At 46.9% G+C, this 288,358-nt stretch overlaps 2 long non-coding RNA genes across 2 annotated transcripts; one reads left to right on the forward strand and one right to left on the reverse strand.

Annotated features, from left to right (window-relative positions):
* Positions 1-59,976: 59,976 nt before the first annotated feature.
* Positions 59,977-111,259, reverse strand: LOC144784848 (uncharacterized). The gene is made up of 3 exons (XR_013601707.1): positions 109,458-111,259; positions 103,605-103,802; positions 59,977-60,108 (listed from the first exon to the last, which is right to left on the reverse strand). It is a non-coding gene; the product is annotated as an uncharacterized LOC144784848 (long non-coding RNA).
* A 2,982-nt stretch (positions 111,260-114,241) lies between these two features.
* Positions 114,242-183,223, forward strand: LOC144784849 (uncharacterized). The gene is made up of 4 exons (XR_013601708.1): positions 114,242-115,115; positions 168,913-169,089; positions 169,858-169,920; positions 182,865-183,223. It is a non-coding gene; the product is annotated as an uncharacterized LOC144784849 (long non-coding RNA).
* Positions 183,224-288,358: the final 105,135 nt, after the last annotated feature.

Consider the following 288,358-nt stretch of genomic DNA (forward strand, 5'->3'; position numbering starts at 1 on the left):
CTTGCAGCAACTCAAAAATGTGTTTGAGAGGAGTTGGTCTAACGGCTAGGGTGGTCGAACTCGAATCTGGGGAACGGGGTTTGAAACTCGGCAATGACGCTGTACATCCTGTGAAGCTGGGCAAATCACTTAATCTCCCCGTGCCTAGAAAAAAATGAATGTGTCCTCATGTAATGCAACTGGTGCTATGTAAAGCGCTCTGATACCCAATTAGGGTCAAGTTTGCGCTATATAAAACTCTATAAAAAAATAAAAATTTACCGTTTCTGTACCGAGAACAAGAAGTCAGTCTTTCTGGTCATACAGTTCAGGGAGGATAAAATGTCTGCTACAGAGACCTGCGTCCACAGGTTCACAATGTCAAATCTAGGATGGGCGGACCTAGCTTTTTATCTTTTTGACGTTGATAAAATGAATACAATTGAATTTTGTAACGGCACTTGATCTTGAGGGTCTGCAGGCAATTCAGTTTAAACGGACTGCACCAATAATGTGGATTTTATGTGCCCTCACCCAAGCACCTGGATAAACTACTAGATGAGATCGGTAGAGCAAAGAACATGTTAAACTTGAGATGCTGTGAACAGGACGATATAGTGTATACCGATGTTGGCTGAAAGCAGATTAACAAAACACAATAAAATAAGTGGTGTGGGTGGTGCATGTAGTTTGAACAGTATGGGACAGCACACTGTACAATTTGTTTTTAGAATACACATGGTTGCAACTTGAGATACAGCAATAAACCCACAATCGCCTGATTTTGTTTTGTTTGCTTAAATTATGATTACACCAAGGGGTGCAGGTTCTAACATCAAAATGATTACATCTGACTATGGTAATAATAAAACCGTTTCTTGAATTGCGACCGAGGCTTCTTGACACCTGTTAAGCAGTCTCCTTCCAAGAAAGAAGTGTGTACTCCCAACATATACCTGATACATGTCTTCAAACTGGGGGGCGGCCCCCTGGGTGTCCATGGCAGCATTCCTGGGGGCATAAAAGCCTCTCTAATTACTTGTAAATGAGGATGGCCTGGAAGCAAGACTTTATTTTGCGCATTTCTAGACTGCCTTCGTTTACATGAAGGGTTGAAATGCTTAATACAGTGGGAACTGTAATGTTCGTGCCATGGTGGTGGGGGTAAAAAATATACTAAAGAACCAAATATTCTGTGTCTTCTTGTTTTTCACCTTCAGGTAATAGAATGTAAAAACGCACAAACCTTAAATGCAAGTTAAAGTGGGAAATGCAGTATTTTACATTATGAAACCTCAGTTGGTTAATGTGATCACTGCAGATGTCTGTATGTGTAATCAAAGAGTTTAAGAAATACATCCTGGTGGTGGAAGGGGAATAGTGACTAGTGTATGTATAGTGCTGTAAGGGCCCAACTTCTATGTAAAAACAAAAAAAACACTATGAATATGTGTGAGTAATTGGGTTGTTGGTTGACTGGGTGTGAGCCTTGGTCAGGCAGCAACCACAATCCTTGTCAGGGTAAGGCACAAGCAAACCCCAAACTAACTTGCACTCATCCCCTTGGATAGCTTGGCACAGAGCAGTCAGGCCTAACTCGGAGGCAAAAGTATTCGTTCAACACTTCAAACAGTAAAACAGTGAAAACACACCACAAAAGGAGCCCACAACAGACTTCGAAAAATAGAGTCATTTCAATACATAAAACAAGACCAAAACGACAAAATTCCAATCAGTAGAACCGGAATTATGAACTTTTCAAGATTGTAGTGACAATAGCACCAAAAAGCAAGAACAAAGCGCTGACTTGATATTTGCTCATGCCAGACAGGGACAAAGTCACAAGTTAAGGCCGACTAAAATGGAGCGCAGACCGGCTGTAGGGACCCAGTTAAATCCTGGTTGCAGATAGTTGTGAGGATCAGTGTAAAAGATGCACTGCGCAGTTGAAGCAATCCGTCGGTTCTGAGATGCGGCATGGCTGAGGTGCGAGGTCCTTTTGCGTCGTAGTCGAGGATCCCGTGGACAGGGCTCGCGATGCAAAGTCTGGCGTCAGGGATGTGGAACACAGCTGGTGAGGCTGCGATGCAGAATTCAGCGCCAACATGGAGCCTGCTGTCGACAAGAGATGCGAGGGCCTGGGCTGTGGATACACCCCGTCGTCTGGGCGATGCGTCAGTTCTGAGGACTGCGGAGGCGATGCAGGCCTTTGAGACGGGTCCAATCTCCGTCAGTTCTGCTGGCAAGCACTTTAAGCCCACTTCCAAGGGTCCAGGACTGGGGTGGCACCACTTTGCAATCTGTGAGTCTACCCTGCAGAGTCAAATTGCATTCTTTGCCATTAGTGCAGCAGGTAAAGTGGCACTGAGGTCAGCTGTTTGAGAGGCCACTGCACCCAATTATGGCTCTTTTATTAGCCAAAAGAAGCAGGGTGGTTAATTTTCCTTGTTTGAATTAGGGCTTGGGTCACCTTTGCTGCACAGGGGACAAGATCTAAGCATCAAGGGGGTGAAATGCGGAGTTTTTTCCTGCCTTTTTATTTATTTATTCGTTCATTTATTTATTTACAAAGGAGCAGTTAGCCTACTTTGAGCCTCAGGCCTTGGAGTTATGGCCCAATGGATTTGTTAGAGAAGACCGCCACCTTCACAAGGCTTTAGGTATCATTGGTTCTGCATGTGCAGTGCCACCGGCTGCGCACATGCTGTTTTACTATTTTTCCTTGGTCACATTAGAGCCTAGCGCATCTTTGTTGAGCCAGGTTTGCTTTGGCTCTTGGACCAATGGCGCAAAGGAGGGATAAATTGAAGCAGAGGAGACACCTTAGCTGGGCCGCAGAGAAACGGCACAGAGTGGGATGAAGCAACATGGGGGTCTTTGTTTTTATCAAATGGCTGATGTGGCTGCCTGCTTTGCAAGGCAATAGCCATCATTAGTGAAGTAGGTGCTGTGGCACTGGTTCCCAGGAGTGCGAGAGGCCCATTGCATCACAATTATGAATGGCTTACTCTACACAAGTGGCATGAGGTATAATTTTCCATACTAGAATCAGGAAAGACTGCACCCTTGCCGCAAAGAAGGGGCAACACTTGGGAGCTCAAGATTGGAGTCCTGGTCAGGTATGGTGGGGATGGTCAGGTATGGTGGAGAGGGGGTGAAAGAGGCTTAGGAGACAGCCTGCTACTCGGGGCTGCATTTTCATTAATGCAGTAGTTGCAATTGCATTGAGGCCCAGTAGAGGGACAGGCTGGTAACACCACATTTATGAGGAGTAGTATTCTTGGGTCAAATGGAATGGAAACATTGTGTGTTTCTGTTTTTATGTCAAAATATTACTAAGTGTAAACTTTGCTGAGGTTAGAAAGGGCGAGAAGCATGGTTTTAAAATGAAAGGTGCTTTACAGCAGCCATCATCAAAGCCTTAAAAGGTGTATTAATCACTCAATTTCTTATGTCAAGCTTTGATGGTAGAAGGAGGAGAGGTTCAAAACAAAAGCTGTAAAGGTTCAGGTAGGTCATGTTATTGCACCTCGAGTAATTTGATGCAGGATGACACCAAAACAGACACTGCTCAACCGAAGCGGTAGCAAACCACACTATCTACCTGAGAATGCAGATGTTTGAGAAGTGGGGGAAGTAGGGGCAGGCACATCACATCTTCCTGTTTATAAGTCCATGATCGAATACGACTGCCTTATAACTCATTTACTAACCGGTCACACTATTTTTTAGCCCTAAAGACTATCCATTTTGTATGTGTGAAATCATCTTACATATGTAAAAGGATCGATTTACAAGTTCCAATTTAGTACGACAATTAAAAATTCATTAATTTGTACTCGCAAAGGGACTTACTTATGCATAATATCAATATCACCCAAATATGTGTATTACGTATGTGTACAACCTCTCCCAGAGACAGGGAGTGATATTCACAACTGTCACCACAACCAATTCCCATCCTAAAAACAGTCTTATATGTACTCCTGTCAAGTTCCTAGGAATGGAAAGCAAATACCCAACAAATTGAAAAGAGTGTATGGAAAGGAGTTTCACAACATGAAAAAATGTTTCCACATAGAAGAAAAAAACCTGAAAAAATCCGCATTTGCACCCAAGCAAGACATTTTTGCATGTGCCTGTGTACAGTGCATTAAAAACTGTGAATACACGTAATTTGGAATTCACAAGATGTTGAAGTGCTCCTGGAAACTGACCGGTTTCTAGATTTTTGGATCCTTGGTAAATTTTAAAAAACAATCTTCCCCTTTGTGAGAGAGTAAACCAAGGGGTGCATGTCGTGCCATGGCAGTGGTCTTCAAACTTTTTAATGCTGCACCTCCCAATGCAAAAAAAGTAAATAAATTATCATGACTCCCCCCCTCAAAAGATTTGACGATTATTCTAATAAACCTCAATGTTTAAATAGGTCTAGACTTATTTAAAACATTGCAGGTAAGTTCTGTTATTGATTTAACAATGCAATCAAATACGTGATTGCTAAACATACTATTCTGGTTGGGTAGCTCTTACTAATGTGTAAAAGTATCCACAGTGTGATTATTAGAAATGGGGGTGGGGACTTCGAAGAATATTTGGAGTTGCTTCCCTTTTGACACCTTCTCCCAGCCAGATATAAATGACAAAAGATGTTAGTGATGGCCCATCACAGAGTACCTTACTGCCGCTCATTTTTGCCCACAGAAAACAAAGCACTGTTATCAGCATAATGCTTCTTTTAGCTAGAGCAAGGCGCCACCCTGGGATCACTTGAGGTTCCCCTAGGGGAGACCGCACCCAGTTTGAAGCTCCATGTGCTATGGAGTGAGTGGGCTGTCTGACTTAGCTTCCGGAGGGCCAGATACATACCAGATTTTTTAGGATATCTCCACAAGATATATTTGCATGCAATTAATAAAAATGAAATCATTCACACAGATGGTGGGAATCCTGAAAATCTGGCATGGATCCATCCCACCCTAACAAAATACATTAATCACTTGTGGGACAGACCTTATGCCAAGTTAGAAGAGTGCCCAACTGGGTTTTGAGACACACCTAAGATGCATGTGTTTACTGAGCACTAACGACAAGGAGTGGTTAATCGCTGGCCTCATCTGCAGCAGTATGGATTTATTTCACATTTTATAAAGCACATCTCAACCAGAGAGGCGTCAGCATGCTGTACATCAGAACTTGGGGTCGCATGGCAACAGAATACAAATAACTCATCATGAAATCATTGTAAGCAAATTAACATAAAACATTGTAAACGCTTCAACAGCAGTCTCTTAAAAATCGTGGTGGGATAGACTTCAGTGAGTAATATGCTAAAAGCTGGTTGTAAGCCACAAGGAGAAAAACATGCATTTGCAATGCAATAGGTCTCGCATATATGCGCGTTTAACCTATTGGCATTGTAAATGACAGTGCATTTTATTTATATTTTAAAAACCAAAAGCTCAAACTAGCGTAAATGCGAGACCTATTGTATTGCAAATGGTAGGCATCACAGACAACAGGAGGTGGGGAGCAGGCACGGACAGTGGGCGGGCGGGGTTGGAGGAACGGGGAGGGAGGAGGCATGGACAACAGGAGGCAGGGCTGGAGTAAACATGGCACGACAACGGGAGGGAGTGGGTAAAGAAGGCACCAAATCACATTGTGCCTGCAATAAGAGAAACTGAATAAAGAAAATAGTGCTCACAGTCTAAATAACACGTACCGTGTAACAACCAAAGTAAAGGGGCCAGTTGCCATTGGAGGTGACAAATGAAGAGGAGGCGGTACTAAGGAGGTACTAACATGCCTATTTACAAATCAGAAGGCATCATTTAGGACAGACAGTGACACAAGCCAATGGCAAATATGAGTGGAGAGTGGGCGGGGCTTCTATTCGGTACTCCACCACAACAAGTCTCGCAGAGCAGCGCATGAATGCTGGCACTAGGCTCGACCTAAAATAAAGAGAGAGGGAAGAAGGCTGAGGCAAGAAGAAAAGCAATTATGAACGAATGGAAAAGACGGAAGGGTATAGGCTCTGCAATGATGAGGTCATGAGAGACACTAGGAAATGAAGGTGACCCAGTGAGTAAGAAACTAAGTAGAGGTTGCACAAGAAAACGGACCCGAGTTACAAAGTAAAAGAGTCATATAATGGAAGAGCCTGGAATGGAAAGAGCTCTAGGAACCGGAGAAGAAAGCATAGAAAGAGGTTAAGAAGTGGAGATGTGTGTCAGAGATTATTAGAGGGATTAAGTGAGCAAAAAGAGAAGAGAGAAAAGAGTTTAATTCTGAAGCGGAAAGTGCAAACGGCTCAGGTGGTTGTTTTTTTGTGGTGCTGGTTCTGTGGGTTTAGTAGTATACGTGTTGAATGTTTAGTTAATGTGATTAGCTTAAGCTAATGTACATATATTGTGGCTGATAGTTTATGAATACAAGGTGTTGCAGATCTGAATGTCCGTAATCTCCTTCTATAGATGTAAAATGGTAAGAACCAAAAAAATGCTTTCACTTTTTTTTACTTCTAGACACTACTACTAGTGTAACAATGTATTTTATCGCGTTGGAAGGATAATATGGTGTAAAGGGTGCATTAATCTTTTTTTAATTAGCATAGCAGTGAATCTGTGTTTTGGAGAATATGAACTCTAAGCTTTAATGCCACAGATCCCTGGGGGGTACTTCCTGTTTATAAACTAGGTGGAAAGTGGAGCATGCCTGTCACTCTAATGCAATTATGCTTCCTGCGAATGCCATCCTAGCCGTGTCTATGAAGGGCAGGTTGCATCAGGCCAGCCAATGCTTGCACGCTTGTTTGGTAATTACATTTAATTAGAATAAAAGGTTACACACCCAGCCTTTTTTCTCATAAATCTGTCAAGATCTCCAGAAGAGTACACAGCAGAAATAGAGAATGACCGCACACTGGACATCAATACAACGGACGGTGTAGGGACTGCCTATACCATGAGGCCAAAGTTCTCGTTTTGCAAATGTCACCATTGATTGTGTTCCGGCCTTGTAATAATTACCCACCCAACTTTTTTCTCTGAGTGAACTTTGTTGTCTGAAGACTGTCACACAGACTAGACATTAGAAGTAAATGAAACCTAAATTTGATTTCCATCAAGAAACTGGATGAAAATAACACACAAAGCCAGAATAGGCCTCCCGTCCACCTTCACTGATATTCTGCCTTATTACACATCAAATACAACATAACATACCATCCGTTCTCCCGCACTCTTGCACGTGCAGTGCTGCTGATGGGTGTGCACAAGATTTTTCCCCTGCAACCACAGAATTATATGTAAAACTTTGCAAAATTTATAACGTTTAAGAGTGTATCACTTTCTCACATTTACTTAAATGTCATAACTTTTGCGATAAATTATGTTCTAAAAGGTAAACGTGCAGAGTAAAACACATTCATACATTGGCCGCTGTGTACATATAACTCTACAAAAGATAAACTTGCAGAGAACCCTTTCACTGACTTTTTCCACCCAGGGCTTAGTTAATTTAACTCAAAATCCTCTCTAAATGCAATGAAAGATTTGTCGTAATCAGCTGAATCTTTGTATAGACAAAGGTGAACATAAATCAGGGAATTCTGCAAACCTCATTAATTGCAAAAATTGGAGGCTAGGACTGGAAGAAAGATTTTTTTTTTTACAAACCCCTGATCCCCACTTCACCTAGCACTTAAATTTGGTGTAACAGGAGCGGAATGGATGTCTTGAATGCTTGGTTCTAGTACGGTTAAGTATTCTAATTTAACATGCTAATGAGGGACCTCCTATCCAAAACAACATTGGTACAAGATTTGTGTAAGTGTAATTGATATTAGACTAACATCACACAAACATGCATATTTTTGCTATTTCGTGTGCGCAGTCATTTATTATAAGTATCTTTTACAGACTTAGCAAAGAAGGCTTTGAAATGTGGCTATGCAAGGTTGGGGTCTACCTGACTCGTGGAAGAGTTTAACCCGAATGAAAAATGTAATATTAGTGATTAGTCGTGAAGTTGCATTAAAGATGTAATGATCAGGCGTTGGAAGATATCTTGTTGCATGGTAGAATCAAAACTTCAAATCGATTCACTTTGGAGGCTCCACTCTTCACAATTTTAAATGGAAATTGGAAGTGTATATTAATTTGTGAAGAACTGAAGTATATTTGTGGGTTCTAATGGTTCAAAACCTCAAATTGATGAGACTTTAAACTCAAAATTAATTATGGAACAGAAAAAAATGTTTTTTGTATTGCATTTTAGAGGCATTTAGTTCGGTTTTTTTTGTGGGATTTTATATAGCGCAAACTAGACCCTAAGGTATCAGAGCGCTTTAGATGAGCACCAGTTACGTTACAGACGGACAAATTCATTTTTGTTAGGCACGGGGAGATTAAGAAATTTGCCCAGAATCGCAGAATGTTGAGTGTCACTCTAACCCAGTTCCCCAGCTCCGAGGCCGACAATCCTAGCGGTTACGCCACATTCTTTCCTAGCTTTCATGCCCTAATAGAGGCCATTGTTGCTGGGGTTGTGAGTGTACAGTTTGGCCTACATGGTAAGTATTAAAGGTTGTCCAGGAGTCTGTGGAGTAGTGCTTGAAACTTGTTGCTGCCCTTAGGCAAAATCTAGTATAGGTGTGATGAGTGGAGAAAGTCGGTCTTATTGCTTTGGATGCAATGGAACAGTGGATTTAAAACTTCTTTATTAACCTGTTGGGGTGATCATATTTGAATGCAAACAAAGTCCATCATACAAAAACTACCCCGTGCCACCTTCCACTTTGATGTGTAGTCAGAGCAAAGTGGAGGATTTTTGGAACATAGCTTCCAAGCCTTAACAAACACATTATGTGACTTTGAATGCAGTGTCAACCGGCATGATTCAAGTGTGGCAGGGAGAGGTGAGGGGGTGCGGGCGCGGGGTAGCGCAATGAAAAACAAAAAAATACACACTTACCTTGCCGCCGCGTGTCTGCTCCTTGCTCCTGCTCTCCTCGTGGGACAGGAAGCCTGGCTCTCCTGACCAATCACAACACTGCAATGCAGCGTTGTGATTGGTTTTGAGCATCCTGGTTCGACGCTCAACCAGGTAATGGGGGCCTGAGCTTGTTCTCCAAGCAGGCTGTAATGCAGCCTGCATGGAGAATGGGAAAAGTGTGCATGACTGGTTAGGGCCGCCCGAGAGGGCTGACCAAACATTAATTGGTCACTTAGGAGTGGGCAAACCACTCCTCTGCTGCCCTGCTCCGTGAGCAGAGCAGCCCCGCCCATCCGCCCTTCCGCAAAGGAAGGAAACATAAAATGATAACTGCCACTGTTTGAATATTGGTTTTCACACGGTTCAAGTGTAAACAGAGCTTACTTCTTATTCTGGGCCCAATTTTCAAAGTTGTTTGTGCCCTTAAATTCAGCTGACATGCATAAAATATCTTCATGAATGACATTTACTGGCACAGAAATTCTGCCAGCAAGGTGGAATTGTTGCAATTACAGATTCAAAGTTGGGACTGTGTAGTAGGCATTCCTGGGCACTCCTACCTGGAAAGTAGATAAACACAAATTCAAATGTTTGTGCGATATTCCTTGCAGGTAATTTCCTGCCCAGAAAATATTTACAAATTTACTCCTGTCAAGATACTGGAGCAACCTCATATTATTTGGGTATACGGAGGAATGGGTTTTATGAAATGGAAAAACAAATCCTCCGATCCACCCTGGAAGGGGCATTAAAAAGGTTATATGTACGCATGAATGTGTCACATTTCCTCTTGCACTATGGTCCACCATACATCTCAACAGACTTGATTCAGGCAAGACACTCGATTTTGAAATACATAAATGGCTTTATATTTCCTGTCTCCTGCTACAATTGCCTCTGATTCAATATAAGTTAATGGAGAAAACTCATTCACCCAATTTATTTTTTCAAAATCTCCCACTTTCCAATTTTAATACATTGGCATTTATGTTACACCTAGATGTATGTCTATAATAGAAACATTTCTAGGAGTACTCATGTGATTGCTAACTACTTTAGAATGTTATAAAAGTCTGAATTTAGCATAACAGCCAGAGCTACGGACTTTGTAACTGGGGAACCAGGTTCGAGTCTCTGCACCAGCTCAACAGCCTGTGAAATTCTAGGCAGCTCATTTAATCTCCCTATGCCTAAAAATCAAAAAATGATTGTGTTCTTGTATAATGTACCTTGTGCTCATATAAAGTGCTCCAATACCTTTGGGTCGAGCAAAAAAAAAATGTAGAAGCCATCTACTTTTAGAGTTTGAAAAGCTTTTTCTCTTATTCTTTTTAAATTAAGATTTCTCTGAGAAATTATCTTTGGGCTTACGCCTTCCTCGTATTCAGACTGGAATCCTGCACCAGCTCTGGCAGAAGAACTCTTGAAAATCCTCAAAGAATTCATCAACCCGTCAGCCGCTGCTAACACCATCCTCCCCTCCCAGATCCTCTGGGACGACCTTTCAGACTTTTTTTCCCCACAACAAAATTCTCAAACTTCGCACCCCAACCCACCATAGAGGACATCATCACACAAACACCCATCACCATTAGGAACTCACACCTCCTAATGAACTGGAGCACCCTCACCACAGATTACACCGCCAGAATCATGCAGACCATCCACTCAGGGTCCCGCTCAGACCCCTCACTACCATTGTCACCTCCTCCATCTTCAGCGGAAACTGCCCAGACAGCTGGAAACATGCAGAGGTCAATGCACTGTCGAAGAAACTCTTGGCAAACCCAAAAAACCTCAGCAACTACAGGCCCCATCTACCCTTCCAGGCCAAAGTCATGGAGAAAGAAATTAATGAGCAGCTCTCCACCTATCTTGAAAAGCACGACCTCCTGGACTCCACCCAGTCAGGGTTCCGCAGAAACCACAGCACAGAAAACGCCCATCTGGCAGCAACAGGCGACATCCAATCAATCATGGACAGAGGAGAAACCGCTGACTTTTCCTACTCGACCTATCGGCGGCATTCAACACCGCCTCCCACAGCACCCTCATCGCCCTAAGTTGGATGGCCTCCTTCCTCTCCAACACGACACAAGTCTGGCTCTCCACTTTCACCTGTGAACATAAGAAGCTTGTCTGCGGAGTCCCCAAGGGCACCTCTCTCAGTCCAACCCTGTTCAACATTTACATGGCACCTCTCACCCGCATCATAAGAACCCACAATATCAACATTCTTTCCTATGCTGATGACACTCAGCTCATACTCTCCCTCACCAACACAAAACACCACCAGGAACAACTTAATTGAATGCATGTCCGACATGGCCAACTGGATGTGCGAGAACTCCTCAAACTCAACACAGACAAAACTGAGATACTGATCTTTGGTACTAAGAACTCCCCCTGGGACTTCTCCATGTGGCCAACCATCCTGGGTCCCACACCCACTCCCACAGACCACACCAGAAACCTCTGTATCATCCTTCAAGACAAGCTATCGATGAGCAATCAGGTCAACACCGTGATTGCATCCTGCTACCACATCCTCAGACATTTTAGCAAAATCTACAACTGACTCTCCACGCACTCAAGACCCACAGCCATTCAGGCCCTCATCGCCTGCATACTCGACTACGGCAATGCACTCTATGTCGGCATCTCAACCAATTCACGCAAAGACTCCAAACCTTCCAGAATACCACCACCAGACTCATTCACAACAATCGACTGCAACTCTACCAACCCTCCAGACTCTCCACCTCGCTCTCCCTCGTATGAAGCCCCTGCAAAAGCAAGACAGGAGGATGCGCTTTCTCCTTCATTACCACCAAAAGCTGGAACAAACTCCATCTACATATCAGGATCGCCACTCTACTTTTCAACTTCCGCAAGATGCTGAAGACCTGCCTGTTCAACTAAGAGCACCACCGGATCTACGCTCCTGCTCCAGCATACCCTCACAGGCAATAAGCTGCACCATACAAATCTACATAACAATGCCTCTCCCATAACATACCAACAGACCCAATTGAGGCAAGAGACTCCTAATTTCTGAAGCCAAAAATGGCAGCTGTTTCCCGCCAAAAATGGCCTCTCCTTTACTATAAGTGAATGGGGAAACCGCCATTGCCTGCTGTTTTTTCCCCTCCAAAATCTCCTATTTTCTTGTTCTAAAATGTTGGCATGTATGCAGCCTCCCCCTCAACTTTACGATTTCGTAGTCTTAAATTCGCAAAAGGAATACTGCCAATCAAAATAATCCAACATCTGACGGCATATTCCACAAGCAGATGTCAGGCCGGCTCCCGAGACCCGCGGCGTGTGGATTCTCCTCAGGAGGATACCCCACGCCTTGAAAGCACACAGGCCTCAGCCCCTCCATTTTAGTTAGCGCGAGGACGGCGGCGTCTGCCAGGCTGGGGGGGGGGGGGGGGGTTCAAAGGTCACCCGCTGCCGACGGCGACGTCTGTTCCATTAACCCGGAACAAACTCCGCGCCCTGCGGCTCCGAGCGCGTGCTCCCGCGCCGGCCTTTACGACGCCTCGGAGGCCTAGAAAAATCATGGACGTTTGAGGGGGAAAATAAACGTTGAATTAGAAGGGGAAAAAAGTTGAGATTCGGATGAGATTAGCGCGAGGCTCTCGCCTCACACATTGTGATGCCGCTCAAGCGCAGCTGTCAAAACGCTGTATGAAGAAAACCTCGCGCCGCCGGTAATTATGCGCATTTATTAACGGTGCATCCTTTCTGCCCCCACCAGGCTTTGTGAGGCGACTATCTGTAGCAGAGTGCACGTATCTCGGCTTCAGGGTGGCAGAACGCTCCCCCACGGGAGATCCCTCCCTGATAGCACAATATTAAAGGCGGGCGGCGTCGGTTCTTCCTTTATTAAAAAAAAAAAAAATGCTAAAAAAAAAGACCATCGGCTTCGAAAGGACGTCTTTTGTAATTTCCTCAAATAGCCATGAAAAGGCCATAGACCGAATGTGCTATGTAACGTTGTGTTCCATAGTCTCAGGCAGCAGTTGAAAAACATTATGAACTCAACTGGCCTCCCTCGTTTGCACAAATATCAGGTTTTAAAAGACGTCCTTTTAGGGTATAATGGAGACACTCGAGGTCGTGCCATTGAAGCGCCAGTTCCATTTTTATGTAACAAATGAGCATAATACGAGCAGATGATGGTTTCTGTGTCCTGGCAGTGCTTGTGCATGGAGTGATGTGCTGAGCGAGAGACTGCGCCATGCTGGACTCTTGCCAGGCCCGGATGGCATTAGTTTGGCGCCAGGATGCAAACACGGCACGTGGTGGAGCAAAAGCGGCCTACCTGTGAAATCCATGTCCTAATTTTTTCCAGTGATGAGATGCGCATTACGCCAAGTCTATCACTACGTACAAAGTTTCCGCAAACCACGTTCCATTGTGTAACACTGTGCACTAAAGCTTTCGTACTCTGCACCATTCTTCAAGAAACACTCTATTTCAGTCCTGTCCCACCTTCATACAAGCCAATAGGTGGTTGTGGAGGTTAGGGGGGTGGGGTGGGGGGCGAGTTGGGATTTGCACACTTTTTTGTTTATTTGTCATTTGATAAAGGTTCGATTATGAACAAGGACCTTAATAAAGGAAGTGGTCAGGGACTCTGTGTACATGTGAGTAGGCCTGCCTACTTTCACATACCAGGATGTAAGCCATGCAAGGGGCAGCAGCTAAATGCCCGTTGGTAGTATGTGCTCAAGACTGAATTGTGTATGTGACAGATTGCTGCTTTGTCAACAAAGTAAGCTGAAATATGGATACAGTGAGATGTTTTTCCAGCACATTAACACTGAAATGTATATGCTGAGCAATGATGCTTTGTAGGCACAGCCAAAATGTGCATGTTAAATGGAGATGATTGCTTGGTAAAGCTAAAATGTATATGTTAACCTCTTCCATGCTCATGAAGAGCTGAGCTCGTCATGAGCCACGGCGCTCCGGTGCTCATGACGAGCTCAGCTCATCATGAGCCGTGGAATGCTCGCATGCGGGGATAATTCCCCTGCTGTGCTGAGCGTTCCACGGCAGGTAATGTACCTGTGACGAGCTGAGCTCGTCATGAGCACAGGAGCTACGTGCCACATGACGAGCTCAGCTCGTCATGAGCATGCGGGCGCTGTGCGCGCCCCCTCCCCCCCAGCACAGCGGGAAAATGACCCCCGCAGCGAAGGGGTTAAAGGATGGTGCTTTGTTTATCTGTTGGAAATACGTATTTTAAAGAATGATGCTTTACTGAGATTACAGAAATGTGTAATGTGAGGGTGCTTTGATGACTTCACTGAAGTGTTGTATATCTTAAGTGATGGTGCTTTATTGACATTATTGAAATATGTATGTTAAGTGATGATGCTTTGTTAATAAAATCAAACTATGTATGTGATGATAAATTGTTTCAAAGGCCAAAAGATTCCTTGGCCTCGTCAGCACGGCCGAAATTCAGATGTGACATGATACTTGCTTCATGGACACAGATGAAATGTGTATGTGGTATGATGATGATTTCTCGACATAGCTTTTTTTATGCTGCTTGACGACAGAGCCACAAAGTTTATGTGAATTGAGGTTGCTTCATCAACCTCATCGCATTATGTATGTTGTATGATGAAGCTTTGTCAAACACACAAAATGCTTATGCTCTGATGCTTTGTTAAAGTAACCCACTGCATTTATCAGCACAGCTCAAATTTGGACGTGGTATGATGCTGCTTGGCAACCACAGGCAAGATGTATGCATGATGAGACTACTTAGTCACCATGACCAAAATGTATATATTTGATAAAATGTTGTTGCAAAAACTGGTCGGAAGTATCTATGTGACAGGAGGCTGTCTTGTTAGCACGACTAAGATGTAAGATTTGTTATCGGAGCTAGAAATTCCACAGCATTCTTGTGCTTGAAAATGAATGAGGTAGTTTGGGCAACAATACCCAAAAAATTATAAGCATGGAAGGTGCTGAAGGATCTTCACTTTAGAAGAAAATACTGCAACAAGAATGTGCCTGGCTAGTCTTGGCTGCCTTTGTATTCTAAGTCGTATGCTCCTACCTCCAGTGGTAGTGTGGGTTTGTTGTTGCCTTGTAGAGGTAATTCCTATTTGTCCATTTGGGGAAACTTGTTGGGGATTTTTCTGCCATTTAAATGTAATTTATTGCACATGAACACTACATTGCTTGTCAAGTTTCTCTGCCCCGCTCACTTCCACCCCACAGAGCTTCCTCGTATTCCATAGTACAGAGATCCGAAGGCAACTTGAAGCTGCTTCGAAATAAGGGGAGGCTCTCACCGTTCCTTTTCAAAGCAAGAAGGTCCATCATTAGTCCAGATTTTCAGGACACAAACATGAAATAAGTTATAAAATAATGTTAATGGAAATCATTTTACAAGAAGGTGTATTGATGAAAATCGGAAATGGCATTATTAGATATCCCCACTCTTACGGCAGTCACCACTAGGCAGGCATAGGTAAATGGGTACAGTTACATTGATAAATAAAAAAGGTAAATAAAAGAGCGTTGATACTGCATCAGTAATATTAAACAAAGTGCAGAAGGTGAAAGTATTTTAAAAGGCTTTGTGTTTGTATGTATTAACTGTGAATGGATAAAATGGTGTTTATGTTAATATTAATTTATATTGGTGTGAAAAAGTGAGCATCTTCGCTAAGCTTTTGCCAGTGCCGTAAGCGCTGTTCTCTTGTATTCGCAAGGTGAGAAAAATTAGACACCTGAGAAAACTACAGAACTGCACTTCTGAATATGGCTAATCATGTTTTAAGAATGTTATTGCCCATTACATCCAGAATCCGTTCATCTCATTTCTAACTACTGCATGGTTGCTTGAAATCGAACTGTCAACCGAAAGCGACCCACAGATGATAATGCCATAAATAAAATTACCAAGCAGAAAACATTGTCTGCGATTTTGCCTGAAAATGTGAAGCAGCTGTGTATATAATACCGTCACATTTTATGGATTCATTTTTTTACATTTTATATCATTGAGGATAAGAGGATTGATTTGCTTGTGCATTTATATGATGAGAATTGCACATTTGGTGCAGTAAGAGAGGAGCAGGTGCGGACGTCTTTTTTAGGCATTTATGCAATCACTTGTAGAAATACGAATGTTTAATCTGTGCCTTAGAAGAGCTTGATTTTAGCATACCAAATTCCAAGAGGGAAATTGTTTTAGCTAACCAGATTTCAGGGGGAGAATTGGTTCATCGTAAACATAGGTCTACATTTATTGGTAATACACCTCCGTGCATTTTGCTCTGCGGATTCATCAGTCTTTCTCAATCAACCACCTTTTAAACGTGCCAAGAGTGATACATTTTAAAATGCAAAAATGCCCTGCTCTCGTTCTCAATATAAGAGTGCCGTTCTATAAGTTGGAAGTTGGTTGTACAATGATCTACAGTAACATGCCAAAAAAGGCCTGCTCTCTTCCTAGCCATGGGTCATGTTATATAGCGCTTTCATGCCTTTGTATGACTTGTTTGCACCATATTCCTTCAGGTTGAGTTCGCGCTATATAAAACTCTTAAAAAAAGAAAATACAAAAAACATATATATGTTTAATAAGGTAATGCGTTTTCTGATTCATATGTAGCTGAGATTCAATAACATTCCTCTATAGGGCCAAAGGGAGAACAAAAACAAATGGAAGAAAATTATATTTAATAAACTAACAAGGTCCCAAATCTCAAAACGATTTAAAGAGATCTGAGTAAGGGAAATGGGTGGGGAAGAGTGTGTGAATAGGTACAATGAGATTAATAAGGCACTATTTATGTAACAGTCAGGTTCTAAATTTACTATTGTTAGAAACACTCAAGGGATTGGAAAGAATTTAAAGTTTACATGAAAGGGGAGATTTGATTTCATTTATGATTTCTAAAGTGGAAATGAGACGTTTGCCAAAGCGACATAAAAAGTGAAAAATAATAAAATGTAAAAACGAAAGTATAACTGATGCAGGCCGACAAACAACCTTCATGGGTGAGAATCTACTGAATTGTTCCATTTTTGTACCTGTTTCGGTTACTCACTCAGAATGTACAAAGGTTTACCTGAAGGCTAAGTAAGCATGTTTCTCGTTCTAAATTGCAGACATGTCTTACTTTGAGAACCAGGCCGGAGAGCTGTGGAAAACCTAATTATTTTTACTGATTTTGAGGTCCCTGCCTCAAACTGAATTTTCTTTTGGCCCTTCAGTAATAGTTTTTTATTGCAGGTTGTATCCATGTTCTGAGAACTCATAGAGGCAGGAACTCTCATACTTCTAGGGAGACTATCCTTGGAGGCCTGATTCCCAATACCTATATGAGCCACAGACGTATGGCCCCTCTAACCTTATTAAAAACCAATGCAGATGCGAACAGTCATACCTTGCATGAGGCAAAAAGGCATGGTCCCTTATAGCTTGTGAGAGTGATTCAGGCATACTCTCACACACATTATGAGTGCCATACAGCCATGTTTCCTCAAAGCCTGTGGAGCTGTTAAGCTTGTTGAGCTTCAGAGCTTGTGACAGCCACAGAGGTATGCTCACTTCTATTTTTGTGTGTACTTTATATGCATGGTTCTCATACATGTGACAGATTCATGGTATCTCATGCGTTGATGCCATAGATTTATGGTCCCTCATACAGTGTATGAGCCAAAAGAGGCATGATGGCTCGAACCTTGCTGCTATAGAGGCATGGTTCCTCAGACGTGTGAGCAGAGCCTCATAGCTTATAAGACCCTTAGAGACATAATCACTCATACTTTAAGCCATAGAATTATGGCCTATTATCTTGCATTAGCCTATAGAAGCATGAACGCTCGTACTTTGTGACTGTCATAGAAGCCAGGGCTCCTGATACCATGAGGCCAATAGAGGCATGGTCTCTTGTGCTGTTCATGAACCTAGAACCAGACTGCACTTAGCTTGCTTGAACCTTATAGACATGGTCCTTTGTAACTTTGTGTGAGCTGTAAATACCTGGTTCTCTTGTATTGTGTATTCTATACAGCAAGAGACCCTCCTATCTTATTCCATCCTATGGTGAGCCAGTTGTACATCTCTCAAGCCTTTGAGGACAAAAGCTTTCACACATTGTGCGTCCTCGGATAGACAGACAGACTGAGATTTCATAGAGACATAACCTTATGCTTTGAAGGACCTCATAGAGAAAGGAACCTGATAGTGCGTTTGAGCCATGGAATTATGGTTCTACTGAATCTTTGTACGCCCATAGAGACATGGATCCTCATACCTTGTTTGTGCCATTTAGACAGTCCATCATAACTTGCGTGAGCTCATAACAGAAGGGCCTCTCCAACCTTGTGATAATAAAAGAGGCATGATTCCTCATACCTTGAAGCTATAGAGGTATGCTTCCTCATAACTTCTGTGTGAGTGATAGAGACAGGAAGACTTACCTCTGATGATCCTTCAGAGCCAGAATCCATCGCACCTTTTGAGAGTCCATGCAGATAGGTCTTCTGCTGTGAACTCACAGAACAAGGAACCTCATACTTTGCAAGAAATACATAAAAAAGTAATGGTCTCCCCTACCGTTTGTGAGGCTATTTTATAGAGGAATATCCCTCGTAGCTTGTGAAGCCATAGTGGCACGGACCCTTATACATTCATGCCACGTAAATATGGTTACACATACATGCAAAGACCGCTCGAAGGACTGATGCATCCATTGTAGAGATCTCTGTGAAACTCAACTGTCACAGGTTTGAATCCTGGTGGGTCCCCTCAGCTTTCATTCTTTTGTGGTTGATAACAAGAATATCTTTCAGTTGAGTAACAACAACTTTTATCAGTGTCTAAAGACCAGATAAAAGATGGATTGTGCTATATGACTGTGGAAATTAGTATTCTTTATGTATTGAGCCCATAGTTATAAGGTCCTATATACCTGGTGTGAGCCATAGAGGCATGTTCCCTTATCTTATGTAAACCCAGAGAATCCGTACTCCACATAGATTGTGAGACCCATAAATGGATCGAGCCTCAAAATTTGTTAGCCAAGGAGGTGTGGTCTCCCATACCATTTGTGAGTGCATAGAGACATGCTGCCTCGTATCTTATGTGAGCACACAGAGGCATGGTTCCTTCATTCCGAGTGAGTACGTAGAGGCATGCAGCCTCATATCTTACGTGAGCGCACCGAGGCATGGTTAATTCATTCTGTGTGAGTACGTAGAGGCATGATGCCTCATATCTTATGTGAGCGCATATAGGCATGGTTCATTCATTCCGGTTGAGTACATAGAGGCATGATGCATCATATCTTTTGTGAGCGCACCGAGGCAAGTTCATTTATTCCATGTGAGTACGTAGAGGCATGATGCCTCATATTGTATGTGAGCGCACAGAGGCATAATTTGTTCATTCCGTGTGAGTACGTAGAGGCATGATGCTATCTTATATGAGCGCACCAAGGCATGGTGAAGGTTCATTCATTCCGTGTGAGTACGTAGAGGCATGATGTCTCATATCTTATGTGAGCGCATATAGGCATGGTTCATTCATTCTGTGTGAGTACGTAGAGGCATGATGTCTCATATCTTATGTGAGCGCATATAGGCATGGTTCATTCATTCTGTGTGAGTACGTAGAGGCATGATGTCTCATATCTTATGTGAGCGCATATAGGCATGGTTCATTCATTCTGTGTGAGTACGTAGAGGCATGATGCCTCATATCTTATGTGAACTAAGCCTCTGTGCGCTCATTCATTCTGTGTGAGTACATAGAGGCATGATGCATCATATCTTTTGTGAGCGCACCGAGGCAAGGTTCATTAATTCCGTGTGAGTACATAGAGGCATTATGCCTCATATCTTATGTGAGCGCACAGAGGCAAGGTTCATTAATTCCGTGTGAGTACATAGAGGCATGATGCCTCATATCTTATGTGAGAAGGAGGAAGAAGAGAGGAGTTAGGCTCAAGGGGGTGAGGCACAAGCAGGGCCGTATTATAACTTGTTAAAAAAGAATGTGCCTGTGCCTCTATTTTTTTTAAAGCTAGATGTCTTTGCTAAATAGCTAAAACCCATTGATTTTAGTTTGACCCAGCTTGTTTATTTTCACCTTTTTATTATCACTATTTTTTATTCTTAGTTATTTCATTCAATCTGAAAAAACACATGTCTTTTTCAGATTGAAAGAAATAACTAAGAATAAAAAATAGTGATAATAAAAAGGTGAAAATAAACACACCGGTTCAAACTAAAATCTATGGGTTTGGCTATTTAGCAAAGACATCTAGCTTTAAAAAAAAATCGAGGCACAGGCGCATTCTTCTTTAACAAGTCATATCTTATGTGAGCGCACAGATGCTTAGTTCATTCATTCCCTGTGAGTACGCAGAGGCATGATGCCTCATACCTTATGTGAGCGCACAGAGGCGCAGTTCGTTCCTTCCATGTGAGTACGTAGAGGCATGATGCCTCATACCTTATGTGAGCGCACAGAGGCGCAGTTCGTTCATTCCCTGTGAGTACGTAGAGGCATGATGCCTCATACCTTATGTGAGCGCACAGAGGCGCAGTTCGTTCCTTCCATGTGAGTACGTAGAGGCATGATGCCTCATACCTTATGTGAGCGCACAGAGGCGCAGTTCGTTCATTCCCTGTGAGTACGTAGAGACATGATGCCTCATACCTTATGTGAGCGCACAGAGGCGCAGTTCGTTCCTTCCCTGTGAGTACGCAGAGGCATGATGCCTCATACCTTATGTGAGCGCACAGAGGCGCAGTTCGTTCCTTCCATGTGAGTACGTAGAGGCATGATGCCTCATACCTTATGTGAGCGCACAGAGGCGCAGTTCGTTCCTTCCATGTGAGTACGTAGAGGCATGATGCCTCATACCTTATGTGAGCGCACAGAGGCGCAGTTCGTTCCTTCCCTGTGAGTACGTAGAGGCATGATGCCTCATACCTTATGTGAGCGCACAGAGGCGCAGTTCGTTCCTTCCCTGTGAGTACGCAGAGGCATGATGCCTCATACCTTATGTGAGCGCACAGAGGCGCAGTTCGTTCCTTCCCTGTGAGTATGCAGAGGCATGATGCCTCATACCTTATGTGAGCGCACAGAGGCGCAGTTCATTCATTCCGTGTGAGTACGTAGAGACATGATGCCTCATACCTTATGTGAGCGCACAGAGGCGCAGTTCGTTCCTTCCCTGTGAGTACGCAGAGGCATGATGCCTCATACCTTATGTGAGCGCACAGAGGCGCAGTTCATTCATTCCGTGTGAGTACGTAGAGACATGATGCCTCATACCTTATGTGAGCGCACAGAGGCGCAGTTCGTTCCTTCCCTGTGAGTACGCAGAGGCATGATGCCTCATACCTTATGTGAGCGCACAGAGGCGCAGTTCATTCATTCCGTGTGAGTACGTAGAGACATGATGCCTCATACCTTATGTGAGCGCACAGAGGCGCAGTTCGTTCCTTCCCTGTGAGTACGCAGAGGCATGATGCCTCATACCTTATGTGAGCGCACAGAGGCGCAGTTCGTTCCTTCCATGTGAGTACGCAGAGGCATGATGCCTCATACCTTATGTGAGCGCACAGAGGCGCAGTTCGTTCCTTCCCTGTGAGTACGCAGAGGCATGATGCCTCATACCTTATGTGAGCGCACAGAGGCGCAGTTCATTCATTCCGTGTGAGTACGCAGAGGCATGATGCCTCATACCTTATGTGAGCGCACAGAGGCGCAGTTCGTTCCTTCCCTGTGAGTACGCAGAGGCATGATGCCTCATACCTTATGTGAGCGCACAGAGGCGCAGTTCATTCATTCCGTGTGAGTACGCAGAGGCATGATGCCTCATACCTTATGTGAGCGCACAGAGGCGCAGTTCGTTCCTTCCCTGTGAGTACGCAGAGGCATGATGCCTCATACCTTATGTGAGCGCACAGAGGCGCAGTTCGTTCCTTCCCTGTGAGTACGCAGAGGCATGATGCCTCATACCTTATGTGAGCGCACAGAGGCGCAGTTCGTTCCTTCCCTGTGAGTACGCAGAGGCATGATGCCTCATACCTTATGTGAGCGCACAGAGGCGCAGTTCGTTCCTTCCCTGTGAGTACGCAGAGGCATGATGCCTCATACCTTATGTGAGCGCACAGAGGCGCAGTTCGTTCCTTCCCTGTGAGTACGCAGAGGCATGATGCCTCATACCTTATGTGAGCGCACAGAGGCGCAGTTCGTTCCTTCCCTGTGAGTACGCAGAGGCATGATGCCTCATACCTTATGTGAGCGCACAAAGGCGTGGTTCATTAATTTCATGAGTACGTAGAGGCATGTTGCTTCATACCTTTTGTGGGCCTGCAGAGGCATAGTGCACTACTACAGTGTGAGTACATAGAGGCATGATCGCCGATACCTTTTGTGGGCCTGCAGAGGCATAGTGCACTACTACAGTGTGAGTACATAGAGGCATGATCGCCGATACCTTTTGTGGGCCTGCAGAGGCATGGCTTTCTAATACAGTATGTGAGCGATAGGGACATGTCCGGAGGAGTCATAGATAAAGCCGCCCTCATAGCTTGCGAGAGTCCTAAAGAAGGGACCCACATCCCATGAGTACGTCTTCGAGGCTTGATCCCTCATAATATTGCAGAGCCTAATAGAGACAAAGACCCTCATTTGGTTTTATGAAAAATAAGTTACATGATTATTAATAGAACATTATTGAACTATAAATAATAAACAAGCAAAATGCTGATATTACAGACTGTATAAACAAGGACTATTATATTCTCGGTCAAATTGGGGTAAACTATCGGGAAACAGAGCTGGATTTACACGATCATCAATTTTCAGCGCTCCCTTCACAATTCTGTTGTTAGGGTCTCCGCGAATCAGTTTGCAGCCTGAAGACTGGCGGGCACCGCCTTTCGTGCCAGCCTCATTATTCAATCGTAAACTAATATTCCCATTGACTAGCTCTGGCAGAAGCCTGCGTAGTGCATACTAACCCGTCGATCGATGTCGGGCAGACAGAGGCACCACCAGATTCGTTACAAATCCTGGGGGAGGGGTGGATTGTGTCTGGCCACGGTGTATGATTGATCTGCTGACGGGGAGGCAATGGGAAACTAATGTTTCCTTTTATGCAGTAAGCAGAGAGGGGAGATGCTGGCGTTCTGCTGGGCCAGCACAGCTGTCCGGAGATGGGAAGACAGATAGACTCTGCCATCAGCACAAATGTAGACCACGGTAGATCAGTGCGCCCTCCTCCCAGACACCGCGATGGCTGCTGGGCCACTGCTGCTCCTTAAGCAGATCCAGACCACAGTAGATCAGGGCGCCCTCCCCCAAGACCCCAGAGGGCGGTGGGGCCACTGCTGGTCCATAAGCAGATCCGGACCACAGTAGATCAGGGCGCCCTCCCCCAAGACCCCAGAGGGCGGCGGGGCCACTGCTGGTCCATAAGCAGATCCGGACCACAGTAGATCAGGGCGCCCTCCCCCAAGACCCCAGAGGGCGGCGGGGCCACTGCTGCTCCTTAAGCAGAACCAGACCACAGTAGATCAGGGCGCCCTCCCCCAAGACCCCAGAGGGCGGCGGGGCCACTGCTGCTCCTTAAGCAGATCCAGACCACAGTAGATCAGGGCGCCCTCCCCCAAGACCCCAGAGGGCGGCGGGGCCACTGCTGGTCCATAAGCAGATCCGGACCACAGTAGATCAGGGCGCCCTCCCCCAAGACCCCAGAGTGCGGCTGGGCCACTGCTGCTCCTTAAGCAGATCCAGACCACAGTAGATCAGGGCGCCCTCCCCCAAGACCCCAGAGGGCGGCGGGGCCATTGCTGGTCCATAAGCAGATCCGGACCACAGTAGATCAGGGCGCCCTCCCCCAAGACCCCAGAGTGCGGCTGGGCCACTGCTGCTCCTTAAGCAGATCCAGACCACAGTAGATCAGGGCGCCCCCCCTCAAGACCCCGCAGGGCGGCTTAGCCACTGCTGCTCCTTAAGCAGATCCAGACCACAGTAGATCAGGGCGCCCTCCCCCCCCCCAGATACCGCGGCAGCCACAGGGTGGCTGGGCCATTTCAGCTCCTTAAGCAAATCTGGACCAAGGTAGATCCGGGCGCCCTCCCCCAAGACACCTCCATCCAGATTTTCAAAGCTGACCTCAAATCTCTTCTCTTCCAAAGACACTTTCAGAACTAATACCCTCATTCTCAGACCCCTCTAGGAAGTTAGTTCATCATTGTAAATTTGTAATATCTTCTTGTTCATTCCCCACCCTTGATTGCTGTGTTTGATATTGTGTTATTGCCTATATGGTTTTACCCTACCCCTCCTGTTTATTTTTGTAACGTTCTACTTTGTACCATTTCTCTCAAGTAACGTAACTGGTTCTATTGTACAGCGCTCTGACACCTTCGGGTAAAGTCTGCTCTACATAAAAATGCATTAAATAAAATAAACACTGTGGCACCGCAGGGCGGCTGGGCCACTACTGATCCTTAAGTAAATGTGGACCACAGTAGATAAGGACGCCCTCCCCTAAGAAACTGCGGCAGCTGCAGGGCCACTGCTCGTCCTTGAGCAGATCTGGACCAAAGTAGATCAGGGCACCCTCCACCAAGACACCATTGCGGCCACAAGGCCACTGCTGCTCCTTAAGCAAATCTGGACTACAGTAGATCCGGGGGCCCTCCCCCAAGACACTGTGGCAGCTGCAGGGCCCCTGCTGCTCCTCAAGCAAATGTGCACCATGGTGGATCAAGACGCCCTCTTTCAAGACCCCGCAGCAACCACAGGGCGGCTGGGCCACTGATCAGGGTGTCCTCCCCCAAGACACAGTGGCACCGCAGGGCTGCTGGGCTACTGCTGATCCTTAAGCAGATCCATTAGGCGGATCAGTGCAGAGCTGGGAGCCTGCACATTTAAACTTTGCAGGAAATAATATTTATTGTTTGGTTCTCAGTCGACTGTGTTGGATTTCCTAGGGTCTGATTACGAATGGCCAGTATATGCGATAATTATTGCACCCAATAAAAGCTGACACCAAGGTGTTCGGAATTTATCAAATAACTATGACCGATTCTCTTAGGTTCATAGTTATCCGATACATTCCTTAGGGGGAATAACACAGTGATTTTAGTGCTTATGGCACCAGAATTCACATGTCCCAGTAAATACCTGGCCATATTATAGGTTCGACATGCCAAAACATAACTAAGGGTATTAACTTTATCAGCCCTGGTAATTACTGTGCGCACAAATAGGTGTTTGCAAATGGTCTCAATTTAATGGGCACCCGTAATCGGGCCCAGCAGTATCTAAGTGGGAAGGAAAAAGGCGGGAAAGGGTCTGTCAAAAAAGTGGGGGGAACCTTGAAGTGTAACACAGATATTTTTCATGCTGAAAGGAAGAGCAAAATGGAGAGCCTGTTAAGGACCCATCTCGGTACCTGGTTTTCAGAACTGCCAGGGCTAAACTTTGATGAAACCCGGCCCATTTAAAGCCCTGGGACAAAGGGTTTGGTCTAGTTTAAATTCCATTGACTAGTACGATCTGCGGCAAAATAAGTTTGGAAGATTAGAATATGTGGCCTTGAGTACAAGTGCATATCTGCCAACTCACACAATCCTGTTGTGTGTCATACGATTTCGGCTCCCTTCACACGGTCACCTAGGAAGGAGCCAAAACCACATGGTAGCAGGGAAAACGAGCTGAAATCCACTGTAAACAGTGGATTTCCAGCTGGTTTGTGGAGGCAGTGAACAGCCGATATCCATTAAAAGGTGTGAAAACACCCCACAACAGCACACGATTTTGGCTCTCTTCACACGGTCACCCAGCGAGGAGCCGAAATCACACGGTGGCAGGGAAAACAAGCTGAAAACAGTGGAAGTCCAGCTCGTTTTCAGAGTCAGTGACCAGCCAATGTGCATAAAGGTGTGAAAACACCCCAGGACATCGCTGACAGCTTCGATGACCCCTTTGTTGTGGGGGGTTTTTTGGGCGGGGGGAGAGGGGCTTGGTGAGGGGCAGAGTACCTCTTAGATAGCTCTCTGCACCAGATCTAGGCACCAAGCCCCGGCCCCTCCCCACACAGTGAAGGGATTTTTAGGCCTGGGCAGGAAATTCCGTTCACAGAATTTGGGTAATTTCGCGTTCAGCTGAGAACGCGGATATGCCCAAAAAACCCGCTATCCGCAGCTTCGCAGAATTTTTTGCTTGTTCGCGCTTTCAAAATGCGAGTTTGCAAGATATTTCTCCCTGAGCACACACAAACAGCGTTCGCGAACAGGTAAAAAGCATTGCGAACGGTCAGAACAAGCAATTCCGCGTATTCGCGAAACTTTTGTGTGCCCGTGGATATTTTTACCATTTCGCTGAGTTTTGCGTAGCGCGCCTACGCAAATTCTGCCCACCCCTAGTGATTTTGTAAGTTGGCAGGTATTCACGTGCCTCGGAAAATCGCTGCACCTGCGCATTACTATCTCATCAGGTTTTTTCGGCCCTTCAGAGTTTCCGCAAGTAAATATGGGCAGGTCAGACTTACAGATACTTACCCATAAAACACTGTGGCATGTGGATTTCATTTCAGTAAGCATCAACAGAGCCATGTTATGCCACGTTTCAAGGGGAAAACTTACTTCTGAAGTTATTTATCGAACCTAAGAACGGCCCCAAGGATATCTATATCGGATGCAGTCGATAACGCTCAAATACCGACCAAATCAAATTGATGCCTCAGTGTCCAGCACGGAGCAGGGGATATTTGAGTGGATACATTAGCAGCTAAAACCAGCAGCTCCCAATGACCAGGTCCAAAATGTAACTGGATCACAGGGAAGGGTCTTCATAGAAGTTCATTTTTTTGTTACATGATGGTGAAGGAAATCACGTTTTAAAGGTGTTTGTTTGGAATGGTTGATTAGCACCGCGTCAAGCAGGTCTGAAGTAGAGAATGCTGCTAACATGGAATAGTAGAGAGCAAGAAAGACGAGGAAGGAAAGACTGAGTAGCCACATGTGTAATTTCTAAACATGTCAATAAACTGCACGTTTGAACAGAGGCTCAGGGGGAAGATGCAGGTGTTTATCCATGATGCTTGGAGTTCTGTGATTTTTTTTATATAAACTGCGTCTTTGCATCTAACATTATTAGTTGTTATCCAGCACTCTCATTCTCCCTTTTGTGAATGATGCTTCTGCTGAAGATGAATCTTTCAACTCCACCTCATTCAATAAAGTGCATTGGTGCAAAGTGGCTGATTCCCACAACATCCCTTCACTTATTGTACGATGGGTCTGTTTCCCACTAAAGTTGCCACCTTGCTCTGTGGTATTAGGACGCTGCATTTCCAGTGCTGGACTTTTACTAAAAGTGGTGGCTGGTAAAATGTGTATTTGGTGAGGCGTAAACTCCTCTCTGAAATTGCTAGGAGCAGGCGAGCAAAGCAAGAGTCCAAGTGATCGCATGCATAGATACAGTATAAAATAATAACGCCTCATTTGAGCGATTGAGACGGCGATACAAAAATGCCTTAGTTTGTCCCATTTATCTGTATTTCTGAGGCCTATCGTAGGGGGGAGGGGTCTTCCTGATGGCTTAATCAATCCTGTTGTGTTCACTCTGTGACATGTTACCTCCTTTTGCGTTCATATCTCGTCCATCTGCATATCTTACTCTTCATCTCTTTCCTCTTAAGCACCTTCTTTTCATTTTCAACCCCAACACATAACGCACCCACTCATCTGTAAGCACGGCGGTCATTTCTTTAGACTGCACATCTTTGGGGCATGGTTATTCCAACTGATCTGGCTCACTTTAGACACACCAAGACTGCAACTCCCAGAATGCATCATTTTTTTAATGAAATCACCAACTGGAAACTTGGGGATTCAAAACATTCATTGAAAACATCAAGCAACAACATATTTATTTAATAGTTTGCTTATACCGAAATCTTTTTGGGGACCATTAGCATCAATAAGTCTGACAAGGAAATGTTGGTGCAGGATGCTGGCACGTGTCACGTTTTTTGGTCTGGCTACAAAAAACAGCCCATTTTCAGACCCTGTACACAAAAGCGTGATGACGAGCTCCTCTCTTCCTCTTGCTGGGCAGGGCTGCTGTTTATTGCCCAGGCCCTTTGGAAGAGGCCTGTAGTGATCCGCTGCCTGCATAATGTGTATTCAAGGCGCCCCCGTCTAATTGCCATGCCTGTTTGCTTGGTCTAATACACGGGATTCCAACTTGGGCCCAGGAGGACAGTATCCAAACCAGAATTTCGGCACTACTGAAGGGAATTTAATTTCAATTCGCTGTATGTCACTTTATGAGTTGCGGATATCCCAAAAATCAGGAATGGATCCAGCCCTCCTGGGATCCATTGGCCACCCCTCATATAAATGTATCTAGGACTTGCATTAAATTGGTACCCGTAAGCCAACCCTCTGCTGTGTGATCTGCAGCTTTCATGCATTGTTTCCATTTTTTATTATTCACTACCCATAACATTCCGATCAGATTGGTACAAAGGGGTCTGATGATGCCCAGAGCTCTGAGAGTGAGGGGGTTACCTTAAAATTGACAGCAGCTCGACCTGGAGCAACTGTGCCTTTTTCACAGATAATGTTGGCACATCTAAGCGAATAAAACACATACAATTACCCAACACACAGGTGCGCAATAATATTAAATGTGGTCATTACATTAGCTAATTTTTACAATGTGCCTCTGCTAATTTGAACTGGCATCGCTTCTGGATGGGGAGCCATCTGAAGATTTTGCAAAGCGTTCAAAGGGTGTGGAAGCAGGAGGTGGCGACTGCGTTGACTAGTTGTTTAATGGTCTGTTTGCTGTCAAGGATGACTCCTAGGTTGACAGCATGATCTTTTGGTGTGGGTGTTGGTCGGTCTGAGTTCTGCTGGCCACCAGCTGTGGTCCCATATGAAAGTATTCTTCCCGAAGATCGGTACTTCCGTCTTGTCGGAGTTGAATTTAAGGCAGTTGTCTTTCATCCAGTTGGCTACGTTGGTCATGGCGTTGCAGAAGTTGGTTCTGGTGGTGGAGGGGTCTTAAGTGAGTGAGAGGATAAGCGGAGTGTCATCTGCATATGAAATTATATCAAGGCAGTGGGATCCGACTATGTCTGTTAGGGGGGGTCATGTAGGTGTTGAACAAGGTGGGGCTGAGGGATGATTCTTGGGGTATACTGCATATGATGTCCTTTGGTTCGCAGGTTAACATGGGCAGATGGATGCTCTGTGTGCATCCTGTAAGGAGGGAGGCAATCCACACAAGGGTGTTTTGCTGTATGCCGATGTTGTAGAGTCTGTTGATGAGAGTGTGGTGGGAAACGGTGTTGAACGCAGCAGGGAGGTCGAGGAGGATTAAGGCCACAGTCTCTCTGTGATTGAGGAGGGCTGTGATGTCGTCTGTGGTGGTGATCAGCATGGTCTCAATGCTGTGGTTGGCGCGGAATCCTGATTGAGGGGCACCAAGTAGATGGTTTTGTTAAAGGTACTCAGTGAGCTGTTGGCCTTCTCGAGTAACTTGGCTGGGTAAGGGAGCAGGGAGATCAGTCGATAATTTTTTAGTTCACTGGGGTTGGCAGAGGGTTTCTTTGGGAGGGGTCTGAGCTCCGCGTGTTTCCAACTGTCCAGGAAGACTGCTGTGGACATGAAGGTGTTGATGATGCTTGTGAGTTCCATGCTGAATGGGTTGGGTCCGGGGTTGAAGAGACAGTGGGGTAGGGGTCGGTGGGTGCCCTGGATTGGATGGATGCCATGACGGCCGTGGTGGTCTAATTGGTGAGCAGAGACTAGGTGATGATCATTCAACTGATGTTCACTGGTTGGTTTAGGCCAGGGGTACTCATAGTACGGCCCGCGGGCCGCTGGCGGCCCGGCAAGCCTTCCCTGGCGGCCCGCGGACCTTGCAGACATCGTACCCGAGTTGTTGGTTTTTAAAGGGTGTCTGCAACCAGAGCTCGACTCAGAGACTCTGCTGCTCTGTGGGGGCCGGGCGATTATCAACTGCCATCGTCAGAGTGGGGCTGCAGGGGCGCTGAGAGGTGAACAAAGCCTCATTAAAATGCCAATGGTCTTTTAAAGACCTGTGATGTGCTCTGGTGGCGCTGTGTTAGTGCGCGCCTGGAAGCTGTCACATTTCCATTTTCCATTGTCTTCATTAATAACAAATAATCACAAAGGTACATATGTCAGGAGTCGGGCTGTATGCAGCGTAGGTACACTACATCTCCCAGAAAGAGTAGGGAAAAAAGGGGCGTTGTGCACTCTCCCATACGATTATGCGCAGGTCAGGTGAGAAGGCGGATTTAAACCAGCAGCTGTAGTCACTCGCTGCTTGCCTTTCAGCGTTTCTCGTGTTCTGCCCAGCCGTCCTTTTTGTGGTATCCTGTGATATCCTGCTTCTGCTTTCGTGGATCTTGGATGTTGGAATTTAGCTTCTTTTGTGAACTACATCATTAAACCCCTTTGCTCGTGCCTGCTTCTTTGGATATTTTGTTTCGGCGGTCAATCCAGTATCACCCTTGGAAGTGCCTTCCCGATTCCTCCTGTATCCTGCCTCAATCCCCTTTCCCTCCCAGCGTGTGCATGGAACACAAGAAGATTTCCGTTATCGTATCTGTGCGGCATTTGTCAGGACACTGTTGGGAAGTGCGTGTCATTGTTTTTTTTTGCTCGAGTACCTCCACTGGGAGCGATTATGCAAACCGTCAACGATTAGCGGGGGGGGGGGGGGGGGGCCTTCCTGGATTACTCTCTGATTTGCGGACTAGTCCAGGCCAGATTTTAGTTTAGCATTCTTGAGGCTTTTTTCAACTATTTCCAACACGCAAGTTTGCGCATATACTCGGACATTCGAGTTTCTTATTTTTTGTTTATGCATTCTTCTTCCTTCATAATCCTGTCACAGGAGTGCTCACACGCCTTCCTTTTCCCTCAACAACTTGTGTACATACTGTACTTTATTACCAGCGTTATTTGCTTTCCACGATATTCAGAAGGAAGACTTATGCAACTTTAATTTTCAAGAAACCATCCTACACATTCCTGCCTGGGGCTTGCTACAAGTAAGCCTGGAAGGGTGCACAATTGCTAAATTAGCTGTATATGTTCATTAAAATATTAGTACCATGGATTTAGATATATTTTGTTGTTTCCTTTTATATTTTAGCTTGCACTGTCCTGGGAAGCGGCCTCCTCCTTGCTGACTGTCATTGGGACTTCTTTGATGGTTTTTCTTGGTCCTTTCATTTTTCAGGGATACAGCTCCTTATAGTTTTTTTCAAAAACTTCACACTGGGAGACTGTGTGTCTGGGAAAGGGGGGGGGGAGACATTCTCTTTGCTCCTGGGGAACGGTTAATGGCATTTCCCAAGCGAAGGCCAACAGCATAATTATATATATGTATCTTTTTACCATCCATTCAGGTAAATAAAATATACACACGTAACTCCGCTGCAGCCATTCTTCAAAAAATCAGCAAATATTTAATGCCAAAGGGGTGGAAATTGTTGGAGCTCGGGAGGGGGAGGGGTGTGGGCGGCGGAGGCTGGGTGAGGTGACAGAGGGAGGTAGAGGGAGGGAGACCTCAGAGTGAGGGAGAGGGAAGGAGAGAGAGGGAGACAGAGGGAATACAGGAGAGGTAAGGAGAGAGAGGGAGATCTCAGAGTGAGGGAGACAGAGGGAAACCTCAGAGTGAGGGAAGGAGAGAGAGGGAGACAGAGGGAAGGAGAGAGAGGGAGACAGAGGGAACAAGTGAGAGGGAAGGAGAGAGAGGGAGACAGAGTGAGGAAAAGGGAAATCGAGTGAGGGAAAGGGAAATCGAGTGAGGGAAAGGGAAATCGAGTGAGGGAAAGGGAAATAGAGCGAGGGAGAGGGAAATAGAGAGAGAGGGAGACAGAGAGAGGGTGAGACAGTCAGAGTGAGTGAGACAGAGGAAGAGAGGGAGTGAGACAGTCAGAGTGAGAGAGTCAGAGTGAGTGAGACAGAGGGAGACCGAGGGAAAGAGAGGGAGGGAGAAAGAGAGGTAGGGAGACAGAGAGAGAGAGAGGTGTGTATGCCGGGTCTGGTGGCTCAGTGGACGAAGGCGTCCGCTGCAGAGACCTGTGATCAACCTCATGGTCACAGTTTTTTTTGTTGCTCTAGCCCCGGCCCCTTCCCCACTGACCCCGCCCCCACCGTTGCGGCCCTCAGGCACAAACCACACTGTAAATTTGGCCCCCGAGAGAAAGTTTGTGAGTACCCATGGTTTAGGCAGTTGAGGTTGAGAGCAGTGGGTTAGGGGCAGACGTTGTAGATGGCGGCGATCTTGCTGTGGAAGTAGTCTGAGAGAATGTTGCAGAGTTCTTGGGAGGGGTTGATGGTGTTCTCTGTGTCTGCCGGGTTGGAGACTTTCTTGACTATTTTGAAGAGTTCTTGCATGTGGTTGGCCGCTGTATCAATGCGGGCTGTGAGGGTCGCACTCCCAGTTTTCTTGTGCGAGGGGTTCCCTGTGGCCCATCATTGTTTCTCGAGTCCGTAGCAGATGCACATGTTGGTTCTGAGCTCTGGAGTGTACCACCTGGCTTGTTTTTGAGGTTTTGTTGGCTTCATCGGGGCAACTCTATCGGCACATTTGGTGATCCATAGAATAGGTTCTGGATGGCCTGGTTAAGGTCTGATGAAGCTTCGGGTTGGGTGGTGCTGAGGGCCTGTGTCCACTGTGTCTGAGTTACCTTGCCCCAGCTGCAGTGGGAGTAGCTGTGGTGCTTTGTGATGATTGAGTGTGTGTCCGGCTTTGTGTGTGGGTTCGGTGACCAGTTGGGTTTGGTCGATGTTTTTCAGGTTCTTCAAGAAAGAGGTGAAGTTGGTGTTTGCTCGGTGATCGTCAACGTGGAAATTGAGGTCACTGAGTAGGATGTAGTGGTAAGAGTCAATGGCTAGGGGCGGCGATGAAATTTGAGATGGCGTCGTAGAAATCAGGTCAGGGTGTCTTGGATCTGTATACGAGGGTGCCTCTGATTGTGGTCTTGGCATCGGTCTGTAGTTGGAAGTTAAGGTGTTCCATGAGTGGTGTGCGTTCATCATTGGTGGTGATGCATCAGATGGTTTTCTTGAAGAATATGGCAATGCCCCCACCATGTTTGTGTGTGCGGTCTCGATGATATATCTTGTAACCTTCGGGTGTTGCGGTGGCGATGTTGGGGTTCGAGGAGAGGTTGAGGCATGTTTAAGTGATGAAGGCAACGTCAGGGGATAGAGTGGTGGTGGTGTACCGGACTTCCGTGGCGTGTTTGCAGAGGGAACGGACGCTGAGCAGTATGCATTAGAGCTGGTCAGTGTTTGTGGTCTTCTGGGCGGTAGCGGCAGGTATCCATTGTGGGAAGGCAGTCCTGTGTTGCAGAAGAAGCAGCAACGACGGCAGGTGAATGCTCCTTTGGTTGATTGTGTGGAGGAAATGCAGAAGCTAATATTTCAGAGTCCAGGATCCAGGCTCAGGAGCTCCTCTGTAGTATAGGGGCTGGAGGACCAGGGGTCCTGTCACTGGGCGCAGACAGGGCACAGAGGGGTAGGTTTCTGGGTGGCAGGAGGAGGGTAACGGCAGGAGGGGGAAAGGTGGGATGAGGGAAACATCTAGACGGGGAGGAACCCAGCAGAAACAGGCAAAATTAAGGTCAGAAACTAGCAAAAATATAGGTCAGAAACGAGCAGAAAGAAGCAAAATAAAGGGCAGAAAGAGGCAAAATAAAAATCTGTGGCGAGGAGGAAGAGGCAAAATAAAAGTTGGAAACGAGCAGAAAGAGGCAAAATAAAGATCAGAAATGAGCAGAAAGAGACAAAATGGAGGGCAGGAGCGAGCAGAGCAGAGGTAGAAAAATGAGCAGAAGATGGGCAGAGGAGGCAATAGAGGGGTGGTGGACTGCGGGCAAGCTGGACAGGAGAACTGTCACAGGGGGAGCTAGCACAAGGACCAGCTCAATGGGGCTGTGCTGCAGCCTCCATTAAGTAAGTCCTGGGGGGATGGGCGTGATGCTGGGTGGAGGGAGAAGTGAAACGGCAGCAGGAGGGTAATGGCTGGAAGGGGAGGAACGAGCTGAAACAGGCAAAATAAACGTCAGAAGTAGGCAAAAATTAAGGTCAGAAATGAGCAGAAAAGGCAACATAAAGGTCAGAAACTAGCAGAAAGAGGCAAAATAAAGGGCAGAAATGGTCTGAACGAGGCAAACTAAAGGGCAGGGGCGAGCAGGGAAAGGCAACCTAAAAGTGAGAAACGAGCAGAAAGAGGCAAAATAAAGGTCCGAAACGAGCAGAAAGAGACAAAATGGAGGGCAGGAGCGAGCAGAGGAGAGGCAGAAAAACTTGCAGGCGAGGCACAGACTGAGGCAGCAGAGGGTGGTGGACTGGGGGCAAGCTGGACAGGAGAACTGTTGCAGGGGGAGCTGGTGTGAGGACCTGCTCAATGGGGGTTTTGCTGCGGCCTCCATTAAGTAGGTCCTGGGGGTAGAGGTGGGGCGCTGGGTGGCAGGAGAAGGGAAATGGCAGGAAGGGGGGGAAATTAGCAAAAAAAAGGCAAAATAAAGGTCAGACACAAGCAGAAAGAGGTAAAATAAAGGTCAGAAACGAGAAGGAAGAGGCAAAATAAAGGTCCGAATTGAGTAGAAAGACAAAATAGAGGGGCACCAGCAAGCAGAAAAAAGACAGAAAAATGAGTAGAAAATGAGCATAAGAGGCACAGACCGAGGGTGCGCTCTGCAGGCAAACTGGTCAGGTGAACTGCCACAGGGGGAGATGTCAATGTAGAAAGAAGGTCGAGGTCCCCAGGGTCTGTATACGAGGGTGATGAGTGATCCGCTGCTACCCTGCGTGGTTCATGTCATAGATGTCAGTTAGAGGAGGCCTGGAGTTCGGTACTTTGGCACCTTGGCAGTAACAGGCACTGGAAGGGTCCTGCTCACTTTCTTTATTTCAACATCTTGCTCTTCCGGTCACCTAATAGAAGACTATTGAGGCCTATGGTTGGGAAAGAGATGAACACAGTGATGTCATCAGATGTCAAGCCTACTGCTACCCACTGGCATTTTTGGGATTTAGGTTCACATCCCCTGTTCCTCATTGGGTCAGTAATGTTCTCCAGTCAATGACAACATCGTTTCCAACCAATTCTAACTTTGTTTTTTAAAGTTTAAATTGCTATAGGTATCAATTACTAGCAACATCTAACTTTTCTGATACTCCTGAAAAGCTGGTACACACATATATGTCTCAGCAGCCCTAGTCCAAAACAATGAGCTAAGCTCAGTTTTACTGATGATAAAGGGATCAATTATGTGACTCACTGGAGCAGGGTGTGAGTAGGCAGCTGGAAATAATTGCTATTCTGTTTTCCAAGACAGTGAATAGAAGAGCTTTCATGCAAAAATTCTGCTACTCATAGTAGGGTAAAAAAGAGGTCACCGTTTCCCGGTTCCAAGGCCCTCATGGGAGTGGTCCCGTCCCAGATGTGATAATTATCAAGTCAAGTCAAGTCAATAAAACTTTATTTCGGTCGATGTGACCTTAAAAGTACGAGAAACAATACATGCAAATACATTCAAAACTACAAGAAGAGTTGGATGCATATGATAAAAAATAATTGATTAAAACAGAAGTAGGCATTGCTTGACACACGAGTTTGTAGTTGGCGATTGCCTGCCACAGTTTTAGGATGCCCTCCTTTCAAGTTACTTCACCAAAAGATAATCACATCAAATATAGCAATGGATTGATCAAGGCAGGAGACCGTACTTCACATTTGAAAGTGCATAGTGCAGAGTAAATAAGTAATGTAAAAAAAATGTTTTAAACAATTTCTCCTAACACATGATCACAGATGCTACATATAAATCATTTGATTAAAACGGTGGTAGGCATTACCTGGCACACGTGTTTATAAATGGGTATTGTCTGCCACGATTCTGAGGTGCCTACAATTTAGGTTACTTCACCAATAGATAAGCACATCTAATATAGCAGTAGATTGCTCAAGGCAGGGAACAGTACTGGCATAAAAAAGTGCATAATGCATGGTAAATAAATAATTAAAAAGTCAGTTTCTCCTAAAGCATGGTTACAAATACTACATACGTAACTCGTATACAGGTAGTCATTGGGCAATAGGTCCTAGATGTAAAAGAAGTCCATAAATGCATACTTTTTGCGGATAGTTGGTGATATAAAGGGGTCCTGGAAGGAACCCCATTTCGATTGTGCAGAGCCATGACTTATACTTCTTAAGATGGTTTTAAGAGTGCTCTGCGGGTACACCACATAGAGAATAGGAAACCTGCTACTGAGTACACTATCGGGATGCTACAGTCATGTTTCAGTATCCTGAAAGCCTCGGAGCAGCGCCTAGTTCCTAGGTTTCTACAAATCTGTACCAACCATCGTTGTCTTGCCTTATGATAACCAGGGCAACTGAAGAACACATGGAGGACTGACTCAACAGGGCAGTCACATGCCGGGCACTTTAAGACTTGCAGACCCCCCACTTATGTGTGAAAGAGCGAAGAGGCAAGGCCCCATGTCTAAATTGTAGATAGAGCTTTCTAGCAGCGGCCAGCTTAATATCATCCAGGGCCGGCTCAAGGCTGTATCTGTCTTTAGTTTCTAAAAAGGCTGAGGTCAACTTGCCTACTAGGGGGTTACTATGAAGCTGTGCTAGTTTGAACTCCCCATAGTGGTCCTTTAGCGATTTCCTTGAAAATGAGGTGCAAGCGAGCTCCGGGTCACCCCCGAGTTTTTTTGTGATTTAGGTTTACATCCCCTGCTCCTCATTGGGTCAGTAATTTTCTCCAGTCAATGACCAGATCTTTTCCAACCAATTCTAACTTTTTTTTTTAAGTTTAAATTGCTATAGGTATCAATTACAAGCAACATCTAACTTTTCTGAAACTCCTGAACAGCTGGTACACACATATATGTCTTCAGCAGCCCTAGCCCAAAACAATGAGCTACGCTCAGTTTTACTGATGATAAAGGGGTCAATTATGTGACTCACTGGAGCAGGGTGTGAGTAGGCAGCTGGAAATAATTGCTACTCTGTTTTCCAAGACAGTGAATAGAAGAGATTTCATGCAAAAATTCTGCTTCTCATCGTAGGGTAAAAAAGAGGTCACCGTTTTCCGTTTCCAAGGCCCTCATTGGGAGTGGTCCCGTCCCAGATGTGACAATTATCACATCTCTTAAAATCGGAAACCCCGGGGAACTGACTTTAACAGATGCTACAATTATTGCCTGTTACAAATTCACCGCTGTAAGATGAGACAAAACATAGGAATGTTGGTGTTGCCCACAGCAAAATCTGCATCTCCCAGTATTTTCCAGGCATGTTTCCCCTCTACAATTTGGCAGGTTTGATTTGCTGAAATTTGCCTGGGGCAATTGTGACGGTTCGGTGTTTGCTGCAGAACTTGGAGTTCTTTTATAGGCGAAAACAAGAGTTACCACCTAACAGCAGTTACCACAAATACCAACATTTCATACCTTAATGAGCCCAAGGGGAAACTCTTACCCACTTTTAGTTTGAATGGCAGATTATTCGACTCAATATTTTAGTTACCTGGGGCCATGACCTATTTGTAAAATTGGGATTTTGTCTTCATAAAAGGGACTTGCTCATGTGGAGGTTCTGTTAGTACTGTGGAATTTCTGTCTGTGCAAATTTGCTCCCACAGGCAGATTCCAGGGTGGGCAACCAGCAAAGGATGATGGGTACTGTCAAGCATGCAATCTTGTGATTAGTCTAGTCAGTGGTTTAACATAAGAAACCCCCTGCTGTGTGAGGGAAGGCCCCAAGCGGCACTCTCGAGCACTGTGCACGGGCGGTGGGCCCTGGCCTGAGAGGGTGGGGGGGCTCCCCTCAAGTTACGTTCTGAGTCAAATAATTCCAGGCCCAGAATACACTTGGACATTTGTCACAGGGCCGAAAACAACCCCACAAATGCTGGTTGTTCAGGGGAAGACAAAAACGGGTGCCCCATGAAAGAAAAAAAGTTTTTATGTGGAATGCAATTTTGCATCACATTTCCGCCTGCAGAAACATTACGGCAATTACATTTGATTACACACATGCGAAAACTCTGGAATTCCTTCAGGATTGCTCAAAATTCCAACATTAACTCCAAAGGCAGGCTTACTACTATGGGTGAAAACTTCTGACTTTTTTGCTGCGGCATTTGTGAATTGGGTTTGTAATGTTATTGTTAAAAGTAAGATGAAAGGCGCCGTGAAAAGGAACCAGAATTAAACCAAAATGTCAGATATATGCTTATTAACCAAGCCTGCCTTCTCAAAAAGCACACTATGGCTCATGAAGTGCACTGCCTTCAGTCCCATTTGTAGGAGGGCAAGTGGCGTGGTTTAGAAGTGTACATTCAAGGTTAGCGTTCATTAAAGTAATATACACTGGAAAATGGATTTACTCAAGTAAAGACACCATCTGTGGTGTGATTTTACATGTGAGAAAATCTGCTCCCAGGAATCTATTCATTTTCATGTTCTACCAATAGGTCGTGGTTGACATATCGACCTGCAAAGATATTCTATCTGCAGTATTGATCTTACTACGGCATTGCAAGGTAGTGAATGTGAAGTTACGAACAGTGAATATATACTTACCTTGATGGTGTAGTGGTAGTCAATACAGTGGTGGCAATATTTGTGTAGGTTGATATTTTGACAGTGATATAGTGAAATACAATCAACAGCACTTAATTTGTAAAAGAATAAATGCCAGGGAACAAAGTTTTCTCAGAAGTCTGTTGCTGGCGCTTTCGAATGTCGGGGTGGCAAAATACCAAGTATGTATCGTCGTGATTCCACCTCATGCCTCTTTCTCCCACCACCAGAGCCTGCCTTCCCCTTTCTCTCACTTTTGTATAGTGCTTAATTTGAGCCGCTGGTTTCTGGTGCTCGGCACCGGCACTTAATCGTCAACACCGGTTGACGCGCAAACTCGACCCAAAGATATTGGAGCACTTTTCATGAGCACCAGTTAAGGACACATTCATTTTTTGTAGGCACGGGGAGATTAAGTAATGTGCCCAGAATCACAGGATGTTTAGCCTACGCAGAGACTGGAACATGGGTCCCCAGTTGCAGAGTAGGCAGCTCTGGCCGTTATGCCACATGCTCTTTCCACTTGTAGGGTTTGATGGTTATGCTAATAGGAGCAGTGGACTGGTACACGCTTCCTCCTGACGAGAGCCGCAGCCCTTATTTTTTCACAAATTAACCACTGCTGTGTTCTTTTTCAACCTTGCTTTCTCCTGTGTAACTGTTTATCTGTCTTTCTCTTACTATTTCTTTCCCCCTTTTGGATTTTCTCTCTTTAAAACAACACTGGACTTCTAAAAGTTGCCTGTTGCTCTATGTTGTTGTGTGTGCTGTACTGTAGTGGTCACTGCGTAATTTGCAAAAGTATACGTGATGGGGGGGCCGAAGTTTTGCAGCACTATAGACCGTCGGGGAGCAAATACCAAGGGTACATTGTCATGATTCCATATCATGTCTCTTTAATAAATCACCAAACACCCCCTGCCTCTCTCTCACTCTTGCAGTGTATATTTCTTCCCTGCTTTCTCCGTTCCTCACCGTTTCCTTTTTTTCTCCGTTATGTGTTTTGCGCGTGTTCCTACGGACCTTTCACACCCCACGCTGAGGACCAACACTGGACAGCTGCATGCATTCAGCACCATGGACAGGGCCCTTGCACGCATCTTATGTTCCGCATGATTGTGCGGTTGCGTGTCACTTTTTCACCAGGTTGATGGGTAGCACACGTGTGTTTGTGTCTGGATGTGCAGTTTCAGTAGCCTGAACAGGAAACACGCATACACCTTTACTTAAAATCGACCTAGTGATGAGCCGTGTCCACCCTTCAGCACCTTGGCCAGCGCGCAAGCGCACTTCTGTACTTAGTGTACACTTCAGCCCGCTGGACAGGCGCTTCCACATCACTTTTCTTAACACCACCCTCGTGTCGCGCTGTGTCTTACCATCAGCACCCTGGAGAGGAAGCATATAGAGTTGTTAACTGTATGTAAATCCCCCGCCCTTATTTGATACGGTGTCCCACTTTCAGCGTCATGTCCAGCACACGCTCTCGCCTCGTCAAGCAAAGTAGCTCTCTGCGTCTCTATGCAGACACGTGTCCTGTAGTTGGACCATGTATTTGTTAGACTGGTTTCTCCCTCTAAATTTTCCTTCATTTACCCGCTTTTGGATCTAGTACATTAAAAGAAGCTTCATGTGCGTTTAAAGCAAAATGCCCTGCTGCTGCGCCTCAGAAGTGTTCTCAAACTTGAAAATACGTTTTTCCCTCGAAGGTTTCCAGTAGGACCGCCTTCATCTCCCTGTGACGTGGTAGGACTCTTAGAAAGAAATTGACAGCTGTGATGCACCTTGTGTCCCCAGATTGTAAAGGCTGAAGTCAAGCTTCCTTGCCTCTCGCATAACTTATTATTATTCTTCGTTATGAGACCTGACCTAAATATGTATTTATTTAATGAATAGTTAGTGAATCAAATTAATTTCAAAGGATATATTGATAATCCTTTCAGGCAATTAATGCAGCGAAAAATGTAGATATTGATTTCAACATATACCAAATATTTAACCAAAACATATAAACAACATATAAACAACAAACACAAAGGTGTATTAGAAAAATAGAATTTATCAAAGAAGACTTTCCACGGTGAGTAAATTCATATATACAGATGAGAATAATACACAGAAATAATTAGGTCAGTAGGTACACACATAAATTAATTAATAAGTGACTCAACAGAACCTAAAAACATCTATCCCACAACAGAATGAATAAAACAAAGTAGAGATGAGATGAAAGTCGACGTTTCGGTCTCCTAAACAACACTTTCTGAGACCATCTTCAGGACCTGTGTCAATTATTGACCTGTATATAACCACATATGATCTTGATTGTAATGCTAGAAGTCTGATACAATCGTCACTTGGTCACAATTTCATTTAAGACGAAGCTACTGGAACTATTCCTAGTTATGTGCGACTATCACAGCTTTATGACTTTAAGGGAGAAGGACTGTGGATTTCAGATCCAACCAGCAGGTGATCTATGACACGGTATTAAATACATGTACTTCATAAAGCGTGTGTTTCATAGAGCGTGTGCTATGTTCGTCATAAGCCAAAGAAATTAGGAAAACGGAGGTCGAGTTAAGCCGAAGAGTAGACCCAGCTCGAACGAGTCCTCAAGTAGTTCAGTATAAATGGTCTAAAATCTCCCAGTAGTCTCCAAATACTTTACGAGCCGAACAAAACGGGCAGCAAAGTCTGGCAGAATGAACTGGGACAGCAACTTGCAGTGGGTCCTGCTGGCGGGATGCCGAATAAATCAGTGTCAGCAATATTTTGAGTCTGTGTGGCTTCACTCAAAGTGGTGGTTCCTGTTAGTTTTGGATAGTTTGACGGTCGACCCGGTCGTCGAGTGAAGCCAGCCGCTGTGTGAAGCGGACCAGCGGCAGCATCAAGCGGTGTTGCCAGAATCGGAACAGAAAGCAGCAAGAGCCTATACAGGAGGTTTGAACTGCATTGCTTTTCGACATCCACAAAGCGGGGCAGGCCCCCTACAAGACATTTGCACCCATCTATTGTGATCATTATGGATTTGAAAGCGCATCCACTGGGAGTCACGGCAGCGCACTACAGCACCCAGAAGCCCTTGAGGCCACGCCCACCATGGCGGGTGCTGGTACTTATCAGGTGTACGCGAAGCAGCGTTTTCATTTACCAGTTTCAAGGCCACTGAAGAAAGGAGTAGAATCCTGAAACGCGTCTGGCAGAATGAACTGGGACAGCAACTTGCAGTGGGTCCTGCTGGCGGGATGCCGAATAAATCAGTGTCAGCAATAATTTGAGTCTGTGTGGCTTCACTCAAAGTGGTGGTTCCTGTTAGTTTTGGATATATATATATATATATATATATATATATATATATATATATATATATATATATATATATATATATATATATATATATATATATATAACTTCAAATCCCATGAAGCATCAGGAGGCTTGTAAATAGTGAACGCCCACTGAGGGATTTGTATTAAATAAACCGGATATGCTAACAAGTGTGCTCATCCAGTGTAGTTTGTGCAGCCCATGAAGAAGGGGCAAGGGGGCCCTGAAACGCGTCGGCACAATGAAAAAATGCGGAGCATGAAGGCAAGATGGAAATACAGGCTGGAGAGCGGAATGCTGTTGTGTGCTCTCAGAATGCTACAGGACAATTTGTTGAATTATTTTATATATATATAATATAATTATTGTTTTTATTGCTTTAGATGGGCTTGTACTGAGTACCGTCATATCTCAGTTTTCTCCCCCTGAGTACCGGAACTTCTTTTTGGGCAAGGAGAGTACCGGTACTCCCAGAAGCAGCAGTGCTCAGGCCCTGAAGTACGAGTACTTGCAAAGCAAACAGTACTGAAAATTACCCTTTCAGATTGAGAGTTTATGTGCCGCTCTGACGGGCAACAGGTTGTGTATTCCCTTGCTGGGGTGCTCCTGCAATGTTAGGTTAGGTTCGCAGCAAGAATGAGGATGTGGCCAGAGCTGCCGACAGCGGAACTGGCGAACCAGGTTTGAATCCCGATGTCCGATCATCATCCTGTGATTCAGGGCAACCCACTTAACCAACGGTGCCTTAAAAAAGTAAGCGTTAATGCAAATGTTCTGAATGTCATTTAAAGCGCTCTGATGTCCATGGGCTGAATTTGCGCTATATCAAACTGTCAAAAATTAGGCCTTGCACGTATAACGTAGAGGCTGATGCTATCCATGTCTCCTAATGTACATGTTGGGAGCTGAGTGTTCGGTGAAAACACTGAAATTCACCAGTTATGGTTTACTAGCCTAACTATAACTTGCACTCTTGCCAAGACCTCACATATTATAATTCACTTATAACATGTTAAAAGCCATCATTGATGACATTACTGATGATAATGCAAATTACATAATTGACGACACCACTGATGACATCATCCAGTCATTATATCGAAGACCTATAGGATTTGTGTATTTGCAGTAATTCAACATGATACACCTGTGGCTAATTTTCTATTCACCTAAATATTGCCACACTTGCCACAAAATTCATCATTGGCTACATAATTTGCAAATTTTAACAAAAAGAATTGCTTTTAGCTAAGAGGGTTTAAGAGTATTAGAATTTTCTGCATGTGGGTTGAATTTATAAATGTTGACAGGTCACCTTCAGCATTTTATTGCTGCAAAAACATTTAAAGATGATACAGTATTGTCCAGATAGTTTAAACATCACTGTTTGATGGAATAGGAGGAAGAGCTTTTGCCTTCACCATTAATACAAATTTATGTCAACATGACAGAGGCTGTTCTCAGACATGCAATTATTTTAACCGAGCGCTCAGACATTCAACGAATCCCCAATATGTTGCATCTTTAAGGTCCACTGCTTTGCATCCCGAAGTACCTCCTGGAGAAATACGTAAATAATGACTATGAAATGTCCTTTACGATTCTGCAGAGCGGCTTTTAATGGAAAGAGTTGTCACATAATTGAAAAGGAATTTGTTGTTCCTTGCTGCATAATTTACTCAATACGGCAATATAAGTTGGACCTCCACTCCTGTTTTATTTTAGTGTCCCTGCTTATAAGAAATTATAAAGGTGCATCTCACACATCACCCAACCATTACCATTTTTAAATATACATAAATACGAAGGTCAAGGACTGTTAGGAGACAAAAGCATAAAAAACAAAGGGGTTCCACCCGTTCCCAAAATACAGTTGAGGTACATCTGAAATATAGATTGTTGCATTTTAGCAGTCAGTTTCTAAAGTGAAGTATAACTTTAAAAAAATGAAAACAACAATACAATTGTAGGTTAATGTTAAAAGCTCAAACACACTTCAAAACTGGTATAAAGAATGTAAAAATGCTTTAAAGGTCTGCAAATCTAATGAGATCATCACGCTGTATGTCAAAAGCACAAAAATAGAAACAAACGCTAAAATCACACCAACTCTAATGACAATGGTAGTAACAACTTATATGAGTGGGATTTGTGCTGAAAGAGTGGGGACTGCAAGCAGTCTAACACTGGGCAAACGCAAGTCGTTTGACCCTGTCCCTGGTATACTGTATTATGATGCAGGTGAACCTGCATTAGCAAGCGGCATTCATAAAAATAACATCATAGTCACAATCGTTCAGTTTGGCAGCTTCATGATCCAACCAAAATGGTCTGATACCAGAATACCATTGGCAGAGTGTCATCCGACATAGATACTGTGTTCTAAATATTATTTTCAAAAATCTCACCCTGTTGATGTTAATAAAAGCAAATTGACGCCCAGTGGTACAAAACTTTTGTAAACGATATTTAGGACGCATTGTTTATGTTGGACGGTATTTCTGTAGGTGATATTCTTAAAAACTACCAGAATGCTCTAGGAGTCTAAATGTAAGAAATATCCCAGCTTGAGTTGGTCAACAGTGGATGTAAAATGTTGGTTATTTTAAGATTTCAAGGACATCTTGTCCAGTAAGAACTTCTCCTAAAGAGGTTTATGATCCGTGTGACATGTTCATGTAGGCAGGTTACCACAAACAAATGATTTACCATTAACACTGTCTGCTGTTTGACCCTTTCACACACTGACCGGATTCACAAAAGAAAACCGTAAATCTGCACCCAGTGTCTTTCACCCTCACATGAGTGATGAGTGAGGAATGTGACAGTCGCAGGTTTCCAGGCAGACTTCTGTGAAGCTTTTGTGAATTAGCATTTGTAACGAGGGGCAGTGGCATACGCAACTGTACACAGTGGACAACTGCACTGGCAGAAACGGCATCACATTTGTGCAATTGCACTTTTCCTTAATGTTTTTTCTCCACTGGGAAAATAGTTTTCACCAAAGGAGTAAATCACTGACCATTGTCATGTTGAAAATGGGTCAGAGAACCACACAAAGTTTGTTGCTGTTCCCAAACCTTTCAGAACACCTCGGTCCTTGAAAACCTACTCTCAATCCTTGGAGTGGGGATTTACTCATGCATTATTTCACTATTGAGGGGCGGTAGTGCACACGAGTAAAGGAACATAAAGTAAAGTAAAGTCCACATTTGTAAAGCGCACAATCACCCGTAAGGGTCTCTAGGCGCTGGGGGCCGTCGGGAAGATTAAGCGAGCTATTGCCCAGAGTCACATGGTGCTGGGCTAACCTGCCGCCGGAGCCGGGGATCGAACCGTGATCCCCAGATTCCAGCATCAGTCGCCCTGGCCGCGGCGCCACACCTCTCCCTAATATAGAAGTACAAATCCACCTTCTGCTTGTAAATCCAACCTTTTTTACATTTAGGTTGAATTTACAAGATGACATGGCACTTTAATCGGGCCCACTATCATTACTTTTCCGAACACCACACACATTACACCATAATCGGGAATTTGAATGCCTTGGGCATCCAGGTGGGTGTTTTATAACAATGGATTGAACTTTTTATTGAGTTCTTGTAATGTTAACCTCAGGGTGCTGTTGGATAGGATTATATCCACAGTCATAATAATTAAAACTATATAGTATTGGCGATTGTAGGATAATCACCCAATAGTGTATTTGAAAGGTCAGAGCCTTCTGACAGGAACACATCTTCTAGTGTCTAATGGATGATGCTTGGTTTGAAAGAACCATATAATCCTGGTACATGGCAAAGAAACAAGGGCAAGAAACAGCCAGAGGCATCTGACTAGAAGAACTAGTATCCATAGGTGGCAGAAATTAGTGAACTCTATTTTAGTGTACCCTGATACTGTAGGAAAGTTCACCTAGAAATGGACTTGTGCTCTATTTAAGAGGATGCATTCAGCCAGCCATAGCTTTTAAAAAACGCCACTCGTAGTTTCCCTCTCTCCGTAATTCAAGCATGGACTTGCAAGTTCAGACTACAAAGGGCAATTAGCCAAAGAGCCAGGGCTGGAAGAATATATACATCATGACACTTGGTAGCTAAGGAACTGGGGAACGTGAGGTTCTGGTCTGCTGCAAAGGCCTGAAAATCTTTTACAGAGATAATCTGATAAATGCTAGACCACTTCACTGGGAGGGAGATATTTCCAAAGTTCAAGTACTTCAGGTAGTGTGCAAGCTTTGGGTTCCCTTCTTCTTGTTAGGCCGTGCATGCACCTTTGCAGTATGCAGGGAGTGCTGGCCAAGGGAGATTGCTTAAGGATCAGAGTTTTGAGCCAGGGTAGGAAAAAATAAATTAGTTACCTACACTAATGTTAATTAAGGGCTGAATCTAAGTTGATCTAATAGAACAGCAAACAGTATTGTTACCACACTAACAATACACATGAATGCAACCAACAAATGGAAAAAATACACAAAAACCAGGATTTATAGTCAAAAAGTTATTACTTTTGTTACAGTGAATAAAAAGGGTACTTAAAAATGCATTGGGGACAAACGAGAAGCATACTATATACTCCTACTGTAAATCACCAGAGGTAAGTCAAAACTGCTAAACAATAATGGTACAATGATTTCAAATCATCAGAATAACTGAAAATCAAAGTAGATAAATGGATATCTGGCAGAATTAGACTTAAAAGTCGACGTTTCGGTCTTTGGGAATGATTTCATAAGACCATCATCAGGACTTCATTGATGTGCATTGAACATGATGACCCTAAAAAGAACTGTGTAAAACAGCAATTTGTTAGTACCTGGTTGCGTGAAAAAATCAATATAGACAAGACTGTACAGTGTTGAACATCCAAAAAACATCGATATTCATCTATGTACACATTGTGTAAAGATACAAAGAATACTTTAATCGATATTAATCAATATACAATAAACAATTATGGGTCGGTGTGGCGACCAATTTGTAACAATATTGCAAAATAAGCTTACATGCAAAGTACACTGCCTGATGGTCAGTGGTGCTGGTCGAAATCAATCAACTAGAAAATGAGGGACAGTGGAAACCAGACCTTCAAGCTTTATTTTGAGCGCTAGAAGAAAAGTGTGCTGGTTTACTATTGTGTTTCAATAAACCATCAACAAGGTACTAAACATAGTGGTTTGGAACATTGTTACCTTGTATGGCTGTGATTTGAAGGTGGTTATTTGAATCTTAATATCGACTGCAGGTTAAATCCTAATGTCGTCTGCAGGTTAGGTTCCAGAAGTTCAAGTGAATCTTAAAGCGATCTGTGAAAGGGGGAAGTGCAGATCGAGTTTGTAATCATAGAAAATCACATGGGCTTAGTTTTGAAAGTTTTAATGTCATTTTTTTGAGTGAATGTCATGGCTAATTTCGCTACGACCCACTCGCAGATGATTGATTTTACGTTGTAAGAACGGACATACTGCAGACCGATAAACGGACAAGAGCACATATTACAGTGCTCTGTGTATAAGCGAATAATTAAACAAAATATCTATTGTAATCCACACAGACTATATACATCTCATACCAGTGCTCGAAGAGACGAAAAAGAGGTATGAGCGTGGGCGTGAGCGTAAAGACATGTAGCAGAACGCTTGCCAATTAGTGACCGTATTCCATGAAATAGACCGGGAACTCACGGCATGGCGTTATTTAAATCAAAATAGCGCTCAAAAAAATGACATTAAAACTGTCAAAACTAAGCCCATGTGATTTTCTATGATTACAAACTCGATCTGCACTTCCCCCTTTCACAGATCGCTTTAAGATTCACTTGAACTTCTGGAACCTAACCTGCAGACGACATTAGGATTTAACCTGCAGTCGATATTAAGATTCAAATAACCACCTTCAAATCACAGCCATACAAGGTAACAATGTTCCAAACCACTATGTTTAGTACCTTGTTGATGGTTTATTGAAACACACAATAGTAAACCAGCACACTTTTCTTCTAGCGCTCAAAATAAAGCTTGAAGGTCTGGTTTCCACTGTCCCTCATTTTCTAGTTGATTGATTTCGACCAGCACCACTGACCATCAGGCAGTGTACTTTGCATGTAAGCTTATTTTGCAATATTGTTACAAATTGGTCGCCACACCGACCCATAATTGTTTATTGTATTTGTATATTGATTAATATCGATTAAAGTATTCTTTGTATCTTTACACAATGTGTACATAGATGAATATTGATGTTTTTTGGATGTTCAACACTGTACAGTCTTGTCTATATTGATTTTTTCACGCAACCAGGTACTAACAAATTGCTGTTTTACACAGTTCTTTTTAGGGTCATCATGTTCAATGCACATCAATGAAGTCCTGATGATGGTCTTATGAAATCACTCCCAAAGACCGAAACGTCGACTTTTAAGTCTAATTCTGCCAGATATCCATTAATCTACTTTGATTTTCAGTTATTCTGATGATTTGAAATCATTGTACCATTATTGTTTAGCAGTTTTGACTTACCTCTGGTGATTTACAGTAGGAGTATATAGTATGCTTCTCGTTTGTCCCCAATGCATTTTTAAGTACCCTTTTTATTCACTGTAACAAAAATAATAACTTTTTGACTATAAATCCTGGTTTTTGTGTATTTTTTCCATTTGTTGGTTGCATTCATGTGTATTGTTAGTGTGGTAACAATACTGTTTGCTGTTCTATTAGATCAACTTAGATTCAGCCCTTAATTAACATTAGTGTAGGTAACTAATTTATTTTTTCCTACCCTGGCTCAAAACTCTGATCCTTAAGCAAAATCCCTTGCTGGCATATTTTTTGAACATATTTCTGACCCAAGCCCGCAAGGGTTTATTGGGTTGCTCACCTCATCTAGATATGGCCAAGGGAGATGGCACTCTCGTAGTTATTACACAGGTTGGAGGTTACATAGTACCAACGTAATGCTGAAGGCTTTATCCAGCTCCCTGATATAATGATGATGTGGGTGATATCATTGGAACAGGAGTGGAAAGATGCAATTGACTGGGAGCTGTGGTGGAAGGTAGAATGTAGAAGGTAGAGACTCTTGGCAGTTGTAAGAGGCCAAATATTCAGACTGATTGCAGATACTGCAGAATGATTAGATGTATTTACCATTTGAATAAGAAATGTTGAAGTTCTCTCTGACAATGGTCAATATTGCTAATTTGGTATTGAAAACTGGCTGCCACCGCAAGTCCTGGTTGGCAGAAACGTTGTGCACTTGGCTGGTTTCAAACCCATCCTATGCTCCCAAGCTACTGTTGTGCTGCCAGTTGAATGCAGCCGACTGGAGAAGCATGAGTTTTCAAACACACTGGGTGGGGCGGTGGAAGAGTTTCCCACCAGTCTCTGAGAGCAGCTAGCATAGTTGAGCACTAACAGCACGCATTGGACAGTGGCTTCTCTAAGGTGTGCAATGGCTTCCCTCTGTTTCTTCCAGCAGTAGTTATTTCCCCCTACCCATGAAACGCTTGAAATGTTTGCAAGTCCTGGAAGGTGTTGAGTTGGCAGGAGATATCCGGCCTGATGAAGGATGCAAAAGGGGGCCTTCTTCTCTCCTGTGCCTTGAAGTACCAACCCCTGGAAAACCATAGAGCTCCATCTTCCCCATACACTCCAACAATTGTCATTGAAGATCAGAATGCACCTGTCAAAACACTCTCAGCACTTTGTTCATGATTGGCGAGTCTGCAATGGAGAGGGCGTAATACTTAAATAAAGACTTTACATGAAATCTTCTGCCTACATTTGTAACATTACTTTTTTCTCTTTGCTTTCTTCATATATTTGGAGTTTGAAGTATGTAGCGATAAGGGAAAAAAATACTAACTTTAGGAGACTTTGCTAATTTTGGTCCCAGGCGGAACATTAAAGTACTGTTCATGCCAGTAGAAAACCGGGCAGGTGGCAACCCGCGCCTCAGCTGGTTCACAGCGTCTTTGATACCGAGTGGTACTTCTGATGGGGCTGAAGCAGAAGCAGCGACCGGCCCCTGGCATAGTCAGCTGCCCCCCTGCACTCCCACCCCCCTAGGGCAGCGAAGCCGGCTGCCAGAACGGATGCGTCTCGTCTCGTGAACTCCTGGCTCCAGTACACAGCACAACAAAGAGCGGCTAACGAGCCCTCGCTGCTCACTTGTGGAGCCTGCCTCTGGCGCCTGCACAAGGAAGAGCTCGCCCGCGTGCGCCGCTGCCCCGGCGCGCGCCCCCTCGCATCCACCCCTCTCCATTCTACGTGCTGGCCTTCCATATAACGCGCGCTGCGAACGTTGGCGCGAGACGCAGCCGCCGCTGCCCCCAACCCGCCGCTCGAAACAGACGTCTTTGACATCCCGTGACGGAAGGACGCTGGCGGGCGTCCAGGCGCCGCACGCGCCAGGGCTCCAAAGAAAATGAGAATCTTGGCAAAGTCTTCATGCTGAGGCCTTCCTTTCTTTCTTTCTTCTGTGTTTTTTTTCTCTCTAAATTTCCTCTTCACGATTGGAATGACCAGACGAGGCACTCAAAGCTGATGAAACAGGATTAGCGAAATGGTATTGTCGGGCGTTACAGAGCGTGTCCTACAGCAAAGGAATCTGGCGGCTTAACCTGCCGAGGATAAAGATGTAACCGACAAGGGGCTGGATTAATAGACTGTTCTGACTGATAGAGGAGCGTGTGCAATGGAGCAGTCGTGGCACTAATACAAGAGCTCGAGTGGTGCTCAGACATGCTTCCATTTGGCAGACGTCATCTCGCTTTCACCTGGGATAGCATGTAGCTTACAATTGTTTTGCCTTCCTGTCCTTTGTATTTTTTTTGTTTGTGCCAATAACTTTCTGAAATCCCTCACAGCCTGTTCAGATTGTTAACAAGATTTTAAGGTGCCAAAAAGCCGAACATGGGTGTGGGGGACAGGGTGGATTTACCCTACTAAGATTGGGAAGCAGGGGAGGTGCAGAGAACGATACTCTGCCTCCCCAGATTATGAAATGGAAACTGTTGATTGAACAGGGACAAACACAACATGTCTCAAAGCCATGCTGCACAAGGCCTAAGTTTCCTTGAAGCACTGTAACTTGAGCAAACTCTGTGGGAGCTCGACAGCCGCTTGTTTTGTTATTTAATTGCCATCATTGACATGTTGTGCAGCTCCTTAAATCGTTGTGTTTGTCAGTGCAAGAAAGGCAGAATATGCCTTTTTATGTTCAGGACAGTGGTGGCTCCTCCTGCTCAAAAGGAAAAGTAAAATGATAATAATGCAACGTTATTATAAATGTATATTTCCTATTGTACTTAGTGGCGGGCGGGGCTGGCCAGAGCAGAGGAAGGAGTGGTTTGCAGTCATGCACACTTTGCATGTTCCACATTAGGCTGCATTACACAGCCTGGTGAGGAACATGCATAGGTTCCCTGTCGTCGTCTGAGCACCGAACCACGGTGCTCAAACCAATCATAACGCTGCTTTGTGATTGGCTCAGGGGAGCCTGTGTGCCAGTGTGCTTCCTGGGCTGGAGACATGAAGAAGCCAGCTGCCAGCCTTTCCAGGTAACTTTTCTTTTCTTTCATTCCCTCAATTCCCCCACTCCCCTGCCACCCCACCACCCACATCCAGTAGCAGCCACTACTGGCTAATGATACTGCTGGCTGGGCTCACATGAGAAAAATAACAATTTTAGGAGAGGTTCAACACCCCAATGACCACAAATAAATAATTAGCAAAAATAAAGAGGTCTCTCATCCATCCCCATACTGAGTTTGCTCCTACAGTGCTGTTCTTCAAGGAGACGCTAACAAAGTGCAACGTGATTTCAGACAGGAATGTTCTGTCACTGTGTTTGATATTCAGTGTCTGTGAAAACATTCCAAACAAAATACACACACCTTTACATCTAATAATTAAGCACATGTGTGTATAATGTCGATTTGAATTAAGGTGTGAAAAGTGAATGTATAGATTTCCATATACTAACACTCATTGAATAACTAACACAACTTATTCATCTGGGCTTTAAATGTAAGAGGATGTAAATATGAAATCCTGGGCTCAAATCCTACTTCCCCACTTGCCCAGATTGTGTGATCCAAAGCCCATCACTTCACTTCACTGTGTATAATTGTCCAGTTTAAGAGCATATTGAAATAACTCAGTACATGATCTGCCCCTACACAAACCTCACTTACATATGGTAATCGAAAAAAAAATATTGCGCCTCATTTAATGACAATATAGGCTATATAAATAGAGAACATGACAAACTGACATATTTTGGGTAACGTTGCAAATTCGTCTAGCCATTGTGGGTATTGTTGAATGTTTCCTTTAAAAACATTTTTTACTTTCAATAAATGTCACTCAACTCACTGATATAGTCTTATGTACCTAATTGAGATTCTGAGAAATGTTGAAAAATATATATTTTTTACATTTTAAAGACTTCCTTATTTTTTAATGACAGTTGTTATCTGCTTTACGTCTTTTAATGGCTTGACTCATTCTGTGGCTATAGCGCCAACCCAGAACCATGATTCGGCTCATACCAAGGCTGTTTGTGCCCCTCCTCTCAAGACAATTAGGGTCTCCTACAACCTTGAAGCTGCGCATTTTTCTAGCAGTATTGCATCGGTTGTGTTGACTAGAGGGAGGTTGGAGTCACAGACTTTCTCAATTTCAGAAATATGTGAGAAAGAAGGCTTGGTGATGCACATGAGAGGTCCATACCATGTACAATCATAATTTTCAAGTAAATACATAAAAAAGGTGGTGTGTGATAACACTGTTACGAAACAAAATACGATTTAATAAGACAGAATATGACGATGGTAGCAGAAGTTGTTCAGTGCAAAAAGCCTTTATTGATGGATTTCACTCGGAGACAAAATGTTGGAGAAAAATGCAGATTAGGAAGAGCTAAAACAGCATCTGACAATACAGATTTTCATTTGGCAGTTTCATGATTCATAATGATTTCTAATTATTTGTTTCTGCTGACAACACAGTTCATTAGCATTGATGCAGTTTCACTGTTTTTCGCAAATCCAAACATTTGCCAAGCATATGCAATCTTAAAAGGAAATTTGCAAGCAGTGCACATCAATTTGTAGTATAATGATGGCAGGCATGCAGGACAACTAGGCATTCCAATAGGCATCAGACGCTGCATTCACAGCAAGCCAGCTGACTTTGTAAACCATAAGCAGTGACGACAAACCCAGAAGCACGCCCAATACAGCATCATAGAAAAAACATACTCCGCCAGAGATTGTAATGTGAGGGTTCCTTCATGCAGCTGGGCCCTCAATTACTTAAGGGCAAGAGTGAATTATCCTATACTACCTCCACATGACATCACAAGTGCACCCACCTTGCTGTCATGAGCACATCGATTTAGTTAAAGGAGAGGTCTCATAATATGTTAAAACACTAATCAGCACTCCCTTGCCCACTTCCATTTCCCGTGAACAATTACTTTCTTTTTCTCTTATCCTTGGAAAGTAGAACTTAAGATGAAATCTGCCTTTGGTCTCTGGCTGGGCTTAGCCAGAAGATCCTGTCATCCTCCTATGGAAATGCAGGTACACCTCCCGGCATCCTTTTGGGGTGGGGGGCTGTCTACCTGACATTGGAATTAGACCTGGGCTCGCAAGAGCATGGTCAGTCCTGGGCACCATTGACCATGACCCCGTCATGCCTGAATTGTAACTAGTGACGTGTAGGACGACACAGGGTTCTGCAACAAATAGATCAACCCATAAAACTATCTCCCCATCTACCAGCATGTTACTGTTGTCTATTATATTTACTGCCAAATGCCACATAACCCCTCCTGGCTTGATCCTGCTCAATTGAGGCTCAGAAGATTTCTGGGAATTAGTCTTTCTTGAAAAATCCAGTTGTCTAATCAGCTCTTGAGTGTGATTAGTGTATGATGACTGGTCAAAAATGTACTAACTTGCAGTTCGTGTGGCGTGTGCAGGAGCAACTGTATCATGTCTAAGTATTTATAAAGCTCTTGTTCACCACATATGTCTTTTTAGCGCTAAAGTACCAATGAATGAATGAATACAATAATTATTATAAAATCAATTAAAATCATTGGATTTTCATGAGATCAAGTCAATCTGAATGATAAAAATAGTATAAAGTGCATGGTGACATTAGACAAATCAGTTATTTGCAGTAAAAAGATGTACTAACCTCTTGTTAAACAAATTTCTGCGTTTTTTATTCTCTTCAGTATGAGCATATAATCAAAATAAAGTCTTTTACAGTAAGCCAGACAGAATGCTGTCAAAGAAGCTGTTTTTGCTCTGTGATGCTCCCATAGTAATGGGTAAAACTTACACTTAAAATCATTAATTAAAATGTATCGAATTTGACTTCTGCATTCATCTGACGAAATAAGTCTATTTTCAGTTAGTACTGACAGTTGTCTTTTAGTTCAGGAAGAAGGGTTAAATTGCATCAAACACTCCAGCCAGATGCCCTCCTTTAAAGCTTTACCATTTGCAATAAAAAATAATTTAGTCTTATCCCTAAACAAATTCCAAGAAATGCTTCCATCCAGTGATTTACTTTCAAAAGACAACTTGGGCAACATTTACTACACTGTCAAGCAGAAACGTAATTTCAGTATGTTAAGCAACAAGACCCCCCGTTGCCCTTCCCCCTATTTCTGAGATCCGCTGAAGGTCAAACCGAGAGGTAGAAAAGCAAAAGAGGAGTGGCTTGAGGTACCCCAGAAGTGATTAAATAGGGATGAGAAGCATAGGGTTGAATGTCGATTTATTACATTCTGCCTCCCATAAAAGATTATCCCAAGTTCACTGAGCTGTCTCTTATACTGACGTGTTTAGCCATGCACCACGCCCCCCCGAAATGTATGGATGAAGGTAGGAACCACAACCCTACATAGGACACCACCAAGGACTGTCAATAGTAGTGGAGCATAACCAAAGGGGATGATGGACGGAGTGTTAAACTTGCAAGCACTCACCCCCAGTCAACTGATCTGGGTTTAATCCATCATCATTCTTTAGCTCACTCCGCCACCCCAGTCCAGGCATGGTTATATGCAATTCAGTCTGACCCTTTGCCTCATGGGAACAGTCCAGCCCGAACTGCCAACGCATGTCTTCCCTGGACCGGAAACAAACATCCTGGGACCGGTTTCTGGCTAATCAGCCAACATCAGCCAGGCTAGCTTGAATCCAGTGGCAAAGTGAGCAAGGGACCCACGTCTGGGCATATCCTGCCCACTTAGGGCAAACAGAGCAAAACCAATGGGGATGATGGACGGAGTGTTGAACATTGCAAGCACTCACCCCCGTCAACTGATCAAGGTTTAATCCATAATCATTCTTTAGCTCACTCAGCCATCCCAGTTCAGACATGGCCATATGCAAATCAGTCTGACCCTGTGCCTCATGGGAACAGTCCAGCCCGAACTGCCAAGCCATGTCTTCCCTGGACCGGAAACAAACATCCTGGGACTGGTTTCTGGCTAATCAGCCGTCATCAGCCAGGCTAGCTTGAATCCAGGGGCAAAGTGAGCAAGGGACCCACATCTAAGCATATCCTGTCAACTTAGGGTGAACAGAGCAAAACCAAAGGGGATGATGGATGGAGTGTTGATCATTGCAAGCAGTCGCCCCCAGTCAGCTGATCTGGGTTTAATCCATCATCATTCCTTAGCTCACTCCGCCACCCCAGTTCAGACATGGCCATATGCAAATCAGTCTGACCCTGTGCCTCATGGGAACAGTCCAGCCCGAACTGCCAAGCCATGTCTTCCCTGGACCGGAAACAAACATCCTGGGACTGGTTTCTGGCTAATCAGCCGTCATCAGCCAGGCTAGCTTGAATCCAGGGGCAAAGTGAGCAAGGGACCCACATCTAAGCATATCCTGTCAACTTAGGGTGAACAGAGCAAAACCAAAGGGGATGATGGATGGAGTGTTGATCATTGCAAGCAGTCGCCCCCAGTCAGCTGATCTGGGTTTAATCCATCATCATTCCTTAGCTCACTCCGCCACTCCAATTCAGACATGGTCAATAGTAGTGGAGCAGGGAAAGATGGAGTCTTGTGTATAATATGGAGCAGACAATTACCGCTATCTGTACAGAAGCCTCTCTGAAGTCTTTGTGTGTATGTGTTAGTATGATGACTTATGGTCAGATGTTGCCTCGGAGGCAAGAGGTGTGGGAAGATTCATATTGGTTGCAGACAGGGGTTTCTTGAAGAGATGAGTTTTAAGTTACTTTCTGAACTGAAGGAGTGAAAGGCTGTGTCTGATTAGGGTCTGGAAATCAAGCACCGCCGTAGTAAATAATATCACGCCATTTTTATCTCTGTTACTAAACAATCTAACTCTTACTACCAGCAAAAAAAAAGGAGGACATAACGTCCTGTTATTTGGTATTCTGCTCTGTTCGAGTTTCATTACTTATAAGAAAGGGGGTTCAAGATCGGTCCAGTGGGGACTGATCCAAGCCTCTTCTTCAAGACAACCTAAGACTGTGCAAATAAGTCACATTTAGATTGTGTGTTAATGTATGTGATATGAATAGCAAGTAAACATCTCTTGGTTATGGCACTTCTGTACCCACACTTTACACCCTTGTCATAAAGCAAGGCAGCTACATCACAGTGCTGAGCCCCACAAAGGGCAAAACATGTCTGTGATTATTAATGGTCTTTAATATTCTTGTGCCTTTGGCCCGCAGGCACATTTTCTTTGGAATTTGTAAAGCAAAACTTTGCCACTGCTTTTTTTGTGATTTTCACCGCCAAAATGAATCTACAAGTAGAACATTTTTACTAAAGAATGGCAAAGACAATAGGTCTAGCTTGCATTTTGAGTCTTGACTAACGCTGTAAACATGGGGACTTCAAATGTGCCTGCCAGCCAAAGGCACATGTCTAAAATGCATAGATACATATTTTATTTATTTTTTAACATTGGGAGCGCGACCAGTAAGAATGAGATTGACTAATTGTGTTGTTACTTGCTGCCCACTAATCGGTTTCACAGAGCTTGCAGGAGGTTTTATCTATTGTTAGATACAATATGATGACGACACGTGTGCTTGGTTTTCATTGGATGCTGTGGTATGACAGGATTACCTGTATTGAATAGCATTTTCATGACGGTGTTCTGCATTGGAGAACTGTGTAATCACTCAGTAATTGCGTCATGACTGGTCTGCATTGAACAGCTGCGTCATGACGACAATCGGTAGTGGAGAGCGGAGTCATGGCGCTGGTAAGCACTGAATACGTTAGTTATGAGGATACTGTGCATTTAATGGATCTGGGCCATGGTGATGACCTGCATTGGATATTTTTCTCATGGTGAGGTCTGCATTGAACGTAGCTGCGTCATAATGGTGCTCTGCTTTATCTAGCTCTGTCACGAAAGCAGGCTGCATTGAATTTCTGAATAATGATCACTGCATGCATTGGATAGCTCTATCGAGATAGTGACCTGCATTGAATATAACTATCATGACAGTGGTCTGCATTGAATAGCTTTGCCATATCGGTGGTCTGTATTGGACAGAGCTGTGGCACGATGGTGGTCTTCACTGGATAGATGAGTCATGATGGTAGACTGCATTGGATTGCTGTGTCTTTATAGTGGCCTGCACTGGATAACAGTCACGACAGTAGTGTGCATTTGATGGATCTGAATCTTCATGGCTGTCTAGAGATAATATAGCAAAGCCATGATGGTAGTCTCCATTTGATAAGTCTCTCATGATCCCTCGTTCCAAGGATTTGGAACTCCCTTCCAGTGGAGCTCAAGGCTCAATCATCCTATCTCCTTTTCCGGAAGGCCCTGAAGACTTGGCTCTTCAGTGAATTCTATTTCTAGTCGGCACGCCTCCTCCCCCTCCACACAGATTTTTCCATCCTCAGCGACTTGACGCCTACGGGCTAAGTTGCGCTATACAAGGCTCTTATCATCATCATCATGATGGTGGTCTGCTCTGAAAATAGATGAGTCATGATGGCGGCCTTCGCCCTATAGGTATGTCAACACATATATAGAGAATACATGAAGAGTGACTGTGTAATAAAGGGCTTATAAATGCCACCTGGACCCCGAGATGGCAATATGGGATCATGTTACACGTTGTTACTTTTCATGTATTTTTTATATCGCGTGATTTATGCATTGATTTTAGTACTCCTTAGAAATATTTGGAGCCTTTGAGCTTCATCCTTAATTTCATTTTTAGTATTCATTATTTCTCTAACACTACACATATATCTATGTTTTGAGAAATGTGTGTCTTTTAGTGTGGAATAAATAGATCATGTGCTAATATTTAAAATATGTTTCCATGCAACAATATGAACCAATATAAGTCAAACTGTGAATGTAAAGTAGCATTGTAAGGTAGTGAAACACGTTTTCCAAAATGTGCTTATCTTTAGTAGTACATTAACACTATCGAGTAGGTTTTAACAAGACTGACAATGGGAAAATAAAATGCAGTGTGAGACGGTCAATTCAACATTTTGCTGACGGGTTCTGCATCGACAATAAGTATGTTCACACACACTAGGGACGATGCATTGGTTGATGCTTGAATCAGTGATCAGTCTGCAAGTATAAGCGTGTCAGGTGTGCTGATTAATGCCTTGAGAGCAGCACTATCACTGACATAAAATCGTTTTTACCAGCACTGAAAGAAAGAAGAGATGGTGTGTTAACAATCTGTTTAACTCTTTTATTTGTTTAGGGAAGCTACATTTCTTGCAAATGAAGTCAGCCCTGTGAATTTCTGAAATAATTCAAAGTGAAGACTTCTTTTCTGTAAAATACGAGCTTTGAAAAAGCTTAAACAGGAGATACATATATATGTATGACCAGTCATGACGCAATTACTCAATATATATTTTATATATCGCCTAATTTAATGTGTCATTTCCATGTCCAAGACTTGCAGTCTTATCAAAACTTGGTAAGTTTACCTATGTAAGGCTTAGGTAAGGCCCCAGATATTGTGCATGTGCAGGAACTGATCTGGCCTCATTGGTGCTTAACAAAAACTGTAATTGAATACATAAATGTGTATTTTGTACAATGTAAGATATTTTAAATTCTCCTCTTCTCTAACAATTGTCTTTTCTTCTACAGATTCTGCCAATAAGGACTATTGAGACATGCGTTCCTAACTCCAGAGAGAAAAAGACGATCAACAATGAACCATGGAACCACCATGCTGCGCATCCACTAAACTCTGGTGGGGCGTGGCAGCTGGTGTTGTGAATCAGGCCGCCACCAGTCACAGACCGGCTACTTCACAACACCAGGGTCACACCCCACTGCTTTCTTCATAGCATCATGATCACACAAGTTAAAGGTCCAGCCGTTTGCTTTGCATAAGTACACGCAAAATGATATTACTAGCCATGCTGAATTTTCATAAACTCCCTCCAGAAGATTGTGTGAAGAACAGAAACTTTGCTCTGGGTAATCTTGTTTGCAAAACTTGGAACCTGCCTTTAGGACAACCATTGCTGTTCATGAAGTATGTTTTTCATGGGTTTCTACAAACCAGAACCTTGTTTTGGTATCATTGTCTAAATGTCAAATAAAAAGGGGAAAGCCATGGCTCCCCAAGTGATGTGATATTGATCAATGTATTTTATGGGTTTATTGTATGGGAAAAAGTTGTGTGTACAACATGGAGCATGACCAAAAACTACTACTAGTCTATATACCTTGATGTCTTTGCAAGTCTCTTATCTGTAAGAGCGCAGTCATGACTTTGTAGATAGGTGAACAAATGTGTATATGTGTTGGAGTTCTAAAGTTCAAACTTGTAGTTTGTGTTAATGGTTTTACTCAACATACAGCATCCCACCAGACCCATTAATATACCTTTATAGGGGGCTGGCCTCTTGATTCTGTCTTTTCCTGCAAAACGTCCATATCTTGTCTCTCTTTCAGAGCTTGATGCATTGTAAACCGAATATAGATGCTTCTTGATTAAGATACTTGTGTATGCCGATCACATTTATTGCTTTTCTGTTTTTCAAATTGTAGAGTATATGTAAGATGAATTGACGCTGGCAGCTGGTGAACCTGTAATGTGATGATACATAAATTGTAATCGTAATTGCATTTATATGAATATGAACTTTTATTGCATAATTACCTAAAATCATTGCAATTACACATTTATACAGACAAGTTAAAAACAGGTGATATTAAGAACACATGCATCAATGATTGCGTAATAAGTAAAAAAAAAAAGTAATGCGGACCGCCAGTGTTTCTATGTTTCCTATCTATCTTGCAACTGCCACCAAAGAGTAAAAAATAAATGTCGTTTATAAAACCTCTTTGTACTTTCGGATAGTCATATGATTATATATAAAGTGCTTTGTGCTTTGACGTTACCATGGTGAATCCACCCTGCCTGCTAAAAGCAACCCTGATGGTAGGTCCAATCCCTGTAATTGCATTTATATAGTGCTTTCGTCCCCTGATGAAGAGTTAAAGTGGCTTACGCCAGGGAGCACTCAGTTCCGGTATCTAAGGGTAGTAGTTAGTCCAATATTATTGGTTCTTGTTGGCTACAGAGATTAGTTTTGTGTTTTTATATGATAACCCTTCTATGCATTCTCTCCAGTTTCTTTGTAGTGATTTAAATGAATGAATGGCTGCCCCCAGATTGCACTGAGTGAGCAAGCGAGGAACCAACCCCCATGTCATTAATGGTGCTCAAGGGTCTTATCGAACGGAGAGTATTTAGAAATGATGGGGCCACATTGTGGAATTTACGCACAGTTTTGAATGACCTGATAGGTTTTAGGGGCGTTTCTGAATTAACATTTGCAAAATACCTAAATTGCAGGAGGACACAAATAGAATGGGGCAGTCATGGGATGGCAGGGTGATGACAGCCCATCCTTCTCTGAAAGCAGACCCCTAGCCTGCAGCCTATGATGATGCATGTCTTTTGTAGGCGAATGGGTCAGAATTAAAGTAGTTCGGGTTCAAAGGAAAGTATCAGTTGCTGCTGGATGAGGCTAATTTTCAATTGGATTGCTTATTCTAAAAGGTACAAAAATTATATATTTGTTCTTTCTTTTGTGGAGATAATTTTAATTCCAGTAATATATGTATTGTAAACCGTCTGACTGACATTTTAAAATGCGTAAATAATAAAAGAATATTCTGAAATGTTTTGCATCCTTAATGGATCAGTTGGAGAGCGGCAGTGATGTGAAAGCTGTACAGAGGTAAAGAAGCATCACTGGTAAGCACAGAAATGTGTGTGGGAGTGCCTCATTTCTAAATAGAAATTAATACATATAGAGACCCTAACTTTTTTCTAGGAGCCAGTCAACAGCGCTGCTGGATTCCAGGGTGGCAGATTACCAAGATTGCCTGACCTTGATTCCACTGCTTCTGTAAAATAAAATAAATGCCTCTTTTCCCACCAACACCCTACACGTCCTGTATTTTTACCTCACTCTTTAAGGTTATTTAATCTCTATTCCTTTGTCACTGCTTTTTTATGTGTCTCTTACTCCTTTTTCTGCGTCTCTTACTCCTTTTTCTGCCCCCTGCCATGTGGCAAAGAATGATGCTGAAAAATAAACCCTGGTCCACAGAAACGGCCACCTGTGCTCACCACCAGCGACTACAAGCACAAATTAGGCAATGTGCAGGACAAGGGAGTCGCCAGAAAATTAAAATACCCCCCACTTTGAATCAAAGAACTGATTTCACCAAGCAGGCAAAGCAAGTCTACCAGAACCTCGTAGAAGAGCACCCGTTTCCATCCAATCATCTATCCATTCACCCTTCCTTCCACCCATTTCATCTTTACATTTGGTCATCCATTCATTCTTCTACCATTCCATTCATCCATTGGCCAGTCCATTGATCCATTCGCATATCCATTATCTACACATATATACATCCATCCACTCATACATCCATATTTTGACTTATCCATCCATTAATAAAGCCTTTAATCTATCAGTTGATCCTTTGGTTCATCCATTCATCTATCAATCATCCAGCAATTCTCTCAGATTTCCATTTACTTTGTCATCCATTCATCCTCCAACTTTTCAATTTACTATGCCACCCATTCTCTCTTCCATCCTATCACTTACACATTTATCCACCCTCTCAGATTTTCACTTATGTTGCCATCCTTTCACCCACCCACCCATCCTCTCAGATTTCTATTTATTCTGCCATCCTTTCCCCCACACATCCATCCTCAGATTTGTGTCAATCCCTCCATGCCCTCAGATTTCTATTTACTCTGCCATCTTTTCACCCGCTCATCCACCCATTCATCCACCCCTCATTTCCATGCTCTTAGATTTTCTTTTACTCTGCCATCCTTTCCCACTCCCATTCACTCTTCCATCCACCCATCCGCTCAGATTTCTAAATACCCTGCCATCCTTTCATCCACCTATCCACCCTCTCAGATTTCCATTTATTCTGCCATCTTTTCATGTACCTATCATTCATCCACCCAATCCTTTCACTTGTGATCCATCCTTTTACCCACCCATCCCTTCATCTAGCCATCCACCCTTTCACCCACTTATCCACCTATTCGTTCATCCACCTATTCTTTCATCCACCTATTCTTTCATCCACCTATTCTTTCATCCACCTATTCTTTCACCCACCTATTCTTTCACCCACCTATTCTTTCACCCACCTATTCTTTCACCCACCTATTCTTTCACCCACCTATTCTTTCATCCACCTATTCTTTCATCCACCTATTCTTTCATCCACCTATTCTTTCACCCACCTATTCTTTCATCCACCTATTCTTTCACCCACTCATCCGTTTATCCATTCTCCTACTCATGCATCCACTCATCTGTCCTTCTTTCCCTTTTCTATCAACCCATCTTTCTTTCTTTTAGCGTTCATTATGAGTTTTTTTTATCTGCCAAGTTGCAGATAGGAGGCCCATAAAGAACCCCACCCCCACTGTAGCTGCTAAAGCATGAGGTTCAAGACGCCACTGTTGCATATGATATATGCACTGTAAATGCTGGATGGGACGGTCCTGTAAACTTGTGTCAGAGGAGCCGACCACATCATTTTAACATGTGTTTGTGCATGGTTTTATGTGCACACAATGCACGCATGCAATAAGGATGAGAAAATAAACAATACCAAATGGCTTCAAATTAAAGGGCCACCACAACCAGTTAATTCATATAGATAGAAACATATATCAATCAGAACTTGTAGGGCGCGCTACTCACTCCGAGGGGTATCCAGGCACTTGCGTGAGGTGGAGCTACTTGAACAGCCAGGTCTTGAGACTACTCCTGAAGTTGGCTAGGGGGTAGATTTTCAGAGGTGGGTGGGGAGGTTGTTCCATGCTTTGGCTGCGAGGTGGGAGAAGGAGTATTCTCCGGCTTGGGTACGATGGATGCAGGGGACGGTGGTGAAGGCCATGGTGCCAGACCACAGGTGTCTGGTGGAGGTCAGACTGGTATTGTGGTTCTGAGTTGTGGAGGGCTTTGTAGGCGTGCGTGAGCAGCTTAAAGTGACATCTCTTCTTGCCTGGGAGTCAGTGCCGGTGACGAAGGTGGAGTGTGATGTGGGATCGTCTAGGCAGGTCTTGCGTTCTGGATTGTTTGGAGGTGCCAGAGGAGGAGGGTGGTGGTTCTGGAGTAGAGGGCGTTCCCGTAGTCCAGTCAACTGGTGATGAGGGCTTGAGTGACTGTTCTTCTGGTGTCGGTTGGGATCAGTCTGAAGACTTTCCAGAGCACTCCAAGGGTGTTGAAGCAGGTGGAGGCAACGTAGTTGAGCTGGCGTCTCATGGAGAGTTCGCTGTCAAGGATGATTCTTAGGTTGCAGGCGTGGGTGGTGGAGACAGTGCTGGTTCGAGGGCGGATGGCTACCAGGAGTCGTCCTCCGGTAAGGGGGTCTTCTAGAGAAGAAAACTTTGTGGTTTTTTGGTGTAAAGTTTGAGGCAGTTGGCTCTCATTCAGTCACCAATGTTAGTCATGCCTTTCTGAAAGTTCGCTCTGGTGATGTCCGTGTCTTCAGTGAGGGAGAGCATGAGATGGGTGCAATCTGCGCAGATTTTCAAACCGTGGCTGCGAGCGATGGGTGCCAGCGGAGTCATGTAGACTTTAAACATGCGAGGAGCACTGGGGTACAGTGCAGATGATACTCTTGGGGTCGGAGTTGTACCACAGGAGGCGGATTCTCTGATAAAAGAGGTAGCAGCTTGAGGGTTTTGTTGTAGATGCCGATGTGGTGAAGTCTTTGGATGAGGATGTGGTGGGAGATTGTGTTGAAGGCCACTGACAGGTCAAGGAGAATCAAGGCTGCTGACTCCCCGCAGCCAACTATGGCTCCTACGCCGTCAGTGACGGCTATAAGGGCAGTTTCTGTGCTGTGGTTGGGGCAGAATCCAGATTGGCAGGGGTCAAGTAGGTTGCTGGATTCCAGGTAGTCTGTGAGTTGTCGGTTGACAGCTTTGTCCACTACCTTGGCCGGGTAGGGGATGGGTGAGATTAGGTGGAAGTTCTGGAGGTCGGATGAGTCCACTCTTTGACTTTGGTGTGCTTCTAGATTTCCGGGAAGGTGGCAGAGCTAGATGCCGCATGGAAGATGCTGGTGAGCGGGAAACTGATTTCTTTGTGTCTGAAGTTGAAGGCAAGGTGCCGGCCAGGGATCAGTAGAAGCTCTGGAATGGATGAAGGACATGATGAATGTTGTGGTTTTGTAGCAGAGAGGTGGCCAGTGGAGTGGGAGGGGCGATCAGGTAGGTCTGGCTGGGGCGGTTGGGGTTCGAAGTTTTTGTAGATGTTGGCAATCTTGGTGTGGAAGAAGTCAGCAAGTGAGTTGCAGAGGGACTGGAAGGGCTGGATAGTGTTTCGACGGAGTCTAGGGAGAAGAATTCTCTGACGATATTGAATAGTTCCTTTGTTCGGTTGGTGGACTGGAGGTGGGTGGTGAATGCTGCTTTCTTTGCTTCTCTGATGGCGTGGTGGTAGGATTTGAGAGCCATTTTGAAGGCTATTTGGCCGCCTGGGTCTCAGCTCGTGTGCCAGCGTCTCTCCGGAGGTTTGCATTTCCGTTTTTCTGCTTTGAGTTCGGGGGTGAAACAGTTGGCATGCTTGATGGTTCTTATGTTGCTGAGGGTTTTGATGGGTGAGATGGAGTCGGCACTAGTGGTGATCCATTAGGATAGGTGGGCGGCTGATTGACTGACATAGTCAGACGTGTGAAGGGTGGAGGTGTTGAGGCCACCTTCCATTAGGATCGAGTGATGGTGTTCCACCTGCAGTGGGGTGACAGTGGCCTGTCAGGTGACAGCGATGGTGAAATGGAAGATGCTGTGGTCCGTCCAGGTGAGCTCGGTTGTGTGGCTGAACCAGATCTTGTAGCTGGACGTGACAATGGGGTTGAGGGTGTGTCCGGAGATGTGCGTGGGGTTGGTGACGAGGCCCAGGTTGTCCAAGGAGTCTAGTAGGGTGGCCAAGTTGGTGTCTGGTGGGTTTTTGAGGTGGAACTTGAAGTCGCCGAGGCAGAGGTAATGTCTGAATTGCAAAGCAAGGGGAGCGATGATTTTGGAAACGGTTTTGTAGAAAGGGGGTCAGGTCCTGCTGGTCTGTAGGCAAGGGTACCTCGTACGGTTGACTGGGCGTTGGCTTGGAGTTGGAAGTTGAGAAGTTGGTTGAGGGGGAGCCATCAGAGGTGGTGAGCCTGATGGTGTCCTTGTGGATGATGGCAATTCCTCCTCTGGGTCTGCCTGGCCAGTCTCTGTGGGTCATTTTGTAGTGGGTTGGAGTGGCAGTGGCTATGTCGAGGGCTGAGGAGTCCTTGAGCAAGGTCTCTGTGAGGAACCCTAAATCCAGGCTGGTGGTGGTGATGGTGTCCCAGATTTGGATGTGATGATTGGTCAGGTAGCGGATGTTTGAGTAGCATGCATTGTAGTTTGGGCTGGTTTCCGGTGTCCTTTGTAGGGGCTGCTGGTTCCTTGGAGCTGCAGGTGAAGTGGCTGTGGAGGCATTCGAAAGCTTTCAGTGAGTGGGTGCAGCAGAGGGCGCTGCAGCATCCTGAGTCCATTACTCAAACTGTAGCTGGAGTAGCGGTGGACGGACGGTAGGCCAGGGGTTCTGGCGGTGGGCGCAGATGGGTGCAGACAAGCTTGCCTTTGAGGCGACACTGGCGCGCCCTCTGTGCGTGGCCATGCAGCAGCCAGCATTCAGTAGCCTGGGGGGTGGGCGGGGCGGTGAGCAGGTCTGGGGGTGAGGCCAGCGACACGCTAACGTCATAGGCTGAGGAAATGGTGGGCAGCCAGTTGCCTAGCAACCACTCGCCTTGAGCAGGTAGATAGATAGATGGATAGATAAAAGGTGGAAAATAGTTTGAGGAAACACCCCCATTAGACTGCAGAGAATATATCCAGCCACCGGGGTTGGTTGATCAGTGGCTAGTTTATTTATATTTATTTATTATGAGTTTTATATAGCGCTAGCCAGGCCCGAAAGTACCGGAGCGCTTTACAGCAAGAATCGATCATAGGATACATTAGGCAATTTAGTATATATAAAGGAAACATGACACTCGTAAGTAAGATATCACATCAGACTGTACAGGGACTGTATGAGGGAGTCGAAGGGATGGGTTCGGTCAGTGAGAGGGGGGCGGGAGGTAGTCACTGCAGAGAGTGAGGTAGAGGTCAATGAGGTCAAAGTTTCTGTGTGTGACTATGGTATGACTTTGGTGACTGGCTTGTAGCTATCCGTTTGGGGGAGATCGGTTGAAGAGGAATTCCTTGAGTTGCCTTTTGAATTTTTTTGTAGGAGGGGTTAGTCCTGATTTGTACTGGAAGGGAGCTCCATGTTTTCGGCGCATTTCCTGCAAAAGATCGAGATGCGTTTTTTTGTCTGTGAGATTTCGGGGTGATAAGGAGTAGAGTGTTTGTGCTCCTCAGGGTTCTTGGCTGCCCGGCCTTCTGTAGTTTAGCAGCCATGTAGGCAGGTTTCCCAGTGTGCAACACTTTGTGCTTGAGGCAAGTGGTTCTGAAGCTGGCACGCATTTTGAGAGGGAGCCATTTTAGCTCTTTGAGTGCAGGCGAAATGTGATCATATTTCTTTTTTCGGGTGACCATTCTGGCTGCTGCATTCAGAGTTGATCTGAGTGGAGCTAGATGGGATTTTGCTGTTCCTGTGAGGGTTGCAATTCCGTAGTCCAGTCTGGACAGTACCAGGGATTGTGTGGCTTGTTCGAGTTCATTAAGAGGGATGAAGGGTTTGATTTTGTTAAGTTTAAGGTTGAGGAATGCGCTTTTTGCAGTGTTTTTGATGTGTTTGTTCATGTCTAGTTTTGGGTCCAGAGTTATTCCCAACGATTTTGCGGAGTCAGGTAGAATGAGGTTATGATTGAGAGCCTCGATGGTTTTTATCCAGTCTGTGATTTGGGTGTTCTCCTCTTTGTAGGAGATGAGAAAGATTTCCGTCTTGTCCTTATTTACTTTTAAGTGGTTGCATGAGAGCCATTGCTGGACTTCTTGTAGAGTGACGTTCAATCTCTGGATGTCTTCGATGGAGGAGGTTTCCAGGTAAATGAGGGTATCGTCTGCATAGAGGTGGAAGGGAATGTTGTTGTTTTTTAGTATGGCGGTAAGGGGCTCCATATATATGTTGAAAAGTTGTGGGGAGAGTACTGATCCTTGGGGGACACCCCTACATACAGGGAGTGGGTCAGACGAGAAGTTCTTGATTTTATTTTGGGTGCAGTTCTGTAGGAAAGATGTAAACCACTGTAGGACCATCTCCTCTGCTCCCGCCCTTTCTTGAAGTGCTTTGATGAGTAGTTTGTGATCAACCGTGTCGAAGGCAGCCGATAAATCCAAGAGTATGAGTAGAAAGCATTGGCCTTTGTCCAGAGATTTGTGCATATCGTCTATTACATTTAATATTGCTGACTCTCTACTGCATCCTTTTCTGAACCCTGATAGATGGGGATCAAGAAGGTTGGTGCTGTCAGGGTGTTGAGTGAGAACACATTTTCTCAGAATTTTCGCTAGGAGAGGGAGGTTAGAGACGGGTCTGAAGTTGTTCCGATCGTTTGTGTCCGAGCCAGGCTTTTTCAGTAGAGGAGTGACTTGGCCGATTTTGAGACAACAGGCATGACTCCGGTGCTCAGCGAGCTATTTATAATCTTAGTCCAGTGCGGGGCTAGGCATAGATTGAGCGTTTTGGCTAGTTGGGCCGGTAGAGGATCCATGGCGTGTACTGAGGATTTGGTGTTAGAGATCATATTGATGACCCCTGCTTCGGAGATGGGGTTGAAGGATTTCCAAAAGTTGAGGGAGTGTTTAGGTGTGAAATCTTATGACTCAGCGGGCGATTTGCTGTCGAGGGGGCTTTTCATTACAACCAAGGAGAGTTCTGTATTGGAGATTTTGTCATTGAAGAAATTGGCAAAGTTGTCACACAGGTCTTTGGAGGCTATAACTTGTGTCGTAGGAGGTTTGTTGCTTGATGAGGCTGAATAGTTCCTTGAGTCTGTTCTTAGCTTTGTCTAGGGCGTTGCAAAGAAGGACGTTTTTTAATTTTTTATGTGTTTGTTGTATTTCCCTCTTACTGCTTTGAGTCTAGCTTGTAGGATTGTTGACGGGTTGTTTTGCCACAGTTTGCCGTTCTTAGTTCTCTTCTTTCTGAATTTAAGTCTGAATTGAACAATGATCTGTAAGGAATGTTCCTGACTCTTTTGAGTTTCAGGGGGGCTATTTGGTCCATAATGGAGGTCATGGTGGAGTTGTACTGAGAAGTGAGTTCAGTTGCTGATAGATCAACTGTGTGTAAGGGGAGGAGGGAGCTTACCCTGTCCTCCAGGTCAGCAGGAGGGATTTGGCTTAGATTTCTCACCCAGCGCGGTGGGTCCCGGGTCACGGGTTTGTCTTGGATCTTACAATTCCTGGCTGTGTGCTGGTTCCCCTACTGACTGATGATAGACCCACACCACCATCTGGTCTGCCCAGAGATATTACTTGCTCCGCTCCTCCTTGTAGCGCTAAATCCTGTGCCTGGCTACCACCACCCTCTGACTGGACTCAAAACCCCTAAAGTACCACCTCTTTCATTGCTGATGTGACTGCATTTGTATCTGCCATACAACATGATGAAGAGCGTGCCTCGATCTCTGCCTGAACACAGCAAAGAGAGAGGGTTCCTTGAAACTCTTCTTTTTCAACTGTGGTTCACACCTACATCCATAGCAGCGTGACTGCAGTCGCGCTACCCATCTCCTAGACTCCATGCAAAGTATGAACCTGACACAAGGGGTTAGGGGCCCTACACATGTTGCAGGACACACCCTTGATCTAATCTTTTCTAACTGTACGAAGCTTAAAATTCTTCCTTCCACACCTCTGACATGGTCTGATCATTTCCTGATTCCGTTCGAGGTGTCTATATTCCAATCTCTTAAGAAGGAATCTGCCATTAGAGCACAAGGCAGAAAATGGCACAAGATCTCATGTACTGCCCTAGAGCAAACATACAAAAATAGCTCAGACTCACATCCTGACGATCTCAACGCAGCGGTGCTTACATTTAATAAAGATCTCAGGACCGCCATTGAGAAAGTGACGCCCTTACAGAGCCTCACCTCCCGCAGATCAAAACCGTCAGCTCCCTGGTTCCCCCCGAAATTAAGGGAAAACAGAAGCAGATGTAAAAAACTGGAGCGCCTATGGCGCCGGTCCTATGACTCTGCAACCAAATCTCTTTACAGACAGGCCCTTAAAGAGTTTCACAAACTCAAACGTAATATCATGAGTGTATGCTTTGCAGAAACTATTATTAACGCAAAAAACTCCACTAAGGCCCTTTTTAACATCGTTAAAGAGTTTACTAATCCCACTGCTCTGTCCGCTCTCGTCATCCCCTGCCAAGCACATAGTGAAGGACTATCTGACTTTTTTTCAGAAAAAATAGCCAACATTACAGCAACAATCCTTCAGAATCGTACAGAAATTATCTTAGATCTGGACACCACCTGTACTAAAGCATTTACAACTTTTAAACCACTCACCAAGGAGTATGCCCTGAATCTATTTTTAAAATGCAAATCAGGCTCACCGCTGGATCCAGCCCCGGCTCTGATCCTGAATGAGATCGCCCCGCTAGTTATTAACCCCCTGCTTGAAATCTGGAACTCCTCTCTATATTCAGGTGTTGTCCCTTCCGTTTGGAAACACGCGTTGCTAATTCCCATTAAAAAAAAAAGCTGGTGTCGACCCAACGTGTTTGAGCAACTACCGACCGATATCACTCCTACCCAAACCAGCCAAAGTGCTCGAGAAGGCGGTACAAGAACAGCTGTCCGACTATCTTGAGTCAAATTTGCTGTTCTACGACTCTCAGTCAGGGTTCAAGCCGGCCTTCAGTACTGAATCAGCTCTTCTAGAAGTGTCCGAGTCGATTCGTGAGTGCACGGATAGGGGAGAGGAGGCCATGCTGGTCCTCCTCGGCCTATCCGCAGCATACAACACCATCTCCCATGAAACACTACTTACACGTTTGCAGGAGGTGGTAGTTGGTGGGACCCCTCTCGCCTGGGTCAAATCATTCCTCACGGATCGATTCCAACAAGTGATGCTGGGCCCTTTCTTTTCCACCAAGAAACCGCTGACATGGGGGGTTCCACAGGGATCTGCCCTTAGCCCGCTCCTGTTCAATGTATACCTGAAGCCTCTGGCAAAAGTGGTGGAATCATGAGGCGTCAGAGTGATCTTTTATGCTGACGACACTCAGCTGGTGTTCTCCTTCAAAGATCACTCTGAAAGCTCCTTGCTAAACTTTCGCCACTGCATGGTGAATATCGCCGCCTGGATGTCATCAAACAACTTAAAACTGAATACAGATAAGACAGAAGTCTTATTTTTTAATCAGAAATCCCCCATCTCTTCCAACCTCTGGTGGCCGGCTGAATTAGATCCTCCTCCTGTACCTGTCCAAGCTGCCCGCAATCTGGGCTTCCAATTTGACACTGCCCTCTCCTGCAAGACCCAAATTAATAAAGTCACAGCGTCTTGTTTTGGAAAGCTTCGTATGATTAAAAAAATCATCCCTTTCCTGCCATTAGACTCACGCAAGACAGTAGTCCATGTCCTCATAACCTCCCATTTGGACTACGAAAATAGCCTGTATGTTGGAGCACCGGCATATCTTATAAATCGATTACAGACAGTACAGAATTCAGCGGCCAGGTTGATCTGCAACGTTCCCTACCGTCACTCCATTTCCCCCCATCTGATCAAACTTCATTGGCTCCCAGTGAGACTACGTATTCAGTTTAAATCCCTGACCCTTGCTTTTAGAGCTCTTAATGGTCGAGGCCCCGCCTACCTGAGACACAGACTGAAGATCTCACAAGCATCCCGAAATCTCAGATCTAACCATCTCCGCCTAATGATCGGTCCCTGTTTCCGTCTAGCACGAACGGGAGGAAGGGCCTTTGCAGTGGCCACCTCCAGACTGTGGAATCACCTACCAACAGAACTGAGATTCCTGACTTCTGAGCCTCTGTTTCGGAAGAAACTTAAGACCTGGCTCTTCTCTTTGACCTAGTCCACTCTTTTCCCCCTGAACCTCTCTGACCCTCACGAGATGTTGTCTTCAGCGCCGGGACACCTCCGTCGGAGGTAGCTGCGCGTTCTACAAACTTCTAAATAATAAATAATGACGGTAGCTGAGCTTGCCGTATCGGTACAAAAGGGGGTGGTGATGGACGGAGCATCTGAACCAATCAAACACTCACACCCAGTCAACAGATCTGGGTTTAATCCATCACCGTTCTTTAGCCCACTCTGCCACCTCAGTTCAGACATGGCCATATGTAAATCAGTCTTACCCTGTGCCTCATGGGAACAGTCCAGCCCAACTGCCAAGCCATGCCTTCCCTGGACCAGAAACAAGCTTCCTAGGACCGGTTTTTGGCATTTCAGCCGTCTTCAGCCAGGCTTGCTTGAATCCAGTGGTAAAGTGAGCAAGGGACTCACGTCTGAGCATACCCTGCCAACTTATGGCGAACAAAGCGGTACAAAAGGGGGTGGTGATGGACGGAGCATCTGAACCAATCAAACACTCACACCCAGTCAACATCTGGGTTTAATCCATCACCGTTCTTTAGCCCACTCTGCCACCCCAGTTCAGACATGGCCATATGCAAATCAGTCTGACTCTGTGCCTCATGGGAACAGTCCAGCTTGAACTGCCAAGCCATGCCTGCCCTGGACCAGAAACAAGCTTCCTAGGACCGGTTTCTGGCATTTCAGCCATCTTCAGCCAGGCTTGCTTGAATCTAGTGGCAAAGTGAGCAAGGGACTCACGTCTGAGCATACCCTGCCAACTTATGGCAAGCCCTCTAGGAGAAAGGAAAAGCCTTCCTGTAGCACCCCTGTTGGACCTGGGGTCTCCAGATCACATAGGGTAGCCTGGTGCAGTAAAGGCAGGTCAAACCAAAAGGTCAAAGTGTGAAGCTCGCATCACACCCTGTAATAACTCAGCGTCCATCCATTCAAAAACAACGCTACACCAATTTTAGGAAAATACGGTTCACTTTTATAAATAAATTCTGTATACTTCCACTTATTTTCCTCTGTCAGTTTCGTCACTAATAACATTAAATATTCCACCATCAGACTCTTTGCATCAATAAAAGGAAAAACTTGACATTACATTTCATTTGAGGTTACATTTTCTCCTTCAGATTAAGAACCCCAGTAACTCTCATTTAGAACTAGGGTTCCTAGGAAGACACCTTGTGATTTCCACAATACTCTTTAGTCACCTCCTTTTCTAGTGAAACAGGTTGGTGCCTCTACCCAGCCTTACAATTTACTCACACGTTCCTTTCAGTAGAATGGGTACAGGCAATAATACAATTGAAATCAGCTTCAGTTAATCCCTGTGGAACAGAACATGTATCATTCACAGCCAGTACTCTGTCACTTGAACAGTTTAGAAGTGTGGAGAAGTGTGGCTCACTGGTTAGAGGAGGCAGACCTGGAAGCAGAGGTCAGCCCAGGACCAGGGTTCAATTCCCGGCTCGGCGGGGTCTTGAGTCCTAAAATGTCCATGGACTTGACAATTCTCGCTCCGGTGCCTACTCGATTCACGGGTTCACACTCTGCGACTCTGGGCAATAGCTTGCTTAATCTCCACAACAGCCCCTCGCGGTGGGATGCCTGGCTTTCACCCCTGCCGGGGTTATCTCACAGGGGAATACCAGGACGAGTTCCCTAAGCAAGCGCTTAGAAACCGCTTGGTGATTTGCGCTATATAAATTCCTGTACATTTACATTTACCCACGCTTCCCTGGCTTCTGTTCCTTGTTTCCAGGGTTAAACAGCCGTTGTATGCTTAGCCAGTCTCTTGCCTCTGAAATATGGTACCATTTATTAATAATGAACCCTTGGCACCCGTTACCTCTTCACCAGGGATCGACACTCCACTCGTTAATAGTCTCACCACGTTTGTGTCCCGCAAGAGCCCCAATTCCCAGCTTACTTGGGTTTCGGAGAATTGTTCTTTGTTCTCTTACAGCCGCAGGGAGTCTCCGTTCTTGCCACCAGACTCCCAGCGGAAATACCAACCCTCACACTGGCTCCTCACAGAAGTGAGCCGCCCCAGGTATCACCTTGGTGCTTCGGTTGAGGCTGGGGAACTTCCTCGGTTCACCAGACGTGGTTCCATTGTTGTTTGGCGTCTTCTCGGCGAAGACAAGCCCTCTCCTCACGGGACCTGCGCAGCGAGGGGAACACTGCCTCTAGGACCGCCCACTCCGGGAAAGAGAGAGACCTTGCCTCCGCTTGTCCTGCGCAGTTACAGGAACGCTACCCTTGGCAACGCTGACACAGCGAGATTCTCTTCAGCCCTCGGCAATGTTACCTCAGCGAGAGTCTCTTCGGCGCGGAGATTGCCAGGTGGCCAATCCTCCCTCACACCAGGCGGATGTTTCAGGGCCTCAGGAGAATGCCCTCTCCTGCTGTCACAGGCGCTAGCTACTCCCTTCAGCAGGACCCCCAGGGAGGTGTTCTCAGGCTTCAGCGACAGGGTGGCCTCCCAGCGCTTCCAAGCATCCGTGATTCTGGGCAAGTGGACAGGTTTATACCCTTATGAAAACCCTATCAGTCTAGGTTTGGCTAGATAAAGGGGCTGGGGGAGGGCAGGGGGGGAGGTCTTCTCAGCGTCTTCTCATCAGTTGATACCAGACAGTTCTCCCGGGCCAGACCCACCCCTACTGCTCAGGGACAGATATCATGGACTCCATCCATTAATGAAGTGTCTCCTGGGGCAGTTCCTGAAGGAGCTTAGCTAGCGGGCCAGTTCTACAGGTAGGGAGGCAGATTCATTACACTGGCAGCAGTCCCTTAGAACCATCAACCCAGACAGGATCACCCTTCCCCAAGCGCAGCAGACTGCCCTCCGGTCAGTTCTCTGAGGCTACTTCTAAAATGGCCGCCCTGGTTCTGAGCCTTATATAGGCTGACTTCAGGCTACCAGAACCAGCTAGAAGGTTCTAGAGTATCCCCTTGTTAACCTATGGGTCCCTTTCCTGAAGTGACCGTTATGGCAGTTATTGGCCACCATTTTAGGTAACTAAGCTTTCCCTCAGAAAAGGAGGGATTTCTAGGCCTATGAGGAACCATGGGGTCAAGGAGTACCTAACCCCCCAGGTCAACACCTAAAATTCCCAGTGGACATAAAAATGAAAGGATTGAGGGGCAAAAAGGGGACAAAAATAAATAAATAAATAGGAGGGACCACCCAAAGGGCTGACAGGTCTAACACGCGTCCCCCCCAGCTGAAAGTGGGGAGAGCTACCCAATCCCTTTGGAGTTCTCATCACTAAGGCGGAACTACCTGCAGAGATCGTCTGCATTGGCGTGGTCCACTCCAGGCCGATGTTCCACCCGGAAGTCCATTCCCTGTAGGGAGATGGACCATCTCAACAACTTAGGATTCTCTCCCTTCGTTTGCATCAGCCAACGAAGGGGTCGGTGGTCAGTCTGAACCAGGAAGTGTGAGCCAAATAGGTATGGCCGCAACTTCTTCAGAGCCCATACCACCGCAAAGGCTTCCCGCTCTATTGCACTCCACTTCTGGTCCCGAGGAAGTAGTCTCCTAGACAAGAAGACAACAGGCTGATCCAGACCCTCTTCATTGAGTTGCGATAACACTGCCCCAATGCCATGCTCTGATGCGTCTGTCTGGACAATGAACTCCTTGGAGAAATCCGGGGCCCTCAGGACCGGTGCTGCACACATTGCTTGTTTCAGCTTCACAAAGGCTTGCTGACAAGCCTCTGTCCAGACTACCCGTCGAGGTTGTTTCTTAGATGTGAGCTCAGTAAGGGGGGCTACAATAGTGCCATACCCCTTCACAAAGCGACGGTAGTAACCTGTGAGGCCCAGGACAGCTCGGACCTCTGTTTGGGTCTTGGGGGGCTCCCAGGCCATGATTGCCTCAATCTTTGCCCGGAGGGGCTGCACCGCTCCCCTGCCCACCAAGTGGCCTAGGTACACAACCGACCCCTGCCCGATCTGACATTTACTGGCCTTGATTGTCAAGCCAGCCTGTTTAAGGGCCTGGAGAACAGCTTGTAAGTGACTCAAATGGTCCTCCCAACTGCTACTGAAGACGGCAATGTCATCCAGATAAGCAGCGGAGAAAGCCTCCATTCCAGAGAGGACCTGGTTCACCAGCCGCTGAAAAGTGGCAGGGGCGTTCTTGAGCCCAAAGGGCATCACACAGAACTGGTAGTGGCCCTCAGGCGTGGAGAAGGCTGACCTTTCCTTTGCTCCATCTGTAAGGGAGATCTGCCAGTACCCTGAAGTAAGGTCAAAGGTACTCAGGTATTGGGCAGCTCCCAGCCGGTCAATAAGTTCATCCGCCCTAGGGATCGGATGTGCATCAGTCTTAGTCACTGAGTTCAGTCCCCGGTAATCCACGCAGAACCTCAGTTCTGGAGTGGTGCCCGGTGGGGCAGCTTTTGGTACCAGAACCACCGGACTGGACATGGGGCTACTAGAAGGTTCAATGACTCCTAGCTCCAGCATCTTGGTAACCTCACTGTGGATGCTGGCCTTCACCTTGTCTGACAGCCGGTAGGTCTTAGACTTCACTGTTGGGCTGTCTCCTGTGTCCACATCATGGGTGCACAGGTGGGTACTTCCCGGGACAAGGGAGAACAACGAGGAGTACTGCTCCAAGACCTGGCGGCAATCCTCTCGTTGTTCAGGAGTTAGGGATGGGGAGAGAATCACTCCCTCCACCGACCCATCCTTTTCCTGAGACGAAAAGAGATCAGGGAGAGGCTCGCTTTCCGCTTCCTCTGCTCCATCAGTCACCATCATCAAGATGACCTCGGGCCTCTCATGGTGGGGTTTAAGGCGATTGGCATGCAGCACCCGTAGGGGCTGTCGAGGGGTCTTAAGATCCACCAGGTAGGTGGACTTACTCTTCTTTTCCATCACCTCAAAGGGGCCTGTCCAGCGATCCTGGAGGGCACTTAGCTCTCCAGGTTCCATCACCCAAACGTTCTGGCCAGGCTCCAACTCCACAGGGTGAGCATTGTGGTCATACCACTCTTTCATCACTGCTTGGCTGGCTTCCAAGTTGTCTGAAGCTTGCTTCCACAACTTTGCCATTTGGCTCCGGAAGGCCAGCATGTAGCTCACCACATCCTGGGGAAGTTTCCTGGGAGACTTTTCCCATCCGTCCTTCACCAGGCTGAGAGGTCCACGCACAGGGTGCCCATACAGAAGCTCGAAGGGGCTGAAGCCCACTCCTTTCTGTGGCACTTCCCTGTAGGAAAACAACAGACAGGGTAGGAGGACGTCCCATTTCCTCCGAAGGCTCTCAGGCAGACTTCTTATCATGCCTTTCAAGGTCTTGTTGAACCTTTCCACTAGACCATTGGTCTGTCGGTGATAAGGAGTGGTAAACCGGTAGGTAACTCCACACTCCTTCCACATAGCCCGCATGTACGCTGACGTGAAGTTGGTCCCCCTGTCGGACACAACCTCCTTGGGGAAACCCACTCGGGTAAAAATCCCCATCAGGGCCCTAGCCACTACAGGTGCAGTAACAGTTCTCAGAGGAATTGCCTCTGGATACCGTGTGGCGTGATCCACCAAAACCAGGATAAACCTGTGACCAGCTGTAGTTGGTGGATCCAGTGGCCCCACAATGTCGATGCCTACCCTTTCAAAGGGGGTGCTAACGACCGGAAGTGGTTCCAGGGGAGCTTTCAGCTTCACCCCTGTCTTCCCACTGGCTTGGCAGGTTACACATGTCCGACAGTATGTGTCGGATGCCACTTTCATCTCAGACCAGTAAAAGTGGGGGACAAGCCGGGCAAAGGTCTTGTCCTGACCTAAGTGTCCTGCCAAGGGAATTTCTTGAGCCAATTCTAAAAGAAAGGCTCTGTAACATTGAGGGACAACCAAGGCCCGTGTCGAACCGTGCACAGGTACCTTAGGTTCACTGTAGAGGAGTCCGTCCTCCCAGTAAATTTGGTAGTTTCCAACAACGTTCCCTGCTGCCTGGGCTTCGGCCTGTCGTCTCAGTCCCTCAAGGGTAGGGCACTCCTTCTGGCCCTTACAAAACTCCTCCCTGGTAGGCCCTCCTTCAACATGCCACTCAGCAGGGATAGGTAAGTCCTCCAGGGAGACTACTTCCCCCTCCACGGACTCCTGGTCCACTACCGCAGGTGACCGATCTGTCTCATGGGGCGTGGAAGCTGAGGCAGGCTTCTCCTGACCTCTGTTCTTTCCCTTTTTGGCAGCTGCTGGGCCCTTGTTCCAGGCTCCAACCCAGGCAAACTCCCCCTCCGGGTAGTCGCAGACCTTGTGCTAGCACAGGCCCAGTCAGGTGTACCCAGCATCTCCGAATGAGTCCGGTATTCCACCTCCTTCCAAGCATTGTGCTCCATGTCATTCCCCAACAGACAATCAACTGGCACGGCAGGGCTTACGGCAACTCGAAGTGAACCTGCAACCCCTTCCCACTCAAATGGAACCTCGGCCACAGGGTAGTGGCCCAATCTGCCGTCAGCCATCGCGGCGGGGTAGAAAACATGTGGAATCACCTGCTCTGGAGACACCAGTTGACTCCTTACCATAGTCATACTGCCTCCTGTGTCTCTCAGAGCCTCCCCTCTTTGGCCATTGATGGTGACCCACTGCCCATACTTTACAGTATTTGAGGGCACCTGGATCTTAGGAACCATCTCCCGATCTCCCAGGGACACTAAGGTGACACCCGCCCACTCACCCCCTTATCTAAGGGCAACTCCTCCCCGAGCACTACACTAGCTACTCCCGGGGCTTTTTCTCCGGTGGGAGGGGGTGGTCTCTTTGGACACTTGACATCTCCCTTATAATGTCCAACACCACCACCACACTCAAAGCAGTGAACAACCCTTTGCTGCTGACTTTGGCCAGGATGAGGGTTTCTGGGCGGGTTAGCCTTGGGGGTGAATCCTGTTCCCTTTCCCTGGAAACTGTTTTGGGGGCCTTTTGAGAACTCCCTCTTCTTATCTCCCCCCTCTTTCTTCTGGGGGGCGCCCTGTCCGGCCCTTTGGGAATCCCCTCCAGTCCCCTTTGAGGACACCGGGGTACTTGCCCAGATGTCCGCCTCCTCAGCAAGCTTCCGGGGGTTGGTCAGCTTGCTGTCCACCAGGTGTTGACGCAGCTCGGGGAAACATTTCTCGAGTAGGTGCTCCTTGAGAATAAGGTCATACAACCCCTCATAGTCCCCCACTTCGCTGCCTTGCACCCAACCTTCTAATGCCTTCTTTGCGTAGTCCAAGAAATCCACCCAATTCTGTGTGCCTAGTTTGTGACTACCCCTAAACTTTTGTCGGTATTTTTCTAGAGTTAGTCCAAACTTTCTTATTAGTGCCACTTTCATGGTGGGGTAGTGGGTCTGCTCTCCCTGCTCTAGGGCCAAGAGTGTATCCCTTCCTGCAGGAGGCATGTATTTGTACAAGCCCCCCCCCCAGTGTTTCTCCAATATCCCATGGGCTCTTAAGGAGACCTCATAGGCGGCCAGCCACTTGGCGATTTCATCCCCTGTACTATAGCTGGCGACTACGTCCTTAGGTAGATAAGCTCTGGGTTCCCTGGTCAAATCCTTTGATTCGCTGCCACCATTTGGAGAATTGGAAGTCCCTACTTGCAGGGCCTTAAAGTCTAATTCTCGGAGGCTCAACTCATGAGCTAGCCTACTCTCTTCTCTTGCCTTCTCCAATTTTGCCAACTCCCATCTTAACTGTCTCTCCTCCCTCCTATCCGCTAGTTCGGCTTCAGTCAAGCTTCTCGCGGAGACACTGCTGCCCTCTCTTGAGAGTGTTCTGGGACCTATCAGTAAGTTCTCCCTCTCAGATTGGTACAACACATCTACCCCGATGACAGTGTCCCTGTCTGCCTCCTCCTCCTCCTTCCCATCTGGGTGAGCTGCCACTCACGCCCTCAAGCTGGTTTGGAGTTCCCCCTTCTTAGCACCACGCTTGAAGAAAACTCCCATATTTTGACAAAATTCTCGGAGTTGAGCCACGGTATACGTTTCTAACTCCTCCAGAGCGAATTCCATTTTTGCCAAAGAGAGTTAGGGACAACCAACTGGAAGGAATTAATATAGAGGATTTTTAGAAGCTACCTCCACCCACCACCAGGAGTAAATTTGGAAAAAACAAAAAAAGTAATTAGGGAGTCCGCTAGGAGAAAACTCCAGGTGTAGGTCTATGGAGTACACTAGGTTACTATAGAGTGGACGCAAGCACAGTTCTCATCCCACAGCTAGACACCAATTATGTTGGACCTCGGGTCTCCAGATCACATAGGGTAGCCTGGCACAGTAAAGGCAGGTCAAACCAAAAGGCCAAAGTGTAAAGCTCGCATCACACCCTGTAATAACTCAGCGTCCATCCATTCAAAAACAACGCTACACCAATTTTAGGAAAATACGGTTCACTTTTATAAATAAATTCTGTATACTTCCACTTATTTTCCTCTGTCAGTTTCGTCACTAATAACATTAAATATTCCACCATCAGACTCTTTGCATCAATAAAAGGAAAAACTTGACATTACATTTCATTTGAGGTTACATTTTCTCCTTCAGATTAAGAACCCCAGTAACTCTCATTTAGAAATAGGGTTCCTAGGAAGACACCTTGTGATTTCCACAATACTCTTTAGTCACCTCCTTTTCTAGTGAAACAGGTTGGTGCCTCTACCCAGCCTTACAATTTACTCACACGTTCCTTTCAGTAGAATGGGTACAGGCAATAATACAATTGAAATCAGCTTCAGTTAATCCCTGTGGAACAGAACATGTATCATTCACAGCCAGTACTCTGTCACTTGAACAGTTTAGAAGTGTGGAGAAGTGTGGCTCACTGGTTAGAGGAGGCAGACCTGGAAGCAGAGGTCAGCCCGGGACCAGGGTTCAATTCCTGGCTCGGCGGGGTCTTGAGTCCTAAAATGTCCATGGACTTGACAATTCTCGCTCTGGTGCCTACTCGATTCACGGGTTCACACTCTGCGACTCTGGGCAATAGCTTGCTTAATCTCCACAACGGCCCCTCGCGGTGGGATGCCTGGCTTTCACCTTGCGGATACCCTGCCGGGGTTATCTCACAGGGGAATACCAGGACGGGTTCCCTAAGCAAGTGCTTAGAAACCGCTTGGTGATTTGCGCTATATAAATTCCTGTACATTTACATTTACCCACGCTTCCCTGGCTTCTGTTCCTTGGTTCCAGGGTTAAACAGCCGTTGTATGCTTAGCCAGTCTCTTGCCTCTGAAATATGGTACCATTTATTAATAATGAACCCTTGGCACCCGTTACCTCTTCACCAGGGATCGACACTCCACTAGTTAATAGTCTCACCACGTTTGTGTCCCGCAAGAGCCCCAATTCCCAGCTTACTTGTGATTCGGAGAATTGTTCTTTGTTCTCTTACAGCCGCAGGGAGTCCCCGTTCTTGCCACCAGACTCCCAGCGGAAATACCAACCCTCACACTGGCTCCTCACAGAAGCGAGCCGCCCCAGGTATCACCTTAGTGCTTCGACATTACATTTCATTTGAGGTTACATTTTCTCCTTCAGATTAAGAAACCCAGTAACTCTCATTTAGAACTAGGGTTCCTAGGAAGACACCTTGTGATTTCCACAATACTCTTTAGTCACCCCCTTTTCTAGTGAAACAGGTTGGTGCCTCTACCCAGCCTTACAATTTACTCACAAGTTCCTTTCAGTAGAATGGGTACAGGCAATAATACAATTGAAATCAGCTTCAGTTAATCCCTGTGGAACAGAACATGTATCATTCACAGCCAGTACTCTGTCACTTGAACAGTTTACCCACGCTTCCCTGGCTTCTGTTCCTTTTTTCCAGGGTTAAACAGCTGCTACCTCTTCACCAGGGATCGACACTCCACTCGTTAATAATCTCACCATGTTTGTGTCCCGCAAGAGCCCCAATTCCCAGCTTACTTGTGATTCGGAGAATTGTTCTTTGTTCTCTTACAGCCGCAGGGAGTCTCCGTTCTTGCCACCAGACTCCCAGCAGAAATACCAACCCTCACACTGGCTCCTCACAGAAACGAGCCGCCCCAGGTATCACCTTGGTGCTTCGGTTGAGGCTGGGGAACTTCCTCGGTTCACCAGACGTGGTTCCGTTGTTGTTTGGCGTCTTCTCGGCGAAGCCAAGCCCTCTCCTCACGGGACCTGCGCAGCGAGGGGAACACTGCCTCTAGGACCGCCCACTCCCGGAAAGAGAGAGACCTTGCCTCCGCTTGTCCTGCGCAGTTACAGGAACGCTACCCTTGGCAACGCTGACACAGCGAGATTCTCTTCAGCCCTCGGCAATGTTACCTCAGCGAGAGTCTCTTTGGCGCGGAGATTGCCAAGTGGCCAATCTTCCCTCACACCAGGCAGATGTTTCAGGGCCTCAGGAGAATGCCCTCGCCCGCTGTCACAGGCGCTATCTACTCCCTTCAGCAGGACCCCCAGGGAGGTGTTCTCAGGCTTCAGCGACAGGGTGGCCTCCCAGCGCTTCCCCGCACCCGTGATTCTGGGCAAGTGGACAGGTTTATAACCTTATGAAAACCCTATCAGTCTAGGTTTGGCTAGATAAATGGGCCGGGGGGGTGGGGTCTTCTCAGCCTCTTCTCATCAGTTGATACCAGACAGTTCTCCCGGGCCAGACCCACCCCTACTGCTCAGGGACAGATATCACGGACTCCATCCATTAATGAAGTGTCTCCTGGGGCAGTTCCTGAAGGAGCTTAGCTAGCGGGGCCAGTTCTACAGGTAGGGAGGCAGATTCACTGCATTGGCAGCAGTCCCTTAGAACCATCAACCCAGACAGGATCACCCTTCCCCAAGCGCAGCAGACTGCCCTCCGGTCAGTTCTCTGAGGCTACTTCTAAAATGGCCGCCCTGGTTCTGAGCCTTATATAGGCTGACTTCAGGCTAACAGAACCAGCTAGAAGGTTCTAGAGTATCCCCTTGCTAACCTATGGGTCCCTTTCCTGAAGTGACCGTTATGGCAGTTATTGGCCACCATTTTAGGTAACTAAGCTTTCCCTCAGAAAAGGAGGGATTTCTAGGCCTATGAGGAACCATGGGGTCAAGGAGTACCTAACCCCCCCAGGTCAACACCTAAAATTCCCTGTGGACATAAAAATGAAAGGATTGAGGGGCAAAAAGGGGACAAAAAGAAATAAATAAATAGGAGGGACCACCCAAAGGGCTGACAGGTCTAACAGCCCCCTTTTGGTGACCAAAGCCCTCCTGAGTCAACTGAGAATGGTGCTGTCATTTGAAGTTGCGGATCCAGCAGCAAAGTATTAAAGAACTAGCTTGCCATTGACCCACCACCTTCTGAATATTATCCAGTGGCAGGCTTGTTCCCACGCCAGTTCTGGCCAAGAAAGGCCCAAACTTTTTGATCTCTTGACCATCACACTGTTCTGCAGTAGTTTGTCTATGATCCCTTTTAGCTTCTAACCTATGAAAGGAGACCTCTCCTCGTGCACCAGCAATCCCTTAGAGCTCTTTGGCCTTACCCATGTCCTACCTGGCAGTGCAGAGAGGGCACACTGATAGCACACGCGGCCTGACTCTCTGCTGCGTCTGCCATGGGGCGGGGGGGGGAGTTGTGTGTGTGTGTCACTCGTCTAACTAGGCTTCGGTGTCCTGGCTCTGAATAAATAGTCACCAGAACAGAAAACAGCAATAAGGAGAACATGTATGGCTAAAGATAAGAGTTTTGAGAAGTTTCTTGAAAACTGAGTGTGGTTCAGTATTTCGAAGCAAGGGGTGGTGTTCATTCTATAATTTGGGCATGCAAAACTGGAATGCACGTCCCTCCACCCTTTCTAGGATGGGATAAGCAGGGAATAATGAGAAGACTGGGGGTTGAGGGGTGCCAAAGGCAGGGTTCTTGCAAGAGTGAATATGCGGAAAGGTTTCTGCTGATAAATTGGCCCACTGAGATGGAGGGCTCTGTCAGCGAGATAATAGGCCTTACAATGGCCGGGCCAGTCAATAGGAAGCCATGTAAGATGAGAAGTGACATGACAGAATGTCGTAAGATTGAGGATAAAAAGGCTGGCGCGTTGTGAACCAGTTGTAATCAGTTAAGGAGTGACTTAGAAAGACTGCTGTCAGCAGCACTGAATTATCTAGGCGAGCCTAAACTAAGGATTGAACTGTGGTTTTCCCATGTTCTTCAGGCAGGGGAAGATCTTTTTTCAGGGAATCAGAGCCATAGAAAGCAAGATAGTGCCAGATTAGAAATGTGATGTTAGAAACCGGAGATCGGACTCAAAGACTAATACTCCCAGGTCTTATTTTGCAGAGGGTAGTGGTATATGGCGAGGAGCCAAGTTCGGAGGCTACCAATCCCCATTCCAGGGGGAGGATTAGTCGAGAAAGATGACCGCCATTTTTGAGTAGCTGAGTCTAAATTGGTTCATCCACTTCGCGAGGCTCAACATACAGTTTTTAAAGTGACCTTGTAACAGAGGCATGATGTGTAAAATGTGATGCAGATGGAAATGATGCTGAAACTGGTAGATACTTGGGGACAGGACAGGCAACGAAATGTTGCCAAACCTGTTCATGTAAGAGTCTCCCAGGCATTACTACGAGATTTAAAGAATCATTTCAAGAATTCACAAAACGAAACAGTGGCTTTTAAAGTGTAATTACATGTCAGCTAACTTAGACTACCAAAGCAAAATGTGTTCTGCCTTATACGCTTGGAGCCCCAGACTTGCTCATTCCCACCTTCACATGCCCAGTCCAGGAGGCAGTGACAAACTGGGCTTACATTCAAACTATCTGGCTACACAGCAGTGGCCCTTCAGATTAGTGAAGGGCCGATCCTGTATTAAATTTGTTGCAAAGGATACATTGAGCTTTAAACACTTTAAAATCCGGGTGATAAACAGTCCTAGTATGTGGGGCGGTCGATCATACGTTATTTAGCCCCGCACTGTGATGCAAGTCCAGCAAGAATACATTTTTCTTGTCTGCCATGCGTTCTGCCCATATAGCTGTAGCTATCAATATGGAGATTGATCTCAAAATTGTATGGTTGACCCCCCACTTCACTCTCCTACCACCTGGGTTCCACTTCATAGTACACTTCCACTCTTGCCTGAATCATGCTTCCTGCAGCATCGGTGTAGAAGTTCGGCAGTCCACTGCTCACTTTCTTGCATCTCCAAACTGATAGCACATTGAAATTATTCTGAAATTCATCCTGGCTTTGATGTCACTTTAATTTTCTTGTTTTTTTTGTTTGTTAGCATTTGTGGGCTTTTCTTCCTCTTCTTGTGTTTCTCCCCCTCCTGGAGCATAAGTGCATTATTTGTTTCTTTCCACTGCTTGCTTTTCAGGCACCAATTTTTTTTCTTTTGGGTTAAGCACTCCATGACAGTAGATGGCTTTTCTAGCTGTCCCCTTCATGTTGCTCTTTGTTTCCCTGTGCTTCTCCCCTGGCACCTACATCTTGTGCTCGCCCTTGTGTACTGTACCCTGCCCCTTTGTTGCTTTCTTACCCACTCCACATTGTTGTATCTATACCGTTGCATCTTCCTTTCACTCCCATCCTCCGTGTTTCTTCTGTTTCCCTGGCCTCTGTGTTGATTCCCATAACCATCCCCCTCCATGTTGTTTCCCAGCACCGCGCCCTCCTTGTCCTTTCCCTCACCTAAATCCTTTGTGATGCTTTCCCCACTTACATCCTTTAGGATCCCCCCCCTCCCACACTTCAACTTGGTAAATTATTTTAAAAAAAGCACTTGTGACATTTTGTAGGTGCCCTCATAACCAGCAAACTGGACTACGGCAACGTCCTCTACGCTGGAATCAACAAAACTCTTCTACACAAACTCAAAACCATCCAGAGCGCCACAGCCAGACTCGTCCTAGGGACACCGCCCCAACACCTACAAGGCCTACACTGGCTCCCCGTTGAGAAGAGGGTCACCTTCAAACTCCTCACCCACGCCTACAAATCCCTCAACAACATCGGACCCAAATACCTCAATGACAGAGTATTCTTCCACGTACCCAAGAGGAACCTCCGCTCCGCTGACCTCGCCCTTGCATAAGTGTTCCGCATCCGCAGAAACAGAACTGGCGGGAGAGCGTTCTCGTACATCACAGCCAAGACCTGGAACGAGCTCCCTGTTAACATCAGACGCTCCCCGACCCTGCACACGTTCAGGAAGGACCTCAAGACCTGGCTTTTCGACTGATCCGGATATGCTCCCCCCTCACCTCAGCACCTTGAGACCCTCACAGGTGAGTAGCGTGCTCTACAAACCCCCTGATTGATTGATTGATTGATTGGTGTATGGTGAGTGCACCTATGAAAGGACGCTTGAATTTGTGGTCAGCCAAGCAGACAGTTTGTAGATCAAGCTTTGGGTTTGCATCTTTGTAAGAAATTGGGTTATTAGTTGAGGGGGTGAATACCCACCTCAAGTAATAACCACACTCCATATCAGGGTGGACCACTAAAGCCACTAAATAAACCTTTGCACAACTCCCTGATAGATATGGCATAGAGCAGACATGCTTAACTTAAAAGCAATGTCTAAAGTATTTATGGAGTACTAAAATGGTAATAAAGATGAAATGCAAATCATTGAAATCCAATAAGCACCTCACTTGGAGGGTCGCAGCCACAGGCCAAAAGAAGGGGCCAATTCTAGGTCCAGTTGCCACTGATCATCTGGGATGGGGGGAGGGGGAGAGGCATATGCAGGAAAAGGCCTCTTGAAGCTGGTTGTGTTCCTTTAGCTTTATGAGGAGGTAGGGTTTATCACCTTGGGAGTCCAATTCTTTTTCCTGGGTACAAAATAGAGCGCAGGCTCAGACCTCCAGGGCTTTTTCCAAGTTGCAGACAAAAGGTTCAGTCATCTTCTCCATTCTGATCCAGGAGTGTTCTGACGTGGGTGCCTGGAGATGTCACAATTATGCTTGGCATTAGCCTATGGGTAGGAACACCTAACCTATCCTGGGGCTAACCCTACCCACTTTCTACCCACTTTGGGCATTTTTATGATGGCCGAAGTCTTCAGTCTCACGAAACTTCGACTCTGAGGGCTGGGATGTGTGGGGGAAGTGTACTAGGGTTTAAGTAGGCCCTCCAATATTTAGCGCAGAAATCCAGTTTTAGACCATCTCTGTACCCCCAACAAACCCAGAGACAGAACTCTGGTTGGACAACGTTGAGCTATCAGGAACCAGACAGTGGATACACACAAATTGTATTGGCATTCTGTTTTTCTCGTTTGAAGAGCACCCCAAATGTCATATGATAACCCCCAGCAAACCTGTAAAGCAGGTCTTGGCACTCCCGCAGTTTCTGAAAATGTGGCTTCGAAAAGAGGCCCACTGTGATGGAGGCTGGAGGCCTAGGTGTTAGCTACACCTGCTTATGACAGTGGTAGTGCTCTTTGAAGGTAATCAGGTCCCGAGGCCCAGCTCAAAGGCCACCCTGTCAAGGACACATCAACACCTCCCCAGCCCCAAGGCCTTCTGTCCTTGTAGCAAATTCACACCTCATTCACGCCCAATAAAATGTTAATTACTAGTGGTGGGTGATAAACTCTGGTCCACCGGCGAAGTTTGCAGAGTTTTGCCAACTCCACACTCCACCTGGAGTTCGGAGTTCCAGAAAACCTCAGTCAACCGCAGCTTGGCAGAGTTTTTCTCAAGTGCGGCTCGGCAACATTAACTTGGCGAGGGCTAGAATGCCTCCTGGCGAGATTTCTCAAGGCGGGCAGTTGCAGCAGGTCACTATCATTCACGTTGAGAAGCTGCCGTTAGAGTAGAAAATCTATTTGTAAAATGTCAAATATAAATGTCATGGTACTTATAGAGCGCACTGTCACCAGAGGTCACCTTGCGGTGTCGCTTATGTGGTTTCCTGGCGCTGATACTCATACTGCTGTGGAACCCCTCCCGGCTTTCCCTGTGAAGTGTCCACTCCTGGGCACCCCCAGGGTGAAGCCAGGCATCCTTAGCGCTGTTGGGGCCGGTGTGGAGGTTAAGCAAGCTATTGCCCAGAGTTGCAGCGTGGGGCCCGTGATTAGAATAGGCACCGAGGCGAGAATTAACAGGTCCGAGGAAATTGAGCCTGAGACCCTGCCGAGGCGGGAATCGAACCCTTGTCCCTGGCCAGAACTCTGCATCAGGGTCTGCCGCTCTAACCATTGAGCCACACCACTCCTATTTGAGCAGCAGAAAGAAGCAGCTGCCTCTCTTGTGCCACCTGGTGGCATTCGTGCTGATTTTACAGCAAAAAAACAAGCTACCGAGCAGCGCGACATGCCGAATTCCGCCTTTTGTGGAGTTCTTGTGTTACTACGCAGAATTCTGTGAAATTAAACTCTGAGAATTCCGCGCACCCCTACTAATTACTGGCTGGCAGAATGGGGAGGGCAAAATGCAGATCTAGGGACTTCAAGCAGGACAAAGATGACTTTTTAAAAGGCATCTCTCCAAACTAATTATTACAAATCTGACTTCATCAGTGAATTGGGCTTGTACTGAATATTCCAATAAGTCCAAAATTAAGTTTATAGGTGCTTCCTAGTCAGAGATAACATTTATCAAACTTAATATTGCTAAGCAGTGCTTTCCTATAGGACAGCCAACCCAGCTACAGGAAAAAGAGCTTTCAGGTGGTGCTAGTCACTGTAAAAATATGTTTAACATTAACCTTTACATTTCCTATTTTTAAAAGAAACATGCACCCTGCCCATGGGCAATAAGGCTTACTTTGGGGGGACTTATAAAGATTGAAAAGGAATGTTTAAGCCGGTCAGAAAGAGGTTATTTTGACAGGTTACATTTTCAGTTAAAATCTACATAGCCAGGCAATTTGGGGGGCATGGAGACATGCTGTACAGTGCCACTGCAGTGGACAGCACAATGGGCGCTGTAGTCTACTGATAGCATTAAATTTACCAGCCGTGGATACATTTGGTACCATGTACTAGGGACTTATATGCAAATTAAATAAACCAAACAGGTGTATAACTATTTCATCATGTTGAAAGGAGGAGTACAAGCACTTTACCACTGGCTAGAGGCGGTAAAGGTACGTAGAATTATATACCCAGCAAAAATAGTATTCAGCAAAAAGAAAAAGACAAAAAAAAAATAGGATGACCCTGCAGAAATGGCACATTTTTAACAATTGTTATTTATGCAACTTAGATATAAAATTTGATTCAGACACTTCTATGGACTTGGGGACAGACAAGGTGGTGTCAAGCCTGGTCACAGATATGTTTCCTAATATTACTGTTATCTGTAAATTTAGAGGAACACTTGAAGGACGGTTGTCTCAAAAAAGCCTCATGAAATTTTTTTTTTTTTTATTTAAAGCTCAGTAATATTCGTCTACCATGGCGTACAAAAGCACACAAAATTGGTTACTGAATGACAAACGTAATATAAAGACATTATGCTAAACTCCTACTTTACAATGTTTTACAGCCATTTATCACTGCTGTACTTTTCTTCACTAACCCTCCTGGACCTCCAGTTCCACATTCTCGTTCGATTCTGTTACAAATCTGGTGTAAACTCCACTATGGTTACTTGTAGGAAGTTCTTGGCTGCCAAGGGGTCCCTCGTCCAATGCAACACTTTCAACCAGTTCAGGTTTTTAGCCAAAAGCACTTCGTAAACCAGGACATCTAGGTTTTGACTAACGAAAGTGAAAGAGAAGTCTCCAGAAAGCAAAATGCTGATGTTATGGTATTTTATATTTATTTATTTAAAAGGTTTTATATAGCGCTGGCTAGACCCAGAGGTATCAGAGCGCTTTACATGGGTATCAGACAATAAATTGCAGGTTACAGCTTTACAAAGGTTACACAGTTATTAGAGCATGGCAATTTTAGTTACAAGTAAGGTCGAGACAAACAAAAAGGAACATATCGGCAGGGAAAATAGCTGGCATGGGGAGATAAAGCACAAATGTTCACTTTGGCATCATGGTGCTGAATTGGGTTGTAAACAACATACCTGTCATGACAAGACATCAATATGAAACAGCGGGGGAAGAAAGAGAGAGTATTTTTGTGGTGGTGTGCCCATTGTGCAGGAGCGGTAGGTAATAATGGGGTAAACCCTTACCTCATCGACCTGGGTCAGTGCAACGTTATAAAAAGGGGTGGTCGATTACAAAACAGTTAAACACAACATTACTTCAACAAAGAGGTACATCCACCAAGTACGTGTCTTTTGGGTTGCATTTAATCCAACTCTTCGTAGTCATTTACTGCAATTAAACATATATTATATTTCATATTCATACAATACATGGTAAATCATATAAAATTATTCAATCAGTGCTCGGTGATTATCAGATAAGAAGGGGATTTTAAAGGGGGGTAGGGTGTGTTTGGAAAAGAATAAGGGACAAAGAAAAGGAATTGTGTCCATAAACAATTCTGTCCTATTCACAGAACATTTCCAGTCATATTACAGATCACAGTTGTTCCCAAGAAATACACTATACACAGGAGCTAAGTTTAGCAGGTTTGGTAGGGCGTGTATGTGTTGAAAATGTTGTCGACGTTTCGACCCCCAAGGTAAGGGCAGGTGGGTCCTCAGTTTGGGGTCTTCCTCAGGACAATTAAAAACAGTAACAATGAGCACATGCCCAGGCGTTCGGGTGATGTTCCCTTCTGAGTTGGGAATCGCGACAAGTAAGGTCGAGACAAACAAAAAGGAACATATCGGCAGGGAAAATAGCTGGCAAGGGGAGATAAAGCACAAATGTTCACTTTGGCATCATGGTGTTGAATTGGGTTGTAAACAACATACCTGTCATGACAAGACATCAATATGAAACAGCGGGGGAAGAAAGAGAGAGTATTTTTGTGGTGGTGTGCCCATTGTGCAGGAGCAGCATCACGTGTCCCCTTCTGCTCCCCTGCGTACATTTTGGTCTTTACAATCCTGCTGCCTTTCCAGTTGCCCCAGTTTCTGAAATGGTCATTCTTGCTGGTGGCGGCTCTCTAAGTGGTTCCCACCACGGAAGTGTGAAAAAAGAACCTTCTAAACTGGAGGGTTAATCTGGTCAGTCCAAGCAGCAATAAAAAAACAGTCCGGTTCCAGGCTATCCACAATGAATTTGCATAGGGAACTCTATGCATAATGATTTTTCCTTGGTATTATTTGCATGTTGGTTACTGAAAATACCCAACTGGATTGTAACTACTAACTGACCCAGCATTACTTACAAACATCTGCATGAGTGCCTAGAAGTGGATGAATAATATTACAGTGATGGCCTGCCTGAATTGTGACTCGGTGGGTCCAGCCTAGGAAGCTTGTCATGCGGAACAGGGAATTGGGTGGAGGCTCACAACAACAAATGTAATCAGATAACAAGAAAACCATGTGGGTTTGAGTTTCCACTTATATATTGTATCCCATAATAAGCTAGACTACCCACTCTCTTATCTAATTGCCAGGACCTGCACCTCACTGCAGGCTTCATGCATGGCCATAGGGGCTGCATTTCACAGTAGGCCACATGCAGCGCGTCAGGGCCTTAACCCTAAAGTAGGCCTCGTATACGGATGTCGGGGCCTGCACCGCACAATACGCCTCATACATGTCTGTCAAGGCTTGCATCCCACAATATGCATCATGCATGGCTGTCAAGGTCTGCACCCCACAAAAGGCCTCATGGATGGCTCTCAGCGCCTGCACCCCACAGTAGGCCTCCTGAACGGTTGTTGACCCTGCACCCCACAATGGGCCTCATGCACAGCTGTCAAGGCCTGCACCCCACAGTAGGCCTTTGTCATGGCCACTGTGGTCTGCACCCCACAGTAGGCCCCATGCACTGCGTTGAGGTCACAACCCTACAGTGTGCCTCATGCACGGATGTTGGGGTCTGCACTCCACAATAGGCCTCATGCATGGCTTTCAACGCCTGCAACCCACAGTAGGCCTTATGCACAGCTGTCAGGGCTTGCGCCCCACAGTAGGCCTCATACACAGTTGTCAGGGCCTGCACCCCACAATAGGCCTCATGCTTGACAGTCAAGGCCTACATCCTTTAATACAAAAGACACAGCCAGGTCTAAACTGGAGTGGCATGGTGAGCAAAACAAAGATGGGTTTAACCCAGATCTCTTGACTGGGGTGAATGTTTTGATTTGTTTTGCATTTCGTCCATCAATTGTGTGTCTTTTGCTTACTCGCCCTAAGTGTGCCGGGTATGCCCAGAGGCGGGTCCCGGCTCACTGTGCCACTGGAATCAAGCTATCTTGGCTGAAGAGGGGTGAAACCCCGAAACCGGTCCCAGGATGCTTGTTTCCGGTCCAGGGAGAACCTGGCTTGGAAGTTCGGGCTGGGCTGTTACCATGATGCACAGGGTCAAGACTGATTTGCATACGGCCAGGACTAAACTGGAGTGGCATGGTGAGCAAAAGAATGATGGCTCTAACCCAGATCTCTTGACTGGGGGTGAATATTTTGATTTGTTCTGCATTCCGTCCATCAATTGTGTGTCATACTTTAATAGGCCTCATGTATGGCTGTCAAGGCCTGCACCCCACAGTAGGCCTCAGGCATCAGTTGTCGGGGCTTTCACCCCACAGTAGGCCTCACGCAAGGCTGTCAAGACCTGCACCCCACAGTAGGCCTCATGCATGGCTGTCAAGGCCTGCACCCCACAATAGGCCTCATGCAAGGCTGTCAAGGCCTGAACTCCACGGTAGGCCTCACGCAAGGCTGTCAAGACCTGCACCCCACAGTATGCCTCATGCATGGCTGTCCAGGCCTGCACCCCACAATAGGCCTCATGCAAGGCTGTCAAGGCCTGAACTCCACGGTAGGCCTCATGCAAGGCTGTCAAGGTCTGCATCCCACAGTAGGCCTCATGCAAGGCTGTCAGGGCCTGCACCCCACAGTAGGCCTCATGCATGGCTGTCCAGGCCTGCACCCCACAATAGGCCTCATGCAAGGCTGTCAAGGCCTGAACCCCACGGTAGGCCTCATGCAAGGCTGTCAATGCCTGCATCCCACAGTAGGCCTCATGCAAGGCTGTCAGGGCCTGCACCCCACAGTAGGCCTCATGCACGGCTGTCCAGGCCTGCACCCCACAATAGGCCTCATGCAAGGCTGTCAAGGCCTGCATCCCACAGTAGGCATCGTGCATGGCTGTCAAGGCCCGCATCCCACAATGAGCCTCATGCAAGACTGTCAGGGCCCGCACCCCACAATGGGCCTCATGCATGGCTGTCAGGGCCTGCACCAGGCCTCATGCAAGGATGTCAAGGCCTGCACCCCAGAGTAGGCCTTGTGCATGGTTCAAGGCCTGCTCCCCACAATAGGCCTCATACAAGGATGTCAAGGCCTGCACCCCACAGTAGGCCTCGTGCATGGTTGTCAAGGCCCGCTCCCCACAGTAGGGCTCATGCATAGCTGTCAAGGCTGGCACCCCACAGTAGGGCTCATGCATGGCTGTCAAGGGCGGCACCCCACAGTGGGGCTCATGCATGGCTGTCCGGGCCCGCACCCCACAATGGGCCTCATGCAGGGCTCTCAGGGCCCGCACCCCACAATGGGCCTCATGCAAGGCTCTCAGGGCCCGCACCCCACAATGGGCCTCATGCAAGGCTCTCAGGGCCCGCACCCCACAATGGGCCTCATGCAAGGCTCTCAGGGCCTGCACCCCACAGTAGCCTTCATGCAAGGCTCTCAGGGCCTGCACCCCACAGTAGGCCTCATGCACGGCTGTCCAGGCCTGCACCCCACAATAGGCCTCATGCAAGGCTGTCAAGGCCTGCATCCCACAGTAGGCATCGTGCATGGCTGTCAAGGCCCGCATCCCACAATGGGCCTCATGCAAGACTGTCAGGGCCCGCACCCCACAATGGGCCTCATGCATGGCTGTCAGGGCCTGCACCAGGCCTCATGCAAGGATGTCAAGGCCTGCACCCCAGAGTAGGCCTTGTGCATGGTTCAAGGCCTGCTCCCCACAATAGGCCTCATACAAGGATGTCAAGGCCTGCACCCCACGGTAGGCCTCGTGCATGGTTGTCAAGGCCCGCTCCCCACAGTAGGGCTCATGCATAGCTGTCAAGGCCGGCACCCCACAGTAGGGCTCATGCATGGCTGTCAAGGGCGGCACCCCACAGTAGGGCTCATGCATAGCTGTCAAGGCCGGCACCCCACCGTAGGGCTCATGCATGGCTGTCAAGGGCGGCACCCCACAGTGGGGCTCATGCATGGCTGTCCGGGCCCGCACCCCACAATGGGCCTCATGCAAGGCTCTCAGGGCCCGCACCCCACAATAGGCCTCATGCAAGGTTGTCAAGGCCGGCACCCCACAGTAGGGCTCATGCATGGCTGTCAAGGGCGGCACCCCACAGTGGGGCTCATGCATGGCTGTCCGGGCCCGCACCCCACAATGGGCCTCATGCAGGGCTCTCAGGGCCCGCACCCCACAATGGGCCTCATGCAAGGCTCTCAGGGCCCGCACCCCACAATGGGCCTCATGGCTGTCAAGGCCTGCACCCCACAATGGGCCTCATGCAAGGCTCTCAGGGCCCGCACCCCACAATGGGCCTCATGCAAGGCTCGCACCCCACAATGGGCCTCATGCAAGGCTGTCCAGGCCTTCACCCCACGGTAGGCCTCATGCATGGCTGTCAAGGCCTGCACCCCACAATGGGCCTCATGCATGGCTGTCCAGGCCTGCACCCCACAATGGGCCTCATGCAAGGCTGTCCAGGCCTGCACCCCACGGTAGGCCTCATGCATGGCTGTCAAGGCCTGGACCCTACAATGGGCCTCATGCAAGGCTCTCAGGGCCCGCACCCCACAATGGGCCTCATGCAAGGCTCTCAGGGCCCGCACCTCACAATGGGCCTCATGCAAGGCTCTCAGGGCCCGCACCCCACAATGGGCCTCATGCAAGGCTGTCCAGGCCTGCACCCCACAATGGGCCTCATGCAAGGCTGTCCAGGCCTGCACCCCACGGTAGGCCTCATACATGGCTGTCAAGGCCTGCACCCTACAATGGGCCTCATGCAAGGCTCTCAGGGCCCGCACCCCACAATGGGCCTCATGCAAGGCTCTCAGGGCCCGCACCCCACAATGGGCCTCATGCATGGTTGTCAAGGCCGGCACCCCACAGTAGGGCTCATGCATGGCTGTCAAGGCCTGGACCCAACGGTAGGCCTCATGCAAGGCTCTCAGGGCCCGCACCCCACGGTAGGCCTCATGCATGGTTGTCAAGGCCGGCACCCCACAGTAGGGCTCATGCATGGCTGTCAAGGCCTGCACCCCACGGTAGGCCTCATGCAAGGCTCTCAGGGCCCGCACCCCACGGTAGGCCTCATGCAAGGCTCTCAGGGCCCGCACCCCACAATGGGCCTCATGCAAGGCTCTCAGGGCCTGCACCCCACAATGGGCCTCATGCAAGGCTCTCAGGGCTCGCACCCCACAATGGGCCTCATGCACGGCTGTCCAGGCCTGCACCCCACAGTGGGCCTCATGCAAGGCTGTCAAGGCCTGAACTCCACGGTAGGCCTCATGCATGGCTGTCAAGGCCTGCACCCCACAATGGGCCTCATGCAAGGCTCTCAGGGCCCGCACCCCACAATGGGCCTCATGCAAGGCTCTCAGGGCTCGCACCCCACAATGGGCCTCATGCATGGTTGTCAAGGCCGGCACCTCACAGTAGGGCTCATGCATGGCTGTCCAGGCCTGCACCCCGCGGTAGGCCTCATGCATGGCTGTCAAGGCCTGAACTCCACGGTAGGCCTCATGCATGGCTGTCAAGGCCTGCACCCCACAATGGGCCTCATGCAAGGCTCTCAGGGCCCGCACCCCACAATGGGCCTCATGCAAGGCTCTCAGGGCCTGCACCCCACGGTAGGCCTCATGCAAGGCTCTCAGGGCCCGCACCCCACAATGGGCCTCATGCAAGGCTCTCAGGGCCTGCACCCCACAATGGGCCTCATGCAAGGCTCTCAGGGCCCGCACCCCACAATGGGCCTCATGCATGGTTGTCAAGGCCGGCACCCCACAATGGGCCTCATGCATGGCTGTCAAGGCCGGCACCCCACAGTAGGCCTCATGCAAGGCTCTCAGGGCCCGCACCCCACGGTAGGCCTCATGCAAGGCTCTCAGGGCCCGCACCCCAAGGTAGGCCTCATGCAAGGCTCTCAGGGCCCGCACCCCACAGTAGGCCTCATGCATGGCTCTCAGGGCCCGCACCCCACAATGGGCCTCATGCAAGGCTCTCAGGGCTCGCACCCCACAATGGGCCTCATGCAAGGCTCTCAGGGCCCGCACCCCACAATGAGCCTCATGCATGGCTGTCAAGGCCCGCACCCCACAATGGGCCTCATGCATGGCTGTCAATGCCTGCACCAGGCCTCATGCAAGGATGTCAAGGCCTGAACCCCAGAGTAGGCCTTGTGCATGGCTGTCAAGGCCTGCATCCCACAGTAGGCATCGTGCATGGCTGTCAAGGCCCGCATCCCACAATGGGCCTCATGCAAGACTGTCAGGGCCCGCACCCCACAATGGGCCTCATGCATGGCTGTCAGGGCCCGCACCAGGCCTCATGCAAGGATGTCAAGGCCTGAACCCCAGAGTAGGCCTTGTGCATGGTTGTCAAGGCCCGCTCCCCACAATAGTGCTCATGCATGGCTGTCCAGGCCTGCACCCCACGGTAGGCCTCATGCATGTCTGTCCAGGCCTGCACCCCACGGTAGGCCTCATGCATAGCTGTCAAGGCCGGCACCCCACAGTAGGGCTCATGCATGGCTGTCAGGGCCCGCACCACACAATAGGCCCCACGCAAGGCTCTCAGGGCCTTCACCCCACAGTAGCCTTCATGCACGGCTTACAGCAGCCTTCTGGAACGCCAATGGGTCTCAGGCTTGGACATACTCCGTTCTTAATCATTTTAGACAGTGTGCATGAAGATGCCAAAGTCTCCAATGATGCTTGAAGTGCTTAATGAGGGCCCGATTCCCAAATGTTGGTGTTTGAATAATTGTCACTTACTCTTGTAGCAGTCCTGGCTTACTCGTTCATTTCAGGAGTACGCCAGGAGTACTCCTAGCTCCTTCTGGACTCCTGGAGTAATACAAGAAATCTTTGTGCTGGAACCTTTTATATTTTTGTCATTTGATTGATCCGCCGGAGGAAGTAGAAACCGAGCATGTTATTGTGACACAGTCACAAGCAGAGGACTGTGGGGCTCCGTCACATGTCATTGTGGGGGAGAAGGCTTTATTTTCTCATTGTGTGTTTCCTCTCTTATCTTTTCCCCGTCGGTCACATGTCGTGGCTCTCACGGTTTTGCTGGGGCGCCATTGTGTGGATAAAATAACCCCAATCGCTCTGACTCAGGAAGTCCGTGGCTGCACCCTCTGCTCTCCGTCCCCCGGGCCAGTGCCCTTTGACCTGGGGTTCTCGAGGGCCGCCGCCAGTACCATTCACCGTGCCCGAAATGAAAATGCATGAGAAGCATTTACATATCATTTACATACCATTGATCTGAAAGAACAATTATCTGTGAATTAATTAGCGAGCCACAAAAGCTGACCAGTTGGAAAACCTTAAGATTGATAATGCTGTTCCCGAAAATCCCGGCACCCCGGCCTCTTATCACAACTTCACGTGTTTGTTTCTCTAGTTTTTCCACTGTTTTTTTCTCTAGATTGTACCCGTTTGCTCCCGATAAAAGCATATTTTAATAGAGCCTTTTAATTAATAATGGAATAGAGAAAAAGGGGCGGGGAAAGGGAGCTCCGGGGACAAAGAGAGGTACAGAGTGGGGGTAGGCAGGCGGGAAAGGGAAGAGAAATGGGCAAAGACAGGCAGAAGGATAAAGAAGGGACAGCGGACGCACGCACAGGTAGGAGAGAGGGGGTATAGAGAGACAGGGGTACAGAAGAGAGGTGACTGAGACACTTGAGGCCCGAGCCAGGCTCCTGCCTGACACCCGGCTCAGCTCGGGGTTCTGTTGAAACCTCGAGCCCATAATACGCCAGCCTTTTATATGGCGTCTGCCCGCCTCCCTCCCCCTGGCCTGGACAGTGCCGCCTTCAGGGCAGTGTACCGGTGCAGCTGTACCTTGTGCTGACCTGGGGAGGGGGGTGCTGTGTTTAGAAATAACTTACGCATTCAAAAGCTCCTGCTGCAGAGTTCCTTGTGTGTCCAGCAGTTTTCAGGCAACAGTAAAAATGTCATGATTACTCTGGTGATTAATGTTCCTGCTGTAGAGAGATTGGAGTTTAGTCTAGTGGCAGTTTTGACTCATAATAAGGTAGTGCAGAGGGTTATATGCCTGCTGCAAAGAAGGTGTACAATGCAAATCGCAGAACTGTATTTTATGTTGAGAGCTCAGTGGGTTACTGCTTTTGTGACAAACATCCTTTTGTTACTTGCACTTAAATTACAATCCTAATATAGCACAGTGACCTATGAACTTTCATCAAAGAGCTGCATGCAAATTTCATGGTTTGGGTAGGACCTTTATTTTTTTTTCCACAGTCTTGCATTATCCTAATGTGGCTTTAAAAAAGGGTTTGTTGGGGTAGAAATGCATTCTTATTGGGAAAGCTTACCCCAACCTCTGTGAAACATTTAAAATCCTGAGTTTGTTCTCCAGACCAAACACTCTTGAAATATACAACCTCCTAGTATGAATGACACGCGCTTCATACATCTTGTAATCCTCTTTGTCTTTTATAACATTTTCTATAGACTGATTCACACATGTATGTTTCAGTGTTTCTGTATAATGTGTGTGTGATGTAAAGTGGTCCAACACCCTATACTGGTATGAACAGCGCTATAAAACAAATGAAATGCATGTGAGAAAGGAGAGGTGAGGGACACTATTGGAGGGTGGTAGTGAGGGAATCTGTGAAGAAGGAGGTCATGGGGGAGGGATGCCAAAAAGGTTTAAAGATTCTCGCACGGGACAACACCAGCGCAAAAGCTGGCCCTGACTCTGGATGTGTTGTTAGGGCCACAACTTTCAACATTGGACCTGGGGAATCAGAATCAAGCCTTCTCGTCAGCTCCACCACCTGTGATTCTGGGAAAATCCCTTAATCGCCCCATCCCTATAAACAATAAATGGCGACCTTGTGTAATATAACTGATTTCTATTTAAAGCACTCCAGTACCTTGGGGTGGAATTTGCGCTATATAAAAACTGACTGAAGTTGTACAAAGAGGTAAAAATAAAGCCTTAACGTAAAGAATGTTAATAATAATCTGGGCCGCGTACAGGGTTTACATGAAACTGTCTTGTTCATGTTTAAAAATTATCACTTTTAATAAAGTACTTCTCAGTGCAGCTCCATAATGTGAGATACTAATGTCAAAACTTCCACATGTTTAAGAAACAAACTTCATGCACGGGGTCTAAGATCCAAGCCATTCCCTTGGCTAGGTTCTTCTCTTGGCTCTCCCATTAATTTGTGAGCTCGCCTACCTCTAGTACAGAGGGAGAGAGCGAGTGGGAGAGAGAGATTCTGATTTGTACACTGAGGCATATCACATCTTATGACATCCTGTAGTACCCGGAGGTTGAATTTGGCAGGATCTATGGGGGTTACCAAGCGTTTTAAACAACCATTCTAGAACAATATAGACCTTGAGTTGGCGAAGGCTGAAGGGGGGAGGCAGGGTTCTCCTGCAGTGAGAAGTGAAAGGAGGGACAGACAAAGAAGAAAGAGGCCTTCTCTCCAGAGTGATTGCTGTCTGAAGGAAAGGTAAATGTGTCCAGTTGGTTAATTCAAATCCACAGGATACTTGGAAGTCAGTTGAGGCTGTGATTAATCTAGTCCTTTGAGGCTGCATGGTGATAACGATTTATTCCTTTGGGCGGGGTGGGCTGTAAGATGTAATTGGTTGAGTTCTGGAATGCATCTTTTTAAGGGAAGCATTAAAGTGTTGCACTATTTTAAGGCGGCCTACTTGTGGATAATAAATTTTAAAGACAATGACTTGGGGTACCATGTATACCATGTAACAATATTAATGTGCTGAATCCTTTGCCCAGTGATGTGTGTAAAAATGACAAAATAATGAAGTAATAGTATCACAAAATGTGCTGCATTATGCCAAGCGATTTGCCTTTTCTTGGCGCATAATTTAGTCCTCGTCTGCCACATCATTCCATTGGGCCTGGCCTGAATATGGAACCTGGTGGTACTTCAATAAAAATAAAGGACTGGCTGAGATACTGAGGGCACGCAATGGACGTGGAGGGTGTAAAAGGAGAGTTTGAGACATGTTAGACATGCATAGAACTGATCTACTGAGAAAATACGACGCGAAGGGACTGGGGGTGCAAACAAGAGGCGTGCGGGGTGGTTGGTAAAAGTTGTTTGCCCACCAGCAGCTGGTTGTAGGTGGGTGTATATGTATTGAAATACCTGCTGTATAAAAGAATTAAATCTCAAAACAATAACTTGCATTTCACTGTGTTTTTTGTCACAGATTGGGACTCTTTGCGGTCCCTATTGTATTGTGCACCAACCAAGATTCAAATCTGCCGCCCTTCGGTTGCACACAGATACATTTGCAGTTGTTGCATTATCCGAGTGAGCTTTCACTACCGGAACAGAGTGTATTTCCTACAGATTATATTTTCCTGTAGTTCTGTTTCATTTAAGGTGTGTATTATATTTTATGTTCAGTAAACTGTAGGCGAAAGGCCTGCAAAATACTAAAATTATATCTTGCTGTTTTTAGCCACAACTCTCATACCATACCGCTCCACACTCACTGATTCTGTCCCCACTCCACTGAGAATCACAGTTTGCATAGTTGTTTTATGAACTTTAGCCGGTGGCAACACTAAAATACACAGTTCTTCCACATTTGATTTCAAATGCACACCGATTGGTTCGCATTACTACCTCGGCAGCATATGTTTTATTGGACCTGTGAAATATTCTTCACTTTTAGCAGCCCCCCTCCCCCCATTTTATTTTTCACCCGAGTTTCATTTCTGGCCGCTTTCAAATAAAATGGGACCCACGCCCCTCGAAGGAACCACGCTGCCCCTCGAAAGGAGGGCGAAGCTTTTCAGTTCGAGAACCCCACCTGTGGGTCACGCTCCAGGCAGCTTCCGAGGTCCCCCCATCCCGCCCACCTGACCAACACAAAGAAATCTGACGAGTCAATGTCTTAATGGGGCCATTCGGTGAGTGACGTCACAAGAAATCTGAAAACTCCACCTGACGTCATCAATAAACACGCCTTGAAAACGCGTTTCGTTGATGATTGGCAAAGGTGCGGCAGGACGAGGCACGGGGTTGCCCCCTTTTAACAATGATGCCCCACTTCATATTCTGAAAGCGCCTAGAGGTGATTCAGTTTGTACCATAAACCATCGGACCAGACACTACAGAGTGACTCATTCGAAGGGCTTTGCTCCTCTTACTCGCTCTTATTTTTAACGCAAGTGTCTGTTTTCTTGCACCTCTGCATTATTTCAAAATGCCATTACATGTGCCACGTTGTTTATATTCGTGGAGTGACAGCTTTTGTACGCACCCTCGCTATGCCAGATGAAGTCTAGCCGACGCTCCACGAGACGCCTGTCACGCGCACGGTGTCACGCGCTACATACGTGTTCTCTGCACCGAGCCGATCTACTGGCTTCAGAAAGACAATGGAAATGCACTTTAATAACCTGCCGTGCCGCCCACTCGGAGTGGGAAGCGCCCAGAAGCAATCGAGTCTGTGCTGCTGTGCTTTACAGAATTCTTCATTAGTTCAGTCTTTGCTTCTGACACCAACGGAAGCAGCAGCCACTGAGATAAGCAGCAGCCACTAAGAGTGATGTTTCATTAATTCATTCGGTCTTTGCTTCTGACACCATAGGAGAAGCAGCAGCTAGAGGGAGATAGTTCATTATTTCATTCAGCCTTAGCTTCTGACAGCATCAGACAAGCAGCAGCCACCAAGTGACATACAATGGGTGTTGGATTGGGAGACTGTGCACAAAGCATGATGGTGACCCGCCCCTTAATGGCAAGTAAACAGCTGAGAAAGGAGTACATTCTCAACCAAGGGTGGGAAGTGCACACTCCGGGGAGGGGGTCCTAGAGAATTTGGAAACACCCACAAAATGCTGAGTTAATGGGTATGCAGAAAAATCTTTTTAGTCCCATTTTTACCATGAAAATGGTGTAAGATTTACTCCTGTGAATGGTGGGAGTGAATAATATTCCTGGGATGAAAAGGAGCTGAAAAACCCCAGGCAGCAGGGGCATTTATAAGAAAAAGTGCTAGTGAACATGTGTAGAGATTTCCCCCTGTGCATATATGTACCCTACTTACAATCATGGCTCAGAAATGCCTCCACAATGTTGGAACTCAGAGAAAACCCTGAAACCAGGCACACCTTTGGAAGACTTTGTGAATTCTACGCATTCACAAATTCGTAAAAGGCCAGTATATATATATATATATATATATATATATATATATATATTTTTTTTTTTTTTTTTTTTTAATGGACCCACATCTGTCAATAGGTAAGAAACATATATTTACATAATTTCCGCATACAATCCCGCCCATAACCATTCCCACATTCTTCAAGGAAATGTCCATGACAGTGAGATCATGGGTCGAAACAGGCTGAATACAGCCCAGTTCTTAACTTGTAAAAGACTGAGTGCAGGGGCCCAATGTTTGCTCAGAAATCCGCGACTGGCGCTATAGAATGTGGTGCGCCAAATACCAAGGCTGGTAGTTTTACATCCATGCCTCCTTAATCCACCACCCGACACTCCCTGCCGCTTTATCTCACTATTGTAGGTTCTTTTTCATCACTGCTTTCTCCTTTTACGCAGTTTTTCCGAATTTCTCCTCCTCCTTCTTTCCCCCTTGCATGTTTTTTCCTTTCTTTCTCTGGGTCAAAGTTAGATGAGGAAAAATAAGTGCTGGTCCCCAAAAATGAGTGCAGGTGGGCCTAGAGTTGCCCCCTTTCAAAGAGTAAAATACCGGTCATGTGTTGTTTTAAGAGTCTGCAAAGCCCCAGATATTATACTAAAGCAGACTTTAAGAAAATCGTTATGTATTCATTTGTGGCATGCATTTTCTGCTTTTGTTTACTTTAATTACTAGGCATCTTTAACGCAGATCTAGAACACGTTTAAAGGCGCTTTCTATTTATATGTGCGATTTAAAGTATGTGCAGATGAGAGAGGGCTAAAAACACCGACTTTGTATATTTTTGTACCGGCTGGGACAGTGAAATACCGGTGATGACGGTAGAAAACCGGCCATGACGAGTCAACCCTAGGTGGGCCTCACCAATCACCGGTTCAAATTAAGCACTGCTCCAGCCGGGTTTTAAGGTTAACCACTGATTATCAATCTATTCAGATGAATTATATGTAAATGCTTGTGGATATCCTGTAAATAGTATACTTACCCCGCCTTCCTGGACCCACCTTGAGCACATGTTTTAAACCGACCCGGCGTTTCTTTTTCCACGGTAACGTTTGCGCAAAAAGCGCCCGCGGAGCACATAGCCAAACACATTGTGAAAAATACCCGTTGAATTCAAAGGAAAGGAGAACGGAATAACGACAGAAAATAAAGGGTAGCGTTTGTTCCCCGGCATGTGGCACGGAAACCCCGGCAACAAATTCCCACGTCAAACAGCACGTGACCCACGTCGGACACCGTCGGCGTCTCGAGAAGGGCGTCGGCTCCAGGACAATGGGTGTCAAGAACAAAGGGCTGTTATCGGCGCGCGCCGAGCTTCCGGGATCTACAGGCAGCGACTCCCCCTGCTGGCCAGCACTTCACCCTCACCCATCGCACGTTAGGCTGCAGTTCAGGCAGACATATCTGCTTCGGCCCTGGTCTCCCAACAAACAAGCACTGACAAAGACAATTGTTGCTTTTTTTAGATCTGACCTTAGCCAAGACCTTTTGATTTGACTGAAATTGCATATATAACATACTTACTGGGGTTCCAGTCAGCCCTCTCCTTCCATGGGGTTGCTTTGTGCCTTTCATATTTTCTTGTGCCCACAGTCGTGTTTGTCCATTGTTGTGGATGAAGACCCCTGACATCTCTTTGATTGCTTGGAATTACAACTGGAATCCTGACTGTGGTGCAGCTTTCTAAGCATACTTCTGGGAACATTGGTTAATTTTAGAAAGCTGGAAATGGAAACCCAAGTGAAGACAGAGATCACTTTCTTTGCGGATAAGGTCAATTGAAGCAATAACATTGCATACCACTGTATTAAAACAAAGGGCTGCAAATGCTAATCTTTGTTTTTTTTAAATGTTCATATTTTCTGGTTTAAAAATATGCAAGACAGATACAGCGGCGAGTGACCGGAACAGGAATAAACAACATGATGGGTAGACTGAGAATACAGTGCTGAGAATGGGGTGTTAGTTACAGTGGCGTAGCAAGGTCAGGTGGTAACCGGTGTGGAAAATTTCATGTCACCCCCAGCTTGACAACATGGCAAAAATATGTTTAAAACATATTTTTGCCGTTTTGTCACCCCCCTCAGTAATGACACTCGTCACCCCGGCTTGACAAAATGGCAAAAATATGTGTTTAAAACATATATTTTTGCCATTCCCCCCCCCCCCCCCCCTCAGCGATGACACCCGGGGAGGCCCACACCCACCGCACCCCCTTCCTACGCCACTGGTTGGTTAGAGGTGGGGTAATTTCTTTACAATATTTTAGCCTTTAAAATTCAGAAAGTCACTACAGTCAACACTGTCATTTTTGGACTAGGTTTTAAAAATACATTAACAGAAACATAAAATTGACTAATGTTGCAGAGCAAGGCCCAGTACTGAGTGCTTAATGTGTGCCTGTAGTTGCAAGCAAGTAGTATCCATAGGTACTCATTTTTACAGTTCAGCTCAGATCAGTATAACATAAAAGTCAAACCGACATTCTGCAGCTGCTGTTCAAAGGCATATCAACTTGCCAAGCCAGATAGACCATAGAACAGCAAATATGTTAAACTCATTTGAAGAACACTAATTAGGCATACTCAGTTCCATAGAATACAAATCAGTATTTATTTCCTAACAATGTCCAGCACATTTTTCACTAAATCATATTCCTTCTTCAGGGCCACACATTCAATGCTTACTCAAATATCCTTAGTCTGTTTCATTATAGTAAAAACAAGCAATGGCAAAGCCAATAGGTCTAGCAATGGCTGCTAACTTTTTGGCTTTGTCAATGGTTCGTTTATATTATCATGGTTTTTCTAAAACTTTATTGTTGAGAGAGCTTTCCAATACAAAAAAGTGCCTAAAAGGAAGAATCGGTTTTGGTATCAAAAAACGCTAATTTCAGTAGTAGTTCCTAACAATGAAGGGAACTATTTTGCAGATGTGCTCCTTGTGAAAGAACAAAATGCCATTGCTCAAAATTAAATTAGCCACTGACTGAAGTGGATGACTCACTGGTTCATGGTAAGTAAGTAAGTAAGTACATGGTGTGCTGTAATGGGAGAAAGAAATATGTGAATAACAGATTACTGGTTGAAAAGTGCTGACTGAACCTGTATATATTGTATACATATGTATATATGTATGTAACATATATATATTTATATTTTTTATCCAACAAACACCGAAGCTTCTCAAGATGCACTCGACAGTGCGTCTGCCATTCGGCATCATGGTTCAGCCCGCCCCAGCCATCTAAGTTCGTTGTACTGCCTGACGCGTCTCTGTGGCCAATGTACCGCTTCATCAGAGGCATTTCTTCTGTACATATTGGAGCGCTCTTTATACTGCATACTGATTGGTTGAAAAACCCCTCATGGTCTCAACTACGTATTTGATTACTTCATACAGCATGCAACTTAGCCACAGAGAAAGCTCTAATTAAAAATAAGATGCATTTTTATATTTCTTGTTCTTTTGTGAGATATGGTATATGGTCAAAATATCGAGTCCAAAATATCGAGTAACACAAATATCGAGTCCAACATATAGAATGGACAAAATATCGAATGGACAGAATATAGACATCAAAAATATCGTTTTTAAGGTAAGTAATGTAATATCGATTTAAAAAATATAGAAAGTCAAAATATCAAAGTACATAATATAGGTTATTAAAAATATCGAATTTTTAATAATATCGAATTTTTTAAAGTGTTTTGTATGTTAGTATATGTGTGAAAAGTGTATATTTTTTTGAATTTATTTTAAGTAATTTATTTTATGTTATTTAATTTTTGAGTAATTTAATTCTGTAGCGGGTTGTGGGTTTATAGGGGAATAGGATGGGAAGTAATTTAATTATAATTAATTAAATATGTTAATTAATTTATTGGTATTTTTTTAATAAATTGTTAATTCATTTTTAATTGCTAATGAATTATTTATTAATTGATAATTCATTTTTATGAATTGATAATTATGTGAATAATATTAATTTATTTTCTGTAGCAGGTTGTGGGTTTATAGGGGAATGGGGTGGGAAGTAATTTAACTATAATTAAATATGGAAATTTATTTATTGGTATTTTGAATAAATTGTTAATTCATTTTTAATTGGTAATTAATTAATTCTTAATTGATAAACAAATTATTAATTGATTAATTGATAATTATGTGAATAATATTAATTTATTTTCTGTAGCAGGTTGTGGGTTTATAGGGGAATGGGGTGGGAAGTAATTTTATTATAATTAATTAAATATGTTAATTTATTTATTGGTATTTATTTTGAATACATTGTTAATTAATTTTTAATTGGTAATTAATTAATTCTTAATTGGTAATTAATTCTTATTAATTGATAATTATGTGAATTATATTAAAACATTTTCAATAGAGTGGGAATAGTAACATTTACCCCTATGCTATCCAACGCTTTCCCTGCTGTTGCACTCTCTGGAGTGGGAATAGTAATTTTTACCCCTACGCTATCCAACGCTTTCCCTACTGTTGCACTCTCTGGAGTGGGAATAGTAATTTTTACCCCTACGCTATCCAACGCCTTCCCTACTGTTGCACTCTCTGGAGTGGGAATAGTAATTTTTACCCCTACGCTATCCAACGCTTTCCCTACTGTTGCACTCACTGGAGTGGGAATAATAATTTTTACCCCTGCACTTTCCAACGCTTTCCCTACTGTTGCACTCTCTGGAGTGGGAATAGAAATTTTTAACCCTACGCTATCCAACGCTTTCCCTACTGTTGCACTCTCATGGAGTGGGAATAGTAATTTTTACCCCTACGCTATCCAACGCTTTCTCTACTGTTGCACTCTCTGGAGTGGGAATAGTAATTTTTACCCCTACGCTATCCAACGCTTTCCTTACTGTTGCACTCTCTGGAGTGGGAATAGTAATTTTTACCCCTACGCTATCCAACGCCTTCCCTACTGTTGCACTCTCTGGAGTGGGAATAGTAATTTTTACCCCTACGCTATCCAACGCTTTCCCTACTGTTGCACTCACTGGAGTGGGAATAATAATTTTTACCCCTGCACTTTCCAACGCTTTCCCTACTGTTGCACTCTCTGGAGTGGGAATAGAAATTTTTAACCCTACGCTATCCAACGCTTTCCCTACTGTTGCACTCTCATGGAGTGGGAATAGTAATTTTTACCCCTACGCTATCCAACGCTTTCTCTACTGTTGCACTCTCTGGAGTGGGAATAGTAATTTTTACCCCTACGCTAACCAACGCTTTCCCTACTGTTGCACTCTCCGGAGTGGGAATAGTAATTTTTACCCCTACGCTATCCAACGCTTTCCCTATTGTTGCACTCTTTGGAGTGGGAATAGTAATTTTTACCCCTACGCTATCCAACGCTTTCCCTACTGTTGCACTTCCAGGAGTGGGAATAGTAATTTCTATACTTCCGCTATCCTACAGTAATAATATTGTGTATTTTTTATTAATATTATGTTATATATATATATATATATATATATATATATATATATATGTTTTAACATATTTGATTGTATGTTTTTTTAATAAGTTAAATTAATTATTTAATAATTTTAAGGTAATTTAAGTATTTTTAAGTATATTTTAGCTTTTTATTTTAAATTTTTTTTATTTTACATTATTTTTAAGAAATTCGATATTTTTACAAAGTATATATTTTTAAATGATATTTTGGATTCGATATTTTGGTACTTACCTGTTTGTAGATAGGAATTCGATATTTTGTCTGTCGATATTTTGGCATCGATATTTTGGGTAGTCTATATTTTGTCCCTCTATTAGTCAGTGATCCTCGAGATATATAGCCTTTAGGTCACCTCTTTGCAGATGAAAGAAGTTATATATGAATGTATCATTTTAAATCTTGTGACTATATTGAGTACTAACCCCAATGGCCACCTAGCCAGACTTAGCAAACTTCCCGCATTCCCATGTGAAGGGGAGTACTCATTCTTCGCCACTGTGGACGAGACCTAACCACTTGCCCTCCCTGCGGGTATTTATCTGTCACAAAAATAATTAGAAAAAATGTATGATAAAAAAGGAAACTTTCCCGCTTTGAAGTCACGCATTTTTAATCTAGTCACACAATTATAAACTCAAAGACAATGGTCAGGATTTCAGAGTTCAGAGCAATTAAGGGTGTGGACTTATTGGTTGGTTTCAAGTGCAAAGCAACTATCATTATAATAATTTAGTTTCATTCATACCTGAAATTATGTTTTTGGTACAGCTAAAATTAAGTCGCATTAAAATGGGATTGATTCTCTTTAATTGCGTTCAACAATCCATAGTGGAGCTTGGCAACTGAAACCATCCATTATGATATGTGTAACTACTGCATCGTGCATCCCATTGAGCCCTGAAAAATATCATGTGGCCGATTCACAACCGTATTTATGAAAACAGGGGGTAGAACTATGGAAGTACTCTTTTACATACTTTTACATGCCTTTGCGAATCAGTCCTAAATGTTAAACTCCTTATTAGTGAAAGGAGCACACTCCTTTTTACTTGTACTAATTAAATTGGAATATTCCTGAATATTCCCATTTTATTCTCATTTTACAAATACGTAAAAGAATACTTTATGCTCTCCAAAATGCCTTTGTGAATAGGGCCCCACGAATCAACCGGCAGCTAATACCGAACAGTATTGAACTTTGATTGGTTGCCAGAAAAGTTATATGTTTTCATAGTACAATAGGGTCAACGTTTCATTCATCTAAAGTACTGGGACAGCAGTTTTACTCAGAACATAGACAATTTCATAAATCTAGAAAACATATTATTATATATTTAGCTACTGTTATTGTAAAAAAAAACAGTGGTTCAAAAGCCATATATTACAGCAATGATTTTCTATCCATCATAGTTTTCAATTATTTGCTGAAATGGCATAGTTTTCATTACTTAAAGATATCAACAAATGGGAAGCTCAAGAATTAACAAAGGTCGAAATGCTTCGACTATATATACCCGAAGAAGCCCGCTACAAAGGCTCTACAAACTATTTCATTGTGGACTATTGGTGTCTAACTCTTTCAGAGGATGGACACATACGTTTTTCTGATAGTCTCTACCTTGAGCAGACTATCTTTAGATGGATCATAATTGAAATTTGTTAATGACCGTCTCTCGATGGAATTATGTTTATGCAAGGATTGTGTATAAGTAATTGCATATGATTTTGAAACCTAGTAAATACTTTTTTGGCATATCTGTGCTACTAGCTATTGTATTTTGTGAGAGAAGTACAACAAGAGATATCCATTTTCAAACTTCAAAATATCATTTGTTAAAATGTAATAATATAGCCAATAACAAGTAGAGTGTTATTGTCAATGAGAAAAAACTTACATTGGTCCGATGTAGCACGAGACACTGCATTTGCAGAGTCCACTCGGCTGTGGCTCACCGACATCTCCTTACAGGTCCCTGTGCCTTTCTCTTCATTGATTTTGAGAAGGTTTTCGATGCCCTTAACTAGGACTTTCTTTGCGATGTGCCTCAGTCAATTGGGTTCGAACCATGATTCATCAGCTACATCAGGGTGCTGTACGCCGCTTCTGGGGCGCAGGTTCAGGTTAACAGGATCCTGTTCTACTCGTTTACCATACAAAGAGGCACTCAGCAGGGCTGCCCGCTTCCCCCCTTCTCTTTGCCTTCCTTAGCAATGGAGCCTGTGGCAGCCTGGGTCAGATAAAATTCACAGGTATGGTGATTCCGATGTAGGGCAGAGAGAGAAGACCACGCAGCGCTATATGCAGATGATGTTATGTTATTCGTCTGTCACCCAGAAACTTTGGGACTGTGGTTGTAGCAGATTCTGGACATACATGGAAAGGCCGCAGACCTACAGGTCAGCTGGACCAAATCACTGCTGGTTCCTCTGTCCAGTGATGTGGGTGAGCAAAGCTGGAGCATTCACAGACCAACCCGCTGGTTAAATTTTCAATACCTGAGAATTTATGGAACTCTCCTGGTCCCTCAACCTCACCCCTCTGGTTGTCAGGATGCAGAAAGACTTCTCTGTCCTTAAAAGGATAGCACTCTTCAAAATGATGATTTTACTGCTTTTCTTGTACGTGTTCCAAAACTTTCCATACATGATTCCCAGCAAATGGTTTAAGACCATACAATCCCAGATACGTGCTTTTCTCTGGGCCCACAGGACCCCCGTGTCACCTTTGGGAAATGTGTCAATTCAGGTTTAATGTAGGTTTGGCTGCCGCGGACCTACTTCTTTATTATTGGACATCACAACTTCTGGACTTAAATGACTGACTCCAGGGTGACTGGTCGGACCCCACCTTTCACTTCAAAATGTCCCTTGTGGATTGTCGGTCCATAATCAGCATTTTGTACAGTGCCTCGATACCAAGGTTCCTGTTGGATCTTTCCAGAGCGGTATTGTTGACATGGAAGTCAGCCTAGTGTTGGATGGATGGGACAGGAAGTTCAACTTGCAGACCCCTCTCTGGAGGGGAAAATGGCTGGGGCAGATGCCCGCCCTAGAATGGTTTGGCCCGCTGGCACCTCATTGGGATTTCCACACTGGGAGATGGTTAGCAGGGCTCTCACATTCGCTCCTTTTAAGCCCTAAAGACAGATTTTCACCTCCACCAAACACAATCCTACAAATTATTACAGCTCTGTCATAGCCTCTCATGTTATGCAGACTCCCTTGAGGGTGTACCGGAGTCTAGTCCCCTGGAAGCCAAGCTCCTCGTGGGACTCTTGGGACAAGGGGACATTTCCCTTATCTATAAATCACTAGTTATTAATTCCCCCATCTTGCTTTCCCCTAGGAGGGTCAGATGGGAGTCATGGGTGAACCCACTGTAGCACTAACCCTCAGAGAACTAGCCATTTCCCCTAGGCTTCACCTGATTCATACAATGGCTGTGGAATGCCGGTCAGTGACCTACTCCTGCTAGCACATGGTGAGATGACGAACCTGTTCTCCTGGCCACCCTACCCCCCTCCTATGTGGCCCTGCGGGCCGACCGGCCGACAGGTAAGGCTGGTGGTGGGGTCGCCCTAATCGCTCGGTCGGAGTTGAACTTTCAACCACTCCCTTTTTCCCCTATTCCCCCTGCTGACTTCCTGGTAGTCCGTTCTCTTTCATTCTCCCCCCCCATCACTTGCCTCCTTATGTACCGCCCTCCTCAGCCCTCGCCCTTATTCTTGCCGGCATTTCAAGACCTGTTGGCTAACCTGGTGGTCAACTACGCCTCGGTCTTGGTGCTAGGAGACTTCAATTACTGGCCCTCAGACCCACATGAGTGCTTAGCCTCTAAAGAATTTACAGATTACCTTTCATCCCTCAACTTCGTGTCACACATATCCGTCCCCACTCATTCCCATGGGCACATACTGGACCAGGTTTGGTCCCTTAACCTCCCTGTGGCTTCAGCTGCAGTCTCGCCGTGCCCATGGTCCGACCACACCCTTATTTCCTTTTCCATTCCCCGCAACCTGACGTCCAAAACTCCGCACACCAAAAACACCTGGGCGCGGAATTGGAATAAACTGGATTATCCCTCCTTGACCTCCTCACTCCGCAACTCCACTCCCATTCTCGCTGGCTTATCATCTGCCTCTCAAGCCAATGCCATTAACTCCTGGCTGGCTGGAGGCTGCGACTCAGTAGCGCCCTTACGCCGCATTTCCATCCGCCGACCTAAGGACTCCAATAGATGGTTCAATGACCACCTAAAAGTTCTCAAACTGAGCGCCCGACGGGCGGAGAGGCAATGGAGGAAAAATTACAGTCCCTTATCAAAAACCCACTTCTTATCAGCACTGGCCAAATACAAAACAGCAATCCTGGCTGCAAAAACCTCCTACTTTTCTTCAAAAATAACTTCTGCAGAAAACAAACCCAGGGAAATCTTCGGCATAGTGAATGACCTGGCATTCTCGGACCGAACCTTGCCCCAAATTCCTCCTTCCCAGCCTCTCTGCGACCAACTTAATACCTACTTCTTAGAGAAAATTGTAACTATCAAGACCAACATCCCACCACCCTCGTCTGCCTTCGTCGATCCCTCCCCCCCTTCCGTTCGATGCCCTTTTACCTCCATTCCCCCCCTCACTCAGGACTCTTTTCTGGAGATACTTCCCAAAGTGAAGTCGGGGTCTCCTGCGGACGTCTGCCCGGCACGAGTCCTGCAGCAAATTTACTCCGGCTGCCCTGACCCCCCCCATCGCCTTCCTCAACAGCTCTCTGGCACAGGGCGTAGTGCCCTCTGTGCTAAAGGCAGCTACAATAGTGCCCATCCTGAAAAAACTTGGTGCGGACCCTTCCATCCCGGCCAATTATCGCCCCATCTCCCTGTTACCCTTTCTGGGCAAAGTGATGGAACGCCACGTCACTGCGGCACTCAGCGCCCATGTTGAGGCAAATGGAGGACTGGCATCCCGCCAAGCCGGGTTCCGTCCCAGGCATTCGACCGAATCAGTCGTGGTCGCAGTCTTAGACAAACTCAGAAGGGGCATGGATGAGAACAAACACCAGGCACTGGTCCTCCTTAATCTTTCCGCCGCCTTTGACACGGTGGACCACACCATCTTACTTACCCGTGTCAAGGCGGCCGGTATCGGGGGATCAGCTCTGGTCTGGCTCTCCTCCTTTCTGAGGGAACGCACTCAGGCGGTTCGGCTAGGCAACTTCACGGCCACTCCTCTCCCTGTCACTTGCGGTGTCCCCCAGGGTTCCTCTCTCTCCCCTTTGCTTTTCAATCTCTATATCTTTCCTCTCATTTTCGCACTCCAGCAGCTGGAGGTCACCGTCTATAATTACGCGGACGACCTCCAGCTCATCTTTGATCTGTCCCCTTCTCCTCTCTCTGTCTCTAACTTCCAGTCAACTATGACATTCATCAGGGACTGGATGAACCACAACCACCTTAAGTTGAACCCGGATAAAACCGAGCTGGTTCTCACTGGTGGTTCATCCAGCCCCTGGAACTCTCTCTTTTGGCCCCCCTCTCTCGGCCCCGTACCTACCCCTTCCACCTCGGTCAAAACACTCGGTGTCAAAATAAACAACCAGCTCACTCTCCATTCACAAATCAGTTCCGTGGTATCCTCTTGTTTCCTCACTCTCCGCACTATCCGCACTGTTTCCCGTTTCTTTTCCCCCCAGGCACTTAAGATCATCATGGCCGCACTAGTGATATCGCGACTGGACTACGCAAACGCTCTTTATCATGGTATCCCCGCGTACAGTTTGCATAGACTCCAGATTATCCAGAACCAGGCAGCCCGGCTGGTGTATGGCCTTCCTCGTTATCACCATTCCACCCCCCTTCTCAGGGAGCTTCACTGGCTCCCTGTAAAAGAACGCTCTCTTTTTAAGATCGGATGCATGGCCTTCCAGGCCCGCCAGGGCACTGCCCCCGCTTTTATCTCTTCATTAATCAATCCGTATGTACCTGCAAGAGAACTTCGGTCCTCCTCCAAGTCCCTTCTTCAGACCCCTCGCTTCACACGCAAAAAGTGGGGCGGGGCCAGCTTCTCCACCCTGGCTCCAACTTTCTGGAACTCACTCCCTGACCATCTCCGCTCTGCCACTCAGTACCTCCCCTTTCGTAGAGATCTGAAAACGTTCCTCTTCAGTCATGCCTTCCCCTCTTAAACTCTCTTAATATCTCCTCTTATCCTTTCTCCTGGTCTCTCTCCCTCAGTTGCCAATCCCCCTAGCGCCAAGAAACCGCAAGGTGTACGCCGCGCTCTAGAAATATTTTAAATTAGAATTAGAATTAGAAGCAGAGGTTTTCCATATGACCAGTTCTTGTCCAATGAACATTGTTAGACCTGTCAGCCCTTTGGGTGGTCCCTCCTAATTATTTATTTATTTTGATTCCCTTTTTGCCTAGTAAATCCTTTTTTTTTTGTCCACTATATTTTTGGTGTTGCTCTTAGGTCTCTGGGCGCCTCAGTATTACTTATGACTAATACAGCGCAGGTGCTCTCGTATAATGGAGGGAGAATAAGGAGACACAAAATGGAGGCCTGTTAACTGTCATAATTTTACCTCAGAACCCTTTGCCATAGGAATACAAAGGGAAAGCTCTAGGACCTTCCAGCTAGTTCTAGCGACCAGAGCCCAGACTATAAAAGGACAGAACCAGGGCGGCCATTTTAAGTGACTAGAGAGCTTGAGTTGAACCTGGTGAGGAGTGAGGCGATATCGTGGGGAGGAAGGCGCACTGAGTGGGGTTAGATCGTCCCATGGGCTGGCTGCTCTTCTTTATTGACGTGACCCCCTACCTGTTGACTAAACCCTGCCATCGTTATATTACCACTAGCTCCTTAAACCCTTTTAGTGCTCCTGGTAAAACGTCCCTGAGCTACTTCTGGAGAGCGGTAGGTAGCTGGACTGGGAACCCAGAGGCGGGAGCGTCTGATTCTAAAGAGACACCAAGAACGGCAGTATTATCAGCCTTTTTCCTAACACCGCCTGTAGCGTTCTATCCAGCAGTGCTGTGAGCCCCTACTTCACCAGCCCGGGGCCCAGACTGTTGCGGGAACGCTGAGGGAGGAAAGCGGAGATTTGGCCCTTCAAGCGGGAAGCGGAGCTCTCCGTGGGGGGCCCTGGTGCGCCGTGCAGAAGGCCCTCTGTTGCCAGCCGTCAACCCCTCCTTCGCGGGAGTGTCCCTGTCCCGGATTCCTCCCGCTGTGGTAGGAAAGCAGAAGCCGGCAGGCGCAGTTGAGGGACGGAGGAAGCTGATCGAACTCCTCCGGCAAGATCGCGGCGACGTCGGAGGAGGAGGGGAGAAGCTGGAGGAGGCCGGGCGTGGGCGGAGTCTTTCACGTGTGGAGCCTTCCCCTGTCAGAGGAATGCGGAAGCGCTGACAAACGCCCACAAAGGCCGACAGAGTGAAGAGCGTCTGGATTCAGCCTCGATCAGGAAGGCAAGCCGAGCCAGCCGGGAGCGGAGCCTTCCCCTGTCAGAGGGAACAGATCGGGCACTGACTGAGAACTGAATGACAGAACTGCATAAATAAAGTAAGCTGGGAATCTAGTCTGGCGGGTGGAGAAGATCGTGTTTAGGCCTTAATCGGTGGCAGTGATAATGGCCTAGGAAGTGACACACAGGCTTTGGATACCTCAAACCTGACAAACTGCGCCACAGACAGTGAACCCTAATTACTTGACTTGCCTATTCCAGTAACTTCCTTGCCTGAGTAGAATCGCCCTGTGAGGGAGAGATGTCTGAATATAGGTTATAGTTACCAGTTACTGGAAGTCAGGGTAACTGGGCTGACTCTGGGTTAAGAAAGGACTGTTTGAGGGTAATATTTTTATGCAGATCGTTCAGGGCTTAGAAGTGTTACTGTGATATCCTGTCAATCCAATGTGGTCATAGAGAGAACTAAATGGCTACATGAAATGATTAAATAACCTGCCGGTTTCCATTTAGATATCCAGCTGCTTGAACCAATTTACAAGTGTAACATTAGTGGAACTGTTTGCTGAACACCTGTAACTTCCTGCTTGTAATGACATTGAGTCCTCAAGGGTAATATACGGTCTTGCTTCATCATAAGGAAGCATTATTCTTGCTGTTCACCTTATTTAAACTGTGAAATAATCGCTGAAAGGTTAAGGTGCAAAGGTTATTGCTGAGCTCCTTTCATCTTGGGGAAAAAGGTATTATTTAATGCAATGTGAAGCTCTATGGATGCCAATAATAAGATGTGGAGATACTTACTGTGTTAAAGTTATACACTGCTAAAGGACAAAGACAATCTAAAGATTTTTATAAAGCAATCCATATTTTTCTAACCTGGTGTGGTGTCGTTTTTGAGTGGAAGTACGCTGGGCTACTGTATTGGGTGTGACGCAAGTGCAACATATCGTCTTAGAGTTAGGCCTTACCACTTGAGCCAAGCTACCCTAGGTGGACTGGTAACCCCTGGTCCAACAAACATCCTCTACTGGGGAGCCTTCTTTCAGTCCCTATCATTGGTGTTGACTCGTTCTGCTCAGCCTGCTGGAGCATCCAGGGGATAGGGGTGGATAGAGCCTTGGTGGGAGTGGGCACTTTGATACCTAAACAGGAAATTGCTCACATTTGCATCTCTGTGACTTCACCCTGGACTGCAGTGTGGTGCAGGCCAATGGACTTGTATGCGGAGATGGAAGAGCCGATATACAGAGCTCGTGGCTGCTGCCCACACAAACAAGAGATAATGTGGAAAGTGGTGGAATAACAGTGGACTGGACTGAAAGACACCGTGTCAATGTTAACAGTCTTTGTCTTGCAATAATGTGTGTCTTACATCGCTGTCATGTTTAAATTGCATATTATAAAAATCAATAAAATGTGGTTTATAAAAAAGGTCTGCAACCTGATCATACACTACACATTCTTTAAAAGGTCCAGATTCCACCTACTCCTGTGAGGCCAAAGGAAGCCAACATTTGGAGCAGGAGTTCACACCTCAAGCTCCTCTCAAGTTTTTAAAGGGTGACTAGAGGAAGCTCTAGTGAGGACGTAGCTCAGACTCTAGCTAGTCTTGCACCCTGTGCAAGCAAGGGTGAGAGACAAAGCACTTGGTAGGTTGCTGCCCTAACAGAGCAGGAGCAAGTTTCCTTCAATCTCCTCTGTTTGGTCTATTTTTGCTCTACCGCTTCCCTCCCCATTAACTGTGCTCACACCTCTTTCCAGAGGCCTTTGATCTAAAACAATATAAGCCAATAGGTGTAATTCCCTTCCCTTGACAGCTCCTCTCTGAGGGGCAGCGCAAGCCACCAGAGTGTGTTGATTGAGTCAACTAGGTACTGCAGCTCAAGTGTGCTTCGGGTGAGCAGAAACTTGGCCTGCTTTGTTCATCCAAGAATTCTGGCCTTGGGGCCTGTAGGCTAGTCGCAATGTCTCAGGCTTGTCTTCTGAATATAGGGCATTTAGTCCGTTCCTGCGGACCCTTCCTATTGAGAAGATATGAGCCCCAATCTGCCTTCATTGCCATTAGAAGATTAAAGGATGCTGATTCCTCTCATCCAGCAAAAATCAAACTACCCCAACCACTTTTAGGCTGGTCGCTATATCTTGAGCTATTTCGGGTCTGGATTTGATGTTGGGGACAATACTAGCTAAGATGCAGACACACTCCTAATCTATAACCCCAGTAAAGTCACCTGCAACCAATGAAACACCAGGGATTTTCTAACAGTAAAGTGCCCAGGGAAGAGAGGAAGGTGGCTGACACTGGTGGTAGGGCTTATAATGTTATGCAAGTGAAAGTGCACCTCTCAATGTTCTTACAGATGGCTTTCGGTCCGCAAAGGAGATTTAGCTGATGAAGCGTCAGGGCTCAGGGTGGTGTCTATGAGAATAGGTGATAAAGATTCCTGATGTTGGGCATCCAACCCATACAACCATCCAACCCGTAGGAACTAGTTTTAAGGGGCTCCTCTAAGGTGGGTAAGATGGTCCGTGTAGGGTGAAAAGGAGGACCATGTTATGTTAATGTTAGAGGTAAGGCTCTTAGTTTTAGGTCTGATGAGCAAATGAAATCTAATAGGCCCAGAGTAGTGGTTTACCTGGGGTTTTTCCTGGTAGATGGCAGGGGGGGACGTGCCGTCATTGCAGAAGAATTTCGACTTTAGGTAAGGACTCTAGTTAAAAAGGGGTTGGACCCAAGTTTTAGTTGCGGGAGGAGTCAGGAAATTGGTGGCTGCAATAGGGAAAATGGTTTTGATATATTGAGGTTAAAGCCAAAATGCTAACCAAGAGAGCTTCATGGAATAGAGAGCTGGGAGGAGGGAGAGACTTTGATAGATCCTTTCTAGTAGAGCTCCCTTTGAGGAAAACTGGCTAACCACACCTTTCCCTGACCATCCACCATTCGTCCCTTAGAGGGCTCAAGGGACTCCTCAGTAAGAGAGTAAGTCCCTAATTACTATGTCGGGTGGACCTGAGTCCTCCCAACACCATTTCAGTGTGGGAACTGATTGACCCTAGGTCAGAGATACCGAACACCGTATTATAATGCAACCGAAACTCCTATTACTCTATGGGGGCTTGTGCTGCGGGCGGTTTCCGCCCACAGTCCAAGCTCCTATAGAGGAATGGGAGTTTGTGTAAATCACTGCACCGTGTGGCAGGCACCTCAGTGCAGGGCCAAATGGAGGCCGTATGAAGAAGGTGGGCCTCCCTAGGGGCACACAAAGTCGCTTTCCGACAGGCTTTCCATACCAGAAAGCCCAACATGGAAAGCCTGTCGGAAACCGACATCATAATCCCGATGGCAGAAACACCGTCTGCACCGGATATGGTGGGTTTCTGTGAAGCCAGCCGGAAAGACCGGCCGGCTTGAATTCCAACTGCCGTAATCCTAATGCGCTGGTCGGAATTCAAGCCTAGGATGTCGGTCAGAAACCCTCCGACCATCATCTTAATAAGGCCCTATGTGGGATCAAGGACTAGCGCAAAGTAACTTCCACTAACCTGAGACTTTAGGAGGGGAGCAAACCACACAGCTTGAACAGGACACTTTCTTTATGAAGCAATAAGGAAAAAAATAGAGACTTTGGGAAAACAAATGTAACCTACCACTATGATATAACAAAGGGGGACTGGAAGTTCAAGATCGGAGGCTATAAAAATCTGACATTATATGGGGCTTGTACAAATGCTTAAACCCTTTGTCTCTCTAATCTCCACTGTGGACTTGGAATAATTGGCGCACAATTGGATCATAGGTCCGCCATCTTCCGCCATTGGCCGTCTTGTCATGCCCTTTCCAACTATATCTACCAGTTAGAGAGCGCATCATCTGTCTTTTCAATTTATATGCAATGGTTGCCTTTTTTACATGTAACATTTTCATTTCATGCATATGACCACTATGTTTAGGCAAGAGCCTGTTTAATTTTTCCTTCTATTTATTTTTGGGGCATATGTTTGCAATAAAAAATAATAATAAAAAAAATCCATTGAGTCCGCTTGCTAAGACTAGACCTATTGGTTTTGCCAATGCTTGTAAGACTTTATTATCAATGTGTAGAGATTCAGAAAGCAAGGAAACATGAAGGGGAAGGGTGGTCTTTTACTCGGGAAGATGAGCCATGGATTTGGGCCCCTGTACCATTGAGCCAGTAGTATTTGTCCAGTAAGTAAAGGATAAAGATAGAGAGCAGGTAGTCATGGTATTGTGGAGGACGATGGGCCATCATGAATAGCAGGTAGATCAGAAGGGGGGCTTGAAATAAAGGTGGTGGAGCTGAGGTTGTGAAGAATAGTCAGGAGGTAAAATAGGGAAGAGGAGGCCCACTTGGGATGGATCTTTAGCGTGGATTAAGTTTGCTAAAGTTGTTTCAAATATTCATTTACCTTACATAGGACATGAGCCAGGTAGCAGCAATGTCTGTATGGTCAGAAAAAACGTATTGATGTGACCTTCCATACACTGAAGGTGTGTCTTATCTCAAGGTTTCACCCCTCTGCATGTCTGATCTCAAGGCGTCCTCCATTTGCATATCTGATCTCAAAGTTTCGCTCATTTCCTTTTGCTAAATGGCCGCAGACTAGACTAAAATGGGTCTGTGGGCATGGGGAAACCCTTATAATTTTACACCCCAAAATATTACCTCAACAGCGCACCCATGAGTGGATTTATCTGAGACAGTGTTACACCTGAAATTCATGAGGCAATGTGTCCTTGAGCTAAAGCACCTTACAGCATATCAAAATAAGTCTAGAAGGCTTCACTTTGTTGCTTACTGATTTTTTTTTATACCTTATTGAAAGTTCAAGTAGATTAACACCATGAGGGAATAAACCATCATCAGTAATGTAAATGAAGATTTGCAAGGAAGTAAAATTAAGAAAATGTGTCCCAAGTAGCGAGCATCAATCCAACCCTGCTTTCCCCAGTGGAGTAGATGGTTCTCACAGAGAAAAGAAGAGTAGATAACAGATCCCGGGAAAAAGGTATACTTGAATGCAAAAACTAACAATAAGGGAAAGAAAACAAAACTCTTATCCATTGACCACTGGTTCATTCTTTTCAGCAGTGTGGAAGCACTGCATCTCTTAGTGACTTTTGTGATTTCTTTAGGATGGGCACTCCTGTCTTCCCCATGTGACAAGAACCCTGAAAAATACACATTACTATATCCATGTTAGAATGTTTTCTTCGAGAATATTGAGAACAACGTCAATGGCAATAAACAAACATGACTCTGCTTGACTGTGTGCTGTAGAAATAATGAACAGTGAATATGCAGGGGAAGACATCCATTTTGAACAAGATGGCGTATTTTTCAAGGTTCTTCCGCTAGCTCACTGCACTGCACTCATTCACAATGGTTGGCCGTTGTTCTTGTAACTAATTTGTCCTACCATCCTCGGATAACATCTGCTTAGAGTTTCTGAATCAATATTCATTTAGGCAAGCTAGAGCTTAGATGGTGAGGCAATATGATGTGTTATAGAACTGTGGTCTGATTTGCTAACAGTATTATTCTTCTGCATGTTTGGGGCCTAGTTAACCTAAGCCAGAAAAACTCACTTTAACAAGACATAGCAAATTCATTTGAAATGCAATAGCACCGTGTCAGTGTGTACATGTAAACATACAATGATCCCACAGTCTACACATTGTTAATAATGCACAAAAATATAAACTGCACAAAAACACTAACACAGGGAGGACCCTGATTAAGATGAGCTGCCCCTTCCTGGTCTAGAAACTCACATGGCGCTCCACTCAAGTTTTACTCTGACGATGACTGGAACTAGAACGGGGTCACCCGTGAGTACGTGTGACTAGCAGATTTCGAAGTGGCATTAAACGGTAACACGTTTGTCAAGGGATGCAAGTGGGACAGCAGCCAGAGTGAGAATGTATTTATAGACACAGGAGCGCAGACAGTGGGAGGCAGTTCCAGACTAAAGGACATACATTTGAAAGAATACAACACTGCAGTCTGTTGTAGGTTGCTTGGGTACTGCACATGTATGATGTTGCAGCTGGTGTTGGGGAAAAGTGGTGGGATGAGGGAGGGGAGGGACATAACAAAAAACAAAATAAAAAAACACTTACCTGAATTCCACCGCATCCCTGCATCCAATGCTAACGCTGCTCTCACAAAATGATATTTGCGCTCCCAGAAGACTGGGAGCCCCTGACTGCTGTCTCTAACCCGGCAACGCAGCTCGGGTTGGAGAGCGCTTCAGTGCGCATGTGTGTTTGGCTATCCTGAGACCAGGGGCGGCCTTAGGCATGTGCAAGCTGTGCACCTGCACAGGGCCACCAAACCCCAGGGGCCGCCACGCCAATATATATCCTTAATATAATAATCCTCTGAGGATGGATACATATTTGCGTGGTGGCCCCTGGCAGGGATTTGGCGGCCTCTGGCTCTGTTCCACTTCCAAACACCCTGACCCCTTTCCCCCCCCGCCCGCTTCACTGCCCTCCACGCTCCGCCCCGCCAGGACCCCCTCTTCCAGGGCCCCCTACCTGCGCTCCCTGCCCAGGGCCACCATGAGCCTAGAGCTGCCCCTGCTGAGGCGGCCGGCCAAACAGTCATGTGGTCTGATAACAGCGCACCTACCACTCTTCCTGTGCCTGTCATTCCCCTGCCCTGCCCCCAAGACTCCACCGCATGGAGAAAAATAAAACAATAATAAACTTGCTTTCTTTTTTAAGTTTTGCACCTGCCGCTGGCAGTGGGAGCAACACTCCTCCGCCATAGCAGAGGAGCCGCCACTGTATGTACAATATGAAAGGACTTTTATGGGACAGTCCAAGCTGCAAAGCAACGGAGTGTTGTACAAAGGGAAGCACTAGCGGCCGCTGGAGGGCAGCACCTGCAGCAAGTGCTGCACCGGTTCAAGGAAAGGTATCATGATACTGGTGTTGCAGGCACTTCACCTAAATTCCACCAACTGCTGTACTTAGGAAGCAGGCCGCTATCACATTGGGTTTCCTTTCTGAGCATCTCTTAAAACACCTTCTGGTGGCAGCAGTGTTCCGGTATTTAAAGTCTTTGTAGCATGGGTTGGGTTTTACAAGGAGTGTTATAACACATTTGCACTGAGATTCTCCCATTTGCATTTGAAAGGCTATCTCTGTCCTCTCACCCACTCAGCTGTTTCACCCTTGGTTGTCTGAAAGAACAAAAAGCAGACAGTCACATTTTATTTTGCATTTCACCATTTTGCCAAGTGGCACTATGTCATATAACGATTTCTGACATTCCTGGTTTTTCATCCAACATCTTCGTTCATTATGGGGCTAGTAATTTTGCTTTTAACACCGTCATTATGAGCTCAAAACCTCAGCATGCAAGGTGCAGTTGGCTAAAATACCAGAATTGTTGAAGGTGGTATACATGAAATGGAGCCATTGTTAGCTGTGTTTTCAAATTTTATGAAGTAGTCTAGTTAATTTAAAAAACTGCTTGTTTCACAAGTGAAACTAAAAGTAAACCCTACTCACATATTTTGTGAGGGTTCACTTGGGTGTGACCAAGATGGTGGGGATTGCATGGCCCAATTCCTTCACACCACCTACTGCCCCAAAGCTGGACACCTAGTAGACCAGGGTAGTATGAAAGAGTTGTCACCAATACTAGAGGGCACCAGGACACCCCCAGTGGCATCGGTGAGTGGCGACTCGAGCAGTAGTGGAAGTGGCCCGATACCTCATTAGCAACCCTTTCGAGATTGCTGGGAGGTGGTGTGTAGACAGTTCTGTCCGTGGGTGAGGCTATGGTGTCTGTCACTTGTGTGTGGCCCGAAGTGGGCGTTGCAGCAAACCTATGACCAGACTAATACGGGGCAGCAGGACTTGGCACCCTCACACAGAGGCACCATTTTAAGCTAAGAGGGGTCCAATGGCAGACTTCATTCGGAGGGCCAAGGGCCCAGCAGACGTTATAGAACCTCAGCCATGGGGGCTGAGGAAATATCCCTATGATATCCTGGGTCAATCCGCTTTGCAAACTGGGACCTCTTCAGCACTTGATATTCAGTGGTAGCAATAACAAGCAGTCCAAGGCTTCTCACTGAGGTTATGTGACGGCGTGCAAATTCAGAACTGAACAATCACCCAGCAGTGCAAAACTGAAGATCCAACCCAGTGCTCCACTTTATGAAATGAAAGTACTTTCTTGCATGCACTCATAATAGAGTACTATGCAGAAAATACTAAGATAGATATTCTGTCAGTGATCACAAGTAATGTGATTAATACAGAGGAGAAAGAGAGAACTGCTACAGATGGCATAGAGATCAGTGGAACCTGCCATATCTTATTCAGGAGGTTGGAACTGATGTAGAACTGAGGAGCTACTAGAGTTAGTTCCACCAGGGGGCGTGGGGGCTTTAGTTTGATATTGTTATGAATGTTTTTAATTGGAAAATATGTTTTGAAACAGAAACACCAATAAAAAAAGATTGAAACTAGGTCAAGCATTGGTAATGCAATTTGTGTGCCTATTGTGTGACAGAAAATTTGATACTGAGCTTCAGAACACAACAAAGTTACAGCATGGGGCAGAAGCATATCCCTACCTAAAACAAAGACTAAGTGTAAAGGAGAGGTGGCAGTGGCAGGAGGAGCATTTCAAGGTTCTCTCACACATATAGAGCAAGGGAAACACAGGCAACAAACTCACAAAAGAGAGACGGGGAAGCTTTAAAGGACTGCAGCACACTTTCTGGCATCAACTAACCACTCTGGCAATGGTGCCATATTAGCTGCTTGTAGAGACTGTCTGACACCCCCTGCTGACGACAGCCTAGGATTCCACCTAGGATTCTCTTCTCCTTTAAGATCCCCTGCTTTTCATCCTCTTGCCTCTTATTAAATGCATGATCCTCACAGTTCTCTATTTGACCTACTGTCCTGTCCCTCTTCTCACATTCACACGCCCATCCTCTGGTACCATGTTCTCCATCCTTCTCATTTCTCTCCACACACACACGACTCTTCCTTACTTTGATCTCACTGTTGTATCACATACACTCCTCTATAACATCTTCCTTTAACAAATCTTTTAGTCTCATTTCGTCTCACACCTTTCTCTCAAAGATCCTCTTTTCTCTCTCACACACTCCTCTTGCCACTCCATTCTCAATCACACTCCCTTTCTAACCCTCACCTTTCAATGAAATGCTCCTGTCACAAAGATACAGGCACACCCCACCTTCCCTCTTTCAAATCCTCCTTTCCCTCGCAAACCCCACTTACTTCCACTTCTCACACATTTACCAACCATTACACTGAGCCTTCTCTTGCACATATCCCTCTATTTCCCAACTCTTGGTTCTCAGAAGCTCTTTCACTTTTTCTCTCTCTCCCATACACAATGGTGAGTGTGTCTTTATGTTGCAAATATTCAGTGAGAATGTTGAACAATACTTTTTGAAAACGACACAGGTGAAAACAAAACTGTGTTTCACAGTTAGCCAATATCGACGATTGAAGACTTAAATCAATGCAATGATGATTTCAATACAAAACATCAATATTGTGGCCATTTACAAATTGCTGGAATTTGGATTGATTCTTTGGTTTTCCACCTATAGAGAGGTAGCCAAAACCTAGTATGTGATTGTTAATTGCAGCAGCCCAGCCACAGCCTAAGTAACTATGTTGTACACAGGCACGGAGGTGTTTACCTCTTTGACAAGGATGATTGGCCGCGCTTCAGGCGCTGTGCAATCCATGCCTTGGTGCTGCACCTGTTCAAAATATTGAGTGTTGCCAATGAAGCTAGGAGATTAAATGCTGGGAGAAGGGGATTGCTGGACGTAGGTAGGGGGCATGAATGTGGAGGAAATGGTCACCGGACTGTGGGGTCGGTGGAGGAGAGATGGAGGTGGTGGGTGAAAAAGGAGCTGTAGAAGCGCTTTCAGACTATGCTAGATAGGAGGTTTCAAGGTGTTAGTGCTTTCTTTTATGCATTGTTCGGGTCCATAGAGCGCTATTTGATGAATCTCAATTTAAAACTGAGGCTGTTCAACAAATCAATACATTTAAATAACATTTGAAGCGCATTAGGCTGCACAATGAAGCAAGAAAATGGTTAAGGTTTCAAATATTAAAAAGTTAAAAGTTTACAAAGGGTAAAATCATCAAGTTAGCATCAATTAAAATATGAGTGTGTTAATTACTATGAAGTTCAATTCCAATAAAAGTTATAAAAGAAAGAGGACGAAGTAGCACAGAGTCTCTTCAAACGGAAAGGTTTAAAACGTCAATTCTTGCCCTAAATCTCCCACTCTGCTCTAAACTGCATTGGAAAACAGACAGGGCACTTCATAAACTACAATCTACTCCGCACTGGCTTCCATCACAAAATTCTAACATTTGCTACACCTACACGCAGTTCACATGAAAAGGATCCAATCAGGTTAAAGGGAAATTACACAATTGCAGGCTCATTAGCTTTTCAGGATCCTCCACAATACAACTTTTTTCCGCATCCTTCAAACTTACATAATCTACAACAAAATGAGATACATGGACCAGCCTGTGCTCTGCAGGTGTTTTCATAACTATGAAACCAATTATAACATCCCATGATTATCACAGTGAAAAGAAAACATTTCACATGGGAAACAAAGCAAAATAACATTGCTTTTGATGATTGGGAATCTAGCTTCTTCTAGAAATAACATGTACACGTGTCGCAAAGCAAGATGGCACCCATAGCCATTTTATAATTCAGGCCTTACATTAGCTATGGGGAGAGGAGTTGGCCTAACGGTTAGGGTGGTCGACCTTGAATCTGGGGAACTGGGTGGTCGACCTTGAATCTGGGGAACTGGGTTCGAGTCTTGGCAATGACACTTAACATCCTGTGATTCTGGGCAAATCACTCTCAGCTAGATGCATCAAGCAAAATACTGTTCCGGTATTTATGCATTTGGGATGCATCATCCCAAATGCATAAATCGCTATTTGCGATTGCATTTAAGGAATCTCAAATTGAGATTCCTTAAATGCAATGCATGAATGTAAAATAGCTAGCGATTTCGCTGATAGGGGTCGCTATTTACCGTGAAATCAAACTTCATGGTAAATAGCGAAAACTGTGAAAAATGCACTAAAGTGCATCTTTCAAAGTTGTATGTTACACACACACATGTCCCATAGGAATCAATGAGATGTCATTCCTTATTGGCGAATCGCACTCTGCGAGTCGCAGATAACGGAATATTTAGGAGTTGCTAATATTTTAGCAAATCCAACATGCATCTGATTTTGCGAGTCCCTAAATGCGAATCCTTAAACTTCGCAATTGAAGTTTTGCAAAATCGAACGTTGATGCATCTAGCAGTTTATCTCCGCGTGCCTAACAAAAAAATGAATGTGTCCTCATGGAATGCAACTGGGCTATGTAAAGCGCTCTGATATCTGATTTGGGTCATGTTCGCGCTACATAAAATTCTGTAAAAATAAAAATGGCCAATCTAAGCATGCATAAAACACAATTAAAACACTTGCGTTTAGGTGTTAATGTTGAATTGATGTGAAACGTTTAATATGAAGAACAACACTTCACATGTTACAGGTGTTGCTTAGAGAGTAGGTCTTGAGATGTTTCCTGAAATGGAGGAGGGGTGGAACCTGGCTCATTTCAATTACAAAACTGTATCACATCAGTGGCAACTGAAAAAGAAATAGCATTTCATATGCAGGTGGCGCTTCATTTTCCTCTAGAAAGAACTGGTTCTGCCGAGCTCTGACTCACCGAGCCCTACATTCATGCTCATGTGAAAGACGGATACCATACAGTGCCCGGCTCCATAAGTCTCCCTCTGGCCTAGTTCTGCTTAACCGTGTTAAGACACAACTCATGAAAAATGCAAGGAACCTTTATGGAAACATACTGTATTTACCCCGAGAAGCAGGAGGAGTGGTGAGAAGAACGGAAGAGACAGGAGCATCTGTTCTGGGCATTAATGTTTGATGAAACACTCTGTGGTGCTACATAATGCAGTCTAGCATTGAGGGCACCCGTTGTGGGACATGCGTTCATCCTGCTGTCTGGCCCTGGGTGTGAGTGTGGTGTTACTGCTGCTGTCGGGCCCTGGGTGTGAGTGTGGCATTACTGCTGCTGTCTGGCCCTGGGTGTGAGTGTGGCGTTACTGCTGCTGTCGGGCCCTGGGTGTGAGTGTGGTGTTACTGCTGCTGTCTGGCCCTGGGTGTGAGTGTGGTGTTACTGCTGCTGTCTGGCCCTGGGTGTGAGTGTGGTGTTACTGCTGCTGTCTGGCCCTGGGTGTGAGTGTGGTGTTACTACCGCTGTCTGGCCCTGGGTGTGAGTGTGGTGTTACTGCTGCTGTCGGGCCCTGGGTGTGAGTGTGGTGTTACTGCTGCTGTCGGGCCCTGGGTGTGAGTGTGGTGTTACTGCTGCTGTCTGGCCCTGGGTGTGAGTGTGGTGTTACTGCTGCTGTCGGGCCCTGGGTGTGAGTGTGGTGTTACTGCTGCTGTCAGGCCCTGGGTGTGAGTGTGGTGTTACTGCTGCTGTCGGGCCCTGGGTGTGAGTGTGGTGTTACTGCTGCTGTCTGGCCCTGGGTGTGAGTGTGGTGTTACTGCTGCTGTCTGGCCCTGGGTGTGAGTGTGGTGTTACTGCTGCTGTCTGGCCCTGGGTGTGAGTGTGGTGTTACTGCTGCTGTCTGGTTCTGGGTGTGAGTGTGGTGTTACTGCTGCTGTCTGGCCCTGGGTGTGAGTGTGGTGTTACTGCTGCTGTCTGGCCCTGGGTGTGAGTGTGGTGTTACTGCTGCTGTCTGGCCCTGGGTGTGAGTGTGGTGTTACTGCTGCTGTCTGGCCCTGGGTGTGAGTGTGGTGTTACTGCTGCTGTCTGGTCCTGGGTGTGAGTGTGGTGTTACTGCTGCTGTCTGGCCCTGGGTGTGAGTGTGGTGTTACTGCTGCTGCTGTCTGGTCCTGGGTGTGAGTGTGGTGTTACTGCTGCTGTCTGGCCCTGGGTGTGAGTGTGGTGTTACTGCTGCTGTCTGGCCCTGGGTGTGAGTGTGGTGTTACTGCTGCTGTCGGGCCCTGGGTGTGAGTGTGGTGTTACTGCTGCTGTCGGGCCCTGGGTGTGAGTGTGGTGTTACTACTGCTGTCTGGCCCTGGGTGTGAGTGTGGTGTTACTGCTGCTGTCTGGCCCTGGGTGTGAGTGTGGTGTTACTGCTGCTGTCTGGCCCTGGGTGTGAGTGTGGTGTTACTGCTGCTGCTGTCTGGTCCTGGGTGTGAGTGTGGTGTTACTGCTGCTGTCTGGCCCTGGGTGTGAGTGTGGTGTTACTGCTGCTGTCTGGCCCTGGGTGTGAGTGTGGTGTTACTACTGCTGTCGGGCCCTGGGTGTGAGTGTGGTGTTACTGCTGCTGTCTGGCCCCAGACATGAGCACAGCGCTACTACTGCTGTCGGGCCCTGGGTGTGAGTGTGGTGTTACTGCTGCTGTCTGGCCCTGGGTGTGAGTGTGGTGTTACTGCTGCTGTCTGGCCCTGGGTGTGAGTGTGGTGTTACTGCTGCTGTCTGGCCCTGGGTGTGAGTGTGGTGTTACTGCTGCTGTCTGGCCCTGGGTGTGAGTGTGGTGTTACTGCTACTGTCGGGCCCTGGGTGTGAGTGTGGTGTTACTGCTGCTGTCTGGCCCTGGGTGTGAGTGTGGTGTTACTGCTGCTGTCTGGCCCTGGGTGTGAGTGTGGTGTTACTGCTGCTGTCTGGCCCTGGGTGTGAGTGTGGTGTTACTGCTGCTGTCTGGCCCTGGGTGTGAGTGTGGTGTTACTGCTGCTGTCTGGTTCTGGGTGTGAGTGTGGTGTTACTGCTGCTGTCGGGCCCTGGGTGTGAGTGTGGTGTTACTGCTGCTGTCTGGCCCTGGGTGTGAGTGTGGTGTTACTGCTGCTGTCTGGCCCTGGGTGTGAGTGTGGTGTTACTGCTGCTGTCTGGCCCTGGGTGTGAGTGTGGTGTTACTGCTGCTGTCTGGCCCTGGGTGTGAGTGTGGTGTTACTGCTGCTGTCTGGCCCTGGGTGTGAGTGTGGTGTTACTGCTGCTGTCTGGCCCTGGGTGTGAGTGTGGTGTTACTGCTGCTGTCTGGTCCTGGGTGTGAGTGTGGTGTTACTGCTGCTGTCTGGCCCTGGGTGTGAGTGTGGTGTTACTACTGCTGTCTGGTCCTAGGTGTGAGTGTGGTGTTACTGCTGCTGTCTGGTCCTGGGTGTGAGTGTGGTGTTACTGCTGCTGTCTGGCCCCAGACATGAGCACAGTGCTACTACTGCTGTCTGGCCCTGGGTGTGAGTGTGGTGTTACTGCTGCTGTCTGGCCCTGGGTGTGAGTGTGGTGTTACTGCTGCTGTCTGGCCCTGGGTGTGAGTGTGGTGTTACTACTGCTGTCGGGCCCTGGGTGTGAGTGTGGTGTTACTGCTGCTGTCTGGCCCTGGGTGTGAGTGTGGTGTTACTGCTGCTGTCTGGTCCTGGGTGTGAGTGTGGTGTTACTGCTGCTGTCTGGTCCTGGGTGTGAGTGTGGTGTTACTGCTGCTGTCTGGCCCCAGACATGAGCACAGCGCTACTACTGCTGTCTGGTCCTGGGTGTGAGTGTGGTGTTACTACTGCTGTCGGGCCCTGGGTGTGAGTGTGGTGTTACTGCTGCTGTCTGGTCCTGGGTGTGAGTGTGGTGTTACTGCTGCTGTCTGGCCCTGGGTGTGAGTGTGGTGTTACTGCTGCTGTCTGGTCCTGGGTGTGAGTGTGGTGTTACTGCTGCTGTCTGGCCCTGGGTGTGAGTGTGGTGTTACTGCTGCTGTCTGGCCCCAGACATGAGCACAGTGCTACTACTGCTGTCTGGCCCTGGGTGTGAGTGTGGTGTTACTGCTGCTGTCTGGCCCCAGACATGAGCACAGTGCTACTACTGCTGTCTGGCCCTGGGTGTGAGTGTGGTGTTACTGCTGCTGTCTGGCCCTGGGTGTGAGTGTGGTGTTACTGCTGCTGTCTGGTCCTGGGTGTGAGTGTGGTGTTACTGCTGCTGTCTGGCCCTGGGTGTGAGTGTGGTGTTACTGCTGCTGTCTGGCCCTGGGTGTGAGTGTGGTGTTACTGCTGCTGTCTGGCCCTGGGTGTGAGTGTGGTGTTACTGCTGCTGTCTGGCCCTGGGTGTGAGTGTGGTGTTACTGCTGCTGTCTGGCCCTGGGTGTGAGTGTGGTGTTACTGCTGCTGTCTGGTCCTGGGTGTGAGTGTGGTGTTACTGCTGCTGTCTGGCCCTGGGTGTGAGTGTGGTGTTACTGCTGCTGTCTGGCCCCAGACATGAGCACAGTGCTACTACTGCTGTCTGGCCCTGGGTGTGAGTGTGGTGTTACTGCTGCTGTCTGGCCCTGGGTGTGAGTGTGGTGTTACTGCTGCTGTCTGGCCCTGGGTGTGAGTGTGGTGTTACTACTGCTGTCGGGCCCTGGGTGTGAGTGTGGTGTTACTGCTGCTGTCTGGCCCTGGGTGTGAGTGTGGTGTTACTGCTGCTGTCTGGTCCTGGGTGTGAGTGTGGTGTTACTGCTGCTGTCTGGTCCTGGGTGTGAGTGTGGTGTTACTGCTGCTGTCTGGCCCCAGACATGAGCACAGCGCTACTACTGCTGTCTGGTCCTGGGTGTGAGTGTGGTGTTACTACTGCTGTCGGGCCCTGGGTGTGAGTGTGGTGTTACTGCTGCTGTCTGGTCCTGGGTGTGAGTGTGGTGTTACTGCTGCTGTCTGGCCCTGGGTGTGAGTGTGGTGTTACTGCTGCTGTCTGGTCCTGGGTGTGAGTGTGGTGTTACTGCTGCTGTCTGGCCCTGGGTGTGAGTGTGGTGTTACTGCTGCTGTCTGGCCCCAGACATGAGCACAGTGCTACTACTGCTGTCTGGCCCTGGGTGTGAGTGTGGTGTTACTGCTGCTGTCTGGCCCCAGACATGAGCACAGTGCTACTACTGCTGTCTGGCCCTGGGTGTGAGTGTGGTGTTACTGCTGCTGTCTGGCCCTGGGTGTGAGTGTGGTGTTACTGCTGCTGTCTGGTCCTGGGTGTGAGTGTGGTGTTACTGCTGCTGTCTGGCCCTGGGTGTGAGTGTGGTGTTACTGCTGCTGTCTGGCCCTGGGTGTGAGTGTGGTGTTACTGCTGCTGTCTGGTCCTGGGTGTGAGTGTGGTGTTACTACTGCTGTCTGGCCCTGGGTGTGAGTGTGGTGTTACTGCTGCTGTCTGGTCCTGGGTGTGAGTGTGGTGTTACTGCTGCTGTCTGGCCCTGGGTGTGAGTGTGGTGTTACTGCTGCTGTCTGGTCCTGGGTGTGAGTGTGGTGTTACTGCTGCTGTCTGGCCCTGGGTGTGAGTGTGGTGTTACTGCTGCTGTCTGGCCCCAGACATGAGCACAGTGCTACTACTGCTGTCTGGCCCTGGGTGTGAGTGTGGTGTTACTGCTGCTGTCTGGCCCTGGGTGTGAGTGTGGTGTTACTGCTGCTGTCTGGCCCTGGGTGTGAGTGTGGTGTTACTGCTGCTGTCTGGTCCTGGGTGTGAGTGTGGTGTTACTGCTGCTGTCTGGCCCTGGGTGTGAGTGTGGTGTTACTGCTGCTGTCTGGCCCTGGGTGTGAGTGTGGTGTTACTGCTGCTGTCTGGTCCTGGGTGTGAGTGTGGTGTTACTGCTGCTGTCTGGCCCTGGGTGTGAGTGTGGTGTTACTGCTGCTGTCTGGCCCTGGGTGTGAGTGTGGTGTTACTGCTGCTGTCTGGCCCTGGGTGTGAGTGTGGTGTTACTGCTGCTGTCTGGCCCTGGGTGTGAGTGTGGTGTTACTGCTGCTGTCTGGCCCTGGGTGTGAGTGTGGTGTTACTACTGCTGTCGGGCCCTGGGTGTGAGTGTGGTGTTACTGCTGCTGTCTGGCCCTGGGTGTGAGTGTGGTGTTACTGCTGCTGTCTGGTCCTGGGTGTGAGTGTGGTGTTACTGCTGCTGTCTGGTCCTGGGTGTGAGTGTGGTGTTACTGCTGCTGTCTGGCCCCAGACATGAGCACAGCGCTACTACTGCTGTCTGGTCCTGGGTGTGAGTGTGGTGTTACTGCTGCTGTCTGGCCCTGGGTGTGAGTGTGGTGTTACTGCTGCTGTCTGGTCCTGGGTGTGAGTGTGGTGTTACTGCTGCTGTCTGGCCCTGGGTGTGAGTGTGGTGTTACTGCTGCTGTCTGGCCCCAGACATGAGCACAGCGCTACTACTGCTGTCTGACCCCAGACATGAGCACAGCGCTCCTACTGCTGTCTGGCCCTGGGTGTGAGCGTGGTGTTCCTGCTGCTGTCTGGCCCCAGACGTGAGCACAGCGCTACACTCCTGTCTGACCCTAGGTGTGAGCACAGCGCTACTACGGCTGTCTGGTTCTGGGTGTGAGTGTGGTGTTACTGCTGCTGTCTGGCCCTGGGTGTGAGTGTGGTGTTACTGCTGCTGTCTGGCCCTGGGTGTGAGTGTGGTGTTACTGCTGCTGTCTGGCCCTGGGTGTGAGTGTGGTGTTACTGCTGCTGTCTGGCCCTGGGTGTGAGTGTGGTGTTACTGCTGCTGTCTGGCCCTGGGTGTGAGTGTGGTGTTACTGCTGCTGTCTGGCCCTGGGTGTGAGTGTGGTGTTACTGCTGCTGTCTGGCCCTGGGTGTGAGTGTGGTGTTACTGCTGCTGTCTGGCCCTGGGTGTGAGTGTGGTGTTACTGCTGCTGCTGTCTGGTCCTGGGTGTGAGTGTGGTGTTACTGCTGCTGTCTGGCCCTGGGTGTGAGTGTGGTGTTACTGCTGCTGTCTGGTCCTGGGTGTGAGTGTGGTGTTACTGCTGCTGTCTGGCCCTGGGTGTGAGTGTGGTGTTACTGCTGCTGTCTGGCCCTGGGTGTGAGTGTAGTGTTACTGCTGCTGTCTGGCCCTGGGTGTGAGTGTGGTGTTACTGCTGCTGTCTGGTCCTGGGTGTGAGTGTGGTGTTACTGCTGCTGTCTGGCCCTGGGTGTGAGTGTGGTGTTACTGCTGCTGTCTGGTCCTGGGTGTGAGTGTGGTGTTACTGCTGCTGTCTGGCCCTGGGTGTGAGTGTGGTGTTACTGCTGCTGTCTGGCCCCAGACATGAGCACAGCGCTACTACTGCTGTCTGGTCCTGGGTGTGAGTGTGGTGTTACTGCTGCTGTCTGGCCCTGGGTGTGAGTGTGGTGTTACTGCTGCTGTCTGGTCCTGGGTGTGAGTGTGGTGTTACTGCTGCTGTCTGGCCCTGGGTGTGAGTGTGGTGTTACTGCTGCTGTCTGGTCCTGGGTGTGAGTGTGGTGTTACTGCTGCTGTCTGGCCCTGGGTGTGAGTGTGGTGTTACTGCTGCTGTCTGGCCCCAGACATGAGCACAGCGCTACTACTGCTGTCTGACCCCAGACATGAGCACAGCGCTCCTACTGCTGTCTGGCCCTGGGTGTGAGCGTGGTGTTCCTGCTGCTGTCTGGCCCCAGACGTGAGCACAGCGCTACACTCCTGTCTGACCCTAGGTGTGAGCACAGCGCTACTACGGCTGTCTGGTTCTGGGTGTGAGTGTGGTGTTACTGCTGCTGTCTGGCCCTGGATGTGAGTGTGGTGTTACTGCTGCTGTCTGGCCCTGGGTGTGAGTGTGGTGTTACTGCTGCTGTCTGGCCCTGGGTGTGAGTGTGGTGTTACTGCTGCTGTCTGGCCCTGGGTGTGAGTGTGGTGTTACTGCTGCTGTCTGGCCCTGGGTGTGAGTGTGGTGTTACTGCTGCTGTCTGGCCCTGGGTGTGAGTGTGGTGTTACTGCTGCTGTCTGGCCCTGGGTGTGAGTGTGGTGTTACTGCTGCTGTCTGGCCCTGGGTGTGAGTGTGGTGTTACTGCTGCTGCTGTCTGGTCCTGGGTGTGAGTGTGGTGTTACTGCTGCTGTCTGGTCCTGGGTGTGAGTGTGGTGTTACTGCTGCTGTCTGGCCCTGGGTGTGAGTGTGGTGTTACTGCTGCTGTCTGGCCCTGGGTGTGAGTGTGGTGTTACTGCTGCTGTCTGGCCCTGGGTGTGAGTGTGGTGTTACTGCTGCTGTCTGGCCCTGGGTGTGAGTGTGGTGTTACTGCTGCTGCTGTCTGGTCCTGGGTGTGAGTGTGGTGTTACTGCTGCTGTCTGGCCCTGGGTGTGAGTGTGGTGTTACTGCTGCTGTCTGGCCCTGGGTGTGAGTGTGGTGTTACTACTGCTGTCGGGCCCTGGGTGTGAGTGTGGTGTTACTGCTGCTGTCTGGCCCTGGGTGTGAGTGTGGTGTTACTGCTGCTGTCTGGTCCTGGGTGTGAGTGTGGTGTTACTGCTGCTGTCTGGTCCTGGGTGTGAGTGTGGTGTTACTGCTGCTGTCTGGCCCCAGACATGAGCACAGCGCTACTACTGCTGTCTGGTCCTGGGTGTGAGTGTGGTGTTACTACTGCTGTCGGGCCCTGGGTGTGAGTGTGGTGTTACTGCTGCTGTCTGGCCCTGGGTGTGAGTGTGGTGTTACTGCTGCTGTCTGGTCCTGGGTGTGAGTGTGGTGTTACTGCTGCTGTCTGGTCCTGGGTGTGAGTGTGGTGTTACTGCTGCTGTCTAGCCCTGGGCGTGAGTGTGGTGTTACTACTGCTGTCTGGCCCTGGGTGTGAGTGTGGTGTTACTGCTGCTGTCTGGCCCCAGACATGAGCACAGCGCTACTACTGCTGTCTGGTCCTGGGTGTGAGTGTGGTGTTACTGCTGCTGTCTGGCCCTGGGTGTGAGTGTGGTGTTACTGCTGCTGTCTGGCCCTGGGTGTGAGTGTGGTGTTACTGCTGCTGTCTGGCCCTGGGTGTGAGTGTGGTGTTACTACTGCTGTCGGGCCCTGGGTGTGAGTGTGGTGTTACTGCTGCTGTCTGGCCCTGGGTGTGAGTGTTGTGTTACTGCTGCTGTCTGGCCCTGGGTGTGAGTGTGGTGTTACTGCTGCTGTCGGGCCCTGGGTGTGAGTGTGGTGTTACTGCTGCTGTCGGGCCCTGGGTGTGAGTGTGGTGTTACTGCTGCTGTCAGGCCCTGGGTGTGAGTGTGGTGTTACTGCTGCTGTCTGGCCCTGGGTGTGAGTGTGGTGTTACTGATGCTGTCTGGCCCCAGACATGAGCACAGCGCTACTACTGCTGTCTGGCCCTAGGTGTGAGCAGAGCTTTACTACCGCTGTCTGGACCTGGGTGTGAGTGAGGCGTTACTACCGCTGTCTGGACCTGGGTGTGAGTGAGGCGTTACTACCGCTGTCTGGACCCAGGTGTGAGCACAGCGTTACTGACGCTGTCAGGACCCATGGGTAAGCACAGCATTACGAACGTTGTCTGGACCCATGTGTGAGCACAACGTTACTACTGTGGTCTGGACCCTGGTGTGAGCACAGCGTTACTGAAGCTATCTGGACCCAGGTGTGAGTGTGGCGTTACTGCTGCTGTCTGGCCCCGACATGAGCACAGCGCTACTACCTCTGTCTGGCTGCATGCGTGAGCATGGTGTTACTACCGCTATCGGGCTCCAGACGTGAGCATGGTGTTACTACCGCTGTCTGGCCCCAGACATGAGCACAGCGCTACTACCTCTGTCTGGCTGCATGCGTGAGCATGGTGTTACTACCGCTGTCTGGCTGCAGGCGTGAGCATGGTGTTACTACCGCTGTCTGGCTGCAGGCGTGAGCATGGTGTTACTACCGCTGTCTGGCTGCAGGCGTGAGCATGGTGTTACTACCTCTGTCTGGCTGCATGCGTGAGCATGGTGTTACTACCTCTGTCTGGCTGCATGCGTGAGCATGGTGTTACTACCTCTGTCTGGCTGCATGCGTGAGCATGGTGTTACTACCTCTGTCTGGCTGCATGCGTGAGCATGGTGTTACTACCGCTGTCTGGCTGCAGGCGTGAGCATGGTGTTACTACCTCTGTCTGGCTGCATGCGTGAGCATGGTGTTACTACCTCTGTCTGGCTGCATGCGTGAGCATGGTGTTACTACCTCTGTCTGGCTGCAGGCGTGAGCATGGTGTTACTACCTCTGTCTGGCTGCATGTGTGAGCATGGTGTTACTACCGCTGTCTAGCTGCAGGCGTGAGCATGGTGTTACTACCTCTGTCTAGCTGCATGCGTGAGCATGGTGTTACTACCGCTGTCTGGCTGCAGGCGTGAGCATGGTGTTACTACCGCTGTCTGGCTGCAGACGTGAGCATGGTGTTACTACCGCTGTCTGGCTGCAGGCGTGAGCATGGTGTTACTACCGCTGTCTGGCTGCAGGCTTGAGCATGGTGTTACTACCGCTGTCTGGCTGCAGGCGTGAGCATGGTGTTACTACCGCTGTCTGGCTGCAGGCGTGAGCATGGTGTTACTACTGCTGTCTGGCTGCAGGCTTGAGCATGGTGTTACTACCGCTGTCTGGCTGCATGCATGAGCATGGTGTTACTACCGCTGTCTGGCTGCAGGCTTGAGCATGGTGTTACTACCGCTGTCTGGCTGCAGGCTTGAGCATGGTGTTACTACCGCTGTCTGGCTGCATGCATGAGCATGGTGTTACTACCGCTGTCTAGCTCCAGGCGTGAGCATGGTGTTACTACCGCTGTCTAGCTCCAGGCGTGAGCATAGTGTTACTTCCGCTGTCTGGCTGCAGGCGTGAGCATGGTGGTACTACCGCTGTCTGGCCCCAGGCTTGAGCATGGTGTTACTACCGCTGTCTGGCCCCAGACATGAGCACAGCGCTACTACCTCTGTCTGGCTGCATGCGTGAGCATGGTGTTACTACCGCTGTCTGGCTGCAGGCGTGAGCATGGTGTTACTACCGCTGTCAGGCTCCAGGCGTGAGCATGGTGTTACTACAGCTGTCTGGCTGCAGGCGTGAGCATGGTGTTACTACCGCTGTCTGGCTGCAGGCATGAGCATGGTGTTACTACCTCTGTCGGGCTCCAGGCGTGAGCATGGTGTTACTACCGCTGTCTGGCTGCAGGCGTGAGCATGGTGTTACTACCGCTGTCTGGCTGCATGCATGAGCATGGTGTTACTTCCGCTGTCTGGCTGCAGGCATGAGCATGGTGTTACTACCGCTGTCAGGCCCCAGGCTTGAGCTTGCCTTTATTACCCCTGTCTGGCTGCAGGCGTGAGCATGGTGTTACTACCGCTGTCTGGCTGCAGGCGTGAGCATGGTGTTACTTCTGCTGTCTGGCTGCAGGCGTGAGCATGGTGTTACTACCGCTGTCTGGCTGCAGGCGTGAGCATGGTGTTACTTCCGCTGTCTGGCTGCAGGCGTGAGCATGGTGTTACTACCGCTGTCTGGCTGCAGGCGTGAGCATGGTGTTACTTCCTCTGTCTGGCTGCAGGCGTGAGCATGGTGTTACTACCGCTGTCTGGCTGCAGGCGTGAGCATGGTGTTACTTCCGCTGTCTGGCTGCAGGCGTGAGCATGGTGTTACTACCGTTGTCTGGCTGCAGGCGTGAGCATGGTGTTAATACCGCTGTCTGGCTCCAGGCGTGAGCATGGTGTTACTACCGCTGTCTGGCTGCAGGCTTGAGCATGGTGTTACTACCGCTGTCTGGCTGCATGCATGAGCATGGTGTTACTACCGCTGTCTGGCTGCAGGCTTGAGCATGGTGTTACTACCGCTGTCTGGCTGCAGGCTTGAGCATGGTGTTACTACCGCTGTCTGGCTGCATGCATGAGCATGGTGTTACTACCGCTGTCTAGCTCCAGGCGTGAGCATGGTGTTACTACCGCTGTCTAGCTCCAGGCGTGAGCATAGTGTTACTTCCGCTGTCTGGCTGCAGGCGTGAGCATGGTGGTACTACCGCTGTCTGGCCCCAGGCTTGAGCATGGTGTTACTACCGCTGTCAGGCCCCAGGCTTGAGCTTGCCTTTATTACCCCTGTCTGGCTGCAGGCGTGAGCATGGTGTTACTACCGCTGTCTGGCTGCAGGCGTGAGCATGGTGTTACTACTGCTGTCTGGCTGCAGGCGTGAGCATGGTGTTACTACCGCTGTCTGGCTCCAGGCGTGAGCATGGTGTTACTACCGCTGTCTGGCTCCAGGCGTGAGCATGGTGTTACTACAGCTGTCTGGCTGCAGGCGTGAGCATGGTGTTACTTCCGCTGTCTGGCTCCAGGCGTGAGCATGGTGTTACTACCGCTGTCTGGCTCCAGGCATGAGCATGGTGTTACTTCCGCTGTCTGGCTGCAGGCGTGAGCATGGTGTTACTACCGCTGTCTGGCTGCAGGCGTGAGCATGGTGTTACTTCCGCTGTCTGGCTGCAGGCGTGAGCATGGTGTTACTACCGCTGTCTGGCTGCAGGCGTGAGCATGGTGTTATTACCGCTGTCTGGCTCCAGGCGTGAGCATGGTGTTACTACCGCTGTCTGGCTCCAGGCGTGAGCATGGTGTTACTACCGCTGTCTGGCTCCAGGCGTGAGCATGGTGTTACTACAACTGTCTGGCTGCAGGCGTGAGCATGGTGTTACTTCCGCTGTCTGGCTCCAGGCGTGAGCATGGTGTTACTACCGCTGTCTGGCTACAGGCGTGAGCATGGTGTTACTTCTGCTGTCTGGCTGCAGGCGTGAGCATGGTGTTACTACAGCTGTCTGGCTGCAGGCGTGAGCATGGTGTTACTACAGCTGTCTGGCTGCAGGCGTGAGCATGGTGTTACTTCCGCTGTCTGGCTCCAGGCGTGAGCATGGTGTTACTACCGCTGTCTGGCTCCAGGCGTGAGCATGGTGTTACTACCGCTGTCTGGCTGCAGGCGTGATCATGATGTTACTACCGCTGTCTGGCTGCAGACGTGAGCATGGTGTTACTTCCGCTGTCTGGCTGCAGGCTTGAGCATGATGTTACTACCGCTGTCTGGCTGCAGACGTGAGCATGGTGTTACTTCCGCTGTCTGGCTCCAGGCGTGAGCATGGTGTTACTACCGCTGTCTGGCTCCAGGCGTGAGCATGGTGATACTTCCGCTGTCTGGCTGCAGGCGTGAGCATGGTGTTACTACCGCTGTCTGGCTGCAGGCGTGAGCATGGTGTTACTACCGCTGTCTGGCTGCAGGCGTGAGCATGGTGTTACTTCCGCTGTCTGGCTGCAGGCGTGAGCATGGTGTTACTACCGTTGTCTGGCTGCAGGCGTGAGCATGGTGTTACTACCGCTGTCTGGCTCCAGGCGTGAGCATGGTGTTACTACCGCTGTCTGGCTCCAGGCGTGAGCATGGTGTTACTACCGCTGTCTGGCTGCAGGCGTGAGCATGGTGTTACTACCGCTGTCTGGCTCCAGGCGTGAGCATGGTGTTACTACCACTGTCTGGCTGCAGGCGTGAGCATGGTGTTACTTCCGCTGTCTGGCTCCAGGCGTGAGCATGGTGTTACTACCGCTGTCTGGCTCCAGGCGTGAGCATGGTGTTACTACCGCTGTCTGGCTGCAGGTGTGAGCATGGTGTTACTACCGCTGTCTGGCTCCAGGCGTGAGCATGGTGTTACTACCGCTGTCTGGCTCCAGGCGTGAGCATGGTGTTACTACAGCTGTCTGGCTGCAGGCGTGAGCATGGTGTTACTTCCGCTGTCTGGCTCCAGGCGTGAGCATGGTGTTACTACCGCTGTCTGGCTCCAGGCGTGAGCATGGTGTTACTTCCGCTGTCTGGCTGCAGGCGTGAGCATGGTGTTACTACCGCTGTCTGGCTGCAGGCGTGAGCATGGTGTTACTTCCGCTGTCTGGCTGCAGGCGTGAGCATGGTGTTACTACCGCTGTCTGGCTGCAGGCGTGAGCATGGTGTTATTACCGCTGTCTGGCTCCAGGCGTGAGCATGGTGTTACTACCGCTGTCTGGCTCCAGGCGTGAGCATGGTGTTACTACCGCTGTCTGGCTCCAGGCGTGAGCATGGTGTTACTACAGCTGTCTGGCTGCAGGCGTGAGCATGGTGTTACTTCCGCTGTCTGGCTCCAGGCGTGAGCATGGTGTTACTACCGCTGTCTGGCTGCAGGCGTGAGCATGGTGTTACTTCTGCTGTCTGGCTGCAGGCGTGAGCATGGTGTTACTACAGCTGTCTGGCTGCAGGCGTGAGCATGGTGTTACTACAGCTGTCTGGCTGCAGGCGTGAGCATGGTGTTACTTCCGCTGTCTGGCTCCAGGCGTGAGCATGGTGTTACTACCGCTGTCTGGCTCCAGGCGTGAGCATGGTGTTACTACCGCTGTCTGGCTGCAGGCGTGATCATGATGTTACTACCGCTGTCTGGCTGCAGACGTGAGCATGGTGTTACTTCCGCTGTCTGGCCCCAGGCTTTACCTTGCCTTTTTTACCCCTGTCTGGCCCCAGGCTTTACCTTGCCTTTTTTACCCCTGTCTGGCCCCAGGCTTGAGCTTGGCTTTATTACCCCTGTCTGGCCCCAGGCTTGAGCTTGGCTTTTTTACCGCTGTCTGGGCCTAGGTGCGACGGCAGCACTACTACTGATGTCTGGCCACAGGCATAGGTACATTACTACAGCTGTTTGCCCCTTGGCGCGAGTACGGTGTTACTACCGCTGTCTGGCTGCATGCATGAGCATGGTGTTACTACCGCTGTCTGGCTGCATGCATGAGCATGGTGTTACTTCCGCTGTCTGGCTGCATGCATGAGCATGGTGTTACTACCGCTGTCTGGCTCCAGGCGTGAGCATGGTGTTACTTCCGCTGTCGGGCCAAAGGCTGCGTGCAGTCGCGAAGCAAGGATAGCCTGGGTCTTGGTGCAAGCAAGGAGATTGGCCCCTTTTGCTACTGTTGGGGCAGTAAAATATAGCGATTAGCAGGGATCAATTGTCCCTGCAGGGCTCTGTGCCCTAGTGCCACTGCGCCTGCTGCACCAAGGATAGTAATGCCCCAGGCGTGTGTGACTGTTAACCTAATCACATACTGTTGCATGCCTGGCCTCCACATGCTGGGGATTTGATCCATAAGTTCTTAATTGTGATATATTACTTGCTGCGTGACGCTAACCAATGTGGGGTGCTGTGCAACAACACTAAAATGTAATCTGTCATGGCATATGTGCATGGAGGTGCAGGTGTCTGCTTTTACCTGAGCATATGTGATGAAGTGATTGCTTGGCGTGAGTGGGAATAATAGGCGCTATGCAAAAGTGGCGGTGCAGTCGGTCCATTTTCGTCCCTTTTTCTCTTTAGGTTTTTCATTTTTGTTTTTACTGTTTGTCTGATACGAAAGACAATTTTCATTCATTTTAAGTTGAGAGGAAGAGTCAACACATTATTGACAATATGTGGCTAAATTCTATTAGATGTAACAAATACATTGCATATTCATTTGGTAAGTGGCCTAGTCTTTCTATAAATTGAGATGTTATTATCATTTTAGTGAAACTCTGCTGCATGTTCACCACCCCCTCAGTGGAGGCTTCTCCATTAGGGCGGAGGAGCATTGCCCCACTGCTTTCTCACAGTGCAAGAAGCAGAATCATAAAATGGTATTTTAAATACAATTTTATTATTCTGCTTCTTGTGCTTTGAGAAAGCAGAAGGGTATGCCTGGTTGGGTCGGGCAGGTCAGGGAGCAGTGGCTTGCCCAATGCTTTAGGCCCTGAGTGTTTGGTTGGCCCGGACAGTCATGCGCACTCTGCATTTTCTCTATGTAGGCTGCATGCAGCCTACATAGAGAAAATAGCCTCCCCATAGGCACTCGGCTGGGTGATGTCCTCACCAATCACAACTCTTTCATTGCAGCAATGTGATTGGCTTAAGGGAGGGGAGGAAGCCTGCCTGCTTCCTGTTCCTGCCAGGGGCAGGAGAGCAGAAAAGCAGCAGGAAAATGCGGGACCTGACCAAGACCGGAGGAGGCGGCGCCGGACCCGGTAAGGTACGTTTTATTATTACAGTCTAATAACCTAAAGCGTCGATCACCAACTACTTAGCCTCTGTTATCTCCGAGGTGCAGGGTTGGATATTTTTATGATTCAGGCTGATGGCATTTTTAGTACTCTCTAAGGGGGATTTGGGGGGGCAGCCGACCAAGGGGAGGCTTGCACACCCGGGGAATTTTGGGGCAGTAGGGGGGGGGGGATAGGTGAACACTGTGGGCTCCCGTAGTTGGGCTGGTTGGGCTTCTTTGGGCTCCTTTGGGCGGGTTTTGGGCTGGCCACGATAAATACGGCCATTTTGTAGTGCCCGGCACCATTTCAGGTGCAGTGACACGGCAGCCGGGGGGTTTTTGTCCGGAAATTGTTGTCGTTGTGTCGGGCGGCGTGAGCGGGAGCGGTGTGGATCGTCGGTGTTTTGCAGGACCCGAGACGGTTGATATTGACGGAGGCGGCGTGGTCGATGATGGCGTAGCGGGACCCCAGGGTAGCTGAGGTGTTGCGGCTGTTGGGGGAGGCGGGCCGGCTGGATGTCCTGCGGCCGGACTTTCAGGTAAGGCCTCCGCCGCGGTGCGCTGCCAACGGCGCGGCGGCGGCCGTGTGGGCCTGCGAGCCGCCGCGGTCGCGACCGCGGCCGGCTCAGGTAGAGCGGAGAGGGGGCAGGGCCGGGGGCGGCGGCGCGAAGGCCGAGAAGCAGCGTGGTGCGGCGGTGCCGCGGAAGGCGGCGGGAAAAGGCGCGAAGAAGGCCGGCCAGCGAGGCGCAAGGAAGAAGGCCCTGGAGTTTGTGGGAGGGGGGGGAGGACAGGCTCCGGTGGCGGAGGTAGTAGAGGGGGTGGAGGGGGGGCGGGCGGCCACGGAGCGTGACGAGGGGGTGGGAGACCGAGGGGGGGAGGGGGTATCTGAGGTGCCGGCGGGGTCGGCTGCTGGGGGGGCGGGGGAGTCGGGGGAGGAGAGTGCTGGGGGGGGACGAACCAGGGAGTGCAGGGAGGGGGTGAGGGGGTGGGGGGGCGGGGTCCCCTGAGTTAATTGAGGAGACTGAGGTTGAGGAGATGGGTGGGGGGGCGGACACGGAAATGGATTGGAGCTCGTCGGGGTCGGAGGGGGGTGGGGACATGGGGGGCCAGGAGAGAGTGCCGTCCCCGGAGCGGGGGAGGGGGGGGCTGGGTGCCAGGGGGAGGGGGGGCATGGAGAGCGGAAGGGGCGCGGGGGTGAGTGGGGGGTGAGTGGGGGGGTGGGGGGGCCGAGGGAGGTAGGGTGGTATGGGGGAGATGGAGGGGTGGGGAGCGGGGCGCGACGGGGGGCTGGGAAGGGGGGCATGGAGGGGGTGTGGGGCCCAGTTGGGGGTCAGCCGGGTGGGGTGGCCCGGGGGGCTGGGGCGGTGTGAGTGGGTGGGGCATGGGTGGCGGAGGGGTTCCCTCGCGCCGCGGCGGTCACTCGGCGGGGTGGGGACGGGGGGCGCTTTTGGGATGGGAGTGTGGGGGGGGTGCGTGGGGAGGGGATGGCGGGTTTTTTCACCCCGGTATGCTGGACTCCACCTTTTTTCCTTGGCAGGAGCTGCTTGCGAGGCGCTCGGGTGAGCAGCATGCGGCTCTACTCCACCGAGAGGAGGGGCCGGCTCTGTCTGGTGCGGGCGGCCGCGCTCCAACGAGGGACCTGTCAATGGAACGTGGTAGCTGGCGGCGGGGGTCAGCCCCGCCGGCCCCCCCCCGAAGGGTTGTTACGGCCGCCGGGGGCAGGGGAGTAGTTATGGATGCACAAACTGTTGAACCGGGCGTGAGTGGAGTGGAACGGCGTGGGAGTGTGGATTTGGGTGAATTGATGAGAGTGTGTCGGGAGAAAGCGGGCTTGAGCCGGGTGGACCCCCCAGGGGGGGGTCGGGACTGTGTTGATGTGGCGGATGAAGACTTTGGAGTTCCCCTGGCGCCAAAGAAGACGTACGGTCCCAGTACGGTGTTGTCCTTTCTCGGTATCGAGCTCGACTCGGTCGCCATGGAAGCACGCCTACCGGACGACAAGAAGTCGGCTATGTTAGGACTGGTGGCAGACATGCTGGCGTGCAGGAAGGTGATGGTGCGGGAGGTGCAGGTGCTGGTGGGGCACCTGAACTTTGCATGTCGCGTGGTGCGGGCGGGTCGGACTTTCTGCAGGCGGTTGGGATTGGCGTTGTCCGGGTTGTCTTTGCCTCACCACCATGTACGATTGTCGGCGGGAATGAAGGAGGACCTGCGCATGTGGCGGGCGTTTTTGGAGCGTTTCAATGGAGTGCCCATGGTGCCGGCGGAAGATTGGGAGTGGGATGTCACCATGTACTCGGACGCGGCGGGTGTTGGCGGTTTCGGTCTGTACTGGGACGGTCGGTGGTGCGCGGAGCAGTGGCCGGCACACTGGCAGGCTGGCGGCCGGAGCATAGCGTTTTTGGAATTGTTCCCGTTGGTGGTGGCGGTCACGGTGTGGGCCAGGGAGTTGGCGCACAAGCGCGTGTTGTTTCGAGTGGACAACATGGCGGTCGTGCAGGTGGTGAATAGGCAGTCGGCCAGGGACCCGCAGGTGTTGAAGTTGATGAGGGTGTTTGTGTTGCGCTGCTTAGAGAATGACATCCTCTTTCAGGCACGGCACGTCCCAGGTGTGGACAATGACATTGCGGATGCTTTGTCTCGTTCACAGTGGGAGAGGTTCCATGGGCTAGCCACGGCGGCGGAGGAGGTCAAGACGCAGGTGCCGGGAGCGATGTGGTCGGTGGGCGAGCCCGGGTCTTCCAGCTGGTAAAGAGGTCCGTAGCGGCGTCGACGTGGAGATCGTACGAGCAATCCTGGGAGGACTTCTTGCGGTCTGGCGGGGTAAGGCGAGGGGACCGGTGGCAGCGCGAGGAGCAGGTGGTGCGTTACATGTTGGGGCTCATGGACAAGGGTTTGTCACGGGTCACCATCGCGGGCAAGTTGTCAGCTGTGGCGTTCATGGGTAAGCTGTGGTGGGGCTACGTCCCGTCGGCGGGGGAGTTGGGGGCCCGGCTGCTGGAGGGTTGGTCGAGGGAGAGGGGCGCTGCGGTTCGCTTGAGGCGTCCGGTTACGGTGGCTTTGTTGGAAAAACTCATTGGCGCGCTGCCGGAGGTGTGCAGGGACGAGGGCGAGGTGGTGCGCTTCTCCACGTTAATGTCCTGGCTTTTTTATGGAGCTTTTCGAGTGTCTGAATTGTTGGGGACGAAGGGGGCGCCAGGAGTGGGGTGGGAGGACGTGGAATTGCGAGCTCGGGAAGTGGCGGTGCGGCTGCGGCATTCCAAAACTGACCAGAGGGGGGTTGGAACCTGGGTGGTCCTGGGCCCGGGAGTTCAGGAGGGAGTTTGTCCCGCGGCGTGGGGTAGGCGGCTGATGGCGAACCGGAGCCGGGAAGCGGGGCAGGTGTTTGGCCGGGGTAGTGGGGGTGGAGTAACGGCGGCGCAAGCGTTGTGGGTTCTGCAACGCGCCCTGCGGGGCTTGGGTGAGGACCCCTTGGCTTTTGGGACCCACTCTTTCAGGATCGGGGCGGCGACGGAGGCGGCGCGTAGGGGTTGGGGGAAGGAGGAGATACAGAGGCTGGGACGGTGGAAGTCGGATTGCTACCGGACGTATGTGCGGCTGCGGGAGGTAGAAGGGGGGACGTCTTTGTGATTTCGAAGCCTGATATGTGTTTCTTTGCAGGTGCTGTGGCAGGGCCGGAGGTGGCAGTTTTGAATTTGTTTTTGGTGGGACACTCATTTGTCAAGCGGGCTGAGCAGGCGGAGTGGGACAAGCATCGTGCATTGAATTTGGGATTGGATACTGGACTGTATCGGTGTCACTGGAGGGGCAAAGGGGGTATGCGGTGGCATGAGTTGTTGCCTCTGTTGAATACGGTGGTACGAGGGGGAGTGTGTCCGGATGTGGTAGTGATTCATCTAGGGGAGAATGACTTGGTGCAGTGCAAGGGGCTGGCGGTGGTCAAACAGATGATGAGGGACCTGAGGGAGATAAAACAGCGATGGGCGGGGTGCCATGTGATCTGGTCCGAGTTGATCCCCAGGCGGGTGTGGAGGGGAGCTGAGCGCCCAGGTGCGATAGACAGGGCCCGGCGGAAGATTAATCGGGTGATGGGGGATTTCTGTGCCAAGGAAGGGGTGGGGAGAATGGTTCATCCTGACTTGCGTTATGGAGCGGTGTATTTTTTCAGGGAGGATGGGGTACACCTTTCTAGATATGGCATGGAACTGTACATAGTGCAGTTGAAGGAGGCACTGGATAGAGCGCTGGGGGTACTCAGGTATCCTAGGAGGCAGGAGTCCTAAGGGGGGGGTCGGAAGTAGTAAACAACTTCCGAGTGGCGTTTCCCTATGAGAAAAGGGGGGATTCACAGGAGGCCTGGGGCTGTAGGGGCAGTTGGGGAGCGGAGGTCAGGAAGGTCACTAAGGTCATTTGCAGTTGGGGGGTAGGTTGATGAGCGGATGTGGACACTTTGTTGCAATGTTGGGGATACAATTAGGGGTGGGGGTGGGGGGGGGGCTGTTAGGCAGTTATTATTTAGAGAGCACTAGTTTTGTTCGGCACAGGCCAAGTGGGGTTTGTTGTATAGGTGCACCTGATTCCAAAAAAAGCGGCCTTTATTTATTTATTTATTTATTTATTTTATAGTATTTATATGGCGCACAGCTACCCACCAAGGGTTTCCCGGCGCCGAATAAGCAAGAACACAGGGTACAGCCAACGGGAGAACCGATCCGAAAGCAGTTATTTGTCGAACAACCAGGTTTTTACGCTTTTCCTAAAGCTCCCATAGTTTTCTTCTTTGCGTATTTGAATGGGAAGGGTGTTCCAAAGAGTTGGACCCAAGTATGAAAAGGATCTTCCTCCCATTCTAGCCCGTTTGTACCTAGGTACCGCGAAGTTCGCAGATGTAACTGAACGAAGATTGCAATTGGGAAGGTAAGGTTTGGCAAGATCCTGAAGATACTTGGGAGCAGTCCCCGCTTTGATTTTAAACAGATGGGTCAGAGTTTTAAAGCGGATCCGGTTTTTGACTCTGAGCCAGTGCAGGTCTCTGAGATATTTGGTGATCCTGGCATATCTAGGAATTTTGCAAAGCAGTCTGGCCGCCGCGTTTTGTACCAGTTGCAAGCGTCTTATCACTGCCTTGTTTGCACCCAGGTATAGGATGTTACCGTAGTCAAGCCGAGATGTCACCAAGGCATTGACTACGGTCTTCTGGGTGGTGGTTGGCAGCATCCAGATGATTTTACGTAGCCATCTGAGAATAGTGAAACATATGCCAGCCACTTTGTTGGCTTGCTGTGCCATGGATAAATTGACATCTAAGATGACCCCAAGATTTCTAACCTGAGTGGCTGGGATCGGGAGCTTGCCCAGTGAGGTTGGCCAGTGGGGATCACTCCAGAGATCTTTACTATTCCCTAGAAGAAGGATCTCTGTTTTTTCCCCATTTAATTTAAGTTGGTTCTCCGACATCCAGCAGAAAATTTCATGAAGGCCTGTTTTAAGTGCAGATGGAGCAGACGGGTCAGCTTTGGAGAGTGAAAACAGAATCTGAGAATCGTCTGCATAAGTCATCAACACAAGACCGAAGTTTTCTGCAATGTTAGCTAGTGGACGAAGGTACAAATTAAACAACAGGGGGCTCAGGATCGATCCTTGTGGTACACCATGAGGAGAATTGAAGACATCCGAGCAAGCCTCAGAAGAGGTGATCTGGAAGGTGCGTAGGGATAAGTATGATTTAACCCATTCCAACGCCCTGCCCTCGACACCACTCTCCTCCAGCCTAACAAGTAGTCTGGAGTGAGAGATGGTGTCGAAATCCGCGCTAAGGTCCAATAGGACTAGTGCCACCGTTTGACCATCATCTCTGAGCTCTCTTATTTTTTCCGTGACCCCAAGCAGGGCGGTCTCAGTGGAGTATCCACTCCTGAAGCCGGATTGGGACGGGTGAAGAAGTTCATTGTTTTCCACATATGTTGAGAGAGCCTCATGAATGTGCTTTTCCAATAATTTGGAAAAAGCAGGGAGTAGCGATATTGGACGATAATTGGCCAATACCGTTGGATCGGCGGACGGCTTTTTTAATAGAGGGCTGACTATGGCATGTTTCCATAGAGCAGGAACTGAAGCCTGTTCCATGGAAGCATTAAGTATCTCTGTAATGGGCGTGAGGGTGGAATCCTCCAGTTGGCTAATAATACTAATGGGGATGGGATCACGGGGGGAACCCGATTTAATAGATTTAAGAAGTTTCCTCAGTTTGTCTGATGTGATAGGAGGCCAAGCTTCGAGGTGACAATTTACTTTAGAGATTTGGTGGGTGTCCTCTTGGTTATACGGAGTGGTGCTGTTTTTATTGATATTGGAGACAATATTCTCAATCTTTTCAGTGAAAAAGGACGCCAAATCCTGACACTGCTGAGTATTGAGAGGGGCAGCCTCCGCTCTAGAGTTTTCTCCAGCCAGCTCCTTCACAGTATTGAAAAGAGTCTGGGATTTGTTAACAGCTGTATTTATGGTAGTAGTGACATAGCATGCTTTAGCTTTCATGCATGCCGAGTGGTAGCTGTTTCTAGCCTTGCGGTAGATCTCTTTTTGGTGCAGTTCGTAGTTCTTACGCCACTGTCTCTCTAAATTTTTGCAGGTAGATTTTTCTTTCTTGAGGGCCTCTGTGAACCAGGGGGCCGGGGGACGGGGGACGATGTACTTTCCCTTTACAGTGGGATAGGGGCAGACAGGCATTTACTGCGTCATTAAGCCAGGTCTGTGTGGCTTCAGCTATACTTTCCATGTCTCCATCAAGACATGGGTGGTCTTTGTTCAGTGCGTTATTTAAAACACCTAAGTTTAAGTTTTTCCAGTTTCTCCTGAAAGATTCAGAAGGAATAGTGGAAGGGCGTTTAATGGGATTTAGAGAAATGGAGAAAAGTATAAGGAAATGATCCGACCAACATATAGGGGTGGTGTTCGACCATGATAGTTCTTTTATGTTAGAAATGATGGGATCGAGCAAATGCCCTGCTTTATGGGTGGAGCCCTTGTTGCGCAGTGTCATATCCAACGCCTTGAAGTCGTCAATGAGGTTATTACACGTCGTATTTTTATCATCCTCCAGATGGAGATTTAGGTCCCCAAGTACTGTAAAATTTTGAGCGTTTAAATGGTAAGGTAGAATATAGTTTACCAGATTATCTGACCATGAGGGGTTATTAGCAGGTGGTCGATAAATGAGTAGACCAGAAAAAGTAAAGTTGGGACTAAGGGTAATTTTAAAAGATGCTGCTTCGCAATTTGGAATATCAACAGATTCGAAATTGCATACAAGGTCTCTGCTGTAAATAATGGCGATGCCTCCTCCTATTTGACCAACACGGTCCCTCCTTACAATAGCGTAACTCGATGGGAGTGCCGTGGCAACGTCAGGGCCTGCACTATCATGGAGCCAGGTCTCTGTAAGAAATAGCGCGCTGGGCTTCTCTTCCATTAAGAGATGGAAGATGTCTAATTTGTGTTGAGGCAATGAACGGCAATTTACCAAGTAAAATGTAAAATTACTGGAACAGTCTTTCTGCCGGGGGATTTTATGGGAAGTGTCACGACCCACGGCGGTGGGGGAACAGTGAACACTGCGTAGAGACATGCTTCTTAGGGAAAGACTACAGTTCCCATGATTCCTGCTAGGCGAGCGACGCAGCAGATCGATGACGTCGCATCCAGGAAGCTTCAAGTTGGAGCGGAGACATCACGCCTCGCCGTTTATTCTGGTTCCGGAGTGAAGATACGGTAGGATTGTTATCCCCAGCGTGTATCCTGTGTATCCTTTATGGTTGACATTGTGGTGCGTTTTCTTGAGTCTCCTCGTGAGTCCCTCAGAGAGATCCTAGCCTCCGTGCGGAGCGTTCTCCTGGTGGGTGTCGGAGCCTTTCCCTTGACTCCGTATTGTCGGACCTGCTGTTCCTGGTCTGAGACACTTTGTGCTACCAGCGCAGGACTCCTGAAGTGGAGCGCCTTGGTTCTGGGAATATTTATTCATTGACACCACTTGGTTTGACTGTGTTCTATTTTACCACGGGTAGTGGCAGCAACTTTGTTTATTCTTTTGTTTACTCAAGCAGAAGTGAGTGCTCCGGCCAGGGAAGTACCTCGGTCATTTTACAGGGCACTAACTCATGTACTGAAGAAGCAGTCAATACTCTTTATCATTTTGCATGCTTATCTATGCTGGTCCAACGTTTCTACAGCAAGATACCTACGTTACCAACGATAACTGCTTCAGGTGAAGTCAACCTAGAAGTCTGTTCTTTATGTGGTTTTGATAAGAACAGAGACTTAGTATTTGTTTTTGACCTTTTCTCACAACAGGGGTATAATGAGCTTCGCCTGGCCGGCTGGTTACCTTTCTGCCCCCTGTTGAAGCCTTGTATATTGTGCACCTGGTACGTGTATGTCACCCTAGAGTATTCATAAGAGTTTCCTACATTGTATAATCAATAACATATAGTGTCTTGCATTCCAGGATTGTGCTGTATGTCTACTCTTTGATGGCCAGGCAAAGCTTACTCTATTTATCCTCCAGGTAAATAGTGCTTAGATATATGCATGTATTCTCTAATGTACTCATAGGGAGTTATGTGTACAAAGTCTATGCAGTAAGGGCTTTGCTTATAAAGTCTTGTTCTCATTACAGCTTCTTCGCCTTCCCGCTCCTGCCCTGCCGTTCCTGTTATCCCTCGCTTGACCCCCTCTGTGTGTCTGTTATTATTCAGACCCAGGGGTTGTCGAGAGGTGGAACCCTTTTTGGCATCGTACCATCCCGAGGACACCTGGGACCTGACAGAAAGAGCCAAGAGAGGAGTCCGAATCCGGATAAGGCTGGTAGTTAGACAGAGCAAGAGAACACTTAGGACAGGTTTGCGTTCCAGCACACAGCGGATTCAGCGTTATACATTCATCATGTCTGGCAGGGCAGAGCGCTCTAAGAGACTCGCGTGTGAGCGTCATACCTGGGTAGTGAAAGGGACAGAGTTCTGAGCCCTAAGTCCCGGACTGGCCCGGACGGGCACAGACGGGCTGACTCTGGCTAGACTCCGGCGTAGACGAGGCGCGTCCGCTAGAACGCGTCCGCTATCGCGGAGATACACTGTTTCCTTTTATCCCTGAGACTAGAGCGCTCTCACCGCTCTGTCCCGCCCTAAGATGGCCGCCACTGGATCCCTGTAGCTCGGTGCCTTGCCCTAAATCGGCAGGTTTCGAGCGCGTGTAGGCAGCAGTGAGTGCGAGTATGAAACAAGTGTGCTGATTTCAAGATTCTACAGTTAAAATAAGCAGGTACAACAATTTCACACAATTCGATTTTTAAAAGAATTACAGTTCGATAAAAACAGCTTTCCAATCACTTCTAACAAAGTGTCTGCGCAGAGAGCTAACACACTGCCCGAGTGCTCGCTAGTTCCTAAGTTGGTGTCTGTGTCAGTGCTTAACCCCCCCCCCACCTACTGGTGTGCCCCAAGGGGGATTTGGGGGGGCAGCCGACCAAGGGGAGGCTTGCACACCCGGGGAATTTTGGGGCAGTAGGGGGGGGGGATAGGTGAACACTGTGGGCTCCCGTAGTTGGGCTGGTTGGGCTTCTTTGGGCTCCTTTGGGCGAGTTTTGGGCTGGCCACGATAAATACGGCCATTTTGTAGTGCCCGGCACCATTTCAGGTGCAGTGACACGGCAGCCGGGGGGTTTTTGTCCGGAAATTGTTGTCCCTCCCTCCCTCCCTGTGTCCCGTGGGGTGGATTCGGCCAGGGTGGGCCTCTGGGGGGGTTGCGAGGGGCTTTATTGGTTGATGGTGCACTTGCGGTAGGAGACAAGAGTGGTTGTCGCTGGAACAGGTGCCAGGATGGGTGGCGTTTCCCTATGAGAAAAGGGGGGATTCACAGGAGGCCTGGGGCTGTAGGGGCAGTTGGGGAGCGGAGGTCAGGAAGGTCACTAAGGTCATTTGCAGTTGGGGGTAGGTTGATGAGCGGATGTGGACACTTTGTTGCAATGTTGGGGATACAATTAGGGGTGGGGGTGGGGGGGGGGGCTGTTAGGCAGTTATTATTTAGAGAGCACTAGTTTTGTTCGGCACAGGCCAGGTGGGGTTTGTTGTATAGGTGCACCTGATTCCAAATAAAGCGGCCTTTATCACACTAAGTTGGTGTCTGTGTCAGTGCTTAACCCCCCCCACCTACTGGTGTGCCCCAAAGTTGGTAACAATACAAATGTTCCTATAACATTACTTGACTAGACAGGTGTTTACTAAGGAGCCTCTCTATCGATACTAGATTAACCCCTTCGCTGCAATTCCGCCACAGTGCTAGGGGGGAGGGGGGCCACGCGGCGCTCCCATGCTCGTGACGGAACCGCTCCGTCACGAGCCTCGGGCGCGCTGTGCTTGTGACGGAGCGGTTCCGTTACGGCCCCACCCGCTCAATGGAACGTCCAGCGCAGGCGCGCCGAGCAGGCCGTGACGGAACCGCTCCGTCACCAGCACAGCGCGCCCAAGGCTCGTGAAGGAGACGTTCCGTCACGAGCATGGGAGGGGTTAAACTGAATGGAAAGCATCCTAGAAGAAATTAGAGTCAAAGATTCCAGTTTGTGGAATTGACTCCTACATTTAGGAGGATTAGATAAATGCAGACACATAGCTCATCAATTGTCGCAGTACCACTCACCTGAATATCCATGTTTCCCACAGGATTGATGAATATCCGCCCTCCTCCTCTGAGCACAGCTCTCAACTCAAATTCTGGAATCAGCAACTCTTGTGATGTGCTCGGTGAGTCTTAAGTCTCAAATGATGCCACTTCATGTTCACTAGTCGCTCTTTTCTTAATTCTTATCTGGAAATATCATACACCAGAATTTCAAGTCACACATCCAAAGCTGAATGTTACAGTCACTAGCATGTGACTTGTTCTAATAGAATGTCGCTAACCTGTATACGGATTGGTAGAAACTCCACTAGGAGAATTGTAAGTTCACTGGATCTCATTCTTAAACTTTTTAAGCACAGGTATCAGCCAATGGCCGACACTCGGGAGGCAGAAAAATACTGTACCAGATCTGTACCAGAGGGAATCCTTTTTTTTCTTTTTAACATCAGGAGCTTGGAAAGAGCTTCCTGAGCAGTCTTATAACTTTTTTCTTTACTGTAATGCCGATCAAGGGGCAGGGTGCCCTGACATCATTGCAGTAAGGGTGAAAGTAAAGCAAGCCAATAGGCTCTTTTTACTTTCACATTTCGTTTTTTTTTTGCTTTCATATTTCTCAGCCCCCAGGCAATGATTCTCTTGCGGGAGGTATCGTTGGAAAGGGAAGAATGTCCCCTTTCCAATGCTACCTCTTCCCAGTTGATAATCTGCTTGGGGATCGGCACAGGACAGCGATCCCAGGCAGGAGTCCACCTACTAGGCACCAGGGATGGAAGGATTGGCCCCTTAGGTTAGGGCTTGTGCTCCCCCAGCACATTCTAATATTTCAGTCTTTCTGCCTGCCGGGGGGAGACGGATGGGGGTAATTAGCCCTGATCTGCCCAAAAGCTCACTAGACACCGGTCAAAGCATTTTGTTTCGATATAGGGATGGGAGCTGCTCACCATTGACATGGCCATGCTCCCACTAAGTGGGACATCAGTCTTTCTGCCCCCTTGGGGAACAGGTGGGGGTAATAACCCCTGATCTGCCCCCCCAGGGTCGCAGAAAGCCCACTAGATTCTAGGGACTTTTTGTAAAAAAATATAGGGGTTTCCCACCATTGGCATGGCTATGCCCCAACCCAAAAACAAAGCAGGCAGCCTTTCTGTTTGCCTGGTGGCGGAAGGCGCAATTACCCCAAATCCGTCCTCTGGGATGCAGAACGTCCACTGAAGGGACCTTGGTTTGATTAGTTCCTAGGCCCACCCAAAAAAGTGGCGTTGCGTTTTTATCTGCACATGTGGAATAATGCTGGGTGGTAGGAATTTTGTGGATTCCTGCGTATTCTGAAAGTTTCCATCTCAAAAATATAAGGAAAATACTTGATTTCAGGCAACATTTGAGGTTTTCAGAGCATTATGGGTAAGAAACCCTCATGGGATCCATGCACAGCACTCAACCATGGAATCCCCTGGCTGATTAGTGTTAAAAAATGACTGTGGTTTGTAAGTTCGCATAGGTGGTCCAAAATACCGCAGTTATTCCCATTGCTTATCTATCAACATAGCACTTTATAGGCTTTTCTATCGTGGTCTCTTGGCCCACCCACACTAGTGGGATACCGTTCTCATCAGGGAAAATGTGGGAACTCAGGGTGGTAGGAAATTTGTAGCACCCCGCATATTCCAGAACATTTCACAGAAATGTGAGAAAAATGTCTATTTTGTACCAAAGTTAGCTATGTGCAAGGACTTTTGTGTAAAATACCAAGCGAGAGCCACACAAGTCTTGCACCCATGGACTCTCCTAATTGCCTATTTTTTGCAGGTTTTCTACATTTTCCTAGATGTGGCTGAGCTAGGGTCAAATTTGAGTGGAAACATGTGATGTATCCTTGTTGCGTTTTGGGCTGTTTCCTGTCACAGGCATACGGTCTACGCACACAATGGAGGTACCTTTTCATTCAGGAGATTTAGGGGACTGTTGGGTGGAAGAAAGCTTGTGCACCTCACAGATTCCAGAACTTTCCATCACAGAAATATGAGGTAAATGTGTAGTTTTAGTCAAGGTTTGAGATTTGCAAGGGATTCTGGGTAAAGAGTTTAGTGAGAACAATGCAAGTCATCCCCCCCTAGTTTCCCCTAGGTCTCTATAGTGTTAACAAAATGTGCACGTTTGCTAGTTTTACCTAGGTGTAGGCTGAGCTAGGGACCCAAATCCACAGCTACCCACTTTGCAAAAAAAAGGGCCAGTTTTCGGTGGAAATATGTGAAGTATCCAATTTAGCGTTTTGGGCCGTTTCGTAGCATGGGCACTAGGCCTATTCACACAACTGAGGCGCGATTTATATCTTAAGATGTGGGGGAATCAGTGCTTAATTTGAGCTGGTGGTTTCCGGAGCTCAGCATCAGCAGTTAATTGTCAACACCGGCACTTATGACAGCCTGCCACATGGTGGAGCTGTATTGTCAACTTTTGAGATGACCACAATAACAGTTGTTTATATATTCAGTAAACATTAAAAGTGCCCTATACCTGCCCCCAAGCCATTCTTACAGCTTTGTGGGCCTGGAATAGTTTGAATTTTCACACTGGTAGGTGTGTGATATTTAATAGGTGTGCTACTGTCATTGGTAGTGCTGGCAGGAGCAATGGGTTGTGCAAGCCGCAGTGGTCTCCTGACAAGGGCCCTGGCACCTATTTGTTTACAAACTAAGCACTGTCGGGAATACTGCGTGGATGGAAGTTTGTGACTTCCAGCAGATTCCAGAACTTTCCATCACATAATTGTGTTTTATTCTAAGCTTGAAGTTTGGTTTGCAAAGTAGTCTGGGAAGAAAACCTGGTGGTAACCATGCAAGTCACCCCAACTTAGATTCCTCCAGGTGTCTAGTTTTCAGAAATGTGCAAATTTGCTAGGTTTCTCTAGATACCGGCTGAGTTAGGGCCCAAAATCCAGAGCTACCCACTTAAAAATGGGTCAGTTTTAAGTGGAAAAATAAGATGTATCCATGTTGCCTTTTGGGACATTTTTCTGTCATGGGCACTAGGCCTACCCACACAAGGGAGGTACCATTTTTATTGAGATATTTAGAGGAATGTTGGCTGGAAGGAATTTTGTAATTCCCCATACATTCCAGACCTTTCCGTCACAGAAATGTGAGGAAAATGTGTTTCTTTAGTCAAGATTAGAGGTTTGCAAGGGATTCTGGGTAACAAACCTAACGACAGCAACACACCTAACCGACCCTGGATTCCCCCAGGTGTGTAGTTTTAATACATTTACAAGTTTGATAGGTTTCCTAAGGTTCTGGCTGAGCTAAGGCCGGAAATCCACAGCTACCCACTTTTCAAAAAAAGTGTCAGTTTTGAGGGGAAAAATGTGATATATCAATGTTGCATTTTGGGCAATTTCCTGTCACTGCAACTAGGCCCACCTACTTGAAGGAATGCTGGGTGGAAGAAAGTTTGTGCCTCCTGCACATTCCAGAACTTTCTAACACAGAAATGTGAGGAAAATGTGCCTTTTTAGTAAATGTTTGAGGTTTCCAATTGATTTTGGACAACAAAAAAAACGATGAGTCAACCGACCTTGCATTCCTCCAGGTTTCTAGTTTTCAAAAATCTGCAAGTTTGCTAGGTCTCCCTAGGTGAGGGATGAGCTGGGACCCAAAATCCTCAGTTACCTACATTTTAAAACAAGCATTTGCAATGCAATAGGACTCGCATTAGTGAAACTTTTAGCTACTGGCGTTGCAAATGATAATGTTAGATTTTTATGGGCCCAAAAATATCCCAGCAGTAGCATAAGGAATAAAGGAAAATCCACAAATCAAGGAAAACATGCAGTACCAAAGGCTGTTACTAGGAGTCCCTTTGGAGTTGTAAAGGGACCTCTATTAACTATATAAGGTACTGCACCCTAATGCAATTATAAAGTGAAAGACTGTAACTGAGCATCTCATCAAGCCTGACTAGGCACCTATTTCTGCAGGCAATCTCTAGAACCTGCCCGCCAGGCATGATCCAGTTATCTCCTTATCCAATGTGTTCGGCACCTTCAACACCAATGTTGTTGCTATCTACCACATTCTTTATGAGATATAATGACATGCAAAACATCTCACAGGTTGAAGAATAGCAAATCCGTAGTCTGCACCGTAATTACACATACACAAGTAAACAATTAGTGCAGAAAACCTCAGTATGCATGCACATAATGCCAAGACATGGTGTAATTATCAAGATGTGGGTGACCAGAGGAATCAATGCCACCTGGACAACAGATTTTCAATGCAGATATTTAATTAAACAAATTGGTGCATTGTGGCTAGGATATGATTAGTTTGACTCCAATAAACCAACTAAGGTAACATGCCTGAAAGAAATTACTGGTTAAAGGAAAATCCACGACTGGAGAAATGGTGGCACACACAGTTATTATACCAACACACACAAGGCACTGACAGTGCCACACACATGGTGGTGATAGTGACACGCATGTGGCACATATACTGAGTGCACACTGTTAATTAACACATTCAAAGTAAGACGGTAACACCCAGGGCACATACATATAGAAGGAGTCCAATACAAAGACATGCTGGTTGCATGCACAAGATGGAGACCGGGACACACAGAATGCAGATGCTAATACAAACACACCAGATGCACACACTGAAACATCCAAATTATTAAAAATCCACACACTGGCTAAAATTATCAAAATTACTGTTGCTGACATAGGAGGACAACTGTCTGCAAATGCAAGCTAAATGTAAGTGAACTCAGTCTCAGAATTTACGCAAAAAACAACGTGCACATGTGAAAATATTCTACCATTTTCATGCGATATTGCAGATATTTTAAACTGGTGCCAAAAAACTGACAAGCCTAGGTTTTTATAGAAAGCAACACATTGTCACAAACCCAATTTAGCCATCTTTTTAAACTGCTGACCTTGTGTGACCACAGTAAATGATACGATTTTCAAGAATTGTTCTTTAAAATCAAACAGATGTTGCCTATTATAATTAGAAAGTACCTTCCATTAAGTTATTGCAAAAGCAGTAATTGCATCTCCTAGAATCTAGGTTACATAGCACATTCTAGGACCTAGATGGAGGTGAATGGCGAGGTCAGAGGAAGTCACAGACAGCATAAAAGATTCAGGGAATGAGCAGAGGCTCGGCCCTTCACAACATAAACACCGTGTGAACACTGGACACTTAGCCTTGGAGGGGTGAGAGGGATGCACGGAGATAGGATGAAGGCAAGGGGCTTCAGAGCAGAGCTGTGGGAGGGTGAGGGGCAGCTTTGGATTGGTAACGCGGGCACTCGGGCAAAGCCCAAGGGGCTGGTGTCCTAGTTCCTGCTGTGGGCTGCTTTTTAGGTCTCAACTGGCGTACACTGCGCAGCAGTGTCGCGCAGCTCGAGAAATTTTGTCTTTCAGTTACTGGGGTTGAACCCGCCTCTCTCTTCCATTGGCTAGCTCCATAAATGGAGGCTAGCCATTGGAAGAGATGTGTGGCAATCATACTCGGAGCAGATTCGTGGGCGTTTCTGTGGTTTTTTTAAGCCCCGCCCCCTTTGTTTCGTCATGAAGAGGTGGCCCATTGTGGGTGTTTCCTTTTTTTTTTTTTGCCAGGGCTGTTTTTTCGTCAGTCTGTGCCAGCTCCCCGCTCTCTCGCAGTCTCCTCCCTGTGCTCCCACGGGGGCGGCTCTGACAACGCTTGTAATTATTGTTTGTGCCTTTGCACTGCAGTGCTTAAACACCCGACGATGGCTGTTTTAATTTGGTTACTTTAAGAACTGCCAGAAAATCAGGAATGGATTCGCACTTTGGCCTTCGTGTAATCGCCAGGGTCAGTTTGCGAAGTTGACGCCTCTGTCGTGATGTTCCTCTGGTCTCCCCTGCCTTTGAAGTTCCTCCCTTTGCCTAACGCATGCAGCAGGAGACCAGGAGTGGAGGTTGTTGTTCAAGTGCCATGCTGTGGATGGTGCAAGTGAAATGGTGTGCTCGGTGCCCTGACATCAGGCGGTGTCGGGTTTCCCGGGCTCTGAGGAGCAGCTTCAAAGGGTCTGAGCGCGCGCCCCGCCTCTGTGTGCCGGACCTCCGTGAGCCTGCACCGGCCCCGCCGTGAGCGCGTCTCCTCAGCCCAGAGCGCCTCGTCCGGATAGCGGCAGGGCTGTGAGTATGGCTCCCCCCGTACCCGTGGTGTTTGTCTGTCGAGCGGGACATGAATGTCAGTTCTCGAGTGGGGTGATGGTAGCGGTAAGATAGTTGTGTGTGGATTTTCGTTGCCTCTACCCCCCAGTGCACTGTTTTTTCAGCCACGCTGCTTTGCTTTGATGAAAGGGGCAGGCTTTGCTCCACTCGTCTGAGATGCTTTGATATGAGGGGCACTGCTGCACTCTCTATAGCACATTTACTTCTGAATGCCGCAGCTGTGTAGCCGTCGTTGGAGGGATATTGGAGGTGTAGGTACATGTTTTGTTTTTCTTCATTCAAAGTTATCCAAGTCTGTGTGGTGTAGCGGGAACAGCGACAATCTTTATCTTTAGAGTTACACATGTTAAAACCAAGCTGGGTTGCTATAACACTTATACTTTGCTATGTTATAGCTCCCAGACTTCCTTCTCATCCCGAATGTAATTTCTCTAAATTACAATGCGTCCTCTTCATCACCAGACGTGTTTCTGTTGGCACCATCAGCACGTCTAGCGTGATTATGGCATGGCACGTATGCCCAGTTCAGCATTGTGTCCTGTGGTTACATTCTGTATGTGGTGAGTTTACTTAGTGATGGACGTAGAGTTGTTCAGGTGGCTAGTGGACGCAAGGAGAATCATGAAAAACAATCTTGCTTCATTGGAAAGCAGGCGGTCTCAGAAAAACAATGCAGTCAACGCGCCCCCTGTTGTGGGTTTATAGCCTCCTATAATGCACACTATATGTTGATGCTGTTTGGATAGATCATAGATTAGTAATGTGAAAGCGTGAAATGAAGCAGACTATCTATTCCTGAGTACCTGCAGTTGATTGGAGCCAGTGACCTCCTAATGAAAGTCACACACCCCTCAGAGAAGAGCTGACACACACTCCCTCCTAATGAAATGAAGCCCTGGAATGCAAAGACTGAGGGTATATACAGATTTCAAATGCTATCCACGTGTTCTGCCAAACTTGAGAAACAGATGCATTTTCCCTTGGTGATCTATTGGGAAGTGGCTGAGCACAATAATCCACATTGCCAGCTCTCCACATCATAGCAGGCGATTGTAAGCTGTGTATTTGATTGGTTCCCAAGACATATTCACCAAGGTACTTAATGCCTCCCCAGAAAAGCGCAATCACTCCCGAATCACTAAAAATAAATGGTCTCCAGGCGTAAAAGCAAAAGATGTGCCTGGTCATCAAGTTCTTAATTTATGGTGAATTCAACATGTTTCTTAGTGCTTAGGCTTTCTACAGATAGACATTTCTACTAGTCCGATCCATTGGAAACGTTACAGGAGCAAATTTGTATTTGATTTTTTTCATAAGTGCTCTTCAGGTCAAGGGGAAAGAGCACTCCACAAGGCAGGGGTGTGGGCAGCGAAATAACTATTACTCTTACATTGCCTGGGTAAATGATGGGAGCATGGGGTGTGGGGGGGGGCAGCACTAGTAGGCCAGCATTTGATTAGTGCTAAGAACAATTGAGGGTGCGTTGATAAATCCTATCTTTGGGCGGGGTGGTGCAGGTGGTGTACCAACAGTTGTGTGGTGCATTAGGAAAGCACGTAAGTGGTAGCCAGGAGGGTGTTCGAAGCAGGGGGATTTCTTTTTTATGCAGCTGGCCCAAGAGATAAGGGGAACAGCAGTGTCCTTAACAAGCTTACAAACTTTGCAACATGATCATATGAAGGGCCTGGTATAAACCTTGCAGTAGTCAATTTGTGAGTCACCAAAGCAGAAAACGCAGAGATGTGTATTGGTGGGTGTAACAAGGAAGAATAGGTTTCTGAGTGTGCAGTGCACAAGAACAGGGGTAATGCTACTCCATTGACTTAAAAAGAGCATAGTCTGGTCTGCCTCGAGGTTAACCCCAAGATTCTTTACCACATTTACAGGGAGTGACAGGTAATGATAATCTCATTACTTCAATCAGGCAGTAGCCACTCCACTCAAAACACTATATTTGTTCAAACCTTTTCCTGCAGCTGAGAACACACCCTGTTTTACAACACATGTTGTGTGAGTCAGAGAACCTGTCATGTTTGAGGCGGTTTACCAATCTGTTATCGCAATGCCTCTGCTATTGTCACTAGCTCATCTACAGTGATAGGCTGCACGTAAAGTGACTGAGCGTTACAGAACACACTATCCCACTGTTCTGGATGGGAGTTTTCTCTTTCAGTGCACAGCTATGGCTTCCCACGCATTGATATTGTGCAGGGAGGGAGTGTCCCGGTAAAGATCTGTAGCTGGTCCTCTGGTGTTTACTTCATCACACTGTGTATTACTCTTGTACTTAGTTGTAAAACTATTAATATTGTCTGGTGTATGTTAGCACTTGAAGTGTGTTTTAGAACCAATAGGCGCAGCTCAAAGAACTATGTACTTCAAAGGTCATTTTATCCATTGGTAAACTGCTGTATTTTGATGCATACACTGACATTTTAGCTCAGTGCACAGTGCAATGGCCAAGTGTGCTCGTTTGCTTTTAAATGTAATACATTGAGATTGATGTTTTAAACAATATAGTTTGAGTGGAATTTTAGGAGATGTTTATGAAATCAGAATGACCAACAGTTCTGCTGCCGAAGCCAACATGCTCCAAATCTGCTTTCTCCATCACTTATAATAGCTATACAATATTGCACATTTTTTGTAGGCTATGTAACTGAAAATGTACAAAGGGTCTTTTGAGAACGCTGCTGGTGGCTGCTTGCTTGATATCAGCATCCTGGTATTCTGAAAACCACACACTACTTTGAGATGTGGTCTCTAGTGATGACCTATTTGTAACATAATTCATAGGATGCCTCACCCTCACACCCCCACACCCTCACACCACCTCACCCTCACAAACCCTCACCCACCCTCACACACCCTCACACACTCACCCTCACTCACCCTCACACACCCTCACCCTCACCCCCTCCCCGTACACCCTCACCCTTACACCCCCTCACACACCCTCACCCTCACACACCCTCACCCTCACACACCCTCACTCTCACAGACCCTCACCCTCACACCCCCTCACAAAGCCTCAGCCTCACCCTCACACACCCTCACCCTCACACACCCTCACCCACTCACCCTCACCATCTCACCCCTTCACACCCCCTCACACCGCCTCACCCTCACCTCCCCCTCACACCCCCTCACCCTCACACCCTCACACCACCTCACCCTCACACCCCCTCACCCTCAGACCCCCTCATCCTCAGACCCCCTCACACTCACACCCCCTCACCCTCACAACCCCTCACCATCACACACCCCCTCACCTTCACACACCCCTCACCCTCACACACCGCTCACCCTCACTCACCCTCACTCGCCCTCACTCACCCTCACTCGCCCTCCCACACCCTCTCACCCCCTCACCCTCACACACCCCTCACCCTCACACACCCTCACCCTCACACACTCACGCCCCCTCACCCTCACACCCCTCACCCTCCCTCACCCACCCTTAGACCCCCTCACCCTTACACCCCCACACCCTCACACCCCCTCACTCTCACACCCCTCACTCTCACACCTCTCACTCACACCCTCACACCCCCTCACCTTCACACACCGCCTCACCCTCACACACCCTCTCACACTCACACACCCTCTCACCCTCACACACCCTCTCACCCTCTAACCCTCACACACCCTCCCTCACCCTCTCACCCTCTCACACCCTCACTCACCCTCTCACACCCACACTCTCACCCTCAATCACCCTCACACCCCCTCACCCTCACACCTGGCGCTCTGTGTGTGTGTCACTGTGTGTGTGTGTGGCGCTGTGTGTGTGTGTGTGTGGCACTGTGTGTGTGTGTGTGGCGCTGTGTGTGTGTGTGGCGCTGTGTGTGTGAGTGTGGCGCTCTGTGTGTGTTTTTTTGTGGCTCTGTGTGTGGCTCTGCGTGTGTGGCTCTGTGTGTGTGTGTAGCTCTGTGTGTGTGTGTGGCTCTGTGTTTGTGTGTGGCTCTGTGTGTGTGTGTGGCTGTGTGTGTGTGTGTGGCTGTGTGTAGGGCTGTGTGTGTGTGTGTGTGTGTGTGTGTGTGGCTCTGTGTGGGTGTGGGGGTGCAAATGCAATAGGTCTCACATTTGCGAGAGATTAAGCTATTGGCATTGTAAATGACAGTGCCATTTATTTATCTGTTTTCAAAACAAACACATAAATAACAATTTTGTCATTTACAATGCCAATAGCTCTAACTTTTGCAAAGGCGAGACCGTTGCATTGTAAATGCTTGTTTTTTTAGCAGTCTGGGAGGTAGATTTGGGTGGTTTCTGCAATGTTCGGATACCGCCAGCGGCCCAGGTGGTGCATGAGAGGCTTTTTTGGGAGTAGATAGGCATCCATTACCTCCCATTTAGGAACGGGCAGAGGTGTCACTCCCTTTCTCTCTAATATGCAGGTTGAGAGCAGGCAGGGGGCCTGAACAGAATTGGCCTCACTTGTTTTCAGGTGTGTTTCACCAGTGTAAACTAATCCGTGCTTCTTTTTAAGCTCCCCCCCCCCTTTTTTTTTTTTTTAATAAAACTTCGCTGAAGCAGGGTTTTGTGGACAGACATTTTTTAGTGCGCTCGGGCCGATTTTTAATCCCAATCCAACCCTGGTGAGGGGGAGGCCCGGGAAGATCAAGCGAGGGACGTTGTTTCAGCTAATAAGTAACTGTAAAAAAATAAAGTATTGATGGGACATAAAGCAGCAACAAAGTGAAAGAAAACGTGTGCTGTTGCATGCTGCAGTCAAGTGAGTGCAACCTTTCTTCCGCAGCTCTAAAAACTGGGCAGTTCCATAACCCCCTTCACAAAAGATTGTTGTCGCTAAAACACCAAAATACCAGTTCATTTGAGAAACCGATTTCCAAACGGGAATTTATATCTTTAGACGTGCACTTAATGGTTAAACATGTATTTGTGCCCATTGGTTGGTTTATTTGATAGTTCTGTCTTTCCTACAGACCCCGAGCTCATACCGAATGTTCTACAAGCATGGCAATATAAATTCCCGAACGTCGTCTATCAAAAAAAAAAATGTTTGCAGGTGTATTTTCTCCTCCATGAAGCCTCTACTCGCATGACATTCCAGTTCCGCCCTGGGCTGGACTGGCCATAGTGGGCACCGGACAATTCCTCAGTGCGCCACACGGGTGGGGGCCGTTTTTGTGCCCCTGGGGGCCGTTTTTGTTATAGGGTCCTGTACCAAAATCGGCCGAATACCGGCCCCGGCAAAGAGCTCAGGGGCACCTCCAACCCCCGAGTGGGGAAGGGGGGGGGGCTGCCGAGCACTTTGCCAGGGCCGGTTGTGGTTCCCAGTCCGGCCCAGCATCCGCCCCTACTTCACAGGATAGCAGGAGCGCCCGTGGTGGGAGTGCTGCCGGGTGCTGACTTGGGGCGGGGGAGTGGCAGGGTGGGGGGTAGTAAACTCTGGAATACGTCTGCACAGAGGTAAGTACACAAATAAATTAACACATTTCTTTGCGCACGATGCATCTGGCCCCTTCCTCGCCCCACGTCAGCGCCCGGCAGCACTCCCACCACGAGCAGTTACTGGACTGCAGGATAGAGTTACCTTTTTTTCCATTGTGCTGTTACTCATCTACTGACAGTGACACCTGAGCCATCACACACAAACAAGAACCGGCGCTGCAGGATCAACGTGCAACATTCTTTTTTTTTTTATTTCAACCAAATTTTATTGAGAGATTTTCATATGTACATACATACAGTACAGTATCCGTACAACGAGGGTAATATAGCAGTTCCTTCAACGCCTTTGGGGTAACATTAGGCGTAGTATGAGATCAAGGAATGGTCCGTGACTGCGCGCCAGAGCAAAGGTTTTGACTAGGCAAGCTCTGGCGAGCATGAGTATTACCCTCGTGTAGAGAGAGATAGCCGGAATCGTAAGGAAGAGAAAAAGGAGGTAGAGAAGGTGGAAGGACAGGTGCTGTAGTTTGTTTGGCCTTTGCCTGGTTTTAGTCTTGTATCTGTGCGTATTGTTCAAGGAACTAGGTGTTTGTCCAGGGCGCTCCACATCTCCCCTCTTGACGTGTGGTTTGGTGAGTGGTTTGCTGTTATGTTGTCTGCCCCTCTAAGGAAAGTGACCCAGTTGAGCCAGCTTTTGAAAGAGGCCTTCCCGGTGTCCTTCCAGTTTGTGAGGATTGTTTTCACCGCGGCAGTGAGCAGGAGGTCGATCAGATCCCCGTCTTCCTTTGTTTGGGATCCTGGGGCCATGAATGCTGTGATTAGTCCTATGAAGCTATCTTGTATGGGGTAGCCTACCACAGTGTGTATGAAGTCCCTGACCTTGTTCCAGAATGACTTGACTTTGGAGCAACCCACGATGGTAGAGGTCTTCAAACACTGCGTCTCAAAAGGGAGCATGACACAGTCCATGTCCAAAGCCGACATAATAGTCATCCCCAAGGAAGGCAAGGACCCCCAGCACCCCCAAAATTACCGCCCAATCTCCCAGATCAACGTAGACTGTAAGATCTATGCAAAGATCCTCGCAACACGTCTAAATGCCCACCTCCCAAACCTGATCCGAAACTCACAGGTAGGCTACCTCAAGAACAGGATGTCCAATGACAATACGTGCAACATTCTAACGCAGCCAGCGCGCCTCAGGTCGTGCACGACTGATTCCAGGCGCTTGACCGTGCACCAACAGTTCGTTCACCCTGCGATGCGTTCACCGGTAGATAGACGCTCCATGGAAGGTTATGCTGCCTGGTGTTAATAATTTGTATTGTACGTGCAGCAGCAGGTTGGTGTGTCATAGGGAAACCAGCAGGCACCGTCTGTCAACAGCTGTTCGCAAGCGACTGCGGTGTTATTCCATCAACAGAAAAATGTTTTACATGCCAAGCTTGCACGCTATCCCCATGATTTTGCTGAAGTCATCGACGCCATAGCATTGCGCTGTGACATTCTTATAAACATGTTCCAAGTAACAAGAACTTACTAAAAAAAAGGGTTCCCAATTTGCTCTCAAAAACCTCATGTAATAAAAATTTAAAATCTAAAGGATCGTGCCCTTTTTACACAACACTAAAACCATTCAGTATTAAGGTGTTGTAATAAAAGTGCTACAGTACTGATTTCGCCAACTTCAGTATGATGAAACGCTGAGTCAGCTCAGACGGGGCTCAAACAAGTAAAAAATGTTAGTGGTAACGTGATGTAAATAAAAGCGGTTATAATCCCCCAGGGCACTGGTGCGCAATTGAAATGACTTCAGAACGATGAAAAGCGGGAGCAGCCCTGCCGACAGTTGAACCTGTGACCTGATGTTTGAAAACAAAGACCTCTGGAGTGACCACTTATATAAGAAAGCAAGGGCACCTATCACATCAACTTGGAGGTAAAGTCATCTCTGTAGCAGGTGCATTCACCCACTGTTTACACCAGGTTAACGCAAAAATACGAACAATTGTATACCCTGAGAAGTTGCACAACTGCTTCCTAAACTTCAGATACACTTGTGCAAAATACTTCACCGCAGTCTGCACTTTAAAGCACACCAGTGTCCAGTAAACAGCAGCCAGGTGCTCACCCGGCTCTCGTGGCTGAAGAGGTCGGTGCCTAACATGCAGGCGATCAGCGAGTCGAAGCTGTAGTGAAAGTTTCTGAAATGCATCCTCGCAGCAGCTTCCGATGGACAGGGCGATCCACAGACAGCGGCGGGTTCAGAGGTCCAGGAGCAGCGCTTTCTGCAAACTGAGCTTATAAAGGAGGCGAGCTAACCCCTCTAAAAAACAGGCACCAAAACGAGCAAAAAAAAAAAACACCTCCCGATAACTGAGCAAGGGACAGCGGATTCCTAAAAAATACCCAGCTCGCGCGCAGGCAGCCGCGCTCCGTCTTAAAGTCCCAAATAGGAAAGTGAAAGCGCAGTAGCAATAACATAAATAAATAAACCGAGCGCGGCGTCCCTGAAGCGGGCGCCGCGCCGAGTCTTAAGGTCCCAGATAGGAAAGTGAAAGCGCCCCATATGACTGAACTGATACAATGCCTGAAATGCCGCGAACTAAAGAGACGCCGTGCGCATGCCCATGTCTGGGCAGGCACGGCAAACAGGAGACAGGGAGGGAACAAAAATGCCTCCCTTCCAATTAAAAGCACACATTTTTGATGCGCACCAATCAGAAGCATGGGTGGAGCTTCCCCTGCGTCGCCAGACGAGACCTAAAAAGGGTCAGTTTTCAGTGGGAAAATGTGATGTGTCCATGTTATGTTTTTCCAAATTTCCTGCTGTGAGCACTAGGCTTACCCACACAAGTGAGGTGCCATTTTTATTGAAAGACATGAGGGAGCATAGAATAGTAGAACATTTGTTATTACCAATTGGATTTTGCTGCATTTGTGTCTTCCACATGTAAGCCAGTGTGTAAGAAAGAAGACATTTTGAAATATACTCTCTAAATCAAATGCAGTACACGTACCCACAAATTCAGAGATGTACAAATAAACACTGCTCCTAAACTCCATATCTTGCACCCATTTCGGAAATACATAGGTTCCCTTGATACCCATTTTTCACTCTACATATTTCACCATATAAGTTGGTCTATATCAGTACACAATAAAAAAAAACTGCATAGTGCAACTCAGTTGTTGGCTCTGGGTACCTTGGGTTCTTGGAGAATCTACAAACCCTATATATCCCCGCAACCAGAAGGGTCTAGCAGACATAGTAGTATATTGCTTTTGTATATCAGCCTTCATGACGGAAAGTTACAGATAAAAATGTTGTCAAAAATCTACATTTTTTCCTACTCATGTTCAATATTTATTTTCTTCAACAGTTAGTTTCTTTAAAAAAAACCTTGAGGGATCTACACATATGAGCCCATGTTGAATGTGGATTTTGTCTACTTTCCAGAAATCTATGCCTTTCCTGGAACACTCATGGGTTTCACACTGGTTTCCAGCACAAACGGGAAGTAGGTTGAAAGCACAAAAAGTAGGACAAATGGGATAATTCTTTGAAAAATGACCAAACTGTGTTAAAAAATTTGGTTTTTGTATTAACCTCGGCATGTTCCCAAAAGCTGGAAAGATGGTGACTTTAGCACAGCAATTCATTTGTTGATGCCAAGAACACAAATGTTACCTACATTTTGCCTATTTTCTCGGTCCCCTCCATGGCAATCCACATCCTGGGTACCTTAAGGATCCCCAGGATGGTGCAAAAAAGGACACAAATTTGGCGTGAATACCTTATGTGGAAAAAAGCAATGTAGCCCTAAACGCTAACTACCCCAAATAGCCAAAAAAGTCTCAGCACTGGGGGATTGCTGGAAGGTCCAGCAAATAAGGGGTTAAGGTTGGGCTACAGCATTTATGTCCCATATGAAAACTAAAAGTCCATCTCCTTCTCATTAGATTGTGGGTAGCTATTAGATAACTTGTTTAAAGTAGGGGTGGGCGTAGTTCGCGAAGTAGCGCTACGAGTAGCTACGTGAAGTGAACTTCCCACAACTCGAGCTATGCGTAGCACTACGGGAACTGCGTAGTAGCATGTTCACACTGTGCAAGATGTTGTTTTCAACGATTGCACAGTGCGGACAAGCATCCGGCACTGTGCAATCATTGAAAACAGCATCTTGCACAGTGCGAGCTGTTCTTTTCTGCCGCTCGAGTAGATTATTACTCGAGCTGCAGCTTTCTCAATGTGGACTGGTAGTTTCTCATCGCGAGCCGTCGCGAACATGCGCGACCACTCGCAATGAAAAACCTGACCTCCCCGCATTGAGAATCTCGCCAGGAGGTTTATTTTCCATGCTCGCGATCGGCAACTTGATGTTGCTGATCGCAAACAAGGAAAAAGCCTCGCGAGGATGTCATTTTGCTTGCTCGCGGTCGCCAACTTGACGTTGAGGGCCAAGAGCAAGCAAAAAATGACCGCTGCACTACGCTACGCTGCGCTACACATGTTTGCACTGTGCTACGTGCAGTTCGCGTAGTGCAAAGTTGCGCAAACTTCACAAACTACGCGAGCATAGCTTAGTGCTTCACCCAGGGTTAGTTTAAATCACATTTGTCTAGTTGGGTGCAAGGAGCTCCATACTCAAAATTAATAAGGTATTCACTAATCTTTTTGTAAGCGCAAATGCTGATTGCAAATGCATTCATGATTCTCTGATGAAGTACAACTTCTTCTTTATTTTCTTTTGCAGGTCTGGATCTTGATGTAGGCAGGGTCCCGGCAGGACAAGATGGAGCAGGATCTACCAGTGATTAACTCATATGAATGGTGTCCACGAAGCCAAGCAAGATGGATCCAGTATGGTGCAGTATTTAAAGGCGTCCCATCCAACCTAATCATGTGCACATTTGAAATCTTGCAGGATCTTGTGAGTGTTCGGGTGTGTGAGAGCACAACCACGAATATGCGAAGTTACATAGTATGCACTACAACGCATGCGATTACAATGCAGTAGTTACAATGACTACAGTGTTACAACGCAAACCATTACATCGGAAGTCCTTTCTACGACTTGCTGTATGGGCACGCTGGACTTAGGAATAGTATAATTTACTATTCCAACTCCAGAGTGTGCAACAGTAGGGAAGGTGTTGGAATAGTAAATTATATTATTCCTTAGTTTAGCATGCTCCCTAAAGCAAGTCGTAGAAATGACTTGCGATGTAATGGTTTGCGTTGCAACAACGCGGTCGTTGTAACAACCGCTTTGTAATCGCATGCATTGTAGCTCATACGATATAAACGCTGCTTCCCAGCAGCCACAGGAAACTTTCTGTACAAATTGGTTATAGAAGGGGAACCAAATTGGAGTTAGGCGGTTCTTAGTGTTAACGCAGCACCAAGTCATGTGGGGCTGAACGTGCAATGGGTGGTGTGTACCATGGGAGTTCCGGGGGGCCACGTCTGCAACTGATTGGAATCAAAAGCATTTTCCACCAGATGATCATATTTCTTTGGGCAGGTGGATTTATAACCTTATATTTGTTAAAAGAGTTCTTATATTTGGAGGAATCAATAGCTTCCCATGTTAGACTTGTTATTTGTCTATTTGGAGATGAGGATTCCAAAGAATCAATTACACATATTACCATTTTAATTGATTCCAACTAATGTCTCTTTCGATTTTTGTCTACAGATATTGAACCATCTTCTACTGATACTGAACCACCTCCATTTCTTGTGGATGGGAAATAAGCAGGTGATTATGAGTACCCAACACTTATATTTTTACTTTTATAAACAGTAAGTTACTGCTCTAGATATTAATAAACAAGTTTGCATTTTTGTGGATGTCATTTCTTCCAGTAGTGGCTGCTACTGGACGGGAGTGGTGGGGTAGGGAGGGGGAAATAAAATATTTCTTTAAAAATACACGTACCTGACTATGGTCTGCCAGCCGGCCGCCGCCTCTCCTCCATCCTCTTCATCTCCAGCCAGCCACGCCTTTACTCTGTACTCTTCATCTCAAGTCTGGCAGCAGGAAGCACCCAGGTTCAGAAGCTCCCCACAGCCAATCACAATGCTGCAATATAATGTTGTGATTGGTCTGAGCGCCCTGGTTCGGCGCTCAGACAGGCACTAGAGTGGGAGCCTTGGTATGTTCTCCACCCAGGCTCTAATGCAGCCAGGGTGGAGAACATGCAAAGTGCGCATGAGGCTGTGACAGCCCACCAAAGCATCATGCACACTAAAAGAGTGTGCCAATCACTCCCCCCTCTGCAGTGCTCCGGAGTCACAGAGCACAGAACCAACTGAGCAACTGCAGTAGGATAAATTAAATGATAATAACGCTGCATTATTATAATTTTGTTTTTCCTTCTTGAACTGCTCGGAGAGCAGTGGGCAGACGCTCCTCTGCCTTAGCGGAGGAGCCGCCACTGATTTCTTCAGGCATAAAAGTTCAAAATAAAATACACAATTAAAAAAACACACAAATCAATAAAAAAAGTTTCTGCTTCAGCATTTATTTCACCTTGTATATTCACAAATAGCTATATTACACTCTGCAAACACTTCTGGCATAAAAGGATGATAGAAAAGGTACAGAAATACTAAGTTATATACTTGCGGTCAAAATGGTAACCATACACTAATTTTTAAACTAGTATTCACCGAGAATCCTGGGGTAATAAGCAGATCTTGCTGAATTATGAAAAACACATCTCTAAATCACTGAGAAATCACAAATCTAGAATCATGGCTGAACAGGAAAGCCTAACACTACCATGTAATAAGATCATAACATGGAACTGTAGAACCTTGAAAACCTATATTGACCCCACATATTGGCAATATACTTTTTAGGTCTCGCGACCTGTCAATGCGCATGCGCATTGAGCGGAGAGCAAGACTATAGGGGCTTAAACAGACTTTAACTAACTGGCGATTTGATGCTGTGCCCGTGCGCTTTTAGGTCAATGCGCAAGCGCATTGACCTAAAATGCGCGTGCACAGCATCAAATCGCCAGCCATCTGTTCCCCTGCAGCTCTTCCCGCTCCGCCCCACAAGCTTCCCCCAGCGTGCGCTCTGGCTCAGCCGAGCCGCACTCCTCCCACACCTTTGAAGTGAAGCTTCACTTCAAAGGCCCCTGCTGCTTCACACTGTCGCATTTCTCCTCCCCCCCCCTCCCCACAGCAATGCCCTCCGCCGTCCGTACTTTCACTTTGACGGCCGCAGGCCGTCTCTCGTGTTTCTCCTCCCCCCTCCCAGTGTTTTTTTTTTTTTTTAAACTTGTTTCCTGTCTCTTCATTTCTTACCCGTCCACCAACCCCTCCCGTCTTAGTGCCTTGCTAGGGTTTTCGACTGCCGATTCTGCTGTAAAACTACTCTGTTTTGCCCGGACTGTGTTGATGCTGCTGCACGAGTTGTTTCTAACCTTGAATCAACATTAATTGCTGGGGTTATATGCAAGGGTATTGGCATAGCTAATAGGTCTCGCGTTTGGGACCTTATAAGTATTTATAGTTATTCAGCACAATATTCTTGGTCCAATGGCCAAACACTTATAAGGTCCCAAAAGCGAGACCTATTGGCTATGCCAATGCTTGTTTATGCTTGAAATTGCTAAGTGAACATGCTATTATTAAACCCTGGGTGCCTGGCACAGGATTGCGTATCATCATTTAAAATATATAAAGGCCATTTCATTTCAGACTGTCCTCCCAATAAAGGACCATACCATATCCTGCCACAACAGTTGTAAAACACCTTTTAAATTGCAGCACAGGGCCTAATTTTCACAACTTTTATTACAACTGGATGACTCCTTTGCAATTGTGCCAGTACCACTGAGCACATGAAAAGAAAGGCGTTGTCTTGCCAAAAGTGAAGCAATATATAAACACTGTCATTGACTGTTTAGGACTCATTCCATCTTGCCCTCAATCACACGTTGTAAGTGTGCACGAATTCTCTACCTCACCGACAAGATGCCCAGTACCTTGATCAAGTTCAGTTCTACCTGACTGCAATCACCCACTGGATGAAGACCAACTTTCTAAAGCTGGATACCGAGAAGACCAATATCGTGATCTTCGGGACCAGCACATCACTGTGGGACTCCACCTGTCACGATACACTTCCTGCACTCTTGTGCCCACCCCCCGGGGCCCGAATTGTGGGACCTTCCAGTGTCCAATAAGCTTTCAGACCTTCTACTAGAACCACATACTGCTTTCATGGCTCTTGGACGCTCTTCGGAAATCATCATCCTTTTCCAATCCATGTTGGGTTTTGTGGAAGCCAGTCTGCTCATGCTTGAAACTCCATTACATATATATAATTCCCTGCTCACTGCTTTGTCTCCACCTCTGCAGGCCAAGGATGGGTGGAGGAATTCGGCTCACCTCTGGCTGGCAGCTGCTAGCCTGCTTGCATCTGATGCACGTGATCACTGTGATCTCTTATAAGCCCCAGTTCCCTTCAGTCCAGCACTGGTCATTGTAGCAGTGTTCCTGTGAGACTGACTCTTTGTGTCCTGAATGCTTGCTATTCTTGTTTGTAGAGTTCCTGAGCTATAATTATTCCTTGGCTCTTGATTCCTGATCTGTAGCTAATCCATGTTCCTGAATTATCACTGCCTGCAGTGCTCCCTTGAATTCTGAGCCATTACTATTTTAGTGCACTCTCGAAAAATCTCTCTCTCCTTCTGTATTCACTGTTGTTTCTTGATATGGTGTCTTAGCAACATGCTCTGCATTCTTTCCTTGGTAACTAGGATGTCAGAGTTCTGGGGCATGTCAGGCATGGAGAGCTGGCAGTTGCTGAGAGAGGACGTGTCTAAGGGTTGTTCTTATAAACTTAAATAAAGTTCCTTCTACAAATAACCTGTCTTCGCCTCTTAAAAGTGGCGACGAGGATGGGATGTATTTCCCTTGAGGCAGACTGGTTATGCAAAGCTGGAAGTTATCAACCCCTAGACGATTAATAAGAAAACTAAACAAGATTGCATTGCGGAGAACGTGCTAATGTGCAAGAACCTCAAGCAACTGAAATTACCCTGCCAGATTGGAACGGTTGTTGGAGTCCTGTTGGACTTGAAGATTATCAAAGAGAGAAACAACCGTTCTTGATAAACTCCGGTAAGAGAAGGTTTTCACAAGCCTAGCACTGTCTGTGTGTAACTAAGCGCCATAATAGAAGGTTTCCACAAGCCTAGGGCTGTCTGTGTGTAACTAAATGCTGCGTGCGGTGATACGTCAAGGTTGTCAGTGCTGCTGAAGGGGCTGATTGACAATACAGTGAGGATGATGAGTGAATATACGGGGAAGTCGCAGAAGTATGTGGAAGCGAGGTTTGACAAAGCGAACTTCTAAAACTATTTAAAGATAAGCGTCTGGATGTCGTTTGGCCTATGTAACGGCTGTGGGTCTAACCCTTTGAGTTTGTCGTTGGATTCGGACCGTCGTTTGGCCTATGTAACTGCGGTGGGCCGAACACTTTTGAGATTTTTTTTTGGGATCTGGGAGGTTGCTACCTGCGCATTCTCCAAAATTGTTTTTAATTAATGTTGGCTTACCTGATTCTGCTGGCATTTGTTTCTGCCGCTTCCATTCCAGGATTGATACGCTTCATCAGGAATTCCACGGCGGTGCTCTTGTAGTGTAGTTCCTATATTCCCAATAGGCTCTGCACATTGGAATAGTATATCCTGTAGTTTAGACGTAGGACTGAGGTCGACTAGGTCTCTACTGAATATACTAGACTTAATTGTGTATGTGCCAGCTAGCTCAGAGGTCACTAGAAACTTTCTCGAATGAACAAGAAGGGATTAGTTTCTGACAACCGCTTAACCCCTTCCATTCTGGTGACGAACCCCAGCCGTCACGCTCCACGGTGCTCGTGTACTGATGACGGCTGGGGTTCATCACGGCCCCGCCCTGTTCGTTCCGCGGCCGCACACGGGGGGAATCGCGGCCGCACGGAAGGGGTTAAAACATGACAACTTTGTTCCCCAAGAATAAGAAATATATCTCTAGAGTCGCGGAAACAATAGATAGTTATTTCACTCAGTCAATCGTGCATGCTTCGTTTCACCAGAGGTGCAGAGAAATAGAGAGACGGGCGTTTTCAATACAAGGTATTTATTGAACAGTCTTCTTTCTCAAGCATAAGAAATGAACTGCTAAAATCGTAATACTTGTTGTAAAGTACAATGCGTACAGTAGGAAGAGTATTAATAATACTGTAAAAGCATGATATGGTTTCTAAGCCATAAAATACATACATTGATAAATAATGACTAAAAGTACTCAACTGGTGCTTCTAAAATACGCCTACCCCGGTGTACCTAATCTAGGTCTAGTACAAGGGAAGAAGTAAGTGAGGTGTAGCTTAAGTTAAGTATTCTTTTGCCAAGAATCTAATCCAAGAATTCTCTTAGGGTCTAATCAGCTCCGTACCTTGGTTTTTAGAATGTAGGAGGTCTGGTATCTCTCTCTCAGGACTCGATTTCCCAGCAACCTGCAAGGGTAGCCTGGAAACACCGGACCTGGATTTCTCGGCTGGAGAAAGTACAGCGTCTCTCAGTGCGTCAGCTGGAGGGTCGGCTTCCTTCGGCACTTGCTGCAGCAGGGTGCGTCTGGCAAGTAGATAGTCGAACTGCTCCAAACCCCTGTGTGTTTGTTTGCACAAGTGTGGGCATATTTATACCTTGAAGGTGCCGAGTTTGACGTAAGATTGGACATAATAACGTCATTAGAGACTTAATTCTCTGAAAACTGAGTTCTTGGATAAATTAATATTCATGCAGGGGGAAGTCCCTGACTGCTGAAGGCGGGTTTTTCTAAGAAATCGGTGTAGATTTTCGGAACTAGTGGAAGTAGCCAAGCCGCATTAGGACTACTTGAGCTATGTCTTAATATGGTTATGATTTCTATGCCTATATAAGGATACAGCATTTTATACCTATATAAGGGCATGAAACTGGAAAATTACACTAGGGTCCTAAAACGCTATACAACACTCCTGAACTCCACTCACCTCACGAGCACGCAATGCAGTGTGGGAACTGCAGTGCGTTGTGACGCGCAGGGTTATAGACGCTTGCCGAGTAACAGCGTTTGGTTGCTATGACAACCAACACTAAGGCTAAGCGATTGAATGCCATATTATCACAGAATGCATAATGAGTGGACTGATTCGTGCAAGTTACGGAGATTATGCTATCGAGAGCTACTGTGAAGATTGTTGTGGACTGCTACTACTCATCGACTACGGTGACTACCTTAATTTTGTTAGCTTGTTATTTTTATTAATTCGTTGGATAGAATCCTCCGAAACCTATTTAGAGGCTATTTAGAGGCTATTGGTGGGGAGGATTTTATAGCTTCTGGTAAGGTGGTGCTACTTAAACACAATTTTTGAATAGAGGGCAGAAAGGTAATAAAAACGTTACCTATTAATACAGATAAGAAACAGGTTGTTATTAGAGAGAAAACAAGCAATAGTGAAAGTAGAAGGGAGGGTGAGGAGGTGGTAGAGTTACATTACAATGGGATTTTGCCCACTGATGAGTATATTGAGTAATAAAGGCATTAGAAGGAAACTATGGCAAAAAGATTAGCATAGTAGTAGAAAGGCTCAAATTTTTCTCTCAATCCCAACTATCGGGGGAGTCCGTAGAGCAATATGTTTCTGTATTGAGAACACTTGCAGTCACCTGTAAATTTGGAGATCTTCACTAAGAGATCATAAGGGATCAATTTATAAACAGAACAAGCAATATTAAAATTCAAGAGAGATTACTAGATATGAAAGACCCATCTCTTCAAAAAACTATAGAAGTAGCAAGGCGAGTTGAGAATACTTCAAAGTATGTCAAAGAGTTAAACTCAGAGAAACCTGTCACAACCAAGGTGTGGGCTCTAGAGAAAAATCCATCTAAAAAGAAGGAAAGCAATAGTAAAATCACTACTATTCCTAGGAATAACAAGGTGTGTTACAGCTGTGGCAGTATAAGACATACTGCGGATTCCGACAAATGCTTTGCAGCTAAGGGGAAATGCTACAAATGCAAAAAGATTGGTCACTTAGCACGCATGTGCAAGGCAGGGTCCTTATCCACCCCAAAGTGGAAGCACCCTGTGAATACCGTAAGAGAAAATTCTGAGGACGACAATTCTGATAATGAAGAGGAAGTTGAAGTAATGGTTATTCGTGACAATGTTATAAATGATGTATCTGATGGTCACAATCCGCCCAAATGTGATTTAGGCATCAATGGCACTGAAATAACTGTGTGGGCTGATTCTTGTTCTCCTTATACCATCATAGATAACACATGCGAGAGAGTAGGGAGTCACCAGTTGAATCTGCCAGATGTTGAACCGGTAGGGTACTGTGGTGTTAAACTCCCATTGTTAGGTTATTTCAAGTGCACCTTGTCTCACAAAGGAAAGGTAGCTACTAGCAAGGTATATGTGGTGGAAAAGGGAAGAGCATTGCTGGATTGGTGTGAATAACAAATGTTGTGCATCACTTTAGATCCTAACCACCCACAACAAGTATTGGTCACTGACGATGCTGAAATTATTAAATGGGGTGACAAATTTCCTAAATTGTTTAGTGAAAAATTGAGTGGTTTAGGGACACCTTCCTGGGATTTTGCTTGCGAGGAGGAACAGTCATCCTGACTCAACGCCTGTTGCTGCCCGTTGTTGCTTTCACCCACAGCTCACCGGACCCGCTCCGCGGGTCCCGCTTCGCGGTTCCAGGCTAAGGAACAGACTCTGCTTCAGGAGTAGCGCCTGAGGCGCTGGGGTAGGGGAGAGGTGAGGGGTAATCAGCAGCAGGGCTGCAAGCGTTATTGCAGGGACTCCGTCTCCCAGGAGCCCCTGCATGACCAATCAACACCACCTGGTCCGCTCTCCCTGCCTGCCCCGCCCCCTGACCACCGAGAATAAGTACAGCTGTCCACGGCACCATTGTGGGACACCTTCCTGGGATTTTGCTTGCGAGGAGGAACAGCCATCCTGACTCAACGCCTGTTGCTGCCCGTTGTTGCTTTCACCCACAGCTCGCCGGACCCGCTCCGCGGTTCCAAGCTAAGGAACAGACTCTGCTTCAGGAGTAGCGCCTGAGGCGCTGTGGTAGGGGAGAGGTGAGGGGTAATCAGCAGCAGGGCTGCGAGCGTTATTGCAGGGACTCCGTCTCCCAGGAGCCCCTGCATGACCAACCGACACCACCTGGTCCGCTCTCCCTGCCTGCCCCGACCCCTGAACCTTTTTTTACCTTTTATAAACAGGCATAGCACACCGCTGCGCGGGAGCGCGCGGGGAGCGTCCCGGGAGAAGCCCAGGACAAGGGCGGGACCGTCTGTGGCCGTCAGGGGCTGCAGGAGGCTGGGCTGGGGCCCCCCTCTAACTCTTTGGTCCGGCCTTTAACATCCACCCGGGAGTACATGAAAGTAAGCTGTGCTCCGCTTGTTACTTATATTCTGTTCAGCTAACAACTTTGTTACTGGGTCCATCCTATACTGGTATAAGACAGGCTCGTTTTAGAATATTGTTTATACTATTATTGTATTGAGGTCCCAGGATGTCTTCAGGTGTTCCAAACTCCCTACCGCCCATTGTAGGGGTGTCCATACTTGGGCCGCTAGATAAATACTTTGCCAGGGCCACTAGAGAAATAGACAAGGAGATCACATTGGCAGAGAAACGGGCGGAGCGCCGTTTCTCCCTTGAACTTTTAAAAAATAGGTCAATAAGCACGACACAGAAGGTTGCACCGTCTACACAATTACACAACAACACGCCTGTTGATGTAGACGCAGAGATGTTTAGCACAGAAAATATCCCGTTAATATTTCAAGACAGGTCACCATCGTCACATGCCACGGAAAACACAAATGACCTTATTTTCAATGAACCGCCTGTCACTTCCAACTCCTTAATAGATCTAAACTCCCCCATACTCTTAGACACAGTCTCTCAATCAAATAGAAACGAATCCTCTCCTATTTCTCTAGTAGAGGCTGCTGTATCGTTGGAGACACAACCGCCTATAGCAGTCAGTGTTAACAAAGATAAAATACAAACTAAGAAGTACACGGGGGCACAACGCTCTCCACCAAAAAAAAGAAGGAGAAAGGGTGGGATCAGAAAAGGGGATAAAACCTCATGTATACCACCACCCCCTATGGACCCTATAAACAAGTCACCTAAGGAAATAGGGAAGTATGTATTAATAGGGCCTCCAACAGTAATAACTTCTTTCTCTGAAGCCCTGCCAAATAAAGGGCTAATGGAGGCTATTGAATGCCTTCTAAAATCCTTCATACTTCCACTCACAGAGAGAGTTAAAAGGCTGGGGGAAAAAATGGATTGTATTTTGGCAATCTCTAATCCAGTTGAAAATCCTAAACCAACCAATTCTAGTGAAGCCTGCTCTAAAATTAAACACTCAATACAGAAACCGTCCAGCCAACAAACGGCCACGTCCGTACCTAAAAATATGCTTGCTGATACAAATTCTATCAAATCGGCGGCCACGCATGACACTTCTAAAGAGAAGGTTAAACCAGGTGCCCCGAAAGTCCTTTTTAACAGAAATGACCACCCAACGAAGACAAGTCAAACGACTAGACTAAAATCTAATTTTAGAAATATAGTAGACTTACCCCCAGAATCATCCAACTATGTCATCATTTTAACAGGAGTTCCGGGCGTGCCAGTAGGAAACATAGAAACTAATATTAGTCTTAAAAATAAAGTTATCCACTGGCTGTGTAACAACAGACCCCTCCCACTACATCTTAATGGAGACATAGTATCGGTGAGATGGTGCAATTGGGTGGGCCTACGCCCTAAGGACATTGAAGGGGACGTGGTGTTAGTGAATTTTAGGGATCATAGGGTGGTCACGCACAGCAGTGATTGGTTCCCAGGGAGAAGCAAGGGCGGTGTATCATCCCGCAACTTGAGCTACTTCTACCCTGAAGCCCTGATGGTGCCCCCAAAAACCCCCCCAATCTTGCGTAGCTTTGATGCCCCCCATTTTCCATACCACATCCCACACTCTACCGCCCTCAGACAGTACAACAACAATTATATCCCCTTACTTCCATCTCAACGCCCAAGAAGGCACCCTATTCCGTTTGGCAATAACTACCACTCCGCAAATCCAAATGAGTATTGGAACATCCCACTACACAACCTATTTGAACCCCTCTCTGGCCTAGACGTAAACGATTGACTTATTCCACCTACTTCTTACGAGGGATTCACTCGAGAGTACACAACTAATTTTAATATTTCACTAGATCCAGATAATTTTGTACCAGGGCTGGCCCTTCCTGAAAATTTGGATGATGCATTGACAAGGGAAGAAATTCCAAGTGAGGACAATATTAGTAATAATTTTGATTACGAGAGAGTAGAATCTAGCAGGCCCATTATCGATCCTGGATCCCCCGCAGAGCCCAATGTAATCACCGTGAGGAAGGTAAATGAGGGGGGTCCGCTGAATTTCCTAAAGGAAGTACGGCGCACCATAAATTAGGTTTAAATGGAGGCCATGGAGATAAATGGTCCATTATATTTTGGAATATAGCTGGCATTAAAGCCAAATTAGATAACCCAAACTGGCAAAAACTAATTAATAACTGTGATGTTATATGTCTGCAAGAGACATGGGCCAAGAAAGAATACCATATGAGTGGTTTTAAAACTATATCCATCCCAGCCATAGGATTTGTACATGGACGAGCAAAGGGGGGACTATGCATGTACATTTCAAACTGTTTTCTATGTAAAAAAATTGAGTTGTATTTCCATAACTGTTTTTACCATATTGTTGGGTTACATATTAATTCCACTGTTTGCATACTGTTAGTAAATTTCTATAATAACATCCCTGTATTAGATATACCAGTGGTGCTTAAAACCCTGAACTCTAAACTATATAGCATAAATAACAGTGCTCATAAACAGTTCATCGTTATATGGGGCGGTGATTTTAATTGTGCCCTTTGTGACAGAGCAGGAACAGGAAATTGTGGGTTAATGGTGGACAGGGAAACCGCTTCATCACACTTTGAGCACTCAGTAACGGGGACTGCTTTAAATTACATCATGTTTAATAATGATTTAGGGTTCTCGAATGAACTATGTAGCACTGAGGCCTCTTTCTCTCCTACTTTTAATGGTAGAGGTTTATTCTCTACAATTGACTTTATCCTAATTTCCTCGCGTTATAGGGATAGCATTGTAAGTTATAATGTCTTAAAATCTCCCCTAAGTGACCATTTTCCCATCAGGGTAGAATTATCCGACCCACAACTGATAGTCCATAAAAGAGCAGAGGTTTCTTCTGAAAATTTTGAAATTGTCAGGCAGGATGGATATGCTCTAAAATGGACTAAGGTGGTCCCCGAGGAGTTCCTCAGTAATTTAATTAATGCGTGCAACACGAGTTTTTCTGTCTGCTTGGATTTGGCATCTGATGATGCAGACATTATAAATAATTTCAGTGAAATAACTGCTTGTATAAAGAGGGGTCTGTGGGTAAATGTTAAGGAACATTTGACTCAAAGGAAAACAAGAGGCTGGTTTAAATCAGCATGCAGTAAGGCCCACAAGCAATTAAAATTGGCTTTGCACAGGCATGACAGAAATCAGACCCTGATAAGGGCCCTACGTAAAGAGTATAAAACAGCCCTTAAAGCTCAAAGAGTTCTGATAAAGAGGGAAGCATGGACAGCTATAATGGATGCCTCTGAACTAAAGGATATGACGGCTTTTTGGAAAGCAGTGAATGCCCCATTTTTCAAAGACAGTACAAAGGCTCGAATTGAGATTGCCGTTACCGAGGACGAATGGGTCAATCATTTTGAAACACTTTATAGTCCAGTATCAATCACCAATGACAACTTAACTTTTCCCCGGATGAGGTAATTAAGGGTATTATCTCTAGCCTAGGGGGAAAGGCACCTGGCCCCAATGGCGTCCCAGTGGACATTTGAAATTTTTTTTTACCTCTCTGGGCACCATTGCTTACTAGAACTTTTAATGCTGCTTGCACAATAGGACTGTTTGGTACTTGGTATAAGTCGATCATTATCCCTATTTTTAAAAAGGGAGATAGAGCAAGCTGTGTGTGCTATCGGCCCATATCCTTGCTTGATTCCACCATTAAAATTATTGGCAGAGTCATCTTAGGTAGACTGCACTCATGGGCAGACGAACATAATATTATTAGTGACCTCCAATATGGTTTCCGCGAAGGAGTTGGTACCATTGAATAAGTACTTAATTTATCAATATTAATAGAGAAATATACTATGGCCAAGGGAGGAAGATTGTTTTTAACATTTCTAGATTTGACATCTGCCTTTGATTATGTAAATCATGGCAAACTATGGATAATTTTAACCCGGTTGGGAGTGGAGGAAAATATCATACATTTTTTGAGAGAACTATATAACGGGGCTAGTGCAATGGTCAGATACAGTAAAAATGGGGAGTGCACAAGAGAGTTCAGTGTAGCGAGGGGCGTGAGGCAAGGGTGCGTCCTTGCACCGTTTTTATTTACTATTTATATAAACAACTTGGAGGAAACTCTATTACAGGATTGCACTGATATGCCAATAGTTTCAGCCCGCCGTATACCTGCTCTTATTTATGCAGATGACACTGTTCTCATGGCAAGAACCCCCTTAGCCATGCAGACCATGATTACCTCTTTTAGCTCCTTTATGACCAAACTAGAACTACAGGTAAACTGCACCAAAACTTTTTCTATGAACTGTGGAGGCAACGCAAAACAAAAGAAAAAACCCATGTTCATAGGATCGACCCCTTTAGACCATACCCCAACATTCCCATATTTGGGGATCTTGTTTGATAGCACTGGTAAGTGGAGCAATGCAATCAAAGCTAGAGATTTGCTATTTTCAAAATCTATAATGGCCCTTAGGTCGTTCAGCAAAAAGATGGGAAAAAAGCCAGTTAAAGAGCTTTTATATATATATATAAAGCTAGTTGTGTCACGGTGGCAACATATGGGGCAGGAATTTGGGGTGATTCTAATGTGAGTAGATTACAACTAACTGAAAATGGTTTCTTGCGATATCTTCTAGCTGTCCCAGAGAGTATGTCCAGTTAAAATTGTCACATTGAATTGGGTACTACTTACCTGGAAGATTTAATTAAGGTGCAACCGATTCTTTTATGGCATCGGGTATGGACTACTGAAAATTGCCATCTAAATCGCCTCATTCTGGGGGACGCCCTGAAATTAGATGGCGTGAACAGGATAAAATGGCTATGTTATATTAAGGCATTCTGTGAAAATATTAACCATCCGGAATTTTATGTAGACCCTATGTCGTTGTCTAATATTACTAGGAAAGCACTGAAACAGCTAAGTTTAAATTTCCTAGAGAATCGAAGAGAACAAACAGAATTGCAAAAAAAGACAGTAATTGCCCATCAATTGATAATAAAACCAAGGGTTATCCAGCCTTATCTAAACCTCCAAATGAAAGATCAAGAAAGGTTTTTGTTGACCCGATTTAGATTTGGGATAATGTACAGACTGTTGAGCTTTCCTATTACAAACGATTGGTCAAAGGAAATTTGTAAATGTCCGTGTGATAACGTCTCCACTCAATCGGATATTCATATCTTATTTTCTTGCAGATTCTATGTAATATCAAGGAAAAGATGGATTATCCCTATCTTAAAATATATGAAGATGAGACAATGCCGCCCAGCTTTTTTAGCTATACAGTCTTTGGATGATATTTTTTCAGTGGCATCAGTTTCGGCATTTCTGAAAAGTATTTTTTATCTACGTAAGACACTGATTATATGAAGTCCACTATTTTAAATTCTGGCCCATGTTAAATACTGTGTTTACTGATTTTATAATATTAACCATTACGATGTAATATTTGACTTGATGTGATTTGATGTACTTTTATGGTTATTTATGAAATATATATCAACAAGGAGAGAGGTAGGGAAATTCAAAGACACTCTCTTAGTCCCCGGTTAAATGTCAAACAACAAAAAAAGAGAGAGGTCTAATCTGGTCAAGTACACGACTACCAGAAATGTGGAGCAAAAGGATAAGTGGATAGTATTGGTCACAGTCACTCTAGTTGAGTGGGATCACAGTCACTCTATTTGAGTATGAAAGCCCTCACACACCGACCTAGTCAGTGTCATGCTTCATCATCGGGCCCCACCGAAGAGACCGAGTGTCTCTTCGGTGTGCTACGACGCCAGAAAGACTGCGGAGCTGGTTGTGTGGGGAGGAAGTGTTGTGAAAATTCTCAAATTAAAAGTGACTAACAGGGTATCAAAAAAACTTTAATGAGTGATCCCTAAGACACGTGTAAGTGGTATATGTGTCTGAATTTAAAAGCCAAGGTTATTAGGATTTTGTTTAAATTCAGCTAAATACCACAAATTTATTAAAATTAATCAGTCAACATGTTTCTGCCTTCAGTGTGGTATATATTCACCATGGCATTCTTCAGGACTATAACCCCGGCGGTATGGACACTCTAATAGTCCACCCTGACCTGGGGGCGTGAAAGTGAAAAGACCCAAATTAGGGGTGTATCAGCACTTTAAAATTGGGCGCTACTTGCACCATGGGTCTCGGGAGGGGGGTTGGAGCGCGCTTGGCACATCGCCCTCAGCGCTCACAGCCCGCTTGGCAACCTGTTAGAACCCTCTAGACCGGACCCCGACGATTTTAAAGTGCTGATACACCCCTAATTTGGGTTTTTTGGATTGAGCAAATTGCTCTCCCAATTTTTAAGCACTTTTTTCACTTTTCCTTTTCACTTTCACGCCCCCAGGTCAGGGTGGACTATTAGAGTGTCCATACCGCCGGGGTTATAGTCCTGAAGAATGCCATGGTGAATATATACCACACTGAAGGCAGAAACATGTTGACTGATTAATTTTAATAAATTTGTGGTATTTAGCTGAATTTAAACAAAATCCTAATAACCTTGGCTTTTAAATTCAGACACATATACCACTTACACGTGTCTTAGGGATCACTCATTAAAGTTTTTTTGATACCCTGTTAGTCACTTTTAATTTGAGAATTTTCACAACACTTCCTCCCCACACAACCAGCTCCGCAGTCTTTCTGGCGTCGTAGCACACCGAAGAGACACTCGGTCTCTTCGGTGGGGCCCGATGATGAAGCATGACACTGACTAGGTCGGTGTGTGAGGGCTTTCATACTCAAATAGAGTGACTGTGATCCCACTCAACTAGAGTGACTGTGACCAATACTATCCACTTATCCTTTTGCTCCACATTTCTGGTAGTCGTGTACTTGACCAGATTAGACCTCTCTATTTATGAAATATAACCGAATAAAGTCTTTTTGAATTTGAATTTGAGTGGTTTAGAAAAATGTGAACACCTCATTGTACTTAAGCCCGATAACGTTCCGTGTGGACACAAAGCAAGGAATGTACCTTTTACTCTTAGAAAAAAGTTGAAATTAGAATTACAAAGGTTATGTGAGGTACAGGTTATTGAACCCATTGAGTCATCTGAATGGCTTAGTCCAGTTGATTTGGCACAAAAACCGGATGGCAACTTAAGCATGTGTATTGACTTGAGAAACCTAAATAGTAATATTCTAGTTGATCGATACCCATTACCTCACATCAATGAAATGGTATCTTCTGTAAATAATGCCACATATTTTTCTCTGATTGACCTGTCGAATGCATATCATCAGATCAAATTGAATTCCTCTTCAAGACCTCTCACTTCTTTCATCACACTGGAAGGAGCATTCCAGTTCATCAGAATGCCATTCGGCCTGGCATCCGCCTTGGCGGTTTTCCAAAGGGTAATGTGTAAAATATGGGGGGGGGGGTTTCCAAAGGTGTTGGTGTTCCAAGATAATGTGTTGGTGTGGGGCTCCAATCGTATTGAACATGACTCAATATTAACAAAAACATTGGAGAAAATGCAAAATGAAGGTTTAATGGTGGGAGTTAAGAAGTGCAAGTTTGGTGTTAAGCAGATTGATTATTTAGGGCACACATTATCCAGGGATGGGTTTAAACCGAAAAAGAAATTACTGGATGCGATTACAAATGCTCTGTCACCTCAAGACAAGGAACAATTGCACTCTTTTCTGGGCCTTGCAGAATTGTATCCCAAATTTGTTCAGCATTTTGCTGACAAAGTTCACAGGCTCAGAATATTAATAAAAAACGGTGTCAAGTTTGACTGGACGGACAAATGTCAAAAAGATTTTACTTCCATTAGGGAACAAATTGTTAAGGCTGTTGCTTTGAAACCATTTAACCCTTTGTAGAAAGCGGTCCACGCATGGAATTGCACCAAGTAGATTTATTGCAGAAGTAAAACAGCTTAGACATCCACAGGAGGCAGGGGAAGTGCGACCAGATCACATCCAACTGATATCCACCTTTTCCTCTTGCATTCTATATGACATGTTACACATTCTACATGACATGCTATAATTCTAGAAATGACATAATGTAGGAATACAACACACCTCCCCCCTAAAAAAACAAAAAAAACCAACTAAAAAAACGATAGATCCTACAAGAATTTTTTTTTTTCTTTTTTTAAGAACATACAAAATCTCTAAATTTTCCAGGGAAATATTTCACACGAGAACTGCTGCGAACACAAACAGGTTCTAAATTACAATCTTGAGTATATTCGTTGGAAACAACTTCATCCACATTAGAAGAAGCAACCTGTAAAGAAGAATCATTAGTACAAGTTTGGGGAACAAACACATGAGATGATTGTAAATTGTCAAAAACCTCATGCGAACCGGGAAAACTCGAATCAATATCAGGCAGTGACGTACTTTCATGAGATTTCGCTTCCAAATAAACATCCTTATTTCCTAAAACATTGGATCTGCAAATCGATATGCGTCTAAAATTCCAGATTTTGCCGCCCTCCACTCTAACAGCCTTACTGAAAACCTCAGTGACTTTAACTGGAGAAGACCACCTGGAAACACCTTTAGGAATAATACCACCAAACTTCACCCTCACAAAGTCACCCACAGATATTTTGGAGGAGACTGATTTCTGAGGAGAACTCTGTAACATATTTTCTTGGTATTTACCGACACGATCTCTAACATCCTTCATATCTAGCTCTGAGTACTCAGAATCTCTCGCCTTCAACCACCAAGGAAAAATTTTAGTGCCTGGCTTCCTACATCGCAATATCTCAAAAGGAGACAACCCGGTAACAGAGTTGGGAGACATGCGATAAGTGAACAAAGTAGCCTGTAAGGCCTTTTTCCATTTCAAACCACTCCGCAAGGCTAATTGGCAAGACTCCTTAATTACCCTATTGAAACGTTCCACCTGGCCATTGGATTGTGGAGAATAATTCGAGACTCTTTTATGTTGGATACCACAAATTTTCAAAAATGAAACAAAAACTTCACTCACAAACTGTGGTCCATTATCGGAAACGATTTCTTCTGGCAAACCCTCTCTACAGAAAACCTAATTTAAGAATTCAACAACAATCTCGGAACTGACCTTTTCAACAATTTTTAGTTCGGGCCACTTCGAAAAATAATCTACAAGAACTACAGCAAACATATCCTTCCCCGACTGATAATTGAAAGGACCAATGATGTCGATTCCTAACTTCCTCCAAGGTCCAAGAGCAAATTCAACAGGAGAAATCCCAGTAGAAATTGGTTTCACTGACTTGTCACTTAAAGAACAGAGAGAACAGTTTCTAACCCACCTGTCAATCATGGCGTCCATACTGGGCCACCAGTAAAATTCTCTAATCCTTCTCTTAGTTGTAGACATCCCCATATGGCCCTCATGGGCCAAGCCACAAATGGAGTCTCTAACACCACATGGAGGAACAATTTTATCTTCTCGATAGATCATACCATCAATTTCCATTAACTCATCTTTAACCTTAAAAAAGGAAGCCAAATCACCACTCATTTTCCTTTCTTCAGGCCAACCATTTCTCAAGAAAACCTTTACCTTCTCAAGTACATCATCTTGAAGCATAGCTGTAGACCAAATACTTTCAGTACTAGGGTTTTCTTGATCTTTCCCAGCAATTAAATTAACATCACACAAGGTAAAAGCTACATCACACTCGTCAGAATGATCCCTGTTTGAACAATCACTAATAGGAAAACGTGACATGCAATCCGCATGCACATTAGAGTGTCCAGGAACATAAACAACCTCACAGCGATATTCCTGCAACTTAGCAGCAAGACGGGCAAGACGAGCAGTGAGAGTTCTCCCACCACCAGCTGACAACATATTGACAAGGGGTTTGTGATCTGTCCTCAGCGTAAACTTCGTCCCCCAAAGAAATTGACGAAAATGTTGGGTCGCCCACGTACAAGCGAGAAGCTCCTTCTCTATTGTGGAATAATTAAATTCAGCATCTCGCAATGTCCTGGACGCATAAGACACTACATATTCTCCCAAATTGTCCTTTTGCATCAAAACGGCACCTAGGCCCACATTACTCGCATCAACACTAACTACACATTCTTTATGGACAGAAAAAGGTTTAAGGAAAGGAGCATTGATAATTTTACCCTTTAAGGTGTCAAAAGAAATCTGTTGTTCTTTACACCACACAAATTTTGCTTGTTTTTTTAACAAAGATCGTAAAGGGTGCACAATAGTAGAGTAATCTTTAACAAATTTACCATAAAACTCAGTGAGTCCTAAAAAAGATAGCAACTGCTCTTTAGAGGAAGGAACAGGAGCATCAGTAATGCTCTTGACATGATTGAATTTAGGTTTAATGCCATCTTTAGAAATTTCGTGTCCTAGATACTCCACTTTCGGTTGTCTAAATTTGCACTTATTGAATTTTAAAGTAAGCCCTTTCTTCTGAACATTAGACAATACACAATGTAAATTGTGATCATGATCTTTCCCAAAAATTAGAATATCATCTTGGAACGCGATGGCTCCTTTACAGTCAGAGAGAACTTCCTTCATTAAACGCTGAAAGACAGATGCAGCACTGGCAAGTCCAAAAGGCATTCTCAAGTATTGGAACATGCCCTCTGGAGTTACAAAAGCTGTTAATTTCTTCGACTCTTCATGTAGCTCGACCTGGTGGTAAGCACTAGCTAAATCAATTGTGGAAAACACAGTGGCACACACCTGCTCCTCCGAAACTCCCCTCTTAGACGAGGGAGGATCAGTGGCAGTGATCCTCCTCGACCTGAGTGCGGCCTTCGATACCGTCAATCACCAACTCCTCATTAAACGGCTCGAAAGAGTCGGTGTGGTAGGCTTTACCCTATCCTGGCTCACATCCTTCTTGGACCAGCGTACTTTTCAGATCTGGGAAAACAACACCTGCTCCTCCGAAACTCCCCTCCAATGTGGTGTGCCTCAGGGCTCCTCCCTGAGCCCCACATTATTTAACATCTACATGTCCCCATTGGAGGAGGTTATCACCCCGTTCGGAGTGAGCGTCGTCAGCTATGCTGACGACACACAATTAGTGGTATCACTATCCCATCCCAATCGAAAACCAGCAGATTTACTTAACTGCCTTACGCAGGTTCAAAACTGGATGAACAGCTCAGCCTTGAAACTAAACGGAACAAAGACAGATGTCCTTCTTCTTGGTCAAAAAGGAATCATTCTCCCCCCAGATATCTGGCCTGATTGTTTGGGTCCTATTCCAGAACCAAAACAAGAAGTAAAAAGCTTAGGTGTGTGGCTAGATACTACTTTGTCTTTTTCCACACAAGCAAAAAAAGTAGCCGGGACATGCTTCGGCTTGCTGAAATCAGTGAGAAAGATCCTGCCCCTTTTGCCACCCAATTCCCAAAAACTGCTTATACAAGGCCTGATAATTTCTAGGCTTGATTTCAGCAATGTGATATATCTGGGCGCCCCGGAAGCAACACTGAATAAACTTCAGAGAATCCAAAACATAGCCGCCCGGATTCTCACTAAAACCCCTGCCAGAGACTCGGCCAAACCAGCATTGAAACTCCTCCACTGGCTTCCTATAAGGGAGAGAGTTAAATTTAAAGCCTTGTGTCTAGCCCACAAATTATTACAAAATCAAGGCCCTCCCATTCTTAGAAAATTTATCAAACCTTACAAATCCTGCAGATCCCTCAGATCGGACACGGAGAATTTCATCAGCGCTCCTAGAGTCAGGAGGGTACGCACAGGTGGAAGGCGGTTTACAGTCCAGACCGCAAGCCTCTGGAATGCACTCCCGCACGACCTGAGAACTGAACCACACTACCTCCGCTTCAGGAAGCAGCTGAAGACTTTTCTTTTTCCCTAATGATCCCTTCCTATCCGAACCACTGTATCCCCGTCCCATTCCTCACTCCCCCTCCGTCTGGCCCCCCCATGTCAGGTTCAGGGTAGGGTTCTTAGCGCTGGGATACCTACGGGTGACTACGCGCTCTAGAAGAGTTTTTAATAATAATAATAATAATAATAATAATGTTAGGGAGGGGATGTTTATCAATCCAAATTTCTTTGTTTAAGCTGCGGAGGTCCACACATAGGCGGAGTTCACCGGAACTTTTGAGAGATAAAACAATGGGAGAAACCCAAGGGGAAGACTCAATTGGCTCTATGATCTGTTTAGACACCAGATCCCCAAGAATTTCTTTAAGTTTCTCACGCTAAGCCAACGGAACATTCCTGACTCTGTGTCTAACAGAGACAGCATTGTCATTAAGAATGATCCTGTGTTTAAAATCTTTAAATTTCCCTAAAGTGTCCTTAAAAACTTCGGGAAAATTTCTTCTAGTGTCCTCCATAAAAAGAGTATTATCTCCTAAATTGCTTACACTCAATATGCATGGGTCACCCAAATACACAGGAGGATCGGCATTGGGGTCGAGTTTAATTCCCAATGATCTTTGATGTGGCCATCCTAGAATAGCCACACCTTTAGTAGCTACGTATACTTTCCCTTTGGTGTATCTATCTTCCACTTGAATGTCAGCCCAAAAGAAACCTTCAATGTTTATTTTCTGCCCAGAATATCCACCTGGAGAAATATCAGGATATGACAATTTTCTGTCGCCCCAAAGACTTTTAAAAAGATTTAGACCAATAATGGAATACCATGAGCATGAATCCATCATTAAAAGAATAGGTTGATTATCAATTAAAATCGTGTAGGAAGGAAATTCTTTTTGTTCCGATTCATCTACAGACAAAATGCAGTTGAAACTCTGTAAAACTTCTTCCTCTTCTTGAGAAATATAGTTAACCCTTTGGGAAGAACGACAAACATTAGCAAAATGACCTTTTCTCTTACATTTGACACACACTCTGTCCCAAGCTGGACACCCCCTGTAGTTCCCTAAATGGTTAGAACTACCGCATCTATAACAAGACACATTTTTTCTGTAAGAAAACTTATTATCAACAACATTCTTATTTTCTGGAAATTTTTTGTCATTGTCTTTTTTGGGAGGAGTTCTATTGGAACTAAATGAAGTAGTTTGACCCTTTACTAATGAGACTTCAGTTTCAGGAACCTGTGATTTCGGTATTTGACCTCTAATCTCAGAAACAAATAATTCTGATTGTTCAATCCCTTTCGCAATGTTAATGACAGCACTCAAAGAGGATTCTGTGCCCAACCAAAGTCTTTCTTGAATTTTCTTACTCTTTGTACGCATCATTATTTGATCTCTTAGGACTTGTTCGTGAGAAATAGTTTCAAATGCACATGAACAAGCTAACGAGCGTAAGGCAGAAACATAATCTTCAATCGATTCATCTTGTTTCTGGGTACGGGAATAAAACTTAAAACGTTCCATAACAGTATTTATTTTTCTGCCAAAACGAATTTTCATTTGTCTAGAAGCCTTTTCAAAAACATCAATGTCTCCAGCGCCTTCAATAGGCGGAAGATTATCAAATTCCTTAATCCCTGCTCCACCAAGGCAATGTCTAAGAAGAGCTAACTTGCGTTTGGCTGAGCACCCATCTTTTTCCAGAACGTCAACGTAGGCTAAGAACATTGGGTACCATAGATCCCACTCAATGTTTGGTTCTCCGGCAGTTTGAAGAAAGTGAGGTGGAGCAGCAATATTAGACATTGTATTTAACAAACTTCTCCAAAAATTTAAATAAATAAATATTACTACCTTACTGATTGTTGGTAATTGTGGTAGATCGCTAAAATAAAAATTTATAAAAAAAAATTTTTTGAATCGGATATTCAATAACAATATTACAATGGGGAAGAAAACGCTTCGTGAAAGTATTTTTGTGAAAATCACGAAGAAAAACAAACAAAATGGCGGCACGTTGCTGACGTCAGACGTCAGGAAGGTGAAAGGGTAGTACCCAGAATGCACTCCGCTTATCCGCAGGAGAATTCGTCACAGTCGTGGGACCAAGAACTGCAAAATGGAGTCTCTTCGGCGTTGCTAAGGCACAGCAGATGCACAGGAGCAGCGAGCGCAGGATTCCGCCACAATTTAAATAATGCGCTGTCCAACGGTGGGAGAAAGAAAACGCAAGTAAGAAGAGTTTTCTTTCTAAATTTAACACAGCAAACTCACGGTTGCGACTTCCACCGGTTGCGGCTTCCACGATGCGGTCACACTGAAAAGGGAACGTAGACAACGTGGTACCTTAGGTTGGAAAGCGTTGTTAGACGTTTTTCCTTGTTCCATACGATTTCGGGGAGTACCCAAGAAAATAAAACGCTTCAATGTAGGGAAAGTTATCCTGTAAGCAAAAGTCTTTGTCCCAGAATAATGTCACGTAAATAAAAATTTGTGAACAACGAAATAGAAACGTGAACGTTGTTTTAACTTCTTCTTCCGGCTTGTAGTACTTGGTTTCCCGATCGTCGCCAGTAATTATGTAGAAAGCGGTCCACGCATGGAATTGCACCAAGTAGATTTATTGCAGAAGTAAAACAGCTTAGACATCCACAGGAGGCAGGGGAAGTGCGACCAGATCACATCCAACTGATATCCACCTTTTCCTCTTGCATTCTATATGACATGTTACACATTCTACATGACATGCTATAATTCTAGAAATGACATAATGTAGGAATACAACACCCTTCACATAAGAGCATAATTGTATTGGATACCAGTGCTTATGGCCTAGGAGCAGTGCTGATGCAAAAGCACTTAGGACATGAACGAGTAGTAGCATTCGCATCCCGTACCCGTAAGGGTGCTGAGGCTACATACTCGGTCATTGAAAAAGAAGCCCTTGCATGCTGGTGGGCAGTGAACTACTTCAAGACATACATATGGGGCACACGTTTCGTAATTAGATCTGACCACAAACCACTCATAGAGTTGTTTACCACTAAAGGAGCTGCAAAAGCAACCCCCATGATTGCCAAATGGCTATACAGACTTCAAGGGTATTTTTTTTGTCTACAATATGTTCCAGGCATTCGTAATGTCAATGCCGATTGTCTATCCCGCTTACCATTGGAATGTGATGATGATGACATGGTCTCCTTTGATGATTGTGTGGTAGCAAGTGTAGTTGAGTCGTCTGAAGGTGCTATATCTAGTGATGAGTGGAAGGATGCTGCAACAAACGACACTACTTCCAAGGAACTAATTGTTGAATTGTCAAATCCTTCTGGCCCTAATTTCATTCTCAAGAAACAATTTGGAGAGTTTTGGACAGTACCGACAGAACTTTCGTTCGTGGATGGTGTGTTACGCAGAAGTGGTAGATTAATAGTTCCGGTAAGTTTGCCGACTGGACTATTAAAATTATTACATGAACGACACAGTGGTATGTCCGGAATGAAGAGAAAGGCTAAAGAAACTTTTTGGTGGGCAGGGATGGACAAGAACATAGAGGAGCATGTACGCGAATGCATGGAATGCATGTGCAGTGACAAAACACATAGGGTAGAGGAATCACCTATCTCCCCCACTGATTTTCCTACTAGACCATGGGAAAAAGTGGCAATGGACATTTGTGGTCCATTTTCGGCCAAGGGAATAATCAACAAATATGCATTAGTGTGAATTGAGTACCACTCCAAATGGCCAGAAGTGGAATTTACTGAACACATAAAAGCATGTAATGTCATTGAATTTTGTGACCAAATCTTTCGTAGAGACGGATGTCCAGACATTTTAGTCATGGACAATGGACTGCAGTTTATAGCTAATGAATTTAAGACAAACCTTATCAGGATGAGTATCACACACCACACTACCGCTGTTTACAATCCCAGGGGAAACGGTCTTGTGGAGAGATTCAACAGGGTATTGAAGGAATGTGTACAATTGTCTGAAGAGTGTGGTGGTGATTGTAAAGAGGCGGTAAAGGAAATGTTGTGGAGTTACCAGACCACACCTTATTCAGTACTAAGGAGTCCCCATTTAAACTCCTCAAGGGTAGACAACCTGGTACGAATGTTTAAAAATTTATCTCGACCTGCATGCACTAAGAATCTAGAAAGTAGAGTTAAGGAACATCAGGACAAATATGTGCACAGGCCCAACGACAAGTTGAAAAGGAGCAAACGCATTTTTACTGTTGGAGATTGGGTAAGGACATACAGCGTAGTCTTACAAAAAAGAGGTCTGTCTAAATGGTCTGTACCCAAACGTATAGCCAAAGTTGTTGGTAACAGTATTTGGTTGAGTGATGGCAAAGTGTGGAATATTCGTAGTGTCATATTGTGCAACGTGCGGAAGTCAAGTCAAGTCAAGTCAAGTCAGATTCATTTGTATCGCGCACATATCACTCCAAAGAGTTTCACGGTTGGGAAAAAAGGGTGACAATCATATGGTCAAAAGGTGCGAAGATGTAAACAATGACAAGCGTGTCAGGAAGATTCCAAAATGGCACAGTGATTATGTGACTTATTGACAAATTATATACATTCCATATTGCACACTGATGTTGAATTTATTGATGTTATTTCATCACTATATCTTTGTATTTTGGTTTTTCCTTTATTGCTGTAACATGTATAATTCTTGTTTTTTCTGTTTTTGCATTTATTTTAAGGAAGGAAGGTGTGTTGTATCTTGATATGGTGTCTTAGCAACATGCTCTGCATCTTTCCTTGGTAACTAGGATGTCAGAGTTCTGAGGCATGCCAGGTGAGGATAGCTGGCAGTTGCTGAGAGAGAACTTGTCTAGGAGTTGTTCTTACGAACTTAAATAAAGTTCCTTCTACAAATAACCTGTCTTCGCCTCTTAAAATTCACCATTTCCTTGTGCCTGCTTTCTATTTACCTTTATTGCAGGTACTAGTTTGCTACCTTCCTGTTCCTGCTGTTTTAGCTTTTAGTTTCCTTGTGTGGTTATAACTCGCTTTCTACCAAGTGTGTCCTTTGTTTTCCCTTCTTTTCTGTTAAGCACTCCTCCTCACTAGCCTCTCGTCAATTGTGACTGTGTTCAGTTCCACACCCTTGCTGTTACACCCTTGCATGTTCCTTTTTGATTGTCAGGATCCATGGGCTCAACTGACAATGTAGGTGGTGTTTGTTGTCTACTGTGAGTATTGACCTTGAGCTACTTTTATAATATCACCATAGGTATCGGCTCAACAGACCCTGGCTTTGCATGTATATCCTATCTGTGGGTATTTGTAGTCAGTATCAGTAAGAGCAATCGTGGGTGAGGAACTTACTGAGCTTCAGTTTCACTATCTGGAGCTCCTAAATGCTTTATCACACATTCCCATTATTGACAATGTTGGTATGTGTATATATGTCTTGCACGTCTGTTCTGGGTGTTAGTTAGTCCAAATGCTAAATTTCCTCTTTAGTGCCTGCCCTTTCTGAGCCTTAACCATCTTGATTTCTTGTCAAAGTCAAGTCAAATGATCTTTATTCGGACATATAAAACATCCATAAAAGTACAGGGTTGATTAAAAACAATTTCTTGTGTAGAGATTTCTCATTGTATCCCGTTATCTCCTCTGACTCCATGTGTGATCTTGGACAGATTTGTACTCAATATTCTGTTTACTTTTTCTACCCTGCCAGAAGCCCTTGCTAGAGTCCTGAAAAAACCTGGTGGCCAACTGAGCTACCACCCACGCCAAGAACTTGGGGATCATCATTGACAGCAAACTCGGCATGACCCCCCAAGTCAATGTTGTCTTCGCCACATGCTTCCAGAGTCTGAAGATGCTGAGGAACATTTTCAAATGTGTCCCTATCAGCACCTGGAAAACCATCACACATGCCCCGATCAATAGCAAGCTAGACTACAGGAACACCCTCTATGCCGCCATCCATAAAACAAACTTACCAGAATGCTGCAGACCACTCAGAATTCGGTGGCCAGAATCACTCCCAACATCCCATGCGGCACTCGCATCCCACCACACCTGAAGGAGCTCCACTGGCTCCCCATTCACAAACAAGCACAATTCAAACTGCTCACCCACACTTTGATGGCACTAGATAACACTGGCTCAGCATACTGCAACAACCACATCTGCTTTCACAAACCTTCCAGACACCTTCACTCGTCCGGACTCCTACTTACACAAATCCCACGCATATGGAACACCAGATACGGCAGTCAAGCCTTATCCTACAGAAGCAATCGCAATGGAGCGCACACCGCTAGCCCCTCCTTCGGATCGCCCCTAGGGACTCTGGTACATGGAGTTCTCGAGTGGTTCACCCCAGTGGGTGCAAGTAGGTACTTGTAGAACTGATGATCTCTAGACCCGATACATGTCCCGGGTTTTAGGATATCGCCCGAGACATGGCTCGGGTTTCGGGATAACTTCCCTCATCAGTAGAGAAAATAGTTAGGGGTGGAAGAGAAGGCTGCCAAACAACCGTCAAAGGCCTCGATGCCCGAACCGGCACGCAGGTGCGTCGTCCAGGAGCCCGTCAGCTCAAAGCTCAAGGGAGCCAATTTGTAGAAGCAATCGCAATGGAGCGCACACCGCTAGCCCCTCCTCCGGATCGCCCCTAGGGACTCTGGTACATGGAGTTCTCGAGAGTGGTTCACCCTAGTGGGTGCAAGTAGGTACTTGTAGAACTGATGATCTCTAGACCCGATACATGTCTTGGGTTTTAGGATATCGCCCGAGACATGGCTCGGGTTTCGGGATAACTTCCCTCATCAGTAGAAAAAATAGTTAGGGGTGGAAGAGAAGGCCGCCAAACAACCGCCAAAGGCCTCGATGCCCGAACCGGCACGCAGGTGCGTCGTCCAGGAGCCCGTCGGCTCAAAGCTCAAGGGAGCCAATTTGTAGAAGCAATCGCCTTATCCTACATCCCTCCTAAATCGTGGAATAACATGCAGATACAAAGTAGGGCTTCCTCCTCACTTCTTGAATTCCTCAAGTAGCTGAAGACCTGGGTTTTCCTATAGTCCTGCTATGCCCTAGGCGTGCCTAGACTCGCACCTGCTCAGGTATAGGATACCCTCCCGGGTGATAGTGCACTCTACAAATCTGTCTAACATAAAATAACAGAGGCCACCAGGTGTGCTATTTTCTAACTATTCTGAGTTTTCCTGCTAATACTGAGACATGAAATGATGGAGCTTGCACATCCAACCTGCTTGCACACTCATGGGCTTATTCACAAGCCCCTTGTACCGCCGGTATGCTGCTTTTTACCATATTAAGTGCAAGGGGTTTGTAAATAAGCCCTTCAATCTCTACACATTTTGGACGCATGCATTCTTTTGCACCAACTTATTAGTGGCGGAATTTGTTAGGGAATATTTCAGGATGCTGCAAGTAGTATACTAAGCATTGGCAAAGTCAATAGGTCTTGTCTTGTTGACTTATTGGCTATGCCAATGTTTTTTTCTGATACTGTGCTGCATCATCAAAAAAAAAAGAAAGAACAAGAAAAAATGTGCAAAGATACAGCCACTATTACAGAGTGCTGCGGTGCCATTTTCTACATGGACGCCACATAATCAGCAAATAAAAAAACGAAATGTTATGTGTGTGAAGTGCTGTATGGCTAGCACCTGATAGCAAATGGCAGCTGCTGGGCTGCAGAGCCCTCCAAAAAATTTAAGATTAAAGTGAACAAAAAAATGCAAATGGCTGCGAGAGGTGAGGGAGCAAAGGAGGAGCAGGTGGGGGGGCAAAGGGGAGTGGGCAGGGGGGCAAAGGAGCAACGGAGAAATGCAAAAGCACTTCTTTGAGCCTAGCAGCAAATGACAGGTGCTGGAAAAAAGCCATATTAAATTAAAGCATTTCAAGGACTGGAAGGGACAGAGGAGCAACCGAGGAGCAGGGGCTGAGGGGTTGGTAAAGGGGAAGCACCACGGGTTGGGGCGGGGGGGGGGGGGGGCATTTCCAGGGGACTAAGCAGCACACGAAAGAGAATATGAAAACACATGCATTTTCATTAAATGCTTAATAACAAAAAAGAAAAAAACCTGTTCCCTAAATATGAGCAGTGGAAGGTCAAGAGTTAGCCAATCAAAAGAGTGCTTACAAGTGTAAGCTCCACGGGAGGATCAAACAGAGGAAGTAAAATGGAACCCACTGATTAAGAAGCAAGTAAATGATGGGGGTGACAGTCAAGCCAACCAATGATAAACAATGAGCGGGCTCTTGAGCGCACTCTACATTTTTGGTAAGGGCCACTAAAAAGCTTGTGTTTACAGACACATAAAAGCCACCTGTAGTGGAGACCTAAATAGCAGCATCCTGATTCAGGTTGAAATGGAACATTGTAATGAGGTTCTTAGAATCTGGCAGGTCTGTGGCAGGGAATGTCAATGTACATACATTGCTGACTTGTTAATGACTCCGCCCCAACCCTACCAGCCCAACTGCCGGTATAGACCTCCTGTTCCCAAAGGCCAATGCTACTGGGATGCTGTCGATGTCACTCAACGGTGGGTTTTTACCTGCCCAAACAGATCCACTTCCAGAGAATATGAGCACTGTGTTTCTTCTTTAAGATGGTCTGGAAAGCATAAACCCTCAAGCTCCTGTCATGTAATGATGAATATCTGCCCTTGCAGAGTGCTGGTGACTTTAATATTCTTCTACAATATTTTTGAAATATGTGTGTTTTCTTTGTGCTGCTGTGTGGCTCTTTATCACTGGTACCTCTGCCTCTTGGTCCATGGAGATATGATGCAGAGCCTTGCGTACAAAAGGCGCCATAATCCTTTCCTTGGCAGAAGTGTCCTATCGATTTCCTCCCTTCCTTCTCTGAGTGGTGCCCAGGGCTGTCATGTAGCTGCAATGATAAACCTTCCCAGTGCCTATGCGGCACAGAAATTTACTGCACAAGTCACTCACCCACAGGTGGCAGCACAACAAATGCTGCAAAGCGTCCGAAAGGTTACAGTACATTTGTCCTCCAACATCGTGGTTTAAAAAAACTCCACACTTTACCCTCACCCTGTGAAGCAGCAGTAATAGCAAATGTACTGAAGAACTGATGATGCACAGGCATGCCTTACACATCTCCTATTCTAAGCGGTGCAAAAAGCAGAGGCATTTACTAATCTCACGGTCACTTGTGCATCTTGAGATGTGCAAGCACTAATCATCAATTACATATCAGTCAGTCAAAAAAGTCTTTATTTCGATATTTCATCATAAAAGACATTCTACACAATTCATTCATATACAGTAATTCCCATATCCCATAAAAGCGGAAATAATGGACACTAATTCAAATATCCTTACTGTGCAATTCGCAATTGAAATATGTACCATAATTAAAACAATAAATAGATATACGCTAAGATCAAGTTAAAAAAAAGTATTAAATAACAATTACATATCGATTCTTAAAAAGAGCCTGGATGTCAGCATGGAATGGCCAATGGCAGAGTACCCTGTAAGATCAATGGACCTGATTTCAGTCTTGAAGAAAGAAGCAGCACCGGCTGCCAAGATTTTAGCCACCAGCTGCACCATTATATGATGCCTTTTCTTTTCTTCTTTGAGATATGACTTCCCGCTATATAGTTCGGAGTAATTACACAAATATCATGCATGTTCACTGTTCACCACCTTTCATAGACCAATTTAGGAGAACATCACTGCACGGATTCCTCTCTCAAGCACAAATCATTGTAATTCCAGATGCAATTTAGTTAAATCAATATGAATTTTAGAGGAAGAGCTTAATGGGTATTTGTTTGTTAATCGTTGGTTGCAGCCTTGAGAAAGTTACGCACAGTAACGAAACACGTGTCGGCTGCCTTTCTCAGCTCTTCGTGCTCAAAGTGAAGGACGTTTCAAAAAATATTGTTGTTTACTAATATCCTGTACCAAATCACTAAGTATGCATATTGTGCTTTGTCTGCATGAACTGTATTGAGAGAAAAAGATGGAAAGAGGTTCAATACCAATAAGATATTAAATTACACAGTCAATACAATGATTTGCTGTTCTCTTTTCTTAAAATGATATATGTACTGTCTATATCTCTATATTTGTAATATGAAGCATTGAAAAGCATTATATATACAGGGTGCCTTAAGCGGGCCATGATCGAAGGACTATCTAAAAATTTGTTTGGTATTAAATATTTGAGTGCCGAGGTACAACCATTGTTAAAAGTACATGATGCACAGGGGGCAGATGTCTGTCCTCATCGCTACATTGTATTGTTGCGTAGAATGAGTCTTTGGCTCAGCTCTACGAGGTTTGTTTTCACACACACGGGGGACATGAAACAACTCAGTTCAATGCACCAGTGCTGAATGTGAAAAACAGGTTGTTGTAACCCTGCAGATCTGTACCCAAAACAAAAATGAGGTGGCGTCAATGGTTTCGGGTTAGTAACAGGGGGTTGTGGTAATCCAAACAATCCTTAATTAATTTTAAGATCACTAGAAACGGAATATGTTTTTCAACATATTTATTTAAAAATTGTTGTTTTAAGATGTCGAGATCTAGTGCACATAATATTGGTAATATCACAGAAGATTATAAAAAGAAGTTACGTTTTTCAATAACAGTGAAAACAGGGAAAAATGTAACATCACAAAATATAGCCCTTATATCCTCACTGGGCTCTCTCTAAGAGCCAAGACTGAGCTTCGGAGGGAGTGAGCATACCTGGACAACACAGTTTGTTGTCTGTTTGGAATAGCCTGTCAGGTATTTTGAGCACAAGGCCCAGAGCTAGGAGATTGAGTCTGTGCGAGAACACAATCCTGGCACCAGTTTGTGAAAGCAGAATGGAGTCTCTGGGAATCTTGCTGGAGACTTCTTCTGTCGAGAAAGAATCTGGTGCTGTGCTCATCTGGATCTGTGATCTGCGTTTGTGACCTGGGTGAAGTTTTTCTCCTGACAAAGTGGTCAAGTGGTAGTCCTTATATAGTGTATCTTATTTGAGATGGAATTTGCAATAGCAACTTTGGGATGTTTTGACATACTCATATATATCATTGAATGTTTTGCCATAATCATATACATCAGTGGATGTCCCAATAAGTTAAAAATATGTCAATATAGACAACATTGCTTGGGTTATAGTTGCTATTTGACCATGAAAAAGGCACCTGTCTCAGACTGATGTAACACTGGGGGTTTTTGTTGATGTCTATAATTGAATGACTTGATATTATCACAGTACTTGGAAAGATAGATACAGACGACATCTGTGTCAAAGGTAGACATGGTGATGATTCTGCATAGTTTGAGGAAAGATGGTAGCTCCCATTACCTAAAATGGCCAGGGCTGGACTGGGAATCAAAACTGGCCCTGGCAAAGTGCTCGGCCGGCCTCCCGGAGGGTTTGGGGGTGCAGCCGAGTTGTTTGTCAGGGCCAGTTTCGGACGATTTTGTTACAGGGGCTGATATTGCAGCTATGATGCAAAAACCGCCCTGTAACAAAAACGGCCCCCCTGTGGCCTAAAACCGGCCCCCACCCTGGCGGCCCACTGGGGAAATGCCCCGTGCCTGCTACGGCCAGATGTCAACTCCCATTACCTAAGATGGTAAATTCTATTACCTAAGATGGATTTAAGGCCCATTTAAAATGGAGTTAGACCCTAAGAGAGGCATGCGGTATCTGGGCCAAAGGTAAACAAACTGGACAGGCTAACTAAAATGAAGACACTATCTAAAAATGAAACCTGTATTGTATGTGTTAAGAACATAAAAGCCTAAAAGCAAAGTGATTTAAATAGATAAAATAATAAAGTTATGAAGGGAAACAATCATAAGATGTATGACATTCATGGAATAATTTCTTTACTAAGTAGTCACTAAAGTATCGCTGAATGTGTTTTTGATTGATCTTGCCTATCAGACATTCATTATACATTTACAGAATAAAAGCATATGCCAGTAAAGTGCATTTGATGAAATAGCAATTCTTCACTTGTTTCATGTTTAATAACATATCTTTAAACTGAAATGAAAAAAGTGTCTTTGCGCTGGAAGACATGATCTTTACAACATTATCTTCCCAATACACTAGGCAGAAACGTTTTGAAGTGAAAAGGCTCAGAGATGGACCAGGCAGACTCAATCTGGCGATAGCCATTCTTCAGCAGCTGGGGGGCCTTCAAAGTTGATAGTCATGCATGAGGAAGCCTATAGATTGCCTCCTTTCCAAGATTCACAGTTCCCCGTATTAAGGGGGTGATCAGGGGTTGATCCCCAAACCTACCACACATGAATGGAGTGTAGGGCCAACTGGGAGATACCTAGGAATCTACATTCCCTTCAGTGTCTCTCAATGCCTCCAAAATCTAAATGAGCTTTGAAAGGAAGTGCTGTCATTGCTTCACTCCATATCTGGCATTCACTGACACATCTAACTCAGACTCAATCTAGGAACTAAAGCTATATCCATCTAACGTAAGCTGTTCAAACCAATTTTTAGATCCGTTCTAAATTGGTTAATTTCTAGCCAACTCTAGCATCACCAGGTCCACCTGGCTTCTTATCTGGCTGTGGCACAGAGATAGCAACTGCTCAGAGGGTGGATAATGCCATGCATGTATTGAGTTTGGAGAAGTGCCACTTTGCTCCTGCTGCTTTACTTTCCAGCTACGTTTCACATGACTGGCCAAGGGGCATCCCTCTGTATTCTATTTGTCAGCACGGATATAGGGGGCAAGGAACTATGGGCCTGATGCATCATTGTCAGGTCACAAAGCAGCTACTGTTTTTGCACAGTGACTAGTTTGCATCTTGAGAATATTTTTGAGCTTCGATGGATGTATTCATACGTGCAAAAATGACCATTCCTTAGGCTTTGCAGAATTCTGCCCCATTAATATTAATAAGGCATGATTCTATTTGTGTACCCTACAGAAAGGGCTGAGAATGCAGAGATTACGGTCTGCAAGGGACAGTTACATTTGAAAAATTCCTTTTTTAAGGGCAGGGGCAGCAATAAAAATAAAACTGGTATTTGTGTTTCCCTCCTTTTCAAACTAAGGGGGTCATTAGGATGGCGGGTGGACTTAGTCCGCCCGCCATCCCATCGGTGAATGGGACCGCCCGCCATAAGGGCGGCGGTCCCGTGGGGGGCATTAGGATGTGCCCGCCACTGTGGCGGGCGCATCCTGCATGTTTAGCATTGTGGCGGGCGGTGCACTCAGCCCCGCCCGCCACAATGCTAAACATGCTTGTGACGCATTTGCATGAACAAAGCGGCAGGCACCGTGCGGTGCTTGCCGCTTTGTTTATGCAAATGCAGGGGGGTACCACAGGTACCTCCCGTGTGCACCCCCCACCCCTCCTTAACTTTGGGGGCCCGCAGGGGGCCCCCAAAGTGAAGACCGCATGCCTTTCTGTGGCGGCAAAAGGCATTTCTCCTGGCCATCTTAATATGGCTGGCGGTGTCTAATAGACACCGCCACCATATTAAACCTATTCTGCCCCGGCCGCAAGGCGACCGGGGCGGAAAAGCGGCGGACGGTCTTTCCGTCCGCCGTGGTCCCCCCCGCCATACTAATATGGCGGAGGGGGCATTCAGGAGAGGATGTCGGGCGGATTGCCCCTGCCAGGCCGGCGATGGCTACCGCCAGCCTGGCGGGGGCAATCCGCCCGGTCGGGCGGATTGCCCCTGCCAGGCCGGCGATGGCTACCGCCAGCCTGGCGGGGGCAATCCGCCCGACATCCTAATGGGCCCTTAAGCATCTAAACTTGAACAATCTCTCTGTTCCACAAAACAAGAGCCTCTGGGTATTGCTAAAGCGCCGAAGGTGGTCAGATTCATTAATGGTTCACCAACTCCAAACTAGCTCACAAGTCAACCCATACTTCTGCATAATAGTTGTAGTTTATTGAGCTTGTGTGCATTGGGACTCTTTTGGTCCTATACAGACTCTTTACCGAAATCACATAACTGGTTTGGGTGTGTTCAATAAAGTTATGATGCTATGCGCATGGATTGCGGTTGTGTGCTGTGGAATAAAGACGTTTGTTAAAGAGCTCCATGTGTGGCATGGTCCTTCACATGCTTCCGGGCTGGGGAGGATGCTACGATTGGCGACGAGTGTGAGATCTGTGCCCTGGAAAAACGAGACTGCTTTCCCTTGAAGTTTGCAATGCTACAGCATATTCCTTGGCTGTGCCATGTGCGCTTACTTCGATGAGAATCAGTTCATACCTCGCGTGTGTGGGATCAAAGCCCCTCTCCAGCCCACATACAGCTCTCGACGAAGTTGTAGGCCCTGCCGAGGAGCACTTTCGAAAGCTCGCCAGAAACCCACTGGTAAGGCCAAAAGAAGAGATACTGTGCCACAGCCTAACACAGAGCCATTATCTATACAAAGCGAATGCTCATAGGCAGTAACAACTAGGTGTGAAGAAAATACTGCAAGCGGTGACAGCCAAGTGTGCGGAACTGCTGAAGGCGATAACAACCAGGTAAGAAAGTGCAAACGTACTTACCAGTGCGATCAAAGGAAACACTATGCGAATTCCTGACAGGCACGATGACCCCAGACCTCAGTGAAAGCACGGCGTGCAAAGTAGCCAGTGGCATCCATTTTTTTTGGGCAGCAATCAGAATAGGGACATTTTTCAACAGCAGCTGAATGGAACGGCAGATTTGGCGCAGCCGCGTTCCTGAAACCTCCACCGCCTTTTGACACTGCAATAAAGCTGAATATTGCTGCAAGATGGACTGTCTGGATTGAGCCGTTCAATGACTTAATTGATTCGCTATGAGAAGTAGATGACGAAAAGAATATCAAATACTAAAGAACCTTGCAGGTGATGGAGTGACAGAAATAATTAAAAAGATATCACAAACTGATGAAACCTCGTACTGTCAGATAAAAAAGCATTGGAAGCAAAGTTCAACCCAATAAAAAATATCGTACATTTTCAATCAAGTATGACAACAAATTGGTGAAATGATGGATGAGTTTGTTGAGAGACCCGACACACTCATCAAGCATTGTAAGTTCAGTGAATTCAATGATGAAGAAGCAATGTGTCTGAGAGTTATTGATGGTTGTCTCTCAGATTCCTTCAGAAGATGCATGCTAAGAGAGTCCCTTAGCTTGGAGAAAGTACTCATGACTGCAAGAGCAGAGGAACGTGCATATTGACAAGCTGATGATATCAAAAGCTGGAACAGAACAGAATGAATCAGCATTGAGCATGAAAAGCAACCGCATGCATAAAATACAGGTCAAGAGATCGACATCTCCGAAAAAGAAGAAATTTTTTTTCCGTTGTGGATTTTCGTTTCTCCATGAAGGCAAATCTCCCACCATTGGACAGAAATGGAAAGAATGCGGAAAAGAAAACCATTTCATAACGTTTTCCAAAGCAAAAGTGATTGCATCACAGCGAGAAGCGAAAACAGATGCTCATAAGTTTCAGAAACATTCTCGGCATGCCCACAAGGCCAAGCAGCAACATCCACTGCGACAAGTGGAAACTAAACAAAGTCGATCACATTCAAATTCATCTTGTAGAGGCTTGTCAGCGTCACTGTCAGTGACACTGAGGAAGATGGGTGTGCGATGACTTTGTCAACTAAAGAGCAACATGCACAAGTAGGGTTCGCTGCTTGCAAAGAAGAGTGCAAATTAAAGAAAAAATGCCAAACTAAGCAACAAAACTAATTTGGGTGGTGTCCTAAAATCACGCTGAAGGTGAATGGATGTCCCATAACTTCCATCATAGACAGTGGTGTGGCAAAGTTCAATGAATTGTCTCCAGTGCCACGCCTCACTCCGTGACTATGAAGGTGTATACACGGGCTGCATCCACACCACTGAGAAGTCAAGGATAATTCTTGGCACCCATGCGGCATAAGAAGATGACAGTGCAATTCATGTTTTGCGAGGCACTTCATCCAGTGCATGTTTACTCGGTTTCACTACTGCTTCTAACATGGGACTGATATCTTTAAAAACAACCTCAGTGCATAGTCTACAATTTTGAGTTGTTCCATCGTGGTTTCATGGCCTAGGGAACTCAAAACAATTGAAGTGCAGTTTCAAAAATAATAGGAACATATGCCCTGTTGCTCAGCAGCATTACCAAATTACTTTCCTTCTATACAGTGGCGGCTCCTCGACTAGGGCGGAGGAAGTCACCCCACTGCTTTCTCGCAGTAAGAGGAAGCCAAAACATAAAATGTTAAAAACATTTGGTTATTACCATTTTATGTTTTTTCTGCATTGTGGGTGGGCTTGTGGGCGGACCCGCCTGGGCTGGGCAGGAGTTCAAGTTCAAGTTCAAGAATTTATATAGCGCACTACTCACCCATAGGGTCTCAAGGCGCTTGGGGAGGAGGGTCATTATTTATCAAATATCCAGGTTTTAAGTTCTTTTCTGAAGGAGATGTGGTTCTGTGTAAGGCGGAGGTGAGTGGGGAGTGAGTTCCAGGTCTTGGCTGCCAGGTAGGAGAAGGATCTACCTCCCATGGTGGCTCTTTGGATACGCGGAACTGCTGCGAGGCCTTGACTGGAGGATCTTAGTTGGCGGGTGGGTGTGTAGAAGGTTAGACGAGTGTTGAGGCATTCGGGTCCTAGTTTGAATGTGCATGACTGGTTAGGTCAGCCATCTCAGGCTGCACTTCTCCATGCAGGCTGTATTGCAGCCTACAAGGAGAACATGCCATCCCCTACAGCCCCTGGCTGGGTGGTGTTCCTGCTGGAGGCAGAAAATCTGAAGCAGAGAAGACGCAAGACCCGGGCTGGCAGAAAGGTAGGTTTCTTTGTTTTGTTTTAATTATTGACCCTCCCCCTCCCTGCAAACAGCCCCTCCCAGCACCCGCCTCCCAGCCGCCCTCCCCCACCCGCAAGCCATGCCGGCTGCTACTGCATCTACAGGGGGCCTTTGAGAAAGAATTAGAGACGTTGCTAAAGTATGACATCATTGAGCACTCCACCAGTCCTGCGCAATGGGTTTTGCCCAGAGTGGTCGTGACAAAAAAGGACAGTGGAGGTACAGTGCATATTTGTGTTGCCATGCATCAAGCCAACAAGGCAATCGAGAGAGAAAGACATCCAGGTCTGCACATAACTGACATGATCACACAGCTGAACGGTGGCAACGTTTTTCTCGTCTTTATCTGAATAAAGGTCACCATCAACTTGAACTGGAAGAAAACTTTTTTGAACTCATGTAGGTTTGTTTTGATACAAATACTACGTTTTGGAGTGTAGACTGCTGCAGAACTGTTTCAAGATGTAATTCATTGAATAGTTCAACTGGTCACACATGATTTTAATATTAATGAGGATATTCTGGCTCTTGCGGAAATGAAAAAAGGGCATGACAAAGCTCTTCTACAGGTATGTCAACTACTTGCTAATGCAGGTCTCACACTGAATGCTGACACAGGTGGGTTTCACAAAGACAAACTCTAATTATTTTGACATATATTTTCTGAAAAGGGGATGACTCCCGGTCCAGATAAAGTATGAGCGTTGTTCTCTACCTGACCCCCTTAAGATGGAACCATGCTGTGATCCTTCTTAGGCATGGCCAGCTATTGCTACATATACTGACTTCACCACATTGAGTGCCACATTGAGGGAGTTAATGCAATGTTCCATTTCACTGGTCTTTTGAATGCAACCAAAGTTTCAAAAAGATAAAACATGAAATTGATAATGCAACTGAAATTGACTTATTTTAATCCAAAGTTACACACTAAGATTGTGGTGGATGCAAGCCCAGTAGGGTTAGAGGCCATTCTTCATGCCCACAGACTCATCGTGGCATATGCTAGCTGGAGTCTTCCTCAAAATGTATGTGCCTATTCAGAGCCAGAAAAAGAGAGCCTGGCTGTGGTGTGGGCCTGTCAGCATTCTCATGCGTTTCTCTATAGAAAACATTTCACTCTTATTACTGATTATCAGGCACTGCTCACTATCTTTGGGAATCCAACAGCCAAGATGCACTTCATTGAAAGGTGGGGGTTGTGATTGTAAAACTATGATTACATTATTGTGCACAAACCAGGGAAGGATCAAACCCTGCATATTACTTTTCACAAGTGCCGTGGTCTAATCACAGTTCAATATTTAAAGCAGCTGAAGAGTACATCAATTTCATTGTGAAGTCAAGTACACCTGCTGCTCTTTCCATTGAACACATCATCACTGCTACTAACGCTGACAAAGACTTGCTCACTATTAAAGATATCATTCCAAAGCAATTACGGCTGAAAGCTGTGTGACCTCTGGCTGATGCTGTTGAATAAATGTACAAGAGGAATTCTCTGTCACTCATTAGGGTGTTCAATACAGAGCGTGATACTTGCTATACCTGTGAGCATGAAGGAGCAGATCATTGAACTGGCACAAGCATAATATCTTGGCATTGTAGCCACAGAGAGAGCTCTCAGAGATCGGGTGTGGTTCCCCCCACCTAGATGAACAAGAGGAGAAAGAATTGATAGCATGTCACATTTGGAATTGCTTGTCTACAAAAACAATGCAACAGCCACTTAATATGTCTGGGCTCCCTAAGTAGGTATGGAAAAGGATTTCCATTGATTTCTTTGGACCATTAAATAATGGACATCACCTCATGGAGGTCATTGATGAGTACTTTCATTTTCCCCTAGTCGAAGACTTATCACCAACCACCCATGACAAGGTTATAGAGAGGGTCGATGACATTTTCGCAGGGTGGAGCCTTCCTGCTCTTCTCAAATTGGACAAAGGTCCACCATTAAATAGCAAAGAATTTAAGGAGTTCCTTGTCCGGCTTAATGTCAGGCATCAGAAAAGCGGGCCTCTCTGGCCACATGCTGATGGAGTTGTGGAACGATTTTGGGCACTCTAAGGAAAGTAGTTTAACGAGCAGCAATGGAGGGCATTCATATCAAGTCAGCATTGTGCCAAGCCCTTTGTGCCTATTGATCAACTCCACACTTCACCACAGGTGAGAGTCCTTTCACCTTGATGTTTGGGAAACCAATGAGAAAGAAGATACCACAATGGACCTCGAAGTGTCCACCAGATATTGACAAGATTCGCAACAAGGAAGCTTCTCAAAGGTGCAAAATGAAAACCTATGCTGACCATATGCGTTAAGGACACTGTCTTTAACAAGGGTCACTGGGTTCTAGTGAAATAAAAACGAAAGCGACAGACTGATGCTCCATTTGAAGTTGAACCATTAAGAGTTGTGACTAGCAAAGGACATATGGTGACTGTTCAACGTCCCGGAAAATCCATTACAAGGGACTCATCACACTTTAAGCTCTTGACTCGATGTTCGTCGGCTCCTGACGTCACAAGAGGAAATATTCCACCTCAGTGCCCAAATTAAGGGTCTGATCCCATATTAGCGACACTCAATACTGGTGCACCTCATCTACCTCATACCACTCGATCTGACTGACTTGTGCAAACCCCATTGAAAAGCTATGATGTTTATGTTGTCTGTATTTCTATTTAGCAGATGAGGTAGTGTAGTGTTGTGAGCTTGTGTGCATTGGGACCTTTTTGGTTTTATGTGGACACCTTACCGGAATTGAGTAATTGGCTTGGGTGTGTCTGGGTGTATTCAATAAAGTTGCACAAGGATTGCAGTTGTATGCTAAGGAATAAAGATGTGTGTGGCACGGTCTTTCGCATGCTCTTGGGCTAGGGTGGATGTTACAATGCCCAAAAACACCATGGAATTGCTCCTTCCAGGACTAACTCTGCTGAATGTGCAGCATTGCAACAAATGAAAATTAAGGCACCAAAACATGCTAGGAGGTGTGTTGCATCTAGCTCATTCAAAATGTGAGAGAGGGATCTGCATGTCTTTTAAAGTTTATGTAAAGGTTTGAAGCACATCCTTTACTGAGTCTGTCCCACTATTCACCCACACACTTCCATAAGCATGAAACATTGTGAAATTGAATACTTTGTAAGAACCAAAGGAGTGCTCTCTGAGTAGGACATGTTGATTCCCTGGCATGAGGCCTATTGGGCCTGGCCATCTCTGCATGGGTCATCCTCAAACAATTTACCTCACTCCTCTATGTTTTTTTATCACGTTTTTGTTGGCCTTAGGTCTCCTTGCACTGTACCGCTGCTAACCAGTGCTAAAGTATGTGTGCTCTCTCCTTTACAATTGGCTTATACCCAATTGGCATAAATAATTTACCATAAGTCCTTAGAAAAGTGGTACTACATGTACATGTACCCGGGGACTGTGAATTAAATGTGACTCGTGGGCCTGCAACATGTGTGGTGCCACCAACTTAAATAGCTTTGTTAACATGTCTCAGGCCTGCCATTACAGCCTGCATGTGCAGTTTATAACTGCCATTCCGACCTAGCAAAATAAACCTTTTGCCATGCTCAAACCTGCCTTTTTAGTACATAATTCACTCCAAAGTTAGACCCTAAACAGCCCACAGAGCAGGGCACGGTGTATTTAAAAAAGTAGGACATGTAATTTTAAGTTTTACATGTCCTAGTAGTGAAAAATGTGTTTTTCACTACTGCATGGCCCGCTTCTTCCATAGGGTAACATTGGAGTTGCATTTAATAAGCTCTAGCGTCCAAAAGGGAACAGGTAAAAAGTTCATCTTTGATGTATTTGGAATTGAGGTGAAAAATCCTCTTGTGGGAGAGTCAGATTTTCAACTCCAATTTTGAAAATGACACTTTTAGAAAGTTCAAAGGGGGAACCTGGTATACTGATTAGTTCATGTGATTTCCTTACTGCAACAATCATACTATATTCTTTTGGGTGATTAGGTAATTTATTTAACCTTTCCTTTTGAATAACATTTCTCTTTTTTTGGAGGACTTCACATCCTTCCAGTCAAACACATATCAAAAGACAATTCCAATATTTACAAACATTCACATATTTTTAAAACAATTACCACAATATTCATTACAAACATTTATCACAAAAAAATATATATTACATAAATCAATGTATCATTTGTAATCTGATCAACACAAGTTGCAAAGCACAACATGACAGGCACAGCGCGGTGCCTGCCCCCACACCCCCTTCACCCTGGGGGCCCGCAACAGGCCCCAAAGCAAGGACCGTATGCCTTTTCGTGGCGGCAAAGGCATAGCCCCCAGCACATCCTAATATGGCTGGTGGTGTCTGATAGACACCGCCACCATATTAGAGCTTTTCCGCCGCGGTCGCCTTGCGACCAGAAAAGCGGCGGACGGTCTTCACGTCCACCACGGTCCCCCCGCCATTTTAATATGGCGGGGGGAAATAGGTGGCGGACGGGCAAGGATGGCGGATGGATCTCCACCGCCTGCATGGCGGTGGCGATCCGTCCGCCATCCTAATTGACCCCATAGTGTGATTGTTGCAGTAAGGAAATCGCATGAACTAATCAGTATACCAGGTTCCCCCCCTTTGTACTTATTGAATACAGCCCTTCCTGGTATCCGTCTTTTTAGGGCCTTACCCCTCCTTTTGCTTAACTACTTTTAGAAAGTTGGCATTTTCCTGCCTTACCATTTAGTGCTTGCAGCATGTCTGTGGGTCACATGGCTGGGTGTAGTTGGCAGTTTTTCTTTGGGTATTCCTCCGAGACAGCCATACACAATAGAGAGCTTAGATGTGGCTGGATGGGCATCCCTGGCAGGATGGGAGGGCAGAGCTATGCACCTAAATACTCTGTGTCCGGCCTTCATACAAAGGATTTCATACCCCCTGTAGTTAGTCTGGAGCCAAGGCAGGGGAGGCAGGAAACCTGTGCACTTCAAAAGGAAGCTTCTCCCACTTTAAAGGAGGCACCAGGTATAAATATTGGACCTCCAACATCAATTCTTCAGTACACTTCTGACCTGTGGAAGCCTCTGGCAGGAAGAAGGGCTGCTGTGCTGCTTAAATGACTGCTGGACTGCTGCCCTAAAGAACTGTCGCCTGCCTTGCTGACTGGCTGCCTGCTCCCCTCTTGCCTGAGTGAGAAGGACTCGGTTTACAACCTGTACCCAGAACCACCAGAGTGACTCCAAGGGCTAGTCTCTTGTAACCACCTGGACTCTGCAACTCTGAGTCCTACCCTGCAGAGTGGTGCCACCCCAGTCCTAGACCCGTGGAAGGGGGACTGAAGGTGCTGTGCCAACAGATCTGTGGATCCAGCAGAACTGACGCATCTCCTCTGCTGTGTGACACAACCCCGAGCAGAACCAACGCATTGCCCCTGCAGTGTGGACTTTGCCAGCACCAGGACTCTGCAGTGCAGTCTCTCAGCTTCTCTGAACTAACGCATCGCCTCAGCTGCACAACGCATCACCGACTCCGGACTGCCCATCGCAAGCGACCCTCGTCGACGGGATCCTCGAGGATGATGCAGGACCTCGCATCGCAGCCTGACAGCTCCTTGAAACTGATGCATTGCCTTGCCTGCTTAATGTATCCTTGACCTGAGACCTTGCAACACTCCGTAACCCGGATTTAAGGTACTCTTATTCAGCGTGTATTACTGGGTCCCTGTATCTGGCCGGCATTCCAACGCGGGCATGCTGAACTTGTGACCTTGTCCCTTTCCGGTGCAACCAGAAATCTACGGTGGTACTTTGTGCTTTTTGGTGCTATTTTCACTGAAACCTTAAAACCTGCATTTTTCTGGTTCTACTGATTGGATTTTGATAATTTTGGTCTTGTTTTCTTTATTACAAACTACTCTATTTTTCCAATCTGGCGCAAGATGGATCCTTTTTGTGGTGTTTTTTTCACTGTGTTACTGTTTGATGTGTTGCATAAATCATTTACACATTGCCTCTGAGTTAAGCCTGACTGCTTGGTGCTAAGCTACCTGAGGGTTGAGCACAGGTTAATTTAGGGTTTGGATTGTGGTTCCTGTTTGCAGTGCCGGACTGGCCATAATGGGTACCGGGCATTTTCCCAGTGTGCCAGAGTTTGGAGACGGTTTTAAACCGGTGGGGCCATTTTTGTTATTGGGCGCCAGTTTTGCAGCTGTGCTGCAATATCAACTCACTGTAACAAAAGCAGTGTTTCCCACCAGCAACTTCCCCAACTTCTTCCTCAGGGCCAATCCAACGTAATTGCCAGGGCTGGTTTACAATCACAGTCCAGCACTACTGGCTTGAATAGGGTTTCACCCCACTCAACAAATAGCTCCTGTTTATTATAAGGCCTTTTGCAGTATCTGTTTCTTCTGTAATCATTTGCCACAGCTGTCCCAAGGTTTTAGATATTATTGTGCTCCAGTTGGATAACAAAGTACTCTCTTATCTTGTACAGCAGGGAGTACCTGATTCTTTATAATACATTGTTAAACCATCACCTTTTCCTCAAACCACTTAAATCTTTGTTGTGTAGCTTTTTCATTTGAAAGAGAAAGCATGTTTGTAAACATGAGGAAAATAAATAGAATCACTAAAGCTAAATTAAACACATCAAAATTCTGTTCGATGTTTGTTGCAAAAAGATATTGGAATCAGTTAAATACAAGTCCGTCTTTTTTTTAAAGACAAAGAAATTTGGAACTTGTAGAGACATGCAGACAGATTCTAACATTTCTATATTTACCTAAGTAAAAATAAATATGTTGCAATAAATATCTCCTTCCCGGTAGGCACTGTACAGCTAGAACAACAAGCCTGCAAGATACTTAACAATATTGAATTATACATAAAATTCTCAGAAACTGGCTCACACAAAAACATTCAAAATATGTCATTTGGGGCCCCAAAATTCTTACGTTGACACTAGGTCGACAGGGAGCAGAGTCTGAGAGGCAGGCAGAGGACTAACGACTAGGGCGCTCGACCTCGGACCTGGGGATCTGGGTTCGAGTCTCGATAACGACGCCAAAATCTCCTGTGATTCTGGGCAAATCACTTAATCTCCCCGTGCCTAAAATGAAAGTGTTTCCTCATGTAACGTAACTGGAAAATATGTAAAGCGCTCTGATACCTGATTTGGTTCGGGTCTAGTTCGCGCTATATAAAATTCTGCAAAGAAAAAAAAAAGTTTGATAAAGGTGATATAGAAAGACAGATCACTTTCCCCTGGGGGACTTTAGAAAGTGGGGGCTCTAGGTATGTGCCCATTTTGCCGATGCCTTAGAACGTTTCTGCTTATTTGTCAATTTCGCCTCTACATGGTTACCATCCAGTTCTACATATGGGACTTGATCTGTGTTGTTACTGCTTGTTTTCAGTGCATACCAGTACCTTTATTTAATGTCTCTGAGCCCAATTATTTATGGCTAAGTTGTTGAGTGTGTTGCTGGGTAGAGCAAGGATGTGGGAAACAAAGCCATGGAGGCACCGAAACCCCCACCACCTCATAATGTTGGAAATCAAACTGGAGGCATGAGGTGAATTTGAGTAGCCCTTACCCCCCCGCAGGCTGTTTTTGTGATTGTGATTGGCTGATAGGCATAGAACTTGGCATGTTCTGAGATTTCGAATGGGTGAGCTTGGGAAGGTTTCTTCTTTCTGTGTGCACCCAAACAGGGTAAGCTTTATCAAAGGAACAGTTAAAAGAGGAGCTAGATTTTAGGAAGAGGATGCTATAGGAATTGATAAGGTAATTACCTTCCTTCTCTACATGTTCCCTGTTTTTGTATCTCTACAGTAGCTTTGCATGCAGCCTGCCTGTGAGACCTGGAAGGCATGAGGTTGCATGTGCGTTTGTGGGCATGTGTATGTGAAGTGAAAGAAGGCAGAGCACGGACACTTCAGGAAGCAACAGCTCACTTTTAATATTCAAAGGATACAGGTGCACTGGTAGAAAAAAGGGGGTACTGAATGAGGCCAGTGGCTACCAGCAGTGGTAGAGTTGTACATAGCGAGCATTTGTAGATATTTCTTAGAGATGCATCTGAAGGAAACTATTTGCTGCAGTCACCTGGAGTTTTTACCAAAGGGATTTGAGAGGATTTAAAGAGTGATGAGAAAGGAAGTCTGTAGTATGGACTGAATTAATTACAATGTTGTTTTGAGACAACTAGCAATGGATAAGGTGAGGAGGAATGTTGCCAAGGAAATTAAGACTTTTTTTAGTTGGAAAAGATTTGCAGAAGTAAGCACAAGAATATTAATATAATGAGTTTTACTTGTTGAAGACAACTAAGCTACACCATCATTACAGCATTACTCATTCTGCCCTTAGCGGCGACCATGTTGGAGGTTAAGGAGGCTGCTCGCACATAGTATGTTCTTTTATTTCAGCTGCAACTTACTTTAAAGCAATCAGGAAGGCACACTTTTTATTGTTGCAGGGATTCTGGGAAATCACAGAACTTTGCTTCGGACCATAGAACATTATTAGGCAGTGTTGGACTTGGCCCTTTTTGGCTAAAGTTCTTTAAACGTTTTGCCTTCCTCCTAGACCTTTTTCTGACATGATGTTACCGACTTAGATGCCTAGTGCACTTTGCCATTGCTGATCAGTGTCAAAGCGCAAGTGCTCTCTGTATAAAGTGTTATGGTAATTGGTTGCCCATATGTTTGTCTTACTAGTAAAGTCCCTAGTATAGTGCACTATGTGTACCAGGGCTGGTAATGCAAATGCTGCTAGTGAGCCTGCAGCACTAATTGTGCCACCCACACAAGTAGCCCTACAAAGAGGTCTCAGGCCTGTGGCAGCAGTGCATGCACGCAGTTTGTTAACTCCCTTGTTATCCTGACAAGTGCACCCACTCGCCAGGCCTTACCGTACCTTTTTATGCACATCAGACACCCCTATACTAGGCCCAAGGTACCCCCTGGGCAGGGTGCAGTGTATGTAAAAGGTAGGACATGTATTGAGGTGAGTAACATGTCCTGACAGTGAAATACTGCCAAATTCGTTTTTCACTGTTGTAAGGCCATCTTGCCCATAGGACAGAATGGGGAATGCTGTGTCACATGGTTCCAACATATCTTCCCGTAGGCATAAGATGGAGAGATGAAGTTAGTGTACCTGAACTCAGAATTCAATAACACATCTGTTTGTGAAGATGGTTTTTAAATTGTGTGCTTAGAAACCACATTTTTTGAAGTGGCTGGTTTCTTGTCTTAAACCATCCTTTGTGCCTCTGCCTGTTTGTGTATTGACCATCTGGGTTTGGATGTGCCAGGGTCTGGGGAGTGTCCTGACACCAGAGAGGGGTAGGTGAGACAGCAACTGGCTGGCCTGCATTTGATGTGAGGGGGAGGAGTAGCACCCCTGGATGGGAAGAGGCCTGTGTTGCTGCCACAAAAGGATGGCTCCACCTCCTGCTGAGCATCTGGGGCTCAGACCTGCACTATCAAAGGAAGAGGTTGTGCACTGGCAAGAAGACACCCAGGTCTGGTTTGGACTGGGGTCAGAGCCCCGTGAACACAAAGACGTTAAAGACATTTAGGGGTATAAATGTGAGAGCTGAAACCCCTGAACTCAAGACTGAAATCCAGATCAAAAAAGGATTGAACCTACTTCGTGATCAAGAGGAACCTCTGCCAAAGAAGAACAGCTGAAGAGACTGAAGAGAATGACTGCCCTTGCTGTGTCTTCTGGGGCTGGCCTGCAGTTTGTTGATTTGACCAAGGAGAGGCCAAGGGACTTTGCAGTGTGCTGTGTCCCCCTGCTTGTGAGGACTTTGCTGTGTGCTATGTCCTGAAGTAGTGTGTCTCCAAGGGCCCGAGGAGAGCTGGTCCCCTGTTGTGGAAACTCAGGAAAATAAAAGTTTCCAACTATATCTCAGCGACGCTTGGTGCGTGATGATTTTGCATGCCTGTGACTGCATGTGGTCCTTGGTACTGTTTACGAGGTGCCCGGTGATCGCATTGCCCCTGCAGCGTGAAACATCGTCCCCGCTGCTGCATTGCTGTTTGCGGCCCGAGCCGTAATCGTAACTAAGGCTGTGAGTAAGGATCACCGCCGCCGGCCCGAGACGCAACGTGCTACAGGATTTCTTGAAACTACGAAAGCTGCAAGGTGAAAGGGATTGTGATCGTTGTTCACTGAGACGAATCTGCCCAAGATTGTCAATGAAGGAGAAGGCAGCGCCGTAACCCGTCCGGCTACAGCGTCCCCTAACAACGGAGCTGCAACGTCATCGGGCCGCCCAGCAGGACGTCCGAAGAGCGGGGAGAGAGAGAGAGCGAGGCAGCGCACCCCCCCAGGTAAGGTTTGGACTCCAGTCGGGAGCCGCAAGCATGTATAGCCTGGGGTGGCGTACAGGAGGAGTACAGGAGTGCTTGGAGCTCTCACCCGCTGCACTGCGTTAGATGTGCTGAGTCCCCGAGCGGCCCGTACCTGCCCAGTAGTACCATGGCTGCCCCTTTACGCTTATGACCGTAGTCTCTGGTGTTGAGGTCTAGTGGGGGCCTGATTGACCGCGCAGAGTGGCGTACAGCATTATTCCTTGTGTTACGAACAACATTAGTATGTGCATTAAGGACTGTGTTATTACTACATTACGAACTGCATAGCATTGCATTAGGACTGCATTAGATCTTTGTGAACTGCTCATTAATACCGCAAGAACCTATAAGTGATTGCTGGCCTAATAACCGGCAAAGTGAAATATTACGAATACGCATATGTTGGATTTCTATCGTTTGGTCTCCTCGTATTCCTTTTGATAAAGATACCGCTATTTTTATAAAAACCTGTGTGGTGTCCATTTGTGGTGTTATCACTGTATTACTGGAAGTGTAGCTGCAAATGCTTATTGCCTTTGAGATAAGCCTGGCTGCTCGTGCCAAGCTACCGAGGGGTGAGCAGGAATTATCTAAGAGGATGTCCCTCCTTTCCCTATTTGGACTAAGGTCTCTACCTCAGCCAACTAGAGACCTCCAGTTCTAACAGGCAGGGACTGAGTTATCCTATCACCTTAGTACCCATGAGCCTGGGACTGACTAGCTAGTGTCTCATTTGCACTTCTACTCACTCACAGAGGAACAAGTGATTAGACACCCCAGAACATAACACTTCCGACCCTCCCATGAATCGCGGCGACCAGACACACCCTTTCGCTCTCACACAAATAAGATCAGCATAGTAAGTAATCCATAAATCATTAAAGGAGCTGTCATTATATAAGACTGGATAAACGAACCCCCTCCCTATCTACAGAAGCAAAGTGATTATATATCAAAAGATCTCCGGGTGTTTGCAGCAGACCCGTACCTCAGCATGCACAGGTGAAGGTTCTACATCTCAGGTGTAGTCGCGATCTCGTCTGTGTATTTGTCTATCTGTGCATACCTATATGACAAAGAGTATGTGTTCTCAAATAACATCTCCATGTGTGTTTGGTCTATGTGCTACATACAGCCGGACCAGAACAGAATAACAAGGGTGTTGGACCTGCGATGGGCAAGCCCAGCACAAAGGGGGTACCTTGGCTCAAGTGTCAAGGAAAGTGGAAGCTTTAGTGTTAAGCCGGCTCTGATCCAATAATAACCCCCTGCGCAGTCACACCAAAAAGAAGGACACCACACCACTGCTGTAGAAAAATACGATTTCTTTATGTAAAAGTTCTCTGTTGTGAATAGGGATGATTGGGAAAGCACAAACACATTTCTTTTGGTTACACAGTTCTGGGTTTCAATTCTGTAATAAGTAATACTATAAATAATATCAGGAATAAATAGCATCAATAATTAGAATAGATATCAGGAATGAGTATCACGAATAAATAGGATGAATATCACTTTTGCCTAGCAGAATAAATACTGGTTCATTTAACTAAATAAACACATGTTCATTCTGGTATCGCTGCCACCAATTAAATACTTCAGGAACATTACACTTGTAATACGTTTCAGTTTGGAAAGATAACTCTTACAGTTTGTGTTGGTTTCAATGATAGTGCATACGGCTTCTCTGGGCACAGAATGAGTTTTGGGACTCTTTAAGGTTCATTCAGGGAGTATGCGCATATATCTAAAAGGCAAGGAAACACAGTGAATACTTCATTTGCGCTCGGCTGCCACCGGGATGAGATCTCTACTTGCCGGTGGAGTCCATGCGCGCTTACAGGCTCTGTCACCGCTAGCACTCAGGCGGCACCAGTTCCAAGTCTTTAGACTGACGAACGGGCTGCCGGAGAGGTCACACGACCTTCGCGCTCAGTCAAATCAATTCCGGCTCACAGATCCTTCACAACGCTGCATCCTACCAGAAGAAACGGGCCCACCTCGCATTGGCGGCAATCGGGAAGCGATTCAGTCAGGGCACAGCACTTCTCACGCCAGCGACGGGGTTCTCAGGGGCTCCACGGACCTCCCTCCGACTTCCACATACATGGTGTTTCCCGCCCACAGCTACAGCTCTCGGGTCACTGGGGAGTGGCAGAGACGCTAGTCCCGCCCAACGAAGGCCGGCCTTCCCCCGCCCCGGCGCCCCACCTCACCTTCAGTTCGCGCAGGAAGCGCTCAACGCTGGTGGGGCTCGGAGACGTCCGAGCTCCCCTCTAGAGGCGCCTGTCGCGAAGGTGGGCACTGTTTACGATCGCGGTCGCGGAGAACTTGCTCTCGCCTCGCGACTTGTGAAATCTGTCACAATTCACCACCGGGGGGGGGGGGGCGGGGAGGCACACGAATTTGGCCACAGTCTTTGGGGTAATGAGGCACTCGCTGGGCAGGCGCTGTAGGCGCAAGGTCACCGCTCACGCAGTTGACTGGAACGCCAGTCAGAATCAACGCCAGTGACCTTTGCTACTCTACTGCCTGCGCTACCAGCCACCTCAGGGGTCAAAAGGGCAGGTGTCAATCTGGTGTCCAGTCTAAATCTCAATTCCAAAATGGCCGCCAGGGACTGGGCTTTTAATAGCCAGTGCCCTGAGGTACTGGCACGAGCCAGAAGGTTCTAGAGCAGCCATTTTGTGTACCTGAGGGAAATAAAGGAATCCCTGTCAGGAATGTGCGCCAAACAAAGGGCGCCAAAACCTCAAAAGGCCAGAGTTCATAAAGGCTCCAATGGGAGTCACTCACATGAGGGAAAAGGGTGTCCACCATTTTAGGGCCATTTATTCAGGTTAACAACCCCAGTTTGTAATGCCACAGGTTTCGCCAGGTGCCTTGTAAATAGGTGCCACAAACCTTGTGAGCAACTGGGCGTCAAGGAACATCTAACCCCATGAAACAACACATAAAATGTCCTGGTAGACAAAGAAAAGCAACAAATTTTGGGATGTACAGGGGAACAAAAGAAATCATAGTGGTGAGGGGACTCTCAGAAGCAGACAGGTCTAACACGCGTCCCCCCAGCTGAAAGTGGGGAGAGCTACCCAACCCCTTGGGAGTTCTCAACACTAAGGCGGAAATACCTGGAGAGACCATCTGCATTGGCATGGTCAACTCCGGGCCGGTGTTCCACCCGAAAGTCCATTCCCTGTAGGGAGATAGACCACCTCAACAGTTTGGGGTTTTCCCCCTTCATTTGCATGAGCCAACGAAGGGGTCGGTGGTCTGTCTGAACAAGGAAGTGTGAACCAAACAAGTATGGTCGCAGCTTCTTCAGTGCCCAGACCACCGCAAAGGCTTCCCGCTCGATGGTACTCCACCTCTGTTCCCGGGGAAGTAGTCTCCGTGACAGAAAGACCACGGGTTGATCCAGACCCTCTTCATTGAGTTGCGATAGCACCGCCCCAATGCCAATGTCAGATGCATCCGTCTGGACAATGAATTCCTTCGTGAAATCCGGAGTCTTCAGGACTGGAGCTTTACACAATGCTTGTTTCAGAGTGTCGAAGGCTCGCTGACAAGCCTCCGTCCAGATGACTCTCCTGGGTTGTTTCTTGGCTGTGAGTTCTGTAAGGGGTGCCACGATAGTGCCATACCCCTTCACGAATCGTCTGTAGTAACCTGTGAGGCCCAGGAAGGCTCGGACCTCAGTCTGGGTCTTGGGGGGTTTCCAGGCCATGATTGCCTCAATCTTCGCCTGAAGGGGCTGCACCGTTCCCCTGCCCACCAAGTGACCTAAGTACACTACCGACCCCTGTCCAATCTGACATTTGCTGGCCTTGATCGTCAAGCCAGCCCGTTCCAGGGCTTGGAGAACGGCTTGCAAATGCTGCAAGTGATCCTCCCAACTGCTACTGAAGACAGCTATGTCATCCAAGTAAGCAGCAGAGAATGACTCCATCCCGGTGAGGATCGTGTTCACCAGCCGCTGAAAAGTGGCAGGAGCGTTCTTGAGCCCAAAGGGCATGACGCAGAACTGATAGTGTCCATCAGGTGTGGAGAAGGCTGACCTTTCCTTGGCTCCATCAGTCATGGGAATCTGCCAGTACCCTGCAGTGAGGTCAATGGTACTGAGATATTGAGCAGCTCCCAACCGGTCAATCAGTTCATCCGCCCGAGGGATCGGATGAGCATCCGTCTTGGTTACCGAATTTAGTCCTCGGTAGTCCACACAGAATCGCAATTCCGGGGTGGCGCCAGGTGGGGCAGCTTTGGGGACCAAAACCACCGGGCTAGACCAAGGGCTACTTGAAGGTTCGATGACTCCTAGCTCCAGCATCTTAGCTACTTCGCTTTGGATACTGGCCTTCACCTTGTCAGACAGCCGGTAAGACTTTGACTTCACAGGTGGGCTGTCCCCTGTGTCCACGTCATGGGTACACAGGTGGGTCTTACCCGGGACAAGGGAGAACAGAGGAGCAAATGACCCCAAGACCTGGTGACATTCCTCCTGCTGCTCAGGACTCAGGGATGGCGAGAGTTTCACTCCCTCCACTGACCCATCCTTTTCTTGAGACGCGAAAAGGTCGGGGAGAGGCTCAGTGTCCTCTTCCTCCGAACCGTCAGTCACCATAACCAACATGACTTCGGGCCTCTCGTAGTGGGGCTTGAGGCGATTGGCATGGAACACCCGATGCGGATGCCTAGGGGTCTTTACGTCCACCAGATAGGTAGTCTTGCCCATCTTCTCCAACACCTCATATGGGCCTGTCCAACGGTCCTGGAGGGCACTCAGCTCTCCAGGCTCCATCACCCACACCTTCTGGCCAGGCTCCAACTCCACTGGGTGAGCATTGTGGTCATACCACGCTTTCATGACTGCCTGACTGGCTTCCAAGTTGTCAGAAGCTTGCTTCCACAACTTAGCCATTTGGCTCCGGAAGGCCAGCATGTAGCTCACCGGGAAACATCCTTTACAACGCAACTTTTACAACGCACTACCATTACAACTAAACTTTTACAACGCAAAAACTATTACAACGCATACATTTACAACACATGTTTTTACAACGCAGATACCTTTACAACGCATACCATTACAACGTAAGTATTGGTAAGTATATAATTATATTTAAAATGTTATAGTTTTGGGTTTTTGGGTAAAGGGGTATTTTTAGGGTTCAGGGTCAGTTTTTAGTTTTTCGGTAAAGGGGTATTTTTAGGGTTCAGGGTCAGTTTTTGGTTTTTGGGTAAAGGGGTATTTTTAGGGTTCAGGGTCAGTTTTTAGTTTTAGGGTAAAGGGGTATTTTTAGGGTTCAGGGTCAGTTTTTGTTTTTTGGGTAAAGGGGTATTTTTAGGGTTCAGGGTCAGTTTTTAGTTTTTGGGTAAAGGGGTATTTTTAGGGTTCAGGGTCAGTTTTTGGTTTTTGGGTAAAGGGGTATTTTTAGGGTTCAGGGTCAGTTTTTAGTTTTTGGGTAAAGGGGTATTTTTAGGGTTCAGGGTCCGTTTTTAGTTTTTGGGTAAAGGGGTATTTTTAGGGTTCAGGGTCAGTTTTGGGTTTTTGGGGTACAGGGGTACAGTGTAAAAATTAAATTAAATTAAATTTAAATTAAATTAAATTAAATTATATTATATTAATTTTAATTAATTTACATTAAAAAAAATATTATATACTTACCAATATTTACGTTGTAATGGTATGCGTTGTAAAGGTATCTACGTTGTAAAAACATGCATTGTAAATGTATGCGTTGTAATAGTTTTTGCGTTGTAAAAATTTCGTTGTAATGGTAGTGCGTTGTAAAAGTTGCGTTGTAACGTCATACATCCAGCTCACCACATCCGGGGGAACTTTTCCCAGGAGTCCCTCACCAGACTGAGAGGTCCACGTACAGGGTGCCCATACAAAAGCTCGAAGGGGCTGAAGCCCACTCCCTTCTGCGGCACTTCCCTGTAGGAAAAAAGCAAACAGGGTAGGAGGACGTCCCATTTCCTCCGCAGGCTTTCAGGTAGACTTCTGATCATACCCTTCAAGGTTTGATTGAACCTTTCCACGAGACCATTGGTCTGTGGGTGATAAGGAGTGGTGAACCGGTAGGTCACGCCACACTCCTTCCACATTGCCCGCATATATGCTGACATGAAGTTGGTCCCCCTGTCAGACACAACTTCTTTGGGGAATCCCACTCGGGTAAAGATCCCCATCAGGGCCTTCGCCACTACCGGTGCAGTAATGGTTCTCAGAGGGACTGCTTCTGGATACCTTGTGGCGTGATCCACCAGTACCAGGATAAACCTGTGACCGGATGATGTCGGTGGATCTAGGGGCCCAGCAATGTCGATGCCCACCCTTTCAAAGGGGGTGCCAACAACGGGAAGTGGTTCCAGGGGAGCCTTCAGCTTCCTCCCTGTCTTCCCACTGGCTTGGCATGACACGCACGACCGACAGTATGTGTCAGACGCCACCCTCATTCGAGGCCAATAAAAGTGGGGGACAAGCCGGGCAAAGGTCTTGTCCTGACCCAAGTGTCCTGCCAAGGGAATCTCGTGAGCCAACTCTAATAGGAAGGCTCGGTAACACTGTGGGACTACCAGGGCCCGTGACAACCCGTGCACTGGCGCCCTGAGTTCACTGTAGAGGAGACCATCCTCCCAGTAAACACGATAGTTCCCAGACTCGTTACCTGCTGCCTGGGCTTCAGCCTGTTGCCTCAGACCCTCGAGGGTGGGACATTCCCTCTGTCCCTTGCTTAGTTCCTCCCTGGATGGTCCTCCCTCCACTCGCCACTCAGCGGGGACAGGCAGATCCTCCAACGGAACCATGTCCTCCTCCGCGGACTCCGGGTCCACCTCCGCAGGTGGCCTATCTGTCTCACGGGGCACGGACATCGAGGCAGGCTCTTCCTGTCCTCTAGATGTTCCCTCATCAGCAGCTGGGTGGGCCATTGCTCCAGGCTCCAACCCACGCGACTTCTCCTCCCGAGCAGCCGCAGACCTGGTACTCACACAGGCCCAATCAGGTGTACCCAGCATCTCAGTATGAGTCCGGTATTCCACCTCCTTCCAAGCATTGTGCTCCATATCATTGCCCAGCAGACAATCGACAGGCACGGCGGGGCTTAAGGCGACTCGAAGTGAACCTGCAACCCCTCCCCACTCAAAGGGAACCTCGGACACAGGATAGTGGCCCATTCTGCCGTCAGCCATCGCGGCTGGATGAAGTATGCCTTGAATCACCTGCTCTGAGGACACCAGATGACTCCTTACCATAGTCATACTGGCTCCTGTATCTCTCAGAGCTTCCCCTCTTTGGCCATTGATGGTGACCCATTGCCCATACTTGGTAGTATTTGAGGGCACCTGGATTTTTGGAACCATCTCCCGATCACCCAGGGACACTAAGGTGACACCCACCCACTCCCTTCCCTTAACTAAGGGCATCTCCTCCCCGAGCGCTACACTACGACTCCCAGGGTCTTTCCTCCAGTGGGAGGGGGTGGTCTCTTTGGGCATTTCACGTCCCCCTTATAATGTCCAATACCACCGCACTCAAAGCAATGGATAACCCTTGGCTGCTGACTCTGGCCAGGATTAGGGTTCTTCTGCGGGTTAGCCTTAGAATTGGAAAAGAGACTTTTCCCCTTAAAGTTATTTTAGGGGCCTTTGGAGAACTCCTGTTTCTTGTTATCTTCCCCCCCTTTCTTCAGGGGAGCGCCCTGTCCGGACTTCTGAGAATCTCCTCCCGTCCCCTTCGTGGACACTCGGGTACTTGCCCAAATGTCCGCCTCCTCAGCAAGCTTACGGGGGCAGGTAAGTTTGCTGTCTACCAGGTGATGCCTCAGCTCGGGAAGACATTTCTCGAGTAGATGTTCCTTGAGTATTAGGTCGTACAACCCTCGATAGTCCTCCACCTCATTACCTTGGACCCACCCATCCAGGGCTTTCTTGGCATAATCCAGGAAGTCAACCCAATTCTGTGAGCTCAGTTTGTGGCTGCCCCTGAACCTTTGCCGGTATTTCTCTGGGGTCAACCCAAACTTCCTGATGAGCGCCACCTTCATGGCGGGGTAATTTACCTGTTCCTCCCGGTCTAGGGCCAATAGGGCATCCCTACCTATCGGAGGCATGTACCGGTATAATCCACCACCCCCAATGCTCCTCATGGATCCCATGGGCTCTTAAGGAGACCTCATAGGCTGCCAGCCACTTGGCTATGTCGTCTCCAGCGGTAATACTGGCGACCACATCCTTGGGTAAATGGGGCCTGAGCTCCCTGGCAAATTCTTTTGACTAGACACCCTTCGGAGTGATGTTGTGGGCCTGGAGGTCGAGTTCTCGTAGCTTGAACTCGTGTTCCATCCTCCTCCCTTCCATCTCCATCTTGGACTCATGTTCCCTCCTTCTCTCCTCCATCTCCATCTTGGCCATCTCCCACCTTAACTGTCTCTCCTCTCTCCTGTCGGCTAACTCGGTTTCTGACAACCTCGATGACACGCTGCTGCCCTCCCGTGAGGTTACCTTGGGGCTGATTGACATTTCACCCACCCCCGGGAGACATTCCGCAGTCCCATCAATGACAGTACCTCTGTCTGACTCCTCCTCCTCCACCGTTCCCTCCGTGTGCGCTTCCACCCAGGCTCGCAGACTAGTACGGAGCTCCTCTCTTTTGGCACCTCGTCTAACGAACACTCCCCTTTCCTGACAGAAATCCTTGAGCTGTGCCACAGTATAGGTCTCCAGCTCTGACATTTCGAATTCCATCTTGTCAGTGAAAAGTGTGGACAACCACCCCGAAGTAGGTTACAAGGATAGGATCTCTGAGGGTCACCTCCACCCACCTCCAGGAAAGAATTTAGAAAAAGCAAAATGTTGAATTAGAGGGCCGCTAGGAGAAAACTCCGGGTGTGTACCTGGGGTGCACACTGAATTATTATGGGGTACAAAACAAGCACGGCTCGTAATCCCACCTGCTGAGCACCAATTTTATGTTGGACCTGCGATGGGCAAGCCCAGCACAAAGGGGGTAGCTTGGCTCAAGTGTCAAGGCAAGTGGAAGCTTTAGTGTTAAGCCGGCTCTGACCCAATAAAAACCCCCTGCGCAGTCACACTAAAAAGAAGGACACCACACCACTGCTGTAGAAAAATACGATTCCTTTATGTAAAAGCTCTCTGTTGTGAATAGGGATGATTGGGAAAGCACATACACATTTCTTTTGGTTACACAGTTCTGGGTTTCAATTCTGTAATAAGTAATACTATAAATAATATCAGGAATAAATAGCATCAATAATTAGAATAGATATCAGGAATGAGTATCACGAATAAATAGGAACAATATCACTTTTGCCTAGCAGAATAAATACTGGTTCATTTAACTAAATAAACACATGTTCATTCTGGTATCGCTGCCACCAATTAAATACTTCAGGAACATTACACTTGTAATACGTTTCAGTTTGGAAAGATAACTCTTACAGTTTGTGTTGGTTTCAATGATAATGCATACGGCTTCTCTGGGCACAGAATGAGTTTTGGGACTCTTTAAGGTTCATTCAGGGAGTATGCGCATATATCTAAAAGGCAAGGAAACACAGTGAATACTTCATTTGCGCTCGGCTGCCACCGGGATGAGATCTCTACTTGCCGGTGGAGTCCATGCGCGCTTACAGGCTCTGTCACCGCTAGCACTCAGGCGGCACCAGTTCAAAGTCTTTAGACTGACGAACGGGCTGCCGGAGAGGTCACACAACCTTCGCGCTCAGTCAAATCAATGCCGGCTCACAGTTCCTTCACAACGCTGCATCCTACCAGAAGAAACGGGCCCACCTCGCATTGGCTGCAATCGGGAAGCGATTCAGTCAGGGCACAGCACTTCTCACGCCAGCGACGGGGTTCTCAGGGGCTCCACGGACCTCCCTCCGACTTCCGCATACAGGGTGGTTCCCGCCCACAGCTACAGCTCTCGGGTCACTGGGGAGTGGCAGAGACGCTAGTCCCGCCCAACGAAGGCCGGCCTTCCCCCGCCCCGGCGCACCACCTCACCTTCAGTTCGCGCAGGAAGCGCTCTTCGCTGGTGGGGCTCGGAGACGTCCGAGCTCCCCTCTAGAGGCGCCTGTCGCGAAGGGGGGCACTGTTTACGATCGCGGTCGCGGCGAACTTGCTCTCGCCTCGCGACTTGTGAAATCTGTCACAATTCACCACCGGGGGGGGGGGGGCGGGGAGGCACACGAATTTGGCCACAGTCTTTGGGGGTAATGAGGCACTCGCTGGGCAGGCGCTGTAGGCGCAAGGTCACCGCTCACGTAGTTGACTGGAACGCCAGTCAGAATCAACGCCAGTGACCTTTGCTACTCTACTGCCTGCGCTACCAGCCACCTCAGGGGTCAACAGGGCAGGTGTCAATCTGGTATCCAGTCTAAATCTCAATTCCAAAATGGCCGCCAGGGACTGGGCTTTTTATAGCCAGTGCCCTGAGGTACTGGCACGAGCCAGAAGGTTCTAGAGCAGCCATTTTGTGTACCTGAGGGAAATAAAGGAATCCCTGTCAGGAATGTGCGCCAAACAAAGGGCGCCAAAACCTCAAAAGGCCAGAGTTCATGAAGGCTCCAATGGGAATCACTCACATGAGGGAAAAGGGTGTCCACCATTTTAGGGCCATTTATTCAGGTTGACAACCCCAGTTTGTAATGCCACAGGTTTCGCCAGGTGCCTTGTAAATAGGTGCCACAAACCTTGTGAGCAACTGGGCGTCAAGGAACATCTAACCCCATGAAACAACACATAAAATGTCCTGGCAGACAAAGAAAAGCGACAAATTTTGGGAGGTACAGGGGAACAAAAGAAATCATAGTGGTGAGGGGACTCTCAGAAGCAGACAGGTCTAACAAAGGGGCATTGTTGTTTGACCTTATAGACGGTCTTCATACTAAATCCCAGGGAAATGAAGAACACAAAAATAACTGTAAGTTTTCTGTGAAAGTACAGAGTGGCACAAAGCAAAATATGTGTGTATAGTAACTCGTGCAAAGCAAAGACTGCAGTATACTCATGCTAACATAGTGAAAACGACAGTTGGCCTGCATGGGACATGTGACAGACAGCATGACCCTTACTCTGGCTTTAATATGTGTGTTATCTGAGGCTGTGGATGAACTGGATAGGATTGGCGGCAGACTCAGAACTAAGTGCTTATGTATTTATTGTACTGTTCTTATTGTAAGGTGCTTTTGCATTCTTGTGTCTGGTCCACACTCTAAGAAAAGTCTAAATAAATGACATTAGCGTCATGCCCAGGTGTGTGGGAGCTCAAGGGTGAAGAAGAGCTGGTTTCATGTCTGTGTTAGTGAAGAGTTGCATTAGACTGTAAGGCTATATGCTAAACCCCAACTCGTCACATTAAAGCAACCTTTCATGCAGTATTTACGAAGTTTGTCATGATTGCTCCACCTCACCCAGGGTGATGGCTCGGAAATAGTGAGGAAAGGTCGAGGTGTGGTTCAGGACTAAAGCTGCCAACCTGAATCTCTAGGACCTGCAATCTAATCGCTGCTCTGGCATTTAGCAAAAAAACATGCAATTCTGGCCAACTGACTTATTCTTCTCTTGCCTAAAATTAAATTAATATCTGAACTAAATGTGCAAATCCCCTCGTGCTGTGCACAGTCTTATATTGTCTCCCAACACTTCCATTAATGCACCGCTGTTCTTTGCTCCTAAACAAGGTTTGCTCTACACACATCAGCGCCGTGGGCGACTTCTTTACAAAAGCGATCTTCAGGAATCCAGGGCCGCGCGCAGCTGGAAGGACGACTCCCCCCAGCTGAGATCTGGGCTGCTCTCGAGGCAAAAATGAAATGAGAGCGTCCTCTCCTCGGGAGGCTGTCGGCTGACACTCGAAGGAGGGAAAATCCTCTCCGTGGCGCGAGCGAGCGCGCGCCGCAAACACCCCAGCCATGGAATCAAAACAAATCAGTCTCAGCATATTAAGGAGGCGCCTGATTAGACAGGCTGAGTTCCGAGAATATTAAAATGAAATGCTGCTAATTTCAGCCCGGATAATTACATGGAGAGCGAAAGAGAAGTAATTGCGTGGAAGGACGGGCGCCATCTTGTCCCCTGCATGAGTGGCTTGACTCACACCGCTCTCTCTTCACAATATTACTGTAGAAGGGGAGGGATTGTGCCAATAGAGGCACTGGTGAGGATAAGGTGTGAATTCTACAATTTGAGGAGTCATTTGGAACGTGGGTCGATGCTTTTTTTTTTTTTGCAGATATATATAGCGCGAACTCCACCCAAAGGTATTGGAGGGCTTTACACGAGTTACATTACACAAGGACAGTATGGGGCACCAGGGGCGGCAGGTGACATTTTACAGTGGTGGGGGCGCAAACTGATTTGCGAGTGCGGGTCCCAGGCCACTCAGGCTGGCGGCGACCCCCCCCTCCCGACCCACATACACAACACTCAAAGAAATGTATTCACACACGCATACACACAAACACATCCATTCACAACACTCTCCACCAAACATTCATGCATACACGCACGCTCGCACCAAACACTTTAAAATAAAAGAAAAACACACACTCTTACCTTGCTGCCGGTCCCGGTCCGCGCCACCTCCGGGCTCTGCTCCCCACACGTCACAGGCTCACAGCGCCCCTGGCCAATCCTGGCGCCAGGGGCACATGTACCTTCTCGCCCCAGCACGCCCATTAGGGCTCCTAATGGGCATGAGCAATGCCGCAAAAACACAAGTGCGCATGCGTGGGCAGGGGTTAAAATTCACCCTCCGTCCCCACGCATGCGCACTTGTGTTGCCGCCTGTACAATCATGTCAATCAATCAACATGACGCCCGCCCGGCAGTCTGACGTCATGTTGATTCATTGACATGATGGTCACAGTCTTAACTCAAAAACGCCAAGGGAGCTGCAGGCGGCTTCGGGCAGGGGCGGGGCTATGCCCCCACGCCCCAATGGACAAACCGCGCATGTCGGGCACATGCATCAACGGTAATTGCATTTGCAAACGGTGCGAATCGCAATTTTCAGCCGTTTGCGAATGCAATTATCAAAATTGGATTGCATCATGTATTTCGCAATTTTAGGAATCGCAATCATGTTGCGATTTCTAAAATTGCGATTGCATTTAAGAAATCGCAATTTCAGATTTCTTAAATGCAATGCATGATCATTTTTAAATTGCGATTTTGCTGTTTGGAAGTGCTAAATTAGCATGAGGTTGAACCTCATGCTAATTTTTTTACCATAAATCTTCAAACATGCACAAAAATGCTTTTTTGAAAGTTGCATTTTACACACACACATGTCCTTAGGACATGTGTGTGTGTAAATTGCACTTAAGTTTACTTTCAGGGGTGCAGGGAGGGGTTCTTTGGACCCCCCCTGCACCCTTGAAATTGCATTTTCAAATTGCGATTCGCACATTGAAAATCGCAAATTGTAAATGCCTTCCCATTGACTCCTATGGGCCTCTTGGCCCATAGGAATCAATGGGAAGGGTTTTACTTAATTGCGATTCGCAAATTGTGAATCGCAATTAAAGAAAAATAAGAAATCGCTAAAAAAAATGCGAATTATTCATGCATTGCCGTTTGCGAATTCTTAATTGCGATTCCCTAATTTTCGCAATTAAGGATTCGCAAACGGCAAGATTGATGCATGTGGCCGATATTTTTTTGTCGGCACAGGGAGATTAACAGGCAGATTCATGAAACTAAATTTGGCTCGCAAAGGGCCAGATTCTGAGACTCTGACCCTTTGCGAGCGCTATTTTTGCATTTGGGATTCATCATCCCAAATGCAAAAATCGCAATTCTAGAAATTGCTAAATTGCGATTAATTGCATTAAGGAATCTCAATTTGAGATTCCTTAAATGCAATTCATGAACCATTTTAAAAGTGCGAATTCGCAATCTGGAGCCGCTATTTACCGCAAAGTCTAACTACGTGGTAAATGGCAAAAACTTTGAAAAATGCACTAAAGTGCATTTTTCAAAGTTTCATGTTGCGCACACACATGCCCTAAGGGCATGTGTGTGCGCAACATATGTGCACACATCAATTTCAGGGGTGCAACAGGGTGTCCTTTGGACACCCGCACCCTTGAAATCGCAATCTCAATTTGCGAATCGCTAATTGCGATTAGCAAATTGAGATTGTCTTCCCATTCATTCCTATGGGCCTCCAGGCCCATAGGAATGAATGGGGAGATATTCCTTAATTGCGACTCGCAATTTGCGAGTCGCAATTAAGGAATTATTAGAAATCGCTATTTTGTAAGTGATTTCGTGATGAGTAGCATTTTGCTATTCCTTAACAGCGATTCAGTATTTTTCGCAATTAAGGAATAGCAAAATGTGTTCTTGATGAATCTGGGGGTAAGTGATTTGCCTAGAATGGTGAGCCGACTCCGAGACTCAAACCTGGTTCCCCAGCTCCAAGGTCGGCAGCTCTGATCGTAAGGCCACATCCTCATCAAATATAAGATTAAAGTACACAGTCATGGTGTGCGACATGGTGCACTAGATTACAGTTAATGGGCTGTAATAAATGCAACCTGGAACACATGCCTGCACTGTGAACAGTGCGTTAGTTAAAGGTGGACTGGTTGTTTGAAGTCTCTGGCCTGCATGGACGTCATTTAGGGGTCGCCGCAACCCATGTCTTGCCCGTTGCGACCAGGGCCGGACTGGGAACCAAAACCGGCCCTGGCACAGTGCTCGGCCTAACAAACCACAACATTGATATTAAAGAATTGATTAAGAGAATGGAAAAGCTGAGTAAAAATATTGGACCTGATACTCAAAAGTTTTTTGTGTTCCTATATTAGGCTTACAATCACAAATCACACATTTTATGTGTGTTAGGTCACTTCTAGAATGAAAAGAAAATAATTTTACTCACTTTAAAAGGATTTTCTCACACAAATATTTGTGTGTGTGCAAATCTACTCCCAGGGGAGTGGACTGAATTGGAATGTGTTTTTTAGGGTGGTCATACACAACTTTACTATTTGTTCACAAACTTCTCTCCCCCTCTTCACACTATGGAAAATGTACTACTGACAAGGACCAGGGGAAATACATTTCTATGTGGGAAGGGAACACCCCAGATTTGGTGGAGGTGTAGGGAAAGGGGTTTATTCACAGTTAAATTATTTTCCCCATTGAGAACAAAGGAAAATGGCAATGCATTTCCCATGCACCGTGCTACACTGTAGAATTAAATACAGAGGAATGTCTCTACGTATCTGCATAGTCCACCGAGATCGTCGGTTTCAATTCCGACTGCCTAATTACAATATAGGCGGTCGATAGTGAAACCTGCTGGTTGTTCCGACTGGATTTCGACAAGCTCAAGGAGCCCGTCAACCAGTCAGAGGCCGGCCCATATCCTCAATGGATGGCGTTTCCGCAGTTGGGATTATAATGCTCAGTTTCCGGCAGGCCTGCCATGCCAGGCTTTCCGACGACATGGAAAGCCTGTCAGAAAGTGAGTTTGGGGGCCCCTGACGGGGCCCCTTCCCTTTGCGGCCTCAGGTTGGGGGCCGAGGGGACACCTATGCACCAATGGTGCCCCCCTGTTCATTCCTGCACCGTGAGGCAGGCTCCATGAAGTGCCTACCACGTGGTGCAGGGATGAACACAATCTCCCATTTTTCAGTTTACGGCCGCAGCACAAGCTCCCATAGGGAAATGGGAGTATGAGACCGGCCCATGTGCGGTTCCATCGTAATTCTGCATTCAGGACCACCGACCGGAGGTCGGTTGTACCGATTCCGCGATGATGTTGGTCGGAGGCAGCTCTGACCAACATCGTAATCGGGCCCTTAATTTTTTTACTTGCAAAAAATAGCTTTTACAAGTTGAGAAAAATTTGGATTTATCCCATTCTGGGTTCTGCCGGTCAGAGTAGCGGATAAAGTATTAATTCCCAAGCCCTCCCAGGGCCCATCTTATTGCTCTAGGCCTTTTCAAACCATTGTATTATGTTAGTTTACATTGTTTTTGAGATATTCTTTCTTGAATGTCCAGATATTCAGCCCAATCTCTCTATCCCATTTAGGCTGATACTGTATCCTCCAGTTCTCGAAATATTCTGATCAATCAAAAGTAAATGCAATGGATATATTACCTTTGGGAATTTAAATTTTTACATGAGGTGCCCCCCACCACCCCAGCCTCCAATGTGCAGAGGTTGGAGTTCTTGACTTGCTCCTCATAGGTCCTGCGCGTGGAACCATCTGATCTTCAAAGGACTGGACACGTGTCCAATTTGTTGTTCTATTTCTGAGGGTGCAGCCTCCAGAAAGCAAAAAACGAGCAAGGTTACCTTTGTGAGTGAGAGGGAATGTGTGCCCAAAATTGGAATTTTTACCATTGGTTATCAGACCAAACCATGATTTGGAAGACTGAGCTAGCGCCACCCCCACTGTCGACAAAGAGTCCTCCCTCCCACAAACAAGGCCCGCGCCGGCGCCTCGATTGCCCTGACACACTCAGAAACCAGGCACAACATTTATATAAAAACCCATAACTCAATTAAAAAGCGCACGGATTTTCATAGGGTTCATTTTCCCTGTGTAATTGGAAAGCGATGTGTTACTTTGAGTGATGCTCTGTCATGTGTTTTTTTAAGAAAGGGGTGTTGCCATGACAACAATCTCTAGCCAGTAAATGGTTTTCTCTGCAGTAGTCTTCTCTCTCTTATACGTTGCTATTTCAGATTGAGAATCATTTCTTTTTTCTCCTGACCGCAGTCACGTGATTGTTCATTTCTGCACAGTTATTCTAACCCAACACTGAATGCCACATCTGCATGCATTGAAAAGCATGGGCACTGGTTGGGGGGGGGGGGTTTATCAAGCACTGGTGTGAAAGCGCCTTCAAAATATCTCATTTCGGTTCACTGTGAATTCCTGGTTTGACATTAAATTCCCATCTGTGTTCCAGGGAAATTCAAGTGAGATAGCAAAAACCAGTCCTAGCTTGTGACACTCATTAACCACAGCTGAGGCTTGGGCTGCATCAGTGTCGCTCTAAGAGGGTCAGCACTTTGCCAGCTTTTCAAGACAATTGTCGACTATGTAAATAATTCCTATTTAGGTGAATTGCATTACATTTATGTAAATAATTCCGATTTAGAAGAATTGCATTAAATGTATGTAAATAATTCCTATTTAGAAGAATTGCATTACATTTATGTAAAAAATTCCTATTTAGAAAAATGGCATTAAATGTATGTAAATAATTCCTATTTAGAAGAATTGCATTACATTTATGTAAATAAGTTCTATTTAGAAGAATTGCATTAAATGTATGTAAATAATTCCTATTTAGAAGAATTACATTAAATTTATGTAAATAATTCCTATTTAGAAAAATTGCATTAAATGTATGTAAATAATTCCTATTCAGAAGAATTGCATTAAATTTGTCCTACAACGGATACCCTGAAAACTTAACATGACTTCAACGCCCATGCGTCAATGTTGATTTCCCATGGATAGAACTTTTTCCTTTGGCCGAGGTGGGTTTGATGTCCAAGGGGCCGCTTAGACAACTTCTCTACTGACTGGTATTAGAAACGCTAAAAAGCGACACAATTTCCACAGGTAACACATGACTCCGTTTCCTAAGGGCTCCATCTAAGATTAATTATTGTATGATGGTTGCTTGTTCTTTACAATGTATCAACCGATTCATCACAAGGCATCGCTCCTTAAAAAGCAATATTGAGGGTTTGTGTCAAAGCACACAGCAGATCAATAGATGCTGAGTGTGAGTTGAAACCTATTGTTCAATGTAAGAGATGTACTACTGCTAAATAATGTTTATGTCACCTACTGTATGCACTAATGAGTATTACACTAATGTATCGATTGTCTATTTACGCAAAATACCAATAAAATGTTTTTAAAAAAGCAATGTCGAAGACTGATAGTAGAAGTAGCATTATAAACAAGGAGCTCACCAGGAAACAGAGACCAAAAAGCAAGCATTTAGCATCAGAGTAATGAAAAAGAGGGATCCTTCACAGAACATCAACCACACACATATCGTAACACAGAAATATTATGTCAAAAATATTGTAGACACAAATAACAAGTAAAAAATATCATTTACACTAATATCGAGAATAATGTGAAAAAAATATAGTTTTTCATAAACACAGTTTAACATAGTTAAACATAAACATTTTAATACATAACTATAACATAATGTAAATTACATCAATGTAAGCAAATTGTAATATTACAAATAAATATATACGATATAAACATACACACATAAAAAATTAGGCGTGTGTATGTTTAGATATACATATCTAAAAAACTAATAATAAATATACATATTTAACGTATTTTTTTGTGCATTTTTGAAATTTACTAACATAAAAAATATACATATATATATATATATATATATATATAAATACATAAAACATTAAAACAAAAAATTAAAACAAATAAAAACATTAAAAACACATTTACTAAAAATATTAATACAAAATAAAAGTTATACACACACACACATATATATATAATATAACATTTTAAAAACGAAACAAATAATATTACATACATTTGAACAATAATAAAAATATAATAAACTTTGTAAAAAATAGACATACTATTACCACTGCAGTCTATGCAACAGTAGTGAAAGTGTTGGACTCCGGAGGGGTAAAATTTACTATTCCCGCTCCACTCTGTGCAACAGTAGGGAAAGTGTTGGACCCCGGAGGGGCATAATTTACTAGTCCCACTCCTGTCTCTGTAACAGTAGGGAAAGCGTTGGACACAGTAGGGGTCTTATTTATTATTCCCACTCCAGTCTGTGCAACAGTAGGGAAAGCGTTGGACGCCAGAGGGGTAAACATTACTATTCCCACTCTAGACTGTGCAACATAAAAAAAAATTATTCACTTTAAACATATTTTCCAAAAATATAAAACTATTAATATAAAAAATACATCATTTAAAAAAAAACATAATGTAAATAATTATAATTTTTTTTAATAATTTGTTTTTAATTAATTGATAATTTAATTAAAACATTATACTCCCACAAACATAACAACATACAATTAAATATAATAAACATTTTAAAACATAACACAATTAACATCTCAAGTAATATATTAACGCTCATCAGCAGGAACCTGCCTTATTGAGGGACTACAACAAACAGTGATTCTAGGGCGCCAGAAGGCGGTCCCTGATCACCCCACCAGCTGCTGTACATCAAGCGCTATAAAGCACCTTTCCTTCTCCCGCAGCGCGGGACACTCTTTGGTAGTAACCTGCCTTATTGGGGGACAACAACAACCAGTGATCCCAGGGCCCCAGGAGGAGGTCCCTGATCATCTCACTACCTGCTGTACATTGAACGCTATAAAGAGGGTTTCCTTCTCCTGTAGCATGGGACGCTCATCGGACGTACCCTGCCTTATTGGGGAACTGCAACAACTAGTGATCCCAGGGCACCAGGAGGAAGTCCCTGATCATCCCACCAGCTACTGCACATCAAGTGCTATAAAGCGCTTTCCTTCTCCCCCGCACGGGATGCTCGTCAGCAGTACCTCTTGGTCCAAGGCCAGCACTCTCCCTAGCAGCTCTGCCTAATCAGCTGACCGCTCCAGCACTGAGCTCTCTTCCGTCAAGTTTCTAGCCGGCAGCCCGTCCCAGCGCCGCAGGTTCTCCTTTGCCTTTCTGTGGATTGTCCTTATTTGTTTTATTCTGGTTCATGACTGTTGCTCATTGTTTCTTTTCTGCATTATTGTATTACTGGGGTTCTTTTCCCCCGTGTCACCTGATCATATTGTCCGCCACTGCTGCCCCTGCGGCCCCACCCCGATCCAGCCCCGCTCCCACCTCCCCTCCTCTGGTCCCGCCCACCTCCCCTATACTTGGCGACCGCTGTGGGGGAGCACGAGTGATTCCTTGACCTCTTGGTCCAAGGCCAGCACTCTCCCCAGCAGCTCCACCTAATCAGCCGACAGCTCCAGCACTGAGCTCTCTCCCGGCAGGGTTCAAGCCGGCAGCCCATCCCTGCACCGCAGGTTCTCCTTTGCGTTTCTGGTATTGTCCTTATTTGTTTTATTCTGGTTTGTGACTGTTGCTCATTGTTTCTTTTCTGCATTATTGTATTACTGGGGTTCTTTTCCTCTGTATCACCTGATCATACCTTCCCGCCACAGCTGCCCCTGCGGCCTTGCCCCTATCCAGCCCCGCTCCCGCCTCCCTTCCTCTGCTTCCGCCCCCCTCCCCTATATATCCGCTGGCGCGCCGAAGGGTGCCCCGACCGAGACCAGCACCAGGAACCCTGGTTCTCCTAGACCCCGCCGCTACGACTCTACCATCCTCCAAGCACTAAACCCCAGAAGACATGCCAACTGCGCAAGATCCTCACCTAACACCACCCACAGGCAGTTCTCTCGCAAATCCTGCCGCAGATCCTTCACCGACGACAAAGCTCCCACGACCGCCGCCTGCCCGCCTGATGCACGCACCACCAAGAGCCTGACTTGCATCCTTCTCAATGTGCACTCCCTGCACCGACATGCCGTAGAAATCTGGGACCTGATCTGGGACACCCTCTCGCCCGAAGTCGCCTTCTTCACAGAGACATGGACCAACGCCACCTCCGGCCCCTACATAGCCACCGCCATCCCCGACGGCTACGAGATCCAGAGAAAGGACCGCCCGGTAGGGGGACTCGCCATCGCACACAAGACCCCACTTCGACTCTCCACCTCCTGCTCGAGTGACCACCAGCCCAACGCGGAACACCTCAACTTCAAGATCCAGACCAGCCCCAGGACCACGCTATTCGGCAACCTCATCTACAGACCGCCAGGACCTTGCACCCAGCCCGCAACGGCCATCGCCGAGCTCGCCACACCCCGCACCATCACCTCCACAGACTACATTCCACTCAGGGACCTGAACTTCCACCTCAACAACAGCAATGACCCCGACTCGAGCACTCTCATTGCCAACCTCACCAACCTAGGACTGAAGCAGCTCGTCAACACACCCACCCACAGACGGGAGGAACAAACATCTGATTCAGCCACACTACCCAGCCCCTCTGGACGGACCACTACTGCGTCCATTTCACCTTCAACACCACCACTGCACACAAGCCCACCCAACTCCCTCCACGACGGAACTGGAGCAAGGTCACGGAGGAACTCCTCAACGCCACCCTCCGTCAGAACACCCCCCCTGCCGCCACAACGGACACCAACACCGCAGCCAGGGAATTTCACCGCTGGATCTCCTGCTGAGTGGACAAGCTCACACCGCTCCGCCTCCCAGCCAAACAACGCCCTCTGAAGGCCTCCTGGTTCACCACAGAACTCCAAGAACCAAGACGCACCTGCAGACGCCTAGAAAAAACCTGGCAAAACCAGAAAACCACGGAAACGAGGAACAACCACAAGAACGCCCCGAAGGAATACCACCAGCGCATAAGAGTTACCAAACGGACATTCATCATGAAAAGACAAAGTCCAGACCAATGCGACCAACACCAGGGAACTGTTCAACATCATACAGGATTTCGCAAAACCCCCCTGCGAAGCCACGGACATCACACCTTCCCAGGAACTCTGCGACAAGCTCAGCTCCTACTTCCATCGGAAGATTAAGGACCTCTACGACAACTTTAGCGAACCAGCCCCAGACACCACCCTCCTACCCATCACTGCAGACAAGCCGACCATCACGTCGTGGGATCCTGCTTCCATCGAACTCATCACCACGACCATGAAGAAAACTCACTCAGGAACACCTACAGACCCCTGCCCACCGTACATATTCCACAGGGCCACTGCCTCCATTGCACCCGAACTTAGTCGTGCCATCAACACCTCCCCCACATCCAGCATAGCCCAGATGACTGGAAATGGGTGGAGGAAAACCCCCCTCTTAAAGAAACCAATGGCCGACCTCACGGACCTGAAATACTACCGGCCCATCTCTATCCTTCCGTTTGCAACCAAAGTCACTGAGAGACTAGTAAACGCTTAGCTGACCGCCTTCGTCGAAGATAACTCCATCCTAGACTCCTCCCAGTCTGGATTCCGTAGCAACCACAGCACCGAGACCGCCCTCCTATCCGCCACTGACGACATCCGCATGCTACTGGACCAAGGACACACGGCAACCCTCATCCTGATAGACCTCTCTGTGGCCTTCGACACCGTTTCACATCACACACTCACACTCAGACTTCACGACGCAAAAAAGAATGATTGAGGGAACAAACACAACAAAGGGTGGCCTTAGAAAGAGAGGAGCAAGAAGCAAAACAGAGGGCGGAGAACAACGATCAACACGAAGAGAGGCTGACAAAAAGGGAGCAGACGGAGGACAACTGAAGAACAGAAACAAGGCTAAGAGGAGAGAGCAACGACAAAGAGGAAGAGAGGCTGGCAAACGGAGAGCAGACGGAGGACAACTGAAAGGCAGAAGCAACGATGATGGCAGAAAACGACGACCAAGGAGGGGATGCAAGGGGACAAAGAGACTACGTAGAAAAATGTAGGAGACAGGGACTGGGGAGAAGGGTCGACGAGACTGACAGACTCTCTCTCTCTCTCTCTCTCTCTCTCTCTCTCTCTCTCTCTCTCTCTCTCCATCTCTCTTTTCTTTTCTCACCACAACAATGATCAGGAGAATAGCATCATGAACATTTGTTTGCAACAAAGGGGGAGATGTAGTGACCTGACAAGTAGGGACCGAGGACACTAGGACCCTGTGGGTCATGAGGGAGGTGACCAGGTCACCGGACACCACATCCGGTCAGGGGACAGGAAGAGGACAGTTTCGACCAGGACGAACACAGGGACGGATGCGTGTAACCAGCTGCATAGAGAATAACAATAAAGAACTATAACTGCACCCACCTGTGTCCTGCGTGTGATTATACTGCATGGTGCCTGCAGCGTAGACACGACATTTACAAAAGACGGGTCTCTGTCTAGAATGGCACAGCAAGTGAAAAACGATGGTTTGGAATGCAGCCCAAGCGATCACTTGTTACTAAGATTAATCCAAAGATTCCTTCCATAACCTTCTCGTTTCTTGCAGTAGATGCTCTAAGTGCGATGTGTATGCCCAGATGTTGGTCTCATGCTCACTATGCCATAAGACTCAAGCTATACATCACTGATAAGACCTAATCAGGACTAAACCACTCTGGGGTTCCTTTTACTAGATGGTTGTATGTCACAATATCTTATATAGGAACATTGTCTGACATAAATATTATGTCCCAAAACATTGTTTACAAAACTGTTTTACCTTTTGGCATACATTTTCTATTTTAGCTCCAATGGGGCAATATTCTTGTAAACAATATTTGTGTCAGACAATATCCTGACAAAGATTTTCTGGTACCATGCTCGATGGAGTCTTTACTGAAGTGGTATACCTCCTGGAAACCACCAATAGAGAAATATACACATTTCTAAAATCCACGATCTCTAAAAGAAATATGGAGCAATAAAGAAAGAAATTATATGGCAAGGGTGACTAATTATGCGGCAGCAAATTATGCAAACTAATGTGGCACTTTATGTGGCTGCATTATTTCGTTTGTTATTTTAGTACATATTTATGCTGGGCCAAAGGTTCACTTATTTACTATCAGTTAACACTTGAGTACTGCAACTAAAATCAATCAATCAATCATTTGTAAAGCGCACTACATACCCACGAGGGTCTCAAGGCGCTGGGGGTGGGGCGCTACTGATCAAACAGCCAGGTCTTGAGTATCCTCCTAAAGGTCAGCAGGTCTTGGGTCTGTCGTAGGCTCAGTGGGAGGGTGTTCCATTTCTTGGCGGCGAGGTGGGAGAAGGATCTCCTACCGGTGGTTGTTCTTCGGATGTGCGGGATGGTGGCAAGTAAGAGGTCGGCGGAGCATTGCTGGCAGTTGGGGATGTAGAAGGAGAGCCATCTGTTGAGGAAGGCTGGGCCGGTCTTGTGGAGTGCCTTGTGTGCGTGGGTGAGGAGCTTGAAGGATACCCTCTTGTTGATGAGGAGCCAGTGCAGGTTTCTCAGGTGGGGGGTGATGTGGCCGTGGCATGGTACGTCGAGGATCAGTCGTGCCGAGGCGTTTTGGATGCGCTGTAGTCGTTTGATTAGATTGGTCAGGGGTCCCGCATAGAGGGTGTTTCTGTAGTAGAGACTGCTGCTGACGAGGGCCTGGGTGACTGTCTTTCTTGTATCTGTCGGGATCCATCTGTAGATCTTGCGGAGCATGCGGAGGGTGTTGAAGCAGGAGGAGGAGAAGGCGTTGCCTTGCTTGCTCATTGAGAGCGTTGAGTCGAGGATAATTCCCAGGTTGCGTGCGTGGTCGGTGGGTGCCCCCAGTGCCGTCGGCCACCAGGAGTCGTCCCAGGCTGAAGTGTTGGGCCGAGTATGAGGACCTCCATCTTGTCCGAGTTCAGCTTCAGATGGCTGGTCTTCATCCAGTGGCTTTGGCGGTGATGGGGTCCTTGGTGAGGGAGAGGCTCAGCTGAGTGTCGTCGGTGTAGGAGAATATGTTGAGGTTGTGCTGTCGGGCTACGTGTGCGAGCGGGGCCATGTAAATGTTGAACAGCGTCGAGCTGAGGGAGGATCCCTGGGGTACGCCGCAGATGATCTCGGAGGCTTTGGAACGGAATGAGGGGGCGGACGCTCTGGGTTCTGCCGGAGAGGAAGGAGGTGGTCCAATCTAGAGCCTTGTCTCGGATCCCTGTGGCGTGGAGGCGTGCGCGTAGTGTGCGGTGGCAGACGGTGTCGAAGGCGGCAGATAGGTCTGGGAGGATGAGTGCTGTGGTCTCGTGGTTGTCCAGTAGGGTCCTGATGTCGTCGGTAGCGGTGATGAGGGCAGTCTCGGTGCTGTGGTTGCTGCGGAACCCTGACTGGGAAGGGTCCAGGATTCTGTTTTCTTCGAGGTATCGGGTTAGCTGCCTATTGACGGTTTTCTCGATGACCTTGACCGGGAAGGGGAGCAGAGAGATGGGACGGAAGTTCTTGAGGTCTCTTGGGTCTGCCTTAGGTTTTTTGAGTAGGGAGTTGATCTCGGCATGTTTCCAGATCTCTGGGAAGGTCGCGGTGTCAAGGGAGAGATTGATGACGTTACGCAGGTGGGGTGCGATGGAGCTGCTTGCTCTGTTGAAGACATGGTGCGGGAATGGGTCTGACGGAGAGCCGGAGTGGATTGTGCGCATGGTCTTGATGGTGTCATCAATGCTCACGCTGGCCAAGGCTAGCAGGGGCTCGTGGTCGATGGTGTGCGGAGGGTCTGTTGTGTTGCTGTCTGTTGGGGCTGTCTGGGTGTTGAAGCTGTCGTGGATGTCTGCTATCTTGCGGTGGAAGAAGGTGGCGAGGGAGTCGCACAGGGCTTGCGACGGCGGGATGCTGTTGGTGTTGGAGCTGGGGTTTGAAAGTTCCTTCACGATGTCGAAGAGCTCCTTGCTATTGTGTGCATTGTTGTCGAGGCAGTCTTTAAAGGAGGTCCTCTTGGCCGCCGTGATGAGGTGGTGGTGGTTGCGGATGGCGTACTTGTGTGCTGCATGGCTGTCCGGAGTTTTTTCACTGTGCCATTTCTTTTCTGGTTTCCGGCAGACTTGCTTGGAGGCTAGGAGTTCTGGGGTGAACCAGCTGGCCCTCTTGCTGGTGTCTCTGTGGGGGGGGTTTCTTCAGTGGGCGAGGGTGTTTGCGCAGTCCTCGATCTAGCGTCTGAGGCTGTGAGCAGCGTCGTCGGTGTTGGAGGGTTCGGTGGGTGGGCTGAGAACGAGGTTTGCGTGTAGTTGGTCTTCGGTGATTTTGCTCCAGCAGCGGCGGGGGATCTGTTGGGTGCGGTGGTGTGTGTTGGGTTTTTGGAAGGCGAAGTGGATGCAGCGGTGGTCGGTCCAGAGGAGTTTGGTGGTGTGGCTGATGGAGACTTGCAGGCTTGAGGAGAAGACGGGGTCGAGCTTGTGGCCGGTGGAGTGGGTGGGCGTTGTGACGAGTTGCTTCAGTCCGAGGTTGGCGAGGTTGTCGATCAGGGTTGTGGAGTTGTTGTTGTTCTCAAGGTGAAAGTTCAGGTCTCCAAGGAGGATGTAGTCAGTGGAGGTCAGGGCGTGCTTGTTGATCAAGTTGGCAATGGAGTCACTGAACTGGGGGTGGGGTCCGGGGTGTTGGTAGATGAGGGTGCATCTGAGGGTGGAGTTAGGGTCTGTGTGTATCTGGAAATGCATGTGTTCGGCGGTGCTGAGTGCGTCGTTGGTGCTAGTCGAGACCCTAATGCTGTTCTTGTGGACGATGGCGATTACTCCTCCGACTCCGTTGGTGCGGTCTCTGCTGGTGATCTTGTAGCCGTCTGGAATGGCTATGGCAATGTCGGGTGCGGAGGAGTCATTAGACCAGGTCTCAGTAAGGAAGGCGACGTCCGGGGATGTTGTGTCGAGCAGGTCTCAGAGCTCGATGGCATGCTTGCGTGCGGAGCGGGTGTTCAGTAGTATGCATCGGAGGTGGTTCGGGTCTTTCTTGGCGGGTGGTTCATCGGCTCTGAGGCTGGTGTAGCTGCAGTTCCGGCAGGTGTGTGCATTTCGGGGTGGCCTTGAAGCAGGTGTGGCTCCGTCCGGAGTTGAGAGCGTTTTGAGTGCTGGCGTCGTAGTGGCGGCGGTCGTCCTGGCGGGTGCGTGGTCCAGGCGCAGACGGGCTTGCCTTAGGCGCGCCAGCGGCGCAGCCGCACAGCAGCCGGCATATATGGGGTGGTGGGAAGGAGGAGCAGCTAGGAGGCGGGAGGTGGGGGCAGCGAATGGGCAGTGGGCAGTCAGGGGGGCGGGGCCACAGGGGACACAGTGGCGAGGGCGGTGAGGGACAACGAACGTAACAGAAGGAAAAAGGGGTATAAAAACCAGGGGAAAGCGAGTGGCACAGAGGGCAGAAGGGCACAAAAAAACGAGTGGAACAGAGGGCAGAAGGGCACAAAAAAACGAGTGGAACAGAAGGCAGAAGGGTACAAAAAATGAGGGAAAAACGAGTGGCACAGAGAGCAGAAGGGCACAAAAAACAAGTGGAACAGAGTGCAGAAGGGCACAAAAAAACGAGTGGAACAGAAGGCAAAAGAGGCACAAAAACGAGGGAAAAACAAGTGGCACAGAGGGCAGAATGGCACAAAATAACCGAGTGGAGCAGAGGGCACAAGGGCACAAAAACAAGTGGAACAGAAGGCAAAAGAGGCACAAAAAGGAGGGGAAAAGGAGTGGCACAGAAGGCAAAAAGGGCACAGAAATACCAGAAAAACGAGTGGCACAGAGGCAAAATACAGAACAGGGGCAGCTAAGAACAGAAGGCAGAACGGGCAGAGAGGCACGGGGGCAGCGAGGGGAACAGAAGGGAAAACCGGCCAGGGACACTGGGGCAGCAAGGGGTACAAAAGGAATGACCCGGCAGAGAGAGCACGGGGACAGAGAAGGGAACAGAGGGAAGAAAAAAAGGGGCACGGACCACGTGCAGGCAGCGGTAGCAACATAGACACAACAATCAAAATACAGGCAATACAATAAAAGCAATAAAGCGGAGGATGACCAAACATACCTACGGCCTACCACTGGCCACCAGGGATGAGGCGCAGGTGGTAGCATGCGGGTGGTGGAGGGCCTCGAACTTCCTCAGCAGCGGCAGCTGGGCCAGGGAGACACAGGCGGTGCTGTGCAGAGGGGGAGCGGGTCAAGGGTCAAAATGTGACCAGTTAACCTTTTCAAAGGGTCTAATATGCTATACTTCTTTTAGCAACTTTTGTTCTGAGAAAGACGCCATGGCCGCAGAATCGCATAATATCAGAAGGCATTAGTCGACCCCAGATGTTTGGCGCTGCGTCCTGCCAGTGTGGCATGGTCGCCCTGGTCTGATGTGGTTCTTCAGGCTCTCCAGGGGGTGCTAAGTGCCACGGGGTGCGTGCCAGGAAGTTTCCATTGACAAATTGGCTCCTTATCCAGGAGCTCGGTTATGCTCATGGGTACCCTCTGTGTGCCCAACCAGGGGCGTAACTATCAATGGTGCAGCAGGTGCAGTGGCACCAAGGCCAAGGGATGAGAGGGATCTCATTGTAGGCCATTGTAGCTGTTTTTAATTTTTTAATTTTACCAAACCAAGGGATGCGGAAATTCCCCTTGCTTGCTTTAGGACTTCTGGCACCCTAGCTATGCCACTGTGCCTAGCAGACACATGCAGACAGTGGAGAGATGGTGGATGGGGGGGCCAATCGAGAGCAGACAGTGAAGCAAGCCGAAGGAGACTGAGAGAGAGCCAAGAGTAAGAGGAGTGAAAGACTCACTAAGGAGCTCCGAAGGGATGCAAAAGGCCCAAGATCACAAGTGCAACAGGGGTATAGGTAAAGACACCTGGGGAATCTGGTGGATGAGCGACCTCAGATAACAGGGGAATTGGTGGGGGGACAGAATTGCCCCCCCCTAATGGAATAAGAGTGATTAGACCCCCATAGCAGAAGTAGGCTTAGAGAGGGGTAAGAGATACTAGATCACAGGGGGGTTGAAAATTAAAACAAATGACTCCAGGTACCCACAAAATAGGGACATGGGGTTTTTGTCAAGAAGGGCGGAGTCACGAGGGGTAGCGGCAGGAGTAGCTGCTTAGCTGCATTCATCCTTTTCACTATTTTTTCCAAACTAACCTCAATGTAATTGGCAACATGGAAAACGTGATAGTAAAGCTATTCCCTGAAAGAACAGTATTGGTCACAAACGAGGCTGCATTGTAACGCAGCTTGGGGTGTTAATGCGCCTGCTGTAGAGATCCCTGTTAGCATAATACCAACGAGGTTACTCAGGTGGTTAACGCACTTACTGGAGAGACTTGTGTATGATATGTGGTCAGATGTTGAACCACTAAACAGCTCAGATGATTGATGTGTTTGTTGCAGGGAACCCTGTGTAACGTGTAGACCTCAAGTTTATAATTTATGTAATTGATCTCAGGAGGTTAATGAAAACCTAATATGGCGTGGAAAATGTTCACTTTAAATTGTGTCCTTTATAAATGGTTGTTGGTTAAATTGCACATGCAGACCTCCTTCCATCTTTACAAAGCATGCATTCTTACCTTCATGCAAAATGTGAGTCAAGACCTATTCAAAGGCCAAAGATTGGTCCATGGGACCCAAGGAGTTTCTGGATGGGAGGGTGAATACCTTTGCCACCTTGCTCACAGACTGTATAGTGGGAGCACACAGGGGCATAATAAAGGACCCTGCAGTGCACGCCCAAGCCTTCAGGGGCCCCATCTTTTCAGGGGGGCCAGACAACCAGGGGCGACTTCTCCATTAGGGCGGAAGAGCGTCGCCCCAGTGCTTTCTCACAGTGCGAGAAGCAGAATCATAAAAATATATTTTAAATACCATTTTATGTTTTTGCTTCTCGCGCTGCCTGATTGGGGGCGTGTGGGTGGGCGGGTCGGGGAGGAGTGGCTTGCCCAATGCGGAGGGCCCTGACCAGTCATGCACATTCTCCATTTTCTCTATGTAGGCTGCATGCAGCCTACATAGAGAAAATGGCCTCCCTACAGGCGCCCGGCAGGGCAATCACAATGCTGTCAGGAGGGGGAGGGAGGATGCCTGGTTTCTGTTCTGGGTTTTTTACTTCATACCCCGCACAAACCCCGCGTGACCCCCCCCCCCACTCACCCATCCCCCCACCCACGAGTCATGCGAGCAGTGACTGCAGTCAACTCAAGACCAATGAATATCTGTGAGATATGGGAAACTCAAGGGCCCTAGTTTACATTCTGCAGTGGTGGGGACCAGCAATTTGCGATTTGCCACTGACTGTAAGTGAAGCTGTGGCAGGGAGCCACCTCTGCATCATGGGCATCTTCTGGCTGAGAAGCCGTCGTAGGCAGCTTCCCTGCTGTGTCAACCTCTCCTGTCTGAGAAGCAGCAGCAGGCATCTGACCAGGCAGCAGCAGGCAGATACTGTACATGGTCCCTGGTATAAATGATTACAAATGTCTTGTGACACAACTCTCTTAGTATAGTCATGTTCTGACCAAATAACACACCTGTAATAAAGAAGAGAAGAATCTCTGCAGATTAACATCACCCACAGATTATAATCTTCCGTGATTGCCTAAAATGACGTGTCTTCCAACAAGAGCCCACTGCTGGGAAGAACCACCCTAGTTTAGAGGGTTCCAATTGAGATAGGTGTGTCTCCTGCAACAGAGCTATGTGATAATGCAGTTCTTCAGGATTTTTACCTGTCTGGTCGGTTTGATGGGTTTTTCAGCCAATTCACATTCAAGGACATCCTGCTCAAGTCACCCATGTGTAGTTAAGGTATATCAATCTCTAGGTCTGACATCCTAATGGTCTCAGTTGTTGCCGTCTACCTTAACTCTCTATTAGAATTATCTGGGGTAGTCGGAAGGGCTAGAGCTGGTAGAAGGAGGTTTGGAGGGAAAAAGTATAACCAACAAGAACCCGAAAAGCCAGTGACATGTTAGTGTTGTGATGATCATTTAAAGAGCTGGGCATTTGTGTGTGTGCCGCATGAAACTCGAGTGCCGGCTAGCAATATTAACATATGGTGGGTCGCGATGGCGCCAAACTCACCACACATGCGGCTCTCCCAAAGTGGCTCCCCAGGTGTGGCCCTTCTTCCCTGGTGTCCACAAGTAGTAAAAGAAGGACTTCCTTTCTGCCCAGTGGAACACCTATCCAACCAATCCTGGAGCTGCTCTCATCGGCATGAGAGCAGTCCAGGACTGGTAGACAGCGACGGCAGGAGCAGGTAAGTGTGGTAGGGTGGGGGCAGTCGATAGATGACAGAATAGGTCAAATTAAATAAATAAATAAAACTTCCCACCCTGATCCATCAACCCACCGCGCTTACCTGCACCGGCCGCGACTGCTGGTGGGAGCAAGGTAACCCAGTGCTCCTTTTGAGGTAGGGGGCCTGTGCCAGCAATCCTCCGGCTGTTTCACAGCCACGGGATTACTGGGTCTACAGTGCGCATGTCGGGCTAGATGTAGTAAGACAGTCAGCCAACCCGACATGCGCACTGCAGGGGCAGCTGTAATCCTGCAACCACTGGATTCATCCCCGCCCCCTGTCCTCACTCGTGCAAGCCAGTGCAAAATAAAATGGTATGGCAATAAAATGGCATTCCCATGCCATTTATTTATTTGTTTGGGCCTGCTACAGGTGGGGTGACGCTCCTCCACTCTTGAGGAGGATACGCCCCTGTGAAACTCTTTAGAGTTTCATTTGTGAATCCCAGTAGGTCGCAAATAGACCACCTCATTAATATTCATGAGGTAGGTCGAATTCGCGACCCTTTGGGGATCAGTAAAACCACAGGGATGGTGGACTGCTGGGACAGCAGACCCTATGTCTGTTTAAAAATGATCCAGACCATTTTTCTTAAAGAAAACCCGGATGTGTTTCAAAAAGAAAAATGAAATGTGTCAGTTTAATTTTTTAAGAGTAGACAATGGTTTGTGGGACCCCTGCCTGCGCTTAAAAAACGTTTTCGCATGTTTCCAGGTCGCAAACAATCGTACATACCCTTGCAAATTGGTATTAGCAATGGGACGCCCCTAACACACCCCTTCCTGATACCAAATCGCAAAACCCAAATTGCGAATCGCAATTTGCTTCCAAAACATTCGCAATTTACTTCCAAAACATTTTTAATTGGTACTCCCCACGGAGAGAACAGAGGTCCTCTCGTTCTAAATTTGTGATCACCCGCAAAATAAAGATGTCCAGATTGGGGGGGTAGGGGACATCAGAAGTTTTCATTTCTTGGCAGCAAATTGTGGAACTTTCTGCCTTTGTACCTGAGAGCTCAATTGAGCCTTACCCTGTTCATAAAATCTTTAAAGAATTGGCTCTTTGTTTCTTACTCTAAGTAAATTTTAGCTTTCTTTCCTCAAGCTGCTGTAAGGTCTGCCAGAACCAAGCAACTTTTGCATTCACGCGCTTTAGAAAACTTTTACTTACTTTTCTTTCGATAGGACTCGAGGTGTAACCATCTTCTTTCAGTCAGTTTCGAGGCCTCGGTTTTGGGGCGACATCATTTTCATTTAGCTGTCTTTTAATCTTCTGTTCATGGCTGTCTAGCTCTCTAAACTCATCCTCCGAACGTGTTGGCCCCACTATTACCTTAATTGGGGGTGACCAGAATTTTAAAGCCAAAAACCGGGACATTTCCCCAAAATAGAAGAAGGACTATAATTTTACTTCAACCCAGCGCACAGAATGACAGTCCTCTTTAGCAGAGAACTACAGAAGAGGCAGTAAGAACATTCATAAAATGCCATTTTTAAAACCAGTAGCATGCCTGTGTAATAATGCAAGGAGGCACGCTCTAGGTGCTTTTAAGTACTTTATTCCCGGAGCGCCGGGGCTTAGACTCTTCCTAGCGGTCGGCGCCAAGCAAACAATGTGGCCGCCTTCCGCTTCCTGTTACACACTTCCTGTTCCTGTGCAGGAACACTAGAACGCTACCACATATCTCCTCCCTTTATGCACAACAACAAATTTACAAAAGTCTTACTTCCAGTTCATCTCATAGTCCTTGAATCTCTCAGGTACCTTAACTCTTCTTCCTACTCGAGTCTCCACTCTCTCGTCCATTCTCTCTCCACATGTCGTCTCGTGTTCCGTCCTCTCTCTCGTACCTTCTACCTCTCGGTCTCTTGCTCTCTTCTCACCATCGTCCTCGCTTCTGCGTCTTTCTCCTTTCGACTTTCTCTTTTCCCTTTCCTCACCTTCTGTTCGTCTTTCTGCACTATCAACGTTCTCTCCTTGTCTTTCTTCACCTTCTCCGACGTTCTCTCTTTGTCCTTCTCCACCTTCACTTTCTCCATCCTCGAAAACCTGCTCTGCTCCTTCTTCCGTCTCCTCTTCCCACTTCAGTATCTTGCTGCACCTTGCCATTCTGTCCATAGACCATATCTTTCCATCGATAAGTAGGGCCGACCGGGCATAGGGCTCCACTACCTTGAGGGGGGGTGAAAACTTGCTTTCCCCCTTTCTCTTCATGATGGCCAGCTTCACCCTCACCCAATCTCCCTTGTCTAGCTCTGTGCTTCGAGTGTTCCGCCTTTTGTTGTAATGGGTAGTGTAGACTTCTTGTGCTCTCTCTAAATTCTTTCTGACCACCGCCGGTGACCACTTGCTCTGTACAACCAACTTCCTCCATGCTGCATTGTCTTTGGTGAAGGCTTCTCTACCTCTTAATATCTTAAAGGGGCTGTAGCCTGTGCTCCCTGGTGTGATGCGGTATGCCCAAATCATCTTTTCTAGCTCCTTTTCCCAGTCCAGAGCATCTTCAATGGCCGCCTGTATAGTGCCCATTATCACACGATTAAAACGCTCCACCTGGCCATTTCCCGCAGGGTGGTAGATCGGGGTGTGCTTTACTTCGATGCCGTTTCTGTTGGTAAAGGCGATCCACTTCTCAGATGTGAATTGGGGACCATTGTCGCAGGTGATGATCTTTGGGATGCCTTCACTGACAAATGTGGCACGCAAGAACCGTATAACCGCCTCTGTGTCCACATGTTCCAATACTTGTAGCTCGGGCCACTTGGAATACTTATCGATGACGACCACCACGTACTTCTGAGTACCCTCCTTGTCCAGGACTGGCCCCATTATGTCCACCGACAACATTTCCCAAGGGCCATCCGGAATCGGAAATCTTCCCAAAGGCGGTCTCATCATGCTCTGGGATTTGTCTGATCTTGCACAAGACTCGCATGTGCGCACGTGTTGTTCTACTTGCGCATCGATGGCCGGCCACCAATATGCTTGTCTGGCCAATGCTTTCGTCTTCGTGATCCCTTGGTGCCCTTCGTGCAGCAAGGACATCAAGCGCTCTAAAATGTTCCGGGGAGGGACCACCTTGTCTCCTCGGAGTAGAAACACTGGGTTCTCTGCCAAGGACAGCTCCTCTCTGACCTCCCAGTATCTCTTCAGTTCCTCCTTCAAGTGTCTCTTTTCTGGCCATCCATGGACTACGTATCCTTTCACGGCCTCTAGGTCTGTGTCTTCCTTGTAGGCCTCTTCCCAGTCTTGGGCGCTTATCACCTCCTCTGTGTCCTGGATGGTGGCCACCACGTAACCTTCCCAATCTTGCCTCTCTTCGTTCCTTGCCTCGTCCATGGCTGCCGCCCTACTAAGGAAGTCGGCCACTTTGTTCTGTGGCCCCGGAATGTGCTCAACCTCATAGACAAAGTCCAAAAGCCGAAGGGTCATCTTGGCGATTCTTGGTGTAGCATGATCATGTCCGCTTGATGTCAAGACACGTACTAGGGGCTTGTGATCGGTTTTCACTAGGAACTTGGCTCCCCACAAGTACTGCCTAAATTTCTCCACCGCCCAGACCACTGCCAGCATTTCTTTCTCCACCACACTGAACTTCTCTTCATTGGGCGCCAACGAACGAGAGGCGAAGCTGACAGTTGACATCTCTCCTGACTCCGCCCTCTGCATCAGTACCGCTCCTAGGCCTCGGTCACTGGCGTCCGTGGTGAGAATGGACTCTGCCTTTGGGTCGAATCCCTTGAGGGGAATGGCTGTGCCCATTTCTTGCTTGAGTGCATCGAACTCCATTTGCTCTTCTTTCCCCCACTGGAATCTATTCCTTTCCTTGAGCAGTTGTCGTATATAGTGTGTTTTTGTTGCAAAATGTGGAATGAATTTGCTGTAATACTCGGCCATTCCTAGGAATGACCGAACATCTTCCTTCTTTTCCGGAGTGGGCGCCTCCATAATGGCTCTCATGTTTGTCTTCTTAGGGGTTATTCCTTGTCCACTCACTTCATGGCCAAGGTACGTGACAGATTTGACTCCCAAATTGCATTTTGTCCATTCAGCAGTCAACCCGTTGTCTTATAGTCTCTGTAACACCTTGTGCAGTTTCACATTGTGATCTTGCTTCGACTTCCCCATTACCAGAATGTCATCCTGGAAGAAAAGGACGTCTTTCAGGTCCTTTAAGAGTTTGTGCATGATTTTCTGGAACACAGCCGCGGCTGAAGCTAGGCCGAAAGGCATCCTCACGAACTCATAGCACCCGAATGGTGTGATAAACGATGTGAGGTGAGTGCACGACGGATGAAGCTTCACTTGGTGGTAGGCCGACGACAGGTCCACCGTGGAGAACCATGTGACATCCTTCGTTTTCGCCAACATTTCACTGATACGTGGTAGGGGGAATTTGTCAATGACAATGTTCTTGTTTAATTCCCTTAGGTCCACGCAGAGACGTACCTTGCCGTTGGGCTTTTGGGCTACAACCTGGGGAGATAGCCACTCCGCACTCTCTATCGCCCTGATGACACCTTCCTTTTCCAACCGGACCAGTTCTGTTTGTACTGCCTCTCTGCTGCGGAACGGGATGTTCCTCACTTTGTGCACCACTGGCACCGCTTCCTCTCTCAGCTTGATGAGGTGTGTGTATTTTCCCAGTTCACCAATCTGCCCGTTGAAGACTCTGGGATACGTCATCTTCCACAACTGCACATCTTCCTTGACCTCCATGTCCATGAGTAGGATTTTCTCAATGCCTCCCGGGTTGAGCTGAATCCCCAAAGCTCCTTGGTCCTTCCAACTCAGCACGGACGGGCCTCTCTCTGCTACATACAGCTTGCACTGCGCGTGACGGCCTCTGAATTCAAACATGAGCGGACAGTAACCCAACATGGGGATCTTTTGTCCGGTGTATGTAACCGGCCTCACATCCATGGGTAGAAGTGTTTCTTTGATTCTTGACGCAAAGTTGTCTTCCCATACTTGTCTCTGAACAATTGAGATGGGCGCTCCACTGTCGGCGATCATCTCCAGGGGTATCCCCCCTATGTGCATGTCGAGCCGGGGTCTGTCTGAGTTGGAGCCATCCATTTCTAGTATTTGGACATCAATATATAGGAATTCTTCCTCTTCCACTGTATCCTCTTGATCGCTGGAATCATCTCGCTGCTCTTGGTCCACTAAACGCACCACGGCATTCTTGGGTTTCCTGCGACACACCTTCTCGTAGTGTCCAAAGATGTTGCAGTAGGAGCATTTGGCCCTGAAAGCGGGGCACGCTTTGTCGTTTCCTAGATGGGCATTGCTACCACACCTGTAACACTGTGTTTTTCCTGCTTTGTTTGATTTGCTGTCCGCTTGTGGCCTGGCGGTGAAATCGGCTCTACTTCCCCCTTGGTTTCTCCGTGTGTCGTTTTGCTTCCAACGGTCATTTCTACTTGGCGCCATCACTTTGCATACCGTTTGTGACTCCTGGGCATCTCTCTTCGCCGCCTGAGCACACCTTCTCGACAACTCGGCTTTCTTGACCATTGCCCAGATTTCCTTTAGAGGAGCGTCGCCATTCACCCATAACTTCTCCTGTATGTGGGAGCTGGAAGTATGCATGATAATCTGGTCCCTGATGAGCTCATCATGCAGTCCCCCAAATTTGCACGTGAGGGCCAACTTCCGCAAGACTACCACGTACTCGTCCACGGACTCGCCGCTTTTTTGCTTCCTCTGAAAGAAGTTGAATCTGTCAATGGCGACACACACCACCGGCCTGTAATGTGCGTCTAAGTCCTCGATGGCATGATCAAACACCTCAGGGTCCCCCGCAGCCCTCTCACTTTTCACAATTGTGTCGTAGATTCTGAGCCCTTCTGGGCCTAAGTTGTGAAGCAAAATCTTCTTTTTCCGTTTGCTCGTGAATGGGGTGTCTCCCTCCTCTTCCAGTGCCTCCAGATAGTTAAGAAAGTACCTCTTCCAGTCTTCCCATTTTCTTTCCGGTTCCCCACTTTTAGTTAGGAATGGCACCAGTTGGGTGAGAGACGTGCTCTGATTGGCCATGGCTGGTGTGTTCCTCCTGGTCTTGACTGCGGTGACCGTCTGTCTGGACGGACTGCCTGGGGCTTCTTGTCCCCCTCCGTCGTCCTCCTTGTCGTCTTCTTCGCTGTCCTCCCCTAGTCTGCTCCTAGTGGGGATGGATGTCGCCTGCGGCCCGCCTCCTGTCCCTGGACGCGATGAGCCTGCTGTTTCCGCCAGCGTGTGCTCCTCTGCCCGGGTGCCTGGACACTGTTAAGAGGCCCCACGTGGTATGCAGTATATGGTACCTTGCTGTCACTCAATGGGCGTCCTCCAATGCCCCTCCGTGCCCTCTGTCCTCTCTGGATGCTGTCTTGCTGGGCAGGGTCGTTTGCTGGGCCCTGGGAGCAATTTGGGGCTTCACTCAGGCTTGGGGTAGCGCTGGTATCCCTTCGCGCCAATTTGGTGCTCTGTCTCCGCTCCTCTGCCGCGCTCCGGTGCTGTTTTTGGTGCCTCACGCTAGATGCGTGCGCTCGCGTAGGGGTCGCTCGTGCGGTCGGGTAATTACATCCCCCAACTCGTCGCCATTGTAATAATGCAAGGAGGCACGCTCTAGGTGCTTTTAAGTACTTTATTCCCGGAGCGCCGGGGCTTAGACTCTTCCTAGCGGTCGGCGCCAAGCAAACAATGTGGACGCCTTCCGCTTCCTGTTACACACTTCCTGTTCCTGTGCAGGAACACTAGAACGCTACCACAGCCTGTTAATTAAATTGCTTTCTTATAACAGCTGCTACCTATCCCTGCTTTGCAAAATATAAAAAGATACCTCCCACCGTTTTCAGCCGATCCTCTCTAAAAACTTGAAGATGAACTTAATTTCCTGAAATCTGCTGTGACAGCTGCTGAAAACCCGAGACTGTCCGGGCAAATCTGGGACGCCTGGTCACCCTACATTAGTCAATAGGTATATTTCTATTTAAATGTATATTTGACAGTGCATAATTTGAGCTGATGGTTTCCGGTGCTCGGCACAAGCACGTATTTGTCAGCACTTTCACTTGTGACATGGTGGTGCTGTCTGGCTAATTTAGAGATGACCATAACAGTTAATTATTCATTCAATTTACATAAAAAATTACTATTTCCTGCCCCCAAGACATTTTAATAGCTTTGTGAACCGAATAGACCGAACTGCGCCATTTGTAGTAGTGTAATGGTTAATAGTTGTGTTGTTACTATCATTGGCAGTGCAGCAGGAGCAATGTGTGGTGCAAGCTGAAGTGGACACTGACGAGAGTCCTGGCACTTATGTTTTTGATCGCTTTTTAGGTTTCGCCTAAGTGAAAGCTGCGCACTGCGCAGCTTTTCGCGCAGGCGAAAACCTAATGAGAATAACTATATGGCTTGGGAATCCGCCCTCTGTTCCATTGGCTAGCTCCATAAATGGAGGCTAGCCATTGGAACAGAGATCTGTCCGTCATGGCCGGACCAGATTCGTGGGCGTTCCCGCGATTTCTTCCCTCTCCACCCTTTTCTGATCGTCATCACGGCGGTGGGTGTGTGCTATTTTTTTTGGGGGGGGAAGGTTTGTTTTGGTCATTGCAGGCCGACCGCCGCCGGAAGAAGTCCTGGTGAGTGCTCCCCCCCTCCCGCTGTCCGTGTGCCCGCCCGCCCCCCTCCCGCTGTCCGTGTGCCCGTTAACCCGCCCCCCCCTCCCGCTGTCCGTGAGACCGTTCACCCGCCCCCTCCCGCTGTCCGTGTGCCTGCCCCCCCCCCCCTCCCGCTGATATGGAGGGCTTGAAAGGTGAACTCCAGCCGCACGGAAGACAAGTCCTCATAAATATACCCGCGTTAATGGCCATTTTATTACAACGCGTTTGGCTATGTATGAAACATTAATGAAGAGAGATCTGCGGGGAAGACGCACGCCGACATCTTCAATGGGTCCCCGCTTTTTTTTTTTACGTTAAGGAGTGATTTATGGTCGAGGCGAGCACCATATGTACTCTAATCTGTTAATTACGAACTTGACAGCGTCGGCACATCAGGCACCATATGCTCGGGTTCCCATCGCCGTGCGGATCGGGGGTCGGAGAAGGGGTCCGCGCTTAAACTCGTTGACCAAATATGATCACCGTATCGATGCCAATAATAACCCCGACTGATGCCCGGTCGCAGCTCTGGGCTCGTAATGTCGCTCGTAAAAACCTCGTCTTTATTACTCTAAGTACTTAAAATCTTCTCCGGCGTTTAAAATGCTGAGAAGACGTAATAAAGCGAGCATCGGAGCAGCTTCCGGCGCTCTACCCCATCGCGTCTTCCTAGTGAGATGTGTCTGCTGAGCAATCACCTGCCTACATCCCTCTCACCCTATACCCTCTGTGCAGGCCCCTCCGCCACCAGTACAAGGTATGAAAAACATCTGTGCGGAGCCCAGAGAAGAAGCTAGAGGGAGTTCTTGTGACAGTGATGACAACTCACTGCATTACCGAGCCCTATGCGTGTTTTAGCGGTGTTGTTTCACGTGTGAATCCTTTTAGTCCCCAAAGGGCTTCCGTCTTCCCCTGACATGTGCGCTGGCACAGGGCGGCGCCTGCATTTTGCTGTTTCTGTCATTGCGTCCAGATATGATACAACAAGCAACATCATACCTACAACAAGTCAGGACATTATCTTCTCGCTTTGTTCGCTATCCATATTCTATTCCATTCTCTCTACTCCTCCTGTAATGTTCCCTCAACTTTTTCTCCTCTCCCTCTCTAGCGAGCAGACTAAAAGCGGGTCTTGTAGAAAAGCCAGTGCAAGTTTTATTTCCCCAACCAAAAACTTAACTGGCACTACGCCTGAACACCAAAAGAGGAATCCCAAAATAGAAGTCAATGGGTGACATTATAAAGGATGTAATTAAAACAGCACATTGGGGCATTTATCCAAGTACAGGGATTTTTTACTACATTTTGTCAAATTAAATATAAACAGAGAAACAGATCACACTACCCTCACTCCTCCATAGGGCAATCTTTCCAGCATCGCAGAAGGGCTGGTTCTTTTTCTTATTTTTAAAGCACAAACATTACTTTTTGATAAACAAATGCAAGGATTACGTTTTGGAAAATGGAAAATGTAGACAGGGTTATAAATAAATGAAGTCGATGTCTCAGCAAACACATTTTTTTTTAAACCCAGTGTTGTTCAAAAGAGCATTCTGCATTGTACGTAGCCACTCCATGGTCTTAGTTTCTCAGGCAACAGAATATCTCCTCAAGTCTACGCAATGTAAGGAAGAGTTACCTAAGCTTAAGCCGGTTTGATCGCTTTACTTGACTTAAGTGGCTAGCAAAATATTTTCGCATTATGTCTGTGATCTTGCAGAAATTCCTGGGAATCCTTGAGAGCCAATTGTCAGTGATCTGCCTCGGACCTCGTCTTTATGCATCTATTTTTGAAGTGCTGAGAAGGAATTAAATCACTTGATTAATGATCCAGCTTGAAAGGCAGTGTTAGAAGGTGTGTACGTGTATAGTTTTAGTAATCTATACATTTACTTACTTGACTTGTGTTGCTAATCATTATTTTAAGCATGACTGCCACCCTTCCCTGACTCCCCCCCCTCCCCTCCATCCCCACCCACCGTACGCCACTTGCCTCTGAATGGTTAGTAGAGGTGGGGCGAACCCAGTCACATATTGGCAAAGAGGTCTCCAGTGAAGTGTGACCCACACAGTCCGTTCTTGCGTTTTAGTGACCAGAACTTTAAATGCAAAACTTGGGAGCACACTTATAATGGGGAAATGTACAAGTCTGAGAAGACAGAGTGCTGATGAAGTCTGGGTTGCCCCAAGATGTCACAGATGACATGTCGAAACTTGCGGAAAGCATGTCAACGTGTTGGTTGAGAAAACTATTCAAGGCATCCTGGTCTCCGGATCTAAAATATGATAAAGAGGCCGGGAAGGTCCGGCACGGTGTGTTCCGGCGCTGGTTGTTCGTGTATCCGTCTGTCTCTTTCCCTGTACTTTTCTGTTGCTCGTGCCTGCCTGCTAGTGAGAGTCTGTGTGGTATGCCCTTTCTGTGTTTGCTTTTCTGTCTGCGTCCGTGCGCATGCATTTTTGTTTCTATATGTGTGTGTCGGTATCCCTCCGTGTGCGTTGTTTTTGTCTGTGTGTTTGACTCTGTGTGCATGCGTGGCAGTATGTTTCAGTGTATGTGATTCTGTGTGTGCTTGAGGTTGTTTCTGAGTGTGTCTCTGTGCATATGTGTGGTTTCTGTCTACAAAGTGGAAGGGGGGGGGGTTGAGGTGTCACGCATGCAGACTCGACAGGTTCCAAAGGCTGGCATTGTGATGACGAGAGAAGGTGACGTCAGACTGCAGAAAGCATGTCAACGTGTTGGTTGAGCAAACTATTTAAGGCGTCCTGGTCTCCGGATCTAAAATATGATAGAGGCCGGGAAGGTCAGACGTCTCATTCTGAAGTTAGGCCTTTGTTGGCACGGGCAACAAGGTTATTATTAGAAGTCCTAAGAAGGCGGCCACAAGTGCGTCTCTGCAGAATTCAGAGTAGGCAACAGTTGACCATAATGTACCTGTTAACCCTCATCTTCACAAATAGGCTTCCTATTCTTTGAAATCCAAACCTCCCAGAAATGGTCACATATGTGATTTAGGATGGCGCCGCTGCTGCCACAGGGGCGGGGGGACACATAGACAGTATCGGAGGGGCCGTCTGCCTCCGGGATGCTGGTCAGGGGGGAGAGTGGACCTTCCATTTCCGGCACGGTGTGTTCTGGCGCTGGTTGTTCGTGTATCCATCTGTCTCTTTCCCTGTACTTTTCTGTTGCCCGTGCCTGCCTGCTAGCGAGAGTCTGTGTGGTGTGCCCTTTCTGTGTTTGCTTTTCTGTCTGCGTCCGTCTGTGTGTGTGTGGTTCTGTCTGTGTGGGTGCATGTGGCTCTGTGTGTTGCTCTGTGTGGGTGCAAATGCAATAGGTCTCGCATTTGCAAGAGATTAAGCTATTGGCATTGTAAATGACAATGCCATTTATTTATCTATTTTCAAAACCAACACATAAATAAAAATGTTGTCATTTACATTCTAATAGCTCAAACTTTTCCAAAGGCGAAACCATTGCATTGTAAATGCTTGTTTTGTTGCTTCTTGACGCCGCTATAGTTTTCTTCTTAGTGACTTCGTAATCTGCAAAAAATATCAGCACCAATGCCGTGTGGAGCTATTGCCATCTAGCGGCCATTTGCCAGAACTCACCCGTGAAGCATAAATAGTTAATGTTATTCAACTGGCTGGGAATAGGAAACATTTATATTTTTGATGTATTTTACTGGCCTCTGGCTCGCTCTGATATATTGTGGAGCTCCTTTGCTGCTCCCTCGCCTCCTGCACCGAACCCCCAACAAATGATTTATCTTGGTCCTGGCGGGAGAAATGCAGCAAATATATCCTTTCCTACCAGTCAATGCTTGTTCGAAATAACATCACAATCTGCTCAACTCATAGGAATACTTATGCCCGGGGAAATCACAATATCTAAGCACAGCTTGCACACTGCTTGAAATGCAGTTTCTTCTTATTTAGAAAGCACTTTTGTATAAAACTCTTTACACGATGCTTGATTTGCGACATGTTACTTGTTCTGGTTAACTTGCATTTGCTAACAAATCACATCAAATACATTAACGAAGCAGGCAGAAGTGCCTACGAGGTGATATCTAAGCCCCTCTTAAAACACCAAATATAAACAGATAATTAAAAGTAATGCAATTATTGAGACCACTGCCACGTGGCGATTCTTCTGCAATCAGCAGTCTCCTACCATGGTTTCACATTCATGGAAATGCAATGGGCCAGATTTGCAAACATTAGGAATACCGACTTCCTAATTGCAATTATCTCCGAATCGCAATTAGGAAATCAGTAATCCTAATGTGTGAAACTCATTAAGTTTCATTTAAGGATTCCTTGTGGGTTGCAAATCGACCTACCTCATGAATATTAATGACTTATTAGGAATCACAATGAAAAATAAATTCCTAGGCAATATAATTAAACAACATTCCTCATTCTTTGTATTAGACAGATTCATTGCTGTTATACATTGTTGATATAATAGGTGTTAACTTTGATTGCCTTCATTAGTAGTGTGATCATACTGTATATTATTCATTGTATTTTCTCTTTACATTTACTCACTCTCTCTGCTTCTCATCTTTTTCTATCTTTTCATTTAATCCTCACCGTATAACTATTATGGCGCAAATGAAAACCTTTGGCTTTTCAGATGAGGATTTCGCCATTCTTGTAGGAACCAGCAATTCCTTTGGTAATAGTTCAAAATCAAATTTACAAATAACTGATGATATTAATAAATTGTTAGATCTTAAAAAGAAACAGGCGAATGGAAGCACACCGAGAATTTATGCTAGAATATCTAAAAGCAGGTATCATACCTCAAGGTCTCCGTGTGCGCAATATCCCTGGACTCTCTGTCCAATATAAAGAATTTTTAGAAAAATGGAGCATGATTGCTAACAGATGCTCTAGGGATCTAATGATAATAATTGAAACAGCAAAAGAACTAGCAGCAGCTTTGAAAATAGAACTAAATGAGTTATAAGACAAAGAAAAATAATAGTGTAGAGGAAGCAACAAAAAAATGTACAAGAAGCAAATAAAGAATTGGCGTCACTTGCAGACTATCTTATTAAGAGAAAAATAGACAAATTAACCAAAGATAAAAGATTTTGTACAATAGAAAAAACATATCCCTATCTTATCGAACATTTTTACAAACAGAATCAATACATAAATGATCAAACTTCTAGACCTCAAAGTGACACCACTTTTTCAGATACTTCTGATTCGGAAGGTGAGGGGACCTCACATTATTATGAATCCAGTGAAACATATACTCCCTACAATCCTAATAAGAATGCTCATCAGTCTTTTTTAGGACATCGTGGAACCCACAGGGGACGACAGAGAGTGAGATTTCAACCGCAACGCCAACTCAGAGGGAACTACCAGGGACATCAATGTCCACCAGACCCCCAACATCTCCTAGAAACAAGGAACAGACTATATTGGACACACGGGATTTTAGGCCACATGCATCAATCTAGGATTTTGCATTTCCTAAATAGCGAAAATTAAGGAATCGCTATTTAGGAAATGCAAAATCCTATGCATCAAGAAATCCTAAAAGTTTTTAGGATTTCTTAATTTTCGGAAATTGCGATTCCTTAATTGCGAATCGCAATTAAGGAATGGCATTACATTGATTCCTATGGGCCTAGAGGCCCATAGGAATCAATGCCGTTTTGCATTTTTTTTGTTTGCACTCGCAATTTGTTGATGCATTGCAAGGGTGCAGAGGGGGGTCCAAAGGACCCCCCCTGCACCCCATAAATGTATTTTAAAGTGCATGTTTCACACACACATGTCCTAAGGACATGTGTGTCTGTAACATGCAAGTTTAAAAAATGCATTTTTTTGCTTTTTTAAAATTTTTCGCAAATTAACACGAGGGTCAACCTCGTGTTAATTTGCACTTCCCATTTCAAAATTCGCAATTTTTTAAAAAATGATGCATTGCATTTAAGGAATCACACAAATGCGATTCCTTAATTGCATTCGCATTTTTAAGAAATGCAAAAAATAGCGAATTTTGACACTCTGTTTCATGCATCCCAAAAACGTATTTAGGAAGTGCAAACGGCCGAATTTACCGATTCGCACCGTTTGCACTTCCTAAATAGGTTGATGCATGTGGGGGATAATCCCTATTTTCAATTACCCTGTCCTAGGAATTATATTCTTGATTCTACAGGGGGTCCTAGTTACTCACATGTTATTAGGAATCACAGCCATCAAAGGGATGGTTGCCTGCAGAGGTCAGAAGACCACCATGTCTGTGATTGCTTTTTAATAAAGAATTTTTTTAATGCAGCCCATTTTCTTAAAAGGAAAACCACTGCCTGTCTTCAACATATTATTATTTACATTCTCAAAGGGGGAGGGATCCCAGTTTTAAGCTGGTGGTAAAGTTTTAGTGTTTGGAACCGGAATTCAGTCACAAAACAGTAATACATACCCTACCGATTTGGTATTTGGAAGGGACGCCCTAAACACACCCCTTCCATATGCCGAATTGCAAATGCAAAGTGTGATTCGATAACAAGTTACCAAATTGCATTTTGCACATTTGAAAAAGCATTTTTCCGGACAAAAACAGCCCGATATTGTGAATCAGGCCAGTTGCAACCGGAACAATGCTTTGTACATCTCGCCCATGGTTACCTATAGGACATATATGCCAATCACAAGTATCCGTAGTTAAGGCTAGTGTTTGACTGCATGTTTGACCAATCAGATACTCTGAGTTATGATGTATGTTTTAATTCTTTCCTTTTACTGTAAGATTTTATTAATTAATCATAAAAAGATTGGGTCACACGCCACATGCCCTAAGCACCTTGGAAACTTCAGAATATCAACATTAAAAGGCCAGCAGAGAAGAGTGATACAAACATGGGTCTGGTTCAGCATGCGGACAAGTGCATACCTCCGCTACTGTTTGGCTTGGTTCATCATATACAAATTCCTCATATGTACATGTATACAAACATACTTACAGAAAAGAAAAGGGGATTGCTGCCACCTCTTCGCTATCTTGGTCATATTATCCACCATCCTGCAGAACTAGTACAAAAAATCTGGGACAGTCACTTCACCCTCAGCTTACAGGGCCTAGAGCCACATTAGTGTTCTCAGCTTCTTGGAATTGCACCTTGTGAACGGTCATACGCTCACTGCTCCTAGTAAATATATTTACCCCTTTTCATGTCTTCTCCAATGCTTGTTATGACTTGTAACCAGGGCCGGACTGGCTGTAGTGGGCATGGGAGTTTTCCAGATGGGCCGGAAGGGTGGGGGCCAGTTTTTGAGTGGTGGGGGCTGTTTTGTTACTGGGGGCCGGTTTTGCAGCAGTGATGCAAGATCAGCCCCTGTAACAAAAGCAGCAGCAGTGCTTCTCTTTAGCACCTCAATGTTTCACCAAGGGGCCCGGTCCAACTGAATTGCCAGGGCTGGTTTGTGTTCCCAGTCTGGCCCTGCTTGTAACTCCAGAGGCATGGCTGCAATCAGAGGCCCAAGCATTCCAAAGTCTTTCAAGTCACTTGACCCACCACCGAACAATGAGTGGGTGAGCTCCAAGGAAGTTTCTTACCTTGGGCATGTCAGTATTAAGGGTCACTTTGCCTCACAGATAAGAAGCCGGAACAGCATAGCTACAAGTAGTCTGTGTCATATTGGCACCTTCAGGTCGTTATGGCCTTTTACACAATATTACTTTGTATCCTAGGATAAGTAGCATTATAAGTATAGATATCATAAATCAACACACCAAAGTGTTGCTGCCTAAAGAAACCTTTTACGGTATAGTCAAAGTGATAGAAATGATAGAACCAGCTTTGCTCTACGAGAGTCTTGCCCTGATGACCTTCAGTAATTCTCAAATGACGCAAAATCATATTTACAAAGATTTGTAACCATGGTTTTGTGCCAAAAGTTAACGTCCCTTCAAAGGAGGCGCTAACAGGAGAAATGTTTAATTTCTCCCTGCTATTCTGACTTTCCATGTTTGCTGCACTGTGCAGCACGTATGCAAAGTGGGAAAAGCTTTGCATCGTGCCCAGCATAGCATTTTGTACAGCAAGGGTACCCTTACTGTACAAAACCTATGCTACACTCATGCACACACCCTGGCGCAGTGACACTAAAGTGTGTGCCTGGCGCTCAGCAGCTGAAATCTGCGCCGGCGCAAGGGAAAGGGGAGGAGAGAGCCATGTCTCTGAAGAGATGGCGCTCTCCTGAACCCTCCCTGTCGTGCAAAGCAGCGCAGCCTAGGAGGGGGGATACTGCGCTGTGTTGCATAACTTTTTTCAAAATCTCTCCCGTGATCTTTTAAATTATGCCCTAGGGGGCTGGAATTTCACCTAAACAAATATCAGGCAAACACCTTTACTCCTGAGTTTCAGAAAATAACTGAAAAATGACACATGCCTGTCCTCACTGCAAACATCACTGCACCTTGACATCATCAGCTCCAGGAAGGTCAAGATCTCTCTTCAAGACACCATTCCCATAAGCTGGACGTGTCACCCACCCCATAATTCTTCTCCCCACGGCTGCTCGCGGGTACCCCTGGCTTTGCTCTTTTTGGTTGATACCCGGCTGCTCTGGGTCATGAAGACAGCGGCAGAAACAGAAAGTAAAAAGTGTTGGAAGAAGCTTATTTATCAATTTAGTTATTTCTCCTTGATCTTCCATGGGCTGCTCTGCAGCAAAGGAGCCTGTGTGGAGGGGATAACTGTGATGTCCTCAAGGGTCCAAGGGAGCACAAACTCAACTGAGCTACTCCTTGCATTTCGGTGGACCGACGGTCATGCATCTTTCCTCTCCCTACTAAAAACTCCATACCTTTCTGTCCACTTTTTATTTATTTATTTGCGGGTTTGTATCGCGCTAGATTCGACTCCCGGAGGAGTGTCTCTGTGCCTTTGGCAGCCATAACAACAAAGAGGGAGGAAAGCCAGGTAGAATGTATGCTAAAATTGGAACAAAAAAGTTTTAAGTTGTTTCCTAAATGATAAATGTTCTGAGCATTGTCTGAGAGCTCTGGGGAGACTGTTCCATAAAGAGGGCCCAGCCACAAACAAAGCCCTGCCACCGTGTCTGACCTTCTTTGCCCGGGGGACACATAGTAGGCCTTGGTCACTGGACCTGAGGGAACGTGTGGGAATATAGGGAGTGAATTTATTTACTAGATATGTAGGGCCGAATCCATTAAGGCTTTTATGAATTATGCAACATACTTTGAATTTGGTTCTCTGTTTAACAGGTAGCCAATGGAGTTTCCCCAGCAGTGTTTTGGAAGGAGTTCGGGGAGGGGCGTTTAGGACCAACCGAGCTGCAGTGTTCTGAACCACTTGGAGTTTTGCCAGAACTCCTTCGTTAGCAGACAGAAACAGGCCATTGCAATAGTCTATACGGCTTAAGACAAGAGCCTGCACCAATGTTTTTCTGACTGAGTCAGGGAGTAGTGGGAACACTTTTCGTAGAAGGCCAATTACGTGGAAGCATGAACCCACAACGTAATTGCTATGCTGTTTCATTGACAGCTCCTGATCCAATCGGACTCCTAGGTTTTTTACGACCTGTTTAGGTTCTGGAACTGGTCCAAGGTCTTGTGGCCACCAGATCGGGGTCCACAGGAGTTTAGCCTCTCCGAACAGCATAACTTCGGTCTTCCCGACATTGCATTGAAGGCAATTGGATGACATCCAATGTGCCACAGCCTTCATACCCTGGGAAAAAGAGTTCTTAATCTCGGTGGTAAGGGATTTAAAAGGGAAGAGGAGCTGAGTGTCGTCGGCGTAAGACATCGGAATGAAGCCATATGTTCGCATGATATTGGCCAGTGGTGCCACATAGATGTTGAAAAGGGTGGGGCTCAAACAAGAGCCCTGTGGCACCCCTTTTGAGATCTCAACCTCCTCTGAGCGATAGGCACCCATGGTCACACGTTGGGTGCGGTTAGATAAGAAACTCTTTAGCCAGGCGAGTGCCTTATGTTCCAAGCCAATGTTGGCCAGCCGAGTTGTCAAGATGTTATGTGACACAGTATCAAACGCCGCAGACAGGTCCAATAGTACCAGGATCACGGAAAAACCCTTATCCTGATACATATGTAGGTCGTCTGCGATTGACATCAGGGTGGTCTCGGTACTGTGCTTTGGCCTAAACCCCGATTGGGAATAGTCCAGCCCTCCTGCTAGTTCAATATAGTTGGACAGATGACGATTGACATGCTTCTCAATGAGCTTGCCTAAGAAAGGGAGCAGGGATATTGGCCTTAGATTGGCTAGTTCTGTCCAGGGGATTGCGGGGTTTTTCCCGATTGGTCTAATCAGAGCCTTTTTCCACTCATTGGGGACTTCCCCTGTGTTTAAGGAGAGGTTAACGAGTTTTTGAATCCCAGGACCTAGATCATTGGCAAGCATGGGCATTAATCTTGCCAGAATGATGTCAGTTGGGCATCCACTCTTAATCTGAGAGGTTAACGATATTACCTCTTCTAAAGAGATAGGGGAAAACAGGTCAAGGGAGTGGGTGGAAGAAGGGGGTTCTACAGCTGTCAGAGGTGGCGACTTTCCTCCACTAAAAGACTGAATTGAGCTAATGACTTTATATCCCATCTATTTTTTTGGTAAAAAATAGCGAGATCTCGTCGCAAAGTTGCCGTGACGCCAGCTCAGAACTCTCACAAGCCATAGGTTTCACGAAAGATTGCAGGATTTGATATAGTACTCTTGGAGTGTTTCCCACAGCCATAAGCTGGGATGCAATGTGATTTTTCCGTGCAGCACGGATGGCTTTGTGATATGTGGTGAGGGAGTTCCAATAAAAAATTTTGTCCTCGACCAAATGGGATGCTCTCCATTTCTTTTCAAGCTTTCTAGCTGCTTGTTTTAGCGATCTTAGATGTTCTGAGAACCAGACTTCTTGTTTATGTGCTGGGCGAGACTTAAATTGTTTTAGCGGTGCAATGTCATTTACTGCTGCAGCAATCGCTCCTTCAAATTTAACCAGAGCAGTCTCAATGTTCTCAGTAGGGATCAGGGTGGATTCTACATATCTTTCTTTAAAAGACTCCTGAGTCATTTTGTGCCATTGTCTCCTTTTACTAGGTAAGGTAATCCGACAGGTTGAAGGGAGGTTCACAATGGGAGTATAAAATTCAATAATGAAATGATCAGTCCACTCTACTTGAGATGGAGGCAAGCATTTAATCAGAGGGGACTTAGACAGGACCAAGTCCAGGGTGTGTCCTGCCTGATGTGTAGGGCCACTATTGGCTTGTTTCAGTCCCAGTAGGGACAGATCCGTTAATAGAGATTGTGCCTCATTGCATTCTGCTTGTTCACTATGGACATTGAAGTCACCTAGAAGCAGAAAGTCACTATTTTCATGTACATGAGGAGCTAATGCTTCTACAAGTGAAATGGAGAAATTGGTACATGGACCAGGGGGGCGATATACCAGAGCTCCTTTCCTGCTCCCTTTGGGCTTAGTTTTGATTTTAAAAATCAGAAGTTCTAGCTCGGGGTACATAGTCCTTCAATCACAGAGATGTCTATTTCCTGCTTATGAACAATTGCTATTCCCCCTCCTGTCTTAACAGGCCGGTCTAGCCTAACTATTTTATACCCAGCTGGGATTCCTAAGGTTATAGCAGGGACCGAGTGGGGCTTTAGCCATGTTTCTGTCAGGAAGCATATATCGGGTTCTTCAGAAGAAATAAGGTCCCATACCTCTGTGGAATGTTTAGATAGAGATCTGATGTTACAGAGCAGATTCTTGCTCCCTAGAGGTGTGTCAGCGTCCACCCTGTGAATTTGGGCGGTGTTACAATCTATCGGCTCCCTATCAAATGGTTGCATTTGTGACTGGCTGCTAGTGGGGGTCCTGTCCTCAAGTAATGTATGGAACTGGGCTTTACAATTGTTGCAGGAGAACGGGCCTTCCAAACTGACATCCACCCTCTTGCTACAACCCCTCGGGAGACTGTCTTGTAAACCAAAAAGTGCCTGAGATGTATAGGTTCTCTGAGTGCTAGGAACAGTTCCTAGGGCATCGATGGATAAAGCCATAGTCCCTGGCCCCTGGCCCCGTCCTGTCGCGGACGGGCGCAGACGGGCTAGTCTTTGGCTCGTCTTAGGCACTGGCTTAGGCGCCCCTCTGCGCGCAACCGCTGCGCGCTTGAGCCGACGAGTGGCTAAATAGCCCTTTCAGATGTGAGGCTAGAGCGCTAACCGCTCGACTGTCTCGGGGTGTCTGGGCGTGTCTGACTCTTACCTGTCCCGCCCTCCGCTCAACGGTATTGGATACCGAGTCGGACCGAGGCGGGCAGGCTGAAACACCGAGCACAGACTTCGAAAGTGAGCCCCAATGCCCCTTGCAGCTCCGGGGAAGATCGTAGGTTCGCGGTGAGTGAGTGATTAAAATTTAAATCTAAGGATCAATCATTTTCTTGCTGGTTCGAAGACGAACTCACCTGCGTCATTGTCTACTTTACACTTCATTGAGTGGATATAAGCACTGCTCGTTGAACCCCAATGGGTTTACTCTTAAGACGATTTTGTAACAAATGGGGAGAAATTGGAAGAAGCATAGGAAGGTCTGTGGTCAATACTATAAGAGAGAAAAGCCAGGAGCAAGACCGCCACAGGTGAAATCAAGTCTAACCTTGCTGCCTATTTTGGGATATGAGTTAGTCATTTTGATATCTTAGCAATAGGTAAAAATGCATTAAATATATTTTGGAACTTCAGATGGTTTTCTCTAAACATCATCTTATGAATTCTCAAAATACACACATTTTCATTTCAAATACATGCTTTTCAATTTTGGTATGCTTTTATTAATTTAAAAAGAAAAATACATTTCTTTAATTGAGTTAATTGGGCTGCACACAGGAGAGCTACTTATAGTTAGCTGGAGAGCTACCAGTATCTACTTGTTGGAGACGCGCATTATAAAGCAATAGATGTAGAGGAAGAAGACATGGCTCTTGGGATGGATTGCGATTCATCAAGAAACTTATACAGTTCCTTTAACCAACTCTTCTACCTCAAAATTAGGTTTCTGATCAGTGCTGTTATTCTTTGCAATTAAACTAGTGTCCATAATCTAAGTAAAAGAAGGAAAATTATTCCTTATTATTTCTGACACATGTAATGACCTGCATAAGGCGGACCTCTGATTAGAGTGGCACAGTGGGCAAAACATAATGGATGGAATTTCTACCCAGAGCAATTTACAGTGGTTCACACTATTGACAAGTCGTTTTCCAGTCACCCTTTACGTCAGGAAGAGCATTAGTTAGAGCAGGGTGGGTGTGCCGCGTAAAGCAAACAAGTACAATGTGCACGCAATATTAAAGTAAACAAATACACTTAATAATGTTCTCTTTTCTTATGAGTTCTACCAGCTCTGGGCCGGTAGCAGAAAGAAAAAAGGTTGGCTAGGCGGTAGACTGCCACTTATGAACTTCTGTGGGATAGGATTAGTTTAATTGTCTTTTGCCATTGAATGATCAATTTAGCTGCTTGTTGCCCATTCAGAAGAAGCAAGGGCAGCTGGCATGCCAATGAATCCGATAATGTATGAGAAAAGCATCCGAGAGTACAAGAAGTATTAGGGTATCGCAATGCAGAACTGGTGGAGGTGAAAATATGCCTGCCACAAGTGCCTAGTCTTCTGGAGTCTCAATCTGGAGGGACATTAGGAAAATAGTTGCGATCATGGGAGGCCGAGGCGGCCTGTACCACAAAATTGTGAGGCGTAGGATATTGGAGAAGACAGGTCAGAACACCGAGTGCAGGACGGTGTTCTTGAGAAATAGAGTGATCCACAGAGTCCCCTGTATTGGATTTAGTCCAAGCCCAACATAATGTCATATAGGGTTTCACTATAGGGAAGCACTAGGCTCTGCCGCTGTTTTGCCCTGATGGAGGACGCCAAGTGAAGGATCAGTAGTCAAGTGTAGAAACCCCAAATCCTCTTCATCACCTTCAAGATTGTGTTCCACAAAAGGAAAAAGAGGAGGGGGCTCCACAGAAAGCGTAAGGAAGGTGTCGGAGACAGCGGGCACCACTGGCACCATACCCTACACTGTCCGGCGCCAAAGCAGCAAGGTATTGGGTCAGAAAGGGGAAGTGGAGTTGTGTCGATTGTCGCAGCCGTCGTCATCGCTGGAGTTCAATGATCGGACCCGGGCGCTGAAGGTGGGAACCCCAAGGGGCTGTGCACCAGCGTCAAAAAGGATTTGACAATGTACTCAGAAGGCTGTACTGAAGCAAAGGGCGAACCCCCCAGCATGGACACAGTCATGGCTCCTCGCACCTCTTGGGGCCCAGATACATTCCAGGGGAAGGTGAAGACCCAAAGGTAGCATGAATGGAATTATAATAATCTTACATTTGGGTCAGAGTTGCCCCGGCTCCAGTGGAGGTAGAGAGAGGCGGGTGGACTCCTGTACCGACTCCTCAACCGAAGATTGGGAAGAGGCGTGGGAGATGAAGGCTTAACGTGGCGAGGTCAGAGATGGCGCAACTTGGCCCACCTGTGTCTTGACTTACCTTGGGACATCGTTGGAGAGTGACGTCAATGGAACGGCTCTTGGAGGGGACCCACAGGCGGTCCGTGGAGCGTAAAGGGGACCGAGGTCGAAGGGAAGTCTTGGAAGACTGCAACATCCCCGCTGCTATGAGCTTCATACAATGTTCCCGCAGTGCCTTCTGGTGAAGTTGATGACAGGAGTCACACTGCTTGGAGTCATGGTGCTCCCTAAGGCACCACATACAAATAGAGTGAGGGTCTTTGGCTTACATTTGCCATCCACAGGACCACAAGGCTTGATGCCCAAGGACATGAGAGAAGTTCAAAGATACACTTTCCCGTTCGACAAAAACGTCAAAGTAGACCAAAAACGGCATAAGAAACTGCTATTGGATCCTCGTTGAAAGTGCGGAAAAGAAAAAACGGACGTAAGTACGTTTGGAAGGGGCATATATGGACGCCATCAACATCACACACGCTGGTCAACATCACTACGGAGTCGGATGATGCTCTTTACCGACACACAGAGGTACTGCTCAAAGATTTTTGAGGATCCAGGCTGGCGCCGGGAGTGAATTCAAAGAGAAGGAATCTGCAGCTAGATGTCTCTATCAGATATAGAATGTAAAATGTCCTACTATTTGAAATGGAAAGTTTCAGTTCTATTAAGGACACGTAGAGGAGGATTATTCCGACCCAAGGTTTCTGATGGGTATGCACCTGTTACAACGCATTCGTTACTCCGCACTACCATTACAACGCGACTTTTATAACGCATACCATTACAACGCATTGCGCTGGGGGGCGCTATAGGATAGGGAATGGTATAATTTACTATCCAACACCTTCCCTAGGGTCCACGGGGACTGGAGTTAGAATAGTAAATTATACTTACCACTATCCAGCACCCCAAAGCGCTATGCGTTGTAATGGTATGCGTTGTAATGGTCGCGTTGTAATGGTAGGTAGTTGTAATTGTATGCGGAGTAACGTCATACATCCTTTCTGATGACATTACCCTCCCCTCTACAATTTAAATGTGTTGTCTTAAAGGACAGTCAATTGTTTAATAGTAACTTTTGTTTTCAAAAGAGGACTGTGGTTTTTCTTTATTTCTTATAGGTCAATTGAGGTTCTCATAGTTCTAATGGATGTACTGTGTTTCGTACGGTATAAATGATACATGTATCAGATTTTGGTCTCAGAGATTTTTGTGTTTTATTCCAGGTTCCGATTCCATTAAAGGAGATTGAGTTTAGCGTGTGGAATCTTTACTGTCACATGAAGCGAAGAGGATGGGATTATGGGACAAGCTCATTATGAGGACTGCTGAGAGGCTGTTGATTGGTCATAATTGTTTGTAGTTCATTGCCCGTGGGTTGGTAGGAAAGGTAGTTTTGATATGAACATGTTGAAATCGGCTGGAGAAAATAAATGAAAGAAAGTTGAGCATAATCCTCGCCTTCGGTACTGACATAGAATTCAAATACGATGGTCTTGATAAACCTGATCTTTGTATGGAGGATTCTCTCTCCTCGAATCAACTTTTAATGAAGTATACATGAATCTTGGACCGAAGGAATTATTTTTCTCAACCTGGTGACAATGGGCTGCAGCCCCAGTTAATGAATCCTCCTATGTCCAGTACGATGTCTTCTGTACACTCAGTTTTATCTTCGTTATTAAAATTGACCAATAAGCAACTAATAGTTGAAGGGCATTCATTGTCCATGCTCTCCTCAATTTTGTAACCACTCACGGATAATTCGCCCAGTGACTGTACATCCAATGCTAAAGATCTCCTGGCTTTTAGGAACTGTTCGGCCAGTCTTGGAAGGCATTCTGTTCCTTTCTTAATCAAGATTATCTGGAATAATGTCTCTGTGACAATTGTGATTTTGGACTCCAGTTCTCATGAAAAATACGAATGTAGGGGTTCTTTGTCTTCTGTTAAGAGATCTAGGCCTGAAAAAATGGGTGATCGGAATCCTGATGTTTATTGTTTGCATGGGCTGGGGTTGATTAAGCCTAATTTAATTAATGAAAAAGACAGCATTATTCAAGCTGTTATTGAAAGCATGATGAAATTAATGTCTTTGCAGGATAATATTTCGGGGGAGGGGTGTATCTCTTTTATTGGGATCCTCATTTGGTTGGAAAAAGTTACAATTGTTAGCCATTTTTCCTTATGCCAGTTGTCCATTGTACTTATATAGGAACTGATGACTTATTGTATGATTTGTGCACCGTTCCTTTTGGTCCCTGTATTAATTTCTCACTATCGCTGTTTAATCTTCATGATGTCTGGCTAAGTTTATTGGCTAAGTTTCCAAAATCAACTTTAGTTGTTCGGAGATTTTAAGACTAGAATCACAACCTTAGCTTATAGGAAAATGGGACCTCTGAAATTAGATGCCCATTGGATTCTTACATTGCCCATTTTCCAAATAACGAGTGTTGTGATAACTTTTTTCAATTGATTACATGGGTTCTGAAGTTAAATATGGCTGTGATAAATAACCGATTTAATCAATCACTAATTAAAAATTTCTCCTGGCAAAGAGGCTTGAAGCGCTCTTTGATTGACTACATTTTTGTGCAATACTCGGGTATTCATGTCATTACTAATCTGGAAATGTGCCCCAGGTCAGGGAGTGATCAGTTACAGCTTTAAGTCTCACTGGATCCTAAGTTGAGGGATACTAAGGTTACTAGCTTTGAATTATGAGACCCCGGGCTCAAACAACACGAACATGCAAGGGATGGTTCAGGTGTTTTTTAGGTCTCGCCTTGCGATGCAGCGCCATGCGCTGCACCTAGGCGAGATCTATTGTTGCCGACTTGCTTTGCGAAGGGGAACAGGACATGTGCATGCGTATGGCAAGGCCTGGACATGAGATGTGCACGCGTATGGTGTGAGCAGGAGTTGTAACAACACCGTATCGACTGTCTGTGCCAAAGCTTAACAGACAGGAGATGTGCACGCATACGGCTTGCAGCTTTATCACAACTCCTGCTCCCACCATATGCGTCCACATGTCCTGTCCAGGCTAAGCGCGCTTTGTCAGTTCATGCATTATCAGCCGGCCGGTGGCCACGTACAGCATGCCTCTTTAACCACCTGCAGGCTCCCGCTCAACCCCACTCACTGGCTCTTGTGGGGACTCTGCGCTGCTCCTCGGCTGGTCTCCTCGATGGCAGGGGGGACTCCACCCAGTCACTGTTTGTGGCACAGCAACACGCGGGGCTCCGTCTTGCTCACAGGAGCCCCGCCTGAAATCCTGCTCCAGCCGCACCATGCGGCATTCATGAAGGCGGGGGTGGGCTCCCACTGGACTTCCCTCTGCGAGGTGGGCTCCCGCCTCGCTTCTCCTGCACACGGGCTGCAACATGCGCGGCTTCCTCAGCTCACGGTAGCCCCGGACACTTCCGGCCGCGCGCTCCATGCCCCGCCCATGTCCCGGGCAAGGTTGCCTGACTTCCGGATCGCGCTGAGAGCGACTCGGAGAAGGCTTCCAGAACAACTCAGGCTGCGGCGGCGAAACGCAGAGTGGGCTCCTGCCTCATCAATAAAACACCAGGCGGACAATAAGGGGTAGCCTCCCTCTCAACTTAAAATATTATATTTTGACTTTAAGCCTTACAATTTGGGAAATTGAGGTCAAAGTATAATAAAAAAGTGAAATCTCTAAGCAGCACTAACAAGTAATGGATGTCAATATTACACCGTATGTGTCTGCGGCTCCCTCGCCTGTGTGATAAAAATAACAGCCTTTATCACTCACTTTAAAATAACATAAAAAGATATCAAATTGTGGACGCAGTACCAGGTAGGTGTTGCTGTGCAGTGTGGGCTCCGCGGCTGCGCTCGGTAGACCTTTTAGAGCACCACCGCCATCACAAGCGCTCAACTGCTCCCAACTTAAGCTGCTACCTCACACACACATATATATGGCGACTACCTCTGATCCGGAAAGGGGTTCACAGGTCCAGGAAGAGATTTCTAGATTCTAGTCAATGCTCCTAAATATATGCAACTGGACACTTGCAGGTGAAATAGTGAAAATCGTGCACCACCTCCCTCAAAAGGTACTGTCATGTATGTGTATCTCAATAGACATGACAGAGAAGCTTCTAGGCCTGGGTGCAAAAGCCATGGATAGGTAGTGGAACCAGACCTTATGTAGATCACATGAGCAGTGGAGCAGGGGCATCGAGAACCACCATGGGGAAAGAGGAGAAGACCACAGAGGCAATGGAGGGACCAGGCATTCCTCACCTCTAAGCTTTAGGCTTCTTTCTCTTCCTCACAGTCTGCACCTCAGCCCGTCAGAAACCGCTTTTGGACGGAATCTGAAAAAGATGCTTTCTAATTCTCCCTAGCTGGGAACCTGAATCTGGTTGGGTTGTCTGGTGTATGACTTATCTGACCTTTGCCGCTAGCACCAAGATGCCTCTTAGGAGGCAGAAGTACGTTATAAATAGCATTGTATTGAGAACAAACGGATCCTCAGAACGGGGGGGGGGACATCAGGAGCAAATCACACTGTCTAAATAAAGCGGGGTAAACGGGGACAAGCATTTGCAATGCAATAGGTCTCGCATTTGCGAGAGTTGGAGCTATTGGCATCGTAAATGACAATGCCTTTTATTCATTTGTTTTGAAAACCTACAAGCTGCGAATAAATACGCAATTTCTATGTATAGTCCTTGCTTACGAGAAGTAAGGCTTGCAGTAAAGGAGACTGCCAGCCTTGATTCTCATAAGCAAGGACTATAAGTACAAAGTTCTTGTTTAGGCACAGCTTGCAGGTTTTCAAAGGCATAAATAAAAGGCATTGTCATTTACAATGCCAATAGCTCAAACTCTCGCAAATGCGAGACCTATTGCATTGCAACTGCTTGTTATTATAGTAAACGGCAGATAAAGTACGATTTTGCTCTAATGGTCTTTCTTGTTGGAGGTTGTCCCCTTTATGGTGAGCCGTTCTTGTGGGAGCCCTTCTTGGATCCTGTGCGTGATAGGCACTCCTCAGAAAAGAAGAAAAACAGCAAAAAGAAAAGCTCAATAAGAGCTGTGTCCGGTTGGACTAATAGTGTAAGGGAGAAGGAGTGGGGGAGAATTGTCACCCGTTGTCCGTCACCAGTGATTATGCGGTATGCGTCGCCCCATGTTCTCGGAATACCCCTGAGGCGCAGCAGTAATTAGGGATCACTCTGACGTGGGCAACCCCCTCCCGTCCTCTCTCGTAACGGGTTAGCGCTCGTGCTTCCCTTCCCCAGAAAACCTCTGAGGCACGCACGTACCTGAGATAGCCACTCTCCTCCGGGAACATGGCTGGCCAATTCGTGGTGTCGGAAAGGGTCCGACTCCCTCTTGGCCACGGATACCGGGTTTAGGTGCTCGTTTCCGCTGCAGTCTTGGACTTCGCCCTCAGGATTGCATAGTCCTCCTCATTCTCAGCGGTGCTCGTCTTCCGCTTCTCCTACGGTTGTTAACTGAAATTCAAGTCTTGCGTCTCCGGCGTATCTCTGCGAGGGCTGTCCCAATTTGAAAGACGTACCGTCATCAGCCCTGCGTCTATTGAGACATGTGACCACATCACATGGGTGGAAGTTGCGTCCACCAGTTTCAGATCCTTAAAGGAGCCGTGCAGGTTTCCTGAAAAGGACATTGGAGGGAGCTGCAAATAGAGGAGAGGTGAGATAAAAGGGGGAAACAGTTCGGCATCCTCCTCCTCAGGGGGGGTTCGTGACAAATTAATAATGCGCTCAGACCGTGTTTGTGTTAGAAAATATATAGAGAGTGACATGTTATCAAATTGGTTGTATGGTACCTTAAAAGAACTTATCCCGTCCTTGTGGGGAACAAACTCCCGGCCCACACATACAGGTTGGTTACACAGACTCTGGTACACACTGGGCATGGAACACATCCAAGCCACACTTACACAATCCATGGCTTCTTTCCACACAGTCTGACAGCCGCTGTTATCCCTCCTCTCAATGAAATTCAACAAAATAACATGCCCTAAATACCTTCGCCTTCTACGTCTTACTGAGACGCAACACGCTGACACTGAGTCCAAAGAGCAAACACCCTGAGACTCCCAGTCGCAGGACCATAGGTAGATACACAAGACGGCACACTGGTTGGGGTGGGGGGGGGCTCTGGGGAAGGGGGGAGGGTTTTGTTTCCGTTGTTGGTTCTTACAGAAGCCTTAAGTCCAGGGGCGTCAGTCGGCCTTGTGGTGAACTATGGGACCACTCACCAAATCTGAGGGCTCCTGAATTCAATGTTCAGATGATTGTTATACAAATGTCACATTCTGCCTTCAACGTAGCCTTGCAGACCGCTACACATGTCGCAATGTATTTGTTCCTTTCTATAATCAATAAAATAAATTTGAACACAAAAAAAAGAGCGTATCACTTTTTAAGTGCCCTCACCACCAAAGTCGAGTTTGGGCACAATTTACATTTAAAAGCAGTGCTGCAACACAGGCCTGCTTTTAAAATGACCCCAGGCTCTCAGCAGTGCAGTGCAGAAAGGGCTGCTGGCCTCTAAACTGCTTTGCCCGATTATATACTAGGGACTTAAATGTAGTTTTAATCCCCCTGCCCTATCATGTACTAGGGACTTATAGGGTAGGTCATGCCAATTATAAGTGTACCCTAATATATATAACACTGGCGATGAAAACACAGCAGCTTTCAGAGTGTCAAAAGCCTTCTGACAATCTGGGGTACAATACACTTTCTTGGGCGTCTTCTTAGAATTCAGTTCTGTCAGGGAAGCCACAATGGTCCCATAGTTCTGAACAAATCTTCTATAGTACCCAGTCGGTCCAATGAATGATCTGACCTGAGTCTGGGTAACAAAAACAGTCCAATCCAAAATAGTTCACACATTTTTTTATGGCCTCCACCTATCAGGTGGTCAAGTACATCACAGAACTCTGCCATATTTGGCACTTACTGGCGTTAATAGTCAGGCCTGCCTGCTGCATGGCCTGAAGCACTTCCCTCAGGTGGCTTAAGTGATCCCCCAAGGAGAACCGTATAAAGCTATATCATCCAGATAAGCTGCACTGAACTGTTCCAACCCAGACAAGACCCTGTTCGCCAACCTCTGGAAGGTGGCAGGTGCATTCTTTAAGACAAGGGGCATTGCCCTGAACTGATAATGTCCCTCTGTTGTGGAGAATGCTGACCTCTCTCTTGCTCCATCTGTGAGGGAAATCTGCGAGTAGCCTGAAGTCAAATCAAATGTACTCACGTATAAGCAGCCCCTAACCTGTCAATGAGCTCATCAGCTCTAGGAATAGGGTGAGCATCAGTCTTTGTGACTGCATTAAGTCGTCTTTAATCCACACAGAACCATAACTCTTTCTGTCCCCCTTGGGGATTAGGTTTGGCCACCAGCACCACTGGGCTGGCCCATGGACTGTCTGAAGGCTCAATTACCCCCAACTCCAGCATCTTAGCTATTTAGACCTTGATGTTGGCTCAGACATGGACCAGTGTCAATGTGGTGCACAAACCGGTCAGTAATACCTGGGGTCAAAGAGAACAGGCACCTGCTTGCAGTCTCTGTGCTACTGGTCTGTCAATGTGGGAGAGAGTACAACTCCCTCCATTGACGCATTTTGCACATTGTTGGAGAGGAGGTCAGGCACTGTCTTAGTTTCCTCCTCTACTCCCTCACCTGTGACCAGTAACACGGTCATGTCTGTCCTGTCATGGTGGGATTTCAATCTATTCACACGCAGGACTCTAAGAGGGTTCCTGGGGATGCCAAGGTTGACATGGTAGTTACCCTCACCCTTCTTTTCAATGATTGGATAGGGCTCATTCCACTTGTCATGGAGCGCCCTGGAAGCCACAGGCTCCAACACCCACACCGACTCTCCTGGAGTATACTCAGGCATAGTTGCCTTTTGATCATACCAGTGCTTCATGAGCTCCTGGCTGCCCTCCAGTTTCCTGCCTTCCTTATACATGTACGCTGCAATTCTAGATCTTAGGCCTAGCACATAGTCTAGCACATTGTCCTCTGCTTCCAAAGACTCTCTCAGCAGGCACAATGCCCCCCTCACAGGATGTCCAAACAGCTCAAAGGACCTGAAACCAACTCCTTTTTGTTGAACCTCTCTGTAGGCAAACAGTAGGCGTGGGAGGAGAACATCCCATCTCATCTCCTTTTGAGTTTGTCAGTCAACTCATTGGTCATGCACTATTGGGTCTTGTTGAACCTTCCATCAGACCATTACTCTGGGGGTGATATGGGGTGGTGGTGATCGCTTTAGGATAGCTGGACAGGATGTTTGTGGCCCTATCTGAAACAACCTCTTTTGAAAAACCCACTCTGGTGAACACAACGGGTAGTGCACAAGCCACTGCAGGAGCAGCTATGGCTCCCTGAGATTTGAATTTAAAAATTTGAATTTGAATTTGAATTTAAAAACATTTATACAGCGCACTTTTACCCAGTGGTTTCATGGCGCTACGCTGAGATGTATTATCTCAGGGTACCTGGTGGCATGGTCCACTACCACCAAGATATATCCATTCCCTGATGCAGTAGGTGGGTATAGGGGACCAACAATGTCCATCCCCATCCTCTCAAAGGGAGTCCCTGTAATGTCTCACTTGGATTTACTGCAGGGTCGACATGGATGGAAGTGAAGCTAAATCCCAACTTCCCTCACCCACCCCCTTCTCCCAACTTAGTCAAAGCAAAAGAGGGAAGGTGTGGAAGGAGGTAAATGAAACAAGGGAACAAAGAAGGGGTAGACGTCCACTAGCTCTTCGGTGGGTGTAGTCTTCTGAACCCTGAAGGAGAAGACACAAGGTGAGTATTACACCTGGGTAATAAGAGCTAACTATAACTTGCCCCTCCCCTAAATCTTAGAAGTACCTCAGAAGGAATATGCCAAGTGTGTACGTCGCAAACAACTCCCAAGGATTATAAGATACTCCCACTATATACAAAGAAGGGCAAGATGTACTGTGTAATAGGACTGCAGAAGTTTGCATTCAAACAAGAAAATACAAACCTAGATTGAGAACACCCCTTAAGCCCTTCATCAAGAAAACAGTAATGCACCCGTTCCTCCTGTATACAGGGAAAAACCCAAAACTCATTTCCCTAATCAGGAGGAAGCACGGGATCAAAAAAAAGGCAAAAAGTGCAGGGGTCCAAACAATAAGCAAAACACAATAGTGGAGTATTGGATATTGAAACAGTATTTTTTCTTGCTTTTGTTTTACTACCAGAAAGAAGTATTACCAGATGTCACACAACCCTCAAGGCAACTCGCCAAAAGCACAAAACCGTCAGATAAGTAGCCCTTTTTTGTTTCACAGAAAACAGTTCTAACTACTACAGAAAACAAAGATACTATTGTTCTTTAAATCCCTTGCTTAATTTCTTGTCTTTCAGAGACAAGGATCAGGAAACAAAGGGTGAAGGAACAGAAGCTCCCTTGCTACAATGTTGCCAGCTGGGAAGGAGCAGGGGCTACAAACCTCGGAAGAATAGGAGTGGACCCAGGAAGGCAAAAGACACACCGGAAGCCCAACAGATCAAGAGAGAAACTGAGGAAGAAACTGCATCCGAAAATGGAGTCTGGTAAGTTGGGGAAAACAAGCAGTGGGAGGCCTGGCGGGATCCGTGCTGGAACGCGAAGAGCATTGACAGCGTGGACACCTCATTTAAATAGCACCTAAGCACCTCCCTTGTCTGCTGTCAGAGGACCACAGACGCGGCTCGCCATTGTAATCAGCGTGTCCATAGCAGCCCGACAGTTCCAACCACTGGCAGTGGTATAAAGGGAGCCTTTAACTGGCCCCCTGCCTTGCCACTGGCATGATAGGTGGCATAGGAGCTGCAAAACTCCTTTACCTTTTCAGACATATGGTGAGAGTAGCAATGGTTCACCAACCAGTTCCACCCCCACACTTAAACTAGCAATCCCTAGGGATGGACCACTAGTGGGGGGCTTCTTTGTGCCCTGGCTAACATTCAAAGCTCTTACCCACCTTTGAGGGATCAAATAACCTACCATTCTTTCCCTAAAACTCCCTCCCTTTGTATTTGGGTTGCCTTGGGGCCCCCTCCTTGTTCAGGGTTTTGTGGGTCTTTGGAGGACTCCTTCTGTTTATGACCTTCTTGTCCCTGGTATGTCCCCTGGGGAGAGACCTGTCCTCCTTTCTTCTGGTCACCGCCCTGGCATAGAGTGGAAATCTGGGTTCTCACCCACTCATCAGCTGCTTCCCCCATCTCTCCTAGGTCTGTTAGCTTAGAGTCCACTAGGTACTTGTGTAACTTCTCTTCAGCATAATGAGTCAAAATGTGTTATTTAACAACAAATTATACAATTCCTCAAATGTCTACTTTGTTAACACCAATCCAGCCTTCTAGTGCCTTCACTGAAATGTCCACAAAGTCCTCCCAGGACTGTGTGATTACTTTCTGGGTGTCTCTCAACTTCACCTGTCACTGCTCTGGAGTCAGACCAAATCTCTTGACCAAGCATGCCTTCACCTGCTGGTAGGACTCTTAATCATCCCCGCTCAGGGCCAGGAGCCTATCCCTCCAAGCTACTGGAATCAACTCCCACAGGAGTGCAATGCAATACTTAGACTGGACCCTACCCATCCTAATAGCCCTCTCAGAGGCTGCTAGCCACTTTTCAATGTCATCCCCCTCTGTGTACGGTGGTACTATATCCTTGTGAAGCTTGTGGTCAAACCCACCATGCCCGAACATCTCGCTCTCCATAATTTTCACGGCCACCAGTTCTTTTCTCCTCCTTCCTCGGCCACTTCTTCTTATATAATTCCAGTTTCTCCCGTTCCAAAACAATGGAAGCTAGCTGGGCCTCAAAACGCCTCTCTGCAAGGGACAGTGGTGGTTCCTGAGTAGAAGGCCCAGCCCTCCTCCCACCATTGTGAATGAGGTACCTACTCCTGGAAGCAATGGAGGAGGCATCATCCTCACCCTCCTGGATAAGGCTGAGAGAGTCATCCTTTCCCTCCCCTAGAATCTGTGTAGCTACCCCAGCCCAGGCATTCAGGGACTTAAGCAACCCTGCCTTCCTAATCTTGTTGGACGCAGGAAGCTCCCTAAGTGTACACCGTAACTTAAGCTCAGCCATCTTGAGTTTAGTCAGTTTAGCTAGGCACAGCTGCATGGTATCCCTAGTTTTGGGCCACAACAACTGGCAATCTGAGTTAGAACAATTTTGGAAAAATCAAAACAATAGATTAAAATCAGTTTAGTCCAAATTCCAAAAATTCTAAACTCAAAAAATGGGTTCTAAGACAAAATAGAGGATTTTCATAATCTTAATTCACTTCACTGAAAGGTGTACTTTTAAACACACGTCCTCATCCCATCACTCAATCAATTAATCTGGTATTTGTAAAGCACAAACTAATCACCTCTAAGGGTCTCAAGGCGCTGTGGCCATTAGGGGAATTAAGTGAGCTATTTCCCAGAGTCACATGATGCTAAGCTAATCTGCCGACGGCGATCGAACTGTGAGCCCCACGCTCTATAAGAAGCCGCTCTGGCCGCTGCACCACACCTCTCACACATCGTTGCCATCAAATGTTGGAAAGTGGGATATTAGTAGTGGTAAATATGCATCTACCACTGACAATTAGGCCACTAACACAGTCTAGGTCTCAGAAGAGGTCTCAGTAAATTATTCCCATGCTCAACCCGTGGTAGCTTGGCTGCAAGCAGGCTGGCTTAACTAAAGAGATAGCTAAATAAAGCATTTAGAACACCAGTTCAGTAAATAATTACGACACAACATACAATAAAAATCCCACATCAATTTATTAAAATAGGAAATATGTTTATCTTTAAAATGACACCAAAACAACAAATACCCAATGTAGGGAACAAGATATACCAATTTTTAAAGATTTAGCACTATGTAGCACTTAGAAACCTATGTCGCCACCTTGGGACGTCTAGTTGCACTTGACCTGGACAAAGTCAAAGTTTCAGGCCGATCACAATGGAGCCCTGCTCGGATGCTCCTCGTGGTAGGCCTCAGTCGAGATTTTTCCTTCGAACTTCAAAACATTTCTGGAGGTTTTTCTGCCTGGGTCCCTCGAGGCTCTTCACCAGTCCCAGTTTCGTGATGGTTCGCCTGCTTACTTCCCAAGCAGCTCCCAGTCAAACTCTGAAAGTCGGACCTCCGGACCTTTTCAGTGGGATGAACCAGCAGGGCAGGCCAGCTCGCAGATGAAGGTTGCGGTTGAGTCGGTCCCCTTATGGAGCTTTTTTCCAAAGTTGCACCATACTTATCCAAACTCCTGGAACTTCTTCCTGAAGTTCCTCTTGGGGTCCAAAGTGTCCACAACACAATCCAAGGGTCTGGAATCACTAAGATAGTCCATGAAAATGTGGGACTTCAGTTCACACAATCCACGTGGACAAAACGCTTACAAATCCACTGGACGCACTCCAGGCTGGGGATTCTTGGTGGTGATCGTCCAGGTGAGCTGTGTTAGCCAGTAGCTTGCAGGGAGTCCACTCTTTATTCCTCTTGAAGCAAGATACAGCCAAAGGGCTGTAGTTCCAGATATTGCAGCAGGAGCAGTCCTTCAGAATGAAGGGCTTGATGGTGCAAATCAAGTTTCCAGCTTGGAAAGCGTTCTTCTTCTCTTAGTTTGAAGCAGCAGATCTGAGATGCTCTGCACCTCTCACATATTTATTCAGTGGTTTCTGGGGTCAAGCAGGACAGTACTCCTGTCCAATGAGGTGCAGGGCTACACCACAGAGGATGACCACTTTCTCCAAAGTGTGGCATAATCTTCTCCCAGAAAGCACTATTTCTCCAAAATCCAATAGAGCTGAACCAATAATAAACCCCGGTAGCCTGCCCACTGCTTTCATATTTTACAGTGTTTGCGTGGACACCCCCCAGCAATGAAAATGGGTTGTTCTAACCCCATGCAGAAATCCAGCCCATTCTTCCATGCAGCCATCAATGGGGCCCTAGGTGCCTTCCAAGCCCTGGCGATATCCCTCTTTGCCAGGGTAAAGCCCAGTTGTAGGAGGTATCATTTATAGATGTTGCCCCCAACATCCTCCATAACGTGCAATAGGGCCAACCGCGGCATGCGGGGGAGTTCCAATCCTAGAACCTCTGAGAGGCAGGAGTACACCCCACTCCAAAAGCGACCCATAGACAGACAGCTCCAAACCGTATGAATAAATGTGCCCTCCTCCCGATTACAGCGAGGCACACGGAGGACGCGATCAGACCCGCTCTCCTCAGACGCACTCTGGTGAAGTAGACCCTATGTAGGTACTTGAACTGCACCAACCGAAGACTCATCTCTATCGCTGCCCCCCGTGGGGCTGCCAAGGCATCTGTCCAATCCTCCTCCTCCAATGCGCCCACATCATCCTCCCAAGCACTCCGAAGCCTCTGCAATGTGGGGGATCAGTGAGTGACCAGCGTTTGGTAAATTCGAGAGATTTTACGGTCAGCGAGATCACCCATGAAGACCTTCGCCTCTATGGGGCTAAATTCCGGTAGCGACTCTAGGCCCTCTAAGCTAGGGGATAAGGCATGCCTAAATTGTAGGTAACGGTAAAACCGGGATCGCGGCATCAAATATTCCCTCTGTGAGTCTTGAAAGGATTTAAGCGTCTGACCCCTCATGACATCTCCAAGAACTGAAATGCATATCGCATCCCATCCCCGGAAGCCCTGTAGGGCCGCTAGCTGAGGTAGACGCCCGTTTTTCCAGAGGGGGGTCTCACGGGTCAGGGTATTCCACCACCCTATGCCGTGCAGAGCTTGCCTCCAGATCAGGAATACCACCCGCGTGACCGGTGGCAACGACCCCTGCAGCGGCGCTGAGTACAGTATTATGTGCAGGGAATGACGACCCATAATCTGCCTTTCAACTGCATATGCTGGGTCCCCCCTGTCACCATACCACCACTCTTCAAGGACCAGTAAGTGTGAAGCCTGATAGTACGAGAGGACATCCGAGGACGCAAGCCCCCACAATAGGTGGACAGAAAACACATGCGCAAGGTCACCCTCACCATTCCCCCTTCCCACAGGAACTGCCCCAGCGCTGCGTTCACTTGCCTGAACCATCGGGGTGAGATCGGATATGGTTGGCTCTGCAGTTGGTAGAGAAGCCAGGGAAGCGCCACTATCTTAAAAATCGCTGATCTGCCGTATAAGGAGAGAGGCATGCGGGACCATGACTTAAGATCTTCCCGTGTGCGGTCCCACACCGGGACCAGATTGCGCTCCCATGAAACCGCCGGTATATCCAACAGGAAAACGCCCAGGTATTTCAGCCCCCCCACCGCCAACTGGACTGAGGACGCCCACTCTCCCACTTCCGTCCGACCCCCCCAGAGTCCACAGCGTAGACTTACGCGGATTCATATAGAGTCCCGAGGTTTCCCCAAAAATTTGCAGAATGCCCATCAGCCGCGGCCCCGTCCTTTCCACAGCCGTGAGAAAGAAAAGGACATCGTCCGCATGTAATGCAATCCTATCAGACAGGCCCGGTGCACATTCAAAACCCCGGAGCTGTGCATCAATACGCACCCAGGCTGCCAGCGGCTCCATAGCGATCGCAAATAAATATGGGGACAGCCCTGCCGTGCACCCCGCCGAATAGAGAAGGGCTTAGAGAGTGCTCCCATCACCCGCAACGACGCCGTCAGATCTGTGTAAAGTAGCATTAGATAGGAAAGAAAGTGCGGGCCAAAGTTGAGCCCACGCAGAAAGGCAAAAACATACACCCAACTCAGGGAGTCGAACACCCTCTCCATATCAGGCAACAGTAGCGCAGCGGGCTTCCCCAGTTGTCCGCTGGCCGCCACCGCCACATGTGCTCCCCTAATATTGTGCCTGGTCGCCCTCTGAGTCATAAACCCGGCCTAGTCAGGGTGCACCAGGGTGGAAATGTGGGGCAGAAGCCTGTTGGCCAAAGCCTTGGCCAAATCCTTCGCCTCCACATTCAAGAAGGAGATGGGACGGTACAACGCATGCTGCTCCAGAGGTCTGCCTGGTTTAAGGAATACCACCACCTCCACGTGCCTCCAGTCCGGGGGCAACAAACCGCGCTCCCGCGCCTTCTCCACCACCGGCCTCAAATGCGAGGCCAGCTGTATAAAAAGCTTTTTCAAAAATTCACTGGGGAATCCGTTAACCCCTGGAGCCAGTGCAGTGCCCAGCTTCTCATTTGTCAGTGGCTGCTCCAGTCGGTCCCGTACATCATTCGACACAGCCTTGGGCGGGAAGTCATCAATTAATTTATCTATGACGGCAGCCTTGAGGCATTCCTTCGGGGCGCAAAGTTTGCATAGTACACAGCGAAACTTTCAGCAATAGTCGGAGGTACAGTAAGTGGTGCGCCCGTCGGACCCAGGACTCCCGGCAGGGCGTGGGCATGAAAGGTACCCTGGCATAGGCGATGCAGCATCTTGCTGGATTTGTCCCCCCATTGATACACCCTACTATGCGTCGCCAGCCATGCTTGTCGGGCTTCATCCATTAAAAGGGCCCCATAACGCTGTCGTGCCGTCGGACTGGGCCCCCCTCCGCCTCCCGGCACCTACGTTCCAGCACCGCAACTATTGCCTCCGCCTGCAATAGCTCCTTCCTACGCTCCCTACGCGCCGCTGCACACTAGGGAATATATAACCCTCTCAGCCTAGGTTTTAGTGCCTCCCTCAGCATCGCAGCACTGGAAACGGACCCCACATTAACAGCCAGGTAGTGGTCTACCGCTTCAGTCATACGCTCCCTATAGTCATCTTTCTGCAGATGCCACACAGACATTCGCCATCTAACCCGCCTTGACCCGTCTGAAGCGTAAGGGCCACCGGCGAATGGTCTGACAGGCCCCGGGGCAGAATGTCAGCGCACACCACCCTGCTCACTATCACCCTGGGGACAAAGAGATAATCGATTCTTGAGAACGAGTCATGCACTGCAGACAGGTAAGTAAATTCTCGGCGAGTCCCTTGGAGGCGCCACCAGACGTCCACCCAGTCAAGCCCTGTCACTAGGGAGTGTAATTTCATGGGATGTTCACTCTCCACTGCACCCCCACGCCTCCATCTATCCTGGTCCATCTCCATGACATCATTCCAGTCCCCACCAACCACTGAAAGTGCCTCATGCATGTCCGCCCAGATGGTCATGAGCCTTTCCACCAGATTCCACTGCAGTGGAGGGGGAGCGTAAACGCTACCCAATATTAGAAGGTCATCTCCAACCTTGCCCTGCACAAAAACATACTGCCCCTGTGTGTCTAACCAGTGTTTTTTGTTGGTATAGGGGACCCTGCGGTGTATCAATATCGCCACCCCCGTGAACCTCTCGTAAAGCCCGAGTGAAAGACTCGTTGGAACCCGTATCTCCGCAGACAGAGGGCCTTGGTGCTCATTAAGTGTGTTTCCTGTAAGAGGAGCACATCGGCACCCGCCCGTTTGGCTTGTTGGAGTATGGCCACACGTTTAATCTTGTCCAGAGCCCCACGGATGTTCCAGCTAACAATGCGAAGGGTACCGGGGGTCACCCGCATTCCATACGATGTATCAGCCATCCTGACAAGCATTCATCACCATGACTGGTAAAGGAACTCTTCGTCGTGCGTGTAAAAAAGTGTGGACCCACTGTGGACGCGCAATCAAGAAGCAGAAACAACCCCTCTTCCCACAACAACCCACTCACCCCATACCTCAAGAACACTGAAGTATCTTTCGCGGCCGGGCAGAGACCCAATCCCCAACAGGGGCACAGTAACCGCTCCGGCCAATGGATCCCCAATGGGCACCTCTACAGCCAGCAACTACCTGGCAGGAGGACCAGCCCAAGTTCAAGCTTATCCGGCCATTATTCCACAGCTCGAAGCCCCGCAGCCCCCCTGCTGACCCATAAATCAGTCCACTGATGTCTGTCTTTCAGAGGTGGAACCCCCCGAGAAGGGGCATTGCAGGATTGAGAGCAACACCTGGACCCTACCTCCTGTTGCCCTTCAGCTGGCCCCGGGGGCCCCTCCGGGCCACCTCGCTCGATGATGAGTCAGACTCCCTACCAGGAGGTGTATGGACTCTCACCCGCACAGTCTCATCAGTCCATTTAAAAATGTCCTCTGGGGTATCAAAGAAATGCGTACGGGAGCGGTACACCACCCGCAGGCGGGCAGGAAACAACAAGGCGTAGGGGAGTTTAAGGTCTCGTAGGCGGGCCTTCACCGCAAGAAACGATTGTCGTTGCTGCTGCACCTGTCGTCAGCGGCGGTTTCTGGTTAAGGGCGTCGGGGCTCCGCCCCCTTTATTTTCATCCCCCCAGCGTCGGGCATTGCTAAAGTAAAAATACTCTTTAAGGGAAGACTGTTATAAAAAAAAATTACACACGTTTGTTGGGGGCAAGGCAGTTGATGTGCTGACACACTGCCAGCCAGTCCGATGCATTCCTAAACTTTCTGTCTCTCGGCGAGCCCTGGAGACTGAGTCTAATGTATTTGCCGGGCGGCTGAGCTCACATCCCTGGGGTCTGTGAGGTCATCAGCTCGGGAAAGACTAGACTCGAGCTCCAGTCTCCACCCCCTGATGACGTGTGGGTGAAGTTTGGCACGGGCGCTCAGGTTGAAGCCCTGAAGCACCGGGAATGCACGTCAGTCAGGGAGATGAGATGATGGTTACCCCACCCTTTCCAGATTCGTCACAGGGGGTGGTACCTGCCCTATGACGAGTTGAGAAGGGGTGGGGTTAGGGGTAGAGGCTGCAAGCAGGCGGGAAGCGCAAATGTCGATTGTGCGCAGTTTGCCGTAATTACTTCTGAAAAGACACTTTGCAGCCTCGAGGAGGTGCCGGTTTCCTGTGCTGCTAACTGCGGGACTTTATTGAGGCTGCAATTTGATCTCCAGCGCTTCAACTCTGGACTCGAAGACAGGTCTGAATGGATTATTTCGGGCCTGTAGTCAGAGAGGAGACAGAAGCCATGCTGACAGGACAACTCCCCTGGAACATATCAGGGTCACTCACACTGGCATTCTATAACAAGCCCTCAGGAAGGTAAGCGCCATGGGAAAGTTTGGCAGTGAATACATTTGATTTAATTTGAAATAGAAGTATTTTTCTGTTTTTGTTCACGTCGTAATTGTATTTCAGAACACCTTTGTTGAAATGTTTTAAGGGAATGGCATGCTACTGGGACACAACATCTGTAATGATGGAATGTTCGCTCGTAGTTTTGCAGGATTTGTATAATGTGTATAAGTTTAAAAAGGAAGATATGCTTTTTACAACAGAGGGAATGAAATGCTGCCTAAATAGGTCTCTATTTAAAACAAACTGCATGCTTCACTGCCAAATGTAATGGTATTAATTTACCCTCATCCGGACGATGGAAATTGAAGTACTTCATGCTGGTATTCGTGCCATGCATTGAATGCTGTTGGCAAAATCTGAAACTCGCGCATCAATTTTGTTTTTGCTAATACATATTTCCACTATTCTGTACAGCTATTTTCAATTTATCATATAATTATATTTTGTTTGCACAGTAATTTGTGACCGCTGGGTCGGTGACTGGTTAATACTAGGGTATTTGTGCTGGC

This window comes from Lissotriton helveticus, chromosome 10 (genome assembly GCF_964261635.1).
Source record: "Lissotriton helveticus chromosome 10, aLisHel1.1, whole genome shotgun sequence".
Taxonomy (NCBI): Eukaryota; Metazoa; Chordata; class Amphibia; order Caudata; family Salamandridae; genus Lissotriton; species Lissotriton helveticus.